The 288358-nt window shown below is 39.2% G+C and overlaps 3 protein-coding genes across 9 annotated transcripts; 1 reads left to right on the top strand and 2 right to left on the bottom strand.

Moving 5' to 3' along the window:
* Window positions 1–115433: 115433 nt before the first annotated feature.
* On the bottom strand, window positions 115434–247721 carry grin2aa (glutamate receptor, ionotropic, N-methyl D-aspartate 2A, a). Its single transcript, XM_057346461.1, has 13 exons — window positions 247425–247721; window positions 244828–245235; window positions 173300–173892; window positions 165306–165420; window positions 142039–142241; window positions 135441–135612; window positions 135022–135175; window positions 133472–133597; window positions 132518–132747; window positions 129133–129293; window positions 127394–127581; window positions 124129–124367; window positions 115434–122082 (listed from the first exon to the last, which is right to left on the bottom strand). Exons 2-13 carry the CDS (start codon window positions 245230–245232, stop codon window positions 120292–120294), a joined length of 4377 nt encoding a protein of 1458 aa, XP_057202444.1. The 5' UTR covers window positions 245233–245235; window positions 247425–247721; the 3' UTR covers window positions 115434–120291.
* A 2251-nt stretch (window positions 247722–249972) lies between these two features.
* Window positions 249973–262961, top strand: atf7ip2 (activating transcription factor 7 interacting protein 2). Of its 7 annotated transcripts, none has more exons than XM_057345158.1 (12): window positions 249973–250062; window positions 258439–258530; window positions 258612–258743; window positions 258916–259002; window positions 259124–259206; window positions 261118–261155; window positions 261241–261299; window positions 261450–261492; window positions 261589–261635; window positions 261714–261780; window positions 261958–262010; window positions 262096–262960. In XM_057345158.1, exons 2-12 carry the CDS (start codon window positions 258441–258443, stop codon window positions 262510–262512), a joined length of 1116 nt encoding a protein of 371 aa, XP_057201141.1. In that variant the 5' UTR covers window positions 249973–250062; window positions 258439–258440; the 3' UTR covers window positions 262513–262960. The 7 variants fall into 7 exon arrangements, with proteins under 7 accessions (XP_057201141.1, XP_057201135.1, XP_057201136.1 ...); XM_057345152.1 differs by lacking the exon at window positions 249973–250062 and adding an exon at window positions 250478–251782 and having other exon boundaries at window positions 262096–262961; XM_057345153.1 differs by lacking the exon at window positions 249973–250062 and adding an exon at window positions 250479–251782 and having other exon boundaries at window positions 261961–262010; window positions 262096–262961.
* A 42-nt stretch (window positions 262962–263003) lies between these two features.
* Window positions 263004–278481, bottom strand: emp2 (epithelial membrane protein 2). The gene is made up of 5 exons (XM_057345160.1): window positions 278334–278481; window positions 266124–266238; window positions 265510–265606; window positions 265192–265332; window positions 263004–264960 (listed from the first exon to the last, which is right to left on the bottom strand). The coding sequence occupies exons 2-5, from the start codon at window positions 266199–266201 to the stop codon at window positions 264791–264793; spliced, it is 486 nt and encodes a 161-aa protein (XP_057201143.1). The 5' UTR covers window positions 266202–266238; window positions 278334–278481; the 3' UTR covers window positions 263004–264790.
* Between the last annotated feature and the right edge of the window lie 9877 nt (window positions 278482–288358).

The raw sequence follows: 288358 nt of genomic DNA, 5'->3' as shown, positions 1-288358 counted from the left end.
GTTTTTGTTTTGTCTTTGTATGTATGATTAAAGTCTTGTTAACCCCTTACGTCCCTGTCTGCACTTGGGTCCTCTGTCTCTCACCTCACCCAAGAACCGTGACAGAATGGACCAGCCAGTTCAGGACCCAGCAGACAGAGGGATCTCAGCGGGAGGGGTCGATGCCACCGGACTCCTTTCCGGGGTCGGGACCGCCGGACTCCCTTCCGGGGTCGAGACCGCCAGAACCCCGTCCGGGGTCGAGACTGCGGGAACCCCGTCCTGGATCGAGACCGTCGGGCTCCCTTCCAGGGTTGAGGTCGTCGGGATTCCCTCCAGGGTCTAGACCGCCGGTGTCCTGTTCCCACCACAGATCCCTGCCGGCATCCCAGCTGGTACCCAGGCCTGTCGAGTCGACACCGTGTCTTTGTTTGTTCCTGTCCCGCCGGCGATCCAGCCGGTGTCCTTGTTCGCTGCCAGAGAGCGCTGCCCAGCCACCGACTTCCCCCCCCCGTCTCATCGCCATCCAGGCCTGCCCAGCCAGTGACTCAGCCGGTCTCCCAGCCGGCCATCCAGCCGGCGCCATGTATTGTACAGCCGGCCTTCCAGCCGGCGCCATGTACTGTCCGGCCGGCCTTCCAGCTGGCACCATGTCCTGTCCAGCCGGCCTTCCAGCCAGCGCCATGTGCTGTCCAGCTGGCCTTCGAGCCGGCGCCATGTCTTTGTTTGGACTTTTTTTTTCTATGTATCACGTTTTTGGTCGTGTTTAGCACAGTTATGTTTGTTTTGTCACAGTCTGTCTAGTCTTGTTTGTTCCTTGAGGAGCATCAGGATGCTGCTCCTTAAGGAGGGGCTTCTGTCATGGTTCTGCCCCATCTTGTCTTGCTTTTCTTGACCTAGTGGCAGAATCATGACAGAACCTCTTGTTTCATGTGGAGAGAGGCGTTTTGGCCCTGTTGGCCTTCCACTCTCCGGTGTCGCGTCTCTGTTCCCGCCCTTTCGTCTCCTCATTAGTGATAATTATTAGTTCATGCCCCGCACCTGTCCCCTTCTTGATTTCATCCCCTTTATATAGTCCTCATGTTTCATTGTCCTGTGCTGGTCCATTGCTTGTGTCACGCGGGTGAGTTCCTGTTGTTAGTAAGTTTAATTTTAGCTGATGTAATGTTTTATTAGTTTTGTGAGTCTTTGTTCCTGTTGCCATGTTTTGTTCTGTTGTCCCCCATCTTGGGTTTTTGTTTTGTCTTTGTATTTATAATTAAAGTCTTGTTAACCCCTTACATCCCTGTCTGCTCTTGGGTCCTCTGTCTCTCACCTCACCCGAGAACCGTGACATCTCCCAGTGCATCCACTGAGATGATTCCAAACAGCACCATCTGAAGCATTAAGAAGGGTCCATTATTTCCAAATGAATGCTACCTGCGCAGTAGCTGTAATGTGCAGTGCAGATCTGCCCTTTGATTATAAGCAAAGGTGTTCTGCTTCTGACAGTTTGCTTATACAAATTCTTGGTTACAAGTGAGATGAGGTGTGTTACATGCATCCAAATTGATGGTTGGAGCTTTGACAGCGTGAAGGACACATGCAGATAATCCATCAGCGTTAGGCCAGTCAGTTGAACAGGTGCGGTCTGTCCTTGAAGACCACAATGCCATGCCAGATGCCTCCTTCCCCATCCAAATCCCACCACTGATTGCAGCTCTACACCTTTAGCCGGTTATACTCTTTTGCATTGTCAGTACATGCTTATGTTAATGTACCTTACTTATACCTTTAATCTAAATCACTACGAAGCCTTACTGATTCCAGTTTGATTAGATTTAAGAAAAATAAACAAACATTAAGGCTAATTTTAAAATGTTAACTGATAAACACACACCAGTCAGAACACATGGTACAGACTGGTCGAATTCTATTCAAAATAAATCAAACGTAATATGTGACAGATATCTCCATATTGTATCCCTCTCTCTTTATTTTTAAGGTATTAGATTGCAGTTCCATCAGAAGGACACTAGATGAGGCTGATCCTGTTCTTTTGGACATTTTGAAACATGAGGAGTCAGCATGCGTCTTTCAAATCAGTAGCAGTTTGGTACATTGACAGAAAGCTCGAGCATATATTGGATCAGATATATACAGAAAGAGTGTTTGATTCAGTTTATATAAATGAGATAGCAACATTGAAGGTGACAGCAATGTGATTGCTGCTTCTGAGGAGAAATGTGCTCTCACATCCATCAGCAGTTGCGAATACACACGATGGCTGAAGAATAAGGCGGTGTATTGAAATCATCTTTTAAAGATCGGCTAGAGAAGTAACAGGTTGTCCCATGACTGAAGTCCTGAATGCCCATAAGCAAACATAACATATTTGTTCCTGTGGATACAGAGCAGATGCCATTAAAGTAATGGTTTACCCAAAAATGAAAAATCTGTCATCATTTACTCACCCTCTTGTCATTTCAAAGCCTAATGACATCTTTGTCTTTCACAGAACAAAAAAGAAGATATTTTTAAGAATGTTGGTAACTGGCACCCATACACTTGTATTGGATTTGTGTCCATACAATAGAAGGGAATGGGTGCCAGCACTGTTTGGTTATCAACTTCAAAATGTCTTTGTTTGTGTTCTGCTAAAGAAAGTCGTACAGGTTTAAAATGAAGAATGAATAATTTCATTTTAGGGTGAACTATCCGTTTAAGACAAAAGCTTTACTTTGTTTTGTCTTCTTGCACATTTGTTTCAAATTAAAAGCCATACTAAGGTTGCCTTATATTTTTTTACAAAGGTTGTGCAACTGGATCACTTCGAACACCTCAAATGTTCATGTAACTAGGCGTTATTATTCCGAATTTTTAGTATATTCATTAAAATTCAATAAATAGTTAAGCTCTTTTGCTTGTCTAGCAAAGGCTCCATCTGTATGCGTGAACCAGCTTCTCTCATCAACTAGGTCACGCTGCGGTTAGCTCCTCTCTTCAGCAGAATTCAATGTGCTACGGTGGGACTATTTGTACCAGACCCAACCCGAAAAAGAGAGCCTGGTATTTTAGGTCACTCTGACATCATAGGTTTAAAATAAACGTGTATAAATCAGTGGGCACTGCTGTATCAAACCTCTCTATCACCTTGTGAAATGTACTACTTACTGGCGAAGTCACATGAGATGCTTTGCATTTTGACTCCAGCGCATGAGAATGTGTAACCTCTGTGCTGTGGGAATGCCCTTAAAAAGTGTCAATCTCAGTGATGTCAGCCAGTCCCGTTGAACGACAGTATAACCCTTTCTCCGAGCGATCCTGTCCTGATCTATGCAGTTTTTATTCTCTCCCTTGTGCATTCTTTGTTTTACCTTGTTTTAGTTAGTGTACAGCAAATCTGTGCTACTGAGATGTGATTCTGCCTACATGTAGTGACGTACACAAACATTTGTCTTGGGAGTGATGTTGGTTTGAGCACTTCAACTCCCTGTTACATCCCCCTCTATATTTTGCCTATAGCACTTCTAGAGCAAAACAGCCTGAAGGATGTTCATGTAAATTTTGGATCACTCAATAAACACAATTGACATTGATGTGAATGGCAGGGAATCAAATGAAGGGGAAAGAATGTTGCATCATTCTAAAATATACTAAAATATGCTTTCCTCTTTTTGGACAGGTAAATCTAATCCGAGTTTCATTCTCGAATAAAGGCGCCCTTATAATGTGAATATAGCATATGTAACACCACGGAGCATTTTCAGGTCACAGACTTTGCATATCCTCTGTATGTTGTTTACTTTTTGTCCCTCTGACAAACAGGTCACCCTTTTTCAAAACAAAACACTGGACAGGCGAAGGGCCAGAATAACCTGACGGAGCTTGTCGCTGTCCGCAGCCATCTGCTCGTGTTAGTGGCTCCTAGTCACCACAACAGGACGCCGAGTTGACAGCACCTTCCATTTTTTTTCCCTCAGTGAAGTGACTACAGCATTGTTTGCTATTTAACCTGACGCATTATGTTTCAAATAAGCTGTATTGTTGAGCAAAGAAACACCGAGCACATTTGGAGGAGACACTGGACTTACGAAGCTTCAGTGCAGTGACTCACATCGTGAGTAAAATATAATGTAACATCAATGCTCATACAAGTTTCCTCTGATCTTTTTTACTGCATTGTAGTGTAAATGGAGAATATCATTGTTGTGGTTATGACTCATTTGGGTTAAGATTAGCAGTTTGTTAAAAATAGAAAATAACGCACGCATAGACACAAAGCGTATTACATTAACTTCCAAATAATAAAGAAGAATGTGGAAATGCACCCAGATTAGTGTAAACGTAGCCTAAGAAAACACAGATTACAAAACCATGCTAACCTGGATGGAGATGTATGTCCAGAATTATATTTATATATTATTTATATTTATAAAATAAGACACACAATTCAGCTTCCCAATAAATCCTAAAAATTAAGGAAACAAATCAATGTTGCCACTTTGTACAAATCATTGTTACATTTCAAGTAGGAAGTGTAATGTTGTTAAAAAAAGACATAAGCTTAATTTTCAGTTCGAAGGAGCTCTGTCTGCTGCTTTGATAGACATGTTCACCCCAACCAGCGCCCGTCGCATGGATCACTATAGAGGGTATGCACGTGACCTCACTTTCCCACATGAACACCACCATATTAACACACCAAAACACGCTCCCTTGAGTGGCAAAACACTCAGCAAAATGGCTGCTTACATTATCAGGAAACGCAATTTCGCGCAACATATCAAGACACCTGGTTCCTTTGTAAGTCCTAAGGATCACCGTCGAGTCCAACTGCTTTTAATTTCAGCAAATATTTGTGTGTTTTAGTCCCGGTCACTTTGTTTATCCTATTGAAAGCAGCCATTTTGCTGCGTGTTTTACCACTCAAGAGAACGTGTCCTGGCACTCAAGGGGGCAGTGACATCAATGCATACCCTCTATAAACAGCTGGAGTGACCGATAGATTCCATTTAGTGTACAAATGGATGGTGCAACACTCGGTCATATATTGCAGGCCAATTGTAATAGCTTCAGGCCTTTATGTCATTGCCCTGTTTTCAATATCACTGCTGGCTCGTCAGTCATATCGGTTGGTGAAATGTTACAAATGAGGCCTCATATAAAATCCAGGCAGAGGAGATGAGAGGTGCTATGATTTAGAGGAAGCTCACTATCGGTTTCCGTGCCTCTCTGCTCAACAGCAGGTGCTGGCGACCCAGGTGACAGATGAGAGGTAGACCTCCCCGCTCTATAGTCCTGGAGCGACGCCCAGCGTAACGCGCGCACACACACAGACGGCTTTCAGTGGCCGCAGATGAAGCTGAGCTGCTGTGTCCAATGTGACAACTGCCTCCTAGCGATGCCCCGGAAAGCTGGCAACCAAAAATGACACAATGCTTGCCCCGCCACACGAGTCATTTGCAGAAATTGCTCGGATCCGCTTGCCAGTGGCGCGATTTGCATGCGGAGATGCGAGTTCAGCGGTCACTGTTGGGACCGGGCCAGCAGCATTTGTCTCTATATCTCTCATGTGATACAGCTGGAGGTGTAAGCGAAATTGCTCATGAAGTGTTTCAGTCCTAAACAAGCTAATTTCATTAGCACATTCTATTATGGAAGTCCTTGGCATTTTATGGGACAATGAAGATGTATGGAAACAGCAGTTGTGTATACAGACCTTGATGTTATTCAAAAGAGGATGAGCATCTTATTTAACAGATGAGAATAAAAGAGAATCACAGTTTTATCTCAAATGTATTCAGATGAGTTACATTTGATAAATAGATGTTTCAAAGATACAGAAATAAAAACAAAGCAAGAGTGCATGAGTCATTGCTTATGACAGTTGTGTGGAAAAAACTCCAGGTGCACACAATGCTCACAATATCACACAGAGTAAAACATAATTGTCCTTTTTGCTTCAACAATACTTGCATTCAAAACTTTGCATTCTGTGTCATATGCCAAAGGAAGCCTGTCTGAGCAAATTCAACATTATACAGTTGTGCTCCTAAATACCCACCCCTTGAATCATTTCCAAGATGTTTTTAAAAAAAAAGCATTTTGTTTATTTAGTAGTGCCCTGAAAATGCTGTTTATATATATACAGTATATATTACTATATATATATATATATATTAAATATATAATATATATATATATATATATATGTTGTCCACAAGACACACATAGCCCATTTTTTATTCATATGTGTTTAGCTTTTCTGTTTTTTATATAATGCAATTGAGATATGTGTTTATCAGCGGATTTAGCTCAGTCTCTGTTTAGTTGTTAACAGTTAAAGAAATCTGGACGAACTAACCTAATCTGATCTAAAAATATCTGACCTGGTCTGAAAATATCTTGGTATTGACCTGCGTCACCACAGAGGTTAAAGCCCACTGATATCTTACACCCAAAACAAACATGCTTAATTTATTAGCTTCTCTGCTTCATAGCATTCAGGAAGGAAAGGCAGAGCCAGGCGGATGTTTCTTATTTCATCAGAAGTACATGTGCCGCAGAAGTGCCCACAGCACACAACATCTGAATGTTACTGCAGTGCAGTGCTCTGCTGGAATTGGGGGGAAGGGGGGGGTCAAGTCGATTCAATTCCAGCGCTGTATGTGTGTCCCACAATTCAAGCAGAGAAATGTAGGCTACTTAACGTAATTCATAAGGATGTCAGAAATAATGGGAAGTGATCTGAGTATACTATCACTCTACGACAAGATACATTAAGATATTATATTATAAATATTTTCTGAAATGTACTATACAAAGCATAACAATGTCACATACACAGATCAATGCATGTCATTGAAAGCGATACTAAAAATGTCCTAAATGGGGATTAACAGATTTTTGTAAGTAAAGAATTTTTAGTCAAACAATTACACTCATGTGTTAATATTGTAATTTCTCCCATGTTGAAAAATAATTGTGGTTTCTGTTATATCCCAACAGCATGAACGTTCATACAGTATATGGCACACAGGATAGTGTATGTTGTGTGTACACTATATAGCTCACCAAGGTCAGCAATCTATAGTCTTCGTACTGTAAAGCAGACCTCTGACACTGCAGACATGACACCATGAGTCAGTTCATCCATTTTCCTCTGGTCCTTCTGCTGCTGTGGGTGAGATGTAATCCCATCTGTGGTTGTTAAAAGACCAAAAAGTGCTGCGATATTACAAACACATTAAGAAAACATGGTGAGAATTTTTATTGCTCTTTATTAGTGAGAAAATGAAAGGCACAGTGTGGAATGTTTTGGCATAACACTGCTGGTTTCATATTTGGCCTGTAGCTAAGAATAAAAAGTTGGATGGAATATTATACACTCGGGATATATATACTGTATGACCGTATACAGGAAAAAATCAGAAATGCAGTACTAGTCAAAGAAGGGAAGGTTTCCTTAACGTTCACATTCTATAGAGCAGGGGTTTTCAAACTGGTGTTCAGGGACCCCAAGGCGGCCTCCAGAAAGTTACAGGGGTCCCCAGAAAATTTCAGATAAAATATATACAGCAAAAATTGTCTACTGAACATTATTATTGTCTTATTTCAAGTGTTTCTCTATATTTTGCTAGTTTCCAGAATTGTTTATAATTCTATGTTCCCAGCGAGTTTTTCACACTATGCTTCATTTTTTGCACTCCAAGTGAAAGCTTCTACAGTACAAATACATTTGGAATCAAACACATTTCAATTGGTTCATCCAACGATTGTAGCCAACTGTTTAAGTTCGAAAACAATATGTTGTCTTTATAATACCACATTCAGGCTACTGTCTGTCTAACAAAGTTTAAATGGATGTTTTTGTATAAAACTTTATAGATGGATCTGTATTTTACATTTACGCATGTGGCAGACGCTTTATCCAAAGCGACTTACATTGCATTATCCTATACATTTGTTTCTAAGTATGTGCAATCCCCTGGGATCGAACCCACGACCTTGGCATTGTTAACACCATGCTCTTACCACTGAGCTACAGGAAAGCTCCCCCTTTTAACGAGGGGGTCCCTTAAAAAAGGTTCATCTTATTTGGGGGTACTTGTTTGACAAAAATGCTTAGTAAGATATTAATTTTTTTTTGCATTCAACCGGCAACTTTTCTTGGAGGCTTGTAACTAAATCAGGGCAGCTCTAAAAAAACAAAAAAAAAAACATCACATTTTCTTTGAAGTAGAAACATATATAAAGACTATGTACAATACCTTTGTAGTTATGGAAAATTATAAACAAAACAATCATACAAGCATCATTAAAACATACAAATAATTGAAAAGTTTGGAAATGTAGAACGTGCAATACGTCATAGGAGCAGGCGGAAAGGTTTTGCGAAGTGCATAATCCTTTTCCATTGTGACACATTATCTGATTGGTGGAGCCAAATGAAGTTGAAATTACCTTGACTTGTGTCTTCAGCAAAATCACATAACTCTCTCAGAGCTCATGACAGGTTTGTGTTAAAATGTTTTAGTCATATTTGCCAAAATCAATTTCTATAAGCTGAATATGCGCAGGATTTTTACTTACACAGCACTACTGTTGTGCTGGGTTCTCTCTGCCCAGTGTGTGTTCTCAGTCTTGGTCATATGATTTAAATCGTACAAGGAACACCCGGAGAGCTGAGTGGCATTTTTGTAATCTATTTTTAAAAAGCGTGTTCAAACAGTCTTACAGACAAAAGCTGGCAGCTCCAAGTTCACGCTCCAAATAGCACGGGTTCCGGAATGAATCAGAGAAATTTTACATGCCATGTGAACAATGATTCAGTTTTTAACTCATTAGTGCTCCCTCATTGCTGTAGAAACAGTGATGATATGAAAGCTCTGTGGGGACGGGGATGAACTCTTATTAGCCAGCTCATGATCTCAATGAAGTAGGACGTTGTCACTTCCATCATTGCTGTAGGCCTTTGGTTGTCAATCACCAGGAAATTGTTGCTGTAGCTGATGGTAGCTGAAAGTTGAGCCTGTTGCATAGCATTACTTGTTGCTGTGCTCGGAAACCGTACAATAGCTTGAATAAATTACACAATTGTTCAAATTGTTTTTAATATAGACATTTGTGTGGGCAAGCTGTCCCTTTAAGATCCTCCTGGGCAAAAAGCTAAACTGTAGAGAAAATAATTGATTGTCTATCTATTTGTGAATTAATAAAGCAAGATATATCGAGGTCTCTGCATTAGCATAATAATGCGTAGTACTATTATTTGGTCCTGAAGCATCTCTTGTGCATCCGCAGGAAATTCATGCAACATTGGTATGAGATTAAAATGTCATAATGGGCAAATGCAGCACCTAAAATAGCAACTCGGTGTCAACACTGGGAGAATAATAGCATGGCAACCACAATGCAGAATAAGGGCCTGATTCAGCTGCCGGTAGACAACGCAAGCGAGTGTCACAGAGCTCAGGGTGGATGTTGGGTGGGGGGAGCATCGACTGCTGCAGTCCGCTTCAGCCATTGGCAGTGTCACATGGAAGAGTGCAGGAGATTTGCGCTGACATGCCATTTTCTAACCTGATTCCTTTTCTGGATTCATATACCCCATTCACTTATATGGCTATTGACAGATTATGTTGATTAACAGATGGATCTAAGAATGATACTGATTCTATGTCACATAAAGCAAAGGGTTATAAATCAGCACACCATACCGATGTGCAACAGTGCACATTACTGCTGGGGTGGATTCTTAAAAGGATGTTGACAGCTAATCTACAGAAGGCAGTTGGACCATCATATAAGATGAATGTCAGGTCACATTACACTTCTGACCTAAAGCGAAGCAGAAATGTCACTCATGTCAATGTGCGGAGACTTTAAAAAAACACTACAATCGCTGAAGGGTAACTAGAGTAATGTTAGATGCATTACTGTATACTTTATAAATGTGTATTGTCATAACAAAACAATAAAAAAGAACAATTTAGCTATTTTGAATAGCACTAAACATTCTTTAATTAGTTTAATTCTTTTTTAGTTGCGGTCTTTGAGGTCAATCTAAGAAAGCATTTAAAATAGGGCTGTTCCACAATGAATCGCATCCAGAATAAAAGTGTGAGGTTACCTAATATCCGTCTCTGTACCGTGCTTATGCATTTTGTATTTATAAACACACACATATACAGAAAAATGTAAAATATAAAAATGAATAAATGTTTAAATATATTTTAAATTATATAGAAATATTAATATGCATGCAGTGATTTACTAAATATATACATGTACGTACACGTATGTGTACGTGTATGTGTTTATACAAAATAAAAATGCACAGTACACAAGCATGTAAACACACACTTTTATTCTGGGTGCGATTAATCTGCTCTAGTTTTGTCATTATTTTATTTTATATTATTAGCCTAATATTATTTTATAAAAATATGTAAAATATTAGGCTAAAATGAATATCTGTAGCAAAACAATATCTTATTTTAAAAAGAAACGAACGTAAAAGTGAAATAAAAAAAAGTTTTGCCACTTGAGTTTATCTATGATGTATTTACACAATATCATGAGAGCCAACTAAAGGGATAGTCCAACCCAAAATAAACATTTTGTCATCATTTATTCACTCCTGTGTCATTCAAAACCTGTATATGACTCTTTATTCGATATACAATAGGGTATATGTCGAATGTCACGTGACTAAACCGGTAAACAGGTTTTGTTACATCCGATATCTATGGATTTTAAAGGTAATCCGCTAACCTAGCTAGCTGTTTCCATTTTTTAGGCATTTTGTGCTATTTTAATATTCAAATGTCTATGAGAAGAAAAAAAAAACGTTCATATATCAATCTGTTTATGTGATGGGTATTGATTTTAATAATCTTTGGTAGCTAATTTGAAGGCATTTTGAGTAAAACGGCTCTTTATGTAATGAAATGCACAAAGACACCTAATGCGATGAGACTAGTTTTTTGGTTTCTGTGTGTGACGTTCGGCATAAAGCTTATGGAAGTCAGTGTGGTCCAATGCTGTCTGTACCAGTGTTTTTGAAAATATCTTTTAAGTGTTCTGAAGAACAAATACAGGGTTGTAATGAATCAAGGTAATTAAAAGATGATGAATTTTTCTTTTAAGAGCTTACCATGAGATATGATATAAGAATATATAGGCTAGTATAAATTCCCAAACAGAAACTCTAGAAAGTGCGTAGCAGGCAAATTACTTTTCTTTGGCAAGTACATTGAAACATACAGGCTAATAAATGCATTAACATCACATTATTGCACAGTTTCATTTTCATCTATTCAAACAGCTGACACACTGGAACGCCTCCAAGACTTCAGCATCTTTTTGCTAGACAGAAATCAGTGAGTCTGAAATAAATTCTCTCTATCCCCACCCACAAACCTCGAGCTTTAAAAGATGAGACTTTGGAATATACTGTATACAGTGATGTGCCTTGCCTGGTATCGAAGGCCCGAGGCTAACAATTGGGCCGGTCTGATGCGAAATCATATTATTTTTACAATATCTTCCAGCCTCAGGGGAGATCAGCCTCTGCAGGACACACTTGACATACTATGTGACTCTGCCACTTATTGACGGAGTCCATATGATGCAAGAAGAGAGGCCTTGCATGTACATCCGTAGGAAAGCACGGCTCAAGATACTCACAAGGGAATTGTATTTTTTGTCACATTCAGCAGCCATGCTGACTCCTGACAATAACAATCCCGATGTAATACGCCACTGTGGAATGTCAGGGAATCGAATCAGGCAGCTTGTTCCACAATTTATAGAAGATGATGATGGGATACACAGAAACAGACCAAATGATCGCCACACTCAATGACAAGCATTGGCATTTACTCATTTTAACAAGAATCACAAATAGTGCTCTTTTGTGCACTGTCCACACAGAGATATATTAGATAAGAGATGTAATATCTGTCATTAGTGCAGAAAGGTGCCACATTGCAGCTCTCAGGATTTCTGAGACACTCCGAAAAGATAATGAATTCTGGGAATGAAGATTGCAGCCTCTCTATGACGAGATCTATTATCTCATACCTAATCTGATTCAACTTTAATTGAACTCTGAAATCTAACCCCTTTTAAAAAGAAGGAGCACATTTCCATAAGCCAACATCCTCTTGTGTAATGACGAGACACATCTGTAAGGGTAGATCGGCACTGGTGCTCGCTGTCTCGATGTCTTACGCTTGAATGCCTCTGCGTTTCGGTTTCTTGATAAATGGCTGTACAGAGGTAAAGATGTGTTTTACCTTCTGACTTCAGATGAATAGGGATCAACCTTCAGTGTTGTAGCTTTTGAATCAACGATTTATAATTTTTCAGAATTGTGTCTGTGCCATTTTTAAGTCAATCTTTCATAATTATATGAATGGGAAAATCCTAAAGCATTTGATAAATAAAATTGGTATGGACAAATTTCTTAAGTGTTCCCTCTTACTATAGCTAAAATTTCTAAAAGGGGTAGTTCACCCCAAAACAAAAGTTCTGTCATCATTTACTCACCATCTTGTAATTTCAAACCTGTATGACTTTATTTCTTCTGCAAAACACAAAAGATATTTTGAAGAATGTTGGTAACCAAAACCGTTGGTCCCCATTCACTTCTATTGTGGACACAAAACCAAGGCAAGTCAATGGGGACCACGGTTTTCACTTACCAACATTCTTCAAATTATCTTTTGTGTGCTGCAGAAGAAACAAAGTCGCACAGGTTTGAAATGACAAGACGGCTAGTGAAAGACAGAATTGTCATTTTTGGGTAAATGATCCCTTTAAAAGCAATGTATTTTAATGAAAATAGTGCATAGCAATAGTATGTGGCCTTACCTCACCATGTCAAAAAGATCATGAGATAAAATACAGACTGTCTAGGTTATTCAACTGGTTTTTAGTTATTCAACTATGTAAAGTCCTCAATAGGGATGGGTATCGTTAAGATTTTATCAATATCGATATCGATACTGCTTATCGATACCGGTACTTATCAATACTGTTATTGATACTACACTATATAATTTGATGCAAAAACACATGATGTGAAAAGATGTTAAACATTTTAAGTTTCTTTATTACAGCTGAGCTTTAGAACTGCAGTTTACAAATACTTCTGTGTCACGATTGGCGTGGCTGAAGAACCCAAGTGCAGGCAGGCAGTAAGGGGTTAACAAAAACAAGACTTTATTTCTTAACAAAAACAGAAACAAAAACACCCACAATGGGGGAAAACTAAACTGAGGAAAATACAACAAACAAAACTTCCCACGAGGGGGCAAGACAAAAACCAAAGAACACTAAAACAACTCACTTAACAAAACAGGTTCACGGGCAAGGCAAGGCAAGACCGTATTTCTTTTTTCCTTTCTGGTTTTAGGTCTACATAAATTTAAGTACTATTTTCTAAGCAAGTAATATTTTTTTAATTATATGTACTATTTTTTATAATTTTACTAGCACATTTACTTCAATTTACTAAAGTAAGTAAATATACTCCGTGGCCGAATTATTAAAAACAATGTTATAACTTGTTCTCAAATAAAGGACTTTTATTTTGATGGGTTGCCGCAAAGGGGTGTTTGACGGAAGCTTCCTCGGACGCTGAAAGCTCCACAAGCGCAACCATGCCACTCTTTCACTCATAAACACGCAAAACAAGCAGATTACAAATACATCGCCGAAATCATATGGCCCTAGATATCACACATACGTCGAGCAAACTTCCTCTAATTCGCCATTTAACACCCGAATACACAGAGATAAAACAACGCAAGTATCGATAACAGTATCGTTTGTCATGAAGCTTATCGATACTCTGGTATTGACCCAATTATGTACCGGTCCAAAAAAGTACCGGTTCTCGGTACCCATCCCTAGTCCTCAATCAAAACCAGTTGACAGTTTCTGCTTTAGAGCCCATCAAACAAGACCTCAGTTTAATGTCTTGTGCAATCAGAGTAACCTTACCTGCCCTGACAGAGGAGGAGAAGAGCTTGACCTTGTGCAAAATGATCTACACGTCCTGTGCATTTTTGATGAGGCTGTTCTGTGATCTTAAGCCAAGCTTTGAAACACTATAAAAATAGTTCACTGCTTAACCTTTTGTACACGTATGCGTCATTCGCTGGAAATCATGAAAATTTAGGCTTTAAGCTTAACACACCTAGGCTTTGAGGGATAGTTTACCCGAAATGAAAATTCTGTCATGAATTACTCAACCTCAAGTTGTTCCAAACCTGTATACATTTCTTTGTTCGGTTGAACACAACTAAGATATTTAGAAAAAATGTTAGCAACTGAGATTTCTGAGGCACCATTGACCACAATAGTAGAAAGAAATGAAAATGGAAGTCAAAGGTGCCCCATAACTGTTTGCTTTCCTAAATTCTTCAAAATATCTTATTTTGTGTTCAACAGAACAAAAAGATTATACAATATTTTTCCTACTAGTCAATGATGTCCCAGAAATGTCAGTTGCTAACATTCTTCCAAATATCTTTCTTTGTGCTCATTAGAAATGTATACAAATTTGGAACAACTTGCGGCTGAGTAATTTATGACAGAATATTCATTTTTGGGTGAACCATCCCTTTAAAGTAATGATATCACAATAATAAAGAGCACACATAAGACACATTTGGAATCATAAATCCATACCGATGACAAAACAATTGATGATTTCTAATCTGCAATTGTACAATAAAAGGGATCTTATTTTATTCTGCCATACCAACAGTTAAACTCTAGCAGGAAGATAATAAAGCGTAGCCTAAATTTAACAGCAGTGCATCCGCTATTCTAAGCTTTACAGTCTGCCTGTTCCTATTCTTGTTGCTTTAACTATGGCAACACTTTCTAAACTTTTAAATGGGAGCATCATGTGGGCAAACAGCCTGAGAACAGCATGTGTTTCAGTGACAGACAAAGAATTCACTGTTTATTTTTAGACCGCTGCTGGAGTGTGGACATTTTGCATCTCTGTAATGCAAGACTGAGCTCTTTATCCTACATTTTTTCCACGGTGTAAAATCACTGTTTTCTTTAGGCTTTTCCTCTTTATTTCTCATCACTATGTTTTGTATCTATTTTTTGAATAACAAACTCACTGTAGGTTTGTATAGATCTGGCACACAAAGGCTGTTGTTCAATGTATTTGCATTAATCTTTCAGTAGCCTATAGACAATGCTGTATTGCTCTACATTAATAAATAAAACATTAATAAAAAACCTGTGTTGCCAAACGTTTTCTCAGCTGATCTGAAAACCCGATGAGGTATTTTTATAGTCAAAAGAGCTCAGGAGGCTCCATTTGTTGTTTGTTTACTGCAAATCAAAATGGCGTCTTATAAAACATGCTCTTAAAGCTAAACACTTTGCCACAAAATATACCATCTGGACATTTCATCTCATGGGCCTTTTTTAATGCATTCTTTTGACTGTTCAGCACTGTTCAACATGTTTAACTGCCTGGCTGATCGTGAGCATTGGAGAGCAGCCACAAAGCACCATAACCCACTCTACCACTAAAAATAGAGCATCACAAGCTTCAGAGACAATGCAATTAACTTGAAGCAGGAGTGAGAGAGATGCTGCGACACACACACCAGCCACAGAGTTTCAATTCGCTGTTTAAGAGTAACGCTCTGAAGACAAATAGAGGAGACTCGTTGTCACACAGGGAAGTTGTCATGAGAGCTGGATTTGGAGTCATTACACAAATGTGTGTTTTCTAAAACTAGTTTTGTATCCATTGTAGGGTTACCAACATTCTTTAGAATGTTTTTATTTCTTTTGTGTTCTGCAGAAGAAAGCAAGTCATAAAGATCTGAAATGACAAGAGTATGAATAAATGATGACAGAATTTTCATTTTGGGGTGAACAATCCCTTTAAAGGGACCCTCCGCTGGAAAATGAAATGTCTGTCATGAATTACCCTTAAGTCGTTCGTCAACCATATGATCTCCGTTTATCTTCAGAAGGCAAATTGAGGTCCGGGAGCTTTCTGACTCCTCCATAGACTGCAACGTAACCAAACTTCAAAGCGCTGAAAGTGAGTAAAGACATCGTTGAAATGGTCCATGTCACTCCAGAGGTTCTGCTTTAATTATATAAAGCGACAAGGATACGTTTTGTGCGCAAACAAACGCGCGTTGGAAACTAACACTGAAGTCAGGAATATAGTTGAATATTCCTTTAAAACCTTCTTACATTAGATCAACTTGAATTCTGTCCTCCAATGCAAAATTCCAATATCATATACAGTAGATGTTATTCAAATATGATTAAATGTTTCTTAGATTTTTGTAGCCAAGACTTTAAGAATTTATAACCAGTATAGAAATAAACTTTAGAAAATAAAGAAATATTCACTGCAATAAAATGTGGGACAAGTTGCCCAGATCCACACTGAATAAAACACGAAAGTACCATTTCGATTAAACATTTCGTGCTTTATTTCCAGTTTGATTGGAATCATCTTTTTAATGTTTTTGTCATTAAAAGCTGTAAGATTGGACAGACCCCCACTTTTGCATGGTAAATAATGCATTGTGCTTCTTTGATCCCCATATGAGTTAATAGAACATTAGACATCTCATATCAGCTGGGAGGATGGCTGATGAGTATTAGAACTGACGTGGCACTAAGCGCTCTGTAAAAGGCTGTGAGCGCTGAGTGCTGCCCAGATTACTAAACATTTGCACTGCACTACCCTTCCATTTAGAGCAACATATGAGCCCGATGTGAGAAACCGGTTGACATAATCGGGAAGACACAAACATTGCTTTTGCATTCGGTGAAGCAGTATAGACTGGACTGTTATTTTCACACAATAGGCTTGAAAGGTTTACGTTTCAACATATAATCAGGCTTATTTTTTATACACGAACCGTCTGGACAACTTGATTGAATCCATAGTGGTTTGACATTGAAAACTTATGGAAAATTTAATGTTTCATTTACAAAATGTAAAGCTTATTATTAAGCTGTATAGCTGATTATTGTTTGCAATCTCCAATAACTCAATTGTTTCTAAATATATGCTCACAGTCTTTTGAAAAAATCCGTAGTTTCTGAGAACCTTGCTGGATATTCAAGTGATATACTTTGTCCATCACATCACTAGATGGCAAACAAATTACAGGAGTCGGTTTATTTATGTGCAGAGTTTGATGAGGCTGCCAAGGTTAATTCAAAAATAAATTCAGCCCCGATTACAGTTTTATCATGTTCAATAATGTGTCGAGCTAAATTGAAGGGATCCAGCAGAAAAGATTAATCATTTCAAGGATTTACCAGGCCTGACATTATTACTAATAATGAAGTCATCTCTGAGGTGATTCGTTCACTGAAAGCTCGGACTACGAAGTTAGTTACAAAGAGCTTCTATGCAACAGCTAGCCACATAAATGCTATTTACCAAGTCATCTGACATTTAAAAATCAGCCAGCCATGGAGATGGTGCAGACAGCAAGGGCTTGAAGGCGTTCATAAGGGACACGCTAATTATTTTCCATCACAAAGCGATAGCCGAGATTGAACGCGGCTCAGTCAGTCCAGCAAATTAGCCACCATTCAAATCCACCGACATTTTAATGCGGCAATCGCCAGTCAGCCAGGTAGCGAATGCTTTGTTTGTGCGGCCAGGGAGGTACATTTGAAGGAAAATAAATGAACGTTTGCCAATTTATCTCTTTGAGCGAGAGCACGTGTATTTGGAATTTACTTCATGATTCTATCATTCTCTTGGAGAAATTCAGCTTTGTTCTGTTTTTAGCTAAATTCGCTAAAACCGTCACAACATAGCACTGCAATAATGTCAGAGACAATAGAGCCCATTTAAAACCAACTCAATGTTACTTTTATTTGGCGAGTTAAGCCCTGTTTTAACGTGGAGTTGGATGAAGAGATCGGTGGATTCAAGTGCAGTGATGGAGTCAGCAGGGCTGGAATTATTGCCCTGTCAGATCACATCAGCAACTGTGCCGTGGGGGTGGGGGGGTGAGGTACGGGGGGTCTTTAGATCGGGAAGCCAACCAGCACTGGGTCACTCATTCCATCTATTGCGCACTCATTCACTCCTTCATTGTTTCGCAAAGTGATTCTCATTTTTTCACCGGCTTTGTACATCAAATCTGTACACCATGCATTTGACATTGGCGGCCGCTGGTGCATTATGGGTCACAGCCACTTGCAATCTACAGTAGTCACAGATTGTGCATTTAGAATAGATGATAAATCAAACATAACTCAGGCTACATGGTGTGTGAGATCATGTAGATGGTGCACAGCGTGATGTCTGATGAAGGAAGGTTTGGCTCATCAGGTTTATAATGGCCTGTTAAAGGGATAGTTCACCAAAAAGTAAAAATTCTGTTTACATTTATTCTCGCTCATGTCGTTTAAAACCTGTATACACACAGAAAAATAAAGGTGCTTCAGCGGTTCTTCAGAGGTTCTTTGAGATTACTGAGGTGCTATATAGCACAGCTGGCGTATAAAGAACCAGTTAAGCACCTGTATGGTTCTTCGCCGGTTCTTTGGGATGATTAAGGTGCTATGTAGCACCACTGCCATACAAAGAGAACCTGTTAAGCCCCTCACTCCTCCATATAAGGACAATGGCACAAAAGGGCTGCACTTCGTGCATGCATTTAAATGGCTTTCACATAGCTTGGTTTTACATTGCTTGGTTAAATATGCTTGACTGCAAAATAATGTTTGCATTCAGTGTACTGCATTATTATTACTTTTTCTTATTATTATAATAACAAGAAATAATTTAACTGATAATAACTGAATAACTGAAATAAAATTATTTGACTTTATAAACACTAAGCAGTCTGAAAAAGTTATGTATTATACTTTGTATTATATATTCATATATGTTTTTATTTTAGATGTTATTTCAAGGACAACAGTAAAAGTAACAGTAAATAACTGGAGCTACCATGATTGTCTCGTGCATTTCAACTGGTTGCTCGCGAGTCTGTAAAAAAGAGGGCAGCACATTTTGAATTTCAACGGTCAATGAGAGTCAAGTGAATCGCGTCGGGTTATATATGTTTAATCAATGATATTTTATAAACTTTAATTATTTTGTGCGAGAATGGTTTTTGCACTAAATATCTGTTTAATAGTTTTTTTTTTGGTGGGAGTGGGGGGTTAGTCTCGCAATATACAATTTATACAAAATACACAATATATTTGATCATAATATGCATAACTGTCATGGTTCTGCCCCACCTTGTCTTGCTTCTCTTGACCTAGTGGCAGAACCATGATAGAACCTCTTGTTTTATGTGGAGAGTGACGTTTTGTCCCTGTTGGTCTTCCACTCTCCGGTGTGGCGTCTCTGTTCCCGCCCTTTCGTCTCCTCGTTATTGTTTGTTAATTAGTTCATGTCCTGCACCTGTCCCCTCTTGATTTATCCCCTTTATAATGCCCTTGTGTCTTCTGTCTCGTGCTGGTTCATTGTACTGTGTCGTGTTTGTGTAATGTGGTGAGTTCCTGTCTTTGAGTTAGTTTAGTTTATTTTGTAGTTGTGATGTGTTTTAGTCTAGTCCTGTTAGTTTAGTTAGTCTTGTTCCTGTTTCCATGTTTGTTACTTTACCCCCACGTGGGTCTTTGTTTTGTTGCTTTTTATTTATTAAAGTTTGTGTTAACCCCTTACCGCTGTCTGCACCTGGGTCCTCTGTCTCCGTGTCTCTCACCACCCACCATTCATGACAGAATGACCAGCCCTTTTGGACCCAGCAGACAGAGGGATCTCAGGGGAGGGGTCGATGCCGCCGGACTCCCTTCCAGGGTTGAATCCGCCGGACTCCCTTGGAGGGTAGAGGCTGCCGGGCTCCAGTCCAGAGTCGGGACCGCCGGACTCCCTTCCGGGGTCGAGACTGCCGGAACCCCGTCCAGGATCAGAGCCGCCGGGCTCCCTTCAAGGGTTGAGGTCGTCGGATTCCCCTCCAGGGTTGAGGCCGCCGGTGTCCTGTTCCCGCTGCAGATCCCTGCCGGCCTCCCAGCTGGTGCCAGGCCTGTCGAGTGACTGTTTGTGTGTGTTTGTTCTTGTTTGCTGCCCGGCTGCCAGAGAGCGCTGCCCAGCCGTCGAGATGCTGCCCAGCTGCCAGAGAGCGCTGCCCAGCCGCCGACATCCTGTCCTGTCATGTCGACATCCAGGCCTGCCCAGCCGGTGATAGCTGGTCTCCCAGTCGGCCTTCCAGCCGGCGCATGTCCTGTCCAGCCGGCCTTCCAGCCGGCGCAGCCTGTCCAGCCGGCCTCCAGCCGGCGCACAGCCCTGTCCAGCCGGCCTTCCAGCCGGCGCACCTGTCCAGCCGGCCTTCCAGCCGGCGCATGTACTGTCCAGCCGGCCTTCCAGCCGGCGCCATGTACTGTCCAGCCGGCCTTCCAGCCGGCGCCATGTACTGTCCAGCCGGCCTTCCAGCCGGCGCCATGTACTGTCCAGCCGGCCTTCCAGCCGGCGCCATGTACTGTCCAGCCGGCCTTCCAGCCGGCACCATGTACTGTCCAGCCGGCCTTCCAGCCGGGCCATGTCTGTCCAGCCGGCCTTCAGCCGGCACCATGTCTTTGTTTGGACTTTTTTTTCCTATGTATCACGTTTTTGGTCGTGTTTTGTATAATGTTTTTGTCACAGTCTGTCTAGTCTTGTTTGTTCCTTGAGGAGCATCAGGATGCTGCTCCTTAAGGAGGGGCTTCTGTCATGGTTCTGCCCCACCTTGTCTTGCTTCTCTTGACCTAGTGGCAGAACCATGATAGAACCTCTTGTTTTATGTGGAGAGTGACGTTTTGTCCCTGATGGTCTTCCACTCTCCGGTGTGGCGTCTCTGTTCCCGCCCTTTCGTCTCCTCGTTATTGTTTGTTAATTAGTTCATGTCCTGCACCTGTCCCCTCTTGATTTATCCCCTTTATAATGCCCTTGTGTCTTCTGTCTCGTGCTGGTTCATTGTACTGTGTCGTGTTTGTGTAATGTGGTGAGTTCCTGTCTTTGAGTTAGTTTAGTTTATTTTGTAGTTGTGATGTGTTTTAGTCTAGTCCTGTTAGTTTAATTAGTCTTGTTCCTGTTTCCATGTTTGTTACTTTACCCCCATGTGGGTCTTTGTTTTGTTTCTTTTTATTTATTAAAGTTTGTGTTAACCCCTTACCCGCTGTCTGCACCTGGGTCCTCTGTCTCCGTGTCTCTCACCACCCACCATTCGTGACACATAACTATATACTTTTTTATTAAAAACAGACTTACATAAAAGAACAGGCTTCTTTTACTGTATTTTGGATCAACGCCAATCAAGCAGTCATGTCAATGATGTCCTGCACTTAGCGGGCTTTAGGTGTTGGGCGGGGTGTTTAAAATTTAAAGAGACATGACAACTAACCCATAAACAAACTTAATATAAATTATTGTAAATAATTAATTTACGAAATTTACCATATCCATTGAATGAATTTAATCACATTTGTCATTATCATTTTTGCTCAAATAAAAATATCTGAGGGACCCTAATGCCTTATGGGGGGTCCCGGGCCCCCCCAGCCCCCTTTCAATTCGAGCAGTGCCTACAATACAGGTAAATGTCTTATTTTCTATAATAGCGTTCATAAAACAGGACTACAGTTCTCTGCAATCTCAATGTTTTGATGGCAGATTTGAGCCTGCCCCCTCGCCAAAGCCGTGCTGCCGGATTACAGCGTCACTACAGCGGGCGCCGCAATGCAGAGGGACCGCAGGAAGAAGCACTTGTTGCGACAAGTTGTTGGGTCAAGTCTAGAAGTCTTTTTCAAACAGAGGGTGAGTAAATCATTACATTAATTTGTTGAGTGTCATAAAAGCATATTTTATAGTTGCGTAACTTTTTGCTCATCCGCTATGTTTACTGTGTATCATCCGATTCTCGCCAGACAGAGATTTGCCGGGGTTTGTGCTAACTTAAGATCTATAAAATGACATGATATGGATTAGTTTACCTATGATAAACGCTTTCTTTAGTATCTCTGTTCACGTTTTGTGTTCTCAGTCATAGCCATTACTTTGCCCCGCATAAATACAGCGAATGATTGACAGAAGTCACGTGACTCAAAATTGAGAATTGAAGATTGTTGTAAAAAAATTGCGTCACTGAATTCGTTTATAGTTCATTTTCAACATGCTTTTAACCTTGTTTTCTGGGTTTAGCATGGGAGAGAATTGAAGCCTGCAATCAAGCTATTAAAGCAGACAGCAGAGAAAATATGTTATCAGTTTAGACATGTTGTGTTCATGTTGCCATGTGTATGTGATCATATTAAGCCAAATCTATACATTTAAAAAATATAGGTATTAGTGTGCACACGACCTCAATTGTTAATTTTGTTAAATTCGTTTTTTGTGTTCATGACATAGGATACAGTTTGGGAAGGACCTTACTCCTAAAATACTGCTCTTCAGTTTCTGACCATGAACATCTTCAATGTGGCAAGACATGGAATCCAGAGAGAAATGCTGACCAGCTTAGCAAATGTAAGGACATTTTAATATATTATAATAATTTTAAGTATAATTGCTGATTTATTATTATTATTGAGTTATTATTATTATACTTGTTGACTGATTATCCTTACAGATCTCTTACTTTTTATTTTATATCAAAGTATGTGCCAATAACTTATGCTTTGTTTTTCTTTACAGTGAAAAGAATGCTGCACTGCTTATTTTACCATCCTCATTTTGCGAAAATAGCGGGTTTCACTTGTGTCTATTCAATGTAAGTTTTATAAGTTAACAGTGTTTTTTTTATTTTATTAGAAACAAAATCTCTCATCCTCCTGCTGTTCCAAACTGAATGACTTTCATTCTTCTATGATAAGTAGATTAAGAATTAAGAATATGATAGAATATTAAGGAATTGATAACCACAGTCAACATTTACTTCAATTGAATGGTAAGAACGATAAAATGATGATGAATGACATCATTTGGTGTGTTGTGTCATACAGGTTTGGGATAAAATGGGGTTGACTGAATCTCAATGAGGCTTTTATTGTATTCTCAATTACTCACTAAATGTTTAATATTTTTCCAACTTACAGGATTCAGCAAAGCTAATAACAGGAATAATTCTTTGTGGCACTTCAAGACCCCCAGTTGTGAAGACATGGAACTGACAGAGGCACTAAAGAATCTCTTAGTGTCACGGTCCTGTCTGCGTCCTAGTCTTCCCCTGCCTGTTTCTCCTGTTTTTATATGGACTACACCTCCCATCATGCTCCACGCTCCATCACCTTTTCCTCGTCTCCCATCAACATCACCTGTCAGCGATACCCTCATCACAGAGACTGTATATATACTCTCCCTGTTCCTTTCTTCATTGTCAAGTCTCGTCTATATAGTCTGCAATTACGTTGTGGTCTCCAGTGAATTCTATTGTTGTGTTTTGTTGATTGGATAACTCTCCGACTGTGGTCTGTGGCTACATACGTACACATCCCCGTGACACTTAGCTGTCTATTTTTTATTCAGTGTGATTTATGCAAAACCCATCATTCGCACAAAAAATGTCATCGAGCACTGTTTGTTTAAACTTATTAGTGGCTACAAGACTGTCTATCCGGCTTCCCAAATTATACAACCAAATTATACCATGGTATTTTATGAGTTGTATTGCCATAATGAACCTTATATTACTTGTGGTTAATGGTTTAATGTCAATTTTTTTTAAGACTTAAGCTTTAATGCTGTTATAAATGTTATGTTTTTATGTTATTTTGTTCATTTAAGTACTTAGTAATAGTCCTGAATGCTCAAACACAAAAACATATTTTACTGTTGTTTCATAGTGATTATTCTGATTTATAATTTATATGCTATTATTTTTATCATTTATGGTTGATATGCGTGTCATGTTTCAAGTCATTAAATCTGTTACTATTTAATAATAAGTAATTCTGCTGTGGTTATTTAAGCTGTCAAAAATATGTCAATAATAGAACCTTTTCACAGTCTACAAATAAGGTTCTATAGACTATAAGCACCATTTTTGTTGAAGCAATAAAGTGCTATGTGGCACCTCTTATGGTTCTACATAGCACCATTTGATAAAGGTTCTATATAGCACTAAAAACGGTTCCCCTATGATTACGAGCCGAAGAACCACTTTTGGTGCTATTTACCACCATTTTTTCTTAGAGTGTATGACTCTTTCTACTCTGGAACACAAACAATATCTTTTTAGAAATGTCTGCTGTTTTGTGTCCATACAATGGAGGTCAAGGGGGCCGATGTTGTTTGGTCACCAACATTCTTAAAAATATCTTCTTTTGTGTTCTGCAGAAGAAAGAAAGTTATACAGGTTTGGAATGACACGTGGATAAGTAAATGAAGGAAGAATGTTTTTTCCTGTTTTAGTTTCTTGCTGACACAGATGATACAGATACATCATTGTTTATAGGATCTCATCACAGCACTTGCACTCACAGTCAGAGATCAGTCAAACTGACTGATGTTTATGTTTGCTGGATAGAGACTACAGTATATAATCCAGCATGTTCTTCAAAATGTACGTCTGATGCATTATAAAACTGTACTCAATCCCTCACTGATTCTTGACAGAAATACATGCCTCTTTTAAATGCTTTAACTTTTGGAAAAGTATCTCCATGAATTACAGTTATGGATTTGCATTTACATTTCTATTAATCCTCTTCATATAAAGCATTGATTGCCAGAATCATCAGTGAAACTTCTTTCTCTCTCATCTCATGTGCAGTGACGCCAGGGATGCCACAAGCATGTTGATCTGTACCTCTCAAGTGCTAATGGGTAAGAGCTTTCAGCTAGTATCTGTAATTAAACACACCGAGCGCCATGCGATAAACACAAGCTCTTAACTGTATCTGAAGATCTGAGGCTACAATTTTGGAGTGTAATGTGAATCCGAGCGTGGTTGAATTAGCAGCAGGCTTTACCACTGGTTATCAGCAGCAAGCAGTATATCTACTGCAGATAAGAGGGTCAAGGAGCAATTTATTTATGGTTGGACTGACAGGAGCATTTACTAAATACGCAAACTGCTGTGATTCCTGTAGATGTTTTCTAGGGGAATAGGTTTTGTTGAGATTAGCCATTTATTAACAGGCACCTTTTAATCTAAAATGACGTATAGTCATGGATTAAAGTGAAAAAAAATATTCTGACAGATTTTTTTTCAGGCCAAGTCATATTCCTTTAACCAATAGCATTTTAAAGGGAGATGTTTTGAACCCCTTTACATAGTATTGCCAGTTTGCGTATTTTAAAAGCTATTTTTAATCTATGAAAAAATTATACTTACCTAGACAAATAATCAACCATCTATAACTTTTCAGTGCGTTTTTTAATTTATCTTATAAGACCAAACAATGTTTTCTGAAACTCTTAATAATTAACAGAAAAAATAACAAAATAAAAGAACCACTAAAGACAAAAAATGTTGTTTGTATTTGTCTCCAGAGTGCTTTTCACTTTTTCTGCCTTTTGGCTGTGAAACCATATTCCTGAAGCTGGCTACACCTGACACCCGTTTTCTCTTGTTTGGTGGGCGTGTCAAGAATTTCAGCCCAAACAGCAGCAACATGTATATAACCCACGCGGTGTTAAAGAGACAGCTCGCACAATGGGTCCAAGTAAAGTCGTTCAAATGTGTCCGCTGCAGCTCGGTATACGCAACAATTGAAGATATTAGAAGAGATGTAATTTCCAGTATTCAACACGTATTTATACCGATTTCATCAGGCTCCGAAAATTCTTCAAAAAGAACACTAAAAATGGCCTTCTCGGCTGCCATAGTTCAACTCTTGCGTCATCACAACAGGGTGTTCAACCGCACCACCGTTTCCGTTTAAAAAACGTTTCGCAACGTTTTGTCGGGGCTGAACGCAGCCCACCTGCATGACTGATGCATTGCTTTTACATAATTTTTCTTTTTTACTCAAAAAAAAATCACAAACTGTTAACGATGTCATGAAATATCTGACATTCTGATTGTCAAATATGTGCATGTGAATGTGTTTTGTTGTTTAAACACTTTTATAATGATCGTGCTAGTTGAGCTATAAGCGGGCGCCGCCATGTTTGTTTCTGCCGTGGTCTGAGATCTGTCGGATTTACATCACGTGAATTCATCCAGTTCTCTTAAAAACACAAACGTAGTGCCTGGTGAACTGGTAGAAGAATTGAGTGATCTTAACAATTTTCTTAAATTGAGATACTGTGTCTGATCTGAATAAAACACCTCCGTCAAATGCCGCTTCCATAGACATCAGTGTGTATTATGCAATCTCTAAATGTATTTTGTGCTTGTAGGCACGTGTATATGTCTGAAGGCTAAATGAAATATTCTGTGGTTGAAAGCACTGCATAGTTGTGATATGTGACAGGATTGAGTGTCTCTGGCTCAGTGCCAGCCAAAGCGCTGAATTTTCTAATCACGATAGTATGCGTCAAAGGGTTAACAACATTATGAAAAGTGAATTAAAGACATTAAGGACAGGCGGGAACCCTGCAATTGACGGAAATCCGTCGTAGACTCGCTGCCATTAACGGAAATCCGTCGTAGCGACGGAGAACTTTAATCCATGCCTATAGTGCAAGGGCAGTCCCTAGCTCCAAAGCAATCCAGTGTTAAGTAGCTTACTCAGCAACAGTGTTGCAATTTCTAAGGTTTTAACCTAGAACCTTAAGCACCAAGGGGCCACTTCTACAATTTGTAAGTCACCTGATCAAACCTCCTATCAAGATCAACATAACGAGGGTCAGAACTGGACTGCTGTGGAGATAAGAATTTTTAATCCAGCATTAATGTAAATTGAGCAATTTCTCAAGCTCTATTTCAAACACTGCTGAAAAGACCTTAAAGCTTGAAATTCCACTGACCCATAAGTAATTCCCATTTGCCTTTGAGAGTAAGAGCCTGTTCTGAATGCCAGGGTGGCAAGGATCGTGTCACCTCTCTGTGACAATCTCCCCCGAGAGCACGTCTCACACGATGTCTTTCCAAATGAGCAAACTCTTTACATAGATGTTTAACCAGGCCTCACTCACATCTCTTGAGGGGGACATTCCAATGAAAACCTCAGGAATAAGATGTATGCATTAAGGAGAGATGGAAACTAGAGTCTTCCGGTTTGGAATTGAGCAATGCAGGTCAAGCAGAATTCATGTCCTGTTATTTTACTGATCATTGAGCTCTTCGTCTTTCAGGCCTGAAGTATGGGTCACTAGAGAATGTTGTAAAACATTTATATTTATAATAATACCATATTTTCCCACTAAAATTCTGAAGTAAACTAATTATTTCTGAACTGTGTAAATTAGTATCAAGTGCAAAATGTTGTTATTGTAGTCCCTTTCAGTAATAGTAAACATGAACTTTCGTTATTTTGGTAATTAAATGACCATCTTAAAATGATTGATATGCTACAACATCACCCCCTTCCGCTCATTTGACTTTTAATCATTTTATCTTAAAATAGCAAACAAATTGTATTGTACAATATATCCTTAAATCCTTTATATTTCACTGGGCTTCTGAGCATACAGTATGTTATGCTCAGTTCCTTTTTTCCATCTTGTAATGCATTCATTTCTGTCATTTTAGAGGGCAAACACTCCCCACTGAATCCCCAGCGAAGTAGTCTAATCCAACAGTGTAAAGATAGTATTTATTTTGTTCCTTCAACTTGAATTTGCTCTTTATACCGCAAAAATGACACAGATGGCACTTGATGTGAATACCTCCTAATGTGTTGCTTTAGTCTTGACTGTATCTGAAAGTAAAATTGAGCATACTGAATCTTCTTTTTAATACAAAATAATGATAATGCCAGCCTGCCCTGATGTTATGTAAGTTTCTGTGTGAAACACAAAGTCAGTTTTTTTAAGAATAATAAAGTACTTTTCCATTCATTGAAAATGATGGACTGTGTCTATCAAGCTACAAAAAGGACACAACCCTGAATTTAAGTATCCCCTATTATGAAACAGGTCAATATGATTATTATTCACGAACATTTGGCTGCATTGACAACAGTGACAATTCAGATACACATAAGCCAATGAAAGTAGATTCATGACCTAAATGATGGTCATTTTCTTACACATAAATAACATAGATCACGTTAATTATATATATATATTTGCCATTATGAGGCTTTACAATCCTCTTTCACTGATTATTATAAACACCCTTTATATTCCACACAAGTCGTCACATGTTTGGAGTGAATATTAGCATGAAGGTGGGAGTATGTTTCTGGTGAACTATTCTTCTAGTAATTTTAACAGTATGACTATTACAAGATTAATCTTCTGTGGCACAACTAACATAATTGCAGTATTCCTAGACTTAAGTTCCGAGCTGAAGAAATAAAATGAACTCTATTGAAGGCTTAAACATTTGAACCATTTCATCAGCACTTCAAAGCATACACTGAGAAAATGAAAGGCATTGAAGGTTCTTTCATTAAATATAATAACTCCACTCTGTTATCACTTGAACTCAATTATTATGATTGCAGATACATAACCAGCACAGAGGTCTTCAGTGGTGGTTTTAAACTTTGAGGTATTTTTTTATCCATTATGCAGTGAATCGTGTGCAATAATTCTTTCAGAAGTGCTATTCAAAGGTTTAAGACACTGAGGCATGTAATTGACATTTCTTGGTTATTGCTACTCACTTCATTGGGTCCATATTAGCACAGTGTACCTGTCCAACTCACCTGCTGATGGTGTTCTGAAGGTGCCCCAGAACATTGCGAGACAGTATTTTATCAAAATTAAGTGTTATGCGGCGATCATGTGCAAGATGCTGCAAAAGACAGCGGCATAACTGCCCAACACATGAATCTAGCGTGTGTTTACATAGCAAAACAACAGGAAAGTAGCGTGGCGGAACTTAAAAAACGCGTTCTGTGTGAACCTCTCCACACACACACAACAGAAACGGACAATGCTTTTGTTTTCTTTCCTCCTGCAGTGATGTGTGTGCACAGACAGCAGGCTGGCATACAAGAACCTTCACTGCTGTCTGCAGGCCAAAAGAGCTGCGCTCTTAAACAAGCAGTAATGCTTTTACAGCACCTGTTGTGCACTCGCTGCTAAGATTAGACCGTAAACTTCCTCTTATTCTTATAGCACACTTACCGTACCCTTCCTTACCCATCTAACCCTCAGGTGTGTTATAGAGTAGCAGGGATTTAAAGGCCATGGAATCTGGCAGTATGAAAGCTGGAGTCTTTGAGTTGCTGTTTGATGAGAATACACTGGTGGCAGAGACTCAACTTGCTTCAATGTACAGCCAGTAGATTATTCATGACCTCTGCAAATGTCACTGAAATGCCATAGAGCGTCAGTGGAGGGCATAGTCATGTCACGCAATGTGATTTCGGTGAGACAATTAAAAATGTAACTAAGTTAAAGAATTGTGTGTTTTAGATGCCTTATAATTATGCAAAGTTGGACTGAGGCCAAGATTCCTAATATATGAGACATTTGTGTAAGGTCACATAAAACCAACTCAACCACTACTACAACTCAAACTGATCCCGAATCAGCAAATACAGGAAATGTTTTATTTCTTATATTAATAGTAAATGTTGAATATTCTTATATTCTTATACATTTTTGTATACGTTTTGATTATTTGTATATTCAGTATCTTATATTGAAGAAACTTTTTAATTGTATTAAAGAGACATGATGAGACTGCACTGTAAAAAAATACATTTTACAGATTTTTCACGTATAATGTCCCAAAAAACTGTAATTTTAAGTTTTTCATGTATTGTTGAAATATGCTCAAAAACCGTCAAATAACAGAAAAAGACGGCACATTTACAAGAAAAACAGGATTTTATTTTTATGGTATATTTCTGGCACCACAGCTACCGGAAATGTTATTTTTTTACTGGATTTTTTTATACGGTCTAATTTTGAAATACGGTTAAAAACCATCAAATTTTAAAAAAGGTTGCAAATTTACATGAAAAAAAGGATTTTTTTACAGTGTGGTGTCAAACATTCAGTTTTATCTTAAGTGTCTTTGCACCCCAAACTTTCATATACAGTAATATTAACATAATTGTTTGATAGAAATCTGCTGTTTTTCACAAACAGTGAAGTACAAACAGTACTATTGTTACAATCCACCCCACTACCAACACTAATGGAAATTTATCAAATGAACTACTGCTACTGTGGCATGGCAGTGGCAGTAATCTGTGACGCAACCTGCATAACCTTGACAGTATAGGTAAAAAAACATCAGCTTTCGATGATATTTCTGTGGTATTTCTTATCTTACATTGATTTAAACAGTCTTGACATTTCAAGAGAGCAGTTTCTTTCTCCTAGCAAGCAGAATGTACCTGTTATACAGACTGGATTAGGATTCATTTGCCAATTTTACAATCTGTAATCCATAATCAAATTCATGAAATAGTTCCAGTAACTATCACGAGTATGAATAATTCATAAGCGCAGGCCAAAACAGGCATTGTAAAACAGAATCTGGACCTTTAAAAGGGAATTAAAGGAATTTTCTATATTATTTTTTGTAATATTTAAGAATAAACTCAACTAACAAAGTTAAAAATAGCAATATTTGTTTTCCCCCATCTGATAAAATGTTTAGCTAGCAACGTGACGTCTTAGTTTTTCTAAATACTTTAAACATCATACTAAGGGGAAATAATCTTGTGAATTTTGTGCTGCATGCAGCAAACAGCAAAATGAAGATAAATGTAGAGTGATCTTGGACAAGACTATAAACAAATACCAAGCACAACACATGGGATTTTACAGATCTAATGCTTTTAGCTTTTATGGTTTTTGTTTCTCTGAAACGGATCCCTGGGTATGACTTGTTTCCTCCACCTCATGTCTGCAGGGATGGAGCTGGCTCTTGTCTGAGCTGGCTTGGCAGCTGGCTGTCTAATTACACCATTCCTAATGCATGTACTCCACAAACACACAAGATTTACAAGCTAGACACCTGTAATTGAAATTGAGCTTCATCAGGGATTTATACACCCATTTGTTTGATGTCATCCCTGAGGACATTTTCTGCCCGGGCCTTGTACATTTCTACCCACCTCCACAAAGCTGTACCAACACTACAAGCTCTAACCTTGGAAAGTTTGCTGGTGATGCTGTAAACACCTCATTTGAGCACAGTTACCTTATGCCACCAGGGAGTTTTTTCTAAAAGCAGACAAATATGAGCTGCAGAGCCACTTTATTTGACCATAGCATTTAAATAACTATAAATAATCACAAGATGAGTCAGATATCAATATATATGAGGTCTGCCATTTCTTACCCCATTGTAGTTATCGCTAAGCATTTCAGACGTATTCATTTCTAAGTGTTCTCCCTTAACCATACAAATGACCTTGATAGATTTTCTATTCAGCTTTCATCCTTGACTCAAAGTCCAAGTGAAAATCCATTTCATTTTAATATGTTTTCATTTTAATAATTTTGATCTGTTCTGTGAGGCAATTTGAACTAAAATACAGACAGAGACGCAGTGTTTTGTTTATGTTCAGAGCTTCACAGCGCGCTGTCGCGGTGTTGCCATGTTTACATATATTTAAGAGCTTCGCATTGTTTAGCCTTTTCTTATGAAGCTGCAGAATCATTGTATAGTTAGTAAAGTGAACAGTTGCACGTAGTGGTTTTTTGCCTTATTAAATGTGTCGATTTGTAGGTTTATTTTGGGGCTTGCCATTGTTTGCTGTTCTTTTCAACATTGATCTGGCAACACGGTCATTTTTACGGCAGGGCTGCAAGGCTTTTCAAAATGCATGAAATAACAAGCACATTTTCAAATGACTTTCTTGAGCCGTGCTTACAGAAGAGAGAGAGATATGATGCACGTTTAAATATGTCATTAAAGCAGAAGTTGTTCAGTTCGGTTCCATTCACACTGCATAAATGTGGTGCAGCCACATTAGTGAACCGTGCATCTACAAAATGGGATTAAACATTTAAAATATATAGCATTATGCACCAATGTCGTTTTGACTTTTACTACACAGTTCAAACTTCTTATTAGTTACCAATGCAACAAGGGTACGAGCATTATTTAAACAAATATTATTTATCATATCTCTACATTCTTGCACATTAGGATTTTTATAAGACGCTAGTTTTCACAGCGTCCATAATCCTGTCTTGAAGCTGAAATGGTTGCTTAAATATGGCCAGGGGTTTACGTCATTGTCTTCAGCAGTGTAGCGGTTTTAGCTAACGTTATTATATTGATGAGCAAAGCTCACCAAATATGGTTCTCCACCAGATCTTTCAAGATCACATCCATGAAATGAGTTATTTAAAACATCAATTTCAGTCAAGGAATTAGTTTAGCTCAAAGGAAAATACGTATAAAATCGTGATCAAATATACATATTTTACGGTCTCTGATTAGTAATATAAAGCATAACAATACCTGTATGCATTCGTCCAGCGAATGCCTCAATGATAGTATATACTTTACATTATCTCATGGCCATAAGTAACATGACCAAACAGGATTTAGAGCAGTGGTCACCAACCCTGCTCCTGGAGATCGACTGTCCTGAAGATTTCAGCTTTAATCCCAATCAAACACACCTGAACTATCTAATCAAGGTGTTCAGGTTTGCTTGATAATTACAGACAGGTGTGCTGAAGCAGGGTTGGAGCTGCAGTCTGCAGGACGGTCGATCTCCAGGAACAGGGTTGGTGACCACTGATTTAGAGCAAAGGTAGCGTAAATCGAAACACAGTAAAAGGGACCAAGCTTATGAGAGACTTCTCACCTCTGCTTTGAAGCTTAGGGGTCGTAAAATATCCCACAGAGTAACAAAAGGGGTTATCAACACTTTCGGTGAGAGCATCAACCTAAACTCAGACCCCTGGAGCTAGGTTTTGACTCTGGTCTTTTGATAACGGTATCAAGAAAACAGGAGAAAGGGGAGTGGAGGGGGTTGATGGCTCTTCTTTCAATGACTCTGACCATTTGGCTTATGCTAAATTCTCTACAGCAGTTAGAGTTCGATAGGGTTTCACTTTAGGACAGGTGCACTATGCCGAAGTCTTACTTCTCAGTCTCCATCGCTCTTCTGGTATTGGCGCAAACTCAAACTCGCGCCTGTTATTCACAGGAGTAATTTCCGGTCTTCCGGAGCTTTGGCAGAGTGCATTGAAGAATAAAACATTGGATGACTTGTAATTTCCTTCGTTTAAATTCTAATACAACAGAAATATTACTTATTGGACCAAAGACACGTGAGCAGAATATTTGGGATTATAACCTGCAAATTGAAGGCTGCACTGTTACTCCAACAAATACAGTTAAATTATGCATTATATTAGACAGCAACCTGTCATTTAAAAATCACATCTCAAATGTCACAAAAACAGCCTTATTCTTCCACCTTAGAAATGTTGCCAAATTACAAAATATTTTATGTATTGCTGATGCAGAAAAGCTTATTCATGCATTTGTGACCTCAAGACTTGACTACTGTAATGCACTGCTTAGTGGTTGTCCTGCAGCATCAATAAACAAACTACAGTTAGTTCAGAATGCAGCCGCCAGAGTTCTAACCAGGTCCAGAAAATACGATCACATAACCCCAATGTTATCAACCCTTCACTGGTTACCAATTAAGTATCGTATTGACTTTAAAGTTCTTTTAATAACTTATAAAGCCTTAAACGGTTTAGCCCCTACCTACATAACAGAGCTTCTACCACACTACAACCCATCACGCTCTCTAAGTTCTCAAAACTCCAGACTTTTGATAACACCTAGAATAACTAAATCCACCAAACGGGGTAGAGCTTTCTCATACGTAGCACCTAAACTCTGGAATAGCCTTCCCGATACTATTCGAGGGTCAGACACACTCTCCCATTTTAAATCTAGATTAAAGACACATATTTTCAGCCAAGCATTCACTTAATGCAAAATATGCTAAATAAACCACTGGGAGACTGCATTTATTAGATATTATTTACTAGAATAATCTTGCTTGTTCTATAAACACCATGCACTGTGCTGTGTTTTACCTTTTTTGAGTTTTTCTTATTTTCTCCTGTAAAGCTGCTTTGGAACAATGCACATTGTGAAAAGCGCTATATAAATAAAATTGAATTGAATTGTTTATTCTACATGGCCCACGGCTGCCTTATTTTTCTTAAGAAAGCTTTTTACCTTTCTCCACTGGATAATATGACTGATTTCATCAAAGCGCTTTACTATCCGCTAAACCGATGTGCACTCAGCTGTGTCCTTCACCATGAGCGCTCAGATAGGTGATGGGCGACATCATCAAAGCGTTGTGAGGAGTGAACGTGCTTGCGCCTCAGCCTCTCCCCCAAAACGCACGAACAAGGCACCTGCTTGGAAGTCCTGCATTAAGTATGTCAGTCTTCAAAGAAGTGATAATGAGCATTGTGTTCAAAGCCATTGCCAGTCCATCTGAGCGGCTAACACAAATGAGCTCTAATGATAATTGTGACAATCACAGTCTTCCCTTTTGGAAATGCAATGGTGTGTGTGAAAATGAAACTTTACAGCTCTCACACGCTTGGCTCATTGGATGCCGTCAAACTTCTAAATGGATTCACAGAAGCAATACAATTAGCTTTAAAAACGACACATTCCGTTGAAAATTTCACCTCTCATTCTAAGTTTGTCTCATCTGATGTGTGTGATCACTTGAATTGTTACAATTGATATTATAATGCATATTTTGCTGCACTTTTACTGAAAATGTATTTTTAAAAAGTGCATGTACGTCATGCACCCATTTTTTTTAAGGGGACACAGTGTGCACAACACACAGAAACATATCCTGTACGTACAATTACATACATTTAAAGCAATATTATAGAGAATATCTATTAAGCGTATTCAAAACATCGCACAAATCATTGCGAGAATTAAATTACAACACTATCTGATTGATATATGGTAAATGCATCAGTCTGGTGTATTTTGAGAACAAACATCTTATAATTTTGTGCCATAGTAGTAAAAGAGTCTTTTTTGCATACAAATGAACATACAGCACAAAATTAAAAGCAAATAAAAATGAAGCAAAGTGGTTACCCTTTGTTAAACTGCCTTTAATACAGATTTATTATCCATTACAAATTTTTTTCCATTATGAAACAACAATGTATAATGCAATATGATACATAATATAATAATTGAAGTGCATCTATTTCTGAATATATGAAAAGTGTCAATTATGTATTATTTAATATATTGTATATATTATTTTAACTAATGTCCCACTCTATGTATTACCAAATCTATATTAAATTATTTCATATATTATTGATAGTTAATTTAGAGGAAAATATATTTTCTTTAACAGTATTGTCAGTCTTTGCACCCTGAAATTGAACTGTAACATAAAAGTTATTCACTTTAAACGATGCTACCTGTATGCCAACTGGCAAGAGGTGTGTTCGACTGAGCGAAGAGCCATTTGAAAGCATATGGAGCAATCTGTTCTCACTGTAGTTTGTGACATACACGGATCGGTCTGGGCAGCACCGCTTTTAAAGGGGTCATATGACACGGCTAAAACGAATATTATTTGTTTTAGATGTAATGCAATGTGTATACACGATTTAAGGTTAAAAAACGCTGTATTTTCCACATACCGTGCATGTTTGTATCTCCTCTTTGCTCCGCCTCTCTGAAATGCGCAGATCTTTTACAAAGCTCATCGCTCTGAAAAGCGAGGTGTGCTACGATTGGCCAGTTAACCAGTGCGTAGTGATTGGTCGAATACTGCAAGCGTGTGACGGAAATGTAACGCCTCTTACCAAATTTGGCATATCAGGTTCCAAAGCAATTGTACTGACAGGTACGCCCACCTTACTTGCGTATAGATTTGGGCGGTATTAGTCAACTCATAGCACGAACTGATGTACATTCGCCGGGGTGTGGTTACACAAGGCGTTTCAGGCAGGTCTGGGTGAGCATTCACTTTTAGATAGAATGCATCTTTTGTTTCCGACACTTTAAATTTCGCAATTTTACATGTTTAATACATGCATGGGCAACTTATAACACACCAAAGGCACAGAAAAACACGTATTCACGCCATATGACCCCTTTAAGTCAAAAATCCAGTTCATGGTTCTAGTTCTCGCACCCGCGTTTGGTCGCGGGGTCTAAATGAAAGTGGGAGACAAATGCTTTGCCTAAACGATGGCACATACTGGCATAGAACGAGTCTGAATGTCTTGTTTTGGGGACGCGGGTGTTTCCGTGAGCCGAGCTCCCGACCGCGCACAGACACTGATTAGCTTACATCATTATCCAGCGCTGTTGCTTCTGTCGCCGGATTGGTAAATGTTAAGCTCCTGTACGTGATCAAAACCGCGAAAATCTCCAAAAGAGGACGAGGGTGCAGCTCAGTGATATATACGTCTTCCTACAGAATCGTGCAACTGATTAATAGATGCCTAACTCGTCATTTGGAGGTTGCATACTGACTGACTGACTGTTAACTGACTGTTAAAAAAACAGAGTATGGGCATGATGCCTCTGCATGTACTTAACTGACCAGTAAATGCATTTTAAACTCCTTTTGGAGACTTACTAAGCCTTGGGCTGGACATTGCAACACCAATCAATAACATCAGGGCAGAAATAAGTTATAGTTCTATGTTACAAACTCCACATTGCTTAAAGGAGTAGTTCACTATAAAATTAAAATGTCATGAAACTGAAATTTGGACCTTAACCAACAATCCCCCGTTTAAGTGCATTATATGCATAAGAAGCCTGGAAAGCTTTCCTCAAAAGACTAAATTTTTGTTTTTCGACAGAAGAAATAAACACACAGACGACTTGTATGACATGTGGGTGAGTGAATTATCATGAAATTTTTATTTTATAGTGAACTACTCCTTATGAAATACTGTACACCTGCATCCAGTTCTCAACAAGAATTTTTTAAAAAAATTGCGTGAAATGAGTCATTCTTTCACTGACGTAAGAGAGAAAACAGGGCAGAAACTAATGAGATACAACAGTTTCACAAAGTACTATCTCCCTCTGCATTCACAGCATTTGGCTGACATTTTATTAAGCAGAATTTCCTCTGACGCTGTTAGCTGCAGTCTAACCAGAGGCCATTTATTATATTGCCATTACTCCTGATACTATTGTAAAACAAAAATAAATTACAATGCAGAGATTACGGCAGTATGAATACACATGGGAGAGCAAGCTGAAAAAAACAGCCAGTTGTAAGATGAGTGTAGTATAGTCCTAAACTAAAATAGCCTACTCTGGGTGTACTTAGTAGTTGACAGTAGCGAGGTAAATGTTATTTTATAAGGTTAATGCTATTTAAAGATTAATTAGGTAATGTTAGCCAAATTCTTCTGTGATGTTTACCCAACAACAAGCAACTTATTGCATTATGATATTTGAATGCAGTTGCAAGTGTGACTTTGAACATGACTCATCCAATCAACTTTTACAACCAAAACAATCTATTTCATAATTATAATAATATATAACAAAACTGTCAGTTTATAATGACATATATCTCATTTGCAGAAATTGCTTAATATGCAATGCCAATTTGTCATAACTGATCCAAAACAAACTAATAAATACAGTATATACTGTATATAATGAATAGATATAAAATAAACATACAGGATATGAAAAACGCTAATAACCCCAGTAAAAATGATCCCATTCAAACACATTGCCATGTACAGTAAGTAAATTGAGCTGGCAAAGCAAACAGAAAATTCCTCTTTAAAAAAGGTGCTACAAAAGGTTCTTTGGAGCAATGCCATATAAGAACCATTTTGTTTTCCAAAAGAACCACTTAACTCAAAGGTCCTTATAAGAACCATTTCTTTCTTACTTTTCATAATCTGAAAACTTTCTTCCACTAGAAAAAACATTTTGTGCAACAGAACCTTTTGTGTTCTTCTGATGAAAGGTTTTTTGCAACCATTCATTCAAAAAATGATTCTTATATGGCATCGTGAAGCACATTTTTTAAGAGTGTATTAACACCACCCACCCCAAATTTATCCTCTCTTCATCATTCTCATATTCCTCCTGACACATTGTGTAGTCATCTTCCCACTCCAGCAGTAGTCATCATCTGGCCCGTCACCAGACCATTTAGGAAGCCCTTCATCACCCACCCTCAGTGTGGGCTACTTGGAATCAAAATGGAACGACACTTTACTTTCACATTTTGGGCCTGTTTAAGATTTGTCAGCCATTTTTCTTCCCAAGTACAGTGAATCCCATGTTCCCATGTGAGCTACTGTATGTGACTCGCAAGTCAACAGTTATGTTGTTACCTTTGGTGTTCTAATCTCCTTATATTGGAAAGAAGGTAAATGTTGGTATAGCTCAAGCATCTTTTTTCCCATCAGGCCATGCTAACCAACCTTGACCCCCGATTCAGACCATTTCCCCTTTCTTTTTACCTTTCATCTCACAATCTTTCTTCTACAAATCCTCACATTATGCAAATTCCAAAAAGATTTTAGCCAAGGCTTTATTTACTGTACATTTGATATGTCTGAATCTCAGCAGCTATTAAAGAAAATCTATTGAAAAGAGACTGAGAGAGAAAGAGATTTTAACATCCTTAAAATAAAGCATCTCATGCGATCATGTGCACATAAATCTAAGAGCTTGCTGCGTTTGCTGAAAGAGAAGAATGAGGAAGGAGAGTTTGCTAGTGTCCTACTTAATCACTGATGCAGTAACGCACATACGTGCACTGCAGCCGCACGGAGAGAGAGAGAGCAACATAAGATGACATCGTCTGATGGCACGAGTGACAAGTTGATAACACTGGTGTGATTGTATGCGTTAAAGGGTTGAAAAAGCAGTTGCCTTTAAAATAAAACCAGTGCAGTTGTATTGTGTACACCTATTTGCGTTTGCCTTTACTTTACCAACGACCTCACGGCCCGCGTCTGCATTAATGGGATCACTTCTCCCAGCTATTACAATCATACTGTCAGTCACGCTATATCCTATTACCGGGATTTATCACAGGTCTTAGGCAGAGAGACCTTCCTGATTGAAATGTGGAAAATGTGTATAATTTATTAAGTTGGCCATACCTAATGTGATATATTAATGCACGCTGTTCGTTTAGCTCTGTTAAGTAACTAGGCAAATGAGAATGGGATATGTCTGGAACCTCTTGTGGAGTGATTCTATTTTATATCGCCAATTTTCTCATTTGGCAAATTCTGTATGCAATTTCTTATTGGTTATGCTGCTTCACATCTTATTTTATTATTTTTAATATCTTGGCGTTAAAGGGATAGTTCACCCAAAAATGAAAATGCTGTCATCATTTACTCACCCTCAAGTTGTTCTAAAATCTTTGTTCTGTTGAACACAAAAAAAGATATTTTGAAGAATTTGGGAAACTAAACAGTAGATTTTCCCCTACTATGGAAATCTATAGTGCCCCAGATCTGTTTGGTTTTCTTTCAAATATCTTTCTTTGTGTTCAGCAGAACAACAAAATTTACACAGGTTGGGGGTGAGAAAATGATGACAGAAATTTGTGGGTGAAATATCCCTTAACATCCCTAACATAAAGAAAGCCAAAAAAGGGGAGGAGCAATTGATCTTGAAGCCCCACGGTTTTTAAAGATGTCATGAACTGGCCCTTTTTATTGTTTTATACTGTTGTCTGAGGTCTACTTGTGACGTTCGCGTGGTTTTTACATTCAAAAACATAAAAATCAATAAGTAATAGCAGAGGTGGAAAAAGTACAAAAATATTATACTCAAATACAAGTACTACTATTTTGATGAAATTGGACTTGAGTACAAGTAAAATTACCAGTCAAAAAATCTACTCAAGTAAAAGTAAAAAGTAGCTTGTTTAAAATTTACTCAAAGTAAAAGTACTTTTTAAAAGCGGGAGGGGGACCTCTCCTGTTTTGTGCAACACCAACAATAGTCATAGTGCCTAATTTTATATATTAAAACGGGTTACAAGTGCACTGCAACAATAATTTCTTGCCTTGTTTTGCAGAAATATCACAGAATCCTATAGCAGAAATATTAACGAAACAATTCTTAAGTCAATAAATTGCTTCTGAAGAAAATAAATTAAGCCTTAAAAAAGATTGTAAGCCTTATTTTCTTAATAAACAATCAATGGTACACACTGCTAAGTTTCAGCAGTGAAACCACGTATAAAAGGTACCACGTTTGTACGGAATGAGAGTAAGGGCGTTTTCACACATAAGGGTTTGTTTCGGAACCTGGTGCGTTTTCTCCCTTGGTTCGATTCGTTTAGGCATAATGTGAACACGGCAGTCGCGCTAGGATCCGCCCCAAAACAATCGCTCCGAGACCGCCTGAACAAGGTGGTCTCGACCCGATTGCAAACGAACTCTGGAGCAGTTCGGTAGATGTGTGAAAGCCATCCGACCCAACGGACCAACGAACCAGACTGTATCACAATGTATGATGGGTAATTACGTAAAGTTGCGTGACGCAAAAGGGATTGTTTGCTAATGGCTCCCTGTAACAATGTTCAAAGTAAGGAAGGAAGGAGGCGGGAACCGGCGAACATTAAAACAAACTTTTAATAAAATAAACAAACAACAAAACGAAAGTAAAGTGCTGACAGCTCCCTCACAGTCGACTGTCGGCCACACAAACACAATAAAACATAACATAAACTCCAGGCCTGGTTCTCTCTCGTCCTTCTCCTCCTTTTATGCTTCCCGAGCTCCGCCGTGAGATACACGAGACAACACGCAGCTGACGCTCATTATCACTCGCGTTACCAGCCGGAAAATAAACAGATGCACTCTGACCAATCGAAGGAGAGTTTACTCGCACGTGACTTTTATTATCAACGTTTGGTCCATTTGTAAATATTAGGCTTGTTCGACTTGATACGGCGCCGCAAGATCCGACAGGCGAATGACATCAAAGTACCACGAGAGCGATTCGAAAAACTATAAAAAGTTTGGTTTCGAATCGCTCTCGCGGTTCTTTGATGTCATCCGCTTGTCGGATCTTGCGGTGCCGCATCAAGTCGAACAAGCCTATTGCCTTTTGCGAACCGAACTAAAATAAATATCAATATTGTAGCGATTTAACCCCCGGTTTCGGAACAAAGCAATAGATACACAGGTGTGAAAACGCCCTAAATGTGATGATTGACCGTTGTAACCTGATTGTTACCATGGCAACATTTTTGCCGTTGATCGCAGTGAACAAGAAACATGATTCGCAAGAGTTTAATCCGTTTGATGCGTATCTGCTGTTTTCGGCCAAAGACTTGTTAAGTGAGGCAATTTGAACTAAAATACAGACAGAGACGCAATGTTTTGTTTATGTTCAGAGCTTCACAGCGCGCTCTCGCGGTGTTGCCATGTTTACATATTTTTAAGAGCTTTGCATTGTTTAGCCTTTTCTTATGAAGCTGCAGAATCATTGTATAGTTAGTAAAGTGAACAGTTGCACGTAGTAGTTTTTTGCCTTATTAAATGTGTCGATTTGTAGGTTTATTTTGGGGCTTGCCATTGTTTGCTGTTCTTTTCAACATTGATCTGGCAACACGGTCATTTTTACGGCAGGGCTGTGAGGCTTTTCAAAATGCATGAAATAACAAGCACATTTTCATATGACTTTCTTGCCCCGTGCTTACAGAAGAGAGAGAGATATGATGCACGTTTAAATATGTCATTAAAGCAGAAGTTGTTCAGTTCGGTTCCATTCACACTGCGTAAATGTGGTGCAGACACATTAGTGAACCGTGCGTCCACAAAATGGGATTAAACACTTAAAATATATAGCATTATGCACCAATGTCGTTTTGACTTTTACTACACAGTTCAAACTTCTTATTAGTTACCAATGCAACAAGGGTACGAGCATTATTTAAACAAATATTATTTATCTTACCTCTACATTCTTGCACATTAGGATTTTTATAAGACGCTAGTTTTCACAGCGTCCATAATCCTGTTTTGAAGCTGAAATGGTTGCTTAAGTATGGCCGGGGGTTTACTTCATTGTCTTCAGCAGTTAGCGTTCGATAGGGTTTCACCTTAGGACAGGTGCACTATGCCGAAGTCTTACTTCTCCGTCTCCATCGCTCTTCTGGTATTGGCGCAAACTCAAACTCGCGCCCGTTATTCACTGGAGTAATTTCCAGTCGCGTTTTTTTCCTTGCAATGTTTTCATTATTTTTTTACTCAGTAACGGATGTGATTTTAAATATAGCAAAGTACAATACATCACACAAATCATACTTAAGTACAAGTAAAATTACAGATTTTAAAAAAGTACAGAAGTAAAAAAAGTAAAAAACCTACTCAATACAGTAACTCAAGTAAATGTAATACGTTACTTTCCACCTCTGAGTAATAGGTTATTTTCCCGGGTTTTAAGGCCGGCTCGACAAACGCTCGGTGTTAATGGGTGTGCCGCATTGAAGACTTTGAAGTAAACGCCCACTGCTATGATTGGATAGTAGTTTGCGTAGTAAACTTAGTTGGAGCCTTCTGTGAATTTGGTTAGACATGTAACGTTAGGTTACACATTATCAGGACATATCAAGGACGATCAAGGACGATATCAGGACGATCTCTAACAAAGCAACAGTGACACATCGTACATATATTTTTACTCACATAAGATTGCTGTCGGAATCAGTACTGACAGCACAGCACTGCTTTTTAATCTAGTCTCTCCGCAAATCCAGGGTCGATCTGTGCCTTGTTCACAAAGGAATCCGCTGTGAAATGAAGCAAACAAACGCTCAACGTTTTACCCACGTGAGCTGGAACGTCTTTAAAAAACAATCCTAATGTCGGAATCCAAAGGAAGATTATGCAGCGACTGTGTTCTTCCACAACCAGGCACTGCCCAATATTTTGTGATCTTTAATGGCATGTTTATTGCTTGCTCGCTCTATCTGGTTCCGCGCCACTTGTGTTACTTCAGTACTGTCATGCGCAAACCAGTGGGCGGGGCTTGAGAAGAAGTCGTTGATATTCTTCTGTGGAGGCAGTGTTCAACCTATCAATGATAGATAGGTGCATTCCTGGACCTGGCGTTTGCTGGGCCTGGTGTCAATAAAAGTTGTCATTTCAGTAAGAAGGGCGTTTTCAGTTCTGACACTTACAGGATGTTCGCTTGAATACGATTCCCTCTTATATAACAAAAGCTCTGGTTAAAATTGATGTCTTAATTCATGACACCTTTAACAATACTCTTGCATTGCTTAAGTCAATAGCAATGAAGCCCCGCCCCCCAAAATAAAAAAACTGCACGTCACAATGTTGTTTCCTGAAATTGCAGAGTAATAGGACATTAGCAGGGGGTCATTTCCCAGATGACACGGGCGGCAGAGGTCGTGATTAAGCCAGACTCTGATCTCTCCGCTGCTAATGTTAGATAAATTGCTATTCTAAAATAAGTTGGACACCTCATAATTTTCTTAAAAGCCATCATGTTTCAGATACAGTGGGCAACGCTTGTTTTACAGAGCGAAGAAAAAATGCCTTAGCTCAGTGTTATTTCTCCCCGGTGTCAGGAATTGCATTCAAAACATAACAAAACTAATGACGGGATGTTTGTTCATGAAGCATCCTACCATTTCTCAGAATTGGCTTGTTGTTGTTGTTTTTTTGCTTGGAAAAACTTTACTTGTTTGTTGTTTTCGTTTAAGGGGGTAGTTCACCCAAAAATGAAGGATTGTTATCAGTTACTTAGCTTCATGTAATTCCAAACGCAATGAGTTTAATTAAACATTATAAAATATTATTTATTGATGATCATTGATAATATTTATGCTACTTTTTCCATGTTTGATAGTGAATGAAAGTTGTCAAATAAAATTCAATATACAGCTTTGGAAGGTTATGAAAGTCGCTTCACATTGAAGCTGAATATTACTTTAACGTGTATTTATTTTCATCTGCAATATTTAAAATTAATAGTATTTCTTTCATAGTGCGTGAGGGGTGAACATTTGATGATCTGGCAACCCTGCACCTCTACAGAGAAACAAAGTAAAATGGCCAGTGAGTCACAGTAAATTTCACAGAGGGTGGTATGGGTGCTTGTCTGAATGTTTTAGCCGGCGAGTCAAACAGTGTCCTTACAATCATCCAGTGGCTTCCACTGCTCAATGTGAGGCATCTTTCTCCAAGACCACAGCGGGACGCTAAAAACCATCATCTCCATCTTACAAAATAAAGCTTTTTCAATTGTATTTGTCAGTAAATAAGTCAAATAAATAGAAAAGTAATAAGCTTCAGACAACACTTATATTATGGTGCAAATTTAATAGGTATCAAGTTCCATTATGCATTACTCAAAACCAGCACACGCTACTTAAAACGCACATACTGTATGTGCATATTGTAGGGCAAGAACAAAAAGTTGGATGGAGGACTTCCACGCAGCCCCAGCCTTTTTCCACGGCAGCTCAGCCCCATGATCTGGTGTTTGTTCCCAGAGCTGTTGGCCTAGAATGTTTAATGTATTCCATCTCAACAGCTTAGATGATCTCATTGTGTCAGAGTCAGGGCTTTGAGTAGTCACTCTAAAACAAGAACCAAATACAGCATGCTCTCTCTCACTCTCTCTCTGTACATATTCATGCTCTGCAAAAGAGAAGTTGTGCTTGTTTTTTCTAAATGCTTTGCCGATGCAAGGCAAGCTCAGTGGTGGCAATCTGAACGAGTGCTTGCAGACCTGGCATGGAGAATTAATGGCAGGGGCCCGGACTAATGCATTGGTTTCTCACTTGGCAACTATTGTTGGATGGGAGTCAGGTTGGGGTTGCAGAAGGCACAGGCCGATATGATTGATGTCACAGATCATTGCAGAATTATACTGCAGTGTGGCTGTATGGCCAAGGAACTGTGGAACTCGCTCAGGGAGAACCGGCAATTTAGATAAGAGAACAAACACGATTAAGAGGATCAGATTCATCAGAGGTAGCCAAAAAGTAATAGTGATTTACATTTATTTTCTCAAATCTTTTACTTTTGTCTTTAACTTGAAGGATATTTATTTGCAGATAATGCAAACAAATCTCATTCCAATTTTTTGTGTTTGTATTTTATTTCTCATTAATGTTTTTGTTGAAGTTTTATTGACTATATATCTAATTTCACATAGTTTACAAAAATTTCATTTTTGCTTTCCTGTGGCTCAGTGGTAAGAGCATGGCACTAGCAATGCCAAGGTCATGGGTTCGATCCCAGCAGATTGCATATAGTCAGAAACAAATGTATAGTACAATGCAATGTAAGTCGCTTTGGATAAAACAATGCATAAATGTAAATGTAAATGTCATTTGTGCTTCACAAAAAAGCTGAGGATGCAGTTTCCATAATGAACTCTAGGGGGCAGCACCACACACAGTTCCACAGATGAAGTGTGGTTGAAAAGCAGGACCACACTGCAGCACAATGCAGCAGCAGGTAAAAACAACACCCTCCCACCCCAAACCTCTGTCCAATAGCACTTTTTCCCTCTGTATCATTCTGCCTTCCTTCCTCTAACAGTTATTTTCCTTTTCATGTCACACCATCATCCCTCTCTTCCTCTCCAGCATTCATTTTTCCTCTTTCTTTCTTCCTTGTTTTGTTTCCCTCTCCTTTTTTTTTCTCCTGCACTTCTTCTTTCTCATCCTCGTGTCAGTCAAAGTCTCACTACCTCTATCACCTCCTCTCCTCATGTGATAATACAATTACACAACTTTTAGATCGTTGGTTCTTGGACTTTGTGTCTGCCCGCATCAAGTTTAAATCTCTGAGACACTGGCCTTCAGAACGATAACGGCAAATTCGCCCATCTACCTTAACTCAGTGCTCCAGGTCTACATCCCCTCTCGGCATCTTCGGTCTGAAAATGAGCGACGACTGTTTGTTCCATCACAGCGAGGCACCAAATTGCTTGCAAAAACCTTTACTCATTCGGTTCCCCTTTGATGGAATGAACTACCACCCTCCATCCGAACTGCAGCATCCTTCACAAGTTTCAGAAAACAGCTCAAAACATACCTGTTCCGCATTTATTTGACTAACCAATAACTCTGTATGTCAAAAAAAAAGTTAATTCTCTCCTTTGCTTACTCCAGCTTTAATCCTCCTAGTAGCATGGCCTTATAAACTAACGGTACTGTTTAGCGTGTTGACAAAATGTTTATATGCTCTCCTACTTGTAGTCGCTTTGGATAAAAGCGTCTGCCAAATGAATAAATGTAAATAAATGTCTGCACCCCCCCATCCCCCCCCCCATTGGTTAAGACGTTTTGTTACTTTTGCTGAAATGATGACAAAGCTGCTTGTGTTCAAACTTAAAGATTAAATAACTGGACATGAATAATTGAGATATTTCGTGAAAATTGAAAAAAGTAGGAATAAAGTGTAAACCATCTCTTTAATTTTATTTAGTTCTAAATTACTTTTTGTATTTGAATGTAACATATAATAAAATTATTCTAATCCATTCTTTGGATGATTGCTGAGGCCCTGCTGCTTGAGAGGATGATGTCATACCCAAAATAGCTTGTGAGCAACACAACTGTACTTATTAAAAAAATATGTTTTGCGCACAAATAGGTCAAACTTGTAGATTTCTCGCTGGGCAGCGTTCATGTGTTTTAAAAACAATTGGACAGACAGAAAACAATATAAAACAACAAAAGAAACAGAACTATCAATAAACAAAACCGTTTTCAGTTTTGTTTATCATTTCTTTAATGCCCGGTTTCCCAGACTAAAATGAATGTTTGATTAACTGAAAATAACTCACCTTAAAACATCTTTAAGTATTTCAGCGCCATTGTTTTGTCTCAAGATGCACACCAGTAATGTTTTTTACTAGGGCATTTTTATAAAAATAGCTTAAATATCCTAATTTAACTAAGGGTTAGTCCGGGCTTAAACTAAGCCCTGTCTTTGAAACCGGGCCTAAATGTTGTTTTCTTTAAGTCTGTTTCATTTTTTGTTTGTTTTATAAAAAAGTCAGTTTTTCTGACTGATGTCAATTTGTAAATCACTATACTCAGTAGATCTACATACACAAAAGAGGAACTTGCAGCTCTTATAGATGAATGAAGTGCACAGAAAGCTTTCTGATGTTCTCATGTTGTACTACAATAGATGAAAACGTGTCCATTAGTCACCACTGCAGTACACAGCCCTCCCTCCTGATGTCTCCGACTAAAAATACCAGCAGAGGCATCAAAGAATCACATTTGAAGCGTGAGACGTCTATTGAAAAAGCTGCCAGAGAAGCTAATTACCCATTCAGGGCTGTCATACCTAATCAACACTTCTTTAAGACTGTCAGCCTGCCATTCATAATGCTGGCTGTGCACGCGCGTCTCTGGTATCCATAAACACTGCACTACAGCTTTATTTAATTGGGTCCTGAACCGTCAGCCAAAGAGAAAGATGCAGAGCGCGATTTGCTTGAATAGGATATGATAAGGAGTGCTAATGCGCAGGTGCACTTCACGCAAATGCTGAAAACTTTTTAGAAGGGGACTCTTGCAATATAAAAATGCCATCTTGGAAGTGTTTAGGAGTGTTTATTGCAAGATAACCGTCGCAGGTGATTTTTACAATTTCATAAGTGTTCTTGTAATGTTTAAATCCGTATATACAGCCGTGGAAAAAGAGACCGTTTTAAAATGATTTTTTAGTTTTTATGAATTTACTATTTATAGGCTTGTGCTCAGATAAAATGATTATTTTTATTTCCTTCTTTGAACTACTAACAATATCTCTATTTTTCGAATTTCAAATAAAAATATTGTTATTTCTATCTGCATTTATTTGCTGAAACCGAAAACTGGAGAAACAGGTCAAAATAACATAAAAGATGCTCTGTATTTTTTCAAACCTCAAATACTGCAAAGAAAACAAGTTTATACTCACTTTTAAGCAATACAACAGTAATATTTGTACATGTGTTTAGGAAAAAATATTTTTGTATGTGATAACCTTGATTTTTATTACAGTTATCATGTCATGCTGTCAGTCTTTTACATTGCTGTGACTTTGTCACTCCTGAGGGTTTTTTTTTTTAATTCAACAGACACTGGACTGGAATGGCTACAATACATCTAGAAATGCTGATTAAATGTTTCCATTCCAAATGTTAATTTTAAAAAACAATATGAACAATATATAAAATCCAGGCTTTCCCGTAACTGTGCATTCACACCGCCGGCGACACCCAGCAACAAAGCGAGGCGATGTCATTCATTTCAATGGAGAGCCAGCGACACGAGTGACCGTGATCTTTGGCGACAGAAAGTGGACGCGTCTAGTTGAGATTTGCTCAACTTAATGCAAATAATGAGCGACTTTCGGGAGCAACTACCAAAAGGAGTAAATCAGCGGAGCTCACGTCATCCGTCTCTCGTCAGTTACTGCAGAGTTTGTTTATAAATGTTACTAGTGCAACCAAAGCTAGGAATGCCTTCAAATGACCTCGTAGCAAGAGACTAGCGACAGAGTTGCTGGCGGTGTGAACGCACAGTCAGTGGTTTTATATTGTGTTTGAATGGGAGAGAAGACGAGTTCCTGCTCTAAAAATAAAAGATATTTTGATACATAATGATGCATTTTATTTATAATAAACTGAGTTAAACACAGTTTCCATTGCATTTTCACTTTTAAAATGACAATGGGCTACATCAGCAAAGTAGTTACAAGGAAACAAAAATGTTTCAAATGAAAACCAACAATGGATTCACCTGCAGAAATTACAAGGAACTTGCAAGTCTGTGGAAGTGTTTTCCCCCAATATAATTTCTATACTGTATCAGAGCAGACAGTAATTGTATCCCACAGACAGGAAACACATTTACAATATCACACCTACTCAACAGTACAATGAAAGCGACTGTATAAGCAATTCTGTCTTGAGCTGACAAAAAGTAGAGAATGGAAGGAAAACGTGTGGACAAGAGCTAAACCTGAGGTCAAAAAGGTTTAGTGGCGGAGGACTGGGGTTTAAAGCAATCCTCCACACCCAACGTGAAGGTGAATTTCAGGGTAGCTGCAAGCAATAAACATCGAGCACAAAAACGACCCAGATAACTTAACCTCATTTTTCATAAATGGCTCTGTCAATCTGAAATATCCCACATATGATGAGAGGTTATAGCACACTAGAGCAGAGTGTAAAAATGAAAAGAACCTAAGCTAAACCAGGCATGATGGGATAGAAATACAGTATCTGGTTCGAACCCTAAAACTCTACATGAGCCATCTTCACCGAGTGGCTCATCCAAAAACGTTCTGCTTTTGTTTGCTCACATCTTTCATATCATTCCAAGCCCATCTGACTTTTCTTGTAATACAAAATGCACATTTGAAGAATTGTACCAGTGGTTCTTTCCCATGCTCTTTCCAAAAAGCACCATTATAGCATCATTAAAGTGCTTCACATGACTTTATATTCTTCATATGTCCATATATTCTGAACACACAATAGCTTTCTGTGAAGAACAGATGAAATTTAAGCCTTTGTATTGCTGTAATACAGTACTGTAGGTCACTTTGGATAAAAGCTTCTGCTAAATGACTTTCTTACGTTCAGCATGCAGGCACTTAATATGAGCAGCTTGCAATTCTCTAATTGCCTCATTACGTATTGTATTGCTTGCTTGAAATTAAACAAATCCATGACAAGCCCCTGACTGCGTTAACAGGCATAGTGAGTCAGGCCAGTGTGTAGCTGTTAAATCACATATCTCAGCCTACAGTAGATATGAACTAAGATCTCTTAGGTTCTGATCTCTCTCTCTCTATTTTTCCTCAGAGATAAAAGGTCTGTGCTCTTAACCTCCCAGGAGAGCGAGGGTCACATGATGAGAGTCCAGAGTGAACACGTCTCTCAGAATGAGCCTGTGGAGCTCGAGAAAAGCTCAGCAAGGGGCAGCGGCCAAAACAACCCTCACAAAATCAACACACAGCTCCTCTGCCAACTCCTCTTTGCTGGACGTTACAAATGCCTGCAGAGATTTTTATATTTGATGCAAACAAACAATGAAGTCACTGGTTAGAGTTAAATACACTTATTCCACCCACTGCAAGATTTTGGTGTATTTTGTTGAGATTTATGGGTTTTGCAGTGTGGTTAAGTGTAATTCATATTCATTGAAGTGTCTGAGGTTTGTCATTAATGATTTGAAGGGTTTCAGCCAAAGCCAGTCTTGATGATGCAATATTCATGACATGCGGCATCTATATTAATAATCTGACTACACAGCTCAGTTTCATGTTTTGACCCCAATTCTGAATCGAATCAGTTCTTGCATGAGTGCAAATAAGCACATTATGCTGCTACTTATACTCAGAATTTCTGACATTTACATTCATGCATTTGAATTGATAAATACCCAGAATTGATGTCTGATTCGTGTATAACCACATTCCTTTGTGCCCTGTTTTCTGACGTAAAACACACTGGTTCAAATGAACCAGAAGGAAATCTTAATTTACAATTCGTACAAGTAATGAGCAGCCCGAGGGACGCACCTCTAAGAAAATCTGAAATGACAAGACCCTTTCCTTGTATACAGAGAACTTTTTTTTTGCTTATCATAAAGACATTAACAACAGAAAGAGCCAAATAAGTCAGAAGGCTGATGCTGTGGTCTTTTTGCAATTCCAAATAGAAGAAATTAATTTTTAATGCCCGGAGAAGTAACACGAATAAGCTCTGCAGTTGATGTCTTAAAATAAAAGTTTAGAGCTATGCAGTGACATGGCTGAGGCAGATCATCAGCCTTTAGGACAATATTTATTCATTTCTTTTTTACACAGTGTTTAGTTGCATCTTCATTTCACGTTTCATTTTTTATTTTCTGTCATTCTTTCCTCAGAATTGCTACAGATGGTATTTTTTCTTCTTCTTCAATGAATTAAGAGAATTAATAAGAGGATCTCAATGAGAGTGAGGGAAATTTTTTTTTTAAAGGGTCTGCAAATGTCTTGAGTAATGTTGGTGGTCGAGTTGAGATGATGGGTAATGGCTGGAATACACTACAAGACTTTTGCTCAGATTTTCAGTCTGGAGTTGTTGATCAAATCTGCAGACTGGCGCATACTTTCTGCATGTATTGTTTTCTATGCAAACGTTCAAAAAGTCTGCAAGTGTATGATGTCTGTTTTTTTTTAATCTGTTCAGATTTTAGACTCCATCCTTCTTCAATCGTAGAATTCCTGAGACATTGTTTGACCTGCACGTCTCAGTGCCCTGTGGGACTGTCATACAATGAACATCTCTCTCTCTCTCTCTCTCTCTCTCTCTCTCGCCTAGGCTGTAGTGCTGGTCTACTGAAATATCTGCTCACGGGAATCCTAACAATTGCTTTTGATTTTCTGCCAGTCCTTTAAAGAGTTGTAAGTTCTTTTTTCCTACAGAGAAGAGAGGGTTTGTATCTCTGCATGTGCGGCCTGACCAGGACCATGTTATTCAATGGTTAAGTGTATATCAGCGCTTATGTATTATGTTCCTGGTTCTATTAAATACAAATATCATGTTTACAGTACACTATATTCTTAATACCATTGAATTACTTTCAATTTGGAGAATGTTCTATGAAAATTGAGTGATTTCCATCTTGTCTCTGCTGGTTAAAAATAATTTCAGATGTGTCTCTGAAATGCACTCTGTGTAATGAAAAGCTAAATGAATTAATAAGATGATATAAAGATTCAAGACTGAATTTAATCTTCATTTAAGCAGTCGATGAACAGTTTCAAGCCAACCATATTACTTATTAAAAAACAAAGGAACGCAGACAGGGCATCGACGATTAGATGTGAGCAATGAGTTTAGTGAAGTCTAAACACAAATCATCAACAAAGAAAAATCATTTACACGATTCGCAAACAATGTCACAACATTTCAAAACAAAACATCGCTGCACTGTGAAATCGTTCTGATTCAGGAATCCTCCAAACATTAACATACGATACAAAAAATCACACCATGTATTATCTCATAAAAGCTAAAAAAGAAAAAAAAATAATTGGCTTTCTGAAATGCATTTTACATGGCTTGAGAGGATAAAATGCTGTCAGCCTGCAAACGGCGACATGTTTTTCAGGACAGTAAAGGTCACAAATAGTTGGCTCCATTTTCATTTGGGTTATTCATGAGGCTGTCAGCCCGAGACGTTTGCTCTCTCAAGATGAGCTATTCATAAGTAATTTGGGTGTCTGACTTCCAAATAAAGGTGCGATGAGATTTTGCATGAAATACCTTTGCATCCCTCATACAAAGCCTAGGACAATTTCAGCTCCATCTCACTGCGTTATAATACAATCCCTCAAATCTGCATCAAAAACATATTTAATTGAATCCATATACAACATGTAAAGCTGGTTCCCCTCTCCAAATGGACTGATACTGTAGTGAAGGGAGCTCAAGGTGTGTCAAAACCAAGGGTGTGCATGTATTTGTAAGGATGACAAAATTATTAACTCTATTTGTAATATACTGTTTACTTATTTAAAAAAAGATCTTATTGTAAAAATAATAAACATTAATATGTCTAATGGCACTTATTCTGCATTACAACTCATCCCTGTACCTGCTCGTGGGGTTACAGTCCATCTTCGTTGTACCATTGCAGCTTAAAATGGTTCTCGATCTTGCCTTTTGACACTGAATCACTACTGACTGCTGTGGATCACTTTACCTCACCAACTTCTGCATTCACAAACAATAGCCTACTGAGTGAATGACTTCAACTGTGACATTCCATGATCCGTAACTGTACTCACTGTGCAGATTATATACTGTATAGAAGCAGCAGCAGAAAACTATGAGTGTGTACACATGCATATAAATGCTATTAAATTAAGTCTGCCCTCCCATTCATCACATGACATTTATAACAAATAAAATAAACCGTTTTATGCATTACAATGAGCACAACCACATATATTTGGCTCTGTGCCAGGAAGAGGACAGGCACAAACAGTCGTTGAGAAATTATGTTTCAGAAGGTACAACCTGATTTCACGGGAATTCGTATTTTACGTGTTGGCTTATTTGTGTGAATTTGTATGTTGTGAATCGTACAAAAACGTGCGATTACTAGAAAAAACCAATTTTGAAGCCCCGCCCCTAACGTCACATGCCCGAAAGCACGAATTAGCCAAAATTAGCCACATCTAAAAATAAGTTTATATGTATTTTATACGTATACGTTACATTTTTGCTGTGAGATTGTGTTTGAATTCGTTTGGTTTCATTCCTACCATTTAGTATGATTTGCTTTCGCTGTGTAATGTTAGGTTTAGGGGCAGTTTAGGGTTTCAGTATATTCAGTATTTTTTTCGAGTAATCGTAGAGTTTTGTACGATTAATAATGTACAAATTCATACGAATTAGCCACCTCGTAAAAAATAGCTTGAAAAATACGCTGTTAATCTTGAAAAGGTATTTTCTCTTTTGAGGGGGGAGGGGTTGGCATTAATTTGATATAGGACAGCAGAAGGCAGGCAGGAGAATTGGCGGTGACACAGTGTGAGATGTGCACAATAAATAAACTGCAATGTGGATTTCATGTCAATTATTTACGGGGGAAAAAAAGTCACATTATCCACTTCACAGACCTCAGTGTCATTTTCTTATTAGATCTTAGAAAATCTCTGTACTTGTTTTGGTTAGATTATTGTTTTGGTCTATTATTAGACAAGCGTATTTGCTGATTTAACAAAAAAAAAGAAAAATCTAGTCATAACAGAGGTTCGTCCACAGAGATTGTTGTGTATCTCTGCCAGGCTGCTTTATGAAATCTTGTACTATGTGCAGGAGATCGATAACTGACTCCTGAGATTTCACAAATGATACAGCATTTTAAAACAATCTAAAAAAGAGCACTCTAAAAAAGTTTTTATTGAGTCAAGAGTTAAAACACACATACCTGTATGTTGGCCCAGTTGACAGCTGAACTGTCGGGCGGTCTGGCTATAGTGTGTGAAGACTGAAGCAGAAGCCACCCTTGTCATTTTGTTCAGCCCGTCTTCGTGCTTCATTAGCAGGGTCTGTCAGATGACACTTGTGGGTCTCGGCTAATCATTGTAATGGCTGTTGGAGGACTGACATTCGCTGTCTGACCACCCCCTAGCGCAGGGCTAGTCAACTGGCGGCCCGCCAATCATCTTTACCTGGCCCGCCTTAATATTTCAAATATTGTGCTTTAAGAAATGCGCATCCTGAGACGCCACTTGAAAGTCCAAAACGCTGCTACATTCAATACGAAAGTAATTCCCGCGGCTCATAACGATTGACGTCTTATAAAGCGATTTGATCGGTCTGTCCAAAAAACTTAATGTTATTTGCAATGTTATAATCAGCAATCCACAGCCACATGCAGTCGGTTTGCGCACGCGATAGGTCGCGTCCCAAAACGCGTCTTGTGCCCTTGAAAGTAACTGCAGGAAAAGCACTACACCACTTGAACTGTTGTCTCAGATAAGGAAAAGCTATGTTGTTTTTATTACTGCATTTATTATATATGATTTAAATAGCTATATTTACGAGAACAGCTGTTCATCTCCCTCCAGAACTTGCACTTCAAAGGATCTGCCCTTAAGTGCGTGGGGCACATGAATGCGATTGGAAGCCACCCGAAGATGTGATAATAGCGTTCAGTTTCTTGCACAGACCGATTGATTCGCTTTATAAGACGCTAGTTTAACGTCAAGGGGCAGGGATTACTTTTTTGCTGAATGTATTTGCGTTTTTACTTTTTATTATTTGACTTTCATTAATTCAATATCTTCATCAATATCTTCTTGAAAAAAAAACAATACCACCCACATCTTGGAAGTACTGGGGGATTGGGGGTGAGTAAATTAACAGCAATTTCATTCAACGTATTAGGGATTATAAAATACAATTAAAAAGACAATATCCCTTTTAATTAAATATCATGAAAAGGTGGATGCAATATTTGTGTGCGTGTTTTAATATGACCTGTACGTAACAGCAACAAAAACTGTATAAAAGTAACAAAATGCAATAAATAACGGCAATACAAAATAACAGAAGAAAGTGTGATATGGGGAAAAAACTGGCCCCAATTATAATTATTTATAATTTTGGAATCTGGCCCTCAAAGAAAAGTAGTTGAAGACCCCTGCCCTAGCGCCTCCACTGACCTAGAGCATTCTCTCCACCTGCCTGTCTTACAAACGCTTGGATCTTGTGATCACGGAAGACCATGGACTTGTTCTTCTGGAATCAAAATTTTTGACAACATTCTGGATAGTCTGAAAACACAATAACGCAATCAATTAAAAAATGTAATTAAATGAATTACATGGTATTGTCATGTTCATCCATGGTATCTGTTCACATGGACTCTTATTTTGAAACTCTCACTTCAAAGAAACAGTTCACCCCAAAATTAAAAATTTTGCCCAAAGGAGTTTTTTTTTGTTCTGACGAACACAGAGAAAGATATTTGGAAGAATGCTAAACAAACAGTTTTGGCCACCATTGACTACCATAATAGGACAAATTGTTTTATAAATGTCTTTGTTCTGTTGAACACAGAGAAGGCATTTTAAAGAACGTAAAGCTAACAGTTCTGGGGCACTTTTAACTACCATTGTCATTTTCCTATGGCAGTCAAAGGTGGCCAAGAACTGTTTGGTTTCAAACATTCTTCCACATATCTTTCTCTGTGTGCATTGGGACAAAGAACAGTTCAACAGATTTGGAACAACTCAAGGGTGAGTGAATGATGACAGAATGTTTTATTTTGGGTGAACTGTCCCTTTAAGTTTTTATATTTGGTTTGTAGAATTGTTTCCATGTTTGTGTCATATTTCCATTCTCATTTGTTTCCTTAGTGATTATCTCACACCTGTTTCTAGTTTAGTTCATCACCTACTGTGCTTCAGTTGTGTTTTGTCGGATATTATCTTTCTAAGTGTTTGTCATTTCGTTTAGGGCTATAACTAACGATTATTTTGATAATCGGTTAGTTGGACGGTTGTTTTTTTTATTAATCGGATAAAATGTAATTACGTCTTTTGCTTATAATAACTCAATCAGATATGGGAAAAGTATACACAACTGAACTCATTAGCCTTCTCCAAAAATATTGTGAATGTCTCCATAATTAACACGTGAGTTGATTCAGGTGTGTCATATTAGAAGCAACTGACAATAGTCTTTCCCAAACGTGGGAGTGAGGGGAGGGTCGGCTAAGGAAATATTTTTTTTGTCCCATGAAAAGTGAGATATTTGTCATTCAAATGTAGTGAAGTACAGAAAAAGTAAATATTTTTTTACTAAAAAAAATACAAATACTCAAAAAGTGTACTTAAGTACAGTACTCAAGTAAATGTATACTTCGTTACTTCCCACCTCTGAACTAAATAAACCACCAAATCAGGGTATTTAGCTTATTATGTACTTTGCAAAGTGCAAACGCTACAAATTGGGTTTTACTAATATAATCTTTAATTTTGTCATTTAAAACACCTCTCCCCTGTAAACTTTAAAACTGCGCAGCTGGAAGAGATGCATGCAAAACACGTCTGACTTTAAAACTGCGCACCTCACGCCGGAGAGACGCATGCACGGAGAGACATGTCTGACTTTAAAACTGCGCACCTCGCGCTGCATGGAGAGACACTTATCCACGAAGAGACACGTCTGACTTTAAAACTGCGCAGCGCATGCTGCACGGAGAGACACATCTAAAACGGTAATTTTAAAAGGGAAGAAGAGGCGCAAGTAACGTCACAGACCAACTAATCGATAATGAAATTTGTTGACAACGATTTTCATTATCGATTATTATCGATTTTATCGATTAGTTGTTGCAGCCCTAGTTTCGTTTGAATTTTCTTTAAAGTTGGCATATTGGAACAATTTAAAATTTCATTAAAAGTACATGCTCAGCTAGATCCACCATCTCAATTCAATTCAATTTCAATTCAATTTTATTTATATAGCGCTTTTCACAATGTGCATTGTTCCAAAGCAGCTTACAGGAGAAAATAAGAAAAACTGAAAAACACAAAAAAGGTCAAACACAGCACAGTGCATGGTGTTTATAGAAAAAGCAAGATTATTCTAGTAAATAATATCTAATAAATGCAGTTTCCCGGTGGTTTATTTAGCATATTTTGCATTAAGTGAATGCTTGGCTGAAAAGATGTGTCTTTAATCTAGATTTAAATTGGGAGAGTGTGTCTGACCCTCGAATAGTATCGGGAAGGTATAGTAGGAATAGTATCACCTATTTCTAAGGTGGAAGAAGGCTGTTTTTGTGACATTTGAGATGTGATTTCTAAATGACAGGTTGCTGTCTAATATAATGCCTAGGTCTTTAACTGTATTTGTTGGAGTAACACTGCAGCCTTCAATTTGCAGGTTATAATCTGAAATATTCTGCTCACGTGTCTTTGGTCCGATAAGTAATATTTCTGTTTTATTAGAATTTAAAAGAAGGAAATTACAAGTCATGCAATGTTTTATATCTTCGATGCACTCTGCCAATTTGGATAGCTGTAAGGAATCATCATCTCTTGATGAGATATATAGCTGAGTATCATCTGCATAACAGAGGAAGCTAATTCCATGTTTTCTAATAATGTTTCCAAGCGGCAGCATGTATATGGAGAATAGCAAGGGTCCTAAAACCGATCCCTGAGGGATCCCATCTCCTCATCCTTCTTCCTCTATATCGTTACAGATGAATAGTTTAACTGATTAACAGCACAGAGAAAAACTTCCAAATGAAGATACCATAGACACAGTGCTCTATTCAGGCAAGTTACCATGTTTAATCAGCAGCCTTAATTTACACATATATCAACTATCACGCAACGTCCAAGCAAACTCTTTAAGATCACTTATATAACGATTTTGGTTCAGTTTGTGAGTTGATTTTGCAAAAATGTCCCATTTCCCAGAAGGCCTTGCTGCTGACAGAGACTGAGATGAAAAGTGCCAGAGACTAGCTCTGACTCTGCTGTCTCAGCATGTAGTCTGCAAGCCAGGTTCTGCAGGAGCCAGCTCCCTCTTTATTTTATCGAACACAATATAATGACCAAAAGCAGCAGCACTATTCGCTTAATCAATGCTTGCTCTCTTCTCCCAAAGGGCTTGTTAGTTGTAAAATGCACTTCTCCACTGTGGATGCAGTCCAGGGTACTTGCTCTAATATCCGGGTGGCACCACAAGCCGGCCCCCACCGGACTGACCTGATAAATAATTGCCGCACTGAGCCGCGGTCTATTTTTAGACCTTTATGTGTTGTAGAGGAGGATAATTCTTTGGTTTTACCTAGAACGAGGAAAGGTCTGTTTAGCTGCCATCACGAATAAATTGCATCACCATCACAACACAAAACTTACATCTCAATTGAGCATGATGCTTTTAAAGCACACTAAAATGAATGAACTGCAACTCTTCATTTTGAACTTTACTATATACAGTAGGTGGTCAATCTGCCTGGCCAGCCTGAAGAAGCCTGGAGATTTATGGCTTTAAAAATTGCCAGTGGGGGGCTTTGTAATCTATTAAATTACCTGACCATCAATAGTGGCTCTGTACTTAGTGTTCCAAACGAGTGTTATAGATCAGGATGATTTTTTGAATGAACAAAATATGCCTGTTATCAGAGGAGGGTTAGGGTAAAATGACACATAAAATGACAGTTTTCTCTTGAGATCCAAAACCCTTGGTGACCATAAAACTTGAGGTGGCAGGAAAGTAAATCATTATGTCTCACAAAATTGCTGAATCCAGCTCATCTCAGCTCAAAGATAATGATTAAAATTAGCAAGATATTGTCATTTATTGGACAAACCATTAAAGGGATAGTCCATTCAACAAATAAAATTCAGTATTTTTTTCTTATTCACCTTACATATGCAAAAAAATGGACCAGGTCACTGAATGGCTGCAAACAGCACAAATAAAAACACCCAGAAAATATGTTCAAAGTTTTCTAAAGCCATATGGTAGTTTTATAATCAGACTATATATAATCGGACAACATCCTGGACATTCCACTATAAATAACTAATTTTGTGTATGAAAGAAAGAAAAGCAAATGGGGTAAATAAGTAAATGGTGACCAAAGTTTCTCTTAGAAAAGTTACGCAAGTTATCTACATTCATAAAGTTAGCAAGCTGAAATGAAGACGGTTAGCTTTTAGGTGGCCGTAACTAGAGCAGACACACAGATTAATGTCAGCATTTAGAGTCAATGCATTTGGCAGCAGTGCAAACTCTACATTCTCATTTGCAACAGAACAGTTCTAAAACAAGCTATTGGCTAGTCTGCAATTATTTATTTAAATATCCTATTGGCAGATTAACGAATTCGTATGACAAATGGAATCAGGCAGAATTCTCAGGAAGGCAGAGATAGACACACCTGCCTACCAGAGAGAGAAATGGTGATTATTCTTATTTCATAATCACTATAATTGCAAAGCTCTCATACAGATCCAATTAACGTAGTTATAAATCACTATTTAACTGTTTAAGTAAAAGAGAGGACGGAAGATTATGTCTTACACAATAGATTTACACTTAAATATTGCACACATTATAATAGTAAGTGTCTAATCAAATCTGCTCCTTGTTTAACATTTCATTTAAAGGTGGCAAAGAATTAATTGATACAATATGTTAAATTGTTCTCTGATATCTACATAGAAGGTGTGTGGCTTTATTAAGTGCCACAATTATCCAGAAACGGTTTTACATGTCCATTTACAACCCCAGGATTTGTCTCTAGAATGAAAAGGTCTGTTATATGAATATTAATGTTGAGCTCTGCTCTGATTGGCTGTTTTGCTGCGCCGGCTCATGTAAGGTTAGGGTTAGGGTAAAGGTTTCGTAAAACTTGAAACACCAAAGATTTAGTCAAAACCAAATAGCCACGCCCACGGATCTGACTCGAAACACCAAGGAGTTAGTGAGAGCCTCATGCCACTAGCTCACACAGCAAACAAATCGCTACTGTCAGGCGTGAAATGGAAGAAGTGGATAAGATCACTGCTTACTGCTTGAGGCAGGGGTTCTAATGGCAATATAGTCAGAATTGCCCCCTTCTTAAATCAGTATCAAAACGCTGAGCGAAGTTTGGTATTGTCCCAGGTTCGAAAAACTGGCATATAAACTTGCACGATACAGATCAGACGCGTCAGACTTTATAACTGTCCAGCTCGCGCTGTTGAAAGAAGATGCTCAGCTTGCGTTGTATAAAGAAGACGTGCATGAGTTTATAACTGAGAAGCTTGCACTGTACATATCACATGCCTGACCTGATTCACACTGTATAAAGAAGACGTGTCTGCGCAGCTTGCGCCTAGACACGCCTCACTTCATAACGTCGTGGCTTGTTTAAAGAAGACACCGATGTCATCGTCCATCGCGAGGTTTCACTGTAGACACCGTCCGATGCCAATTTGGTAGACATCGCCCAACCCTACTCACAATACATGTAGAACTTCTGATGATTCGGCTGTGCATGTCCGTCTGGCCTAGAACATGGACGGGTATATGCAACGTTGGGGGCATACATCCTGACTGAAACGTGTTATGTTGGGATTGGCCTCTTTTTCAGTGGTATTTTGCATGCACACGATTTATACAAGGAGGAAACAATAGTGTTTTAGGCTCACGATATGTCATTTCCATGTACAGACCTCTTATTATTAATCTATGCCTAGGTAGTTTCCATTCTATGGCACCTTTAAATTTTACTTGAATGTAAATACTAAAAGGCCTAAAAGTCAGAAGTGAAATATTCTTAGTGTCTGTGTCCATTGCATACATATCTGTTCTTCTCTTACACCATGTTGCTTTGAGGCACATTTTGGCATACAAACAATTTATATGAACTGAAAGTCCATGTTAACTGCATACTCTTTAACAAATGCAGTGAGCTGTTGGTTTCAATTCTCAACCTCACCGCTAGATGTCGCTAAATTTCATACACTGGACCTTTAAAATACATTTGCTAAATATTAAATAATCTGTAATTACATTATATTAATGGCACTGCAAAAACAAGTGACATGCTTTCTAACAGTAAAGCGATGTAGTCACCCTTCATATTGACAGCTCAGTGTTTGACCTACAGTTTCTTTCCCAGAAGGCCCATTATGGGGCTCAAGTGAGTCTGAAGGACATTGAAAGTAGGCAGCCACATCTCTGCTCCCGGGTGTATACGACACATAATTATTCCCTCTGCGCCGCATATGCTACCCGCCCCTCTCACGCTGGCCCAAACCATGCCCAGTCTCTAGTCGCAACCAAATTTCTGATGCACTTTTATCATCTCACGTGACATGACGTGTTTAGAACATGTATGCTGACAGCTGACTGCATAAATCACCTGCTCTCCTATATAAATCCTGACACAGGCAGATTTTACATGAGAGGGAGGAAAAAATATTTCACTGTATGACGGGAACACGACACTTAACACAAAAACTAGCTTTCCCTCTGAAATAATTCTGCCTCGGAAACCCTCCTTTAGTGCAGTAAATAAAAACAACTGCATGTGTGCTGCACTACATGATTACAGGGGTGTCACCCAGCATTTTGTCCTTGGTGGGTAACTATTGGTGGTCTTGTTAGCTTGGAGCTCGATAGGGAAGATAAGACATGACCAAATGGATTTTCTGTATTTTTTGCAAAAAATCATAAATACAAATAATTGCTTTTGGACTTCACATTCAAAATCGACTTTCTTGCTCCATATGCTGTACGTTTTAGGGACAACACAAATTAAAAGGTTAAGAAAGAGATGTATTCCAAAGAAGAGAATTCTGTACTATTTTATTAATAGCACATACGATAATGGGTGGCGTGTAGTGAAGGAGTGTTATCTGAGCACACGGTTTGTCTCTTCACATGCTCCTAATAGAGGATGAGTTATTGTTCTTCCACTCTTAAAAAAAGGTTGGGTATAAACCGTCGTCCCAGGCTACAATTCAAGAATAAGACATGTTTCTATACATGTTCAAGTAATCAAATTTAACTGACAAGAGATTTTTCTGTCTGTGTAAATTAGAATCATGAAAGACTTAAGTTAAGTCTCAGTGTGTTATACAGTATGAGGAATTCTAAGATGTGCACTGATCGAAATTGATTTTTTGGTGCCACGCACCTTAGGGCCAGAGCAGAAAATTCAAGATGTCATATTGCATTGAGGTTACACAGGGGACTCTGTGGAGTTTATGGTCAAACTAATGTTTTACATCTTGGGAAGAACTATATGTTTTGTGGGTCGGTACGCCAATTGTAGGTTTGTTTTGACTGTTAATAAGTAAAAAAAGGAGAGAGGAATTACACTTATAGTAGTAACAGCAATAATCCACAATTTCTGTTTTACACGCTGATAAAAAAAATTAATACACATAATGAGGATTCAATCACAGATCAGACTAAACTGGACTGTTATAAATGATATTCTGTCTTCCTTATATTGACTCTTTACAGACACTAACATTAAAACTATGAAATATGTTATAGAAATAACAAATAAATGTATAATAAATAAATAAAAAATAAATAATACAATTTAGGCTATTTAACCACACAAAAAGCAAATGTTAAAATAAGTGTAATGGCGCAATGCTTTACCAGTTCAGCCACAGTATTAATGTACACAAATACTTGACAAATCCAGGTCAAAGGTCTTGTATGTGTTAAGAAGAAATCACCACCGCTGTAGGTTTGATGCTTTAAATGTTCCCCAAACCGTCGCCAACTAACCTCAGAGGAACTGAGGAACTGCATTCATCCTTGTCTGCAATCTGAATCCCATCAGGCTGTCGCGCTGAGACTCATTGGGCTTTCATTGGACTCAAATCTCTGCTACTTTAACCTCCGACCCTCATTATCATCTGCCTCCATGTTTCATTAATACTGTATCAAGGCCACAAATTACACACATGAGGGATTTCCACCTGAGCTTCCCGCTCTACTGTACTGCCCCTCCGTTGCAAACTGCATCGGTCCGTGAGTGAGAGAGCTGTCTGCCTCAGTCTCTGACATCACAGTCCACTGGGCTGCACAGGGATGGATTCATGCTCTGGATCTCTCCCTTCCCTTCTTCTGCTGTTTCTTATAGAGTCATCAAAGGTGGAAGAGTCCTTAAAATAACAAGGAAGTCTTGAATTTATATACTATACCTGGACTGTACAAATTATGCTTATGCTAATATGGAATATTAACATTGCAGAATGTTTGCATATGCTATAATTACTAATTGAATATAGATATTCCTGTTAAAATCAAGTTTACAGTACTGTAACCAGTAATAAGGTACATTTTTATTTATTTTACTGTAAATGGAAAACCGGAAGCCAGCAGGTGGCAGTAGGGAGACTGCATTTGCCATCGTGTGCATGGCTGCTGCTGTCATTGATCAACTAAAGGTGATTTCATTCATGACCAGTCTAATAAATTTTAGCTTTTTTTGATTAAACAACAATGAAAACAATGGTGTCTACTAAGGCATATACTATATTACATTTATTGGAAACGAAAATTTGGGGAGTCCTTCAAGGGAGTCCATTTAATGCATAATAATGAGTACGGTCTTATTTTCATAGGCCTACGCGTTTTACAGAGTTTGTTAGCTAGAATGTTTTTAGAAAAATATATTTTCATGCATCAGCTAAATGATCAGCTAAAAAATTTAAAACAATACAACATACTCGTTTTATTCGCAAGAAAATAAAATATATCTGCTGCTGATTTTAGAACGCAAAATAAGCTTGTCGTCACAAATAAAAATCCCTTCACCGTGTAACTTCTAAGATTTCTGCCAAGGCACTGTGGATTTGATTATGTCGTCTCTGGCTCTCAGAATAATAAAACCACCTGACATTCAGCACTTTAGAACTTCATATCTAACGTCCTGCTGCATTTTGGAGATGATGGGTGCAATGGATATGGTCACCTAGCAACAACTTGACGATGCCGACTGTCAATAAAGGACAGTGTTGATACATGGGCATTTTAACCTGAGCAATGAAGTTATGCTTTTTCATAAGAATATATCAAAGCAGGGTAATGATTCTGCACTAAACTACCTTACATGTGAGGTTCATGTAATGTGTTTGGAAAGGTAAATGATTTACATTTCAGAGATTACAACCTTTCAGATGGCCTAAATGTCAACATGTATTTTCCAGACTGGCTCAGACTATATATCCTGCCCGAGCGCCTGAGCTGTGTACGTCAGAAAGCAATCGGTGCTACAGTGACATATAGACCACAACGTCTTTTCTCTGTTTAATGAGAAACGAAGGTCAAAAGATATAGGGGGAGAGCGGGGTAGAACGGAACGCTTTTTGGTTGTAGCTCAATCACTCAAAAAATATTTGAGCTTCATTAATCAGATTTTTACCCGAGAAACATACATGTCTCTGCTACTAATTAACACTTAGGGGCAGTTTCTCGAACAAGGATTATCTTAAACCAGGACTAGGCCTTAGTTATATTATAGATATTTGAGTTGTGTTAAAATAACATACTTTACAAAAAACATTACTGGTGTGCATCTTGAGACAAAATAATCGCACTGATATAATTTAAGATATGCCAGTGTAAATTGTTTTCATTTAAGACGCCGCTAACATTTCAGTTAGTCTGGGACTAGGTTTAAGCCCTGTCCAGGAAACCGCCCCTTAAGGTTTGTTTCTAGAATCTACCGTTCCCTTACAATTACAGCAAAAGTGACAGAAGTGCAAATGTTACAACTTGCCCCATGGGTGGGGTTCATTGTAACAGACAGAGGGTTAGTTGTAACACCTGCTAAAAAGTTAACAGTTACTAGGACTGACTGACATGTTTCAATGTGGTTCTATGTGTTAGGCAACAAGACTTGATTAAGATAATATGAGGTTGGATTTGGTGACTTACAGCCAAATGAGAAATCGAAAAAAACAAATGATGAAGAAATTTACTTTCAGGCTGCCAAAACACCCTTTGTCCAATATCTCTATGAAAATACATCAAAACTTTAAAAAAATTCACAGATGATGGTCATCTGGCAATGAGAGAAAAAGACCGAAAGCACAAATAGCTCGACCCTGTGTAACTATGAAAAACTTGTTACAATTAACCCCGCGTTACTTTGTGCCCCGTGCTCCCCTACTTACACATAAGCCCTTTTCACACAGAGATCCTGGAAAATACACGGAAAATGTGTCCAGGAATTTCTCCCGGGATCGTTAGATTTTGTTCATTCACACTGCCAGTGATTTTCCGGAATCTGTGCGCACATTCACACACATGAGTTTTCACCGGAAACAGAGTAGACCATCTGGGTACTTTGAGAATACTCATTTCAGCATACTATGATTTGGGACATACTAATTCTATTTTCGAATACTATTTAGGACGGATAGTATGCGAATTGGGGCGCAGCATTTTCATTCACTCCTTCCTGACATGTGTGAATGTGTGGGAGTTTAGCTTCCTGACTGCCTGGTGGATGAAGCTCTCCTCTAGTCTGCTGGTCCTGGCCTGGAGACTCCACAGTCTCCTCCCTGATGGCAGCAGCCTGAAGAAGCTGTGTGTCGGCTGGGTGGGATCACCTGCAATGCAGTGGGCTTTGCGGGTGAGACGGGTTCCGCAAAAGGCATGGTAGAATAATTTTTCAGTAATATGATGTGCAAAAATGTGCGAGTTTAAAAATAAGTTTATAGTTTTTTTAAAACAAAGTTTGAGATAAGTTTTTTTGTAACCATTTCTGCTCACTCAGATCGACAGAAAAACCTGTTAATAAAGCATATTGCACATATTGCTCTAAAAACCATATATAAACACTTAGGTCAGTATATAATAATCATGTTTATATTGTTTACAATGTTTTTGTTGAGAAAAGCAAGCACATAAATGTTCGGGTGCAAGTTTGGAGTTAGTCTGTTAACATTAGGTGTGTCTGAATACACTATCTCAGATATAGTGCATTATATCGGGTGTCCGCCATTTTGTAGTGGTGTCGGAAATCTGAGTGAACTACTTCATTCCCTACATTCGTTCACTCTTTTTACCCACAATGCACTCTGATTTTGAGCGTACATTCGATGCACGCTCATTCACTCACTACTTCCCATGATGGAATCAACTGTCTGATTAGAATCCGCTGGAGGAGAGTGACCGTTAATGCCACAAGTGTACGTTTATACACTTGTGTTTGTTCTTGTTGACAGTTACTTTCTACTTTTTGAGAATAAACAGATTAAATGAATGTCATAAATATCAGTGTTTTATTTAAAATATATCAAGTAATTTTATTTAACGTAATGTAATAAATACGTATTGTATATTAACATAATGTAAATAAATTCAATTTTATTTATATAGCGCTTTTCACAATGTGCATTGTTCCAAAGCAGCTTTACAGGAGCAAATAAAAAACACAGAAAGGTAAAACAGAGCACAGTGCATGGTGTTTATAGACCAAGCAAGACTATTTCTTCAGAGGTGTATAAAGACCTTACGTAATGAACCATTATGTTTGTAATACCTTAGAATAAGCTATTTATATCTACATACAGAGTGGGCCTACATACATTGAATTCGCCGCCATGTTTTGTACAGCAGCCCTAAACGGACAAACAACTCTACAACGCGCGTTTCCTTTTCCTCTCCGCTGCGGTATCGTGGTGAAACAGATCACGGGATGATCCGTGATCCGTACGGATCGTGCTCTCCGGTGCGGAATGCATGTGACCCGTGGATTAACTTAAAGTTTATTCATCATTGACTAAAAGAGTAAAACGCGCTCTCCAGTTTCAGCTCGAAAGCGCTCTCGCTCTCTCAAGTAAGTTATCTGGACGAGTACAATATTAAACCGGTTCCAGATAAACAATGACGTTCAAAACTGCTCCGTCACACAGCTAATATTACAACAACAACATATCTTGGTGTGTTAGTATGTTACTCACGTACTGATCCGAATCAAAGCAACCTCCCACATAGCAATTTTGTGTTGGCCCAGCTCCGGTCCACACAAATCCTTTTCCCTCGGCCCACATACAACAAAGAATGATGGCCCTAGGGTGGGCCAGAATCTGTATTACAGTGGAGGGCCACATATGGGCCGAGACTCAGCCAGTTAATAAGCCGTAACTGGCACTGAACTGGGCCAGAACAGGTTTTAGCATGGGTATCATATCTCTGCCATAAGTAAACCGTATTAATACCAGCTTTAACCAGAACTGAGCCATAGAGTCCAATCATGCCCAAATTGTGCAAACAAATCATTCACAAGAAAACTGAATTCATAAATTGGAATTTTTATTTTTCAACAAGTCAATAACGTGTCTACACATGACAGACAGTTTTAACATGAATCTAACATTGCCATTTTAAACTTAATGTTATCTTTAGATAAATAAAAGTTGGAATCAAAATGAATTAAACAAAAACAATTGACAGCTACAGTTGTGTGTGTCTTTGGAAAACCTTTCTAGTTGTGTATTGTAAACTGCCAGCTATACACAAATTTACATTTTAGTTTAAAAATCTTAAATTATAACTTAAATTATAAATTAACTTTACCCTTAGTAAATAAATATTCTTGAAACAAATTACTTTTGTAAAAATATACAAATATAAACAACAAAATTAATAACATGAACAATTCAACACTTTAATATCTGTGTCTACTGAGAAAGTTTAAGATCGTCCTCAACAAGTGAAGAACAGCTCTGCAGCCTCTCTCTTCTCCTCAGCTTCGCTCTCTACAAATCTGAAAACATCAGCAGCTCCCTGTGATTAAAAATAGAAGAAAACGGAAGCAAATTAGTATTTATCAGTTTATATAAAACTGACACATTTCCCACTTTCATTTTAGTAAACTATGTAGGGTTTAGACAATTAAATTATATGCCAAGAAAGCCAAAGTTCAGCAGAAATGAATGGAAAGACCAATTCAGACGGTTAGACAATTTGAGCAGAATGGAATACTGCAGTATTTTTTCTTGGTTAACCATGCTAAGAATATAATATGAAGATATTTTCATCAATGAAGAAATTTTATGTATACTTAAGTCATCAAAAATGTTTTGCTTCAGGTCAGAACACAACATATTATTTACACAAATCAACGAGACACTGGCTATTTTTAATCTATTGCCTATTTAGGATGACTCTTGGTTGTTTCCCTTAATTTTGTCAGTTGATTTGGATAAAGGTTTCTGCTAAATGTAAAAAGTATTAAATACTGTATAGCACAGACGTTAAAAAACACTTTACAATTGGTTTTATTGTTTAGACCATGTACATTACATCACATGTACTATATAACTGAATATTATATTATGGAATATCCACAATTTTTAACCAAGAAGACACTTCCCAGTGATACAGTTTGTCAAGATTAATAAAAATCCATACCTGAAAGTCAGCTCCATCAGGCCTGTCAGTATCATCTTGTCCTATCTCTCTTGCTCTCTTTATCCTGAAACAACAAGCGAAAACAAGATTGCTAGAAAATGATTCCCAAATATCCCATGGTCTTGTGCAGTATTTTTTTTAACGCATGAATTAAGCAATGTAAACCAAGTAACTAATGTAATGTTAGAGCAAGGTACAAATAAACCAGTCCAGTGTTTTCGGTTTTCCAGACATTGGCTCTCTGTTTAAGATAAATTCTCAAACACAAAAGTAAAAAAAAGGCGTGCACATCCACACACCACAAGGGCTCAGGTGCAGGACAAAAAAACATTCAAACATCAAAAACAAACCATCAAAAATGAGTGCGCCTAATCAAGGTGATCACCTGATGTCTATAAAGACTTTATTCTTTTGTTGATTTGTGCCTGACGAAGACCTGACGGTCGAAACGTTGCTGGTTATTTATTAAACCTGTGGAGCAGTTTAAGATAAATTGCTGCTTTAAGATAAATGCTCACTCACCTCGTGTTGTCACCCCTGTCATGGTCTCTGTCCTTCTCCTTATTTCTAAATTTTCTCTGAAATCACAACATATCACTATTCAGCCATCTAGAGTTATGCTTTTGATGTATAAATACAAAGAGGAACACAACCCCCAACATTCATTCTACATTGATATTTTTAATTGAGTGTCTATCCATTTATTCCACTTTGCACAACAGTAGAGCAAAAGTAAATTACAAATTTTCCATTGTGTATACACTGCACTTCTACTTCTGTCCTCTTACCTTTGTGCAAGGCAAATGTTTATAGTCGGTCTTCATTATTACATCTTCGTTGTTGTTTTTACAAGTCACTGACTCTAAAACAACATAATAGTGTTAACAGAATATGAGAACGTTAATTTTTAGGTGAAATACAAAAAAGAGCACAGATATGACAAGCAAATACAATGTCAGATTACATTATTTCTTAATCTTGTGTCTAATATGATGAAAACTTCTCCGTTTATATTCATTGTCTCATCTTACAAAAACGCATTACATCACATGACTCGCGTAAATGTTTGCCCGGTGTTTTACTGTCGCATGTTTAATGTTCATAACTGTTGTCAACAATTAAAGTTTAGATACTCAGCTTACACCTTTTCTCGCAGTTAAACCTGAATGCATTGCCATTGATCGTCAGGAAAGCCCGCCTTCTTCTTTTCTTTGATTAGCTACTGCTTGGCTTCCGTTAACGGTAAAACCCAGCTTCTCTTACATGATTGGCCAGTATCGTCCGCATTATTTGATTTGATTGGCCATTACATTGACGAGCGCTTAGACTGCTATGACAGATAATTTCATGTAACGTTTTTACTTTTTGTCATCATAACCACATTCAGTACATAACGGTGTGTTAAGAAATGCAGCACAATAACTGTCATGTATTTTTGAGCTTAATAGGAAACCAAATGCTGACGAAACTGTGTTTCGCAACGCGAAACATATGATACTGAACTGTTTGGACAGCAAAGCTCAAGTATACATAAAACATCTCGTTAGCTATGTACTCTATCTAACGATAGAGCATACACTATAATAGATTTGCTTACCTGGGTCAGAAAGAATTCTTCTGTGGGTTGAGAACCAACTTATAGGTGCATACCGCCACCTACTGTGATGGAGTGTGAAGAGAATTTACGATTTTCACTGTATTCTATATGCTAATCTACTTTTCCTGATAAATTTCAATTCTGCACTCATTCGTCTACCTGCATTCGATCCATCATACAAAATATTATTTAAGGAAAATTCCATAGATTCTATTTGATCAAGTTCTTCTTTCAGACACCTCCTTTCTGTATTATATGCAGCCAAGACATAACAACAAAACTTGTCCTACCATGCAAATCGCACAATTTCAAATGACAAAATGTATTTAAATTTAAATTCAAAGAGCAGAATAAGGTGGTGCTTCTAACAGGGCAGCTAAATTACAGTTTATTACACATTTCGATAATATATTATAATATAAAAATGGGTTTGGGTGTGGGTGTGTGTGGTTTGTACCTAAATGTTGTAGACAAAATATACTTGTGCATTTTGTAACTGTGCAAAAATATTTTCTACCATTACAAAACTAGCATTTTCTTTAAAAAATATTGTTTATAAAATGCCAAGAAAACATTTATGCTAATTCTAGACAAAGGTAAGATGATCAGATGATCATATAACTCTCTCTCTCTCAAAAGGTTTAGCAAGCCTAAATCCTTAAATTTCTATAATTATTCGTAGTAAATCAACTTATTTAAAATGTGGCCCAAAATCACCATACTGATCTTGGGCCACATACCTCCCATCCACAATCCGCCCAACTGTTGTATGCCGTCATGCATCCAGTACCATCACTGCCACACATGGCCCACACTTGGCTGACATGTTGCATGCCAGTGCCGGCAGTGCGCCAGCAGTGCCATTCTGAGGCCACATTTGGGCCGAGTCCGTCTGCTATGTGGGCTCCTCGTCGGTGATTTTTAGACGATCTTTCTCTCCAACGTCTCTCTCTGCTGGAAAGTATCTCCATAGACAGGGGTGCACATAAGTTTTTCTATCTGGTTCTCAAGAGAGCACCTGGAGATTCGGTTTGGTGCTCACATTGGTGTGACAAATTATATTTCCTATTAAAAATAAAAGTAAAAAGTAGTTACTTTTTAATGAACAATAAACAAAATAATAAAGTGGGATAATACTATATTTATATTACTTTAAAGTACACTTAAAATACAATGATAATGTATTTCTTCTTGTTTTTCTTTTTACATTAGTAAATATTAATTTTCAACACCAATTTTGAAACCTAAAACGACCTTTTTGGTTTTTGGCAGGTTGCTGGGAAGTGCACTTGCGAACGCACATGGAGACTTGCGGTGCGGAGCTAGGATCGAGTGTAGCATAGAGAAACACAAGCTGCGTGAAAGTGTCAAGTTTAAACAGCTTGTCCTTTTAGAAAGTTTAAGAGAAGCGGTGTTTTGGTAGACGTGCAGCGCAGTTCCAGACATTCACAGAGGCTGCGCGTGCCGCGTGCTCTAGTAACGAAAGCAGAACCAACAAAGGCGGAGCTACAATACTCCGTTTTTCATCATTTACACCCAGGTCCCGTTTATCACCGGGAACAAACGAGATATCAGTAGATTTGGCAGCATTCAGTACAAACGGAAATCTTATCCAGTATTACATTTAGTCGGTCTAAAACAGTGATTGTGCATCAAAAGGTTTCAACCATGTCAGTACCTGCGCACCACTTATGTGCATGCCTGTCCATAGATATCTGTGAGTATATCTGCTAAAAGCCTTAGTACCGCGGGTCCTAACGTGTCTCTACTGGAAAGTCTTTATAATATTATAAAGAGTAGCTCTTGCCTGACTTTTAGCCTTCTTTTTAAACTTAAAATCCACAAACCTTTTATTTTATGTAATAGCTCTTTCTACAGTCTCTTCCCTGCGTCAACACGAGAACGAAATCTTTTTGTACTGTGGTGGCCACCGTCATGTTTGGACTGAGCGATTCGTTGCAAATCTATAATACAACGCTAGTGGCCGCTGTTAATCAAGAACTGCGCCTTAAAGTGATTAAAGTTGTAAAAAATCATTACAAATGGTAACACTTTATTTGATGGGGTGTTCATAAGACTGACATGACACCTTCATAATCATGACATGACAAATGTCATGAATATGAAGGAGATTTTATGCATGCGTGTCATTCGCTCATTTATGTATTTTTTTAATGCAAAGATGACATTCTTTGAGATGTTTTTGTTATGACAACTTGACATAAAGCAATACATCATAATCTGTCAGTGTCTTTGTCAGGACAACTTGACATTACCAAGACAACATAACCTGTCATAAACATGACATAGCAGAATAATAATCAAACTTAAAAAACTACGTACAGTAGCTTTATGGGTTAACATTACATAAAACTGTCATGTGGTTGGTTTTGACATTGGCTGTCATGAGGCCATTACATTCACATTTACATATATGCATTTGGCAGACGCTTTTATCCAACGTGAGTGCTTTGCATTATACTATACATTTGTATCAGAGTACGTGCAATCCCTGGGATCCCTACACAGCGAAAAATCAACAATAGACCAAATTAAGGCGTATGAAACACACGTCTTTAATTAACTGTCAAATATACACATATTTCATGCATCACATAAATAAAAAAATATTTCTCGCCATAAAATGTCCCTTTGACACATGTCTGTAAACATCAAATCATCAAGCAAAAAATGCTATTTAAATGTGCTGTTATTTAATTAATAATTTAATTTTTAATTTAATAAGTTAAAATAACATAAAAACATATGTTGCTATGATTTGTTGATCATTTCATTTTTTACAGGGTATCCGCAGAGGCCTTAGACGTATAGACTATGGAACCCATATATTCAAAATAGATAAACATTTGTTTTCATTGTTGTTGGGTTCTCTGTACCAAACTGGATGGCGCAACCTTGAAGCCCAGGGCCTCTTCGGGCTCATGGTAGTCAAGGGCCCCTGGGCACCGGGCCCATTGGCCCGGTCAGTAATCCATCCCTGGCACTCGAAGTAATGAATATTTTAGCTGAGACTGGATGCTCTGTTTTCTTAGATGAGACGGCTCCATCTGTTTACCAGTGTTGTTTAGGTAAAGTCATTAACAATCCAAAAAGTCCATTTGCACTGCTAAAGTTTTGTCTTCTATCTTGTGTTTCAAAGCACTGCACTCATATAAATCACCCTAATAGTTTAAAATCCATCATTCGGATTTTTGGCGACCCCAATGCAAACAATATCTAAATGTGCACATCATAGAGTGCTCTGAATTACATCAAAACAATTGATTCTGCCATGTTGTCTGTCTAGATGTGTGTTTAGGAGAGTTAGGATACTAAAAGCAGGTGTGTACCTGCCTGCTGTGTTCAGCTTGTATTGATCACGGAGTTTGGCGTCTGGTGAAGAGGCCCTGTGGAGTCATCAATCACAATAGAGGACACGACAACAAACAGGATGGAGTGAACACCCAAACCCAGCCCTCTGGAGATGAGTGTCTCAACCCGTCTGCAAGCCCTCTGAAAAGAGATGGAGAATGGCTTGGCACCCTGGATGAACTTCAGACTATGAAGTAAGCGAAAGGGTGTAATAATGAAACGCTCTACCATCAACACACAATTATCATTTCAGTAAGACCCCTTGTTGTATGCTAGGAAATGACCTCAGGCATGTCTCAGAGAGCATCATTTTTGCAGATATCGTATGCAGTTATAAATTGATGATCCTTGCTTCCCTGCAGCTGTCTTATAATAGACTCCAGTTGTTCTATAATGGACTTCGAAGATTGCAATTTAATCCTTGCCTTTAAAATGGAAAAAAACTCCTTGTAATATATTCAATAATTTATTTATATATTTAGTTTCTGAAATAAACATATGACTGTACTCCACTTGTAAGAGTGTATTGCACAAATTAGGTACTGTATAATAAACATTTTGCATTACATATATTTATTGAGATAGCTGTACTGTGAGAAATGTAACACAAATAAAACCCATCATTAAAAAAAATCTGACACACGTGATTGAAACATATATAGTTCATTTTTTTAATGAATACTGTGAATATGCTGCGGTATTCACCATATTCTTCCTGACAGCATGCATACTTGAGATTTGCTGAACAGACACTAAACAACATACTGTACTCACATCCTAGACATGAAGTGCAAGTGATGCATTATTTTTCAGCTCCCCTCACCGTTCGCCATCTGATGAGCAAGTGAGGCAGTCGAGAGGCTGACTCTTCACTAGCACTAATGAGTTCTGAGTCCCTAGTATGACCCAGTCTCACAAGATTACAGTCACCAGCTTTCGCTAAAGCCTTTCACTCAGCTTCTGCGGGCTGATTATCAACAGACTCGGTCTGATCCTTCACAGTTTCCCCCAGTAGCTTTTACACAGCCTTGTTTTCACTCTCGCAGCAGGGCACGGACCGCCAATACAGCATGTCTTTAGTGACACACAGGGCCGGACTTAAGAGGATGGGGGCCCCTGGGCTTGAGTTGTTTTCGGGGCCCCCCGTACTATTTAAAATCATGTGTTTGTTAGCATTAGTAAATGTTTTTTTTCTCCAATGACTAACAATAACACGTGTTCATTGGTTTACACGTTTATAATGCTTGTTTTGACAGTGGGAGCCACAAGTGGTGCATTTATAGCGTGTAGGAAGTTTCAAACATACTTAAATGTAAAATCCAATCAACATTACAATATCAAGGGGACAAATATAGTTTTTGACATAATCATACAGCCCTACCATTATGTATTTTAAAATTAAAATTAAATTTATTGATCCATAATAAGAAAACTACTAAAAAGTAACAAATGTGTGTGTTTTGCCTCTATTTCTGGAGGATCTTGAGAGATTATACGTCTCGGATCTAAAATTTGGGAACACCTGCATTAACATGAAACCAACAATGAGCAATACAGTTGTCAGCATTTATTAATCTTGTTTATTGTTAGTTAATGCCAAATACAATTGTTCATGTTAGTTCAGGTGCATGTTTTTAAAAATATTAGTAAATACTGAAAATAAAGATTAACAAATGCAGACATGTAATCTAATGCTTAACTAATGTTAACAAATGCAACGGTGTAAAGTGTTAAAAATATATTAGTATTCTATTGCAATTCCATCAGTAAAGCATATGACAGATCTATGAGTTTGAAATGCACATTAAAATTGTATTCATATAATGAGATGAAACGTCTTATTATGGCTTAAATAGTTTCATAATAATGAGATGGGTCCATAGTTTTGTAAAGTCTAGTTAACTGAGGTTGTGCAGGGCAAATAGGGCACCCCTCTGTTATAAATCGTTTTAATTACTTTATGACTAACATAACATCATTTTAATGTCAAATTCTTAAATGTAAATCTAAGAGACAGTTTAATGCAGCTCACAGGCCATGAATCCATGAATGGTATATCTGCAAGGTATCATCTTAATTTAGCATTTACATTTTGCCAGAGATCTCAACGTCAGACATGAAATAACTATCTAAACGCAGTTTAAAAAAGCACGAGCAGTTTGTCCCTTCACGCGTCCCGTAGTTCGGTTGTTTTAACTTTGTTTATTAGTTAGCAGAATGTTTTCATTTTTTATTTACATGGATGGATTTAACAGTGTTTGCATATTAACAGTGTTTGCATATTATTTACAAGAACCGCTTATGGCCACAGAACGGGAGATATTAGGAATAAACTCTATATTACCAGTTTTTATTCAGAGTTGTCTGCAGAACACAACACTTTTCATTACACGTTTTTTGTAAAAGTGAAGAAAGTGTAACAACAACAACAACAACAACAGCTAGTAGACTCTACTGCATCTACCTGTGGATGAACCGATCTGTCGTCTTCAGTGAGCGGACACAGACTGTGAGGAGCGAGCGTCAAATGGAAAACGCGGAGTGGAATGATATAGCGGTGTATTAAGACCGCTATATTAAGGTGTATTAAGGTGCCAGGTATGCTGTGGATTCTCTGCCTAAAGATCAAGGTGTGGTGCCATGGGTGTAAAGAATCATTATTTCCTAAATGCTGTTCTTTCGCGTTCTTGTCTCTCAGTTTTTGGTTTTCTTTAAGCGCGGCACTGCGATTGCGCTTGTCAGCCGTTAGAACAAGCGTCTTAATGAGCAGACAAGTTTCAACTGCGGTAAACGTGACGGATAGAATCCACAAATGACCAATCAGGAAACGCCAACATGACTGACGGAACGTTTAGCCAATTAAACGACATCATTCCTTACATAAGGTAGTGCTATTGAACCTTGGTAGGCCAATGCACAAAGTTTAAATGAAAAATAAAACGACTGGCATATAACTAAACAAATCAAATTAACGAGAGCAGGCGGCCCCCTGAAGGGCGGGGCCCCTGGGCTGGAGCCCAGTCAAGGCCAATGGTAAGTCCGGCCTTGGTGACACATCATTGTAATAAAAGGCACTGAATTATTGCTTGTGGTGGATGTAGTTCTTCAGGTTTATGATAGATAAAATGCAGTTTAAAAGCAGAGTTTAGGAATGTAATTTAACAAATAATTCCAGTATCTTTGTAAACCTAGATATCAGAATGAATAGCACTGAGTCAACTACTATTTAATGCATCTCAGTATGTTTTGTTTTATTTTCAATTAGTACGAAAACATGAAAAATGTCTGCATTTTCCTTTGTTACATATACATAAAAAAGTACATAAGTATACATCACTCACAACTTTTTAAAACTGCTGAAAAGTCTCTCTTAAAGGAACAGTTCAACCAAAAATGAAAATTCTGTCATCATTTACTCAAGTTGTTCCAAATCTGTATAAAGTTCTTTGTTCTGATGAACACAGAGAAAGATATTTGGAAGAATGCTTGTAATCAAACAGTTCTTGGCCACCATTGACTACCATAATTGGAAAAATTACTTTATACATTTATTTGTTCTATTGAACACAGTAAACAGTTCTGGGGTACTTGTGACAACCATTGCAATTTTCCCTACTATACAGTAGTCAATGGTGGCCAAGAACTGTTTGGTTACAAGCATTCTTACAAATATCTTTCTCTGTGTTCATCAGAACAAAGAAATTTATACAGTTTTAGAACAACTCGAGTCTAAGTAAATCATTACAACATTTTTATTTTTGGGTGAACTGTCCTTTTAACTGGTTATTAAAGTTGGCATGAAACGGAAGTAGCGGTTGTCTCTTTTTTCCGTTTCGTGATGTATACCCAAGTGAAACGACTTCTGAAATGAGAAAAATAATGTAGGGCGGGACTTCATTTCATCCACTGACAACTGATTAGATCGTTCAAAGGTGAAAGATTTGAAAGGTAGTTTGCACTCTGTAAGTCATTGCAGCCCTGCCCTCGCGGCATTCCTCGTGACCAGAGGTCGTTTCAAGGGGAGGGGGAGGTTAACGTTTTTGTTTAAAGATTAAAGTGCAAATTAATAAAAAAATAAGGATGTGCACGAATAAATAATTTAGAAATAAATACTTCACCACTGTGTAAAACAATTAGAATGATCATTTTCAATTTCATGCTGACTTTAAAGGCTCCACCCATTTTTCAGGGAGCTCAGCTTGACTAGTGTAGCCAAGCTATACCAGAATGAAAGCACCTTGTAATAATATATTTTTAGGAATTTAAGTAAACTGGTCACCAGCGGAAGCTTAAGCTGCTTTTCACCTATGTACTCAACAGCACAACACTAAAAGCAATACAATCACCCCAAGCAGAACTGAGCCACTGCTTTTGACCACTGAGAAAAACATCAGCCTGTACAGCATTTGGCATCACAGTGTTTGTTTGTATGTGTGCTGTTTATACTTTTCTGTGATGTAGGCAATTACCTGCTTTCTGTTTTTCTCCAGCCAAATGTACCTGGACATCAAGGCAAAGTGCAATCGGGCTATTAGGGCCATGAAGGCTGTGCACAAAGCAGGGTCAGCACATCAACAGGAGGAACAGCAAGCTACTGTATTAGTCAGTACAGCAGAAAGATTACATCTTTTATTCTTCAACTATACGCTGTTGTGCAATAGCCTGGATGCCACAGAGGGCAGTGACGTACAATTTGAAATGATTGATCGTACATCAGAGCATTACAAATGCAACTTTTTAGAATTAACAAACAGGGTATACATTGAATGTCTCCTTAACAGAGATTCAATGTTACAACATATGTTAAGCCAATATTAACATTAATACAAGGTTAAAATAAAATAAAACAAAAACTGACCACCTCTTTCGGATCTCTACATAAACAGCCAGCCTTCTTTAAAGCTTTTTTTGCTTTCCATTGTGCATCTTTTCGGTTGTGTTTATGGTGGTTATTATAATCCATGGGCACTATTACTCTTATGTTGAAAAAGCCGTTTTTAATCACTGTATGTGCATCCCAAATCGCACACTTATGCACTATTCTATGCCATTTTGTAGTAGTGTGTTCACATTGATAATTCCAAAAAAGAAGTACACTTTATATTTATAAGTTATTTATAAGTATCAGGGAAAGACTGTGCTTACCAAACAGTAAGAGGTCAAATTATTATTATACTAAAGTTCTTTTGTGACAGGCTTTCTGTTGTCTCCACATGAAGACTGACGAGTGACACCAGAAATCTGAAAATTTCATGCAAGTCACCAGCCTAAGTGTCATGATTCTGCCGCATCATGTCATGTTTCTCTTGTCTAGTGGCAGGATCATGACAGAACCTCATGTTTTATGTGGAGAGAGGCAATTATTGTCCTTATGGCTTTCCATACACTCTCTCCGGTCTCGTCTCTGTTCCCGCCCTCTCGTCTCCTCATTATTGCTCGTTAATTATTTCATGCCCAGCAGCTGTCCCTCTTGATTTGTTCCCTTACTTAATGCCCTTGTGTCTTCTGTCTTGTGCCGGATGATTTTGTGTTGTTGTCCTTGTCACCCGCCTTGTCCTGTATTGCTACGTAAGTCTAGTTTAGTTATTTGTTGTCATGTCTAGTGTTGTATTTTTGTCATGGCTCTGCCTCTATTAGACATGTTTTTCTTGGTCCTGTGGCAGAGCCATGACAAAGCCTTTGGTTTTGTGTGAGAAAACCATGGGGTGTTTATCTTTTGACACTCCATGTGTTTTCTCGTGTCTTGTCATTGGCCCCGCCCCTCTCGTTTCATGTATTGCTTCCCTGCCGTGTCTAATGTTCCTCACATGCCCTGTGTAATTATCCCTCGTTTGTCTTACCTTTATAATACCCTCATGTTTCATTGTCTTGTGGCTCGGTCATTGTACTCAGTTCGTCTATCGTTCAGTGTACCTCTGTCCTTGTATGCCTTCGATGTTGACCTGTTCCTGTTGTTGCCATTTCGTCATCCTAGTAATTGTTTAGTTTAGTTTAGTTTATCAAGTGTTTATTCAGTCTAGTGTCAGTTAGTCTTCGTCCTGTTTTCCTGTTAATCTGTTATCCCCATCGTGGGTCTTTGTTTTGTTTCTTTGTTAAATAAAATCTGTTTGTTAACCCCTTCATCCCTGCTGCCTGCGCTTGGGTTCTTCCTTACCTTCCGTGACAATTTTAGTCTGGTCTAGTTTACTGTAGTCAGTTTATGTTCCTGTGTACCCTTCCTGTTCCTACCCTTGCTGTTCTGTTGTTTTACCCCCTCGTGGGTTTTTGTTTCTTGTTTTGTATTTATTATAAAAAATCCTTGTTAACCCCTTACCCACTGTCTGCGCTTGGGTCCTCTGTCCTTGTTCCCGCAACACGTTCCTGACAGAATGTTCCGGCCATAACAGGACCCAGCAGACAGAGGGATTGTAGCGGGGGGTCAATGCCGCCGGGCTCCCTTCCGGGGTCGAGGTTGTTGGGTTCCTCTCCAGGGTCGAGGCCGCCGGTATCCTGTTCCCGCCACAGATCCCCGCCGGCATCCCAGCCGGCATTCCAGTCCGGTGCATCCGGCCATCCAGTCCGGTGCAGCCGCCAGAGAGCGCTGCCCAGCCACCCGCTGTCACTTGGGTCCTCTGTCCTTGTTCCCGCAACACGTTCCTGACACTAAGGGCTTGAAACCGAATATGGGTTTGACAACATTTGGACCTATCAGCATTTAATTCATGGAGAAATGTCATAGGATGCCAAGTGGGCTTGAGGAGAATATACTGTTTACAACAGGCCCTTTAAATTACATTGTTGACAGCTAGAACATTATGTCCACTCCACAGTACACACTAAATCTAAAAAGACAGTGAACCGCTCACACTCACGCTCACAAAACTGATCTGTACTTTAAGGCACTCGATCTATTATTCATCTTTAAGACAAAACACAATCCATTATGACTTAATATTATTAGTGAGTCAAACGACCACACATTTTATTTTCCAGGTGATGCTAATAGTTTATTTGTGCCATGGTATACAGTAGAAAACAATTGTTGTAAAATATATGATCTATCTCTCTTCACGTTGGCTGACACAGAACTAAGATGTTGTCACATTTGCTTTGTCGATTTATGAAACGTGCTCTGTAGAGCAGTTTGTCTGTTTAGGGTTACATGCAAATTCCATGTAAGGGGACCTGCGCTGTATGTAGATAGATTTAGCTAATTTAAGGTAATAAAAAGATAATGCTTCATCGTGTATGGTCTTTATACACCTCTGAACACATCATATTGCCTTTCTGTCAATAGATACTCCAAAAAAATCACATACTGGACCTTTAAAAATGCTTATTCTATACTGTTTCAGACAACAGTGGATATTTTTCCATTGTCAACTGCTGTAAAGCTCACTAAATTACTACTGTTTGTTAGGTTTATTTAGGCTACAAAAACCTAAGAACACACAGTTTTGCTTCCCAAGTAAATTTATTTAGTTTTTCTGTCTCAAGATTTAAATAGAAAAAAACAATAGAAAAATAGTCATTACAGTTTTGGATGCAGTCAACTGACATGCATAAACACTCACCAAAATACACACAGACACGACACGAGTGCCGAAAAATGGATAAAATTAGGTCATAAGAATGTCTTTCCATCAAAATCATTTGCACTGTGAATCATAAGCTCCTGGTGATGTTGCGTGATGTTGCGCAGAGAGAAGTAACGTGAGAGACAGATGGAGCAAGAAAGAAACAGGCGAAGAAGAGAAGAACAGTGATCTGCAGAAGCTTCTGCTTGACTGGCTGCACATCCACGCGGCCCGCTGAATCCCCGCACTTCTCTGATGCTCGTGGCTTATGGAGCGGCTCTTATCTTCCAATTACAATATTAGAAGGTTGAAGGAGTGTTTGTTTGTCTAGGGCGCATTTCTGTTTAACTGGGTTTTACACTCGCTGACTAAGATGTGGTATTAAAGGCTGTATCTCTGGATTATGCAGGGACACCCATGGGCCCTGCTTTTTGTCACAGAACCCCATCTTTCTATTTACATATAAGTCTGTCATAGGCGGACAGATGAAGCCTTGTATGATTAAGTGGAGGGATTAAATTATCGTGATACGGTTCTTACAATTAATCAAATGTGTACACAAGTGTGTCTTAACTCTTTGTTTACTGTTCCGGGGCATTTTGTGCCATATTCAACTGTGTGAATAAATTTCTGCAACAGCATTTAATACTTAATATGATACTATATTTTACTATATAGGGCCTATCTACTTTTAAAGGTGGCTATTGAAAGAGTTCTTTATTAATCTATAAAATTAGAATTGTATAATGCTAATATGACAAGTTTTTACATCAGTGTTGTCATAAGGGACAGTTGCAACAATATGTTGCAACAGTCCCTGCACTGGCAGCCATGAAAGAAATTGCTATTCTAGCTAGACACAACAGCAACAGCTTTGACAATTGCTAGCTAAGAAAACACTGATTTAAATTATATAAATGTATAATGGTTCACACCAACTGTTTAGATGGTAAGAGAAAAAGTCTGAGCATTAAAAAAATACTTTTTCATCTTGAAATTTGGTTTGGCTATAAAAGGAATGGTCACATATGTCTGATTTTTTCCAGAAGGGTGAAGGGGCTCACTGAGCATATGCAGTATGAGCATCATCACTCTAGCTCATTCCTGACCGAAGGAATAAGCCATGCGCAACTGTCCCATGTTGCAACCATCCCCAGTCTCGCCTACTATATTATGTTTACAATTTAGCGGAGCGTGATCACCTGTTTCAATGGATGTAGATGTAGGCCAACCAGAAACATCATGCCACCATAAGCATCAACAGATGGTTTATATGTTCACACTACATGGTTGGATTATTAATATTTTTGGCAAATGTATGACTTATCACATGTTGCAGCATTAACCACTGCATGAGCCCAGTGGGGCGAGTACTATTAAAACCATTCTGTAGATGAATCATCCTCAAGTCTCACCTCTCTCCCTATCACACATGACTGTTGACCACATTACTCTCCATTTACACCACCAAACCCCTGGATGACCATCTCTCATTACATTGCCCTCAACAGCCAGTCCCACCATCTGCAGGTGAAGTGTCAGAGTCCCCATCTCAACCTGTTCATGATGGATTGAGAGGTCCTCATTTTCTGATCTGCCCAGCAAATAGTTTCCAAAACCTTTTTCTGGAGCTCATGACAGATGATGCTTCCTCTGGAAGAAAGGGGGAAAGAATATGTTACCATCTCAATTTCCCCATCTTTTTCACCGTGATTGATTTTCCTGTGGAGGAATGGTGACAGGTAGATGAAGTTATATCCCTTTCTCCTCATCCCAGTCGTTGCCCTCCAGAGATTCGATCAAATTTTTAAGCTCCAGTATTTATGCTTCTCGTAATCCTTTTGGATTCACATGTGAGAGGAGGCCATGATGGGTCAAAGAGGAGATATCAGACACACATTCTAATGCCATGAAAAGTGCCAGGGGAAAACATTGCTGATCACCATACAATGCATTCATGTTTATTCTGGAGGTTAACGAATGTCATTTCAAACCTTTATTATTAATATTATTTTTTAATATTATTTAATTATTATGTAATTTTTTTCTTGATACAATCAATTTTTTTGCACTGAGAACAATCTGTGCATTAAAGATTATGCTACCTGTCTGGAAGCACTTATTCTTTTTTTATATTTTATCTACCTTTTAGAATATAAGTAAACTCATGAATACTACAGAGTAGCACAATTGTAACTTTTGGAATTGTATTACAAATAGAAGCATCTAATAAATCAAAGTTTTGTTATATTTTAGCATCTTCAAAGTTGCCACTGTTTGACTAGAATTTGCCAAATCTTTCTCTGGGCATTTTATCATTCAGGTTCTTGAGGTCTCACCCTGGGAAGATTTTTGAAGAGTATGAAAGGTGTTCCCATTCAGGGATCCTATTAGCTGCTTTTTCTTTATTATTTGGTCTAAAACATTCATTTCAAAAATACTTTTTAAATAAAATGTTGGTTTTACAAAGATATTGATATGTTGGCACATTTTAAACATTTAAGCATACACATTAAGGTTAAAAGATTATTAGAAACATTTCAGTCAAGTGTTTCCAAACTTTTGTAAACTGTATGTACTCAGCTCACGTAAATGGGTGGTCTTGTGTTTAAATATATTTTTTTGACGCCAGGAAGCTGTTAAAATACAGAACAAGATGTTTTTCTAGTTTCAATAAATGTTCTTTTTCCACTGGGGAGGATTTGAGTTGTGAAAGTTAGAGTAGTGTTTTTACAGTACAATGAAATATTTTATCTCAAAAGATCAAGAGAAATGTGATTCCTCATTATATGACCCCTTTAATCCATTTTTTATTAGTCTTGTTTTTTAAAGCACTGCAATGACTTTGATGTCACCTCCCTGTTGATACACATAAAATCTCTTCCTCTCGCACATCTCTTATCATTATGGTGGCAAGCCGGGTTTTGAATAAATATTCTAAGCAAAAAAATGCTGAAATGCTTTTAATAGTAACACCAGACTGCAGCTGTCTTTCCATTACATGTCACATTAGTCAAGCGAGACCTGTTCTGCTTCTTAATACATTGTGTCCACTCTTAAGTGATAGTTCACCCAAAATGGAAAATTCTGTGATCATTTACTCACCCTCTTGTCAATTCAAACCTGTATGACTTTCTTCTGCAGAACACAAAAGAAGATATTTTAAAGATATTTTGACATTCTTTAAAATGGTTTCTTTTGTGTTCTACAGAAATGACAAGAGGATGAGCCACTTTAACACTGCTATCCAAATAGCAAAATAAAAATCCAACGTGAGCCGAATGTTTCTGTCCTGTTTATTTTTATGCTTATTCTTCTACATTTAAGGAGAATTCTGTGTATACAGTAACTGCTATTTCTACAATAAGGGAAAAACGCATTCTGCACAGCTTTCTGTTTTAGCTCTTGCTGCCATCAGTTGTTTCTGTAAATGTAGTCCACTGTGTACAACAGCATCTGAGTCTGCAACCGTGAAAGATCAGTTAAATATACAGCCTTATTTGCTGCTTATGTTGTGTTAGTCGTCTGTGATGTCAGTGAAGGATTCTTTTCCAGGCTCCATGGACGTTGTGTATATCTTTAACCTCCTGTCTGCTGTGTCATGGAAATGTGTTGGCGCTGCAGAACAAAATGTAAAAATACCCAACCAGTTGGTGTTTGCCTACACCAAGACTGTTCCAGTGATATTTTATATCTTGATATGTAGAATTGACATCTTAAAATGCATTGCAAGGAGCTATAATCAATGTAAAAAGACTTCAGTACGAGACACACAGAGACAATTTTTAACCAGCCTGTGAAAGCCCAGCTAAAGTCTCTTTTTGGCAATTTACCGTTTTCTACATTAATTTGTTCATGTCCACAACAGCTTATCAATCATAAGTATGTGAACTCCAACCACTTGTACCTCAAGTCAAGTTGTGTAGCATCACAATATAAGTCACACAATCTCTTTACATTACAGAGTGGACTGCTTCATACTTTGTGTGGGGGCTTTATACTTGTTTAGCACCCTTATGGGGAACATTAGCCGCCTTTCTGTTATAGATGTACTGGCATAACATGTATACTGCAAATGGCAGGACGCTATCTCTATCAAGACCACGGTCCAATCGAAGGAGCCACAGACTTGTGGATCATTCATAACCTCAGCAACCTCTGTCAAGATGTGGGAGCAGGCGGGAGGGTGTGGACGAGCATTTCGAAATTGAGGTGATGTCAGGGTTATCATATCCTTTTTAACTGCACACCGAGCGCAGATTACTCGTCGGGGAAAGATTTAGTCAGCGTCAGCTCTTGTCTTTCCGAGCAAAGCGCAATAACTGTGACGGCAATTTATCAGCGTCCACCAGGAACTGAGCCTGCGGGCGAAAAGTGGCAGACAGAATTTGTCTGTTTAAGGATAAGCAAAATCGATAATGAATAGTTAACTCAAATTCTGTGAGATGGATGATTGGTGAACATGGTGATAAGAGTGTTTTAGGAAATAAGATTCAGACCAACCAAAGCGATTTTGGTCAGAGAAATGTTGACATATTGCATTATAATACAAATGCTGTTTGTTTTAATGTTTCATAAAAAAGAATCAAAACATCTTAAGTGATGAAGACGTTCAATTTTATTGAAAAGGAAGATTTCCCACACTATTTAAAAGTCAACGAATCTCTTTCATCGATCAGTAAAGCAGCATTAATCTGCTCAAATGTTACAACTCATAAGGGATTCTTGCGTGCTGACCTGCATGAAACCAGGTTCTGAAGAGGCAGAGTTCCAACAGCCTAATCGGTCGAAAATCTCTTCAAAGAGCTTGGCTTTTGTCAGAAGAGATCTCTTCATGGAAGTATTTGCCACAGCAAAGTTTCTCCAAACCCCTTCTGTAATCTCTCCTGCCTTTATCAGAGATTGGAGAGGCACACCTTTTGAAATGCTAATGAGAGGGGAACTGCAAAAGCTAATTTGTCAGATCAGATGTAAACTATTACTTGTCTTAAAAGGAAGCAACAGCTGAAGGGGAAGATTTGAAAAAGGTGACCCTCCGAGTTACTCACCGGAAGAACCGGTATTTGGCTGCAAGCTTCCTTTGAATATTAGTGGTGTTTATACATAATGAAATACCTCTGCAATATCTGGACTTAAAAAAAACAATATCAGCCTAAATTAATGATATCATGAATACTTATGGTAAATTTTGGGTATATAAATCAGATCAATCCTCCAAATGAAAAGTATGGTGCAGTTTTCTTTTACCTGTAGTCAAAATGAGATTCTTCTCCTTCAGGGAGCAAACATCTGTAGACTGTAGACACATTTTATGTGACATGTTGTCAGGCAACTGTGGTTTGCTTTGAGTTTTATAATTAAAATAAACATCTAACATGTGTTCTGTAAAGTAATGAAATATGGATTTCTTTTAATAGCACTGATGCATTAGAAGCTAGATTTCTTATTTCTCCTATAGACAAATTAAACCAGCCACATCACACATACGCAATTATTAGTTTCATTATATTACTGAGAACACCTTGCATGGTTCCATTGTTTTTATACCAGGTTCGTTTGATTTTTTTATTCGTTGTTCTTCCTTTAAACCTATACACTCTTAAACAGAGGTGGACGAAGTACACAACTTCCTTACTTGAGTGAAAGTACAGATACTACTGGTCAAATATTACTCCACTACAAGTAAAAGTTGTAAAGACAGATTCTTACTTAAGTAAAAGTACAGAAGTACGTGCTTTTAAAAGTACTCAAGTATTAAAAGTAAATTTCCTTTATATCAGTTGTGCATTGCTTTATTGTCGTATACCTTAAGCCTCTGAAGCAACCTACTGAATACACTGAGTAGCTCACAGTATCAGTTGTATTAAAGGAGTAGTTCACTTCAAAATTTGCCCCCATTGACTTTCCTTAGTCATTTTTATTCCTACTATGGAAAGTCAATGGGGGAAATTTTTGCAGTGAGCAACTCCTTTTCAACAGGAATACTTCAACTATAGTTACTTCAGTAAAAACATCATTCATTTTCAAAATCGCTTTAAATGATATAGCAGCAGATCAGAAGTTAACACGCACGTGTAGCTCAAGGTGTATGTGATGCTTATTTACCGTTTAGCCGTTATGCCGATCATTTTCATGACAATGTTTCTATGATCTTTGACTGATCGTAACCCACAGATGATTACACCACACTTTAACATGTGCCTTTTTCATCTTTTAATGTTCTATTTGCCTTTTTAGAGCACTATCAACGGTGTAGCAGCTCCTACGTTTACATTAGTTTAGCGGGGAAGATCCCAGAGTTGCCAGATTTGCGTTAAAAAATCTGCCAAATGGCCATTCAAAGCTTGCCGGAAAACCGAGAGCTTAGAAAAACTGAAATACTTGGCAACAGTAAAAGGTCCTGGCAGATCGCAAGCCAGATAAATTGCGCACACAGGAAACCCAACTGCATAGAAACCATTTTCTACTTTTGGACCTTTTTATAAATGTAGTGGGGTAAAAAGTATGATATTTGTCTTTCAAATGTAGTGAAGTTAAAGTACAAGTACTCAGAAAAATAATACTCAAGTAAAGTACAGATACTCAAAAAGTGTACTTAAGTACAGTACTCAGGCAAATTTACTTCGTTACTGTCCACCTCTGCTCTTAAAAAAGGCGCTTTGCGATGCCATTGAAGAACCATTTTGTTCCATAAAGAACATTTCAAATCTGAAGAACCTTTTTGTTGAACCTGGTCTCACAGGAAATACAACTTTTTACAGCACCACAAAATATGTACCATCATGTACATATTGCAGTCTTGAGACAAAAAAGTCCACTGGGGGCGCTAAAGAGAGGAACTGTATTGGTCCGTTAGAGAATGCGTGTCAGTGTCACGATTTGCCTCTGAAATTATTTTATAAATACTTACTATTTGTAGGCCTACTTTAATAGAGCACCTAACCCCACTCATACCCTAACCCTAAAACTACCCACTTCCCAATCACATAAACACGCAACAAGAAAATAGAAGTCAGACATGGGTATTTATTGCTAACACTGACCATGTTTATATGGACGTCAGTACAGGGGTGTAGCCAGAACTTTTTTTTAGAGGTGGTCAGGTAAGACCCAGTGATTTTATTAGGGTGACCAAAAAACCTTTACAGACAGAAATTCTTTAACTTCTACTGTAATTTACACCAATTCTTTATTATACATAGTTTGCTGGTCAAAAACATTCACAAAGAATGTAAAGTAAACCATTTATTTGCAATGCTTTCATCTGCTAACACTATTTTAAAATAATTTGCTAGATATCATTTGCAGTAAGTTAGCATTTTTTATAGAAAATAAACATTGCAGTACCCCAACTTAAACTTTTGCGAAAATGTAATTAATGAATGAAATCCAGTTAAAAAAAAACTGATTTTACGGACCTGATCCTTCAGCCCCTATTGTCTGCTCGCGATGAACTTCCATGGTACACAGACAGTACACTGTCACGAAGCGGTTAGCAGCTGTTCAGCTATAGCGCTCAGACTGTTTGCGTCAGTGTGTCAGCGCATGACATCATATTAACGCGAGAGTAATGTTCTCGTGTTACTTTCAGTGCATTACTTTCTGCGCAGCACTCCGTAAACTCCTACACACATTTTAAAACTGCTTCGCACAACAGAAGTGGCCAGATAGGTAGCCATCCATCATTCAGGGGTAGCCGTGGCCACCCATGGCCACTATGTAGCTACGCCCCTGCGTCAGTAATAAAATTATTTGCCTTATTCTGAGTAAACTAATATTACGATTAAGGTGTTTACATGAGTTGCTTTAAGAATATACCTTTCATGTTCCCGTTTTACATGTTACACAACATAGTTCAATTAATGGCATACGTCAGGGGTCTTCACCCGAGGGTTCAACCGGGGCCTATAGGGGGTCCGCGGTGGAACTGCTAGGGGTCCGCTAATTACTGTTTACTCACAGCAGAGGCGGATACAGAAAGTAGATGATAGGTGGGCCTGTAAAATTGTGGGTGGGCCGGAATAATTTGCATCTCCCTTTCAACCGGAGTAATTTTTAAGAAAAATAATTCTTTCCAATGAGTTTCCAATTTTTATAACCGTCTTTTGTGAAAGTAAACTAGGTGTTTACCTCAGGAAAATGTCTGCATGCTTTACAAAATATAGCACCTTTTGTACTGCTATATTCAATCCATTTAAACTGTTCATACCAATAGGAACTGAAGGAGCGTGGCTTTCCATCAATTACGGTAATCGGATATTTTCTGTTCTTCTATCGCGGACAGATCTGGAGGTGGACAAATTTGATTTACTAATTCGGAAGACGGCTGAGTGAGAATATCAGTGAAGGCTGAAGCACAAATGCTGCCATTAGCACTCGACTCATTGGATGTTGCTGTGTGTATTTCACCTTCATTTCCAGGTGCCTAAGTGTGTGTTTCTTCAGCTTCTTTATATAGACGTGGATTTTGAAAAATTGCCACATGGATAGCGGTTTGTTTAGCCATGTTTACATGATCATTGAAAGAGAATCTACAGACAGCGATATTGGCATGCAGCGTAACTGTCGGTATCACAGCCGGTCCTCCAGCCGGCGTTCCAGCTGGTCTTCCAGCCGGCGCCACAGTCGGTGTCTCAGCCGGCCCTTCAGCCGGCGCCACAGACGGTGTCTCTGCCGGCCTTTCTGCCGGCGTTCCAGCCGGTCTTCCAGCCGGCGTTCCAGCCGGTCTTCCAGCCGGCGTCACAGCCAGCTCCTCAGCCGGCATTTCAGCCGGCCTTACAGCCGGCGCCCTTGCAGGCATTGCAACCGGCAGTTTCCCCCTTTGCCATGGGACACGATTCCCCCATCTATTGCCCCAGGGACCGCTCCTGTCAAGGCCACACATTCCCCATGCACTCGAGCGCCCCCTAGGACTAAGACTGCTCCCCCTTGTCCTAGCTCCTCTGGACTTCTGCCCATAAACTCATGTGTTACCCCGCCCCCCCTCCCCTGTTTGTTATTTTTGTTATGTCATTCCAATCCCCTGATTGTTCTTGCTTCTCTGCCATTGTTGATGTTCACCATGTTTTGTTGGATGTTGTCTGCCTCCCAGTCGGTCTTGTCTCGTTCTGCCCCTTGAGGAACGCCAGGATGCCGTTCCTTAAGGGGGGGTTCTGTCATGATTCTGCCATCCTAGTCATGGTTTTCTCAGTCTTGTGGCAGGATCATGACAGACCCACGTGTCTAGTGTGAAAAAGACATGGTATTGTTTGTATTAGACATACCATGCGCTTTTTCTCAGTGTCCCCGACCTCTCGTTTCCTTATTATTGATGATTAATTAGTTCATGTTGATTTCCCATATAACGCCCTTGTTTCTGCTGATTCGTTTTGTTCATCACACCAGTAAATTGTGCTACCTTGTCCTTGTACCAGAAACCCTGTCTTGTGGATTACCTTACCCGTGTCTGGATGTTTATTATTTATCATGTCGTGTCTTAGTTTTTGTAAGTAGTTTGTTATCCTGTCTCCTTTGTTTTTGCCCCCTCGCGGGAAGTCCTTGCTTTTTGATGTTTATACTGTCTAAGTTTCGTTTTCCCCATCATGGGTGTTTTTGTTATTATATTAATAACAAATATAATAACAAATACTGTATATGCTAATGTCTTTGTGTCTGCAAACACTGCCTGCAATTGGGTTTTCTCCACGTCAACCATGACACCAGACTAAAGCTTCAGAATATCTCAGAATTCAAGGGGAGGCTAATGAAATATAGCCTCAGTACTCTTCGCCGCAACATTCGCGTTCTGCACATTTTAAGCACTTAGGCAATAAATCATGCAACAAGGTCTACAGGGGCACAAGCAAACTTCAAGCTCAAATTCAATCCTGAGTCACTCATGAGGAATTGGACCAGCGCTATAGGCCTCTCAATGCAGTCAGAACAGCTTTATTCTAAGAGCCGTCTCTTTACCAATCACATGTCACCCACCATCTGTCTGATAGTGTGTGTAGTGTTGAGTGCAGTACAGGTGGCTCTCTTCCTGCAGTAATAAAATGATGGACAGACAGAAAATGACTCATTCAGGGTTGATGGTGCACATGATTGAAGGTCTCATAGGGGCAGCGGTTAACACTTCTCTCTCTAGTCTGCGCCACCTGTCTAACTATTTGCACAGGCAATGGGGAACGTTCTCTTCTGGTCAAGCTAAAGAATCGCAAATGTACTGCAAACTCTCTTATATCTCCAGTGATGTCATTTGAAAACATAAATTGAAGAAATAATGATAACACTTTACAGTAAGGTATAATTAGTACATGCTTTAGCTGTGTAACATGGACTAACAATGAGCAATATAGTTTCTCAGCATGTATTAATCTTTGTTAATTGTTCATGTTAGTTCATTGTGCATTAAATAATGCTAATAGTTTTTAAAAATGTTGAAATAAATATGAACTGAGATTAATAAATGCTGTAGACGTGTTGTTCATAGTTCATGCTAGCTAATGCATTAATTATGTTATAAGTTAATGTTATTAGTTACAAAATTAAGTGTTACTGAAATACCTTGTCAATAACTGCTCAGTTCAGAAATATAAGTTTTTATGCATTTAACGTCTTGGTTACGGCTGTAACCTCAGTTCCCTGATGGAGGGAACGAGACGTTGTGTCGAGCCGACAGATGGGATTCGTCCCTGAGAACCAATCGCTTCCGACTTAGAAAAGGCCAATGAAATTGGCGAATGAAATTTGCATGCCAGACTCTGCCCCCGGATATCCGGGTATAAAAGGGAGTCTGAGGAGCCTGAGACCTCTCACGACTGCTGCAGTGGGCAGCATGTGTTGTGGCAAGAAGGACACAACGTCTCGTTCCCTCCATCAGGGAACTGAGGTTACATCCGTAACCAAGACGTTTCCTTTCTGTCTGTCTCTCGACGTTGTGTCGAGCCGACAGATGGGGTTCCTATGGAAAACGCCACAACACTGTGCCCTGTCACAATCTCTAGCGAAGCGACGGTGACTGGCCTGGGTGTGTCAGCCGTGAGCGCTACCGCGAAATTGTAACCTACCAGTGGGTAGGTAGGGGTCCCAGAGCTTTACTTGAAAGGTGGGAAGGCCCCTGCCTTCGGCCTCACAGGCGGTGGCCTCGTTTGTCTAACAGCGAGAAGCCGCCTGGTACCGTAAGGCCACTAGGTAAGCGCTACTTCCTCAAGCGGGGGATGCACTACAGAGACCACTTCCTACCGGAGGGAGGAGTTTAGTGGAGATACCAACATGGTCTCACAGATGGGCGAGAACTCATGGGAAGAATGTGCGGACTGAAGGAGTTAACCGCGAGGTGGAGGTCCACCTAGGGAAGGTCATGGGTTACCAAGGTGGGAACCAATCATGAGGATACATCAGACGGAACCACCCTGCTGGGGGGTTACAACGTCCAGTAGCACTAGGTCCGGTTAGAGCTATGTTGTGGATAACTCAGTTGGTACCCGGCCTAAGGGGCAGGGCTGCTCTGCCCAGCCCGCCCACAAGAGGTGCTTGCTTAGTGATGGATGGAGTGCCTGTTCTTCACCCAGTGGGGGAAGAAGGGAGGCTAGTTTAGTACGCTGACCCCTTTAGGAGAAAGGGGGTAAGGTACTGTCCTGCAAGACTCGAGCTGATACTGGTTTTACACGGAGGCTGTAGGACCTCGCGAAGGTGATGGGTGTAGCCCAACCCGCAGCTCTGCAGATGTCTGCCAGAGAGGCGCCTCGAGCCAGTTCCCACGAGGAGGCTGTACTCCGTGTGGAGAGAGCTCTCACCCAGTGGGTGCGGGCGATCTTAGGACAGGTACACCGTAGTGACGGTGTCCATGATCCAGTGTGCCAATCTCTGTTTGAGACAGCTCTCCCTGCTGATCTCCAAAACAGACAAAGAGCTGCTCAGAGCTCCTGTGGCTCTGCGTGCGGTCCAAGCAGAGGCGCAATGCACGTACTGGACACAACACGGATGGGGTTGGGTCTTCCTCCCCGGTGGGGAGCGCCTGTAAGTTCACCACCTGGTGTCTGGGGGGAGTGGTGGGAACTTCGGGCACGTAGCCGGGCCGGGGTCTCAGGATAGCGTGAGAGTTACCGGGCCCAAGTTCTAGGCAATCTGTGGACACGGAGAATGCTTTTAGGTCCACTACCTTCTTGAGCGCCATCCGGAGAGCCGTCTTCATCATGAGGTGAGAAAGAGCGGCATCTCCGAGGGGCTCCAGGACTGAATCAAGGTTGCAAGAGGGTATGGAGCGCGGGTGAGGCAGTGCCTTCCCGCGACCCTTAGGAACCAATTGATCAGGTTGTGCTGTCCTAGAGACTTACCAGCAACTGGGTCGTGATGAGCGGCAATAGCGGCTACGTACACGTTCAGTGTGGAAGGGGAGAGATTACTCTCGAGTCTCTGGAAGGACAGCACGTTCCCAATCGAGCAACTCCGCGGGTCTTCTCTTCGAGAAGAGCACCAGGATGAGAAGAGGCACCACTTACAGGCGTATAGCTGCCTAGTGGCCAGGGCCCTAGCCTGAGTGATGGTCTTAACCGCCGCAGGGGGTAGGCCACTCAGGATCTCCTCATCTCGTCCAGGGGCCAGACATGGAGGTTCCAGAGGTCTGGCCTGGGATGCCATAACGTGCCCTTCCCCTGGGAAAGCAGGTCCTTTGTCAGGGGAATCGGCCGGGGGGAGCTGTCGTCAAGAGCATTAGCTCCGGGAACCAAGTCCGGTTGGGCCAGTATGGTGCAACTAGTACACTTGATGCTCCTCTTCCTTGACCTTGCACAGGGTCTGTGCAATGAGGCTCACTGGGGGGAAGGCGTACTTCCGCTTGTCCCACGGCCAGCTGTGCGCTAGAGCATCCGTGCCGAGGGGGGCCTCGGATGGGAGTACCCTAGCGGGCAATGGGTTGTGTCCAGGGAGGCGAACAGGTCTACCTGAGCCCGTTTGAACTGTACCCAATGAGCTGGACTGCGCGGGGATGGAGTCACCACTCTCCGCGAGGCGTCAACTGACGAGAGAGCGCATCGGCTGTCTGGTTCAGGTCGCCTGGGATATGTGTGGCTCACAGGGATCTGCTCACCTGCGGACTCCACAGGAGGAGGCGTCGGGCGAGTCGTGTTAGCTGCCGCGAGCGAACACCACCCTGGCAGTTGAAATATGCTACGGCAGTTGTGCTGTCCGACTGGACCAGCACGGGCTTGTCCTGCATGAGAGGTTGTAGCCCCTTCAGTGCGAGTAGCACATCCAATAACTCTAGGCAGTTGATATGCCTGCGCAGGCGCGGGCCCGTCTATCGCCCCGACACTGCGTGCCCGTTGCACATGGCACCCCAACCCTGCAGGGAGGCGGCTGTTGTCACCACGACATGCCTCGTGACCTGCCCGAGAGGGACCCCGCGTAGAAAGGTCATTGAAGACCAAGGGGTTAGGTTGCGTCGGCAGAGAGGCGTAATCACCATCCGCCTGCTGCCGGTGTGCCATGCTCTCCATGGAACTCGACTCTGTAGCCAGTGTTGGAGCGGTCTCATGTGCATCAATCCGAGGGGTATCACCATCGCAGAGGATGCCATGTGCCCAGGAGCCTCTGAAATTGTTTCAGGGGGACCGCTGACTGCTTGAAATGTTCCAGGCAGTTCAACAATGACTGAGCGCACTCTGTAGTCAGTCACGCTGTAATGGAGACAGAGTTAAGTTCCATTCCAAGAAAGAGGATGCTCCGCACAGGGGAGAGCTTGCTCTTTTCTCGGTTGACCTGTGGTCCCAATCGATCTAGGTGCCGAAGCACTAGGTCCCTGTGTGTACATAACAGATCTCGCAAGTGTGTCAAATGAGCCAGTCGTTGAGATAGTTTAGTACCCGCACACCTCTCTCCCTGAGGGGAGTGAGGGCGGCTTCCACAATCTTCGTGAAGACTCGTGGGGACAGGGACAGACCGAAAGGGAGGACTCTGTACTAATATGCCTGACCCTCGAAAGCGAACCGTAGGAACGGGCGATGACGAGGGAGAATCGAGACATGAAAGTAAGCGTCCTTCAGGTCGATTGCCATGAACCAATCTTGACATCTGATAGATGCCAGGATGCGCTTCTGCGATCGCTTCCTCACCAGAGGGGTGGCGACCTCTGCCCGAAGCACGGGAGCATCCTTGTCTCTGACTGAGGTTTGAACAATGCCCGAAACTTGGGCGGACGTCTGGGGAGTTGGACCGCGTAGCCGAGACGGATCGTATTCCGTAGTCACTGTGACGGTTTGGGAAGCTCTTGTCAGGCTCCCAGGGACCGAGACAGGGAGGCTAGGGGTACGTTCTGCTTCATCAACCTCCCGGGGGTGGTTCGATGGCTGGCAGTGTGGATCCCTCGCCGTGGGGGGGCCCCGGAGAGGAGATCGGCTCTGCAGTTTTACCTGCCTGGCGATGATGTAGCACAATGCACCATCGAATGAGAGTGCTTAGGCTGATGATTATCCTCGACATTGGGTCTTGCCGCAACGTCGAGTTGCCGAACACCGTCGTGTAGAAGGTGAGAGCGGCTGTGATAATACCCAGATGATGATGTGGCACAACGCACTGTCGATTGACAGTGCTTAGGCTGCTGATTATCCTCGACGTTGGGTCTCGCCGTGACGCAACGTCGAGTTAGAGGGTGAGAGCGGCTGTGATAAACACCCAGAGAGAGAGAGAAAACTCTTAGAAGTGGGCTGTTGGGACGGGGCAGGAACTGTCCTGGATCGACCAACCAGCGAAGGAATGGCTGGCGTCGGGCCCGAAGGTATTCTCGATCTCCCTGGGGTCTTCCCATGAGGGCCGCTTCGGCTTCCGCCACGGCTGCTGACGGGGTGGTGGTCTCCTCTTCGATGTCTTCTTCCAGGGGGCCGCCTGAGTGGGGGGCGCCGAAACCGGAAGGTGTCAAAGAGGAAGAGGACCAGGGCTGCTGGGAAGCAGACTGTGCACGGGATCTCGACGGCCAGAGGGCGGCCGAGTCGCAGCGGGGAGGATATCTTGATATCCTCTGTCTGCTTCTTTACTGTCGAGAACTGCAGCTCAACAGTATCACCAAACAGCCCCCCCCTTGCAAGATGGGTGCGTCGAGAAAGCGGACTTTCTCGGCGTTACTCATCTATGCAAGGTTCAGCCAGAGGTGTCTCTCCTGGACCACAAGTGTGGACATCGCCTGACCCAGGGCCCGCGCGGTCACCTTGGTCGCCCGTAGAGCGAGGTCGGTGATGGCACGGAGTTCCTGCATAAGCACTGGGTCGGTCTTACCCTCGTGGAGCTCTCTCAACACCTTGGCCTGACCTGCAGAATGGCCATAGCGTGGAGAGAGGGGACAGCTTGGCCCGCAGCAGAGTAAGCTCTCGACATCTTGGATGCCGATAAACCTACATGCTTTGGACGGGAGTCTAGGTCGAGCCCCTGGGGGACATCGAGGTATCCTCTAGCTGCCCCACCATCGAGGGAAGAAAGGGCGATGGAACTAGTTGACGTGCCGAAGGGGGCATTCCAGGTCGTACTAAGTTCCTCATGCACTTCCGGGGAAACACGGCACTGGGGGCGAGTACGGCTTGGAGCCGCTCTCAAACCCGAGGTACCATCTATCCAGCCACGAGCGTTGGGAGAGGCAGTGCAGTGCACTGCAACCCAATGCCGGCGGTCCGGGAAAGCATGGCTGACATTTCCACGTCCGCTTCTTCCTGGGTTCGACCCCCCGAGGGAGGGAGCTCCGAGGAATCGTCGGAGTCCAATGCCAGTAAGTCGCCCTCCGATGCTGCAACGGACATCTCATCATCACGCACCGTTTCCGAAAATGTGGTTGAGGAACAAGACGGTGGGACCGTCTCATGGAGAACGGTCAGACGAGCGAGACGAGGTGTGAACGGTCCGCGAGCCGGTGGCTGGCGGATTAGCGCTCACAGTAATCCTCATATCCCGTGGGAACACAGCCACCCGTGATGCAACGTCTGAAACGCCAACCGCCCGCAGTGCAGGCAGGACGTATCCACAAGGGCTGCCCCAGCGTACTGGAAGCAGACCTCGTGTCCGTCCCCCTCCTCGATGAGTGTGTTGCACCCACGAGAACAGCGGGACATGCCACGCTGGAGAAATTTGCTCTTTTAGAGAAAAAACTCAAACACTTCTCGGAAACCGCCGAGACGCCCAGGGGAAGTCGCAGCAGGAAGGGACAGTCCGCTGCACCACATCGTAGAACCGGCAGTCTTGTAGTTGCTATCTTGTAGCGAAGTCTGTTGATCATGAGCGAAGGCTCCGAAGAACAAAAGGTGAATGAATGAGGCACGCCGTCTCCCTTTTATACCCGGATATCCGGGGGCGGAGTCCGGCATGCAAATTTCATTCGCCAATTTCATTGGCCTTTTCTAAGAAGTCGGAAGCGATTGGTTCTCAGGGACGAACCCCATCTGTCGGCTCGACACAACGTCGAGAGACCGACAGAAAGGGAACTACTAAATTACAAGCTAAAATCTGCTGATGGAATTATTTCTGCCATAATAAGACAGGGGTCATGATCTGTCCACAAAAAATCTAAGAAATGTCAAAAGGAAAAATATTAAGCAACCTGACATACACTGATTATTTTAACACAGTATAGATTTATTTTTCCCTACACTCTCTCTTTGTATTTCTGCCCTGCTGAATTTAAAGGCACAGTCCATAAGTGCTGAAGCAGCATTGCATGTACAGTGTACCAGAAGTGTATCTGCTGTTTAAAACCACGTGACCAGTCAAACAGACATTTTCTATAGAGCTAGTGCTCATGTTCTGTTTCAGCCATGGTTTATTAATATAAGACCACAGTGTCACTGACCTATAGTTCTTGAACTCTTCTTTTTGTGATTATTGTCACACATATAAGTAAAATGTAAAAAAAAAACACTACAAAAGAAAATGTGTTGTGTAATTAAGAGTTTATGGCATTAAATTGGTGTTAAAAGTGCAAACAGTGACTGTTGTGTAGAGTATGAATCTGTATGAATCTGTCTACTCCAGGGTGGAACACGCAGAAATCAGGTTTTCTGGGTTCGCAGCTGTAAGTGGCTGATAAGGCCGTAGGCAGAAAAGCCAACATTTCACCCCGGCTGTGCAACTTATCCCTCTTCCTTTCATAGGATGTGATAGGCTCTGTGTGTGCACATTCTCAGTTCTTCACAGAGGAAAGGGCAAGAGATAGAAGAGTCAAGCATGTTGCTAGATTATTGCAAGCGGCTCTAACTTACTGTTCAGCTGCAAACGTTGCGTATTCTGCTGTAAGACTACAGTAAGAAAAATATTTGAAAGACTTTCAGTTTCAGTTCAATTACTGTAATGTGTTTGTTTATTTTCTCTCTCCCTTTCAATTACTGTATAAAGATGATTCTTGGAATAAAGAGACAGTTCACCCATAAATAAAAATGCTGTCATCATTTAGGCTACTCACCATTGAGTTGTTCCAAATCTGTATACATTTCTTTGTTCTGATGAACACAGAGAAAGATATTTGGAAGAATGCTTGTAACCAAACAGTTCTTGGCCACCTTTGACTAGTAGGAAAAATTACTATGGCAGTCAAAAGTGCCCCAGAACTGTTTGCTTTCCTACATTCTTCAAAATATCTTCTTTTGTGTTCAACAGAAAAATAAATGTATTAAGTAATTTTTCCTACTATGGCGTCATTGGTGGCCAAGAACTGTTTGGATACAAGCATTCTTCCAAATATCTTTCTCTGTGTTCATCAGAACAAAGAAATGTATACAGATTTGGAACAACTTGAGGGTGAGCAAATGATGACAGAATTTTCATTTGTGTGTGAACTGTTCCTTTAAGTAAATTAAATTCTATTAATTATTTATTTTAACAGTGTGTAACAGATCAGTCTGTGCACTACAAAGATGCTTGTGTTTGAGTGCATCTGCATAGGGGCGTGTGCATGTGGGTTTACTTCACTTCCTGGAGGTCACCACTGTTGAATCGAGAGCTTTTGCATGAGTAATTATTGGTGGCTAAGCTTGCTGAATGCAGTCTGGAAACTGTGTGAAATATTGCACGGCAGTATGGGTAGACTATGGCCTAATGACCTTTACTCATCATCTGCCATGTGATCAATCTGTTTGCGGGGAGTGATGGAGAGACAAGCATCAAATGATTGATATGGATCTGAGAAAATATTCCATTCATCACTTTCACCATGAAGCTTGTCCTAAAGTGATATCGATTTAGCCCTATTTTAAGACTCAAACTGCATTTGGGCATTTAGTCTCCCCTGATTGGTCAATTCATCTGGTCTGATCGGGAAGTATAGAAAGGTCAATCTTTCCGAAAATGCAATTTTACCATTGTTGTCATGAAAACAAACATTAAAAACAATTTAAGCTTTCCAACAATGACAGAAAACAAACCATGAACAAAATAAAACTATACATAAACTACATCTCAGTACATATCTATTGGACACTACTGTTTTAAACACTCCAGCATCCACACACATTACATGAGGGGTGGGGTTGGGGGGGGGTTATAAATCAAATTACGGATGTCATGAATCAGCTACTGTAGCTCAAAACTCAAGCTAAAAATATACAGCAATTGCCTTAGACTCAAGTCCAATGCAGATGAGAAAAAAACAAGTGTTAAAGATAACACATTTTGAATATAGAAGACACAGAGCATTAAAATACTGTGACTTCAGGTCTCTGCTGATTCCCCTATTTGACATGGTCGTACAGAATGTGAATTAGTGGTTTAACTTAAACAGTCTTCTCTGTTAGCAGATATACCTGTAAGTGTCAGCCTGTAGTTCCTCCACAAACCTAACAGACAGTGCCATTATAATACACTATTAATTTACTATGCCTTCTTATTCGAAGTGATGTAAAGTTCTACTAGCCTTGAGGTTACATGTCTTGCTTAAAACAGCAGTAAGAATTATGTCATCTGGGGTTCAGTCCTACAACTTCTGGGTTACCGCATTTTTAACCTCTAAACTCTGCTCCTAGCAGTGGTTAATATACAGTTTAAGTACCACAAATCGAAAACAGAAGCACTTCCTGTTTCAGTTTTTTAATAGTATACAAACCGTCGCCTTGGAATTACAGTATACTGTACGGTTCAGAATTCAGAATTCTGAGCAGTTTTGAGATTAGGCCTACAAGCTTTAAAGTTTTTGTTTCCAAATGTACACAACGTAAAGGAATAACATCAAATAATTTAAATTAGTTTACAGAATAAGAATATGTGAATAACAATTCCAAGTTCCAATTATAATTCCAAGGTGACGTATACAAGATATAACAAACAGAATATTTAGGACTAAATTTAAATAAAAATGAAAACAACGATCTTTAAGATGCATACATAACTTATTATATATGTGGAAAAAGCTATAAAATATGCAGAAAAAATACTTACCTAAAATGGAGAGCAACAGGAACGAGAGAGAGCATCATTATATGGTTGTGGACTTTTTACTGGAAGCAGTTTTTGCTGGTGTGCGCATGCTTTTCAGTCGGTAGTATTGCTAGAACATACTGCTCTTATAAAAGAAAAACACAATAAAAGAAAATAGTATAACAGAAATACGAGACAAAACATTTTTTTCTCCCATATGTTGGGACACTAAAACTAGAGCTCAAATATAAGACTGTCATGTCGAAATATGGTAATGGTCGTCTGTATAAGAAAAAATTAATAGACCAGATTAATTAAAAAAACTGCATGAACAGAGGGTTCAGGATCATTAACATGCCTGTAAACAGTTCAAGAAACACTGATTTCATTTTCCCATGCATTAATATCACCTTCAGTGGGGTGATTATAACCGCAGATGGGACTTAAAAATTATAAAATCATAAAATTACATGACCCATCACACAACAGACATAAAACTGCCATCCTGGATGTTAGCTTAAATCTGAGGGCAGTGATTGGTGGAGGTGTATTGTGGACCTCTGGGAGAGTCTGAATGTATCACACTTCTGTTAACAAAGTTGGCAGGATCTGAGCATGACTAACAGCAGAAGAAAATAGACAGCACGGTTATATAAACCCGACCACATAATTAGTCTGTGAAAAACCAGCGGTTGTTGGGTTGGAAAAACAATCACTTCATTCTGTTGTTGCTATCAACATGCTGATCTTCGAAGCATCGCACAGGTTCACAGAACGCTAGGTTGAATTGACACGCAGAGCGGAGCTACAGTACAGCAGACTGTACTCTAAATCCCAACACAGTTAGAAATTGCTTTTCTCCCCAGTTCTACTTCAGGTTATTCATATTCCTCCCACTTGCCTTTTTTCTCCACCCCTCTCTCCTGCCTTGATTTGCTGTCAAAACACATTTCCCTCTCAGAAGAATCATTTTGTGTGTTGAGTTTTTGTTTTCTCTATGGCAGCAGCTTTTCTAGGAGCCCTAGTCACAGACCTCAAGAGCTTTATGAATATATAAATATTTAAAGTTATACAAAATGCATTAACATTTACCTGATGTTTATTTATGTCTATCCCTGGTTTTGTATCCTTTGTCATTTTTATAACTCCTCTAAACTTTTTGTAGTTTGGTAGGTGCAAAGTTTTTTTTTAATGCATGTTAGTTAATAAGGCCACAATATAATGCCCCGGGATCTTTCTACACTTGCAGCTAAAACAACTACAGAAGTTGTCAAGTTGTCTTTTCTGTTGCACTTTAATATGCCTGTGATGTCTATTTTTGTAAATGCACTTAACTCTTAATGCAAGACACTAGTGGCAACAACAGAATCCAAGGTTTCATACAATATGGTTTTATAGACATTATACAGTATAAAAATATAGGTGGAATCATTTGTCTATATTATGCAATAACAAAGGTGTGCTATTGTGCAACAACAAATGTGTCACGTGGATAGAACTGAAGAGATACCACTGGGTTAAATGATTATGCGTATAAAAAACAGAGGCGGGAAGTCCAACAGACCACAGCATGGGTTTGGAAGTGCAGGTGCTTACATTATTGCACAATGATATGGATCTGACTTTTTCTGTATTCCTGTCTGTCTAATAGACCGTTAACTTTACATTCTAGCGTTCGCTCCCGCTGGCCAGCAGGGAACATCTAGATGTTTCTCTCTGCTCAGTGAGATTGACCTCAGAAATAGAGGCTGCTTGCTACAATACAAGACCACAGCGCTGAGGGGGGAATTCAGCAGGAATGAATTACACGAGCATCTTTATGTGCCGTCTGTGTTGTTTCCGTTCTCGATTCACTAAAGGAATCATGCAAATGAGGTAATAACATTAACACAGTCAAAAATGTAGTGCTGGGTGCAATTTGCGAGGTGGAGTATAGATCAGGATTTAGATAGCAGATATGCACTATAACAAGTCTTCTAAATCATTTGATCATCATTTGATGATTTACAAATATCAAATTTTATATCCTTCTGTATTTTAAAACTTGCTTAATGTAGAAGAGAATGAGATGTTAATTGGACCAGGTAAAAAGAGGTGAGCTTCGTGAACAAAGCACAATCTATAATGAACCTCATTTACATATAAAGAAGCAACGTTTGTGCTGTAAAGAATGAAACTGACTTAATTTAAATACAGTGCTATTTTATTTTGCGGTTTACGCTGAAATAAAACGGTTTCATTACTTATAGTCTTTATGCTTACTTTTTATATTCCTGAAATAATCTTTATGTCCTGTACACGAATGATGAGCGATGAACCTGCTTGTGCTTTTAACAATCTCATCCAATCAACAATCAGCTGAATATTTCCCCCTTTAACCATTTTTTATGGTTAGCTTACAGGCATTTGACTTAAATCTTTGAATATACCTGCAGTTCTGTCTATTTCGGGATGGTGTTGCTGACAGTTTTGGGAGTATATTCGCATCAAGCGTCAATTAAAGCAATAATAAAAGATTATATCAGCCACTGTAGGATGGAACCATAGTTCATTGCTGTCACTCATACATCACAACATTGAGTGTGTATGTTTCTGTTTAGTATAAAATAAATGCAATGTTATTTATTTATTTTTGCACAAGTGCACACATTTAACTATGCAATCATAACTCTGTCCATCTGTTATGTGCTCTGTTAAAATCAGCTGCTTTTCTGTATATAGTCCCTTTAGGCCCTTTCTGCTGTGGACATACAGTACTATACATCAGCATCTCTTTATTATAAATATATCTGAACCTAGGTCTTAAAATTTAAGCACCAACGGGTTTCATTTACCAAGCATTACACATTGTTTTACTTTAAATGCACTTGGAAATGAAAATAGATTGGGACTTGACTGGTCATATTTACTAATGTAAAAGAGAAAGCTCTCACATTTGGCTTTCATTTTAAAATTGAACAAGGGATGGTGGAATAATTTATTCTTACATGCTAAATTGAAGTCCGGAGAATGGAATAATTAACACAGATGTTAGCTGCATAATGAAAACAGCCCAGATGTTGTTAAGTTCTATTTATTTCAAGGGCAATAGTTGTTTAATGGAGAGTATGTGAACTGTGTTTCATCTTTCAGGACCTCCAAAAGTCTAACATTATATAGCCAGCATCCAGCATCCAGCATCCAATATCTAAATTCTTTTTTAAACGGCTATCCATAAATTGTCGTATAATTTATGGACCTAAATACATAGGCCTACATCTACATACACTTCTTAATTATTAAAATAGATTTTGCAATTATCATGGTCCTAAAATGTCATTCATTTGAAATTTACATCAGCAAAATCAAAACTCATTTACATTTAGTTATCTAGACGACACTTTGATCAAAAGTGACTTACATAGTCCACCCAAAAATGAAAATTATTTCTTCATTTACTCAACCTTAAGTCGTTCCAAACCTGTATAAATGTATCTGTTCTGTCGAACACAAAGGAAGATATTTAGAAGAATGTTAGCAACTGAGATTTCTGCAGGGGCACCATTGACTACCATTAAAATGGTTGTCAAAGGTATCCCAGAATTGGTTGTTTTCCTAAATTCTTCTAAATGTTTTATTTTGTGTTCAACAGAACAAAACATACAATAATTCTGATCAGTCAATAAAAAAATATTTCTACTATACTTTATTAAATACAACTAAGTATTTATAATTCTGTCATAATTATAGAACTGAACAGCATTTGAATTATTCATTAAGCTATAAGAAAACACCAGAAGTGTTGCATATCGTAACATCCAAACTGTTCCTCTAAATCACAGCGACTGCCTTGATCTCTGCAAAACCAAAACATTAAAAGAAAAATATTAGTTTAGTGTCGCTGCTGTTGACAAGATTGTGGTTCATTACTGCAACGCAGAAATACATACAATGCATATTAATAGAAATCCTAAATAGAACATGGAGAGGTTGTTCAAAAATGATGAAAACGGAATGAAAAGAAACGGAGAGGGAAATCAAGGCATTAAAACTTTGTTGATTGTTTAAAGATGAAGAACTCTGTCATCAACTCTGTACATTGATACTCTGTCAATGTACAGTATGTTATTCTGTATTGGCATGAATACACAAACACTTAAAAAATATTTTTCTTGTTCTTTAACAAGGTCCCAGACCTAACTTCTTCTTCTAGATTGTAATTAAAAGTGTCATCGAGTACCTGTGTACATTTCTTTAAACCAAGACGCAGCATCAGCATATTGATAAATTACTGCCAATCACAATAAATCTGAATTATTTGTTTGGTGACAAAGCTTTTAGTTTTTTCCCCTGAAACTGTTGAATCAGTAGAAAAGCTGCACGAGAGGAAGACAAAAAGAGGGAGAAAGGTGTCACAACCACTATTATCACAACTACTAAAACCTAGGAAGCCTCACAGAAATAATAACATCCTTACCAGATTAACTGAAATCCCCTTTCTCTGCATAAAAAGTTTGTCAGGCTTAAAGTATTATCTTGGCTTGTGTATTCGGTCAAAATGATATACCGCTCGTCTTTTAGCAACTGAAATATAAAAATGTACCATCCTTGTCATAACACGGGAATTGAGGAGTAGGGGTGCAAGAAAGCATAACGGTCAATAATTTGAGTTTACCAAGGTGTTTAATCCCAAACAGGAGTGCTTTGGGAAGATTTGGTATCCCTGAAATTAGTGCTCAGTATTAAATTGCTTTCGGTTAAAAGCATCAGCAGTCCAAGATATTTGCCACACACGGACACTTGCTGTCTGCTTACTGACAACTGAATCTGTGAGATACGCTGAGAGAATCTACAGGCCATTTCAGTCGCATTTTGAAGAGTACCAAGATCTCCCCATAAATTATATTTAGAACTGCTGAAATATTTAAACCATTGAGTCATTGAAGAAGCTATGAATCATCTATTTAAATATCTCTGAGGGAACAGAGATGAAAAATGGTCAAACTGAAGCTCCCAACACATTCACTATTAAATGGCTCCAATGCTGACACCAGTTTAAAAGCAAAAGAAAATCCGTCATTGGAAAAATTACCAATTTTCAGCTAAAAGCTGTTATTCGTCATTTGTTTGTTTCTGTTTTAAGAGCCATTTTGGCAGGGAAAACAAGCAACAATTTGTTTAAAGTTACATAAAAGCTTACAGGTAAATTATTGGTTTAACTTAACTGTAAGTGACATATATTATTATTAGACAAACCATGTGGTTATAGACACTAGGTAATGATTTACAGTACAGTACCAGCATTTTTATTTATAGTATTGCATCTATTTCAAAGCTTTTGAAGAGTCCTGATGAATGCAAACTGTTTTTCATAAAAATTCATACGATAATGTGAATGTATAATATATGTAATCCGTCTCAACCGCTTCATCCAAGAGAGTATTCATAAAAAGATAACACACTAAATAACACCAATAAAATGGCTACTTCCTTTTATCTTGTTAAGCTGCCCTTGAATTTTCAGCAACTTCTTCAAACTTGTTTTCGGGGTCATTTGCAGTTTTCAGGAGTGCCTGTACAGAGATAAGGTGGATGTTCAGGTTTGAAGCAATGCGCTATTTTCCACCATTAGCATTCACAACACCGGTTGTGTCTTTAGAGTGAAACTCTAGAGGAGCTGAATTGATCCATACTGTGACTTTCTCCATTTCTTTTGACTTTACAGCAAATGTAGCAGTTTTTTCTACTAATTAAACTTACAGCGGGTTTAAGAGAGCAGCTGAAAGAGTGCAGAAGAGGGACGGTCAGCGAGAACACTTCATTTCATGCATCACGGCTCCCTTCAAAAACATACCTGGCTGTATGGATTAGAGGCATGTGCTTCTGCCAAAATTTAACAAAAATAGACACTGAGCGAGTCCTGATAACTAATCTTGATACACCACTGTTAAACATTTTTAGCACTTTGATTTTTAAGAGTGGAGATTTACAGAAAGCACTGTGGCATTAATACGTTATATGGTTGGATGTTTATGTTATGTTTTAGTAATATTTGTTTCTTGTTACTATTGTTACATATTAAATGCATTCCAAAAAGTTCACCAGGGATAATTACCTCACCACAAGAGTACCGCAAGCAGTCTGTACAGCATTTCTGTACTATAACCAAAAAAGCAACTTAAAGGGATAGTTTACCCCAAAATAGAAATGTCTGTCATCATTTATTTACACTCATATGTCACGTCGAGCGTGGACTGTGGCAGGAAAGAACCCAATTGCAGGCAGGAATGACGGGGTTAACACAAAACTTTAATAACAAATGAAACACCCATGAGGGGGAAAAAACTAAACAGAGGTAAATACAATAAAACAAAAACTTCCCACGAGGGGGCAAGACAAAACAAGGTCCAAATAATAAGAATAATATAAACATCGAATACAAACGCTAGACGGGTAACACGAGCACAGGAACAAGAGCACGGACATGGTACACGAACACGTACATACCCAACGCAATCCACGAGCAACAAGACAATGAAACATGAGGGCATTTATAGGAAAGACAAATGAGGGATAATTACACAGGGCAGGTGGGAAACATCAGACACGGCAGGGAAGCAATACATGAAACGAGAGGGGCAGGGCCAATGACAAGACACGAGAAAGCACATGAGATGTCAAAACATAAACAACTCATGGCTTTCTCACATAAAACCTAAGGGCTCCGTCCCGATCCTGCCACATGACTAGAAATACAGAACCAAGAATGCAGGACCGTGACACTCATATATTAGTTTTTCTTCTGTGGAACACAAAACATACACTGTAAAAAATACAACTTCAAATTGTTCTCCAAACAAAGGTAATAAAGTAAATTGAACAAAGTTTTTTTAGTAGAAGAAGAAGAATGTATTATTTTGAGTACGCTGAACAAAATTAGTCTAAATGTGGTACCAACAAAGATTATTTTGTTGACTGTACTTAGATATCTAAGTGATTGTCCAAAGCGTCAAGAAGTTTGACCAACTTGCCAAACTGGGTAATCTCAAAAAACAATTCTAGTGTTTGCTAGTTCCCAGCATGCATTGCAGAATTTTCAATTCGCCGGTTAAAATTATTAAAATGATTGCTATTTTAGTGTTTGCTGGCTATATTTTTTGTTTTTGTTGTCATTGTAAGTTACCTTTAGTATTTAGAGTTCCTTTTCTCACTATATGATGTTTGATGATTGTTACCATGATTGAGGCTCATGTGTTCAGTGTTGAGGTCTGAAGAAGTAAATGACACAGTGAGGCCACTGCTAAAATGTTTAAATCACAAACAGCTTAAGTAGTTACTTAAGTAGAGTGTGTTTATAATATATCTAAGATTGTGTATATAATAATATAACATTTATATATTAACATTATATAAAACATAATCTTTTGAGTTGGGTCAACTAAGTCCATAGTTGAGTGAACTCAGAAATTTGATTATTGCATATTTATTTTAAGTTGGTTCAACATTGTTTTTTCAATTGACAGTCATGTGACATTACTCAGTTAATTGAGGTAGGTGAAATACTTGACCAAAAGTTGAGTAAACTCAAAAAAGCTGTGTAGCGAGTTGCTTTGAAATTTTAAGTTAAGTCAACTTTTCATTTTTTACAGTACATATTTTGAAAAATGACTGTGGTTTTGTGTCAAGTGTATCTGTTTTGTGTAAGTCCATGGTACTAAATGATGTTTGGCTAGCAATGTTCTTAGAAATATCTTTTTTTGTCTTCTGGAAAAGAAAGAAAGTCATACAGGTTTGAGATTACAGTGAATAATTGAGGAAATCATTTTCATTTTGGGGTGAACTATTCCTTTAAAACATAAAAGTCATTTCTTTATGTGATATAGTGCAACCAGCTGCTTTCTATAAAACAGACTGGAAAAAATAAACAAGGTCCAAGTTTCCAGCCAACAGAAACAATAGTCAGTAATTTGTTGCGTTGCTAAATGACCTAGCCTCCATTACTTTCACAATAAAATTCTATTAATATATATAAGTATTCTATTATTATTAAGAATTCTAGTATTCTGTACAGTATACAACATACTACACATAGCCTTTGACTTACAGCACAAATGCTAATGAACTATGTGATCAATGTAATTACATCCAGACGACCAAATGTTCTAAATATGATAGTACTCATTATCTAAATATAAAGATGGAGAAAATAGCTTTGCCGTGAGAGCATCTCTCTGACTAATTGGAGATTCTCCCCCAAATGGTGCCTTGCCACTGAGACACTGTCCATATGTTCAGATATGAAGTGGAATTCTCCAGAGAGATTCTCACTGCTAACTAAATTAGCCTGAAATTCACATCACTGCCTGTTGAGTTCTGAAGGACAATACTCTGACTGCAGTCAATGGAAGTAGAAATGCCAAAACATTGAACTGTGATCGCGCTCTGAAAAGACTGCACGTGAGTGTCAAACTGAAGTTAAGTCATTCTCCTGATGTAAATGCATCTACAGTCACAGGTAGTCTTATATCTTGTTCTTAAATAAGCCTCTAAGGTTTTGCATGGATGGTTGATTTTTCTGCCTCTGACTCAGTAAAAGCAGGTTAAATATTGTGATTCTGTTAAGTAGCTCAGATGATTTTCCAGGTGGTAAAACAAATTTAGGGCAAACATGTTACAGGCACATTTTAGAATGAATACTGTACTGTATGAACATTTCTTGCAGTGTATTAAACTGTTAAAATTCCCAGTGCTTGTTGCTTTTAGGAGATTTTCCTTAACCGAGCGGCTCACTAACCAGTTTTTCCACCAATTTTGAGGTGTTAGCATTATACACATTTGCTTTTTAAAATCAAAGCGTATGCGTGAAAACACCCTGCCAGGTTAATGGCTCCTCTAATTCTTTTTCTGGCCTCCGGGGACAACAGATACTCATTGAAGAATTTCTCATTGGTGAGTGGACACAGGTGACCTTAGCAGTAACCAATAAGCTCCTGGCAAAAGTACAACACAAGAGGTGACTAAAAGGTGAAGCATCACAGGGTTTTGTCTTCAGCCAATGAAAGGCACATGATGCAGACACAACAACAAGACAATGCTGTCCAGGTGCTCCTGTTCCCATTTCACTGGGCTTCACATTGATTGGCTGTCAAAATGAGGTGTTGCATTACGTGACAGTAATCAGTGAGACATTTCAGGGCCAGTTGTTTAATTTGGTCTCCCTCCTTCTATTTGTAAGGTGTAACTGACCCCCAAGTAAGCAGTGGTGAGGTTTTAGCCAAAATAATCAATAGCTATAGCATCGGCAAATGTTATTGAAGTGTTTTGGATTGTTACGGGCATTTGGCTTTAGTGTTTTCTAACTCAGGGAGATACTCTTTAAGTGGAGCTACAAACTACAAAACACAAAACTACAAAAAAACTACAAACTCTATTCAAAGACATAACTGCAGATATTGTGTGTGACTGGCAAACTGTCACCTTATGGCTCCATCATCATAGAGTTTGTCATGGTTCTCGGGGTGAGACACATACAAAGGACCCAAGTGCAGACAGGAGGTAAGGGGTTAAACAGGACTTTAAAATAATAAAAACCCACGATGGGGAACATAACAAAACATAGCAACGAGGACAGGGACTAACTAGACTAGAAATAATAACAACACTTGACATAACCACAATAAACTAAACTGACTACAGAACAGGAACTCAGGAACCACGATGACATAAACACGACACAACAGTACAATGATCCAGCACAAGACAGAGGACAAAGGGGCATTAAATAAGGGATCAAATCAAGAGGGGACAGGTGCGGGGCATGAACTAATAATTATCACTAAAGAGGAAACAAGAGGGCAGGAACAATGACGAGACCTGGAGAGTATGGAAGGCAATCAGTGCCAAAATTCCCCTCTCCACATGAAACAAGAGGTTCTGTCATGGTTCTGCCACTAGCTCAAGAAAAGCAAGACAAGATGGGGCAGAACCATGACAGAGTTTATTTGCATATTCAACATATTCTTTTTTTGTGCAGTCCAAGTAATATCAATCAAACTGCAGTTGAGTTGTTTTGATTAAGTAATAATAATAAAAATAAATATACAATAAAAACATCATAACATAATAAAAAACAATGGGATGCACCGAAACCTGAAAATGAAAACACTTGGCCGAAGGCCGAATACCGAATATGGCTTTGAGCATTTCTTCTATTTAGCCAATTTTTTCACTATTGCATAAACTGAATGGTCAAAATGTGCTTTTTGAAAATTGTCTTGCTTTTCAATATAATACAATATAACTTAAAATAAAATTGAACAAAACAAGTAGGCTAAATTAAAAAGAAAACTGAGCCCCCTCTCCCTTTTTGAATAGCATACAGTATATTAGGCCTATGACTGACTGCTGAAAGAATGTACTGTACACTGTACCCTAGTGGTGTAGTCTTAAATACATTTTTAATTATGATGTATCTAAAGCTGCTTTGCAGTGGTTAGAGCATGGTGCTAGCAATGCCAAGGTCATGGGTTCGATCCCAGGGGATTGCAAATAGTCAGACACAAAAAAAATTATAGTACAATGCAATGTAAGTCGCTTTGGATAAAAGCGTCTGCCAAATGCATAAATGTAATATATAAGTTACTGTATACTGTAATGACAACTTGTTTTATCTTATTTTATGAAGCAACAGAAAATAATGTATTTTATTTTTAACTTCTGTTAGCTTTTTGTATTCACTTGGGCAGTGCTCGAATTGAATCAAGTCTTATGGGTGACTTTATTTTTGGTGGGGGTGGTGGTTAGTTTCGCAATATACCATTTATACCAAATACACAATATATTTTTTCATAATATGCAAAACTATATACTATTTAGTAAAAACAGGCTTACATAAAAGAACAGGCTTATTTTACTGTATTTTGGATCAAATCAATGCAGGCTTGGTGAACAGAAAGGACTTTTGAACAGTGGTGTACAAGGGTTTCAAGGGTGAATCCTGCATTTATCTGCTGATGTAATTCCGGAAACATGGCAGCGTATATGTGGCCGTTGGTCTAAGCAGCATGAAAAACAAGTTATATACAATTCTGAATGGATTATATATAGCACAGAAACACTCCCTTTATGATTACTAAAAAGCTGTCACTCATCTTCATCGAGATCTCTAGCACCCCAGAACCAGGCCTAATAATAATTTATGCAAGGAATACAAAAGCCCCAACATGGAGTTGATAAATATAGTGGAAATCAGTGGTGGACAGTAACGAAGTAAATTTGCCTGAGTACAGTACTTAAGTACACTTTTTGAGTATCTGTACTTTACTTGAGTATTATTTTTTTCTGAGTACTTGTACTTTAACTTCACTACATTTGAAAGACAAATATCATACTTTTTACTCCACTACATTTATAAAAAGGTCCAAAAGTAGAAAGTGGTTTCTATGCAGCGGGTTTTCCTGTGTGCGCAATTTATCTGGCTTGCGATCTGCAGGACCTTTTACTGTTGCCAAGTATTTCAGTTTTTCTAAACTCGCGTTTTTCCGGCAAGCTTTGAATGGCCATTTGTCAGATTTTTTTAACGCAAATCTGGCAACTCTGGGATCTTCCCCGCTAAACTAATGTAAACGTAGGCGCTGCTACATCGTTGATAGCGCTCTGAAAAGGCAAATAGAACATTAAAAGAGGAAAAAGGCACATGTTAAAGTGTGGTGTAATCATCTGTGGGTTACGATCAGTCAAAGATCGTAGAAACATTGTCATGAAAATGATCGGCATAACGGCTAAACGGTAAATAAGCATCACATACACCTTGAGCTACGCGTGCGTGTTAACTTCTGATCTGCTGCTATATCATTTAAAGCGATTTGGAAAATGAATGATGTTTTTACTGAAGTAACTATAGTTGAAGTATTCCTGTATATCTGTATAAAAACAATAGAACCCTGCCCAAAATACAACATAAAATGTAATGGATTTAATGGTTATAATGGGAATTGTACTATGGATACTTGTTGTCTACTTGTATGTGATGGATTCTATTGCTGGGATGGTAAATCCTATTGGAATAAAACCCAAAACACACTACAAAGAGGAATTTAATTTAAAAATCTCATTCTAATTAAAAAATTCATTGTTTTTTTTCAGCAGGGATGGTATTTGCATTAAAACCACAGTATCCACAAATTTACCATTTTCTATATATAGGAACCATACTCCAATTAATAATCTTTAGTAAAACCACAGCAACTAAACATACCATAGTTTCATTATACTAGCTATAGTTTATGTTTGTAGTTAAATTATGGTAATACAAATGGTAATAAATCCAACAAACACATGGCTTCTACACTTTACTATTTACAAGAACCTTACTACTTACTGGTAAATTGCTGCTAAAACTGGTAAAGGGAATATACAAAATAAAAGAACACTGCTCATAAATACATATAGGACTAGGGGCTAATGAGGATAATTAGGCTAAATGATCATACAGGATTATATCTAAACTAAACATATATGTGCTAAACATATAAAGCTCTTAAAGGAGTTGCTCACTGCAAAATTTGCCTCCATTGACTTTCCATAGTAGGAATAAAAACTACTATGGAAAGTCAATGGGGGCAAATGTTGAAGTGAACTACTCCTTTATACCACTGATACTGTGAGCTACTCGGTGTATTCAGTAGGTTGCTTCAGGGGCATAAGGTATACGACAATAAAACAATGCACAACTGACATAAAGGAAATGTACTTTTAATACTTGAGTACTTTTAAAAGCACGTACTTCTGTACTTTTACTTAAGTAAGAATCTGTCTTTACAACTTTTACTTGTAGTGGAGTAATATTTGACCAGTAGTATCTGTACTTTCACTCAAGTAAGGAAGTTGTGTACTTCGTCCACCTCTGGTGGAAATATATATAGAGACTCGAGAGAGGAAAGTACCCCTTAAACTTAAAAAAGTAGAAGCTTCCTCTTCCCGACTGCGAGTGAAGGTTTATTATTCTCCATTTTTTAGCTGAAGTTAGCTTCACCTGAGCGACGCCAATCAAGCAGTCATGTCAACGATGTCCTGCACTTAGCGGTCTTTAGACATTTGGTGGGGCGTTTAAAATGTAAAGAGACATGACAACTAGCCCATAAACAAACTTAATATAAATGATTGTAAATACCATATCCATTGCATGAATTTAATCACATTTGTCGTTATCATTTTTACTCAAATAAAAATATCTGAGGGACCCCCTAAGTCTATTTTTTACTTCTCATGGGGTGTCCCGGATCACCCCAGTCTCCCTTCAATTCGAGCACTGCACTTGGGGGTTTTGGAGGTTTACTCACTGCATCATGCTAAACCGAGAAGAATCACAAGTAAAGAAAAGGATTCAAAGGGACCGTGTGTAGTCCAGAATACTACATTTTGTCCATTTACATCAACTGAAGATGAAGCACTCCTGCGGTGGTTTTGTTGGCTAGTTTGTAAAGTAATTAATTACAGTTTCAGGCATGCCAGCCCACATCGGGCCTGTGATGATTAATTGCATCCCTCTCAAAGATTCGAGCAGGAGATCACGACTGTGCATTAACCAGCATTTGAATGCAAAGAAAGCTTAACAAAGTTATTAATTTTCCTTCACCGAACAACAAAAGCGCATCTGTAGCTGAAGTCATTCCGCATGCGGGTAACTCATAGCGCACAGATGCCGGCCCCATACCTTGTTGTCATTGCGTATTTCGCGTCGGCACCTGCGGGGCTAATTTTTGTCTTCCTTTGTAGTTTCATTTCATGATTCTCATTCTTCTGGAAAAAGATTACTCATAAGATTAAAATAAGAAACTCTATTGAATCCAACGGTTTAGTGAGATTCATTTATCAACAAGATCTAATTTGACTTAACAGGTAACACTGTGTTTGTACAAACGCTGGCGCCTGTAGCTTCTTTTTTATGAGTTGTGATGAAAATGTTTTAGTGCTGCAAGCTTTTCTATCCAAACCGATTTTTGAACATGTTTTTGTGCTAAAGATTATATCTTTATTCGTGATCTCTCTCCCAGGGAAAGTGACTCATTTGAAGTTATTTTGCTTTGTTGAGGCGCATTCAGCCGTGAACACCAGAAGCTTAAAGATCCATTTAATAGCAGACACTCGAGTGATATTGTCTTTATCTCCCCAGAGCACAAAGCCCATTTAGATATAGAAGGGTATTTGTCCCAATCATAGCAGATATGATCAATATCACATTACCTCAAAAGCACCGATCATTTCATCCCCCTTATTACATGTGAGGCGTGCAAGACAAGTGCTTGTATCATGTGAGGGTTATGCTAACAAGGAAAATGACATTTGTTGAGGACTTTCAGTTTTGCTTTTCAAGAGCTGCTACAGCTACTTTGCTACAATTGTGGCTCCGTTAAAATTATTTAAAAAAAAGTTACTTTGACAGACTTTGTTTTATATATAGTTTGTTTTCCTTATTATGCATATTAAAAAACAAAATACTGTATTAATAATTCAAAAAACATTTTTTAGGAAAATATTACTGCAGTAATGCAATAATAAAGCATGGTGTTATAATAATGACACTGCAGTCCTGCACAAGACATAGACACACACACACACACACACACACACACACAAACACACACACACACACACACATGAATTTCATGAATATTTGGATCATCCCATACTTTGAATAGATGGGTGAAAGTCTAAAAGAAAGACAAAACAGATAAGCCCCTCTTTCATTTCTCAATGCGCTCCGTCCTGCGGCTGTCTGCATCAGAGAATCTGCATTGTGCACACATAATGCCTCACTCTCCCAACAGCAAAGCCGAGTTCTCGACTCGTGCAATATTGCTGGGTCACAGTCCGTTTCACACATGTTCAGGCCATTGCTAGAGGGCTGAATGAAGCAGGGGGAGCACTGGATCTGTCACCATTACAGCATGTACCGATCATCACTTGGAATTACCAGAACTGTCAATCACCCCTTTTCCAACCCTCTGCTTCATGAACTTTCTATGTGTCTACAACATGCAGCAAGAACACGGGTTTTGTAAACATAGCGCAACAGTTATAGTGATCATATAAAGTGGCAGAAAGAGCCTTTATTAGAAAAATGAAACTTTTACTTATATACATGTTTTTACATCTTGTAACCCAGCACATTTCCTGCAACCACATTGTATTGACATTTCACAAGTCACATATCAGACCTGTTCCGTTAATATGATCTACATGTACATAAAAAAGCAGGAAAAAGAAATGTCAGAACACAATACTTGCTTCATGTTACAAACGACTGGAACCAATGTACTTTAAAGTGAACAGGAGATATGTTCAAACCGCCCCACTGAATTAGTACTTTCTCATGCAGTTTTGCCAATAGCAGAAATGATTTTATTAATGCAAGTTTGAGTCGACTTTATGTAAGCGATTAGTTCCCAACTTACCTGGAACTTCTTAAGAAATTTTAGTACGCACACAAGTGATGCTTCATTATAAAAGAACATTTAGGCAGCAGGTCACATGGTTTCAGTGATAAATAGGTTATAGTCACATGACAACCCCCCGCCCCAGTATAAAACACTGATCTAAAAGAATTTCTACTTTTAACCACATAAAATATGAATGCAAAGCTCACGAGAGGGATTAATAAACAGGAAACACAAGTGATCGTTTTCAAAGAATGTATCTCTCTAAGATCAAAATCATTCGTTTTTTTATTTTACAGGGAAAGCAGCGTTCTTTTTCCTTTATTAAGTGCAAGGAATTCAGCAGCTCTGTGCTCCAAATCAATCCACAATCACAGAATTCAAGATCATTTTGCCATTTTTCAGGGCCAGTTCTCACAAAATCTCCTCCTTTTCGATTTCTATTCAAAATAATCAAAGCTTAAAATCTAAACAACAGATAGTTTGGAAAATGGAATGATAATAAATGAATTTAGAGAGGTGCTTGTTTTAAACCCTTTCATGCATGAATCTGACAACCTCAGTCAGGATTTTTGTGTGTTTTTATTACATAATTTTCAGAGAGATCTTCAGATGTCCACTTGAGTGGACAGTATACATTTCGTTGTTGTTGTTTTTTTGTTTGAAGAGATACTGTAGCTATCTACTATGCATGAAAGGGTTAAATCCTCATATCATGCATACAATGCAATCGTGATAAAAGTGCTACTTGACAAAAGTTGACAACGCTGAAAGAACAGCATGACTGAGGTGAGTAAAAACAAGCTCTTTTTTGAGCGAGAGATTTGTTGGACTCGGGCATGTTGTTTATAAGCTGCCATTTCTACCTTCCTGAGGGCTATAAAGCAGTCGTGAATGAAAGGGATCGAGCTACATAGTTGACACAGCCATGCATGAAGGCTTCAGCCACCTGCCCCTTCTCACTGCGTCTTGTGCAGACGTGGCAGGTGTAATTTGAGTCGAGGCGCTTTCTCCTTGAAACTACCTCGATGGGACCAAAGCCAATGATGCAGTAACAGTACAACAGCTTGCCTGGCAGCAGAAATGGCCCATTGTTCTTACTACACTGCACTTGGCAAAATATCAAATTTGGAAAGAATGGATTTCAAATGGTCTTCCATGTGGGTGCGAAATTGACTTGGAAGGAGATCTGTTGTTGTATTAAGTAATGGTCTCACTTCCACGCTTCCATGTACCACATCAAATGCTTCGCTTTTTGTTACTCTGCCCTACATTGGCGTAAAATTCACCTGGAAGGGAAACACAATCGGTCCTGTACACGCAAATGGGTTTTATAAGACAATCGACAGAGCTGTTTTAGCTACCTGAGAAACTTGTTCTTGCTCATCTATTCAGAACTGATCTTTATATTAGTGATGACAGATCTACATGCACATCAGACAAAGAGCCTGAATCTGTCAAACAAGGAACATAACAAATGTCACTGACAAAACAGATTCAACCTTAACTGGCATTTAAGATGCGACTGAGAAAGTACTAATTTGTTTCTGCGTCTTATAAATCTCGCTTATTGACTTTTAGTAACTCTACTTTGCTTAGTCTAGCTCATCCTATGGAAATAGCATCTGAGCTAATTTAAATTCATACATTTGTTTCCTATTCTATGAGACGTAAATAAACCAAAAATATAACATGGTAGCTTTTTAAGGAACTACACACAGCTCTTGCCTAGCCATAAACTGCTACAATAAACCCAGACAGTTCATCTGTTTGCAATCAATACCTGACCTGTGGCGTTCTTAACTGACACAACCGCCTCCAATAACCATCAACGGATTCAGAACGACAACACTGATGAAGTACATTTTGGTTTTCAAGATGTTATGTAAAGATCCCAGAAGTTTGGCGGCCTGCTGTATCTGACAGGCCGATTCTGCAGAGATGCCTCAGAGCTTTGGTTCATGAGCGGGATGGATTCGTACCCTGCAGTCTCACAACCTATTTCAAATGCCTATGAACCAAAAGGCCCCTCCCCGTTCTCCACACACCTCTCCAGGCATACTCGATCCAAGCTTACCTTCAAGTGGATGGACAATATTTACTTAGAAAAATCTGCTGCGATGCTTGTAACCCCCACCCCGGCCCTCACTTCTTTAAGCTTACAAAACTGCAGGGCTACAATCCCTGATTAAAACTGCATGGAGACTTTGAAATCTCTTAAGGTGACGTTTCAATGCCAAGTAATGTGGTGTATATGCTACGGAAAACGAGTGCTACTGTACAGATCTGTGAAACCCAGGCAAAAATATTGTTTACTCTGTATAATCAGAACGTTCATAATGACTTGTTCGAGTATGAATTTACAAGCAATTTACATGTGTCTTATATTCAAAATAGTTACATAAGTCTTTGAGAAATTAAAAAAAAGCTCTATTCTTACAGCAAACCATAGATAATAGAGAACGCAAGACGACGTCATATCTTTGGAAGGACAGCAGACCCGAAAATAATCGTTTTTTTTTCTTTCTCTTTAAAGTTAAAGTCTGGCTTTATATGACAGGCAAGAGACAAAGCGTAGCTGGTGATGTATTCACCTGCCAATCGAGGAAGAGCGGATCTTCACCTTACCTCACAAAGGTGGCGTCCAGATATGATAGAAATGCAGAAGTGACTCAGTGATACAAATATAAAACATTGTGATGGGCTAGAGGCAAACATCTTGCCTACCGAAAACAGCAGCACTGTAATACAAATGATCATTTTCTTTCCGTATATATGCTATATTTGCACCCTGTTACAAATAAGTCGTGATCATAACATCATAACAAAAACATAGAAAGAGTTACAATTGAGTTGCATGCCATTATTATTATAAGTTTTCATGTAATCAAAATACATCTTCCTTAAAGACTGGGGTTATTACAAGGGTGAAAAAAGAACTCAAAAACAAGTTGCAAAGAGTAAAAACTACAGTATGGCATAAACAAGACCTTGATATTTTACATGTGCGTCGCACATTAGCTTTTTTAAGCAGCACTTCATATGAATATGATTGTGATGAGATATTCAAAATGAGAATGAGAAAAAAATGAGAAGAGAGTACAGTATACATCTTGACAAGTCTGATACAACAGCGACAACATGTCAAATATTTTTACTATACAACACCTTCGGATGATAAAATCGATAAATAAGTTTTGAGTCATAAACATAACGCTAACGTCCAAGATGGCTTAATGTGACTATCAGTAGCGCAATGAAAATGTTACAGAAAATGACCCATCCTGAGGTATTTGATCGAATACACAATTTGGCTATGTGTTCTGATTAACATTGCAAGGAGTTCATCGAATGTATTTTTACAGTATAAAGTGTAGTAACAGGTCTGCAGAGCAAAGGTCTTGCTAGTAGTCCTCGGTGTGAATGTGTTGAGCGGACTGCAACAGAAAACCAATGTTCTGGTTCAGACTTCAAGCTAACCCAAGGTTTTACGTGTGGCACTCTTTGCACAAAGCAATGCTATGCCAAACTACAACGTAAACAGCGGTCTTCAGGAGGTGATCTGAGTCAGTTTCACAGTGTACAGTGACATGTATGGAAGTACTGAAGAAAATAAAACGTGATACAAGCTTCCATCCTCCAACAGAACATAATTCTTGAAATGGAGGATCAACACAATATTCCCAAAGGTTGTTCGTGTGTGTTGTCTCAGGGTCTCCGACACAACCCAGGGTCAACCCACCTACACACAGGTCAGGTTTTCATTGCCCACGTGTGTCACCTCAGCTGGCAAACAATATCACCTTAGTGTAATTATATCTTTGATCAAACCAAGAGAGAGAAGACAAGAAATAAAGGCACATGCAAAACCAAAAAAGCTATTCCTGACGGTAATATAGAAGTTCTGTTTATAAAGCAGAGGTGGGCGATTAATTAATTGCTATTGTGCTACCAAATAAGATAAATACTAAAATCTAAATAGGGATTAGAATGCCAAAAATCCCAAGTCTATACTGTAGTAATAAAAGCAAATATGCAATTGCTGGGCGCCGAAAATGAAATACCCTTGCTTGCCCTAACTTCCAGACACAGTCAATGGGATACAGGTAGGTATGCTCTCATTACATGCTGTGTGGGGCCAAGCACCTGAAACCCCACCCTATAATCTGCCTCGGCCAACCACAGCGATGGGTCGGACTTCAAAGCACTGCATCTGCGCATTTCGTGTACACACCGGCACGGGGCCAAGTGTGGGGGAAATCAACAACTTCCATGCTAAACCAAATTTTATTGGCTTACAGTATACTTGACTAATTGTCTTTTGGCAAACAGTCATTGAGACGCTTGTCAAGAAAATGCTGAAACCTTTGGAAAGCGCTATCCAGTCTGACTCACTCGTATAAGAAGAGCGATATCTGCGAAAAGAGTACTCGGGTACTTTTTTAAGATGTACTGTAGGTGACTGTGGCATTCTACGTGAGTAAATATATCAGCTACACAAAAAAGCATTAAACATCTGACTCGAGACTAGGTATTTTCTTATACACTCCTCTATTGCTAAACTGCGAAGAGTTGAGGACCCGGGGAGCTGAGTATGCACTAGTCTTGTTGGCTACGTAAGGCATCGCATGCTCTGAAATGTACATGTCATTGGGTATTCGACCATCCCTGGAACAGAACGAAGTGGTGGACTTTACGGAGGACCTCAGATTGTTCTCGTTCCGCGCTTTGATGGGAGCCAATTGTTTGTAAATATCCGAGGAGCTCCTGCCGTGGACCAGACGAGTGTCGTCCCGTATAGATTGCAGGAAGGGGTTGTCTGTGGGGTGATCTGGGTAAAGTGACTTACTGCGCTTGCTTTCCTCCAGGTTGCGGTTAAAGAGCATGGACCTGCTGCCGAACAGTTTGTCAGCCTTGATGTTAAACATGTTTGTATAAGGGCTGTCCTCCAGGAAGCGGTCCTTCTCCTTTAGGCTGACGCTACGTGCCGGACGGTTCAGGTCGATCTCTTTGGGCTTCTCGAGCATGATGTTGTCAAAAGAATGTTGCCGGCTGAGCCTCAGTCTGTTCCTCCTCTGTACGTGCGGCCCATCCGTCTGGGGCCAGTAATGGCTGAACATGTCATCGTGGTGCATGGTGGGGCTTATCATGGCCTCCTGCAACATCTGGTCCTCGCTGATGTCGTACAGGTTGCCCATGTGGAGGCACGCCTCGCACCGGTTATACGGTGAGCGTAAGGGGCCGTACGGCCCTGTGCTGTAGTTGGGCACCTTGGAAAGACAACTGCGGCAATGAGTCTGTTTGAAACGGTCGTTACTTTCGTGCTGACTGAGGTTCTTCTCCTTCAGGCTGTAGTGTTTGTTGTAGGCATTGTCTGGCAGGAGGTCGGATTCATTTTGATGCAGGGGGCTGCTATTCAGATGGATGATGGGCTGGTCGCATTTCCTGTAATTGTCATTGTGGTCGGAGTAAATTTCGGCGAAATCCAAATCGTCTGTGGTCAGGCCTCTGCCTTCTTTGTAGTGCTGAGGCTCCGAGTGCAGACTCAGCTCCCGGTCAGAGTCTATAGTGTAGATTTTCTCCCGGCCCGCTCCGCCCTGCTTATTTTTTAAGTAGGACAGCTCCACTTCACTGCAATCCCTAGGGTATTTTGACGTCATCGGTCTTTTTTTTAAGTTATCTTTGGGCTTCAGGTGCTTGTTAATGTCTGAATCCTTGTAAGAGGCCCTGCTCGAGCAGTCGGAGATATCGGAGTGCGCAGCATCTTCCGGCAGGTACCTCTGGCTCTTCATAGACAAACGGGGATCCAGGGCTTCGGGCCCCTGAGTCTGACGCAAAGTATCCACAGATTTCTTCCACAGAGCCCGGGGTTTTGCGTTGGTCTGGGCTGCGTCTGCGCTCACCGCCACCTCTACCGTATTAGGGTTGGATTCATTGAGGGTGAGGGGGTGCTGACCTTGAAAGATGTAGTTGTTCAGATGGTCTTTGTGGCGGTTGGCCAGATACGCCTGCAGGTCACTGGAGTCTCCATAGATGTCCTTTTGGGCATAGCTGCGATTGTCAGTGTATATGAAGTTTCCTTTCTCTGCCATCATGTCCATGATCATGGGGCTGGCCGAGTGCATGAACTCGCTGCCACGTCTGGGAGAGTTGATCCGGGAGCCGCTGAGGTTGGTCATGTTAGTCATCTGTTTGGCAGATTTGATAAGCTTGAGCATGTTGGATTGTGGACTGAAGTCCAAGTCAGATGATTTCTTCTTCATGTCGATATGGACACCATGGATGCAACTCCAAATACCCTACGGCAAAACAAAGAGTCAAATTCAGCTCAGAATTAATACATTAATCAATGATTAATCATTAATCAACTTTATTTCTGTCATTGTCAGTTCTTCCTGCTGTTTTATAAAACCGTTTTATTACTGCACAGACATGTTAACGCACCCATCAGTGAGATCAGAGAGTACTTTTAACTAGGCCACAGATAAAAGCAGTGACAGCATGCCATCAGATACTCTATAATTATTTAAAGATATAATTATCACATAGCCACATAACTTTCTATATGAATCACTTTTCACCAGCAAACATTCTAAGAATGAACTGCACCCACTGTTACTGCCTTTTACTTACATGTGCGATCTGCATTTTTTAGCATAACTCACAAAAAAATCACGCAAATCAAGTTTTGGTGCAAACACTGCCACTATATCTTTGCTGAATGCATTTTGCACAATTCCAAACTTTTTAGAGTTCGAGGTTGTGACAAACTCAAATATTTATGCATTTGGCAGACAATTTAAACATACAAGACATTCAAGGAATACATTTTTATCATATACTGTATATGTTCCCTGCTGGGATCGAACTCATAAACTCTGCTGTTACCGCAATGCTTTATTATTGGATCTACAGAAACACAAAATACTCTACAGCGTCACTCTAACACTGCAGTCCAGGCACGCAAATCGGCTCTTTAAAATGCTGATAGTGTGCTCGCCTACACCCCGCATCTGGATATATGCCCAGCTATAGCACTTCATCATTTGATCATAATTTGATAAATTACTGCTGCCATGATCGCTAGAAAATGAACACAAACATTTCTTTAAAATGAAATTCTGTTTATCTTGCATCCATGGCCAGTAATAGCATAATGTTAATTGCATCAGAAAAACAGAGGTTTTGATGCGCACTCAACGTTGATATATTATACATTCAGAAGGGCGTGTTTGCACTCAAAAGAATGACGATGACAGTTTCTGCTGTTTAGTAAAAAAGCTGTTTTTTTAACTGAAATACTGCACACAAGTTTCACAAAGTCAAAATTATAACAAAACCACCATATTCTCACACTGACATGTACACAAACCCATCAGCGATTAAAACTAAACATACTTTAAGGCATACTGAGTGCCTGGCTGTGCATGAGATCACGATGTCTAACAGACTGCTATACTGTCATCTTAAACTCCCTGGCCGTGAAAAAAGTGGCCAAAAATCTAATTTCTGACAAACATTTTCATTCAGACACTTGCTGATATGCTAACCGGATTATATATGCTAAGCGATATTGTTTGCCTCTACTGTCGAGTCTGCCAAAAAAAAAACAAGCAATAGACTTCTGTGTCATGGTATTAAAATCAATAATACAATTCTACAAACACCTAATCCAGAGGTCTGGGGGGGTCGTGGGAATTACGCTCACTGTGTATTGTTTGCCTATGAAATGATATGCATTACACTAAAATAAAACAAATATTAACCAAATCTAACATTAAGCATCTAAAATGTAGTTATATGCTTCACTGTCCTTTCACATTAAAATGCAAATTAAAGAAAATTTAAAAAGGTAAGAAAAAATATTTTTTAAAATGCAAGTACTACAAAATAGGTAATGTAGATATTGATGTAGTACATACATATTACATTTTAAAGTGACAGATCATCCAAAAATGATAATTCTGTCATCATTTACCCTCAGGTTGTTCCAAACCTGTATATATTTGTTTGTTCTGCTGAACACAAAGGAAGATATTTGAAGGAATGTCCATAATCAAACAGACTAGGGAAAATAAATACCATGGAAGTCAATTGGGGATGATATCTGTTACTGACATTCTTCCAAATATCTTGCTTTGTGTTTAGCAGAACAAAGACATTTTTACAGGTTACGTTTTTTCAGGAGTAAATGATGACATCATTTTCATTTTGGATTGAACTATCCCTTTAAGCCAGGCTTAAAAAAGCCATCCATCATGTGTGGCCTTTGGTTTGAAAGTGACTGAAAAAAACAGATTTTTTTAAAATCCAGATATGGTTTATTTGGTAAATGTCTTCCTTACCCTGCTGATGCCGAAGAGCAGGCCAGGTGTGCCCGTGCAGACGCCAGTGAAGCAGTATCTGAGCCTCCAGTAGAACAGATGCTCCCAGACAAAGGTGATGAGACTGAGACCCATGGCGGTCGCCAGCATATAGAACACACCGGCCATGTTGTCCACGTCCAGCTGGCTGCTCATTACCTCGTTCTTCTCATTGTGGCAGATCCCAGTCAGCCACTGAGCCTCCAACTCCTCCATCTCACCTGAGGAGACGCACATGCCCAGACCCACGTCATAAATCAACCCTGACTCCCAGAACACGTGCACCTTAGTGGGCCAAACAGTTACCATCCACCGACATATTCCCCCATCCCAGAGCTCCCAAAGTGCTAACATGTCAAAGAGAGGATCGGTAAAATGATACGCTCGAGCTTCAGCCATATGTTAGCACCATCTGAGACACTTTTTTCAGTCTCTGTACAAGGTGCAGCTGCCAAGAGGATGATTCTGTCATTTTTCATGTTTCACAGCACTACTGTGAGATAGGGTATAGTATAGAGAGAGGAGAACGTACTCCAGATGTCTTTAGAATGGGCTTTGGACAAGCTGCCGCATAACTTTAAACTAAAAGGTGGGTAAATAATTTAACAGATGGACATTGCTGCGTGAGAATAATACATTCTGCTTTTCTGTCTTTAGCACAATGCAGAAAGTCTTCAGAACACACGTGTTCAACATAGATACTGCTGCACTGATGAATATTCCAAGATGGTAAAAAATACACATGCATTTGCAGCAGAGACCTTTTGTTTCAAAATCTGTCACACATTTTTATTTTTTATTTATTAATTTTCAGTAGTTATCATTCCCTTTCTGTCGGTCTCTCGAAGTTGTGTCGAACCCACAGAATGGGGTTTGATCTTGAGACCCTATCATCTCTGATTGTACTTTTAAAAGGCCAATGAACTTGGCGAATGGCATGGCATGCCAGTCTCCGCCCCGTACATACGGGTATAAAAAGAAGATGGCATGCCCATTCATTCACCTTTTGTTCTTCGGAACCTGCTGAGCGCATTATCTCTGGAACTACAGGATTCTACGAAGCAGACAGCAGATTCATCCTGGTGTGTGCGATTTCCCCTGGGCATTTAGGTAGGGAGCTGAGGGTGTCTACTAGAGCATATGCCGATCAAGGCATTGCGGTCACGGTTGGATGTGTTCTTTTTGGACTCAGCCACAACATCGTCTGCTTCCCGTTCCACAGCGGCGAGCGGCGGTGGTGATATGGGGACTCCCATGGACGTTAATCCGCCGCAGAAAGTGCTGCGGACCGTCCATGCCCCGTCACGCTCGCCTACCCTGTCTCCGATGGGCGGCAGTAGACCGTCCCATAGCGGATTTACGCATACAGCATACAGAGGATGAGGTGTCAGTCACGGCATCGGACTTCCTGGCATCAGACGCTGAGGATTCCCTGGAGCTGCCGGCTACGGCCGGTTGAGCCCAGGACGAGTCTGACGCGGAGGACCACACGCAGAGCTTCAGAAGCTCTGAGCAGCTCTTTGTCTGTTTTGGAGGACAGCAGAAGGGGAGAGCTGTCTCCAAACAGAGATTGACGCACTGGATCGTGGACGCCATCACCTTGGCGTACCGATCCCAAGATCTCCCGGGCACTGGCTCAGGGCGCCTCTCTGGCAGACATCTGCAGAGTTGTGGGTTGGGCTACGTCCAATTCTTTTGCTAGGTTCTACAACCTTCGTGTAGAGCCGGTGTCTGCCCGCGTCTTACACACCAGGTAAGACCGACTGCCGCCTGGGCGTATGCCTGCGAAGCACCTTCTCCCCTTCATCAGGTGAGTCAGTGCGCTGTTCCAGCTTCCCTACTTCCTCCACTGGACGAAGTATAAGCATTCCATCCATCACTAAGCACTTCGAGCTTATGAGCCAGGTGGAGCGGCTCGTATTCCAGGCCCAGTATAGGTGAGTTTCCCTCATGAGGCAAACCCTTATACTTGAGCTAGTGCTCCACACGTAGTGACTCCCCTCCTTGGGTAGTCCCGTCTGACGTTTCCTCACTCTTGCCCTGTCGGTGAACCTGTGACCTCCCCTCGGTGGACTCCACCACTTGTGCACCCCTGGTTGGGGCCCCGCACTACTACTCCCATGAGATCTCCCCACTGGTGAGACCATGTAGGTATTCCTTGTTTATTCTCCCTACGGCAGATGTGGTCTCCATAGCGTTCTCCCTTCAGGCGAGGGGGTAGCGCTTCCCAGTGTTCCTTACGGTGTCGGGTGGCTATCTCGCCCCTAGAGTAGCAAAGGCCACCACCTGTACGGCCGTTAGTAGGAGCCTCTTGTCGGATTCATGCATTGATGTCTTACTACACCACTGGAAGGTTACGATTCGCAGTTGCACTCACTTGTGACTCGCCCAGGCTGGTCAGTGTCACTCCGCTGGAACTCGTGACGCGGCACCGTGGCGTTTCGTATAGGAACTCCATTCTGTCAGTTCGACACAACGTTGAGAGACAGACAGAAAGGGAACGTCTTGGTTACGTATGTAACCTCAGTTCCCTGATGGAGGGAATGAGACGTTGTGTCCTTCATGCCACAACGCTTCGCCGTCCGCTGCAGCGACCGGGAATGCCTCTCAGGTTCCTCAGCCCAAAGGTGAATGAATGGGCATGCCATCTTCCTTTTTATACCCGTATGTACGGGGCGGAGACTGGCATGCCATGCCATTCGCCAAGTTCATTGGCCTTTTAAAAGTACAGTCAGAGATGATAGGTTCTCAAGATCAAACCCCATTCTGTCGGTTCGACACAACATCTCGTTCCCTCCATCAGGGAACTGAGGTTACATACGTAACCAAGATGTTTTTTTAAACCCATTAATATGATGGCAAATTAAATTATAAGGTAGGCAAATAAAATAACAATAATTACTGGAGGTGGACATATATTGTATGATAATGACACAGTATATATCTACACACAGCATACACTAATATATAAAATCATATAATACTAAATTAATAAAATAAAAAATATATAAAGTCCCTGGATAGATATACTGTATATTAGGGCTGTCGCTATATCAGATTTTCACCACAGGGTTATTGTGAACAAAAAGAATTGTGTCATCAGTAAAATGTATCTTTAATTTTGTTTTTCGTGTTTTGTCTGTTATTTGGTCAATGAATCCCACTCAAAATACAAATGTATAGAGGCAGAGATAGAAATTTTGACTGGGGGATAAATAGTATCACGGTCAATATCACAAGCACTTACCATCTCCAATAATAGCAAGGATGGCCAGATCCACCGGACGCTTCCAGAGAGATCCTTTTTGCAGGGCGATGCCATAGCCGGTGGTAGCGAAGATGTAGCCACTGCCAATGGTCACCAGTTTACAGCCCTCGTCCCTACCAGCCATATAATTCAGCACAGCTGCGTCGTATATAAAGGCATCAAGTTTTCTGGAGGAAAAAAAACAATATTCAAATGGAAAACTGAGCTCAAATGTTCTTCTCATCTTTTAACACCACTGTCATGTCACCAAAAGCCTGAAATGAATCACCACACATTTGAACTTTACAGCAATGGTGTAGATGCTGAGTCATAGAAGTCTGAGGCGACAGACAGCACAGAGGTGCAATCACACCACACGCAAAGGCAAAATACAGCGCAAATAAAACTGTATTTCATTTGACTTGGTTTCCATGAAAATGTTTTACATGCATCTAACACTGTCGTCATATTGGGTAGAATAAAGTTAATATTTTCATAACTCTTACATTTTGGGGGTTTTACTGTATAATTATTTGTATAAAACAGTTACAGTTTTAATGTCCTTATATTATATCATTATATGCAAGCTGTAATTTAAATTTAAATTCCTCTTTCCTCTTCCACACCATAATAAATATACGTCCGTCTGAAAGCTTGAAATGCTAATCAACCCACGACTGCTAATTTAGCCATGCATAAAAATCTGATTCCTAAATTTGTCTCACACTCCAAACTGCGGCAAAACTTTGGTTTTAGATACCACCTACATGCTGACATTTGGAGTCAATGGTGGGCCAGTCATCATACTCGATCTCTCTGTTGTAAAAGCTTTTGTCTAAGACTCATTAGTTTGGTTCTCTGACATTTCAAGAATGTCAAATGTAACTCAGAAATCCCGCTGACATCCAATAGATTTGCTCAATGATTCTTTTGTAATAGCATGAGCTGGCTGGATCTGCAGTATGTGTACCCATACACTCAGCTGGGGGAAATAATGCACTGCGCTAATCTAAAGGAAATTGTCTACGATTTATTCATACACCATGAGGCAATTTAATATACTGTACGCGCTGTACCCATCCAGAAATATGCAGCATGTTGCCGTTATAATAGACGCTATTTAATACGCCCTGTTTCTTATCTATTGTGTTTCTTATTCACTGTACCTAATAATAAGAAAGGCAAGACTGCTTGTGTTCCATAAAGCTGAACTGTCTTAATAACTAGTAAAATTGTCAGAAAATGAACTAGGGGCATCTAGCCAACAAAATTTGATCATCACAGGTTTTTATCACTTTCATTACACAGAAACTACACTTCGTTGTGCTGGAAATGGGATTTTGTTTATCCAGGTATTAAGAGAAACAGGCCTTTGGGCTCCTGCATTCCAGAAATGCTCTTGAATTCATGTTTTTACTTAGTTCTGCAACACTCAATACCTCTCAAAATCTGTCCAGGATGGGGAGGAGTTTAAAAAGTTCATTCAGGTGTAACAGGAGGTGATAAGACGAGGACGGTCATGAGACTGAAGTGTTGTTTACACAGAGCACAGTCATCACAAGAGACCTATGGTTCGACAGTGACCTAAAGTTCAGCTTTTACCAAATTCAGCATGACACCTTGATATACTAGAGAACACACAGTGGCTGAGAAATGCCTAGAACTTTGTGAATCACACAATTTTGAGGAGATTAGTGTGGGACTACCAATGATTCATTTAATGTGTGTGCTGCACATACCCGGTCTTTAGGCTGACCAGTGCGTCATTCACTCCGGATTGATGGTATTTCACCATGTACTGATGCATGTCTGGGTAATTCTTCCTGATGTTCCTTTCTGTGCTGCCGTTGGGAACCGTTCCAAAGCGGAAGGGAGGAGAGTAGGAGTATGGGCTCTGAAACTACACAGTTAGAAACAACACACACATTCAATACAATACAATACACTACTGCAATGGCAATAAATATAGATAACAAAACACTTCAATCGTCTACTCAAAACTTGATTTTTTTCAGCTTTAGAAGGTGACTTTATGCTTGTTTTTGCTCAATAACATTTCAATCAAACAATACTCAAAAAAATGAATAAACTAGATTTTCAAAATAAAAGTCATACTAGAGAAAAAAAAACAAAAAGATTAAATGTTACCCTGGATCACAAAACCAGTCTTAAGTAGCATGGGAAGCCAAAAATATATTGGATGGGTCAAAATGATCTATTTTTCTTTTATGCCAAAAATCATTCGGATATTAAGTAAAGATCATGTTCCATGAAGATATTTTGTAAATTTCATACCGTAAATATATAAAACTTTATTTTTGCGAGTGGATGGCCTGCTACGGTGCCTCTGACTAACAACTTCAAAGGCAATTTTCTCAATATTTAGATTTATTTGCAACCTCAGATTCAAGAGTTTTAAATGGTTGTATCTCCGCCAGATATTGTCCTATTCTAACAAACCATGCATCATTAGAAAGCTCAATTATTCAGCTTTCAGATGATGTAAAAATCTCAATTTCGAAACATTGACCCATAAGACTGGTTTTGTTGTACGGGGTCACAAATGGGAATGTAAAATACTTCATATATGACCTAGGTTTTATTTAAGTTTACTTTTAGGTAACAGGATTTAGTTTAACCCTTTCATGCTTGACGTATAGAAACCTCAGTCAAGATGTTTATCCTTTACACACCTTTCACATTTTCAAGTGCACATCTGAAGAGGTGGCCAAGAATAGAAGGATAGTGTACCATGTAGTGCCTTATGTATATGCCATCAAAACCTGTGCAAAATCAAAAAATGGCTTTTCCGGCAGCTGTGCACTGTAGTGACCTCAATGCACGAAAGTGTCCAAAAGCCAAATGTGCTCTGTACTGCATGTCTAGATTTTAGATCAGCACTTGTAGACTCTTTCAACAGTCAGTGGTCTCCATATTCTTAAATGCTTCTTTTATTTTTGCAGAGCTACCGTATCACACATTTACACAACTGTTCGTGAATAAACAATGTGCAGCTCAAGATGTATGCTGGTGTATTTAAATTGGAAAAAATACTGGATGCTGGAAAAATGCTGGAACTCTACACCATTCACAAATGCTACAGTCAAACACCAACAAAAGTCCCAAGACAGCTAAGCAAGACAAATGATTCTACTTTAACACATGCTCACAACTACATAAAAGAGTCTATCGCTGCCAAACAGGACCGGCCTTTGTTTAACTCCTACGATAGAAGAAATGTTTTTTTCTCTGGACCTATAACGCAATGCAGTGTTTGTTTCAAAACCTCTAAGCATCCTAATTATTTCAAAGCAGCAGGATTGTGATGAAAAAACACATTGTGCATTCTCTGCTCAAGCACTGATCAGTTCTGAAGTCTTTGTTTTTATGTAAAGGAGGTTCGGTCGGCGGACGCAAACCTCATGAAAAAAACATTCAGTGTCCAACATAACCTCAAGCCTGCAAAACATACACTCTGCTTGTATATTCACTGCAGTCTACGGAGTCTGCAACGTCTCACCAAAAGTCACAGTACTTAGATTAAAACTGCTGTGTTGGCGTAGATTTCATTAGAACTTTGGGGGTGTTTGTGAGGAGTTTGTGAGGCCTATAGCCTGTGGTATATTACAGTAAGAGTGCGATAAAAAATGTGAGAACATACAGTACTGTCAAGCTCACTATCTTCATTATTCTAGTGTCCCATAAGTGTTGTGATAAGTTCTCGCTTTCCATTTACATACAGCAGTCTTTAAAACAAACATATGAATATTATAGCACCAATACATTGTCCTAGTTTAATGGTTTGATTCTTTAGTTGTTGACCAGTTTGTGAATAAGAGTAGCGCCCGGTTTATTTTCAAGTCTAATTACGTTACAAAAGCCTCAATGGCGAGTGATATAGAAAGTAATGGAGATCACAAGAATACTCTTGATCACATACTCTTGATAATTTGCCTTAATGTAATGTGAGTTTGTCCATATACAAGCAGGATGGTTATATGGTTTATTTAGTCCAATGTTTATTTCCATCCTGTAATGCACAGATACCTGAGTCACTCAGTTATTGATTATTCACAGTGGGTCATATTCAGACTCTTTTGAAATCCAATCTGCTCAATTTCTGTTTTTGGACAAATCAATACATGTTTTGTAAAACAAAACTTAGTAATATAAACACTTCTGCGCCTCCATCAAAAAGCACATTGAAATGTAAGCATTTAGAAGTGGGTTTTGTTCAAGTGAAATACAAAAGTGAACAGTATGAAAATTATTATTTTCTGTTGAATACATCAGAGTACCATAATCCCAATGTCTCTGAATATACAGTTCCGGTAAAAAGTGATGTCCAACTCTGCTTTCTATTCAAATATGTTATCAAAGATTGCAGCACCCACAAATAATCATTTGGCATTGTTGTAAAGGCGCTATAAATTAAAGTTCAGCTTTGAGAATGATTTGAGAAGGCTTTGCAAAAAACATGAGAAAAGTTATAAAAAGTATAAAGACAGCTGAGGAGAATGACTACAAATCTTACTACATGAGAGGATCAACAAATTTTAATAGCAAATACATTTATAGTCAATGTTTGCTTTATTTCCTGCAAGCTTTCTGTTTTTCTATGCATTTTTTGTATGTTTGAATAAAACCCATATTCCCTGCTGTAGTTTGCTATTGTGCCAAGGTTTTGTTCATTTTGTACTATACACCTCATTTATAAATGGTTTAAAGGGGTCATACGACACGGCTAAAATGTCTAGACGTAGATTTGCGGGGGTGTGGTTACACGAGGCGTTTCAGGCAGGTCTGGGTGAGCGTTCGCTCTTAGATAGAATACATCTTTTGTTCCCACACTTTCATTTTCGCAATTTTACGTGTCTAATACATGCATGGGCAACTAATAACACACCAAAGACCACATAAAAACACTTATTCGCGCTATATGACCCCTTTAAACCGAACCTAAAGGAGCATTAAAAACAAATATTGTACAAATATGCCTTTCCAAAATAACTTTTGGTCACTACTGTAGTAATCGTGGAGTATACCATCATATTATCATTGTGCCACCACATTATTTTATTAAGGACTGCACTTTTATAAAATATAGCATGTGTTGAGATTTACCTTATTATCGCTCAGGCCTGTCACCTGGTCCACAAATTCTTCTTGAATCATGAAGGCGGCCAGATTAGCAGTGTAACTGGCCAGGAAGATGACAGCGAAGAAAGCCCACACAGACACTATGAATTTACTGGTGCTGCCTTTGGGGTTTTGCACAGGTACAGAGTTGTTAAACACCAGGCCCCACAACAGCCACACCGCTTTCCCCATGGTAAAAGACGGTCCGTGGGGATCTGTTGAAGACAAGAAAGTACATTAACATCCCGTAGTTATATACAAGCGTTCCTTCCGTGCTTTCATTTAGACAATAATAAAGTCTTGCTTTTGCATGCTTATAAGAGTATTGCACAGAATAATGACAATGCAGCACCCTGCTGCTCCCCACTGATGCTGTTAATCTTTTTTTCTTGTCTGTTTCATTGCCCTCTAGTTTTGATTTGAGTGGGATGGCATGCAAAGAGTTCCAGACATGTTTCATTACGGAACGTTTGGATAATACACAAAAGTGCGTCTGGAAACCTTTCTTTGTGGGTGGGTGTTGAACTAAAGCAGATGCCAACGTCAGTTCGGTTTATCTTTAGATCTCTTTCACATGCTTCTCTTTTCAAAAAAGTATACATCTGAACTTGAAATGAATCATCTGACACTTACAAATGCTTTTTTAATACTGAAAAAGCAAACAGAGTCCAAATGAGACTGCATACATTTAATCTGATCGCGACTGAACAAATGGAAATGAATTGAACTTTATTGAACTAACTTGGAACCCCAAAAGCACTCAGCAGCAAGCACAGTGAAATTAAGTATAAATGAAGAATACATTATACTTTGAAAATGGCAGATTGAGGGGGATCTATCAGAGCAGGCCAAGGATTTGCTTGCGTTGTTAAAAAAAAAGTTTGACTGCATTGCAGGGTGAAAAGTGGACTCACTACACAGGGTTTGGTGGTTACGTACCTTTGCCCTGAGCTAGGTTCCTGTTGAAGCCCAGGGGGCTGATGTATTCAAACATGAAGACAGCCATTGCAGTCACCAGCAGCAACATGACGAACATCATGACCCACACCGATGCACTGAAGGGCTCTGCAGTCGGGAAAGAGCAAGAAAAAAGACAAAGTCAGCGACTATCATCCAAGCATTCTGCTTGCCCAGTGGTTTGTGACTATAGACGAGCTGAAAATATTAAAGAGCTTCACTGTAGGAAGTAAATGGGAAACTGGCAAGTGTCCACTGGAGAGGTTACCCAGACTTTGTAATTATTGGCCTTATGCTAATTAAATAATGGGTTGCTGATCTGGTGCCATCAAGCATACAGAAGCACAAAGGGTCCAATAAATCTAAAAACTGCTTATCTGAGTCCAGCCCACTTCAGCGGATTTGTAGGACACTTTATGAGTCCGTTGGATCTATTCGGATCTATTGATGCGTTAGCAGTCGTGATCATGTCTATACAGCATTAATGGGAGTGATAGAATTGTATTAGAACTTCTTAGAACTCAGAGAAAGTATGTACATTTCAAACTATAGCGTCTGATAAAGTGAACGCCTGAATAAGTGGTGCAAGAAGACAGCAAGAGCAGATGGCATGTCTTCTGGTGAAGGAAGCAGTTTGCTAGCAAAGCAAAAGAGGCAAGAGGGCAAATTAAGCTGATGACTGGTTTCAGCACTCGAGAGAAACTTTACCGTGAAAATGAGCTCAAGTTAGCGTTCAGACTTAAACTGAAAAAGTGGGGGAAATTACAATAGTAGAAAAAGTCAAACTGACACAAAGCTGAAACTTCTGCTTTTAAGAAATGAAATAACACTTTGGCCAGAGCAGAAGCTTTGTGGTCAGTGTGAGTGCATATTGAACATATTAAGCTGCCAAAACGAACAGGAGCTTGATTTTTTGTCTCTCTAACACTTCGGATGTAATGTTTCTATAAAAACAATTATTAAATTATTATTATTATTAAAATATACACACACATACAGTACACTTTTAATGTCGTTCACACACCCACTCAACAATGTTATGATAGTTTACTAAAACTGAAACTCTTAAAACATTTCAGAGAATTGAAATGAAATAAAATATCGGCATACTGTAAATATTATTTGAAAATTCTGAACTAAACAAAATGAGCAATAAAATGAAATATTTAAGGGACTAAAATTATAAACTGAAAATAAATTAAAACTTTTCAACTTATGTCAAAAATATAATGTAAAAAATATACAAATATATAAAAAAGTATATAACCCAATGACTAAAAATTCAACTACAATTAACAAAGATGCCTTAAAAATATAAAAATAAAATCTGATTCAAAATATTACTAAAATATATATGAAATCATTTTCACTCTTGAAATTTTTTTAGAAGTGCGTCATTAAAGTCTTCACTAAATTGTCTATCACACAGCAACACATTGATCTGTGTAAAATAACCGCTAAAGCATTCTTACTGTTGAAAATCAGACGTGCCCCACCACAACCATGAATAAACCTGTTCTGTATATAGTTACCTAAGAATGCAGATGGAGAGACTGTTCCGTTGCTACGGGATACCATCACACTAATCCCTGTTTCCACGAAGGGCACAGAGAAATCAATGACCTCCGAGCGCTCTTCATTGATTGTCAGCGAGCCCACGGCCATGACGGCTTTTTTGTAGACCACCTGTGGCAAGAGACAAGATGCCATGGAGGTTTAGACAAAAGCTTTGAACTTTATACATGAAACACCTCCAACCACTCAAGATTATTCTGATTCAAATAGCTCTACTTACTTTTATTTTGTAATAAAACCTCCAACCAACATTGCATTTTACAAAACTTTTTTTTTTCTTTTTTCATTTTACAAAAACCTTTTTACAAAACTTTCAGTGAATTAGAAAACTGCAGCCTATCCACATCAACAGCTTTGTTCATTGGAATCAACTCACATCTCCCACCATGCCGTTCCACATGTTGTTGATCTTTTTCCCATGCTTCCCATTGGTCACCAGATAGAGGTCATATGTGAACTTCACATTCCGTGCGATCTTCTTAAGGATGTCGATACAGAATCCTTTGCAGCACTTTTTAATGTATGTTCCTCCTGCCTCTGTTGTATTGCTGTTGGTTAGAGCACATTAATCACAGCTCAACATAAAGGTAAATATCTGAATCATGATGTCAGGACCATTTTACACTCAGCTGACCGTTGCATTTTCTAAACTCTTTCATTCTCTCGGGAGAGATATTGAATGTTGCAATGAATTCCAAACAACAGGAGGAAAACCATAATTTTTGCTGCAAATTCTGCTGCAAAACCTTTGAATAATTCACAAACCACCCATAATCTAGTTTCCTACTTAGATTAAGTAACATTTCAGGACAATTTTGTAAATAGGTATTATTGTAGCTTGTTACTCCAATTAACCAGGTGATGTTTTCACCCATAGAAATCAAATTATGCTGATTAAACCTTATATTTACATTTACATTTATTCATTTGGCAGACGCTTTTATCCAAAGCGACTTACAAGTAGGAGAGTATATAAACATTTTGTCAACACGCTTAATGAAAGAGAAAAGCATTATAACGACAGAAGATTATTGCAACCTTTCCTTATTTGCAAGATGATTCTTCATGCATGTGCATTTTGCTTTGGTGCCCACAAAAACATTGTGGCAGATTTTGTGAACACATGCCATTACCAGATTTATATGTGCTCTTAAATGGGACGTTTTCCTAAATGAATAAATAAATAATTAAACAATGTTGACTGAAAGGCACTATCAACCGTTGCAGCAAAATATTCTGCACAGCAGCCTGTTTACTCACAGCATCCAGTATCTGAGATTAGAGTACAGTAGGAATAGTCTGCTGAACAAACATCTGAGCCTTTTACTGTTGAACTTGAGGCACTTCTTAACAATGAATAGCAGGGCTTTCCCTGGAGAGCCTCTCAGCCATCAAGTGAGTTCCAAACCTCTGGAAATTGTAGTCGGTTAGAGATTTCTGAAGCCTCGTAAAGACCACCAGCAACCTTGGTCTTGTTTTCCAGAGTGAGGAGAAAGACAGTTTCATTTACAGGACAATCAAGATGATTATTTCATTTAGACGAGAGCGAGAAGGTCCTGTCCTACCATACTCCAGCTTTTTTCTAGTCTCTGTTTTCTTGTAAAACCCTTACTGGTTAAAGGGATAGTTCACCCAAAAATGAAAATTCTGCCATCAGTGACCACGTTTACATGGACAACAATAATCCGATATTAACACGATTCAGACAATACTCTGATTAAGAATGGACCTTTTGCTTAGCTTAATCCGTCTAAACTCATAATCGTAGTAAGCACAAATCGAATTAAGACCGGTGGAGTACTCCTATTTTAGTCGCATTATCGAAGTGCGGTATAGACATGTACACAGCGTAATCGCACTATTACCGGCGCGTAGGAACTTGCGACAGGTTATACACACGCACGGCAGTGGACAGCCGTTTCGTTTTACGGCAAACAACATGGCTTCAAGAAACAAGAAAGATGCCAACAATTCTAGAAAATAAATGAAACACCAAAAACTGTATGTGGTACCATGGCGAAGACGAACTTTTTGTTGACACACGAAATTATGGAGGGAACGTCGACACAAATGTATGGACACAAATCCAATGCAAGTTAATGGGTGTATCCCTTTAAATCACACTACGCGACTTTTAAAATCTGAGCAGATCAGTAAATTCTGTACATTTTTAGGGTTTTTAAAACAATGTTTCAAAGGGACAGTTTACCAATAAATGAAAATTTAATTCTGTCATCGTTCACTCATTCAATGTTATTCCAAACCTGACTTTCTTTCTTCAGCAGAACACAAAGAAAATTTCCTAAACACAAAGAGACATTTCCTAAAATATAATCTTGTGTGAACAAATTACAGAATTTTTCTTTTGGGGTAGACTATACTTTTAAGCAATTTATTAGAAGAAGCTTTGTGATTGGCTAATTCAGAAATCTTACATCTGTGACTTCAAACATTAATGTAATAGATTTGTTCACACAAGCATCAAAGTAGAGCATTTCTAGAAACTATACAACTTCTCATTCAAAATTATCCGAAATTTTATCAAAAATTGATAAAAAACTGTCGATTTATTTTGACAGATGCTATTCACACATGACACATTCACACATGACACACTGTATGAACAATTATCATTACATTTCCAGAAAGGCCTGTGTAGTATAATGCAAAAGGGTCTGAGGGTTAAAAGATCCACAGTCCATAACACAATTTTCTGTGAAATCTGTCAATCCAGACTCAACCCAACTATAAATCGAGTCATTAGTCAAGGCAGAAATCGTGCACTGTAGTCCAACATTAACTCAATCAGATTAATCTTAAAGTGGAACCTTTTCCAAACAAAGAGCCTGAGAGTAAGGTACAAAGTACACATTTTTCATTTGAAGGGCCTTTTACACAGACATCAAAACTTTTCTTTTAGACTACTTACAGTACACTTAATACTGGAACAGTCCCTCTGGAGAAGCCTAGGGTTAAGTGCCTTGCTCAAGGGCACATGGGTAACGGTTAATGGATCGCCCCTTGTGGCGTTTAAACCTGCAACCTTTTTGTTAACAGCCCAGGCTATAACCACTAGTCGACACCATCTCCGTGGATTCAGAGGGAAACGTTGTTTCCAATACTAGACATTGTGACTAATTTTAATTCGGAGCGCTGTCCACTTAGCGGGCAGTCATACCAAAGTATCCAAGCTTGTAGAGAAACTTTGTCAGGGTTGCAGACAGGACATAGCTGCATTTGTAATCAAGCCACCATCTGTGAGTGAAGAATCTCAGCGGTGGAGTTCAGACACACAACACTGAAATTACTGTAGCAAAGCCACCTGGGAGCCTCATTTAACTTTCAGATTAAAGCTAATTAAAACTCAGCTCTCTGTGTTCTTTAAACAGATTAACACAAGGAAAAAACATTTATGAGTATACCTTGTCTCCACAGATTGCTTTCATTTGAGCAAGTTCCTTCTGAAACTCTCGCTGTATTGCACGTTTATATACAACAACATCTACCGTTAGAACAGTCTATTCACTAAGGAAAGAAAAGATAAGCGATGAAACAAATGTCTGCTGTTTATTCTCTTTTTTTTAAAGATTTTTTGAAGACTAACTGCAAAAAAAGGAGTGTTTGGGCAGAAAGAGAAGGCTGCGTGTCTTCTGAATCCAGAAATGAACAAACTTTTCTGTCCCCACAATGTGAGACACACACAATCGACTGTCTGGCCAAAATCCAGTTTAAAATCAATCTCTTCCTCTCTGCGCTAGTTGTGACGCACACGCTAAATTCCCCATGGCTCCTGCGAGCGCTTTATTCAAACTCTCACATGGTAGAATTCATATTATAACAGTCTTTTTCACATTTCGATACCCTGCGGCAATGAGACGCTCCTTTATGTGACCAGACCACTTCGTCACTGCCTTTACTATACAGCAATTACATCTTATGAGGATACACTGCCCAATTCTTTGTCTTTAAATTGTTCAGTATGGTGGACTAATGTGGCCACTTGCCAAGAAAGACATAAAAATATATATAGCCTAAATATTATTTAAGAAGTGTAAACTAAACAAAATTAGTATTGCCTTAGCAATAAATCCAAATACACAGTGTATGTTTAAATTGAGGCAGATAACAATAAAAAATTCATTAAAAATTCAATAAGAAAATACTTTTTAAAAAAGTACTGTACATAAAAACTGCTAAAATTAAATGAAAATTAACATGACAACTAAAAATATAAAAATATAAATATAATTTAAGCTACAATAAAACTGCAAACAAAACCATAATAACTCTTATCTCACTAATGTAAATAACTATACCAGAATGCACTTAAATAACCAATAAATAAATAGCTAAATAAAAACAAAGATTGCACGTGAAGTGATAGAAATATTATCACTGTACTCAATAACTTGCTGTGAGTGGTTTATTTTTAATACTGCAGTTGAAACAGATTCAGTGTGTTAATCTAGAAATGATTTTTTGAAACATTTCTCCGCTGGTTTGGTTCAGTAAAGCCGACCTCAAAGCTGACACAGGCTTCAGATATTTGAATTCTGACATTTACTTGGAAAAGCACAAATCTCAGTGGCTCTGAATGTAGTTGAATGTGTGTGTGCGTGCCCTGGTCACTGACTGAGGCATGTTTCCCCTGTGTCTGTGTCTTGTCAAGCTGGCAGCGCATCAGTGTTTGCATCTACAGCGCTGAGCGACAGCTGAAATAGAGAGTAAAATGACAGCTGAGGATTCCAGACGAACTGTTTTTCCACATCATCATATTCATCTCACACGAAGATCAGGCCCAAAAATAGTAAACCTTCACCTCTTGTGAGATTAAAGGAATACAGCAGATCATCCAAGAAATTACAATTCTGCCTTTTTTACTCTCTTTCATGTTGTTCCAAACCTGTATGGCCTGTATGCTTTGTGGAACATAAAGGCCCAATAAAGCTCTTTTATAGTCCTGAGTGGCTGGAATATTCAAAATATTCATAAGATGTTAAAGGCATAGCTCACCCAAAATGAAAGTTCTGTCATCATTTACTCACCCTCTTGTCATTTCAAACCTGTATGACTTTTTTCCTTTTGCAGAACACAATTTGTTTTTAAAGAATGCTGGTAACTAAAAAAAGTACTAACTGTTTTTTTAATAGTTTTATGTCCATACAATATAAGTAAATGCTGCGGTTTGTTTTCTTCAAAATATCATCTTTTGTGTACTGCAGCAGAAAGAAAGTCATACAAGTTTGAAATGATAAAATGGTGAGTAAATAATCCCAGAATGTTTATTTTTGGATGAACTATACCTTTAATGTTCTGGAAGAGTGAAAGTCATGCAGGTTTATGTTAATAATGACAGAATTGTTCATAATGAAAGAACTGAAGACATGTTCATAACAAGAATTTTTAGTAAACTGTACCTTTACCAACCAATAAAAATGTATATATTTGATAAATGAGCTTTCAAAATAAGTGAGAAAACCTTTAAAGCATTTCCAGAGGAATTAAATTCAACGCCTTAGAGGCAAACTAATATTTTAGGCATACACAGCACATCAAATTAAATCATTTATCAAATGCTATATAACCACCAGAATCATAAAGAAAAGAATAACTCTCTGATAGTGTTTAAGCAGCTTATGCTGAATTAGGACAGAACTTCCCTTTGGTGTTTTCAATGCAGTCAAATATTTTTACTACTGTGATAATACCTCAGTAGTTAAGTTGGGGGAGTCATTTCTCTTATAAAAGCAAGCAGACGAGGAACCAATAAAGAAAGACTGTGGAAAGCTACAGTGAGAAACAGAGAGAAAGTATAAAATACATGCAGGTCTCGGGGAGAACTGGGCCCTGTGCAGTGTCCTGCCAGTGTCTCTGCATGCATCAGTCATTTCTGCCTTCTCTTCCAAATGGCCACAATGGAGGCTTGCGCTGGCCTGTTTGCAAGTGGACATGTTTGGCATCCACAAGCCACACGTGTGTATTCTCGTGTGTGTTTGTGTGCGCTTGTGATCTTTGATGAGACTAATCTTCATGCATAGAGCAGGCTATAGTGATCCTATGAGACCGCATATTCTTCGCCCTATTTAGCAGTGTATAAATCCCATATAAGCCCCTGTGAGATTCTTTAAGGGATGGGGGCAGTTTTCACAAGCACACTTAATACGGCTCACGTATCACAACAACTTCACGACAGCAACCTATTAAATAATTGTCTTTGTGCGTTATTTTTTTCTTCAAAAACACCTGAGTGCCATCTTGGGGACAATGAAGCACTTAATAACGTGATCCAGTTACAAGTGGACAATGCAAAATACAGACAGCGCATTTCGGGGATGTAGTCAGTAACGCATGAGACCACATTGCATCTGTATTGTGTGTGTTGATGTGTCAAAATGTAATATCTGTAGGCTTCCTTGCTTTCTCAACATGATGTAAAACTACTGCAGGGTGTGATAAATGAAGTCACCAAATCAAGTTGTCACAAGAGACGCATTTGAGATGCATGTTACTACCAGGTGTAAACATTGATCTGTCTGGGCTGTTCACTTGTGATCTGATGCATTCAAGAGAAAGCTTTAAATCAGCCAGTAAAAAAGACCCTCGACCTACATCAAACATGCTTAAAGAGGGCTCTTACATCAAAATCCACGCCTCTTTATTTGACTGTTTATGGTTAAAGAGATGGTTAAAATCCATCTCTGGTGATCTAGTCGATGTACAGACAAATATAGGTGTAAATAAGGTCCGTGTCTGGTGACCGAATTACTTAAGTCACATTAAGAGACATTTGAAAAGGCACTATGAAGTGTAACAGCAAATCCACTTGAAAAACAATAGTAATAGACCACCTATTCTGTAGTTCATCTAAAGTACTAAAACTACGAATTAAACTTTTGACCGATTACTCTTTTGACATAATCCGATCTTAACATCAGGTGTAAACATAGGTCAGAGAAGAGAAACAGAAGTCTTACTCTTTGATGTATTTGCGACAGGGCACTGAGTTTCTCATGCAGGTGCCTGTGAGGCGTTCCACATTCTCCACGATGACAAAGGGCTTCTCCTCCAGCGTGACGATGCGCAAGTGATTGTCATCCGTCTCCGCATCGCCAAAAGAGTTGAAGCGTGGCCACACCGGATATTTCAAGGTCAAACTCTGGTTCTCCCATTTGCCCATCTGGAAAGAAATCAGAGGAGGAATGTTACATACACTTTTTTTCAAAGGAAAAAGCACAAAGGAAAAGGAAAAACAGAGCAAAACATAACTTCAATTTTAGTCTTTTCATTTGGAGCCTTGTACGTGTATAAAATGTTGTATAAACCATTGTTTAGATATTTTTAAGGTGCTTTTACACATTTGTGATACTTGAATCACTTGATACTTGAATGTATTACAGTTAGTTTGTATTACACGGAAGAATGAGTTTTGAGTTTCCTTTAAGAAAATAATGCCAAGTAGTACTGTCTGTTCAATAGACAAAGTGAGGTTAATAGTAAATACTGTATAGGTATGCAAATAAATTGAAAAGTAAATACATTAATAATAAAGAGCAATGGTAAGATGTGCTAGAGACACAGACATCAAGTTACTATTCTTCATCCGATGGCAGATAGACACATGATTTGTTGCTTTCACACAGAGCTCCTCTAATAAGAAAGACTTTTTACATTGCGTGTCAATGTTTCAAATGTGTGGTTTACATCTAATTTGGGAAAAAAAACTTTTCCTGGATGTTTGTGTATGTGTGCAATCTGTCAAAAACTTACATACATTTTGCCACTGTGTAATGTGTTTTAAGGGTCGAATCCCTGCATTTATCTTTGTTCTCTCTCTTATCCCATAGGGAATTGTGTGGGAAGAAGAGCGAGAGCAAACCATATCACATCATATCAACTCCGCAGAGCCAAGGACAAGATATCCATCACCCGGCGTCATATAACACAGCGTGACCCTATAACACAGAGAACACAACAGGGAGCTTTGGTCTTTTGACCTATCTATAGCCCACCACACTGTAAGACCATAAAGACACAAAGAAGGACTGATGTCAGACCACACTGAAAGAATAGAACATTGATGGACTGTGATTTTCCTCATACCCAGCGGGTCTGCTGGAGTGTCGGTCAAATATTTATGGCGCAGATGGACCAAACTTTCTTAAGTGTGCTAGGTCAAGACGCTGGAGAAAGATGAGCAATGATCGGGTAGCTAAAGCAACATCACATGGAATTTGGGTTAACGCTGCTAATCCTATCAGTGTGCTTAGAAGGAGGGACGTGAGCCTCTCCAACACTGACAGAGTTTCTCTTTATCAGCCGCATGACTGCTTTTCTTTAAACCTTTCTCCTTTCTTCTTTTGTATTGCGTGAAAAATTCATTTCATTACACAACGACACATGTAACTTCACAGTTGTTCTTGAATAAAAATAAAGGCACATTACCACTACTGGTGTACTGTTACTCATTTACCTTGTAGTTATGCCGGAATACAGACGTGTTACATTCAGCCATAATTCCCACTAAGCTTGTCTACAGTGAAGCTGATGCAGGTTTGGCAAGACACATATGCTACACGCTGATGATAGAGAGACAGGGCACAAGCAGCTGAATAATTCAGTGTGTTGTGGAGGGGAAATATGACGTCAGCAACACCCACCCACCACTGAAGGACAGCGCAAACACACTGAAACCACAACACAGCCTACAGTTGAAATTTCACTAGTAGTCCATTCATTCTTAATGTAACAGGGTTGAGAAACTGGTAAACCTAGCTCCTGTCTTCTTTCCCTCTTAGCTCATATCTCAGGTGCAGCGTTGTGAACTCTCCCGATCTTTCTGCTTACTTCTTGGCTTCTGGCTCAGATCCTACTGTACTTTTCTCTCTCTCCCTTTTTGGAATTTGGGATTTCTGGAGCATTTATTTTCGAAGCTTTCATGCCCTTGAAACAACAGTACACACACATACAAATGAAGACATAGTATATATCTGCAGACATTGCACATCTCAGACTTTTTTTGTGTCCAGTTTCCCCCAGTTAACAGACCTTTTTCAAACATTATAAAGGATGAGCTGATGGTAGAGCTTTAGTGCTGTATTATTTACAGTCTTAAAGGAACAGTTCACCCAAAATGAAAATTCTGTCATCATTCATTCACCCTCAAGTTGTTCCAAATCTGTCTAGATTTCATTGTTCTGATGAACACAGAGAAAGATATTTGGAAGAATGCTTGCAACCAAACAGTTCTTGGACACCATTGACTACCATAGGGAAAATTGCTTTATACAGTACATTTCTTTGTTCTGTTGAACACAAAAGAAGATATTTTGAAGAATGTAGGAAAGCAAACCGTTCTAACCGTCATTTTTCTTACTATGGTAGTCAATGGTGGGCAAGAATTGTTTGGATACAAGCATTCTTTCTAAATTTCTCTGTGTTAAACAGAACAATGAAATTTATACAGATTTGGAGAGTGAGTAAATGATGACAGATTTTTTATTTTAGCGTGAACTGTCCCTTGACAGTTGAATCCTAAACGGTTAGTAACAGATCTCAGTGGAGTTTGAAATAAAAGCTTTATTACTTCTGATTCAAAATTACAATTATGAAATAATAGTTGATTATACTTAACCATTTAGATTGCTCTTGCTTATGAAAAAGAAAGCGTTAAAAAAAACATAATACATGAAGCATTAAAATACATAAGCCATTAAAGTCTGTAAAATATTTTTTCTTTTGTCATTTTATGAACAGATAAAAGTGAATGAGAACGGATTATATTCTGCAACACAAAACAAAACAAGCGTACGTGACTACTGAAAAGAAAAGCAAGTAAGAAAAAGACAAAGAAACTAGATAAACCAAATTGATGAAGAAAAGCACTTGTGTACCACCAAACAGTCCCGACGCTAAGTAATGACATCAGTTGATCCACTCAAATTCTAATCAAACACCACATTCGATGTGTAACAGCCGTTATGAAAACAGCCCCATCCGGCCACTGTGCAAAGCAAGCAGACTCCAGCTATGCATTTCAATGACCTCATTAGATAAATATAATTAAAAGGGAGCTTTGTGAAGCAATGGAGCAGAGAATCCAAATTAAGATGCTTAATTTCGTCCTCATTGTATTACTGCTGTTAATAGAGAAGAGAAAGTTGTTTTTTATTTTGCTCGACTTTATTTGTTTACCATGAAAGTGAAATGGGGCCGGGGTAACAGCAGTGTGTCATAAACCAACCAGTGGAGCCAATTGGACCTCTGAAGCATAAAATGTACTCTTTTAAACACGGAGAGAGAGAAAAAAGAATCTAATATGAAGATGGAAATAAAAATAAATTGAGTGAAACTCACTGCTGGTGACAGGTAATGTAGAAAAATGTATTTAGCAAAAAGTTACTAAAACAGTGCTATTTATTTTATCACAGCATGCTGCGAATGCATTCACTCCTTGCTGCGTATGTATCGATCTGACAGCACACACACGTACACGGCATACACGGAATGAAACGAACGTGGGGTTTGTCCTCAACCGGTTGCCGCATCCTATAACCTTCACTAGGAACTATTTATTAGGTCCTAGATGACTAGCAAAGTCATTAGCACTTTACCACAGGGATGGGAAATTAGCATTTTAATTGTTTGCTCGGTGTGCATTTCCATGGTCACGGTGCAAATAGATTTTGTGCTTGTAGATCTCAACCCGCTTCTATTCCAATCAACGTAGCCCCTTTTAAGAAGTGATTACATGAGCGTCACAAAATATCAGAGGGCTCAGGCTTCACCTTCAGGCCGTTAGAGAACAGGAACGGGAAGGCTCGTGTCGAGCGCTCGATGCGGCAGAGAGGAACTGAATTCAATGAGAACGGCTTTGCCAGATGAAAACAATATCATGCATATCCTGCAGGCTCGCTCGCAGAGCGCTATTAAGATAAAACGCACCGTGTCTAATTCTGTTGAGGAGGTATAATTAATGACTCCGCCGCATATCGGAGGGAATGTGTGTGCGCTGACCAAATAGCTAGCTTGAGAGAGACTGACACTCAGCAAGCGACTGCCCACTCAACATTCCACAGTGGTAGAGCTGCAGTTTACTGCAGTTGAGTATTGACCTTGGATGTGATACTTCATTCTGTATGTTTCCTGACATGTCATTTACCATCAGGATCAATAAATGGAAGCATTAATTATCAACAACGGACATTGAGTACTGATGTGGATGTCATACACTCAGGTCTGACATTGTATATAGCATGTAAATATATACATAGGGTAAATATTGCTGTATATATAGTTCATGGTCGTGGATATAATGTGACATGTTGTTTAAATGTCAAAAATGTAAAGCATTCTGTCAGGGTCCTGAGTTTTCGTGTCTTGTGGACAGGGTCGTGACAGTACCATGTCTTGTGTGTTTCGTCTAGTGTGGAGACACGTGGCGGTTTGTTGTGACATTTCGCCGCGTGTCCTCCTGTCTTTTGTTTAACTCCGCCCCCTTTCTCCATTAGTGTTTCATCTCCCTCACCTGTCCCAATCATCTTCCTGCAAGTTTCCTTTTAATGTTAAGTCTTGTCACCAGCTCGTCACTATCCCTGTCCTATTATCCTTCGTTAGTTTTCCCTTTTATAAGTCCCGTGTATTCCCAGTCCTGTGTCCTTGCATTGTATTTGCTGTGTTTGATCATGCCGTCCACATCCCGTTCGTGTCTTCCGTCAAAGACTGTTCCTGTTAGGACTTTCCCTTTCTGTGTTTTGTTTTATTATTAAGTAGCCATGTTTGCCCCCATTGTGGGTTTTGTTTTGTTCTTTTTATTAAAAGTTTATTATTTAACCCTTCACCTGCCTGCGCTTGGGTTCTGTCTCCCCATATCGTGACACATTCATTGAGCAAGTAAACATTGATTAAAAAAAGAATCCAAGATTTACTTTACTTTTTACTGTAACATGGTAGAGCATTATGTCTGCACTAGAGAAACAAACGGTCAACACAGCTCACGATGCGATGCACGATACCGATCTCAAGATACGATCTATTCACAATTTATTTTTACAAAATGAGTTGAGACAAATTAGAAATGAACAACTGCCCTTTTATTATTTCTCAAATGCTGCACATTTCTTCGTAAAATAAAAATAAATTTTATGTCAAATAACAAAACTAAACTGCAATTTTAAAACCAAATTAAAAAGGAACAGTACAAAAGTCTCTTTAATACAAACAAACCGAGACTTTGTTTGTGCTTTTCTTGGGTTTTCTTTTACATTTAAGAAATTGTCATGGTTCTGCCTCTTTCTTTGTTGGTCTTGTGGCAGAACCAGGGGCGGACTTACCATTAGGCAAAGGTAGGCAATCGCCTGGGGCCCCGAACTGGGGGCCCCCAAAAGGAAGGGGTGGACTTAACCAATAAGCCATGTCAGCAGCCACTTAGAGCCCCAAGTAATCAAAATAGTCGGGATATCCCTGTTAACGTTTTACGTTATTACATCTGTACGAAGGCACTCCCCCCATTATAGATTAGAGTGGACCATTCCATTAGCACTGTATATGTGCGAGACGAGTTCGATACCAGCTAGAGAAAGTTAACGCAGCGGCGGAATTAGTAGAACTGCCCACAGCGAGAGTGTCATTGGCAAAACTAAGTAAAAGTCGCAGGGAAATAAAACAACAAAGAACGCAGCTACACCAGCGGACAGGAAAAAAGACGATTTACAAAAGATTGTTGCCAAAGTCTCTGCTTTTTCCCCACACAAACTCCACCGCTGCTCCTACAGCAGTAGCGCCTCTCTCTCCCGCCAGACACAGCACTCTCCCGGCTACGAGCAATGATAATGTGCCGGTGAGTATTTCTCCATGAACACCGACAACAGTTATAATGACTGACGACCAAAAAATCTGTCAAACAAAGAGCACCGTGTGCTTGGTAGGAGAGGGCGGCCAGTTCAAAGGTAGAAAGTTTGTTTGACCGCTGCGCAGATCGATGGGCACATAAAGACATAATATAATAACGTCAGTGCAGTGCTAACGATTCATACTGTACGCACTAGTACAGAAATTTAGTCACATTTAAATGCATGAAAGGTCGTTACCCACAAAAAACACAGAGAGAGGACACACTTTGTATATAGTAATCCCAGATCACGGTTTTCCTCAATCAAATTTCGTGCCGCCTTAGACTCTCGTCAAAAATATGTCGAGTGTCTTCACAAAAAACACTGAGTGCATTATTAAACAGATTGTCATTTGTAACTGCAGTTACACCACAATGGAGGTGCTGTTTCGTTACCAGCAGTGAGACGCTGAAGAGTTCAGTAAAAGAGTTATATTAGGAGCTGTATTAGCTGTGTTTCACGGCTGATCAGGAGTTTTACGTTCAATTTACATTTTCTTGAACTTCTTGAAAAGATTTCCTAAATTAACTTGCTGTACATGTCATGGTTCTGCCCCACCTTGTCTTGCTTCTCTTGACCTAGTGGCAGAACCATGATAGAACCTCTTGTTTTATGTGGAGAGTGACGTTTTGTCCCTGTTGGTCTTCCACTCTCCGGTGTGGCGTCTCTGTTCCCGCCCTTTCGTCTCCTCGTTATTGTTTGTTAATTAGTTCATGCCCCGCACATGCTTCCTCTTGATTTGTCCCCTTTATAATGCCCTTGTGTCTTCTGTCTCGTGCTGGATCATTGTTCTGTTGCGTCGTGTTTGTCTTTGTGGTGAGTTCTTGTTGTGTAGTTAGTTTAGTTTACAGTGTTCATGTCAAATGTTATTATTTTCAGTCTAGTTAGTTCCTGTCCGTGTTGCTGTTTGGTTATGTTCCCCCACGTGGGTCCTTGTTTTGTATTTTTAGTTATTATTAAAGTTTGTGTTAACCCCTTACCCGCTGTCTGCATTTGGGTCCTCTGTCCTTGTCTCTGTGTCTCACCCTGAGAACCGTGACAGTACATCATTATAATGTTTTTAGCTGTGAAGTTGGCTCGTTGAATCAGCGTTATTCTGTACACAGCGAGTTCGCCAGTATGAACGCACATTGCGATCAGAACGACTCGCAAACAAATGACTCCTTTGAACCAATTCGTTTACACAGAATGTAAGAGATCAGTGAATCGTTCAAAGCTCAGTGAACTACAAGAGAACGTAGGGTGTGAATGAGCTTTGCTCATTTAGTTAGACTGGTTACTTATGGGCTAAAAAGTCTTATAAAAAAGGCTTATGTTAAAATTTTCAACTTTTCTGTTTGTTTGAATAAATTTAATGCTTTATATAACTTTAGTTTTCATTTCATCAATTTGTTTTAGAACTTCAATATAAGTGTTTTGTTAAGACACTTTTCCCATGTTTTTCATTTGGGAATTCATTATTATATATTTTTTAATTAGTCAGTATCTGTGTTTATTAAGCTTAGTTTTCCCCTGTCACTTTGACTGGGGGTGAAAAGTTGTGTGCTTTGAGGAGGAAGAAAAATAAGGGTTGCAGTAAAGTAAAATGGTGCATAGCTGGGGCCCCCATACATGGATCTGCCCCTGGGCAGAACCATGGCAGAGCCTCTTGTTTTGTGTTGAGAGAAACATATTATTGTCGGTCACAACATAATATGCATTCTCTCCGGTTTCGTTCTCTCATTTAGCTTCCCTTCAGTGTTTCTGTCACGGTCCTGCCCTCTTGTTTCTGAATTTCTAGTCGTGTGGCAGGATTGGGACAGAGCCCTTAGGTTTTATGTGAGAAAGCCATGAGTTGTTTATGTTTTGACATCTCATGTACTTTCTCGTGTCTTGTCATTGGCCCCGCCCCTCTCGTTTCATGTATTGCTTCCCTGCCGTGTCTGATGTTTCCCACCTGCCCTGTGTCATCATTATCCCTCGTTTGTCTAGCCCTATTTAATGCCCTCTTGTTTCTTTGTCCTGTGCTCGTGTATTGTATATGGTGTCTTGCTGCGTTCCATGCCTTCCTGCTTCCCATGCCAGTGTCCTTTGTGTATTCCGTCATTCTGTCTAGTAAGTGTTCAGTTTCGTTTTTGTCTAGTGTTTGGTTAGTCTAGTGTTTAGTCAGTCTTCGTTTTTGTTTACCTGTGTTTTTGCTTTACCCCCTCATGGGTTCTTGTTTTGTGTTTATTGTTTAAATAAATTCTCGGTTAACAAAAAAACAAGACTTATTTAAACAAAACAAAAAACCCACGATGGGGTAACAAGGACAGGACTAAATAACAAAACAAAACACTTCCCACGAGGAGGCAAAAAATAAACTAAATACAAACAACGTCACAAACGTCTTACAAGGCAAGGCAAGGGTAGGTTTAGGTAAGGAAAGGCAAACGCATGGCACGATGAACAAGTAAGGTAACAATACAAAACGAACGAGCACAGGACAATAGACACGAGGGCATTTTAAAGGAGAACTAACAAGGGTTTAAAGGAGAACTAACAAGGGAGATAACAATGGGACAGGTGTTGGTAATGAAACTGTCAGGGTTTGACAAGGGAGAGAACCCAAATGCAGGCAGGTAGAGGTGAAGGGGTTAACCCCTTAACCGCTGCCTGCAATTGGGTTCTTCTCCTGCTGATCCTGACAGAAATATCAGCATATCCACATTTTCCAAGTTTGCAGTTAACACAGCAGCCACTGCTGTTCAAAACATGCATTGCGATTCTTATAACATTCAACCGACTTGAATCGTCACATATTATAATCGATTTTCAAACAGCTCGCGGTGAATCGTTACATCCCTAGAGATGCACCAATACTAATTTCTCCACTGATACGATGGCCGATTATTCATAGTGATATCTGCCGATACCGATTCTGAAGATTAAATAAATATTTCTTAACTTTCTGAATGGTAATACTTCATATAATGACTAATATTCAACATCAAACTGGTGATGTTTCTTAACATTTTCTATACCGTGCACAAATTCATTGCATTTTCCTGTCCTATTTTGTTTGACAGGATATGTTTTGATCAGCCCTGATCATCGACTGTTTTTAATCTATCAGCCGATAGTGTGAAAAATGTGATTTTATCGACCGGTACCAATTATTTGCCAATATATCGATGCATCTCTAGTCTGCACCACAAAGGGTTTGATCCCTGGTAACAAAAATGTTAATAAAATTTGAAAAAAAGCTGAAAAAGCATCTGCAAACTCTGTAAAAATGTAAACAAGTTGAGCCTTGCAGCATGTTTTTTTCCAATACCATTCACCCTCTTCCCAGCATGCACTGGGCCCTAATTAATTGGTTGCACTGTTTGATGTACAACTTGTCCAGTTGTTTACACTGTTGCTGTTTTGTTTATTAATCTGTCTGGAGTTTGTTTCTCTATTTCCAATAAACTGATCAATGTTTTACAATGTCAACATTTCATTTTTCAGTGTTGCTCAGTGGCCTGTATTTTCAAATAGGAACCAAATACATTTAGCATGGAGAGAGACACAATTGTATTCTCTTCATCAGACTGGTGGGCTGTATCCATCGATACAAGTCTGTGTGTTTGGTGCGAGCAGCAGTAGTTATAAGTCCGAACTGGGTATGAGATCCATCATTTAGCCAGTATGAGACAATAAGTACAACAGATTCTCTAGCTGCCAGTCTAGTCAAGTTAACTTCTGATCTGGACGAAAAGGCTTTAAACCGTGAGGGTCTGATTATTTATAGGTCAGTACTGGTAAAGCTTCATGGGATTTCTTTGTAACTGTGACACAGAGAAGCAGCAGAGATAAGTAAGATAAACGGTTGAAAAAAGGACAATGGAGCTCTAATGTGCGTCATGAGATGCTACACAGTGATTTTCTTCATAGCCTCCGGTCACGAGTTACAAAAATGGCTCTTTAATTAAAATCAGATAGATTCTCTGATGAACTGCCTCTCGGCTACAATTCTGCCACAGAACCTGCTGTCCGCATTGACCTGTCCAGTTACGTATGACGTTTGACTCTATTTAATGACACTTGAACCTAGGGCATCCATTTATTTCAGGCTAGGATTTATCTCATGTGTGTCTAAAGCCTGCTAGTTTTCCTTGAAGGGGTTACGTAAATTTGACGTACTTTGTGATTTTAATCGTGCCCAAATTGAGCATGTCTGCGTGACGGAACAATGTTTTTTTTGGCCCACTATTTTTGGCTCACTTGGAGGTGCTCTGAGAAATCTAATCCTATTTGGATAAGAACATCTGTGGGTATATTATTTTTCACCTGGGCTCTCGTGCACATTTGTGGTGCAAATTTATTATAGATTTGGATCTTTTAGCCAACTTTTTGGGTAATCCCATTCTGGGTAGTCCTATCCGAGGCAAAAAATAAAATAAATCTTAAAGGGGCATCTGATCACAGACAGCTTAGGGTGGCCACTGTATCAGCATCATCCACAATTATTTATATTTATTTATAAATCAATTTTAATCTTTTACATTTTATTTTTTGTATTTAATTTTTATATTTAATTTTCCTGATATATAATTTTCATATTAAGATTTAAAAATAAAATAAATAAAAAGTGTTTACATCTTGCAAAGTGGTCTATATATTTAATATATAATTGAACTTTCTATATAGAAACTTAATATCACACTGAAGTTAGGTTCCGTGTAACAAATCACAGATGTCATATATTAACAAATGTAACCAAAACATACTTTTTGAAACTAATCCTATCCGAATCACTTAAAGGATTAGTTCAGCCAAAACTGAAAGATCAGTCATCATTTATGCACCCCTCCTCTCATTCCAAACCCTTTCGACTGACTTCCATGAAACACAAAAGTACAACTTATTGTAAAATTTCAGTCTGCTCTTCACACAAAGCTTCACATGGCTTTAATAGACGTGTAATATAACACAAGATTCATACGGTCAAATGGATAATCTCAGCCACTCAATCCACCCAACACACTTCACACGTATAAAATGCTTCACTCTGACATAGCCCTGGCACGGTTCAATGATGACTCGACGTTTAAATGAGAACTGACTGAACAATATGAAAAGCACATTGGTGGGAAAGGCTTGCGGGAGTTGTGTGGTTTTGGCTGTCTAAATTGAGGAGGAACACTGAAAAATGAAGGATGTTTTTCAGGGTGACAGCAGTACGGTTTGAATGCTACAGTACAGCATTTGGATTCCCCCTGAATAATGGACAAGGGGATTGCTTATTTTGTGCTACCAGAGTCCATGGCTTTGTGGCCGGGCCATTTCACCGCAGGTCTCGGTTAGGTCAGGAAGATAGGAGGATTACGCTGAGAGGCCACCATTCCATTACTGCGCTGGACAATAGTATCTAAATAATCATGGATAGCCAGATATATGGGCAATATCAAGAGGCCGAGATGAGTACGACAGAGTTGACCCCACACAACGGATTACTTGAGGGAAGCATTCGGCCAGAAATGAATTACACAACACGGGCAACTTGCTACACGGCCTTACGGGCTAGAGTAAAAGTGACAATCAAAAACAAAATGTAAAGGCGTTCTACATATTTTAAAGACTTGTTAGAGTCCAGCAAAATTTGAATGACATAAAATAAGTATATGAATCCGCTTGGTGCTGTCCAGTGTCTCGCGCAACTTTTACCCTGGAGAGCTAGAAAGATGCGGATTCGAAAAACATTAATATTTGTGATATAAATATTTATATGAAATGCGTTAGGTTGCACGAGGAAAGTCCAGTCTAGGACCTGCCCTGCAAGGTTTGTGTACGGTTGTTTAATGAGAGAAATGAAACATACTTTAAGAATCCCCACTGTACAGCAGCGGAGGACTGTATTCTGTTCATTCATGGAGCCGGGGGACAACCGAAGACGTAACTTGAACACGCTAACTGATGAGGGGCGTTTCATACCGCCCACATGTGAATAACTAGTTTTCAGGTTGTTTATTCATTTTTTATCCGTGAAGTTGAAAACGAAAAATCAAGTCGAATTCACGAAAATGGCACCGTTTTCTCACTCCCGTTTGTTCAAGTTCAAACTGAAAAACAAATCACCAAAAGATACACGGACCCAACACCAAGAGTGGAGCGCTGTCGCGTTGCGTTTTTCCACGTCCCACAGCTAGAAGCTGTCTATCTACACTTAAGGCTTCAATGCAACTGTTTCAAATCATGCTTAAGTGGTTTAAAAGCCTTTACATCAATAAGAGCGTGATTATATAATGTAACGCTAGACAAAGAATGACAAAACAAACGGATGCTGCGTTAATTGCGTAAAATATTTTTACGTGTCAATCTATAAAAAATGTATCGCATGCGTTAACGCGTTAACATTGGTAGCCCTAGTATTTACAAAACGTGCTCTGTAGAGCAGTTTGTCTGTTTAGGGCTACTGTAGAAACAACATGGCGAATTCCATGTAAGAGGACCCATGGTGAGATAGAAATAGCTCATTCTTAAGTAATAAAAACATAACTTCGCTTATTATGTACGGTCTTTATACACCTCTGAAGACATGTTTATGTACTGTATATTATATTGCATTTCTGTCAATACATACTCCAAAAAATTACACGCAGCACCTTTAAGTAAAAAATGCAAAAAGTACCTCCACTAAGTGCCATTCAATACCTCCATTCTACAAATGCTATCTCTGCAAACATATATTCACAAGAAACAGCTTTGGTCTCAAGACAGCCGTGTTCTTATCCCTCTCTTGCTCAAGTGAAAATCTCTTCTTGAGGGAGTTGTGCATGAATCGTGATGACTTTATTTTCAATACTGACAGACAGCTGTGGGGCGACTGCACGAGCAGCCGCTGGTCACACCTGCATTACGCTGCCTAAATGTTTGCGGCCTGTCTTCTAGCCTTGTTTGCCAAAGCAGAGAGCTCATGCTGACACTAATAATTACACAGTATGAAAAAGCCATCCCAGGCACACATTCCAATCCCTCCAGAGGATCAGTCATATGCTTGACTTTGCGCTACAGCAGCTTTTTATTACGGTTACACAGCTGTGCTGGATAACAGCTAGGATACCTGGGCTGTCACATTTCCTTTTGATGAAGATTTTCATGGTGTAGAAAAAACTACAGCAGTGGGGTGAATGGATAGATCATTTACATAAATGGCTAAGAGATATGTTTTCAAAAGACTACGCTAGTTCAATACTTTTTGTTCTTTTTTAACCCGGGGTTGGTGTGACCAGAAGCACTTTTTTATGCTGCTGTTGTTTTTAAGAGGGTGCACCAATAGCAGTCCATGCCCATTTGGTGCTATCGGCATGATAAGATACAACAAAAGACAACACACACACACAACTACATACTGTATGATAAAAACAAAATGAAAATAGAATAATTAAAACCAAATATTAAAGAAGCTGCTCACAACTTAAAATCAACAACAGAATCACATCAATAATGAACTGTCACATCCATAACGGTCCACATTCCTCATAAATGAGCACATGAAAATTAACATAAAATAACTATTTTAGGGTCTATAAAGAGCCATCCTTTCACCATTTGTTGGGTATGATTGCTTTTGGTTTGTACATTTTAATTCACAGAAATCCTACAAAGTATGTTGTCCCTTAAAAATGTGCATCCTCTTTTGTCACATCCGCATGAATTTTTAAATCTGTTAAAATAGAAAATTTGTCCATAGACTGATATTTTTCTGATGTCTGGACTCTATCATCAGAGATTTAGTAAAATATAAACAGATGATTCCTTATATTTCAAGTTTTGAAATCAAAATGTCACATCCATAACGTAGGAATCATTTGTGAACGTTTTTTATACTGTATATATATATATATACCTGTATATATATATACTGTATATATAACATTACTCATCCAATATTTTGTAGATCAAAATGCTAAAACTGTTGAGATTTATGAACTAATCAGGGTGGACCACGTAGGCTATATATTGTTGGTTTGGTTGCCTGTGTGCACCAATTATGAAACCTACGGTAAGGTACGTAACCTAAGTCGCTAAAGATAAAAGCATCTGCTAAAGATGCAGTGATCAACAGATCACTGGAGCTGTGCAAAGTCCCTTCCTGCTTCAAAGCTCCACCATTATTCCCATTATTCCCTAAGAAATCCAAAAGCACAGGACTCAATGATTACAGACCTGTTGCCTTAACATCTGTGGCCATGAAGTCATTTGAAAGACTGGTGTTGGTTTACCTGAAAGACATCACTGGACCTTTACTGGACCCCTGCAGTTTGCTTAATGAGCAAAAAGGTCTGTGGATGATGCAGTCAACATGGGTCTGCATTGTACCCTACAACATCTGGACAGACCAGGGATATATGCAAGGATCCTGTTTGTGGACTTCAGATCAGCCTTTAAGACCATCGTCCCAACACTCCTCCAGACCAAACTCTGTCAATGGATCACCAGCTTTCTGCCAGACAGGCAACAGCTAGTTAGAATTGGTAAATTCACATCCAACAGCCGTACCATCAGCACTGGTGCCCCCCAGGGATGTGTGCTCTCCCCACTCCTCTTCTCCCTGTACACCAACGACTGCACCTCTACTGACCCCTCTGTCAAGCTCCTGAAGTTTGCAGACGACACTACAGTTATTGGCCTCATCAAGGACAGTGACGAGTCTGCTTACAGAAGTGAGGTTGAGCAGCTGGCTGTCTGGTGCAGTCATAACAACCTGGAGCTAAACACCTTAAAAACAGTGGAGATGATAGTGGACTTTAGGAGAAACCCCCTGGCACTCCCCCCACTCACCATCATGAACAGCACTGTGGCCGCAGTAAAGTAATTCAGGTTCCTGGGCACCACCATCTCACAGGACAAGAAGTTGAACATTCACATTGACTCTATTGTCAAAAAGACCCAGCAGAGGCTGTACTTCCTTCGCCAGCTGAGGAAGTTCACCTGCCACAGGAGCTGCGCTTACAGTTCTTCTCAGCTGTCATTGAATCCGTCCTCTGCACTTCCATAACTGTCTGGTCCTGCAAAAACTGACCTCCGAAGACTACAACAGATAATCCGGACTGCTGAGCGAATCACTGGCACAACCCTCCCCACTCTCCAAGAACTGTACTCATCCAGAGTGAGTAAAAGAGCTCGCAAAATCACTCTGGACCCCTCACACCCAGCACACATTCTCTTTGAACTGCTGCCGTCTGGTCGGCGCTACAGAGCACTGAGCACCAAAACAGCCAGACATAGGAAAAGTTTCTTCCCTCAGGCCATCTACCTTAAATGTTCTTTGAAACACTGTGTAATAAAAACATGTGTATATATATACAGTATCATTTGTATATAGCACATCTGTACATACAATATATTGCCTATTGTCCTTTTATCTAATATTGTCATTTTTGTCAAATGTGTATTGTCTCTCACATATTTATTTTTACTTTTACTTTTTGTTACCTGTGCCTTGTATGTGCACTGGAAGCTTCTGTCACTAAGACAAATTCCTTGTGTGTCCAAGCACCAGTGTTGGGCAGTAACGTGTTACTGTAGTTTGATTACTTTTTTGGTAACGGAGTAATTTATAATTCCTAAAAATTTTAAATAAAAATACCTGGTCTTGGTAATTTTATAATTCCTAAAATAGTAATTAGATTATAGTTCCAAGCCCAGGTAACTATACGTTACAGCTGCATTACATCGTTGCCGTTGTATCGTTTTATCATTTAAATTGTAAAAAGCGAAATAGCGTAGAGTAGAGTAGAGTATGCACTTCCCAATAAAGTTTAGTCTTGAGAAGGCTAAAGAGGTTATTTTGTGTTTTTGAGGGGTGGGGGTAGTAATGTAACGAGTAGTGTAACTAATTACTTTTGAAATAAAGTAATCAGACCAGTAACTTGATACATTTAAAAGGAATAATAGGAATAATAAGTAATCAGTAATTTAATTACATTTCCAGAGTAACTTGCCCAACACTGCCAAGCACACTTGGCAATAAAGCTCTTTCTGATTCTGATTCTGAAATGTCTTTAAAAAATCACAGCACTGGTAGGAGGATCCAGTTGTGTTGCATCTCCATAGCCCTGCAGTTATCTTGCTCAGCACACTGAACACTGATTAGAGGAATGAGAGTTGTCGCTATCAGACTGAGCACAGCACTTCACTGTTGACCATTCAACGAGTTTTGACCATCCCATGAGTCAAACTCTGTTGATTTGATAGTGCGTTAAATTAGGCAGCAGACAAGCACATCATCAACTATCTCTACTACAAATGCAGTCAGTATGAAGGGCAGAGATGTGATTGTCAGTGTAGTGAGGGGTGGAGATGGAGAGGGGCAGGGCCATAAGTATGACGGACAGCAGAGGTGAAGAGAAGCGCGCCGGGCTCACTAAAAAGAATTACACTTTATCTTTCATGGATAAGTTAAAGCCAGTGCAGACAGCAGAATTCTTGCCTCAGTCTCACTCTCTCTAAATCTCTGATCCCTTATATTATTCTCTCCCTTTTCTCTTATACTGTATACTGTCTTATCCTGTCTATCTTCCAATTCTTTACTTCAGTTCTGGTTCTAGTTCCGTTTCACAAATGGTACAGAAACTGATAACATTTTCACCTGAAATATACTGCAGAATGCAGTGCTGAACTAGTAGCCTATCACATAAACTAACAGTGTAATAAAATAACAAAGTATTAGGGATGTCACAATATACCGGAATTGACAATAACTGTGATTTTAGAAACCATGATCATTGATATTGATTATTGATATAATCATTATTGACATATGATAATATAATTCAGTGCAATTTTGAGTGTGATTCATATAATTCATTTCTCTTCATTAAATTTACAAATGATTAAACCAAATTGCCTGTTGGTGACATTTGAACGTTGTTTCACTCTAAAAAAAAATGGTGCTATATAGCACTAAAAATGGTTCTTTGCTCGTAATCATAGGGGAACCACTTTTACTGCTATATAGCACCATATCTTGGTGCTTCAGAGGTTCTTCTGAGGTTCTTTAGGGTGACCGAGGTGCTATATAACACCGTTTCCATATAAAGAACCTGTTAAGCCCCTGTATGGTTCTTCAGCAGTTCTATGTAGCACCTCAGTCATCCCAAAGAACGCTGAAGAACCACTGAAGCGCCACAATATGGTTCTATATAGCACTACAAGTGGTTCCCCTATGATCACGAGCCAAGAACCAAGAAAGTAAACAACATTTCCTCACGGAAGGTCTACATTTGGTGAAAATGACCTAATAAAATATTTCAAATTCTCATTTCATGTCCAGTTTTTGTTTCATGTGGCAAGTGATAAGGACGCGCTTCGTGTCGGGTCCTGATCCCACTGTCGGGGCTTATTTCTGCGATAACAACCGGATGCCTGTACATTATCCCTTACTTAATGCACCATGTGTCACGGTACTCGGGTGAGGTGAGAGACAGAGGACCCAAGTGCAGACGGGAGGTAAGGGGTTAAACAATACTTTAATATAATAAAACAAGGAGAAAACAATAACCCACGATGGGGAACATAACAAAACATGGAAACAGGAACAAGGACTAACTAAACTAACAGGACTAGACTAAAACACATCACATAACTACAAAATAAAGACTAACTAAAAGACAGGAACTCACCCACATTACACAAACACGACAACAGTACAATGATCCAGCACAAGACAGAGGACACAGGGGCATTAAATAAGGGGACAAATCTAGGGGGAACAGGTGTGGGGCATGAAACCAATAACAAGCAATTAAGGAGACGAAATGGCGGGAACAGAGACGCCACACCGGAAAGAAAGAGAATGTGGAAGGCCAAGTGGGCCACGTAAAACAAGAGGTTCTGTCATGGTTCTGCCACTAGGTCAAGAGAAGCAAGACAAGGTGGGGCAGAACCATGACACCATGAACTAACATGAATAATTGTATTGACATTAACTAACATTAACAAGGATTATTAAATGCTGAAAAACTAAATTGTTCATTGTTAGCTAATGTTAGCTAATCCATTTACTACTGTTAATAAATAGCACCTTTTTAGAATATTCAAAAGAATATTTAAGCTAAATTTAATTAAAGCTAAAGATTAAAACTAAATATTAGGTGAGAAGGTGAGACCCCAGCATTCACAAGTTTTGTTGCTTTTGCCATTTTCCAGTGTGTGATGGCAAAAATGGCAGAGAGATCCATTTCTCACCAGCACAGTTTACAACAACTGCCTTCCACAGATTGCCTATTCCAAAAAAGTCCCCAGGGTATCCCGCCACCTCTGCTATAGTGAGCAATAAACTCCTTTGTTTTGTGTCTATGTGTGTACATGTGTGTGACAGGAGAGGAACAGAAAGCAACTGTGTTATGTTGACTGTTATTTGACCAGCAATTACGCCCCTCAAAGTGTCAAATCTTTCCCCCATCTGGCGGTCAATCCTCTGTCATGGAGAGATCACTCAGATAAATATATCTCTTAGCGAAGGTGCCCACAGGTCCAGCTCAATGGCCCCGTGCAGCAGCTCCGTCAATAATGAAATTCTAAGGGCAAACTACAGCGATCCAAAGTCCTGCAGATCTCAGGATCAGATTTTGATTAACTCAAGGTTCAGATGATTTCAAAGTTCACTGGCTGCAATATTATCAGCGCTTAGAGCCGCAGGCATGAGCCGGTCTTAGCTGACGGATGTTTACTTCGGGTGCAGTAACAAATGCACGGTTTAAGCATTTGACACAGGTGGCATTCAAGTAAAGCCAACAACAAGATCTTAAAGGTCTCAGGACTTTACTGGCACACATGCAAAGAGAGAGCAGAAGTGTTTCATGAATATGTAGGTACAAAGCTGGATTTTAATGTTAATTTTTAACTATGCATATATATAATGCAGTAGCACTTTACACCGTTCTAACACTTGTGTATGTTGTAACTGCTCAAATGGCCCTTGATGGTGTTCATTTAGCTCAAGCATGCCACTTGAGGTCACGGGTCCAATTGCTAAAACACAGAAAGATAAAATGTATAGCTTTGCATACATTATTGCTTAGGATAAGAGAGTCTGGCAAATGCAAAATTTCCAGGTAAATATTTAGGTTTACTGAATACATTTTGCAAATCAAGTTTATAAAATATTACAAAGTTTAGTTTTTTTGGTCATATTTCCACACATAATTCCACACATTTTTTGGCTCATAATTCCCATAGTTCCATTTGTGTTATTGAAATTTTAGATTCTAAAATGTAGAAAAAACAATAAAAAATCATCCTACACTTTTGCAGTATTATAAATTTGATAAAGAACTGCACTTAGCTAGTGACCCCAATACACACGGTTATGAAAATTCCTGCCATTTTCAAAAATGCATATACATTCACACACACACACATACACTGCAGCCCCTATAAGACCAAACTGATGGGCCATGTGGCCTCTGAATGTAGCAGTCACTTCCAGGCTTGGAAGAGGCCCATCAGCAGCCAAGATGCTCAGACTTCATCTGTTTTAATTAGCCAGTCATGTTTTCCTCCTGGCTCTCCATGAGAGCCCTTCTCTCCCGCTTGGCGTCAAAACAGAAACAAAGTGTAGCTTAGTCATGCCCCAAACAATCAGCCCGCAGAAGCGTGCCTTATCGGGCCTCGGGTCCTGGAGCCTTCTTCATCACTCCTTCATCTCTAATTAGCATTCAGACCGGCCCTCAACACAGCTGCTGGAACCTGGTCTTGCCAGCGCTGCATGTTTGGCTTGAATGCTAAATGATTAGTGGTTTGGTGAGGTCGAACCTTTGAGGCCAATTTACCCATTCTAAATTATTATTGATTTATTATAAGCTTACAAAATAGCAAAGATGTGTAATTTCTAAGGCTGTTGTCTGTTGTGTAGATTTGGTACACTATAAAAAAAACTAATTTTACAGAATTTTTCTGTTGTCTTTTACAGTTTTTCTACATATAATGTAAAAAAATGTTTTATGGAAACAGGGGGAAACATGTTATTTTACAGGAAAAACTGTTATTTACGGTTTACTCAGCTGCCGGAAAATGTTTTTACAGGATTTTTTAGTAAATGTAAGTACTGTATGTATTTTCACAAGTAATATTCTTTATGAATTATTGTAGGTTTATGTTTTTTCATTTAACCTTTAAAAAGTTGTGCTACCATGGTATAGTGACTATATAACTTTTACATACAGTGCCCGGGAAAAAAAAGTATTTGGGCAGTTCTGGATGTTAAAGTCACACTTAAGAATGTCAATCCATTACATAACACAATCTATTAACCCTGGGTTGTATTTTTCATCGAAATCTATGACTGAATGAATAATAGGGCAATTACTCCTGCGATCTTCAGACAGAACACATACAGTCATCAAAATAGCCTGTTAGTTCTGAGCAACAGTCAGCAAAGCACCTTATCAGGAGTCTTTGCACGCTCTTCTCTGGGCTCACATCTGTTTAATGAATTCATGTATTAAAAAGCTTTTGAAAGCTCAGAGTTGACAGACACAACTGACTGCGTCATAATGGCAACACAAAAATTTGCCAGTCACAATGCACAGAGAACAAACAGATGCACTTCCTCATTGCAGACTAAACACGATCACATACTTTGTAAATGTACTTCTGTAAACTGCTTTCATGGCAGCCTGCAAACTTGTGATATCCTTAATAAACACTGTTCAACACACAGACTGTGACATTTACAGGCAAACACTAAGAATTTTATTACAACATTTAGCAGCTCTAAAGGACACTACTGTCTCAAACTTGGCGAGTCAAAATCTTTCTCTTTTTGCTAATGCACATGGTGACTTTACGTTCACAATAACGTCAGTTTCAATATGTGCAACTGTGAAATCAGGGGTGCTGCAGGGCCACGCAGGATCATAAATACAATATGCAATATGCTATACGATGTGCGGCACACTGATGGTTAGTCACATGGGTCCGTCGTCAGGGCAAAGTGTGAGATATTGCTCCAGCACAGCGGGGCTGTAAATCTGTCCAATGCTTTTGTCTTTTCTTCAGCCAGCAGTTCACACTAATGAATAGGCTTTGTCAGATTAATATCAACATAGTATTGTGTCAAACAGCATTACATTCTAGTTATGTTCCGTGAGCAACACACTGCACACGCAACTCTGCCGTCATCCTTGAGGACTCAACATGGCACTTTGTAAACATAATTTGTTTTCAAGTTAACTGATTAGAAAAACCTGCATACCTGCACTACTGTAAGTTGTGTAATGACAGCCAATCAGATGAGAGCTTGCAGAACAAGAAAGGACTTTCTAGATATTACCTGTGCATCATGTGCACAAGACGCTCAGGAGCTGGCGAGCCGGTCATGAGGTCAAATGTATTAGTGTATTCAATTATAATTCTATTCTTGACACCTCTAGTCATCCGTTTCCAAAACTGTGTCCAAAATGTAAAATACGATATGTGACAGCACACAGCCAGAGTGACACTCGGTTCAACGTTTTATCGGCTTTAATCAACATCAACAAGAGGCAACTTGACATGGAATTAATTAATGTAATTACTTTCATGTGGATTTAATTTGGCACCATGGCAGCTTGATCTTTGCGTCTGTCAGCGCACTGATAAAAGGTGGGCGGAGCGCTTTTTACATGGCCACTGGCAAACACAGAGTGCAAAGAGTCAAAGGCTATTTTTAGAGAAATTGAAACGATCGAGTCGGCCGTCATTAGTCGTCCCATCACACAATTCATTCTGAGCCCATACTATACATGCAAAAATGTAGAGGGGAATTTTATTACACATTGTGGCATCAACATTTGGAATGTTATATGCCAGGTAAAGATTAGAATCATATCATTTGACTATATTAGAGTTCTTGAAAATTTTGACACGAAGGCCACACTTTTATATTTTTGCCTGTCAAGGGAGTTTTGGGGGTGGCTCCAGGAAAAATGAAAAAAGTTACATTTGTTTGCAAATATTTTACGTTGGTAATGTTGGTAACCGAACAATGGCGGAACCTATTGACTTACATTGGTTTTGTGTCTATACAAGAAGTGAATGGGTACCGCCTATGTTTGATTACCAACAATCTTCAAAATATCTTCTTTTGTGTTCTTCAGAAGAAAGTCATAGAGGTTTAAAATGATAACAGATTTTTTATTTTGTAGTGAACTATGACTTGATGACTTTAATGATATTTACAATTTGTAAATGTAGCTTAATTCTTTAAATACGTTTGGGGGCCACTATGACATCAGGATGGTATCACTCCGTGATGCTATCGCTGTACCAGAAAACAGAACCCAAGCTAATTTAGTCCCGTTTAAGTGTCACAAAAATAGATTTTTGGCAACACATCCATTTTTTAGACAACAAAAGGAATTTAACAAAGACAGTGTTGCCATCTGTTATATTCTGCCTAAAGTACTACAGTAGGAACACTCTGTAGCCCCAAATGAGCTGACTAACGTGGGACACTTTTAATTTAGGCTGAATCTGATGAAGTTCAGAGAACAGTCAGGACAGGTTGAAAAATAATAGCCTTTGTAATAAAGCCCAAACAAACGCTTTAACAGTCAAATGTATAACAAGGTCCAAAAACCCCTGGGAGCTAATTTAGTGTGTTTTATTCTACTGTAATACAAACCCAATACCATATCTGCAAAACGACTGCAGTTTAATGAGCCACAGCATGCTATATTAAGACAAACCACCAGCGTGCAGGTTCCCTTGAAAATGAAGCTATTTATTTAGGATGTTTTAACAGTACGGACCAGTCTTGTGGTCTTTACCGTTGTTTTCAGACTCAGAAAATCAAGTGGTCCTATCAGAGCAAATCGGCCTTTTGCCGCATGGATGCGCATTCATATCGGGGTCTGTCTCTCACTGAGAGCTTTATTCTGTCAATTAGACTCCCACCGATATTGACTGATTTGCAGAACAAACCCCACAGACCAATTTCTCCCATTGTTTTGCTGTTACAATTATTTTATCTGCTCTGCTTTCATTGAACCGCGAAAAAAAAGAGGGATGCGTCCATCCATGAGACCTGCACCGATGCACACGTTTGCATGTGTGCATTGCCAATCATGTTTGTGTTTTGGGGTTCGACTCGGGGTGGATTGTGGTCCAAGAAGGAATAAAAACATGCCCTAATTACACCTCCAATTTTGCCGACTCTGTCAGTGTGCGTGCGGCTGATGTAATTACTGCACTGACACACTTTTTTACACCGTTCCAGGCTGTAATTAAGATGGCGGATTCATGGGTACTAATATTGTGTGAACAGTTGTTAATGACGCTTCGCTCGGAGGACTTGTAATGAAATTATAATGACGCAGCTTGGAAGGTCAGCCGTATTCTCTCGCACGTCGGATCTGGCTTACCTTTTCCCATTCTCTGTCCTTGTTCAGCACGATCACCACCAGTTTGGGATGCACCTGGTAACCGTCCTCCGTGAAGGATAAATCTCTGCCGTCCCAGGTCACGTTCATCATGTACCTAGAGGAAGCAGAGAGCTCATGAGGTCCAGAAATAGAGCGGTCAGGTGAGGCAAATCTTATCTGGCGCAGAAGGCACCAGAAAAGAACTCTAATGGTTTTCGTTCTATACGTAAAAGATCAAAATAACATATGAAGGTCATTTTCAACACGCAGAAAGACAAAAGAAGGAATTAATGAGCCGTCTGAAGACTAATGACTGACCTAAATCAGATGTCACATTAGCCGAAGATGAAAAATCAGCCCGAGTTATTATTAGTATCGGATGAAATCTACATGAATTACAACCGTTCTTTCTTTTGTCCTCTTCTTCAAAGAAATAGAAAGAACGTGGGTGCAGATATAATGCAGAAAAGCTTTCTTTGAAAGATTGGTTCATTTTTAATTGTCAGACATTCATTTCTTAATCTTAAATGTGTTTTATTTTTCATTCTTAAACATGTATGCATGCTGCAGAATTGAAAAAAGTAACAAACTGTAGGAAATTCTTGTCATACACAGTCATGTTCATTACAGTTGGAGATTTTTTCAATTAATTAATCCACATTTTGTCATATAATGGAAGCAGATTTAAACCTTTGAACCCAGAATAACTTCTGCTCAAGAGATCGCAAATTTAAATATAGACACACAAAAAAATCGAATGATCTGGTGTAAACAAGGTGTTGTGCCAAAATGCCAACCCCACGTAAATAGAGTCTGTTTTCATCACTTTTCACAGCGTTCAACAGCACGCGTTCCTGTCAAACCATTTTAAGTGTGCTTAACCGAAGAACACAATGTCGCTTTCTCACATTTCACACTAGGATGTCTTCGGGTCTACCTCAGAGACCGGAGTGGCAAAACCCAGGCTGACACAAACCTGACTGCCCATCGTTCTCAGTAATGACGAGCCAGCAATTTTAACAAGGACTGCGGCGTGGGTGCGGCGGCCACTGGAAAGTTTTATGGCACAGAACTGCCAGGTGAGCGGGATTAGAAGTGCAGCGCGATGATCGATTTATGAAATCGGCCTCAGTGGGCGTCCGCTGACTGAATGGCAGAGAAGCTTGTTGAATTGATTGGGGTCCCATTTAGGGGGGTGTAGTGAAGGCCCACTCACCCTTGATATATCGTTGAATCCAATTACATCAGACTGTGGAGAGCAAGAGAATCGATAATCTTCGCTCTCCTCCGCTACAAGACCTATGTTTCCATTCACAATGGGCTTCCGTATTTATTTTAGACCTTCCCTCACATTTCACACCTTTTCTAGTTCCCTTTTGCTGCTGCTTAGATCGTGAGCCCTGGATCACTACACCGGTCACACCTGCAGAGCTCCTTTTACCAATTACTGAGGAAACCAGATACTGGACACAATGTGTCAATAGAGCTTTAGGGCCGCAGGAGTGTTGGAGTTGTGCTCATTACATTGTTATGTTCTGCCACTGCTAGACCTTTGTCATGTGGACTGGAAGTGAGAAATAGAAGGAAAATACAGTATGGGGGAAATGAACGCAATGAACGGAAGAATGTGTGCAGAATTGAAGGTTGAATTTTTCCCTTGGAATTTACAGGTTTATGGGTTTACAATCAGGTACTATTTATATTTATATACACTACAGCAGAGGTGTAAAGTACTTGAGTAATTTACTCTCAACTACCTTTTCGAATATACATACCTTATCGGAATGTATTTACTTTGGAAAAAGTTTACTTCTTTTTACTACATTTTAAAGCATCATACTTTTATTCCACTACATTTAAAAAACGAAATATAATTTGTTTACTTAAGTACATTAAAAATCTAGAACTCAATTACTTTTACTCAAGTAGTTTACTTAATTTTACTTGAGTAAAAGCAAGTAGTTAAAAAAAACATAAAAAATGTATTTATCAAATGTAGTGGAGTAAAACGTATGATAAATGCTTTATAATCTATTAAAAGGATAGTAAAAACACTCTGATAAAGTATTATATACTTGAGAATAAAAAAACTCCCGTTCAAATGTTTTCAAATGTTTTCTCATAAATGTCTCATAAAATATTGAAATTGGAGTTTGAATAATATCTGAAATTTCTGAATCTCTATGTTATTTTGAAAATTAATTAATAAATCCTTATTAATAAAAAATACTTACAAAATCCCAGTATTATTTTAAGGATGCTTAAAGTTGCTTAAAGTTTTTAACACAGATTGTTCCATCTAGTTCAAGGATAATTTATGATAGTTTTTATGAGTTTACTATTATTCTAACATGTGAAAAAAATAAAAAGACTGAGTAATGTAAGAGACCCTAAACTTTTGAACAGTGATGTATATACTGTATATGCAGGCACAAAAATGGAAATAAAAATGAAGTATAAAAATAATGAAAAATGTCACAGCTGTAACTCAAATAACAAAGCAGAATATACAGCTCTGCTTGTGAATGTCTGGTTTACATAAAACTAAGCCTTAAACAAAACTCTAGTTTCTATTCATTTCTTTTATTTATACTTTTTACCTTTTTGATTCGTTCTTTCTCAAGTTTTCTATCAGCATTGTATCAACCTGGTACTTTGTAAACACAACTTTTGTTCCAGATGGACTGATAAACAAAACCTGTGATCCCTGCTCTTGATAGTTGCCAGCACCCGCCAATCAGATTAGAGCATGCCAGACTGGGAAAAAACTGTTTTCAGTTTTGTGAGCAATATGCTTCAGGCTAGTCTGATTTTAAGTCTGAGACTAAATGCCCCATTTCTATGAACTTCTATGATACACAATGCCACAGCAACAGGCAAGAACAAGAATCCAACCTGAGCACACCTCACTTCACCCTAATTAAAGCACATAACAGCCCTGACCCCCGCCTGCTCACTGTGAACCCTTTATTCAGAATCCTCATTAAGCAAGATGTGTCTGAAATGACCGCATGTACAGCTGCTCTGGGATCAGTCACAGTAAACTATGTGGGCTCTGAAACCACTTCGAGACTTTTCACGGTGCTTTACATGTGGTCAAACTGCAGCAGGCAGCTGCATTCTGACGGGCCGAGTGTGGTTGAATGAAAGAGTTCCTCATTAGGCCTTTATAGCAACAAGGTTGACACTAATGAGGGTAGGCAAGATGTTCCCTATGCGACATGTAGACTTTTTCCATCATTAAAGAAGGAAGAGTTTGTTCCTCCTGTACATGAAGCAATTTATTTGAGAGGCGTCTGCATATCTCAAGTGGCATTATGGCATTAATGTATAATTGGAAGCAACGCAGAACAGTGACCTCCCCCTCGAGCAATAACTGAACATGTTATTGACATACAAATTCAATCATTTACCATAAGCCCTATTCAGACGGGACTTGTTTATATTAAGGAATTTACTGTAGGTAAATTTGTGTTTCAATCACAGGCGTACATATGCCATCCCGTTTGACAAGAGAACTACATCAATAAGGAGAGTCTAATCACAAATTGCTCATTAATAGCCACTGTGGTAATACCCAGGTGAAAATGTTATTGCTAGAGGTTGCTCTTTCAACATACAGTATCTGATGAACTCTTCTGTTGTGTTTCAGTATCAACTTCTACCTTAAATGATCTCCTAAACTTGGTCAGGAGAAATAAAACTACAGAAGTAAAAACGAATAAGCTAAAATATAGAAAGGGTAATATGTACATTTTATAGGTAAAATAATCAGAATTTCGCTAAATTTTATGAAACTCCAATAGAGACGATTGTGACATATTTTTTCTCAGGCTTAAAGGGATAGTGTCATCATTTATTCACCCTCAAAACCTGTTTATGACTCTATCTTCTGTGGATCACAAAAGAAGATATTTTGAGAAATGTCTCAGTGGTTTTGCATGCAATGGAAGTTAATGGGGACCCAATGCTGTTTGGTCATCAGAATATCTTCTTTTGTGTTGTGTAAAAGAATTAAACAGGAGTAGAGTGACATGAGGGTGACTACATAATGAAAGAATTTCCATTTTTGGATGAACTATCCTTTTAAATGTTCTTTGTTTCACCATTTAATCTTATTACGTGGATATTTAATTCTCATCTATGAAAAAATGAGATACTGTATTAAAGAGACTTTCCCTTTTACAATTAAAGTACAGTACATTTTATTATATAGATAATGTTATAATTTTGTCAAATAGGCTATAACACTTGTTTACTGTTTGTCAATTGTTGTAATGCACACATGTATGGCACATTAACCTTTATAATTCAGACAACCGACACTCCCATCTAAGTAAAAACAACTAAAAATATAAAAGCAAAGGTGTGTAACTAACACTCAAACAGATTGTTCAGTAAACTAATTCTATACATTTACTGCTATACATAGAGGAATATTCAATCATTGTTATAAGAGTGTATCACATCTGTGCATTAGGGCCAGGGCAGCTGGGGCTGTGGATGACTTTTCACCTGGAGCTCAGTGAGACACAGACGGAGGTGCTGGCAGAAGAGTGCATGTGTAAACCTGCGTTACTACAGTCAGTGCATCTGATACAAAGTGGGGCACAGCAAGCCTATGAGAAAAAATATAGCCCTGACAGCGTGCATTATAAAATAGAAGTAACTGGTGTGTGTGTGCGTGTGTGTGTGCTGTCCTCTTCCCTCAAGACACATTCAGGTCAAGAAAAGTTCTTCCATCCAAATGTTTAAAAATAAAAGCATGACCTGAACATGCTATCTTTAGCTAGAATAGAGTAAAACATGGACTTTTGCACTCTACATTTATACTTTTTTTTGTTGATTCTCTGCCATATATGCGTTATAACTAGATCCTTTTGAAATCTAATGCATGATATCTGCATAAACTAATCTGTAACAATCCCTTTAAATAGATAGTTCACCCAAAAATAAAAATGATGTCATCATTTACTCATCCTCGTGTCATTCCAAACCTATATGATTTTTTTTAGGAGTTTTTTGTATTTTTGAGTGAACTATCCCTTTAAGGCTGAAGCACCAATGACAAGCACCAACTACAGTACCAACACAGCAGAATGACCTATGGTCACCGGTTGGCAAAGTTCGACCCAATTCTGCCCATATTCCACCATTATAGCTTCCATAAGTCATATTTAATTTTACCCCTGAAAGTTCTCAATAATAGCAGTGACTCCTGTGGACATCTGTGGTGGAGCTTGCCTCTCTAAACTGGTGTTTTGCTGAAGGTGGTCAGATTGGCCCCCACCTCAATGGGAGTGTTTAAAGGGCCCTTTATTTTAGAAATGTATGGTTCCACAGAGCACAGCTGACAGCTACCCTTGGTCCACAACACTGGGAGGCGGCACTGTGGACTCTCCACTGTTGACAGGTAATTTCAGTATTCGTCACTGATATATGAAGGCTAAATTTTGCTAAGGTTCGCTTTTCATAGCTCTCCAGATGACAGTCTTAAATCTGTCATAAAGGAAAATTTTGCTTGGGGACCATATATTTCACCCGGGTTTGTGACACTCCATTTTAACAAGAACATGAAATTCAGAGAGGGGGTGCTTGCCAAAAATGCCGTGCCAAATATATTTTCAGTCACAACTTAAATATAGCAGAGACTTATAGAAGAATGTGATTGGACTGCAATGGCATTTAAGAGCCAGAGAGCTATAGTCTTTTATGCGTATCTGACTGAACACCCCTATTTGAGTGCTTTACCATACAAGACTTCATTTAGCATTACCATAAAAAAATTAAAGGGTCATTTTTATATTAAAACAATTTAATTAATTCTCTCAATCACCCTCATGTCATTTAAACCCTCTATATGACCAAATATATTGTTTTGTATAACACCAAAGAAGATATTTTCAGAAATGCCTCAGTGGTTTTCTGTCTATATAATGGAAGTCAATGGGGGCCAATGCTTTTGATTATCAACATTCTTCAAAATATATTTTCTGTGTTCTACAAAAAATAAAGTCATACAGGTTTAAAATCACACAAGAGTGAATAAATGATTAAAAATAATTTCCCTTTTAAATTATTATTATTAAAAACAATACTGTGACTAAGTAACAAGTACTGCACACATATTTTACTATAGCGTAATCCAATCAAACAAATTCACAATTAGATATTTTTGTTTTGTTTCCTTAAAAGAAGCTGCATGCCTCAAAAAAGACATTCTGTTATGAATCTATTGACGGTCCTGGTGTTTTTCTATACTATATATAAAAGAGCAATCAAGTCCCACGAGAACTAGTCTAAGAGCACTTTTCCACCATCGCGCCGAATCGTTCTCGTTGCTTAATCGTTGCACTCCGTGCCGATCCATGCCAGCCGGTACGTAAATGGTTTTATTTTCCACCGCAGGGCTGATAACGGAAATTTTTAGAATGTAAACACAAACGCGCCACGCGCTGCCTTGGTAACACAAGAGACTGAGCTATATCGGCTCTGCGCGCATTCATTAGCACGATTCAGCACGGTTATAGAACCGTGCTGAAAATTCTGAGCTGAGAACAGTTTGTAATCGTGTCGTGTCGAACCAGGCTCACGTGGAAACATAACTGTAACCGTTTCAGACTGTGCTTAGAATGATTCACCGCGATGGTGGAAAAGCACTCTAAATCTACCATTTACCAGACATAAAACATGCTGATGCGGCCATTTTTGGGAATTATTCAGTCAAAGCACACAGTAAATGCTTTCCCACAAGGCAGCAATTTCACAGGATCTGCATCTTCCAATACTTCCCTTTGATGATCTCCATGCCTGAACGGTCTAGAATACAAAGAGACCTCAGTCAGGGCATGAGTCCACTTCTCTGCTGGCTCTAGCAGAACCAGCCAGGCCGTCAACCATCTGTGCTGAGCCAATCAGCATTAAAGCACCCCAGACACCAGAGTGAATGTGCATCTCCGGCAGCAATGTTCAACTAGAAATGGGTCAATTCTCTGTGTCCCGTTCGCTTCTCTGCACTGGCAGGACGAAAGAGGGCATATGGGCGAGACGGACTCGGGCATCAGCTTCACACATGGGCAAAGGTAACAAAGCACCCGCACTCATCAAGAGCACTTTACATTTGGAGAGCTCTCCAGCCGCATTAGCAAAGATTCCATGTTGTTCTCTCCATTGCTGTTTAGCTCTGCTTGTCTCCGCTCTGGCTCTCTCGCGCTCTCACAGTGTGCATTGTAAAACATTACAGATTAAAAGCACAGGAGCTCTGGGCCCTCCCCTGAGAGCTGGAGAAGTGCATCAGCAGCCACCTCTGGGTGTCTGAGTAGCTCTCTCCAGCACTCCCAAAAAAACGTTGAGGTCCCGGGCCTGCCTCGTACTACATTTAACCATTAGCTGCTCAGGCTGAGACATATATTAGCAGAATGTAACAATGAATTTTGCATACGGCAGACCCATTGCTCTTACACAGACCTCTCGGGTGGCTTTTTCCATCCCTTCTATTCCCGTTTCCACTTGACTGACTGAGAACCGTGTTCACATAAATAGCGCACTCTGGTTTTTGCTTTCATTTTTTAAGTCAAGAGCAAGGGTAGAAAGGGTGCAACCAAAAACACAGTCACAAGGATTGTGCAGTAGACGGTACTACAAATTTACAACAGTACCAAAAATGTAGCTTCTAGCTTTCCTATAGCTCAGTGGTTAGAGCATGGCGCTAGCAACACCAAGGTCATGGATTCGATCCCAAGGATTGCACATACTCAAATACAAATGTATAGTATCATGCAATGTAAGTCATTATAAAAGCGTTTGCCAAATGTACGGCAGTAAATCATTTAGAAAATTTGTGCAGCTATTCAGCACAATATGCCAGGCGAAGCATAAAAGTTAACGCGCATACATGTAAGAATCATTAACTATCGTTAACACTCTTGTATGTGTTGTAATTTTATTACCATTGAAGTTCAAAGAGAATTAAATATTTGGTTTGCTTTACTCACTTGTGTAATGCACTGGGAGGCAACTTCGCTTTCTCCATTTGGCCATAGCAGCTGGTTTTGGCCTCTGGAATGTCTCCAAACTCCTCCAACATTGCTGCAGCCGCCGTGGTTATAATCCCAAGCCCATCTCGAACCCTTGCTTCAAGAGGATAGTCCCAGTCATCGTAAGACACAGAGATCATTCCAGAAGGGAACGAACCTGGTGTGATGTCCGGGTTGCCTGTGGTCAGGCTGGGCACAATCCAGATGTATCCGAAGCCGGTCAGGCCCAGCGAGCGGGCCTCCTCTAGGATATAAGCAGCTTCGTCCTTGGAGCAGTACAAGAGGATGACTGGAGACTGCACCTTCTTCAACTGGATCTGGGTTCTGGTGTCACCGTCCACGGCGTCCAGGGTGATGGTGTGCTGAAGGTCCCAACCAACAAAGCTGTTGTCGACCGTGCTCTTCAAAATGGCAATAAAGTCTTGATAGCCTGGGAACTTGCTGGTCACTATGGAAAAGATGTGCCAGTCGTACTCTTCCATGATGTTAAGCATGAGCAGCGCCTCCTGTTGGATCGAAGCCCCAAACTGGAAGAAGGTTGATTTCACATCCTGTTGATGATACAAAAACACAAAGTTAGTCTGACATACCATAAAAGCAGGTTTTCAGCTATGAGCGTTGAAGTAAAACACACAATCCATGTCACAACGATAAAAGTAATTCGAATAAATGTACAGTAACATCCAGACTAGAGAAATCATTTAAATATGTGGAGTACAATACTATGAACTCAATATTACAAAGTTAACTCAATTCAACACGGTTCTTTATTCAAATGTAATGAGACAAAAATGGGGGGAAAGAGCTTTTCTGCTTCTTTAACTCCAGAGAGATCAGTCTGATATGTGTGGCTCTGGCCTTCATGAACTCATTGTCTAATCATAATAATGCACAGAGAAAGTTCTTTCTGCCCGAGTAGATTCAATACCCGTGTATGCCTTTAGAACCCTTCCTTCAGTATCCCACAATTCCACAGCTGCACACAAAGGACACGATCATTTTAAGATTTAAACTTGAATACTCAAGATTTTATGAGTGAGAGAATGAAAGCTTGGATTGGACAAGCGGCACCGTGCTTTCATTAACCTTCTCAATCAAGAGGACAATGTATTCCCATTCACCAATTCAATGTCAAACCAAATGAGAAATGAATGCTAATAAAGACAGCGAGGACAATGTTTATAATCGTGTGAAAAAGAGACAATGGTAGGAGACAAGCTGTACGATGGCTAAACCGCTCACCGCATGTTGTGACTGTGTGCCTGCATATGTCGAGAAGAAAAACGTGTCACTTTGTTGTCGCGCTATTTTTAGGAAGCTCGGCTTGACTTTGTCAATTTCGCACACGGCACACAAGAGAAACTAAATCGACAATGGCTGTGTCTCATTTCGTAAGGCTGCGTCCTCCAGAGGTCTCATGCGAAGGCTGCTACGTCATCGAGATTGTCTCGTTTCATAAAATCAGGTAGGACTCTCTGGAGGCACCCTTCAAATGCGACCTTCTTTGACAGGAATTCGGAGGATACATGAGCTGTATCCTTCGTTGCTAGAGATAACCCACAATTCTTTGCGTCGGCCAACGTCGTTATTTGAATAAACGGCAACAGCTGCACATTCAATCAAATATGTGGTGTTTAAATGTTAACAGTTTACAATTTGTGTCACGTTTTTTAATCTTAGTAGGCATATGTAGTAAATAGGTTTACAAGTGTTTGGTGATTTTTACACGTTTTGAAACAGTAAGGCAAAAATTTCATATTTGTTTAACTCTTTTGGCATTGTTTAGGGTAGAAAGTAACCAACTTTTTACCTCTTAAATCATGTAGAAATAATTTTAATTGATTTGACAGGTGTGCGAGTGCAACGTGTTGTCATAGCAACGTGGTACTTCCCGTTTCCTTTTCTGCCAGTATGTCCTACGAAGGATGTCTCGTTTAATTCTAAGTTGAGAATCCTCCGTATACCGTATCCTTTAGAGGATGATACCTATGGAGGACACAAGGACGCAGCCTTACGAAACGAGACACAGCTAATGTTGCTACAAAGTAAATGCGGGCTAACCAAGGATAACACTTCACACGTACTCACAGCCCAAATGAACACAAATCTCCTTTGACCACAACCGTCATGCTTCTTTTCCACGGCCAGCCGCGTGCCCCCCGACAACGCTTAGCCACTTCAGCATCATCAGACGCGTTATCAGATCCGCTCTCGGTTCTGTCGATCACTTCATTTGACACCAACGCAGTATAACACATTCATTAAAAGACTCCACGCTTGACATTTGATGGAGTGCTTTTTGCAATAGATGCGTATTGGGCAGCCGGTGAGCTTGTAAAGAGAGTTTTATTCTGCACCGGAGATTGTGTCTGTGGGGTTGAAAAAACATCACAATGTTAGACCTAAAGGCTACAAGTTGAGTGGATAACCTTTCGGTCTATGGTTGTCACTGAAACCTGAAATATTCTGCAGTGTATCTAAATTCAATGTTTGTGTAATATCCTGTAATGTACCACGCCTTCATCTGATTGGTTTCTGAATGCAGCCTGCGGTGCAACGTGTCCTGTGGTGCTGATGGTCTCTTAAGTGTGCGCTTTAGAGGTCGGTGGAAAGAATAAAAATGGCATCTGAAATTGCTGTTAAAGTAAATGAACTCACAAATGTCAATTTTTCTCAACTTATGATTGCATTTGGTCTGGATAATAAGCTTTGTAGTCTTTAAATATTTGCTTGGTTATGTGTTCTACACATCATTAGTCATGATGGTTTTGTGCCTGTGAAGTCATTGGACAGTGAAAGTTTTGGAGGCCACATTATGAGTCTTGAAATCCCATAGTTTGCAAATGACAAACCTTTAAATGGTGTTTACAAAATCTGCTCTGGATATGCAAATAGAAAAGAGCCTATAAAATATATGGAATGATGGCATAGAGATTAATCGGCTTGAAGCGCCTGCTCGCCACAGTTGTCCATCAACTCTTGACATGCGGGCTGAAGCAAATGTGACCCCTGTAATAACAGGTCTAGCGTGTTGCCGTGAATCTGTAGATGAACGGGGCAGGAGCTCATTGACCTCATACTGCAGAAGAGCTCAGGAGACTATCATCTCAAAATGAGCGAGAAAAGGAATCATTTTACCATGTTGTGAACCATGTGTTTACCGCCACACTATAAAATACACAATAATATAATACAGTACAATACAATACAATATAATATAACATAAATTATAATAATTATATTATGTAACCTGTATGTAATCTGACATCAATTTTATTAACAAACAGGATGATTCACAATTACATCATAAATTATCCTCTCATTACATTACTATAGATTTTGTTTTATTGCCTGAAGGTAATTTCACAGCACAGAGCATGAGAGACATGAGAGGCATGTATTATCTGCTTCAGAGGTGTAAGAAAAGATCTGTGTGCATTGACTGTACTGACATGACTGTAGCAGAGCAATACACATCTCTAATTTCCCACACACTTTCCTGAGGATCTGCATCATGCCTGCACGTTGCTAATCTATTTTAACTGTAGATCTGCTTTGCACATGCTTTACATGCAGGATGCCATCGCTAGAGGCAACAAAAATACAATCTTGGTAAATCGGAGCTGTGGTGTGTCATATTTCTGAGCAGATCTGATCTTGAAAAAAAAACTAAATTTGGAGTGCAGATATTTCTCAGAAGACATCGTTTAAGATCTTAAGGCCTTCTGAAGTTCCTTTGTAGCTGGCATCATGTTCTGTGGTTTGATATCTAGTATTTTACACATCTTTCATCTCTTAACTGTCAGGGATAGTTCACTGAAAAAAAATAATTCTGACATCATTTAATCCAGTGGATCTCAACTGGTTTGACCATGAGACCCACATTTTCCCATGGTCATCAAGCTGCGACCCACTTTTTAAGATATATGACAGCATACTGTAAAACGAGTGACTAATACTAAAATACAACAAACATTTGTGACTAATATGACTAATACTGATTAATGAACAGCCTATAGGTTAAGGTTAAGGCTATTAAATAGCAGTCCCAAGCTATAGGCACCACCGTAATATAAACATATACAAAATAACACAAAGCGAAAATAACATGGCATTTTGGGGATATGGAAACAAGAGTTACCATGGTAAATACACAGGGGTTAAAGTGGGATTTGATGGGTGCCGGGACTCTGTGGGGAATTTTGAGGGGTGCATAAAGTATGAAGCTTATAATCTTATTAATTGACAAAGTGTCAAATATAAATTGAGAGAGCCCTTTGCTATGAACAATAAAATGCTAATCAAAGTTATTAGCAGTTTACAAAGTTGCATGTGATAAGAATAAAATCTATCTGTAGGCATGTGCCCTTTCCTCGATTCAATATCAAATATCTTCATTTATTAATGTCCACAGAATTGTATGTATGACCTGTGTATTTCCAGTACTTTTCTGTCAAAACGTAATACAACATTCACAATGACTGAGATGACCCATTAACGTGTGCATCGTTGCTGCCGCACGCATGAACAAACCGCTTTAAATGCTTGAATTTGATTAAAATGACATCATTTGGAAGTCGAGCCTTTCTTCACCAATAGCTCATCATGACTTGAAACGTTAAAACAACAGTGCGCAGCGGACGAGAAGCGGTGTCGCACGTCATGTCTACAACTCGCAAGTAGGCAGTGCGTGGCAGGGCGCCGCAGAAAGGAGCCACGCGGTGCATTCCAAACAGAATATATCTGTGTAATAATATATATATAACATTTTGAATTACGTTTTTGTTGCTGATGATGTTTCTTAGACTGTACACTCCGAGACCCACTTAGAACGGTCTTGCGACCCACTTTTGGGTCACGAACCACCAGTTGAGAAAAACTGATTTAATCCCATGTTGCTCCAAATGCATATGACTCTCTGGGCATTTTCCAAACGGCATTTATGCACCCTTGAAGGGCCCTTTGCGAAGGGGACGCCATTTGTAGGGGCGTTCCAAACGAAAGTGAACACCTGAATCCCTTCGCGAAGGGCCCTTTCAGAAGTCCGTTAGCGAAGGGCAAATGCCATGGTCACTTCAAGGAAGTGAGTTCCGTTTGTGATCACGTGATCTTGGATTACGACTTCTCGCAACGCATTTTGAAGCAAATATGATGCGGGATTTTGAAGTTACCTACAAATGTAAGTACAATCATTTAGTTTGTATTTGTTTTATACTATTTTTGTCAGTGATACATATGATTTAACATAGTTAAAATATAGTAAAAAGATCATTAATAAAAAGGAAAGTATGTTTAATATGTTTAAAAATAGCAACTTGTTTATAGGTTTCCTTTATCATATATTCCCTTAATTAATACCAAGTGGAGTGAAAAAACAAAGTGAAATAAGACATAATTACACAATATTTAACAAGAAGTATTAAAAGTGTTGTTTATTTTCAACAAACGAGCGCTGGATTCAGAGTACACGTGCGGCATTGTCAAGCTAACATTTGGCCAGTCATTCCCTTTGTGAAGGGAGTTCCAAACACACACACGAGAGACAGTAATGCCCTACACCCTTCAAAGAGTTAACTTCAAGGGCTCAGCCCTTCGGAGGGAGTAGGGCACAGGGATGCTCACTTCCGTTTGGAAAATGCCCTCTCTTATGTGGAAAACATATGTGCATGTCTAAGCTACTTCCGCTGAGGTCACCATTCACTTTCATTATATAAAAAAGATCAACTTGGACATTCTGCTCTATAAAACTCTCTTCATGTTTCTTTAAGTAAAACTAAATCATACAGTAAATCCTTAAAAACATGAAGGTGGCTAAATGATGACAGTCGATGAGAAGTTGAGCTATTCCTTGTTGTAGGTTTTTTTCAACTTTGATGTAAACAGATCATAATTGCAAGCTCCATACAGCGTGGGCATGGAGGGCAGCGCCACATCAGAAACACATCATTTTCCTCATGTACTTATATTATTTTAAACTGAAAAGCTGCCGACAAACTTGACAAGCTAAATGTGTTATTTCTGAGGAAGCGTAATGCAATGAGTCACATCCATATTTTCTCCAAGCCATATGAGGTGTTCTTTTGGCATCTCAAAAGCATTCATACACATTAGAAGCCTTTAGATTGTGATCTCTTCTGAATGGAGCTGAGACACTCAGAGAATCCTGCATCTCACACATCAAATGGCCACAATCTTTCTCAAGTCCTGTCTGATGGACCATCAGGTCTAAAGATATCCAACAATATATGCGTTTTGACCAAAGGTGTAATGAGAGCGCATGCATATAAATTAAAGTATGTACATGTAGCCAAACATCTCATGTCAGACCCAGCAGTGGATCAAACACAGCACAGTTAGTTCAATACATAGTGCTAACAAAATCACAGCACCATGGCCGGCTCCACATCATTAACCTGTCACTTCATTAACTCTATAAATTGTCAATTTGCCTTTGATGGAGTGGTGGGAACCCAGGAGCATCACCTCCTTGCTATGTTTTCACACTTTTTCCAGACTTGAGAGCTGCTACACAAGATCATTTTGAGTTCACCACAGTAAATAAACAAGTTGACCAAAGGAAGAAAGACTTTAAGGTTTGTGAGTGAAAACACCAAGAAGAAACCAAGAGAAATTTTAAGGTGATCAAATGAATTTGATTTCAAAGCAGATTCCCAAAGGAACAGTGAATGGGATGGGCTAGAAAATCGTCTATTCTTTTCTATTTATTAAAGGTCCAGTGTATGAAATTTAGCGGCATCTAGCGCTGAGGTTGCGAATTGCAACCAACGGCTCACTCCACCCCTGCCTTTCGAAGCACTACGGTGGCTGACAAATGTTTACGCTTCTTTGCCGAAGGAGAAAATTTTATAAAACGCGCTCTTTATAGCAGTTTGTCCATTTAGGGCTACTGTAGAACCAACATGGTGAATTCCATGTAAGGGGACCCGCGGTGTATGTAGATAGAAATAGTTCTAATTATTCTAAGGTAATAAAAACATAACGCTTCATTACGTAAGGTCTTTATACACCTCTGAAGACAGTTAAGTATATTATATTGCATTTCTGTCAATAGATCCTTCAAAAAATTACACACCGGACCTTTAATGCTATTATTTTTATTATTAACATTATTGGCATTTTTAAATGAGTTACATGAGAGCCCAATTTAAGTAAAAAACATTGTAAGGTCATTGTTTTTTATTTCTTCCTCTAACAACAGGGAGGGTTTGGTTAACGGTGTGGAAACAATAAGAGAGGAACTTACATGCGTATATATTAAAACAAACATTAGTGCTTATTGAAGCTTTGGCAGTTTTGTCAAAAGTACTTTGAAAATTAAAACACAGAAAGAGAGAGAGTAAGCGAGGTCCCTCTAGTGCATAAACGTCACAAGTTACTCAGCAATGTTTCTCTCAGTTTTCCATTTTTTCAATGCCTTTCTCTCTTTTTTATTTTCTTCATCATTTTTCCATATTTTTCTCTTCATTGTTTTTTTTTTACAACATCCGTTCTCTCTTCTTCTCTAGTGTCCCTCCTAAGCCCACCTTATCAGCACATGTGATTGATGAAAAAGAGGAACGTGTGCAGAAATTCAATTATACTGACATGCTGGTGACACACAGAGAGAGAGAGAGAAACTGTGCCCCTGTGAAATGCCACTCAACAAAGTACAATTAGCTCTCCTGTGAACAAAAGACGTGATTATTCTCTTTTAGATCACGTCTGAAAAACTCAACTGGGAGGGAGGCATTACTGGGAGGGAGGCATTATTTATTATCCTTTTGGAACAGATTCTTTTGAATATTTAATGAGATTCTTCCACGATGCTTGAGAGAAAAGAGGAAGAGAGCGAGAATGTGGGGAGGTATAAAGAAGAAGGTCTATAAACCCCTAGATATGGTGCTCTGAGAAACAACTATGCCACCATATATGAAGTGTTCATTAAGTAAATGTTACAAGTTAATTTTCTCAAAAACAGATTTTGTAGAACGTTACTTTTGCCCTAGTCTAATGTGACAGACATCAGTTTTCGACAATACAATAGTGTTCACCTCACAGAAAGTGTACAGATTAATAACCACATTACCAAAAAGAAACCAGAGGATAGACTCTTAAAGGCTATAGGTTGGTTTCACGGACAGGGATTAAGACTCCTAGACCTTTAGTCCTAGACTAAAATAAATCTTAGAGCTGTCCAAAGTGATAACAATTTGCACCGACATATCTTAAAATACATCGGTGCCATTGTGTTGTCTCAAAATGCACACAAGTAATGTTTTTAGTGTGGCATGTTTGTTAAAATCACTTAAATTTCATAATTAAACTAAAGTCTAGTCCTGGTTTAAATTAATCCCTGTCCGGGAAACCGCCACTATGTGTTCATTTCCTGTCCCATGTCTTAAACTGTCCTCTAATTTTGCCAAGACACCAAAGTCTGTAAACAAAGGCGAGAGATTTCAATATAAACTCAAATACTAGTGATAATTATCAAAGAGCAGATTATAAGAGCTGTGTATAAGATTACTATATGTCAACAGTTACTATTCCTAATTTAAGAATTGCCAGGACAAAGCTATACTGTATATTACCATTCATATAGGGCTCCGAACTGCATTAACCATGCAAAAAATTATATAAACACCTATGACCTCAGTTCTCTATTTGGCATGGAAACTAATATAGGACTTTCACTCGATAAGCATAGTTTACCTAAAACAACCGACAGTAATAAACTAATGATCACAGTGCTTTCCCCTTACAATGATCCCCTAAAACAATGTAAAATGACACAAAAGGCTGTGATTATGCTCTTTAAAGACCCAGTGAAATCAACACAAAAGTGTTTTTCCTTTTATTAAAAATGAGTGAGCCTTAAGGACGTCAATAAACTGCTATTAAGCGCTGACAAAATTCGCATTTAGGAGATATAACCGTTCAAAACTGATAGTCTGGCACGTGTGCTCAAACAAATCTAGAAATTCCATGACATCACGCTACACTTCAGCCTCTCGTCAAAGTTCTTGTCAAATCAAATCCACTTTAGAATCTGAAGAGTCCCGCCCCCTTCACTAGAAGAGCTGCGGAAGTGGCGCCTCATATCAGCCACTTGTTCGCACATGTCCTGCATGGTGAATGACGCACCAGGCCGGACTTACCATTGGGCTTGACTGGGCTCCGGCCGATGCGCCCCACCCTTTAGGGGGCCTCGCATGCTCTCATTTATTAATATGCCAGTCATTTTATTTTTCATTTAAAGATTATTCATTAGTCTAGCAGGGTTTAATAGTACCGCCTTTTGTAAGGAACGATGTCGTTTAATTGGCTAAACTATCAGTCATGTTGGTGTTTCATGATTGGTTATTGGTAGATCCTTCCTATCCGTGACGTTTACCACTGTTGAAATCTGTCTGCATTAAGACGCTGTTATAATGGCTGATAAGCGCTATCGCAGTGCCGCGCTAAAAAGAAAACTAATAAAGCTCAATAAAACGGAAGGAAGGAGGCGGGAACCGGCGAACATTTAACACTAAACTTTAATCAAAATAAACAAACAATAATACGAAAGTAAAAGTAGGCCGGCAGCCCCTCACGGATGACTGCCGGCCACACCAACATAAACAAAACTTAACATATGTCCGGGCCCGGTCCTCTCTCGTCGGCAGTCCCGTCGATTCCTCCCTTTATGCTCCCAATCTCCTCCGTGGGCGATGCGGGACCGGCGCACGCACAGCTGATTTCCATTATCACTCACGCCACCGGCCCCGCCCCACAGCTCCCGTCCCGCCTTCCTCGCCACAAAAACCAAAAAACTGAGAGACAAGAATGTAAAAGAAAAGCGTTTAGTAAAATGAAAAGAACGACTAGATTTCTTACACTGTGGCACCAAAGCCAGATGTTCAGGCAGAGAATCCAGAGGACAACCACCTGCTGGAGGCATTCAGTAAGTTACCTGTCAACACTCGTTTTGGCCGTGAGTCTACCGTTTTTTCACACCCACCCTCCCATTTTGTCAGTTATTTCCCCTGGAAAGTGGTGGTGAATGGACCGACAGGTCACGGGGCCTGGAAAGCGTTGGGGAATGCGACCCGCTGGTCTCGTATTTTGGTACCCAAATGTTGACAGGTGAAACCACTGGAGCTGTGTGAGACGTTTAAGTATTGTTTATGTACTTTTCAAATGTCAATAATGGTTTTTAATAGTTTTACATGCTTGTCATGTGCATTTAAATATTACTGTAGTGTTTATCTTACAGTATGTTTCACATAAGGTTCACAGTATATTTTCTAACACACAATATTAAACGTACAACAATGTTACCCTACATTTTTGGAATATACTTACATTAAGTGCAAATATCCCGTTTTGATAACTATTAATGACCATATCTATCCACCAAAAAATGTAATGTTGTAGTTAATATTAAACATTCTAGCTAAAAAATTCTATAAAATTCTTTATTTATAGAAAAAAATCTTTAATTAGTTTAAGGTCTTATTCCAAAATGCATGACGTTATTTTTTCTCATCATCTAAGCATCCTTTTAGTCTATTATTGTCTATATTTTCTTGTTCTGAATTAATGTTCTGTTTGAGTTAAATACTTCGGCGTTTGTTAATCTTTGTTATTTTCAGTATTTACCTAATATTTTTTAAAACATTGAACATGCACCATGGACTAACATGAACAACTGTATTTGTCATTAACTAACAATAAACAAGATTAATAAACGCTGAAAACTGTATTGCTCATTGTTGGTTTCATGTGAATGCAGGGGTCTCTCAAGATCCACCGACATACAGAGAAAACACACACACACACACACACACATATAATTCTATATTTCTGAATGTTTTCATGAGTCCTGTCAGTAAAAAAAAACACTAAACCTACCCAAGAAAAGTATTTACTTGAGAAAACTACACATTGTGACAACTAGCCCCAGTCTCCCAATTTCAAAAGTAAGACAATAAGAGGCAAAAGAACACTCTTTGGTTGCAAGATAAAGTTTAAAAATAGCAGACGGCTAGAGTTTGTTCATCTGCATGCTCACTGAGCCGTCTTTTTGTTTCGCCTGTTGTTTTTTTTCTGTCAGGACTTTTTAACAAGCACCAAAACCCCAAAGGGGCAAGCTGACAAAGGCAGATAAACTTTCTCGCAGCACATATAATCTCTCTCTCTTTCTCTCTCTCTCTCTCTGTGGGCACTGCCCCAACTCTCTCCTCAGGATGTTCCCTTCATAGTGCTTTATGTTTACATCATCAGATTACTAATCACATTACAAGTGCTGTCATTCTGAGGAGAGCTGCATGTTTGCACTCTGTTTGACTTGTTTGTTCAGTCTTTAGATGTCACGATCTGTGACGCGGCCCGTCCAGGAAGATGATGATCCACCAACCATGCAGAAGGTCAGGAAGGTCGGTTTCACGGCTGCTGGTTATCATCCAATGTGGCAGGGAACGTAACAGGGATCAGGCATGCCTTTATCTGGAATGACCTGATGAGTCAATACGGAGAATTATGCGCCAGAATGAAGACGACAATATTTCATCTTGCTTTTAATCCAGAAGCAACGGAGCTTTAATGAATGATTAATTTTAGCTGCGTTCAATTGCACTTAGGCAGCCTTTCAGAAGACAATTCAAATTTAAGCAGCAGTTTGGAAGAATAGTTGAGCTTGAGAGAGAAACGTGGAGAAACAATGCATTATGGGATTGACATTTAATCACTTCCAGAGACGGCTAGATAATTAACATTACAGCAATGAAAGATGATGCAGGATACAAAAAAAGGAGCATCAATTGTCTTATGCAATCTTACTTTTCATTTTTCTTTAGCTTGCATTCATTCGTTGAGAAGACAGACAGCAGATATCCAAACTAGAATCTGAGACTGGGATGACATTTAAAGGAACAGTTCACCCAAAAATGAAAATTCTGTCATAATTTCCTCACCCTCGAGTTGTTCCAATTCTGTATAAATGTATTTGATCTGACGAACAGAAAGGAAGATATTTGGAAGAATGTCAGCAATAAACAGATATCATCCCCCATTGACTCATATATTTACCTACTATGGCAGTAAATGGTGGATGAGATCTGTTTGGTTACTAACATTCTTTCAAAAATCTTTTGTGCTCCTTTGTGTTTAGCAGAACATAGAAATGTATACAGCCTTGGAACAACTTGGGGGTGAGTAAATGATGACAGAATTTTCATTTTTGGGTGGTAAAAACTATCCCTTTAATCTAGACCTTGCAAGACTTGAGATTTGTAAAATCATATCTGACACACACATCTAGACCAAATCAGATTATGAACACATGAGGCTCTGGGCAGGGCCTGAGTGTTGGAAAGGATGCCAAGCCGGTTTATGCAGTGTGCATGTCAGTTGCAAAACTTCACTGTGTGACTTTTAAAAGAAGTAAACACAATATCAACGTCAAAACAAAACGGCATGAGAAAAAACACTGTTCTTTCTGTTGTCACGGGCACCAGGGTACCCGAGCATCTCCTGGTAAGTACTCCTGTTTCATTTTGATTGGCTGCCAGCAAACAGCACAGAGTAACTGGCGCTTGTCATACTTCAGCAGACAAACGGCCCTCCTGGGAGATGTCAATCAGGCACGCTTGAGGCAGTGACGTAACCACCAGGAGCTGCTGATCCTATAAAGATGCAGTACACAGAGTAATGCATAAACCCTTCAAACGATACACGCACAAACACGCTTGAGAGGCAGAATAATACAAAATACACTGTCAACCAAACAGAAGATCAGTTAAAAATCACAGGAATCCGATTAACAGCTCAACATTACAATTATATCCATTACAAGCAGCTACATAAAAAGTCATCGCAGGCTGGTCTATATTGGTCCATTTCATTTCTCAGCGAAGTACGACTGCATTTGTGCATTAACTGGTATATCATAACCCAGTAGTCGGTGTAAGCTGTAAAAGCTGATAGAAAAGAATAATAACTGTGATCTCTTTATTATCTTTATTATCCAGACAGTAACAACAGCAAAAAAATCCCTAAATCAACCAAAAATATGTTAATCTCAATGTCAAACTGTGCTAAATTTTCCAAGAAAACATCTGCAATATTTCAGATTTCTCAATTTGAACTCAAATATTTCTCATGAAATTCATCTAAGATAGGGCTGTCACAATATCACAATTTTACCTCACAGTTATTCCATACCCCTACTGTACGGTTTACTCTCATTAAACCCTAAATGAATAAAACTTCTGCAGAGATTCACAACTGTGTCCTTGAGACAGTCACTGTGTGCAAGACTCTCATTCCTTTTCCTCACAATTGGTAAATCCTTATTGGAGTTTACACAAATTGGAAAAAAATGTGACTTTAAACTCAATTTATAAGACGTCAGAGAATAAAAATGCGAGAATGTGATTTAACTGGGTTCGGACAAACCAGGCAAAAACAGAGTTAGAGCATCTCTTTGTAAACAACACAGTCTGCAACATTTGTCTTCATACAGCCATGTGTTCAACATTAGATTTCCTCTGCCACACACACGCACGCACGCACGCACGCACACACACACACACACACAAGCATCCCTCAATAACCACTGCAAAAGTTTCTGTGAACTTTCCTAAGGACAAGAATAAACAGGCAAGTGTCACCATTGACCGGGCTCTCTATTGACTTTGTGGCTCATTTTCCGCTGGCTGCCCGCTCTCTGTGTACTCATCAACATGATTGACAGGATGTCTGGTTCACTCTCAACCAATCAGCATCAGCGCTGCGGCAGACGTTTGGTCTGATCAGACAGCACCCCAGGGTGATGTGATGTCAGAAATAAATTAGGACTTATAAAACAGTCTGGCTTAACACAAACTATTGCTTGCTGTATTATCTAATCATCTATATTGATTTTCATTCTTTTTTTTACTACTGCTTGTCTGAAACAGCGGTCTTAACATTTCAAAGGGAGTAGAACTGTAATCAACAATAAATATGTATCGATAATTATATTTAGGTGATTAAGAGGTACAGTAATGCCATGCAATTGCATTCCATTGGTTTTGTAATTTTACTAGTAGTATTCCTGTAGAGTACTGGATTGCACATGTCATGCGTTTGATTCCTAGACAACACACATACTGTTCAAATGCACACAACTCATTTCCAATAAGGGGATAGGAAGAGCTGACGAAATCACGTAAAACTACTCTTAAGACATGGACTGTGCGTGTCTCAGATTTGTGAGAGGAAAAAGTGCCCGGTGCCACCCTAGAGAATGCCGTCTATGCTGCCTATGCCAGGATCCACCACTGTGGACCTAAATAGGCCAGCATGATGCCGAAACTTTGCTTCTTAATATCCATGTACACTCTAAAAAAAAGCCGTAAAAATAGGGCACAATATACTGTATTAATATGAAGGAATTTTCCGTGTTCATTTTTACAGTTGTTTTACCTGTATTTTACATTTTGCACTGCATTCATTTGCATCTTAGCATTAATGGAAATGTCCGTAAAATAAAGGAAAATGTACTGGTAATTTTCTGCCAGTACTTTATCTGTTTTTTTACGGGGTTTTTTTTTACAGTGTACATTTAGTTGCTTAGTGCAGGGGAGTAACTAACAGCAACAACACAACTGTATTTACCATAGTGTGACAATAGCTAGATGTGTACAGTAGGGAAAAATCACATTTATTACATCTGTGTACACAGATTTATAGCCAAGTAAGGTGAAGAAATAGTCAAACACGCTCTCCTAAAAGGACTCGAGCTCACTTTCACACTCATATATACTGTCAAGTATATAAAAGCAGTTTATATACTAAAGTAGTTAGTTAAACAATTTACAAGTTTTTTCTTGGCATTTTATGTGTTTTTGTGTCTTAATACCTAAACACAGTTGTATTCCTCGTATTAAGTGTAAATCTGTAAACAGTAAATCTTTGCTGTAGTTTTTGCAGCAGGTTTGGCAGTAACTTGCTGTAGATTTAATTACTACTTAATATACTTTCCAATTAGTACTGTTTTCAATTCCTTTAATCAAAATTAAAACACTTTGACTTTTGAGATTCAAAATGAGCAAGAAGAGACTGGCATTAGCACAGCAACACTGCAAAAAAAGACATTCTTCCTAAGCATTCATCTCTTGTTTTCTGTAAAAATATTTAAAACTTCTTAAATTACGATACATTTACAGAACAAGAAAAGTGACCCAAGATACTTAGTCTTGTTTTATGAAAGAAAAATATAAAAACTAAGTTTATACTTAAAACAAAATTGTACATTAAATCTACAGTAAGTTACTGGCAAACCTGCTGCGAAATTACAGCAAGGTTTATCCTGTTAATGCTTTTAGCCTAATTGAGACCACCATTGTTTTTGTGCAGATAAATGCAGCTCTGACTGCAAAATATAAAAAGAAAAATTGCAGCCCTAAATACTTTCCATGTAATTTGTGGTGTAGCTAAAAGGTTTATTAAAAAGTCTCACTGTAGTTAAACTGCATTACCTTATGAGAACCCTGTAACGAGGTCATTTACATTTTAAATAGCTTCCCCAAACACTGCCAGTACCACATATGGCCAATCCAACCCTGCCCGACGTGTGATTATATTAATATTCTCTAAATCAAAACAGCGTCGGCTTTCAGCAACGCTGAAGGAGCCCAAAAGTAAACCTCCAGTTTTCCGACCTACTTCATAATAAACCTGTTTAAGGGCGTGTTTACACTCTGCGTCTTTTTTGACAAGAAAAGTGAGTAAAAAACTTTTTTTTAGTAAAAAAAAAAAAGCTGGCAACATTGTGGTTATAAAAAGCAGTAATTAAACTTTCATTTACACAAAACTATGCTTGAACCGGCATTTCGGTCACCATTTTATTTTTCTGAGCTCAATCCTGCTCAACCAATCACCTTCGTTGCACGTTGTTATGGAAATGACAGGTCTCGCTACTCGCTTGTCATTGGTCAGCTGTCAAAAAGGTGCTTGACGAAGAGCGTTTTTTTTTTCAACTTAAAAAGACACTGAGTACACAAAGTGTGAGCATAGCCTTAGTCGTGTTTTTTTAACAGTCTGGTGTTTTACTGCAGTCTAATAGGAAAAGAATCAACACGGTCGATATCATGAGAGATTATAAATAGCCTGACCTTTGAAGCGATATAAAAAAGCTATTTCTGCCACGTACTGACATTTAACTTTTTTAATTCATCAGTTTTTGCAAAAAGCATCTGGATACGTCTTGGCCGTGATGCCCGTGAACTACAGCGATCTGACATCTCCACAGCGCATAAAAAACTCACCAAATCGAGGGCCTGCTGCGAACGGCCCCTCTGGCATTCAATGCGAGGCCATGAGCAGAGAAACATAAACATTTAGTAACAGTAAATTAAAGTGCTTATATAAGGCAGTGTGAGCCATCTGTGATCCGCACCGCTGAGAGAAAGTAAAAGTGGGTCAGCCGCGACACCCTGTCCTCGCTTTAGCCTGCAGCTGAAAGCCTACGTGGCATTGACGTACAGGTGAACTACACACAAAAAAAATCTCTCAGGGTGCGTCAAGTCCTTCGCCATCATCCTGTTAAAGTATCTTAATGCTTCGACACGAGTACTCAACCACTAAAAAATAAAGAGCAGTCTATTAAGTTCTCAAGGAAGCAGGTCTTATGCTACAATGTTAAGACAAATAAAACATGGCTTTATTACATTTTAATGTTTTTCTCGTTCACTTAATTCACATCAAAAGGCGAAGGAGACCACAGTAAAAGTTGCTGACCTACTTTTGCACTTTCAAAGTTTCCAATCCCCGTGTTGAGACAGCCATAGAACAGCGTGTTGGTAAAGCTCTCCCTGAGAACAGAAGAGGGCCAAGCTGTTCTTAAAGAGACATGCATCACAGAGAGAGTTCACATGTTCACATGTGGAGATCAGACGACCGGCCTGCCCAAAATTCCCATCTTCCAGTCACCATCCACACTCATACAAAATGATCTGTCGTTGGATGTGTTGAAACTCTTGGGAAGAGGTAGCAGGAGCGAAGACGAAAGTTTAAAAAAGAAACGCTCTGTTCTGAAACCTAGTGATGTGCCTCCACAGACAGCATTCAAAGACATCATAGACCCACTCCTGAAGCAAAGGCTATTTCAAATGGTAGGCAACATAGTTATCTGTCACGAATGGTAAGGGGAAGAGAGAACCCAAGCGCAGACAGGCAGTGAAGGGGTTAACAAATATTTATTGACACAAAACACACAAAACAAAAACCCACGAGGGGGTAAAAACAGGAACTAAACTAAGAAACAAACTTGAAATAAAAGACTTCCCACGAGGGGGCAAAACAAGAACAGTAAAACTAAACTAAATGACACGACCAAACGTCTTAAATCATAAAACACAACTCACGAAACACGAACAGGGCAAGGACCAGGAACATAGGTGAGAGCACAAACATAATCCACACGATACAATCCACGAGCACAAGACAAAGAAACAAGAGGGTATTTAAAGGGAAGACAAACGAGGGATAACGACACGGGGCAGGTGTGGGTAATCAAACACTTAGGGAAAGATAACGAGGAAACAAGAGGAATGGGGCCAATGACAAGACACTGGAGAGAACGTATATTACTGTCAAATGGACAATAATATGTTTCTCTCCACACATAACCAAAGACTTTGTCATGGCTCTGCTACAGGACCAAGAAAAACATGACTAAGGAAGCAGAGCCATGACAGTTATCTAGTTGTTAAATCTCAAGGCAGATTTGTATGTACGCTTTATCGAGATTGCAATCTCATAATGCATTGCAATAAGTTTAGTGACAAAATTATTATTCCAATAATAAGTAATAAAGTATTCTAAAATAATTTATGAAGCTAAATAAATGTCAATTATAAATACAAAAAATATTATATTGATATAATCAATATAATATATTGATAATATATTGATATAAAATCATTACAAAATACACTGCCCTACCAAAAAAACTCACCACCTGGATTTAACTCAGCAAATAGGTAAGAGCCTCCCATTGGATTGGAGGTCTAGGTTCAGCAACGTTATGTGCCCAAAGAATGAGGTCAGATGACTACCTGAATATACCGAATGACCAGGTTATTCCATCAATGGATTCTTTCTTCCCTGATGGCACGGCCATATTCCAAGATGACAATGCCAGGATTCATCAGGCTCAAATTGTGAAAGAGTGGTTCCGGGAGCACAAGACATCATTTTCACACATGGATTGGCCACCAGAGTCCAGACCTTAACCCCATTGAGAATCTTTGGGATGTGCTGGAGAAAACTTTGCGCAGCGATCGGACTTTCAAATCATCAATACAAGATCTTGGCGAAAAATGAATGCAACTCTGGACGGGAAAAAATGGACATTCTGGACATTGCAAAGTGTGTGACTTTTTTTGGGACGGGCAGTGTAAATGGATGTATGGATAATCTATTGATTATTTTACTACATTTATTGATTAAAAATCTTAAGGCAGCTTTGAATGTACCGTTTACTGAGATTACAATACCATAATGCACAGCAGTGAGGTCAGTGAAAAAATTATTATACTATTAAAAATACCTTTGATTATTGATTCAAAAAATTGTATATACAAAAAAACTGACTATGGATTTTTTTTACCTAGTTTGTAACATTATTTACATGTGGATTTGTTGCCTATGTAGAGTGACTTATAAACTTCCATTTCAGTTGGGAGGTGTTTCCTTATGTAGGCTGTAGGCAGCTCGCTAAGTTTTGGAACAGAACCAGATACAGGAAAGACAGGGAGATATGAGAGGAAGAATGAGAGCTTGTACAGTACATGTCTCCACATACACTAATGAACACTGTCAGTGGATCAGGCTGGCAGATGGAGCCGAACAGACAACATTTGTTTTTCATGACCAAAGGATCTGACATAGCCCTGTGCTACACGCCCGATTCTCTGTGATGCTGTGTTAGCAGTGAGATTATCACAGATGTTCTGCATAGCCCTCATGATAGCATGATGAGGAAGGGGAATAGAGCGATACAGCGATGAGGAGATAGCAAAAGAGGAAAAAAACTTCTCCTAATTTGCAAATCAAAGAAATGAGTCGAATATTTATAGCCCAAACAGCCTGAAGAGATCCACCCCACTTTATTCCAACTCTGCACTTTCTTTATGCCGCCCAACGGCGTCTACAGCTCACGTCTAACATCTGTTGATAGGTACAAACTAGCGGTGCATCCATGGAGACCCACCCTGACCTCTGTCTCTGTGGCCCTGGCGTTAGACACTTCTGTCTGACTTGCCCTGGCATATGTGAGTTGGCAGAAGAAACACAACAGCGGGCATGACAAATGCATCAACTCCATGACAAAGAATCCAACGCAATGAGCGCAATTAAAGGTGAACTTCTAAGGGGACACGCACATCCTCTGCCATGTAATGCATGAGACATTGGCCGAGGGGACCGTGACTCACGGGCACCATGCAGTCAGCGAAGCGCGTGTTCATGAGATGGGTCAGAGGTCAGTTAAGATCTTATAACTACAGTAACACACAAAACACTGAGGTTTCTTGGGGTCAAACTATCTGTGTATACATAGATCTGGTTTGAAAATGTTAGAAAGTTGATATCGAGCAGAACAGAGTATTTTTACTATACAACACAAAATAATACAAATTATAAATACATTTTGTACATCAAATAAACTCAACGAGTCCATTTTAGAAAGCACTCACTGGCCAAACTTGAGTTGAGTAGATTTTTCATTAAATCTGCCCGTCTCTAACCACCAACCTCCTACACCCAGCCAGATTCTTGTCTTTTGTAGCAATAGCCTCTTCTCACATAATAACATTATTTCAAATGAAATCAATTTTTTATGTCGGTTTACTTATTTATTTGCTTAAGTTGTAATAATGCACATTCAGTCGGCCATTATAGCCGGGCAAAACAAACCTTTTCAGAATGATAGAAGACCTGATCACCCTGTTTGACTTTCATTTTGTGGGAATGACTGTCTGACTGTACATTAGCCCTTACTGAATCCTTTCTGAATGAATAGAGGTTTTAGCTCTATTTAGTGTTCCTTTATATCATTTTGTCGTAAATAGTGGTGTCATTTAAAGTCATCATTATGGCAATTAGTGTTGCTATTAGTGAACCTTGTGTGTCCTGCACAATTTATCTAGAGACTCCACTCATTACAACAACAATAACTCCCTAAACCCCTCTTCCCACACGGCAAGTAACCGCACGTAATAAAAAATAATAGTCACATTAAGCTAACACGTCGCTCTGTTACTTAACTTTTCCCAAAACACATAATATAACAGTTATTGTTCCAACATGAACTCATGCAAAGCATGCTGGGTGGTGAAAATTCTGCTCAGTCTCAACAATGCTAAAATAATTACACTTCAGTGTTTTTAGTCGATTATTTAATTAAGTTACAATGGAAACAACATTGGCTAGTTGACTTTAAAAAAAGTGTGTCAGAATTTATCCTAATGTTGTTAAAAACCTGTTTATGACTCTTATGTGGAACACAAAAAGAAGATATTTTGAGAATTGGTTTCATGTCTATACAACAATATATCATCAATGGGAGCCCATGTCCTTTGTGTTCTATAGAAGCAAGAAAGTGTGAAGAATGAATTTTCATTTTGGGGTGAACTATCCCTTTAAGTTAACTCACTGTAGACAAAATGTAACATTCGTACATTTTTAAGAGATTACTCAATAGCCCCTTTCACACATACAGTCTTTACTGGTAAACTGCCAGAAAATTGCAGTTAACAGATAGTGTGAACAGAGCCTTTCTGGTAAATCAGTACTCCCAATTCACCAGTATACGCAGAAATGCATATTACTGGTATTTTAAGACAGCTGTGTGAACGCAGTCTTGCCGGCAAATTGACAGAATGTCGTTGCTAGCACAGTTTGTTTGTATTTACCATAAATTTGCCAGAATGACTTTACCAGTAATTTACCAGCATTGCTGTATGAAAAGGGCTATTGACGCAATAACTTTGACCCTATGAATTTATTCATTATTTGAGTTCAGATTCAACTTGTTAGGAATTACATTAAACAAGCTGTCTACAAGTGATAGGTGAAATCAGGACAGACATTTAAGTAAAAAAAGGTTGGGTCAGCACATATAGAGAGGTCATTCTAGGACTGTGTTAGAATACCCCAAAACACAGTCCTGTCAATTGTGCAAACGTGTGTGTGTGCGTGTTGGCAGCTACACATCTCAAACCAGCCCTGAATTCAGCTCACATACAGTACAACCTGACTTTGTCGAGAGACATAGAATACAAATCAGAGTTCACACATCAGATATTTTTGTCAGTCTCACAGCTGTAAATAAACTCATTGTTTTTAATGAAAATGCTGCTAATGCCCTCAAGCCCAAACTTCTTTTGAATCAGGCCTCTGTGAACCTATCCAAATTCAACTCTTGCTCTATTCCAAAACGTAAGGAGCTGCCTACAAACACAGCATTTTAAAGACTTTCTAAAAGCACCCCTGATGTGAATGTAGGCATCATGTTTACAGTAGGCCTATATGCTGCATCCTAGGGTGCCTCGCTTTAGCCAAATTCTAAGGTAACGCTGTATCCTTCATGGAAAAAAATCTGTTAACGCTTTGGAGTGAGTTCAGTGAAAAACAAATAGATGGCATACTATGCGAGAGAAATGTTGATTATAAATACAATTCGATCCAAAAAAGTATTGACAGCAACTAGTTCAGTGTAATTAAAAATGGATTATTTTACTCTATAGGCCTATAGTATTTGTGAATGCTTTTTTATGCGTATAGATTATAGCCATGTAAACTTAACAAAATGCTAACGTCAAACTTTTCTGAAATCAATTGTGAGGTGAGTTTCTTATGTATATGGGTGTTTGTGTGTTCCAAACAGGTCACTTATACATTACCCTGACAGTTGCCAACAATGGAAACGGTCTATAGTATGTAAGCACCAGGCAGATCCTCACACATCTTCAAAATCTCCAACATTGACTACACTGCATTTAAATCTTTATGATATCAATAAACGACAAAGCTTTCTATAAAACAGAAAATAAAAAACACACTGGAAGCCCAAAGCAGATTGAGTCAGGAGCAGGAATATGCCAAACTGGAGCCGTGACACACAAAATAAAGAAGCTTGCTGTCTTACAGCCCTCCATTTTCCAGCATTGTGTCACACGTCAAATTACTCGCAAAGAGGAAAGTATAGAATATGACGTCACATACTGTATTTACTTCCCTCTCCCTGTCACTTTCTCATTCTCTCCTGCATGCTAGAAAACATTTGGCTCGCTCAGAGGCTTATTTGCTGTCTGCTTTTGTGGAAGTGTGTGGGTGTGCGAGGGGGGTGAACAACCCTGGTGACAGGGTTTAAGATTCAATTACAAAATACAATACACAGAGGATCCAGAGATTTACAAACACCTGGGGATCAGGGTAATTACCAGGTGAAAAGTTTTTAAAGATTTCTAAAATGGCTGCACACACTCACGGATCAATAAAAGCGACAGGTTACAGCCGGACCAACAGAGTAAGTCAGAGGACGTCGCTCACATTGACGGATGATAAGGTGACTCAATTCTATATCATCTCAACTTCACATTTTAGTTCACCATTCACAGCCCCTACTGTCATTCATAAGCATTTAGGTTCAACTGTAATCTAATTTATTACAGTGTAAATCAATCTGAATGGTGTTAAGACTGGTAAAATGAATCTAACAGGAATGAGTCACGTTTACAAAATTGATTAGATTTAACACACATCCTGAGATTTTCTGTACACTCTTAAAATGGATGTGTTCATTTTGACACATTGTTTGTGTTATCCTATTTAACACATTATTGTTGAATTTTAACACAAGTCGTGTTAAAAGTAACAAAACATGTTGTCCCAAGAAATAACACAGAGATGAAAAGGTGTTGTTTTAACACATCTGTTTGTGACGGATGTGACATCCCTGTTTATCTCAATGGCAGGTGTGTGGCTGGTCAACCTGATCTCACAGGAATGTGTAGCTTTACAAGGTGGCTAATTTGTATGAATTCGTACAATGTGAATAAAATCTTTGATTATTAGAAAAAAGCAATTCTTAAGCTCCTCCCTAACCCCACCCCTAAACCGGAGGGCTCACCATTAACGCTTGTCCGTTTGTCAATCAATGGCGCACAGCACTGAGTCCATGTAACTAGATGCGGACGCGGAATCCTGTTATTTAAATGTCATCAGGCTGTTCTGCGTGTCTGAGTGAATTATGTGCACAGTTTAACATTCAACACGGGTGATGGTCGAGGATTTATCTGTGTCTGTACTGTATGACGATACGAACACATGAACTTCATCTCCAGAGTTGCTCTGAGAGTTTATTTTACGAGTGTTTCACTCTTTGAATGAAGCTATCGTCAAACACACAAAAACTCAACTCTTCTTCCCGAAGACCCGTCAAAATAAAAGTCCCGTTAAATTGAACAGCCAGACGACAAAAAATACTGTAGTGTACTATAGTATTTGCTATTGAAAATGGTAGTGCCCTTGTAGTGAATTGATAAACACTGTATACTATAGTAAAGTTCAAAAACATTTTACTGCAGTTTACAGTAGTAAATACTATAGTATACTACAGTCATTTACTTGTACAAATATACCTCTATTCTATAGTAAAAAAGAAAAAACACAGAACTTAGAAATATTCAAACAAGTTTAGGTAATCAAAAAATTATATGGCCCTAATTTATCCATCTGTATGTAACATTAATGTCTTTTGTCAGTTACCTGCCTATTCATGATTAACTGCACTTGCATATTTAACAGACGATTTATACTTGTGCTCCTACTGTTTGGCCTGTTCTACCAAACTTTAAACCTTTCTAGCACCAGTGCTACGTGCAAAAAAAGTACTAATAATAATTACTGCTTGCCTTTGTTTTATAGCAGTCACAGAGAGTAGGCCTATTCTGAACCAAATTCAGGCGGCCAAAGTGGACACTAGTTAAAATGCTTAGAAGCAAACTTGACCAATCTAGATCCGGAACAATTATATTGAGAAATCAAATGAAATATATATTTTTTATCTTTGGACAAATAATTTTTGTACTCGGACAAGTGAATGACAAGTTTACTTGTCCGAAGGACAACCACATGACAATGCTCAATGTCAAGCCCTGACTAAACCTACTGTAACGTAACAGGTGCGAAAGCAAATCATAAGATTGTATGAATTCACACGAATTAGCCACCTTGTAAAATATACAGAAAAAATATCCTGTAAAAAATAAGACATTTTCTGGCAGCTGGAGCGCAAATTTGTAGTCTTTTTTTTATAATTTTTTACCGTATTTCAAACTAAAAATTTGTAAAAAAATAAAATAAATAACATGCAGGATCCTCAGAAGTATTTAAAATTGGCAGCGGCAATAGATGCTATTTACACTAAATGAAAATAGCGACAGATGCTATTTAAACAAAGTCTAAATAGCAGTAGGTTCTGTTTAGTCTAAGTGAAAATAGCAGCATTTCTTAGTGATATGCTATTTACACTAACCGAAAATAGCTGTATTTTCTTTGGATTAAGTTAGATGCTATTTACTTATAAATAGTGGCAGATAACGTTACTATTTGCACCTCAGTATTGTTGTGCATTAAACATTATGCAATAATGTAAATCATTATATTTATAAAAATTATTAAAATGATGGCAACTTATTGAGATATTAAAGCCCTACACCTACCCCTAACCTTACCCTAAACCTAAACTTTATGAATAAAAATGAATTTTAAGTCTTAAATCAATTTTTTTCTGTAATGTGATAGAAAAAGGTAAAAGAACGTTTTCAGCAAGAGGTGGAATAGAACCCTGGTCTCCAGTGCCAAAGCTACACAGACTTTACACCTTATGCCACTGGAGTTGCTGTTTGTAATGGCGTCGTTCTCACATATTGGTGGGCGGAGCTAGTGCAAACTCTGCCAACAAGGCGGGCTATTTGTACTCACTGTAAATAGACACTCCGTTAAAAATTTGCCGTCTTTGCTCATTGGATCACATACATTTTTGAGCCAATCACCTGAGCTGTAAACCTCATGTGACTTACCACTATGCAGGTGTAGGAAAACGACAACATGACAAAGCTAATGTAACGTAAATATAAGCAATATACAGGTTGCTTTTATCCAAAAACACATCAACATGGAGAAAAATGCTCCAAACCGCTTGGTTTTACCTCAAGGAACCAAAACTAAATAAAATGTCTTGAACATCAGCACATGCATCTTCACTCAGGGGCCATTGGGAAATGCTGAGAAAATTAAAATCTCCCACCACAAAAGAAAACAAACAAAACCACCACCAACAACAAAAACACTAATCTTGGCAGGTGCATTACTCTCTGGAGGGATCTAGTGTGTATGGCTTTTTGTTTTTTAGATGGCAAACACTTTCAGGATATTATCTTTGAAGAGGAACAGGAGATTGCAGAGCATGACAGGGTGTGCATGAGAAATAGGAAAAGAGTTGTTCAGGAGTGTATCTTCAGACATTACCTAGTTCAATGTGATGCCTTGTAGGGAAGTAAAAGGGGACAAAGAGGTCTGGACTTTGTGCCAAAGGGTGGGAGAGTTTCTTTTGGGTTTATGAAGCATCGAGGCAATGCTATACGGCTCGCTGCGTCGTCCAATTACAGTTTCATACCACCGAAAGCCGCAAACCCCTGATTTGAATCTCCCTGGCAGATCCTCATGTTTGGGTCTGTTCGTTTGCACCACAGCTTTCTGGGAAGTTCTTTGCAACTGGCTTTGCAAGGGAGTGCACACACAACCCCGCACACACAGACGAGATTAAAAACTGCCCAAGTACAGTATTGTGTTTACTCCAGAGGAAGATGATCTCTTTATCAAAACAACATTGATCCAATTAAAAAAATCACTTTCATCAGCCTTGTTCAGCGAGCGGAGAGCCGGCTTTCACCAGGCGGTCGATTTCCAGGAACTGTGCGAGGGCTCGGCGGTCCGTCAGCCCCCAGCAGGACTGGGCGGCACCGAACGTTTAGTGGGTCTGCACCCCTGTTTCTGGTGTAAATCAATAGTGAATGAGGGCAAAGGAGTCGTAACTAAGCTGTAATCTGTTCCCACAGGACTGTTCAAGTGCCATGCTCTATAAAACACAAGTCACTGCACAAAGCTGTATCTGCAGCGCGCGGGTTTACAGCTTACCTGAACTCTCCGTGTCAGTCCCATGGGTAGCATGAACAGATTTTCTCACAGTTCTCCAAACAGCCATTATGGTTGGTTGAGCAAGATTTGATTTCACACCTCAGAGAATCTGCACAATCTGTGATCAATAGTGACACAGTAAGTGGGTGTGTTTATTTATATGACTCTTGTGTGTTAAATTGCTGTAATGGTGTCACTCATCGTGTTTGCATTCAGACAGGCATTAAACTGTTTAATGGTTTTACGTGAAATATCTATAGCACTGTCTAAGAACATGGAGCAAGTTGGATTCCCATTAGAAAGCAAAACGCCAATCCAATGTTTTCTCTTGTGAGACTTTATCAAACATACAAATTATTACACAGCATCAAATGTCCCCCCCAAAAATGTCACATTTTTATTTAATCATCAGCATTTCTAGTGTTTGTTGGATTGCAACAAAATCAACCCTAAGAAGTGACAAAGTCATCCAACAGGAAGGTGAAAGACTGACAAAGCATGACAACAAATCGAGGTGATCACATAAAAACTCATTTTCGAGCTTTTCCTAAATACCTGCACAAATATTATTGTTGTATTGCTTGAAAGTGAGTACTTACTTGTGTTCTTTGCAGTATTTGAGGTGTAAAAAATACAGAGCGTCTTTATTGTTATTTTGACCAGTTTTCATTTTCTGCAAATATGTGCAAATATCATTTTTTTATATATACTGTATATATATATATGGTAGGGAGAAATATTGTAAGTAGTTCACAGAATGAAACAAAAATGATCATTTTACCTAAACACATAGGATACCTATAAATATAGTAAATTCAGATTTACTTTTTTCCACGGCTGTATACGATGAACACATCAAATGTCTTTTAAAAGACTGTATTCAAGTACTAATATCACACAAAAATAATTTCAATATGATAAAATAATAAAATCTCCATTTGCTAAAAAGAGACTTTCCATGAATAGGGTACAAAACAGAGCCTAAAACTTGCTATGATGCAACGTCGTATCCGATTATTATAAAAACTACAACACAAAACTCAATCACTGTCACTTCAACTTCCCATCTGAATGATTCCCATTAACAGCCGTCACTGAACCTTTATGCAATTTTGTGAACAGTTGCCTCTTTTAAAGCACTCTGTGCAGACCTCAAACTCTCCTTCAGTGGTTTTGATCTGATGTATTTCTATTTCCAGTCCTCTCCCTTCACACGTCTGTGATGGCATGCCTAATTTATCTTCGCTCACCACCCTCTGAAAATTCAATCACCCAGGATCGATTTTAGGTTTGCCAGCAAGGATCTAAAAACAGCTCTCTCTCTTCTGCTACTGACAGATCGGTCCCTGAGGGACTCCCGGTCTAGACCGCACATTCACTGCATTGTCTCTCTCCCCTCACTCAACCGCTAGGCCAATGTGCCTTTATCTTTTCATTAAGCTGTGTTGCGTGCGCCTCATGGCATACATGCTGTCTCTAGCATGGAACTTTGAAGAGCGTCTCTCATTTTGTTCCTCACGCTGGTCTGTAAGAGTACAGTAAAGTTCACATTTTCAACATGGAATGTAAAAAAAGCGAAATAATTTAATAATGGACTTGGCATTTTTGGAGCCTGGTGTGCCGACTCGTTTGTTTTTGGGTATCTTCTTTGTCGAGCACCCAAGTTTGAGCAGTTTTTGGTTTTGTCTTTGCAACATGGAATGTAGACATGACAATTTTTTAAAGTCCAGACGAAATCAAAACAGACCCTATTTAGTTCGGTAATGGCCTAGATTTTCTGCTGTGCCTTTCCAAACCATATGTCTATATGAGGCACAGGAACTTTACACAAACGCATGCATGCTTAACTTAAGTCAGACAATTAAAAACATCCTGTATATTTTTACAAGCTGTCCTTTAAACACGAGACAACGGTATGAGAGAAATCTCACTGAAAGCTCCCTGTGCTCTCACCATGCTGAGTATTTCAAGTAATCTTTCACCATCAGATACACCATCAGCTTTAAAGGACACTAGAGACACGCAGAAGAAAAGTGGAGATTCTTTTCATTGTAACAAAGAGTTCTGACTCTGAGCCGGATTTAAACTTCTCTCTGTGAATTCAAAGAATCGAGTTCTCTCCCTCACGGTACAGTCAAAATAATCAATCCTTCAGATTTGCCACAAAAAATCTCAGCGCTCCTCTTGACAGCCTGTTTGTTTGCCGACTGTTTGCCGAATCCAAAGATTGCAATAACCTTCCACCCCCACCCTTAAGCGTGCCCGTCTCTCCGCTAGGCCCTCGGGTTCCCATTCTTCCACGAGACTGCCTCGTACTGCAAGGCTGACTGAGCTACAGCCTGCGTTTTATTTTAGCCCACAGGCTCTTTATAATTCCACATAACTTGGTTGCTAATGAGTTCTTTTACTTTCTTACACTAAACTAAAAAAATCTAAATAATGAAGATGACGCACTTCAGCATTATAATCTCAGGCACTACGAGCACAAAAGAAGAGGTGAGGACAACAGTTGTTCCTGTTAGAACAATCAAAATCAGACAAACTTGTCCACCCACAGATGCTTTGCTCAGGGAGGGTTAAAGGGAGTAGAAACAAGGTTGATAGAGAAAAGATTGACAAAATAACAACGCATAGTGTGTACCAGCATCGACACGCCACCAAGTCAATGCTATCAGTGAGTCACACATGTAGATGGGATCACTGGGTCTCAGCTTTCCGACAAACGTTTTGACAGATTGGTGCAGATATAGTGCTATATTTTCAGCATCCTCTTCATGTCAATTACAGTAGGATGCACAATGAACGCAAGTTCATGCCACCTCTTCAAACAGCAAGTGTTCATGAACAAGTTTTTTTCATTGACACACCAGAAAGCAGAAAACCCACTGTCCCTTCGGAGCACACAGGCCGGCTTGCACAACGTATACGTAATGTTTCCCTAAATATTTATGGGTGATCTTAATCCTTTCCATTGAGTGGTGCTGACCACTGATCGGCTGGGCGACCAAATCTCATTTCATGGTCGTTAACTGCAACAGGCTAATTGGAATGAAGCCTAGGCCCTCGGGCAGGGCAGCGCGGGGTGGTGGGGGTGAGCTCATTACTGCGCATTTATAGATATACTGAGGGTGAATGCCTTTGGCTCGACACACTAAGAATTTCTTCTAAAGTGGGCCACAAGTGTGAAGAGGACATGAGATTTAGCAGATTCAATTCTGAGTTATATACAATATCGAAAGGAAGAGTAGAAACCAACCAGCATGGTCAACCCATCTTTACTGTAGATGAGTATGTGCTCAATTTTTTGACCTCATTTCCTCTTTTACCTCCTTCCTCTCTCCTTTTCGCTCTGCATCAGAGAGCTATTTCTGACTTCCTATAGTCATGTGCTTGCTTTAAGCAGGACAAGGGCGGTGAAGATGACCATTTTCCACACAGCTGAAAGTCTCCTTACATTCTCCTTATACTGTATGCAACACTTGGGGTGTCACACTAAGGGGGGAAACAATACCACAGACCTTTTCTGTAAACGCACGTCCTATAAGTGTAAAAATAACCAGGAAATTTTAAAACAATGTTAAATAATAACAGAAAATAGTGACACATTAAACTTCCCGTTAGGTGCAAATAGCACTGATTTAATGTGAGCGTTTTTTACACACACTTTACCCAACAAATACTTTTAATTAAATATTAGGACATAACATTTTTGGATAAACTATTCCTTTAAAATCTGTAAAAAAAATCGTGTTTTTTGTTTCTTCAACTTAAAAAAAATAAGTTACCTGTTTGCCTTAAAATTTTGAGTTAATTCAACTTAGTTAACTCAATGAATTTGCGGCAAACTCTAATATTTTTAAGTTGAATCAACTCAAATTTTAAGGCAAACAGGTAACTTATTTTTTTTAAGTTGAAGCAGTATTTTTTTACAGTGAAACTACAAAGATGTGTAGATTTTTCAGATTCTTTAAAAGAAACACCATTCAAGCTCTAGTTCCAGAAGGCATGGGGAAAGAATATATGAAAATAACTGAAAGTATAACAATTATTTTCATATATTTTATTTATGTTATTATAATATAAATGTATTTTTGCGGACAATATAATCAGGATACTTTTTAGAAGATGTCAAAGTTGTTTTGGGGTAAATTTCACCTTAATCATGAAAAGAGGGTAACATTCACAATTGAATGCCTGTAATTTATTCTGCAAAAATAAATAAATAAATAAATACATTTAAATTATGTGGCAGCATTCTGTACTGTACAGTGCAAAAACACTGTAATGTAATAAATGTGGATCAGTCTACAAAAGGCCAACTGTTTTATAACTATACTGCTTTAAACTGCATAAAGTGCACAAAAAAGTTGGTAGGACTTTGTTGGTATTTTGGTATCTTGCTCCATCTTTGAGCTTGTGTATGTTGGAGTTGTCAGTTAAGCATTGTTAAGTACAGTGATTAATTAATCTGGCAGTGGATAATAAAGACAAGGCCCTCTATGGTCAAGTGAATGCTATCATTAACCTTGCCTGTTTCTCTAGTGCTTCTCAAGCGCTGCAGAATGAAGAAAATACAGCTGAAAATGTGATTGCAGGTTACTAAAGCACTGCTACACCAGAGAGTCCTTCAGAAAACGAAGCGATCGTTTTGTCACAGATGTTTTGCATATCTGCTGCAAATTAAATTAAAGTACATCAAATAAAATCTGTCCTTTAGAAAAATAACTGGTAGACTGGAATGTTCAAACTGTGATGTCTGGCAAAGCTGTCATGGTTCTGCCACTGTATCAAGAAAGACATGACGAGGTGAGGCAGAATCATGACAGAGCCTCATGTTTTGTGTAGAGAGAGACATGGCAATGCCTGTTTTGACATGTCATGCACTCTCTCTGGTCTCGTCTTTGTCCCCGCCCCGTCGTTTCCTCATTATTGCTTGTTAATGATTTCATGCCCCGCACCTGTTCCCCTCTTGATTTGATCCCTTTATAATGCCCCTTTGTTTCCTGTCCTGTGCTGGTTCATTGTGATTTGTATGGTGAGTTCCTGTGTCTTGTCAAGTCAAGTTATTTGTAGTTCATGTCAAATGTTAAATTTAGTCTTGTTTAAGTGTAGTTAGTCTTAGTCCTGTCCTGTCTTGTCATGTTATTATATTCCCCTGTTTTGTTATGTTACCCCCTTGTGGGTTTTTGGTTTTGTCTTTGTTATTATTAAACATCTTGTTAATCCCTTACCCGCTGTCCTTGTCTCACCACATCGATCAAGACACAAAGCATCCTATAATGATAAAGTGGGCTACACAGAGAGGGGATTCTATTATTAATAATAAATTCTGCTCCTCTAAATTACACATAAAACCATCTAATTTATTATACTTTATACAATGGCCAAGTATATCTTCAAATATTCTGATCACAGTCCAGTTGTGCCAAAATAAAAAATGAATCAGGGACATCTTATCCACTTTTCACTGTTCATTAAAGCTTTAATTTGGCAGTGTTTTCTTTGTTTAAAAGTATGTTGTCTTTTTTAAAGCATATGTACTGTTTTATGACCTATTAAGGTCTGTTGGATAGTTTTTATCTTTTTTTTATTTCCAAACAATAAAACACTAAAATGGCCTTAGGGGGAGGTAAAGTTGTTACACCTGGCTCAAAGATGTAAGAACCAATCCAGTATGCTCCGGACGGAGATAGAGCATATATAACATTCTGCTGTGCCATTGAGGACAAAGAGAGTAACGCAGAAACAAATACCATGACTTGTACTCAGGCCCTTTGTTGCTACATATCCAGCAAATGTTCCAACAACCTGCCGCTATCAGAAACAAATCTACCCTGATAATAAACCAGCGCTGGCGGCATGAGCCGCATACCAGAGTTCTGTTAGAGCCGGAGCAGATCCACAGCATCATGTGCTCTTTATATCAACACAATTTTCCTGTGTTCTCTGATATGATCTACAGGCTTGAGGGTCTTCTGCTGATTTACTGCAAAGCATTTTCATGCTGTAAAGTGTGAAAAAACATATGACCAGCGAAGTTGTAGTGAGTGTTTAACGCTTAACTGCGAGAATATTGTAAAGGTATGTTTGGCACCACATGCAAACACACTACAATACAAAATTGATAGTGTTTCAACTGCGTGATAGAGCTGCAACTAGAGGTCTTCACGGGTCCAAAAATGTGGACAAGAACCCGAAGAGACCCGGGAATGTGCTACACAGATCCGACCCGGACCCGTTCTGTCATCATTAACTCGTCCTCAAGTTGTTCAAAATTTGTAAAAATTATTTTGTTCTGTTGAACACAAAACAAGATATTTGAAAGAATGTTTGTAACCAAGCAGTTCTGGGGCACTATTGACTACAATAGTAGGAAAATAAAACTACAAATTGAGGGTGAGTGAATTTTCATTTTTGGGTAAACTGTCCCTTGTAAAATGTAAAAACCTAAGTATTTATATAACTGCCATTAATTATGAAATGTTTTTCAGGAGTTGGCCATTGAGAATTATTACAACATCATGAAATCTAATTTACAGGAGGAAGGGGATCACGCATCCCCAATATTCATGGAACGAAGCCTGAAACCATAAGTGTAGATATAAACTGCTTAAATCATCTTTATTCGGTCTTTTCTTCAAACTCTGTGTGAGTGTGTACACCACAGTTTATGTTAAAGCCCATATTGCAAAATATTGAAAGGTTTTTAAAGTAAAAAACAAGTGAAATGAAAGCTGCAAATCGTAATTTTTGCCTTTCTATCACCATTTCTGTATGAAACATAAAATTGCAAGTAAAAGTCAAAAGATGTCAAACTATAATTTCCTGGAAAATGTACCAGACAGCTCAAATAATATTGTTATAAGCTCACCTGTGTAAAATAATGAAATATGAAGACAGTTTTCAACACTGATTTTTCTTGCTAAATAACAACTTTTTGTTCATTTTAAAGTGATAGCTAAGTCAAAAATGAAAATTCTCTCATCATTTCCTCAGTCTCAAGTTGTTCCAAATTTTTATTAATTTCTTTGTTCAGACGAACACAAAAGAAGATGTTTTGAAGAATGTCGAAAACCAGATAGTTTTAGAGCTACCATAGTAGCTTTTTCCCCTACTATGGAAGACTATAGTGCCCCAGACCTGTTTGGTTACAAAAATTCTTTCAAATATCTTTCTCTGTGTTTAGCAAAACAACAGACTTTATACAGGTTTGGAATAACTTGAGGGCGAGGAAATGATGACACAATTTTCATTTTTGGGTCAACTGTCCCTTTAACACAAAAACAGAAAAGATTACAATCAATTCTTCTTCCGTCAACATTCTTGCACCACAGCGTGCTTAAGCGTGACGACTGTAAATAAATACATTGCTCTTGTGTTAAACTTGCACAAACAGCTTCACAGTGAATTACGTCTTAACATTGTGCTGTGCTCCATCTAGCACAGTGGTTTTTAACCTTTTTTGAGTACTGCACCCCATCATATCTCAAACCATCCTCGTGGACCCCCAACCCCCGCGCTCACACCCTATCCCATTTTCTATCCCCAGCACAACAACATATTTCCACTTGATTAGGAAAATAAAAAGATTAGTAAAGTAAAAAAATGTATATTTGTTAAGTCAATAAATGTAAGCCTAACTTAAAATTACACGTGACCCTTTAATGGTTTTCAGTTGCATTAAAATTACACAATAATCACAATTACGTCACCAAAACATTCTTTTTCAGTATCTCCAACAGTATAAACACACTTTACAACAGTTAATTCTTTTGACATTCATTTGTCAACAAGGACTTACACCAACCATTACTGATCAGTTACCGTTATAAGTAACCATTATATAATGTTTAACATGTGTAGAAAACAATTAAAAACAAGAAAACAATAACAGATTTACCAACGTGATATAGAGGCTATCCATTGTTCAATAAAAATAAAAAGTTTTAAACTTCTATCAGGAGTTGACTTTGAACTGTGTGATACCCGTGAGTTGCCCAACTTGCCCTGACATGCACCTGACCTGACGCATTCCTTACAACCGATCTTTACGCAAAACCGCCCCGAATAAGAGGCCAATCGGTCCGGTATCATGTGTCGGAAACAGATGAGTGATCTAACAAAGATTGCTGTTTGCGCATGCACACTTTCACACACTAGAAGGCCTCCGTTACACTTCTGAGTTCTGATCGATCCGCGTGTTGAACTGATGAGGTGACACTGATGCCATTACTGTTTATTGCTAAGAACGTAAACTCATGAATATGGTAATGCATGGTGCTTCAATGAAAATAGGCTTGTTTGACCTACGACCTTATTATTTCTAAACCCTGAAAGCAAGATAATAACTCAAAACATTTTAAAGGGTTCTGCGGACCCCCTGCAATTGGCGTACCCCCGGTTGAGAAACACTGGTTTAGCACAAGCGTAAACACCGGCAGTGTGTGCTTTACAGGGGAGCATGTGAGATGTTTCAGTAGATTTGTGCTCAGTGTGAACTCCAGATGCCACTGACGGCGAGGGCCACGTGGCGCCGCGCTGCCGTGCCGGGATGGACATATGCAGGCTGCCGTGGGCGCGGCTGTCACAGGCTCCAGTGCTTCCCTGAGCTAATGTGCCAGGGCCAGTCACCATTAGCAAACACATACACACATGCGCACACACATGCAGGATGATACCGCCTGGTGTGAGCTGCCAGGGATCGACCTGTTCCAAATAACCAGCGACGTTACCTTGAGCATGTGCACTGAAAACACGGACGCAAATAATAGCACAGTCTCTCACACACCTCAGAACACAAAGCTATGGATTCAATTTCAATTCAATTTATTGTCATTGCACATGTACAAGTACAAGGCAACGAAATGTGACCTCTGCATTTAACCCATCCAGAGAGTAGTGAACACACGTACCCCCGGAGCAGTGGGCAGCTATCACTACAGCGCCCGGGGAGCAAGTAGGGGTAAGGTGCCTTGCTCAAGGGCACCTCAGTTGTTACCCGCCGACCCTGGGAATCGAACCCGCAACCTTCTGGTCATGAGTCCGACTCTCTAACCATTAGGCCACAACTGCCCACACTTTGGGCTGTTTGAGCAGAAGTGTGCGCATCAGCAGTAAGGCGTCCTCATTTCAGTCCTGTGGGCTGATTCAGAGAGAGAAAGAGAGAGCGAGAGAGAGAGAAGGAGAGGTAAAGTGAGCGAAGAAAGTGGAGGAAGAGACAGACTAGCGTGAGGTTACTTGGATAAGTGGGCCACTGCTGCAGCGTAAGACATCAGCATTCAGACCGCATAGCGGAGCAGGGTTTGACTCTCTCTTTCTCTCTTTCTCTCTCTCACACAAACACTGAACAGAGGCAGACTCCTTGCAGCTGCTGATTGTGTCTCTTACACAGCTACACCGATCAGAGTGAGAGAGAGAGAGAGAGAGAGAGAGAGAGTGAGGCCCTCTGGTGGTCTGAGATAAGTACTACTACTATGTCATGAAATTCAAAAGAATGAAAATGGAATTGATTTTACATAATGTTTAACACAAATAACTTTAAACCGCATGTACAAAAATAATAAACCTGTATAACTTTCTTTCTTCTGCAGAACACCAAAGATATTTTGAAGAATGTTGGTAACAACATCGGTCCCCATTTACTTCGAGACACAATACCAATACGTGTCAATGGGTACCGCTGTTGTTCAACATTCTTCAAAATATCTTCTTTTGTGTTCTGCGGAAGAAAGAGTGACAATAGGATGAGTAAATGATGACATAATTCCATCACGTTAAACTCTCCATCAAATAGTCTTTATTCATTTTAAAACTTCAATTGCTTGTAAGTGTAAACGCAAGAGCGCATTAAATCTTTACGTCAATAAGTCTGGAGGCCGTCTGAAGCGTGCGCATCAATCGCGACATGAGGTCCAACATGAGAGACTGTAGATCGCACTCCCAGCATCAGGGACTGATAGCGCTCAGATGATATTGGATTTGCTGCTCATTTATGTCAGTGGTGTCAGTGAAACAGATCCTCTGATTATTGTGCCTCGCTGCATGCCAGATGACCAGAGAGAACATCAATCAGAGCTTTGTAATTGAAACATTCTCCTCAGGAGCGAATTGCGATTGGAGGGAATTGGTGTAAACCCACCACGTCTCCCGCTGAGATGCTTTTGTCTCTTATTACTCTTCCGTCTTTTTGCTATAGCCACAGTAAAAGGAAAGGGTGGGGGGAATTATCAATATTTCAAACTTAAGCGCTGCAATATTTTAGCTCCAAGTACTTTTTTGATGTCAATATTCTAACACCAAGAATCTATAGTTTTCAAACGTATCTTTTTGCAGAAAAGCAGACTGAAACTTGTATCTTCCACATGACCATCACAACTCATTGAGTCTAAGGAAATGAGCTTAAATGCTAAACAACCGGCCCTGACATTATTTCCTAAAATAATATTAAACCCTGCATCCAACACATCTGCTGGGAACGTAATGGCTCTTATCTTGCTCCTCTCAGGTCATAAAGGCACATGATTATTACATGCAGGCATGCTGGGATGGGTGGGCAAAAGGAGACTCCGGCCAGCGTTTCTGTGGCGACCCTGATGGAAAACTCTAGAGTGTGTAATTGAGATGGTTATTTTAAATTCAGATCGCCCAATTCAGAAGCCACTTTAAAAGGAATCAAAGAATCCCCAACCTTTCAGTTTCAGCATTTCTTATAGTGGGCAAATCAGCAGAGGTGTAGAACGTTTGGACCTATAGGGACATCATTAGGATAAAATGAAACCTATGCCCGCCACATGGCACAGAGCTAGCTAAAAACTGCACAACATCTACAGTATATCGCTAGCAACAGCCGAGGATCAGGGCCCATATATCCTGTCAATCAAAAGACAACAGAAAAATGCAATCAATTTGTGCTCTGTACAGAAAATGTTTAGAAACAATGTTTAATAACATTCAGAAAGTTAAGAAATAATAATTTAGCCTTTTAATTTAACCTTTTTATTAATTTAATTGAGTTAATGCGAGTTAATAGCCTCCAAACTATCGGCAGGGGCGTAATTTCCACTGGGGCCAGGGGGACATGTCCCCCTCACTTTTCAAAATCCCTTTCGTGTCCCCCTCACTTTCAAATTGTTTGTAATGATTTTTTAACCACTCGCCGTCATCGCCACGGAGAAATACTAGGACCGAGCAGGACACAGAGAGTCTGCCTGTGTCGATGTGCGCGTTGTGTGCACACTAAAAATAGATCACTGAAAGATTGTTTTCAATCATGTGGTTTTGATTTGAATTGAATAGAAATTAGTTTTTACGTGGTCGTTGTTTCGGTAGGCTGTGTTAAGCTGTTTCCTTATAATGGACTTCTATGGGGAAGAAAACACCTTTTGGTTTCATGGTTTAATCAATTTAAACGCTCAAAAACAACGCATAACATAGGTATTTTGAAATTGTGATAGGATTCAAATCAAAAACATTTTCCCCCATTTTGTGTCCCCCCCCAATTCTCAAACCAAAGTTACACCCTTGGGTATCGGTATCCGCAGATATCACCCTGAATAATCTGTATCAGTTGAGAAATGTAGTATTGGTGCATCTCTCCTTAAAAATGTGATATTATAATAATCAAACCAACCAGATATTGTTGGCAAGTATATATAAAATGTTTAAAGTATAGTGAAAAATAATGAAGGCCTATTTTCCAGTGTTTTTCACTTAAATTAACCTGACCATTTTTATAATTTCCTTTATATGCACCAATAAACCAATTAATGCTTATAAACAGCAATTTATCAACATATGTTTTTAGCAAAACATAATGAAAACCACGCAGAGACGTCCATGAAGATCTAATGCCATTTTCACATCTGAAGTTTAAATCAAAGACGCCATTACACACAAACATTAGATTCTTGTGACTCGCAATCATGAGAGCATTAAGACTAATGACATTCTTTAAAAAAACTTAATGACCAAATAAAAAGTGCATTACCATCATTACAAAACTCACAATGTGGCACAATTTCATCATTTCAAAACTTTGACGTTTGGCCCTGCAAAAGCATCACTAATGTATTATACTGTACATTTTGATATATCACCAAATCATATTTCAATTGCAGAAACTAAACCCCTGAATGATTCCATCTCATTTGCGCGTCCCAATCCACTTGCTGCAGCTACGGCACAGGTTGAGATGAAATTGGCTCACGTTGTTGAAAAAACCCGAAGCAACAGCAGCTGAATAAAAAATCAATACTAAACATAATTTAATGAGATGGACTTTTGTTCCCCTGACGGTTGGGAGTCCTAATAGATATCTCTTGCACGATCAGCAAATTCATTTGGAAAGAGTTCAAAAACTCCATACTGCCACATGAGAAATGCAATAAAGAGCGTCATTTTAAATGGGCCCGGGCATCTCCAGGAAAAGCAAAACAATGACTAATTGAGACAATCATTAAAGCGATCTGATGCCAAAGGCTCAGCGAGCAGTACCGCGCAGACATTCAAAACCATCTTTTATTAGCACGCGCCTGAGCCTCGCTGCACCAAACGTGCTAAAAACGGCAGCAGATTGAAAAGTGCACAAGTATCAAAGCCTCCGCACGTGTTTACACAAATGTAATAAAGCCCCCTGGATCTTTATTATCAGCGGCGCACGCAGGTGGGGTGAGAATTCTACCTGTTCTCAATGGGAGCACTGCCACATCTGTACGGCAGCGGGAAAGAATTGCAAAATAGAGCAAGTCAGCAAAACGCGGCTCCATCTCAGGTTTGGCCGGAGCCGGGGGAAGAATGCGATGCGAAGTGCGTATGCGCACGAGAGAGCAAAATGTGCTGGGATGGAGATGGATACGGAGCAGGGAGGTTGGTCCAGCTGTGTTTATAATGGATGAAAGTAACAGCTGGAAGCGGTTACGATCCGCAACAAGCCCCAGATGAGATCCATCACTCGAGCGCACACACGCACGTGCGCTTCAACCCCTCACAAGCATATTATCAAGGTTATTCACTCGCGTTAGCAGCCAGCAGAAGCAACCAATGGCAAGAGCGGGAAAGAGGTGCGGGAGGAAACATAATATTACATGCCTTTGTTTCCTAAAGAAAGACAACAGCTAGAGAGAGAGACAGAGTAAAGCAGAGATAAAGAAAAGAGCACTGGTGAGCAGAGAGAGAGAGAGAGTGAGAGAGAGAGAGAGGGGGGGGGGAGAGGGAGAGAAAGGAAGAGACAGTGAGAGAGAGGGAGGCAGGGAGAGAAAGACAGGAGGAGAGAGAGAGAGAGAGAGAGAGAGAGAGAGAGAGAGAGGGAAATGGGGTGGGCAGTAGCTGCACTGCAGCAAGCTGCACACAACTTCTCTCTGCTCAGGTTATTCAACTAGACATGAGAACGGGGGAGCAGAACCCGCAGCAGGAGGGATTGTAATCGTAAGGAATCCTGGTTTATCATTCCCTTAAAGTGATAATTCACCCAAAATTGAAAATTCTGCCATCGTTTACTTACCCTCTCCTCATTTCAAACCTGTATGACATTCTTACTTCCACAGAACAAAGAAGATATTTTGAAGAAAGTTGGTAACCAAACAGCGCCAGCACCGATTCACTTCAAATGCACGGTATGGACAAAACCAATGCAAGTGAATGGGTGCCGGTTACCAACATTCTTCAAAATATCTTCTTTTGTGTCCTACCGAAGAAAAAAAGCCATACAGTTTTGAAAAGACAAGAGGGTGGGTAAATGATGACAGAATTTTCCATTTGGGTAAATTATCACTTTAACCATTCCATGTTTATGACTTTTTTTAAAGCATACGAAAAACATGTTTGGAAAGAATTCTTATCAGTATCATGACATCATTTCAGATTTCATCAGAATGGACAAAAGAAATCAGAAATGAAGATACACCAACACATCCAATAATTGCTCCAAACTACATATGAATTCAAAGGGATTACTTAAAGAATATCGAATAAAGTAAAGAGATCAGACAAGCTTGATGTATGTTCTCAGAAATCCCCTCAGAAAATGAAAAGGCAAAATAATCAATAAAAGCATCGATCCCAAAAGCAAGCATGCACATGTCCATAAACAATAAAAGCTCATCGGCAAAAGAATTAGCAGAGCTGTGGATGAACAGCAGATCCTAAAAACAGCTCCCTTCAGCCTCAATGGGGAAAAAAGGATGATCAAAAATCCTTATCAGTCACGTGGCCAAACTATAACTACAGCTGGGACCGAGAACGTATTCTCCCAACATGTGATTGATTACATCCGAGAGAAACGATACAGCCGAACGTTCTCTTTACAGCTGAACCATGTTGAATGCATAAATAAGAGTTTGAACAAAGCACCACTGATGCGGGCAGCTGGTGAGAAGTATCAAAGTGCTGGGAAAGAAGGCTTTGGTGTACCAGTCTGTGTTCTGGAACGTGTTACAACTTTCCACAGGGGTTTGGTGAATCCACTTGAAGTTGCTGTTTTAACGTCTGAATTTCTTTTCGCTTACAGAGAATGCATTGCAGAGCTCAGTAGTGATCAACCATTTGCAGTGTTGGGTGTAACTAGTTACTAAGTAATTAGTTACTGTAATTTAATTACTTTTCCCTTGAAAAAGTAAAGTAAGGGATTACTCTTATTTTTCGGTAATTTAATTACCGTTACTTCTGATGTAATTAAACTAAATACTGTGTGTAATATGTGTGTGCAATAGTGGAATTGACATAAAAATTCAAAGTCCAACTTTAAAATCCTTGCTTTAAAGAGCAGGTTTAAAGGTTTTTGTAAGTGTCCTAATGTTGTATTAGAGTCCCCAACAACATGTTCAAATGCATCAAAGGTAGAAAAAACGGTGCTATTTTCTTAAAATAAGCATTTAGTATCTATCCATTTCTCAAAGATCCCTAAACGATTCCTCCAAAGCTGTTCAAATTTTCCACTTCTCTAAGCTCCTCCCTACCGCGAGTCCAGTGTCCAGTGTGCTCCGATTGGCCAACTGGCCCAATCAGTTGTGATTGGTCTTTCTTCATACACTGCGTGTCAGAAACAAAACGCACATTACCACAGTTCTTATCTCAGGAAGGTTTTTGTAAACAAAGATGCTGTAAGTGTATAAAAATGGCATCGGTATTACCATATCACAAGTACTCCATCTATCTTCATAAACCATTCAGACAATTGTTTTCTGTTGATCTTTTTTCATCATAGCTGTGGGAGAACAACAACGGCTCTATCCAAAAGTTGATCATTACTTTGATCATACAGAGAGGAGTAACTGAGCAAGTTAGTGAGAGCTTCCAAAGATAATGCACACACCTTTGCATAATAAAATGATATAGTGCTGCAGTCCGTTTTTAAAATAATGACAAGCAAACCGTTTAGTTTGAAGGGGATCGTGACTAAACTTTGCACACTTGACAAAACAATAATGTGAGACACGTTAGCAAAGTGCTACCGTGACTAAACGATAGAGGGATACAGTTTGTACAATACTACGACATGTAGAACGACAACAGTCTTCAATAACCGCCACATTATTAGGTAAGAGTTGGATTATTAAAACTGTAACACTGTTATACGTTGTTTGCCTGGAAACCTACAGCTGTACTACATACACAACACGGATTAGCACAATTACTTTATATTGTAAGCACTCAATTTAACATGTACACATAACGTATTTATCATACTTACAGCTTGTGGTTCTGATACGCTTGTTGGTCCAAATAAAGTTGGTATTGACTTATCTTTAAGGGTCTAGCGGCTGGCAAATCCCGCGTTGAACTCGCCAAAATTTGAGAAGCAGTCGTCGTTAAAATGACGAGCACATAACACAAGGTTGGAATTGTACTGCAGTGGTATCGTGGGAAAAAAAATGTAACCACTTATCCTTCACATCGTCATCCTTTGGCAGCGAAAACAAAGTACATTTGCGTTCACAGCACAAAACACAGCGTCTCCTCGACATGTTGTATATGCAATACTACCTGAAGTGCTAGTGGGCAGGTCAGAGTGTTCCTGTTTCGCGGGAAGGCGGGGATTGTGCTGATGCATTACACTGTGACGTATCGATGTTACACTCAAAAGATTCGAAAGCCTAACGATTTGTTTGGGCGGTTCGGAGTCGACTCCTTACTTTGGAAGCCAATATCTTAATTTATCATGGACTTTTTGGAATAACAACTTTGCAGATTGTCAAAATTGAAGGACAGCTACTTTACACACTGCAATGCCGGTAATTTTATGAGATTCATGAAACCTGCTCTTTAATGTATAATTCTCACATTTGTAATACTTTGGTCAGTTAATAAGAGTACTTTATGTAGTTTAATATTATTTATTTGAATGAATTAAACAAGCTGTTTCATGTCTATCCTTCAATCACTTAACTAATCCAGGTTGATGTAGGATATAGAAAGTAATTAGTAATAAATAACTAAATACTTTTTGGAGAGAGTAATTTGTACAGTAATCTAATTACACTATTGAATATGTAATTAGTAACTAGTAATTCATTACTTTTTCAGAGTAACTTACCCAACACTGACCATTTGACAGCACAGCACTGTGCTATTGTACCTCCCGCCTCCTGCCAGCCAGTTTCGGCGCATGCGTCTCTTCTGCACCTCCTCCAGCAGAAGACGGTAAAGGAGCGAACTTCGGTAATCTCCTGCAGATATAGACTAATGGGATTTGAACACCACTCCCCTACGCAAAGTGCTGACTTGCTCAGGACAGCTCCAATATCCTGTCTATCACGTTCAGCAGCGGTGGCCGTTCACCGGAGCTATGGCCAGGTCGCATTTAATTGGGGAATGAGATGAAAGAGATAGAGGAGAATTTGGGTCGTGCCTACAGTCTTTGAATGATGAGTTTAATTTCAGCAAAACACAATTGAGTCTTAAAGGGATAGTTCACCCCCCCCCCCCCAAAAAAATGTGTTTCATCATTTACACAAACTTGTGTCATTTTAAACCTGTATGACTTTTTTTCTTCTCTGGAACACAAAAAAGAACATTTGAGATATGTCTCTGTGTTTTGTCCTTACAATGGAAGTCAATAGGGGCCAGAGCATGTTAGCGAAGTGGAGCGAGAGCGTTAATGTTTCTCGCGGAGCGGAGAGCGCCTTTCCGAAAATTCCGCTCCGCTCGCTCAATACGCTCAGATGTCGCTCGCTCAGCCCTCTTGCTTTTTGCTGACGGATTACTGTCCCATGTACACCGCATGAGCCTGAAGCCTGAATAATAGCATAACGGCAACGGCATGCGCGTAACTACAAACGGCTCGTCCATTTGCGGAGGTGCGCAGGCGACCAGAATTTTGATACAGGCTAATTTCAGTTAAAATACATTATAAAATGTATATTTATTTCTCTTAAGGAGACATTGCAGTGTCACTTACCCAATGTAACAGTTGCTTGTCTGAAATAAAACCTGAATAAACCTCGATGTCATATGCGGCAGAGGCTGACAAATGGGATCTCCGGAGGACCCAGCCTTCGAAGACGCAGCTACTTTGTCCAAGTTTCTAAAAGTACATTCTAAAATGCCGTAATGATTGAGGTTTGACGTTTTAAGACCGCGTTCCCCTTGTTTTGGTCGATTTTTCTTTAGAACCTGTTTCTTTTATTAACGCCAGTAATAATAAACGTGTTCATATGGTGCATTTCATCTTTTGTGCGTTTGTTTTGAATGTTGCACTATGGCAGCTATATGTTCACGGAAATAAAGAAAATCAAATATACTAGGCACTCTTTAAATAAAAAGTGACTAAAAATATAGGCTGCAATGTCACAGAATGTCGGACTGAAACAAAACTGCTCTTTATCAGCCTACTAAAGACATTTATTCGAGAAGTTTATTATAAACTGAAAACCATTAGGCTTACTAGACACATTTTATGTCGGAGCGGGATCTGAGCGGGATTTGGTCTCATTGTATCAGGTGCTTCAAGCATCATTTTCCTCTCTCCTTCAATTTACTTGACCACACCTTCTCCTTCAGCATACATCATGTCTGGCCACCATTTTGCACACCTGCTGTTTCCACCGACTAAGCTGCGGTTCTCTCCCCATTCATTAACAGCTACACAATAGCACTCCCGCTGAAGTATCACACGCACAAACACACAAGCAAAGCAGGGGTTCAACCAACACGGCCCGTCACCTCATCAACCCACAACGTTTCCCTCATAACCAACATTCAATTACCCTTGTGACTGGATTCGCTTCGACCTGTACGCACACCGGCAGCTTCAACACCAGATGAGTTATTATGGAGTTGTTGATTTAGCATTATCTGTATCACAGCGTGCTCGTCCGAACGCAGAATGCCGCATACTTAAATCTAAAATCTGCCAATAGACCATTTCTCCCTCCAAGCACCTGGCTGATGAATAAATTACCCCTTGATCCTAAATTGATTCTCTTTAAAATGACAAACTGCCGGCTAATGTCCTGAATGGCTTCTTACAGACAGTAGCAGATCAGGATATTTCCAGAATTGTGTGTGGGGTTTTGCTGCATTAACAGTAATTAGGTGGGTTTATAAAACAGAGGATGGAATATTTTTGCTGCAGTGAGCACAACTTCCTCCTCTTTGCTCTATTTTAATGAAGCCAGGGAGGACGTATGCATCCTCGGGAGCTTTGAAAGAACGTCACTCACACCCTCACCTCTGTGCATGTGTGACATTGTGCTCAACATTGGCCTTAAAACTCTTTCGTCATCCAGCACCGCTAAATGATTTGCTAACACGTTTCGAGAATGTCAGGTATGATACCGTTTGTGTGAAGAAAAAAAAACATATGGATGATTTTATAGCTCGTATCATGACTCAACAAGAGAAACGTGGATAAATTTAGTCAGTGCTACGAATGTCGTAAGTGTGACAAATTGTTAGCACAGATTCCTGTACTTTTGCAAAGTTCAGCTTTTGATCGTTCACTTAGATAGATCATTTTTGTCATTCTCACCTTCTTGTCATTTCAAACCTGCATGACTTTCCTTCTTCTGCAAAACACAGAAGATCTTTTCAAGAATGTTGGTAACTGAACAATGGTGGTACCCATGCACTTCTATTCTATGGACACAAAACAAATGCAAGTTTTGATGGATACCGCCATTGTCTGGTTTCCAACATTCTAGAAAAATAGTAGGAAAAATTACAATTGTACTCAAAGGTGCTCCAAAATGGGTTGCTTACCTAAATTGCTCATAATATCTTCTTTTGTGTTTAATAGAACAAAAAAATTGCACCATAATTTTACCTACTATGGTAGTCAATGTCCCAGAACTGTCAGTTTGTCACAGTCTTCCAAATATCTTTATGCGTTCAGCCAAACAAAGAAATGTATGCAGGTTTGGAACAACTTGAGGGTGAGTAATTCATGACAAAATTTTGGGGTGAACTATCCCTTTAAGGATTATTGTTGAATCTAGTATGTAAACTAATACTTAAAGGGATGTTCAACCAAAAATAAAAATTCTAAATCACCAAACATGAATAAATACAAGCTATTGAAGCAACGCTGAACAGAAGAGTGATACGACTAAAGTGCTGTAAATGGACCATGTTGAACTATGCTGTTCATTCAGTTTAAGCATTGACCCATACAAAAATAATTACTTTTATCAAAGGAGGTGATTAATATAATGTAATTTATAAGGTAATGTAATATTTATATCTAGATTTCCCACCCATGGGCCTAGGGTGCACTGCAAAAACTGTCCTGCATTTTAGAAGTAGCTGTTAAATTATAGATGCATCGGAGGGTCCAAATTACTTTTAAAAATTGATGTCTTTTGCAAGTCGGATGGTGAAGTTTGTCTGGCAAATTGCAGGTAAATGAATAATAAACACAGCTGATGTGTTCAGCTGAGCGCTAACAGGAGCCGTATTCCCCTTGTTATCTCAACCCTCGCAGGTACCAATGTGCTGTATCAGAATATAGAGTTTACCACATGATAGATTAGTAATAATAAACAGATATTCTGTGCAGATTACATCTGATCTTGGATCGCACCCGGGCGCTCTTCCTGGCATCAGTCGGTATCTGATAGTCAAATAAGAAGTCAAGCACATGGTGTTTCGGATATAGGAGAAGGAGATTGGCAGTGTTTCTGCTTGTCCTGCTCTTCACATTGGCTGTATAAAGAGTCGTTCAGAGAGTAACAATGAGCTCTTGGGGACTATGACATTTCTCTCTACAAACCCTATCTGAAGGCAGACATACAAGTAATTGTAATTGCAGAATGGGCTGCATTAAGTTTAATGCTAAAGGAATAGAGCAGCCAAAAATAAAAAATCTGCCATTGTTTACACATCCTCAAGCCGTTCCACTCATACAATACGCTGTTATTGTTTTTGGTGGAACACAAAAGAATATGTTAAAGAATCATTATGCAGCTCTTGCCATGCAATAACAGCTCATAATGACCAGGGGCTGTCAAGACCCAAAAATGACAATAAAATACCATTAAAGCACCATAAAGTCATCTTGGTGACTTGCATTGTTTGGCAGTTTAGAAAAGAGTCTTGTAAAGAATCTTCAGAGAGGAAGTTTGAAATGACACGACCCTTACAGAACATAAAAAATACATGAATATACTGGAAAATATAATGCGATACGTTAAATAATATCTACATATATTGTAGTCAGGCGCTTATATTTTTCAATATATGAAAAGTGGCAGGTCCTTCTGTATTATTTAATATATTGTAATGGTGTAATATATTAACCATGTATTATTCTATATATTTTCAAATATATTAAGTGATTTAATATTCTGACAGCGCCTTCCGGGAGGGGGGAGTTCTATCACGGTTCCCCTCTGTTTCTCCCCGTGTTTTCCCCAAGGACTTCACTTCCCACGATCCACCTCCAGGCTCCCGCACTTGTCACTCGTCTGCCATCCCGCACCTGTCAGCGATCCCCTCATCATAGGACTGCATATATACTATTTGTATCCCTCTGTTTGGTGTCCTGTCTTGTCATTTTACCTTGTAGTTGGAATCCTGACTCTCTAGTGTGTTAATTATTAAAGTATATATTGTTCGGCATTTCCTCGTCTATGGTCCTTGGCCGTTAACGTGACAATGGGTAAGTAGTATGAAATTAGAAATAAATGTAGGGCGGGGCTTTATTTTGCCCTTCCCTTTTTGATTGGTTTGTTGTAAATTGGGCCTGCAGAGGAGAGCTAAAAATGCCTGGCCATTGGACACTACAACAATGTTTAAAACACTAAGAATTTTCCTGTTTGATCACATGGTGACTTTAAACCAGCTCATGACCAGCACATGACCATCTTAAACCAGCTACCATGTGCCGTTTTCATGACGGAAAATGACATCTTAGGCTGCATTTGAATTGTCATGAGCCAAGGATTCAGATGAAAAAATTTGCTTCTACGACACGATAAAAGTTATGACCAAAAATGTGTGTAGAACGTTGAACTAGTTGTGGCGCTATGAAGTTTGAGGTAGACACTCCAAATTTGCTATCGTTAATGTTAGTGATGTCCTCTGTCCATGTGCCAAAATCATAACTTTCCTATGGGTAATGGCGGAAGAATAATAATAATAAGTAAACTAATCATAATTTGTTATTAGTCAGGACCACTGCACATTTCACCCACGGTCACACGCTCAAAACAGAAAGAAGCTACTGCCACATCAGCTTCTTTTTCTTCCTAAATTCACACACTTTTATTCCCTCATTGTACCTGGAGGGAGAGGCAGTGAGCTAAAGTCAGCTGTAAGCAGTGAGACAGTGTTGTGGGTAGCGTAAGCATTCATACAAACAGCTCTTTCTGTAGCGTATTTCCAGACAAAATGAGATATGCGTCTTCCTCTCTCTTTTTATTCCTTAATCTTGTCATCTTGTATATGGCCGCAGGAAGGAATAAAACCATCTTTGTAATTTAAAAGTGCCAGCGGGTCATTTCTATAATGAGTTCTGTTACTTAAATGAATAGACCTGTGTTGTAATTCAAGATGGCTTTTCTGTCAAATGACTTGCTTTGGTCATGTTTGCGAATTTACTGTAGGTCAGATTATTTCGCATGAAAATGAACAGGATGGCTAACAGGATCAAAACAAAGAGCACAATAAGGGGTGGAGAGTTATCATTACAGGACTGTTTTAATGTTAAGAGTCAAACCACATACTGTATGTAAATTAGTCAAGTTTAATCCATTCATTCTCCAAACTGCTTATCATACGCATGATCGTGAAGTTTAATATATCAAGACATATATGATGGTGACATGAAAATGTTTTGCATAATGGAAATGACCCAAGCCTTCTAATTAGTTTTAAAGAAAAAGAACATGTGACCCAGCGGACTTTAAGATTAAAGTGCATGTCACAGTTGCAGAAAGAAAAAAAGCAGCTGTAGTAATCATGGAAAGTGCAGCAGTGAGGCATGTCAGTCTTAAACTTCTGCAGTTCCTCCTCTGGAGACGATCCAGAGGCTTCAGAGAAATACGGGGCTCTGTTTATTATTTATTTACAGTCCTGCATATATGAGAGCGATTTAGCTGCTCTTATGCTGCGGATGTGAGCGTAATGTTAAAAGTCAAATAAGATAGACGGTAGGATTTATATTCCCCGAGCCCATTACCCGAGTTCCCTGGCAGCATTTTACAGTAATGCCGACGTCCTTTAAACACCATTTACACTGGCCCCCAAAAACGTGTGCAAAGCAGTCCCTACGGTACGCAGATGCTACCAATCCTGAACATCAGCAATGCGTTTGCAGGAAGACAAGTAGATTCATTTTAAAGGGATCCTGTACAAGAAAAATGCCATCAGCATTCCGAATGCAGCAACCTTTAGTGGCGCTGCCGCGGCATGGCCATGTTTTAATCAATGCTGCTGTCGTGAGACCTGAAGGATGGGAAATATTTCAACAGCCATCTCTTCATTACCATCAAGAAACACAGTATCAATATAGAATCTAATAATGTTTCCAGGCTGCTCAAAGGTGACCTGAAAAGACACGGGGGTTATCTGCCTTTAGTCCATCACTCTGATAATAAAAAGTTTAGACATGGGTATTGCAGCAATTGGCAAAAAAACACTTTTTGAGTGTTTTTTATAAAAACACACTTACTAAAGGGATAGTTCACCCAAAATGAAAATTATGTCATGAATTACTTAACCTCAAGTTGTTCCAAAACTGTATACATTTCATTGTTCTGTTGAACTAAAAAATATATATATATATATACAGTATATATATAAATGTATATACGTACATGTAACAAAGTTCAATGTAGGGAAGGAAGGAGGCGGGAACCGGCGAACATTTAAACAATAAACTTTAATCAAAAATAAACAAACAATAACACGGAAGTAAAAGGCCGGCAGCCACCTCACGGTCGACTGCCGGCCACACAAACATAAATAAAACTTAACATTTCCAGGCCCGGTCCTCTCTTGTCGGCAGTCCCGTCGCTCGTCCTCTTATGCTCCCCGTGAGGCATGCGGGACCAGTGTGCGTACAGCTGATAGTCATTATCACTCACGACACCGGCCCCGCCTTCCTGCCCCACGGCTCTCGTCCCGCCTTCCTCGCTACAGTACATATATACAGTATATATACTGTACATATATTTGGAAAAATGTTAGCAACTGAGATTTCTGGGGCACCATTGACTACCATTAAAATGGTTGTGTAAGGTGCCCCAGAACTGTCTGTTTATCTAAATTCTTCAAAATATTTTCTTTTGTGTTCAACAGAACAAAAAATGTTACAATATGTTTTTCTACTATGGTAGTCAATGGTGTTCAACCACACAAAGACATTTATACAGGTTTGGAACAATTTGAGGGAAAATAATTCATGCCAGAATTTTCATTTTTGGGTGAACTATCGCTTTAAGGAAACAAAACTAACTATTAAATAAAATAAAAAATTAGAATATATAAATATGTTTTTATTTGCACTTTGTTTGCACAAAATTAAATTGGGACAAACTGGTCAAAATAACAAAAAGATGCAATATTTGCAAATTTTGAATAAGTTTACATTCACGTTTAAAAAACGAATGTTTTAGATTTTATGGAATAAGCCTGAATTTTTTTCACAACTTTTATGTGTCTTTGCATTCTCTCAATCTTTCACATTGCTGTTGGGTGACTTCACGACACTCCTGAGGTTTGTTTCTGTTGTAATTCTACAAACACTAGACTGGAATCGCTAAAAAACATGCAGAAATGCAGATAAAAAGAAAGAGTGGTCTCGTCATTGGGGGAAAACCAGAGCAAAACCTGAACCTGAGCAAAACCAGGGCAAAACCTGAACATGAGGTTTGCAGTATGGCTGTCAAACAGAGGTGAATGAGAAACTCAGATAACAGCAGATCTGAGATGTTTTTGGAGATGTTAGTACAGCCATTTTGCACTCAACCTCTCTACAGGAAGCCCTACTTGAACAAGTACCTGGTGGATTTAGGAGGTGTATCATGTCTCTCCATAGGAAGGTCTAACGGTAGATCTTGGTTGGGACCATTCTACTGACAGAAGCCTGATCTAACAGGTTCTGTCAGAGCTGTCCAGATAAAAGTAATGGACATGCTGTTTTCACAAGGTCGCTCCTACCATGGGGCCAGACAACCTTGAAGATAAGAACAAATCCTTTAGCCACAAATGGCCACCCACCCCATCAGGCTGGGGCTGTGTGTTACAATACAGAGAGAATCGATACCAGCAAAGCGATGGAATAATGACTCTCTAGAGCACGGGCCAATTCTGCAGCAAACCTCCAAACAGCACTGCACCAGACAAAAAAGGAGGAAGGGGTAAAGAAAGAAAAGAGAGATTGTAGAGGTCTTCGGTATGCCTCATTTAGCAGCGGCGGTTGGGCGCTTCCACATCAACACCGATAGTCTATGAAATGCTGGGCAACGGTCCACCTCTCTTCTCATCTGTCTGCTTCACTCATTCACTCATACACATCCTGCAATTCCCTCAATCCCTACCCTCATTTATCTCTTCTGTTCCCCCTACACATTGCATCCTTTATCTATCGCTTGACTACGCCACCGACCATGCCGTCTCAATGAAGCAGGAGAGCCGCCTGCGAAATCAGCCTGGCACCCTTGAATGACTCTTCTGGCATATCATTGATTTTATAATTCTCGTGGTTTCCCTGGCAAAGCTCCCAGTTTTAAAGAAATCATCGCCTGCTTTTAGCGTGGAAGCCGGGAGGAGGCGCAGAGGCACGCAGCTTACCGCACTTTACCGCAGTGACTTATGATTCAGGAAGAACGCAGGCCTTCGCTTCTCCTAAGCCCACCGAGGACATCCGACAGAGAGTCGCTTCTGAAGAGCCCGCAGGCTAAAACAAGTGATGTAAGCGTATGTATGGGTCCCTCGCCACGATGCCTTGCAGGAAAGACGGTTGCATGCTGACATTTTAGCGGAAAGGGGTTCGTGTGAGGAGTGTGGTGTGTTTTTGCGCATGTTTGTGACGTGCATGATTGAGTCAACTCACTTTGAGTCAAGGTGCAGAGAAAGATGAAGATATTGAAGAGCAGTGGATAGAGAGAGAGATGAGGCATTAGGGTGCATTCATTAACCTCACGTGTGCCAAATTTCTGTTACTCCATTATGCAGTGAGGCGGATGCACTGCATTGTGCACAGGAGCAAGAGGCAGATATAAAAACGTGCCTCATAGGCCTTAAAGTGATAGTTCACCGAAAAGGATGTTGGTGACCAAACAACGGCGATACCCATTTACTTCTATTGTATGGCAATGGAACCAATGCAAATCGATGGGTACCACCATCATCCGATTACCAACTTTCTTCAAAATATCTTCTTTTCTGTTCTGCTGAAGAAAGAAAGTCATACAGGTTTAAAATTACAAGAGGGTGAGTAAATGATGACAGCATTTTCATTTTTGGGTGAACGTTCCCTTTAAGTCAACTGTTAGGTTTTATTAGGACATATGGGGCTGGGTGACTCGAAAACCCCTCACACGAGTTACTGTAAAAATGTCAGCATCAGTAGGACCATTTAAAAAGTGTCACAGCCTGAGCGGTCCAGTACAAAACAAGAACAAGCTTTATGTCCTCCTGATGAAGCCATTACCCAGCCTGCTTTAAACGCTCTAAAGAGTCCAAACACACCCAGCAGGTCTAGACGAGAGGACTCGCCGCCACGCTGATGACCCACTCCACCTGCCAGACGGCCCTAGTACCAGACACTTTAGTTTAAGAGCCCCGGGTCTGCCCAGTGCCCTCATTCAGAGCCAGAGAGGAAACCTGGCACTGCCCAGGCACCATTAATAACACCGCATAAGAAAAGGTGCCCACAGGGCACGTGCACATTAGAACACCCTCCAATATACACACAGACACAGATAAACAACAGCACCCTCAGAAACTCACCCATTCGCACACAACACTCACAAACACACACAAAAGGCATCTCCCTGAGAGCGACAGATAGACTCTACCCCATCCATCACGGAGCTAGGCAGAGGCCGCACTCCTTACTGGCTGGGCGAGGTGATTTTGTCTCGAGCCAGGCGAGTGAAAACATCATTCTCATCATACGCGCCATCTCCAAGAGAACTGTGGCAGACTCTGTCGCCGCGGTGCGTTCTGACTCTGACCTGCAGATAAAAGCAGTGCTGTTACAGATCAATAGATCTGCAATAATAATAAAAAATGTCAGTGAAAGTGTCGCCACTTCTCTCAAACGCCCCCATAAGCCTTCCGGAGCGAAGGTCCTCGGTGCTATTAGGTGAATACACAACAGAAGAAGAGCGCAGGAGTCGTCCTTGAGAACTTTTCAAAAGCTGCAGAATTATAATGCAGAGCATTCTGTTCAATCTCAGTACACCTTAACACACCTATTCAGCTTCAGGTTTTCTTAAAGAGAAAAATAAAAGATCATAGTTTAAAACAAAATGAAATGTAAGTGAATGTAACATAATTTTCATTTTCAGGTGAACCACCACTTAATAAACACCAATTCAGCTTCATGTTTTCTTAAAGTGACGGCGACCATTACGCAAAAGCAACTTCCTTTTAACGGAAAGCTTCCTCCGAAACAGTGCACGACTTGTGACTCAACTGTGAACATTCGTCAGTGGTAGACACCTCCAGCACATAGACAATCTCTTCCCAGCCTAAAGATGCATCTGGAGGTGTGTTGACCTCACTCATAATTAATCTGCCAGGAACGGCTGGAAGCACGAGGAAGACGCACAAACACCATCACTAGAGGCTGTCTCACTGTCTCATTAAACATGAAGTTAACCAGCCAATCAGGACAAATTTTTATTTTTGGGTTAACTATACCATTAAGACTTAAAGGGATAGTTAACCCAAAAATAAAAATCCGGTCATCATTAACTCACCCTCTTGTCAATTCAAACCTGTATGACTTTCTTTCTTCTACTGAACACAAAGGAGATATTTTGAAGAATGTCGGTAACGAACAACGACGATACCCATTGTCTTGCATTGGTTTTGTGTACCCATGTGAATGGGTACCGCCGTTGTTTTGTTACCAATATTCTTTCAAATATCTTCTTTTGTGTTCTGCAGAAGAAAGAAAGTCATACAGGTTTGAAATGACATGAGGGTGAGTAAATACTTTTTTTACTTATAATAGTAAAAAACTATTACTTTAAAGCCAATGGAAAGCAATTGAGGTGACTGGTTAACAATTGAAAATGTGCATAATCATCACAATATTTGTCAATAAATAGTATAAAAAAAACACTGAATTATCTAGTGACCAGAAAAAAATAACAATTCTTAAAAAACATTTTACATTTCCTATTTCTTATTAATATTTATATTAGCATACTATTTCTCTTGGTATTATCTTGGTATTCTTTTCCGACTGTTTCTAAAAGCATCCATGTGTGCCGGACAAACTGCTGACTGCTTTTTCTTTACTGGTCTGTCCAACTCATCCAAACAAAATCTTAAATTAAAAATATTTTGTGAAGCAATTCACGCATTTCCACAGATTCTAATTATCTTAAATATACATTCATTCAAGTATGACCAAATGTATGACAGGTATTGTAAGATGTGCATTTGCATCTGTTGGTGTTAGACAGGATATCCTTTACAATTAGCCAAAGTATAGACAAAGAGACAATTTCTTCTGTGGGCGGTGCTGTTCTGTGATATGTTGAGCAGGTGTTAGGCCACCCACATTTTATCACACGTGTGTGATGGGAACTGCCTTCACATATACACACACACAGGCAAGCCACAGTTATCAGTCAACACAAAGATCACATCAATGTCAATTCACAAAATGACAGTTTTGTCAAAACGCGATAAGAACCGATGAGGTTGTCCAATAAAAGGCAAACTCTTACATCAACATGCTCAGCCAGTTTCTAAAGCTGATTTCTGTATGCAGCAAATACTGACGTACTGTACGTTGATTCTTTGAATACACCCTGTAAAGTCTACAATAACTGCATTCCATGTTGTTTTCAATAAAGCGCTCTTTATTTTTGGATAACTATACTCAACCGTCATCAATGAACAAATGAATAATGTTTACCAAGTGCACGGCACTAAGAGCTTGACAAAAGAGAGTGTGGGAAAATCAAGCCTCAGTCTTATGTAAGCTACATCTATCAAACCGTTTCCCCACAATGAAAAGACTTCCAGCAATTCACTTCGCGTGGCTCTCGAAACTGAATTACGGACAATAATTTAATTTGAGCTGCTTTATTTTCAACCAGGTCCCTCTGAACTGCTGCTACATAGGCGCTGCTTTTTCAAAAAATACGCAGAGAAACATGGGTAAGAGTTTGGATCAAAGCTGGCACTTCGACCTGATCCACTAATGAGGGAGCTCATCAAAACTTAATTGGGGTCAGGTGATGGAGTACGAAAGAGTGGGCACTTCTTTTACACTGCAATACATTTCAAATGTAGTGGGGCCATTACTGCAAAGTTCAGAATGTGATCAAAATGCAAAAATCAAGCATATATTCAAACAAATGTTATCACTGATGACATCTGGTAGAGATAACCTCTCCTCCGCCCTGTTTCTGGCTTCCTCTACTCTTTCTGTCTTTGTTGATCCTCTGGTCTCATCACCGATGTGGGGAAGCAGAGAGTGATTGACATGTTGGAGGCGGAGAGGTGCTAAGGAATCCAAACAGGTCCATGTGTTGGACAAAGAGATAAGAGAGTGTGTGTTGAAAGGCACGGGGGGGTCCCGTGGGGGAAACTCGATGAACTGCCACAGGGGAGGAGAACATCTGACAGAGTCAAGACAGGAGGAGAGCAAAGATACTGGGAGAGAGAGAGAATTCAGCTACTGTTTTAATCTAGGATATAGACTATGGACTGAAAATCTCCTCATTTAGTTTAAATATAGTTAACAAGGCAAAGGCAGCACAATTATAGATTCCATCAAATCGCATGACAAGTTCAATTTTCTGCCCTATTTTGTTTTTAAAAAACCCTATTTGCTAACCCTTGCTAGTGCAGTGCAACTTGAATCTGTTTGAATAAAACAGAAAGCCTCTTTTTCAAATGCAAATATCTGGTATAAGAGAATACTTCCTTCTTGATACTCAGATGTGACACGCAGGACCACATATGCCGTCAGTGGACAGCCTATAAGGAAGTTGCACGGCTTAGCATGATGGCATTATGACATGTCATTAGCCTGTGTGCACATTTGCTGTGACCTAAAGCGCCTCGTAATGCATTGACAGCCTGTGAGTCATACGTATGTCAGGTATCCATAGAAAGAAGATGGAGGAAGGACATGCCAGGAGAAATACAGTAGGAGGACCATAGTGGCTACTGTCCATACAATTTCATTGTATGCGTATACATTAGAAATAAAAAAGGAATCTAATTGATCTAACTGGTGTTGTTTTCATGGCAAGTTTTGAAGGTGGCCGTAATGCTTCAGGGTCATTCCGTGTCAACTCAACCGTAGGACCCCAGCTCAAATTTTAGATTTTTTTTCCTTTTTACAGAAGCAAGACCAACATCAGTAGAGATGAAAGCCAAAATATGAAATGCCACCGATGAATAGTTATTAAGTAATCAATTAATTTGTAGAGGGAGGTAAAAATGACAATTTTCACTCTGAATTTGGAGCCATATTAGAGGGGGTAAAAATGACATGAGAAATATGCCAGCATCAATATTTTATTTTTACACAAAGATCAGTATATCTGTTAGTAAATCTGTTCATTTTAGGAATAATTGATGCATTTTATCCCAATGGTGACAGTTCAAAAATGAAGAAAGGGCATATTTGTGTTCTTTTTACAAAATATGCATGCCTCTAACTCCAGAACTGTTAGAGATACCTTAATGTCCTTTTAGATTCTTGTTCTTGACCAACTTGTCTTTTGGGAACTACATATTTAAAGCCCTATAAGGTGCAGTCCTAGAGATATGAGGATCTAAATGTGGCTTTATGAGAAAACTTTGAAAATGCACACATTTTCAGTCATCAAAAAACAAATGTGGGTCATTTTTCAAAAATCTAGTATTTCATTTCTTTTAAAGAGGAATGTCTGAAGAACAAATAGTGTTGAATCTAGAAATGTATCTTTTTTCTTTCTTTTAAAACAACTGCATTGAACATATCAATTTTAACAACATCTTAGTACAAAACTACTGAAATTGCTAAGGGACTACTGAAGTTGAGGCACATTAACTTGGTCTCAATAGTTAATTTAAAAGATATTATAGTTCCAAAGGAAAATACTGTCTCAGATAAATTAGCAAGAAAGGATTTTTTAGCCATTTTGGAATGACCAAGAGTTTAAATATGCAGTAAAATAGCTAAGTCTATTTCCATCCATCAAACAGACAAATGATGCTCAGATACTACATGTGCAATTGCAATTGCATTTCACATCAACAGTGCTAGCATACATGGCAGAGAACACAAATCAGTACATGTGCGATAACAGTTGTATATCGCAATAGCAGTGCTAACATAAAGTAACACCATAACAGATGATGACCTGAAGTATAGGTTAAACAAATATGTTAGTCTTAAATTCATGCAGTGTGGAAATTGTTCTAAGAGTTAGGGGCAGAGAGTTCCAAAGTTTAGGAGCCATTACGGAGAAAGATCTGCCTCCCCGAGGTGACAAGCGAAATCTTGGTACACACAGCAATTTACCTTCAGATGATTAAAGTGATCAGGAGAGGATATAGGGAGAGAGTAGGTCGGTGAGATAAATAGGAGCAAGACCATACAGTGATTTAAAGGTAAGCAGAAGGATTTTATAGATAATACGAGAGGACACAGGTAGCCAGTGAAGATTAAATAGAACAGGGGTGATATGGGCAGACTGTTTAGTGTAAGTTAACATGCGTGCGGCAGAGTTTTGAATGTATTGCAAAGGAGAGACAGAGTGCGCCTGTATAGTCCAGTAAAAAGGGCATTACAGTAATCGAGGTGAGATGTGATAAATGCATGCACTAATGTTTCCACACTTTTTTGGCCGATGAAGCGACGGAGTTTGGCAATACGGCAAAGTTGAAAAATGCAGCTTTAGAAAGTTGGCTGATATAAGCATCTAAGTTTAATGAAGAATCAAGAATGACACCTACGTTTTTTTAAATAATTGATGTAGCTTTAAGATCGAGTGTTTGAGAATTAGTTTTTTTTGTTGTTGTTAAGTTTGGGGGACCAACAAGTAAGATTTCTGTTTCAGTCAAGTTCAAACTAAAAGAAATTGAGTTTAGCCAAGTCTTTAGCTCATCAATGCATGACAACAGAGTTGCAGTTTGGTGTATAGAGTCAGGTCGGCAGGAAGTATAATCTGAATATCGTCAGCATACAGTATCATACAATTTGACCAACTGGCATAATGTAAATAATAAATAGTAATGGCCCAAGAACTGAGCCCTGTGGAACACCCTGTTTGAGTAAGACCGTGGGAGATTTATAGTTATGCATGGTAATGTAATATTGTCTGTCATATGAGTGGAACCAAGATAACGCTACTCCTGAGATGCCAATCTCTGAGAGGCGCTTGAGTAACAGCTTGTGACAAATGGTGTCGAAAGCTGAGCTGAGATCAACCTTAGTCACCAGTAGAAGGTCATTAGTAACCCTTACTAAAGCGGTTTCAGTACTGTGATGAGTGCGGAAACCTGACTGGTTTACTTCAAACTGATCATTATGAGCTAGAAATCACTGCAGTTGAGTTGCCACCACCTTTTCCATAATTTTTTAGACAAACGGTAGGTTGAAAATTGGATGATAGTTAGCATAATAAGTTGGATCCAAATTAGTTTTTTTTAGGAATAGGGCTAACAGCAGCAGTTTTGAGAAAGAAAGTAGGTGCAGGATCTGCCCGACAAGTAGAAGAATTGGATTTCTGTATTATTTCACTAATTAAGGTGGGGTTGGTCAGAGTAAAGTTAGTGAACAATTGGGTTGACTGAGCTTGTTCACAATCAAGAGTCAGTCAGTTCAGCACCCAGAGTCTCACATAAAGCATTCAGCTTTCCTTGAAAATAGTGCAAAAATGTAAGAAACAATGAGCAGCAATGACATCATGCTGACATGCAAAAAAGTCTGCTTTTAATATTCTGCACATATTATCCACACATGTACCTGACTAAAAAGCAATGTCAAAAAAACTTTAATTAAACCGCATGAATGACATCATCACAGAAAAAGATGAGGTGACGCTGGTAACCCCACAGACACTCACCTCTGACCTTGCTCTGCCCTGCCTCTCTACACAAAATACACATCAAAGCCGATCCAAGAGCTACGACAGATGCCTGGGCGGGGTGAAACTCAGCTGGCACTGGAGATCTCACAGTTGTGCCCTTGGGCCTGCTTTCTATGCACCAAACTCCAGTAAAGACTTCAGCCCTTTGGGGCAAAACACATGTTTCAGATTGACTTCTGAGGACTTCAATATGCACCATTCTGGCAATAATCACAAACACTTCCAAGAGTAACTGTGTCACCGAAAGAGATGTTTGCATGATACTCTATTTAGACATAAAACGGGGTATGCGAGTACCTTTTTCCACCATAATGCCATAAATCTTCTCAAAAAAAATAACCACTATTAAAGTCGACCTATTTATAGGGTCTTTATAGGGCAACTTCATCTGAAGGATGTTCATGAAGCTTAACCAGCTAAAGGAAGAGGAAAAGCTGAAATACTTTCAATAAATATGCAAAGGATAGCGGAAGTGGTTCATTAGTACAATTTAGTTTTGTGGCACAAAACAATACACCATGTACATTACACTGTATTAGTGGTCTATTCCAAAGCATGTTAAATGGCCTTAAAGGAACAGTTCACCCAAAAATGAAAATAGTTTTATAATCAATATTTTAAATGTATTTATAATTGCAATAAAAACACGCATATCCAACATCTAAATTAAAATAAGACAACATGTCAAATTTTATTCCTTTTGGGACAGTTCACCCAAAAATAAAGATTCTGTCATCATTTACTCACCCTCAAGTTGTTCTAAATCTGTATAAATGTCTTTGTTCTGATGAACACAGATCAAGATATTTGAAAGAATGCTTGTAACCAAACAGTTCTTGGGCACCATTGCAAACACTTCCAAGAGAAACTGTGTCACCGAAAGAGATGTTTGCATGATACTCTATTTAGACATAAAACGGGGCATGCGAGTACCTTTTTCCACCATAATGCCATAAATCTTCTCAAAAAAATCTGATATTTTACAAGTAAGAGTTCTTTTATCACCTCCTGTGAAGTTAATTGGTTTTCAACCTGTGTTTGCTAAATCCTTTGGTGCACTTGGACTGCTGCCAGCTAGATGCAGAAAATATGTTGCCTGTTTAAAGTACACAAGACTCTGAAAATGTGTCAACACTCACCCTTTGATTCGGTTCATTGACTGAAGACTGAGGATGTCCAATAAACATGCTCTTGAAAGACGTAATGTAACTTTTTGATTATGAAGGTTAAGTTTGAGCAATTTTGTAGATAAAATTCCACTAAAATTGACGGTTCTGTTTTTCATTCATATGACCTACATGCAGGAAGCCACTATTTATAATCATTTTTTACAGCAACAATAAACCACCTGTTCTTTATAATTCCTTCCCTTGTGTTGTTCATGTAGAATAGCACCTCACAATACTCCACATGATGACTCCATGTTGAAAGTTTTCACCTTACCAATGCAATTACTCTCATATTTCCCCCCTCAATGTTCTGTACATATTCAAGGCCACTTTATAAACCAGAACGCCTCTACACTTTCCTTCATAATAAGAGAGTTGTCACGACTCATGCGCGCTCCCGCCCTGAAAGTCTTCAGCTTTTGTTACGCAAAAAAAGCAGTCAAGGTTTCAGGAACAAGAATTTCATCAAATCTACGTAAACCTCCATCTAATGTTTTTCCCACACATCAGTCAGTCCATAAACAACTAAGTACAACTATGTATATATCAGCAAACAGGACTATTTCCAGACCTCGGCTGCTGCCTCCAGCGTTACAAAAATGCCTCCATCTCCTGAGATTAGTGACCTAACTGTGGAAGTCTCTGGAGCTCTGAAAGTCCGTTGCCTCATTTGTCAAAACTGACCCTGAAAAACTCAGCTGTTTTGTCATTTATCTTTGCTACCTTTGGATCTATTTTTAAGGCATGTCCAAGCATTAAAACCAAAGACAAAATAAGACGGTCATTGTTCCAAACAGACCCTGGTTTTAGACTGGATAGTATACTGTGGGTATAAGTTATATTTTTCTAAAAGCTGTTCAAAAGATGAACTACACGTAGTGACATTCCCCAAAAAACACAGTGTAAAAATGGCTTTGAAGTACTTCCGCTGATTCATAAAAACGCAGCAAATCTCGTTGAGCACAAAACAGGTCAATAGTTTCCATCGATTAATATGTTAAGCTCTGTTAATCAATTATCCAATCAAAATCCTTCAGCAGACGTGTTTGTAATACATTTTGCAATAATGCTGTTTGAATAACCACTATTAAAGTCGACCTATTTATATGGCCTCAAGCAACTTCATCTGAAGGATGTTCATGAAGCTTAACCAGCTAAAGGAAGAGGAAAAGCTGAAATACTTTCAATAAATATGCAAAGGATAGCGGAAGTGGTTCATTAGCACAATTTAGTTTTATGGCACAATACTCCATGTACATTACACTGTATTAGTGGTCTATTCCAAAGCATGTTAAATGGCCTTAAAGGAACAGTTCACCCAAAAATGAAAATTGTTTTATAATCAATATTTTAAATGTATTTATAATTGCAATAAAAACACGCATATCCAACATCTAAATTAAAATAAGACAACATGTCAATTTTTGAGTAAACTATTCCTTTAACATTAAAGGGACAGTTCACCCAAAAATAAAGATTCTGTCATCATTTACTCACCCTCAAGTTGTTCTAAATCTGTATAAATGTCTTTGTTCTGATGAACACAGAGAAAGATATTTGTAAGAATGCTTGTAACCAAACAGTTCTTGGCCACCATTGACTATCGTGGTAGGAAAAATTACAAAGGTAGTCAAAAGTGCCCCAGAACTGTTTGCTTTCCTTCATTCTTCAAGATATATTCTTTTGTGTTTAACAGAACAAAGACATTTACTTAGAATTTTTTCCTTCTATGGTAGTCAATGATGACCAAGAACTGTTTGACAACAAAAACAAAACAACAAAATTTATACAGATTTGGACCAATGAGTAAATGAAGACAATTTAATTTTTGGGTGGACTGTCTGTTATTAACCAAAACGCAAGGGAATTGGAGAACAACAAGAATATGCCAGCCAATACAGTTCGGTCTCTTCCTTGATGTACTGTACCTAAGAAACCTTTAACTTTCCTCTAAATTATACATGGCTGTTGTGAACAATTAATAATCTTGTACTTTTTATGTCCCTCAGTACACAAAAAGTGTATCTAATGAATGTGCAAAGTACAAAGAAGATATTTCATTCATGTTATCCACTTCCAACTTCTGTCTTTGAAACACACTTCGGTGCTTTTGACAAGGAATCGTACCAATATACAGGAGTGTATTCTGATGTAATTGTGTTCTCTGCATGAGCTCTGCAGAGCATCTCTCATCTTGCTTCGGCAGAGGACGAGCGAGTCTGGGGAAAGCTTTATTCATTTTGCAGTCGCATAAAAGCCAAGCAGCAAGCTGTGAAGATGCAGTTCTCTGCCTAAAATACAGTATCGGGTACCAAAAAGTTAGATGCATAACATTTCTCTGGCACATGGAAAGGTCGAAACCACAAATCTGAATGTTTATCATCCTCCGTGTAAAAGCATATGCTTCTACTTTGAAACTGGGATAAACTATTTTTTAAAGCTGCTTGAGAAAATATAGACCTATAAAAACAATGTGGATAAATGTGGGATTTTGTAGACTTCTGAGCACAGTTTGAGTGTCAATATCTAAACTCAGAGAACCAAAATCTTTCAATTTAGGGATAATTCATGCAAAAATATGAATTGTTTCATAATTTATTCAACCTCGTGCCATTCAAAACCTGGGTAACACAAATATATTTTGAGAAATGTCTCAGTGGTTTGTGTCAATAAAATGAAAGTCAATGGAAGCAAATGTTGTTTGGTTACCAATGTTTTTAAAAATAACTTTTTTTGTGTTGTGCAGAAGAAAGAACGTTATACAAGTTTGGAATGACATGAGGGTGAATAAATGATGATAGAATTTTTGTACCGAAACGCAATAATATATAATTTAATAAGAAGAATTATATTTACATATTTACAAGATTTTGTTTAAATCTACTTTTTACATTTTTTTCTATTTTAAAAAAATGTTTCCACATGTAAATCAATAACAGTTACAATTTTAACAATATTTCAAGTTTAATTTGAAAGTGTAAAGTGTAAAAGATTTGTTGTATTTTGAATCCAATCTTTCTTTGTAAAAGGCATAAAAATGATCATACCAATTTCAAAGTTAAGGATTCAACAGTTTATATATACAATGAACTATCATAACATTTTAGTTGATAATTTAATATACTTTATTTTTGACAAAAACATCCCATGTTTCGGTCGTGACACACACATTTTCAGTAGTGATGGTAATGTTCTGGTCGTGATCATAGTGCTGGGCAATATACCGGTTCATACCGAATACCGGTGTGTATTTTTGTTATGATATGAATTTTTAATATACCGCATTACCGGTGTTTGTCGCTTAAACAACGTGCGGAACCCGGCAAAGCGCGACACTGTTTCAGTGGGGTCCCTTTTCACTGTTGCACTGTGACCGGCCATTCACACAGAATGCGTCTTTCTATGCCGCGGCACTACTTTATCATAATTTTTCTATATAAACATGCGCTAAACAGAGGCGTTTGGATGTCTGCGTGCGTCTCGCGCTTGAGCGGTTACGTTACATATTTCTTTCCCGTCGCAATGGGAGCGCGCACCTCGCGGCCGAACAGCAGCACAAGTGTAACAGTTCGCATTACGTTTATATTAAATATACTCACGAACAAACATTTTCAAAAAACGCTCGTGTTCCCCTCATATCTGCTCAATATAAGCATATTCTATGATGTGTTTTTAGTTTGAACTGTTTCTCTATATGCTTTGATGAGAAATAAGGGTCAGTAAGGAGGATTGACAGCGTATTGCGATCGCTTTCCTCTCATATCTAATTTAAGCCTTTGTTTTATGATTAAAAAATATGATTTCAGGAAATCATGAAGCCATTGTGACTATGTAAAACACAACAGACATCACATGCATGTTTTAATGGTATAATTGTTACTATTTTGTTTTCAACTATTAATTTTTGGGTGGATGCTCCTAACTCTTGAAGTTGGGAGCACCAGTGCTTACAAGGAAAAAAGTTAATTTCGAGCCCAGTTCTCTATTTATTTGCTTAAATATTATGTATGCAAGTTACCTTCGCATGCTATTCAGCTGTTAAAGTAGTCTAAACTTTGCAGTTATTATAGGGGATACTATCACTGTCACCATGACGGTATGAAAGGGCATTTTAAGTCAATCAACAGCACTATTTCCTCTCTCAATCAGTAGAAAATGTGGTAAAAAAAAATACCGCCATGTATAAATCTGGAAAACACTGTTATATTAATTTTTGGTCATACCGCCCAGCACTACGTGATCACAATATTTAATTTGCATGCACAGCTGAATCAGACTTTCAACATTTTATGTTAATACAAATAACTAACTATGTTGCACATATGCAGCCAGCACATATAGCAGACACACATCTGACAGTAAATATCTAATAGAAAACCTACAGCTTACATACTATAGCACCACTAAAACATACTAAAATACTAAAGATTTTCATAACTATGGAGTTTTGTTTATTTCCCCAAATAAAGGATTAATTGTCCCTTTTTCTCACTACCGGAACAATTTTTGTCACTACTGAAACAATGATGCCCAGTGAAACGTTTCGTCGTGACTGTTTTGGTAGTGACAATTTTTGAATACTTTTGACCCTAGCTCAAAGATGCTAATCAGGACATGGTTTGCAAGCACAGTTCTGAACAGATGTACAGATATAAAAACTAAATTTTATGGAATAACGCCCAAAAAAGTTTGCTTAATTGCAGAAAAATGGTTTGGTAGTGACGTTCCTTAAATTTACACACATATTTTCAGACTTTTGCACACATTTACTTCAAAATGATAAGACCAATACTCGCCATGTAGCCATTATAGAGAGGGACACAGTAATTATTCTTCAAAAATTTAGGGGTGTGCCTAAAATCAGTCTCAGCCAATGGACTAAACATACACTGTTTCAGTAGTGACATGAAAATCTGGGTTTAATTATGTTTAATCATTTAAAAATAGAACATTTTGAACCACTTTTTTAAAAATACAAAAAGATATTTTTAAAAACAACAATGGAAAAAAATGCAAAAAATGTTTTAATATAATTTTCATAAATTGATAGGTTTAGGGGTTTGAGTTCATCTCCCAATTGAAAGTACCCAATAAATGATGATTTTATATATATTAAGCTCACTGATATTATAAATATTATTGTGGGTTTCGAAAGATGATAGAAAGATCTTAGTAAACAACTAAGATTTGAATACTTGAATGCTTTTTAAATGTGTTTTTTTATGTGGGACAGCAGTTTGCACGAATTCTGTAGAATGGCCCTACTGAAAAAACAGTGCGAGAATCAAGTGAAATCAACTTCACATGCCCTTAACCAGGGCAAACAACAGCCCTCCAGCAGCCAGAAAAACATCTGCCTCATGTCTCACCCTTCACAGCCGCAATAACCTGTCTAAAATTAATGAGCCAAGCTTTCTATTGCTCCAAATTCCCTGTCATTATGAAACCTGCTCTGTACTTCCGGCTTGCCTTACGTAAGATTACAGTTTGCCTGTGTTAAGGTTTGCTGTTAGCAAGCATCCCAATGTGTGATTACACCCTCCACTGGATTTGTCCTTATATAAGAGAGCACATAGCTGTGGGTCAATCTCTGTGTTAGACCTTTGCTGTCTAATAAATGTCAGAGGCTTCATTTACCTCATAATTGATGGTAAATAATTTGCTACATTTAACTGATGAAACAACAGATGGTTAGCCCGTGACCCGAGATCGCTTTGGTGCAAACTACCTTGTCTTCATAACATCTTTCATTAATACTGACATCAGCAAGACCGAGCTGTGGTGTTTCCAAGGGTCGATGGCACATTTCCAGCTTGCAGCTGCTTGGAAATGCTTGCGTTGACCCGCAGGACTGCAGCAAACGTGTTCACGTCTTTTTACTGCCAAAACAAGTTCCTATATCAAAAACTATTGTGTTGATTGCCATAATAAAGTGTAACAAAGTGGGACTGCAAACATAATTTTAAGCAGATTGCCCAAACACTCCCCCCAACTGCCATTGGTTGGACAAACAAAAAGCCCCAAAACACATATCACTGGTTTGAAAATGTTTCTGTATATGAGCCACAAAAAGATGGCTGTATTCCGGATCAAATCATACGTATTTATGCCTCCAAGAAGAAACAAATTATCTATAAACTGAAGCTCATTGTTATTCTGTTCAATTCAATTCAGCCAAATGTTTCCTGGCAGATTCTATATGGTTTTATTTGCAACAAAAAAACTCATTTGGACTCAAATCATCATCAGTCTGAGCTCTGCGAGCTTTAAAATGATCTCTACAATTACTTTTAATGACAAAAGAAAGACTAAAAGCTGAATTTCTAAACGGTAATGGGGATGCTCACTGTTCTTCCACTGCCCATTTCACATTGCTTGTATCATACACCCTGACCTTGCATTTGGCATAAAGAGACAATAAACAGGCTGGCCTGTAAATCATGTGATGTAAGTCATACAAGCTCTGTAGAACTGAACCCAACACAGACAGCCGAACGAAGATGGTATCTTGGCAAATATATGCACAGTGTGACGTTTAGAGATGGCAAATGTAAGGGGCTTTTTCTCAGAAGACGAACTGAGAAGCAGGAGACTGCAACATTTGCTTTCTATGTAATCCCATTGTTGTCAATTAAAAGCAATTCAGATATTGAAGCGAACTCAATGATTCTGCTTTGCTGTGGGAAAGCGGTATCATCATAGTCTCCAGCACGACTTTGCAAAGCCTTATTGCCTTGGAAATAGCAGTTATTTAATTATGTCTCTTGCTGCCCTTTCCATATGAGCCTGGCGCACAAGAAAGCATAACAATAATTAAAAACGCTTGTGGTGTAACGCTTGTCCTGCAGCTATGTGCTGTAATCTCATGACTGAGTTCAGCACCTGTCTAAACCATCACCTTTGTGATGCTACTGTAGAATGATGATGGAGGGCCATGTTTAACACTTCTGAGGCTACATCTACAACTGTGTGTCAATTCAGAGTAGATCAGATAACTTAACGCTAGACGTGCAATGATACAGCTGTAAAGAATTATCCAATGAGGCTCAAGGGAAAGTGCATTTCGGGACATTAACGTCAGTGGACGTTCGGGACAGCTGCTGTGTTTCTCTACAATCGCATAATTATTTTGTCCAGAAGGGTGGGTCACAATTGTTTTGGTTGAATGCAATTCTCTGGGGCATTTTGCTGGAATCTAAACAATGGAAACACCAGCAAACTGTGCACAAGAGGTGAGATTAGCACTCGAAATCACAAATAGAGAACACATTGATTGAACACAATGCTATTTCTTCAGGGGCTGGCAGCCCATTGGTCAGAATGAGATCCCAAATGAAAGAACCGATTAAAGTCTGCCAATTTTGTGGGCTGCGCTGGCTCATTAAATTCCGGCCGGAAAGAGCGGGTTGTTTATTATTTGAACGAGGTTTTAATGTCTTCTGCTGACTGACGTCAATGCTACGCACATATGACAGATTTTAAAAAAGGTAGCGACATCACAATTGACCTCACGGGGGGTAATATTTAATTTAGTTTACAATATCCACACTCTCATTTACAGCAACAACAGCAGGTTATTCATTTGAAGATGACAGCATGTTAATTACATTTTCTTCATAAATGCTCTCTTATTAGTGAATGGTAAACACATAAGAGCACAGCGTGTCTTAATCACTTCAGAAAGAAAATAAAGTGCTCAATATGACTCACATGAGCCTTAGAATTCAGAACACACAATCTGTATTAGTACTGTCGCCTAATGCTAAAGCTAGATTTGTTTAAAATAACAAACTGTCTCCTGGGATTAGCACTTGAACAGGTCAATCGATTCAACATTTAAGTGAAAACCCTCCTTAAAGTGATTGTTCACCCAAGAATGAAAATTCTATCATCTATTTACTCACCCTCTTGTCATTTCAAACATGTATGACTTTCTTTGTGCAAAACATTTAAAAAAAATTGTTTACTGCACTCAAAAAAATGAACTGTCGCTGTTGTTAGTTTTACTTAACCCATCCTTGTTCACAGTACATAAAGAATTCAAGTAACTGAATTAACGTAAGTTAACTATGTTATTCATACTAAAATTTTGATCTGTCAGCTTTACTTAACAAGTGTTTGACTGGTCAACTTAATATTGTTGAGTAGAACGCAAAATTGTTGAGTTTACCTAATATAAACAAGTTAATTCAACATGACTGGTTGAGGGGGATTTTCAGTTCCCAGCATGCTTTGCGTAAGACTGCATTTAGGCAGTAAATTTCGAAATTTAGTGTTATTTTAAGTGTTTTTCAGTAAAGATAAAGACTTGTTTGTGCTTAATGTTCATTTATCTTTGAGGTTTAAAAGAGTTTTAGGGTTACCATTGTTTAGAAGAGTGGTACATGTGCTTAGGCTGTGAGAGGTTAACGCGCCCCTGATGTCTTTTGCATCATTCAATGAGCTTTAACTGTGCTAATGCCAGTACTGAGATGTCTCTCATCTGATGTGCTCATTGTGTTTTGACTTACATGCAGTAAGTCTGTGTATAATTTATGTATGACAACAAAAAGTACCATTGAGAAGGATAAATATTGAAAACTTAAAATTACTGGTACAATCGGAATGGTTTAGATTTACTCAAAAAAGTTTTGTCAACATTACTTACATTTATTTTGTTCATACAACTTAAGTGTTATTTGTTCAAATTACTTAATATTGTTGCGTGGAACCACTTGACGCAGCATTTTTAAGTAAATTCAACAAATACATTTTTTGAGTGTGGCACTGATTGACTTGCATTGGTTTTGTGTCCAAAACAACTGAAGTGAATGGGTGCCGGCGCTGTTCGGTTACCAACCTTCTTCAAAATATCTTCTTTTGTGTTCTGCAGAAGAAAAAAGTCATACAGGTTTGAAATGACAAGAGGGTGAGTTAATGATGCCAGAATTTTCTTTTTTAGGCAAAATATCCCTTTAATGCATATGGGATGTAGCAATTGTCCCCACCACGCATCTTAACTTTCTTCAAAACCGGCAAGAAACATCCAGTTTGCATGATCACCTCCACACGGCTTGTTTAAAGAATCATCACGCAAAGAAAAAAATAAAGCTAACCGTGTTTAAAAAGCACAATTCACAATAACATCAAAGTGCGCTCTTGAATGCATTAAAGAGGCCCCTGGGAATCATATCCTTCTTCCAAACTGATGTCCATGAACTAATAGCAAATGAAAGCTGGGGGCATATCTCATCCAAAGAAGAACTCTATGATCAGCAGACTCCCTGGAAACAAGGTCCGTGAACAACTTAAGTGCTCTGCATGATACATCACAGGACGTCAACTTCCCTCCATGGTCTAAAGAATGAAAAGGAGTCTTAAAAATGTAAGTGTCCCATATAAAGCAAGAATAAAGAAGAATCGTGTTTTAACAAACCATAAGAAAGATGTAACTACATCTCAAATATAAATAAAATATAATATAAATATAAATAAAATTACATTTTTATTATTACAAAGATAAATTATTATTAGTACTATTTTTATTGTGATCATTATTATAATGCATTAAAAATGCTAATGGAATTAAAACATTTATTAACATTTTGCATTGCTGCACATTTTTCTACTAACATATATAGACTCGTGGTGCAGTCCGGGACACTTTCATGCATTCAAGTGCATAGACTGCAGTGGTGGGCTGATGCTGACAGTCCGCCCCACATGGGGAACTGAGCAACGCAGATTTCATTCAGTACAACAATTTCTTGGGCCTATTTGTTGTTAAATTACTTTCCATAATTCCCTTAGCCAATAGGGTGCTAAACCAAAGCACATGCAAAAAAACGAGGTACCGCTCATTTTTACCTCATTGTGTTAGTGAATTCCCGTCTTTGCATCACTTTAGTTTAAACCACAGTATGTCTATACTGAACAGCTGAATCTACTGGGGTTTGTAATAAAGACTATACTAAAGGATAGGCTTTACAGGATCTGCACTGGCACGACTTAGAAGAGATCAGCTCATCAAACCTTTCCCTGTCTGTGATGAAGGAGAGAAAGAAAACCATTGGTCAGTAATTACCTAAATGGCCATTTCCATTGTACGTTGACTCTGCGCTTGGCACCTGCCTTTATTAAATGACAATCGTGTGTCTTAAATCAATCGCTTCGGGCTAGAGATATATGGGAAAGAAACCTACAAAACGTCAATAAGATAGTCAGTTGATCTTTGGCCGTAACTGCTGGTGAGCGTGCCTGCGCATGGGCCGCTGTCTGTGCAAAATAGCACTTTGGTTATAAAACAAAGAAATCCCCTGACACATGCCAATGGATGCTGTGTTTATAGAGCCGAAATCCTGCTGTATGGGCACTAAATGAAGTAAGACCTGCCTCGCAGCCCAACATTAATTACCATGTGTACCAATTCTCGTGTCCTTAACTAGATAAACAGCAACGAACGCTGGAATAAAAAAGCCATTAAGTGGTATTCATTTCTCCTTGCGTAATAATTTTGTCACATTGATGATAAGTCTCGCTCAACCTTCAAACCAGCGATCAACACAATAGAAAACTGAAAACTTTTCAACAGCTACGAAATGCATCCATGTCACTTGAAGTATGTGCTCACAGGTTGACCATATATAGTGTTCAAGGTATGCACGTGATGTATAATGCAACAAAAGACGATGCAAAGGTCCAAGTGAGCTAAAACAATGCCGACATTTATCTCCTTAAGGATCCACACAGTCGTTGAGAATGACTTAATACGCCACTGAAGAAAAGCTCCTGAGAATAACGTTGCTTCATTTAATACAGAGACGTTCTGGCATGAAAACAGAGTAAACACATTTAAATAGGGCAGCGAGAGCTCAAGAGAAACACGTTTATTATATAAACTCAATGCAAAACAAAGGGATTTTTTAGTGAGTATGAATTCACCTGAGCGGTTTGTGGTAGGTAATGAGAACGGCACAAACATAAACAGAATGGTACATTGTACTGTACTGCAGGCTGATGTCTGATCTGGTGTAAACGCTCTCAAAATAAAGTGAGTGATACCCGACGACAGCCATGGCAGTTCAGTATAAAACCTCTTTGTTTTTGGTTTCAGAAAAGTGATTACGCCAACGAAATACAGCTTCTGTAGGTCTGATGGAGCATATGTTGTGAAATAACTCCGTATGGTTATTTGTCTAGGGAACAGTTAAGACATGTTGTACTAATGGAATTATTTTACATCAATGTCATTCCCAAAGCATATTTTGAGTGTACACGTTTACCCACAGAGGCAATCTGTGTTCATTGAGAGATGTTCTTCAACACCTTTATTCGATAATGTGGCTTCCTGCTGTTCGCCAAACTTAATACAGTGATGCTTGAGAGACTGACTGACCTTATCCGCCATGATCATGGACGAACCCCCGTGGATCCCCAGGATAGGTATCAACGTCTGCGAGGAAATAAAATCCAAAATCTGGGCGATGGCTTCCTGGTCTGTGCCGTCCCCAAACACCACGCCGTGGATTTTAGTCCCGGACATGAGATCGCACACATGGGTAATGATGCTCTTGGGGTCTGTTTCATTCACGAGCAGGGTGACCACGTTGACGTCGATGGGATCGTCCTTGCTCCACAGAGCCCGTATATCTCTGTCCGAGATGTAGCGGGTTTGGCCCAGGATCACAGCAATGTTCAGTATGGGAACCTTTTCCGCCGCATGCGAGATGTTAAGGAGGGTAAGGAGAGCTGGAAGAGTCAGAAGAACCAACTTGGAAAACCCCATAGTGCTCGACTTCATTCCCTATGACAACAAAAATACAATAGAGGCTGTTTGTGAATGAATGCTTAAAGACTTTTTCAGATACACCACATGTGATCTTTTTCTGTGATATTCAGGAGTGTTGCCAACGAACGCGGGGTGCAGTTTTACACACACTGAGATGATAAACAATACTTTTGAGTAGTAAATTGAAACGTGTATGACTTTCTTTCTTCTACATAACAAAAAAGGCAGAATGTTAGAAACTGACAGCCTCAGTCCCCATTCACTTACGTAGCATCAATACAAGTGAATGGTGACTGAAGCTCCCCCTACCCAACATTCTGTGTTTTGTGTTCCATTACAGACGGAAAGATGAATTTGAAACATCAGAGTACGTATATGATGACAGAATTTTTATATTTGGATGAACTATCCCACTAAAAATAACCTCATCGCTAGCTCTACTCATTCAATTGCGTGTACTGGAGTTACACAACTACGGCAAGTGCAGAATTTTATCATCTCATTTCGAAACTTAGGCAATGAATAGCTAGCAATGAGCAAATGATGAATATTACATGTGACACTGGATCTGAGCAGCAAGCAGGGCAGAAGAGAGTGGAGCTGACATCATCACATGAAGAGTCTGACTGAGAAAGAGGAGGCTTACAGGCTCTGCTACTGTGGCCAGCATGCAAGACATAAAATTGCAGGGAATAACATACGGAGCAGTCTACCATTCATGAAGAGAATAATGCATCATTAACATCATTATGTAGGACAAGCTAAAAGCAAGCTAGATTTGTAGTTTCGTCTGATTGACTAAGAAATCAGTAGAGCAGTGAAACAGGAACGTAAGCATTGGTTCGTTTCAATGCAGCTGAGTGAATCTGGGTGAAAACACCACGCTGTGTGTGACGTAATTTACGCTTCATTGTGTCAGAGAGTTAGCATTTACACACAGAACTTTGAAGCATTCATACTTATATTTAGCTTTGCAGTTGATTTATTAACTATATTACTATTTTAAGGGTAAACGCAGAAATTCTTTATTTTTAATTCACGTCACGTGAATATAATCATGAATAGGCTATACGTGGCAAAAAATTAATTAATGTGGATCTGAAACTGCACGCACACTTTGACTAGAGGGTATGTCTTTGGTTTGACTATTATATTTTGCATTTATATCATCTTTATAATTGAAGAGAGAGAGAGAGAGAGAGAGAGATTTAAATTTGTATGTTTGGATGAAAAAAAACTCCCCTGATTTGCTATTTTAGTCAAATGCGATATCAGTGTTCCTACAACGTGACTAAGATCTTAACACTGGGAACTATATCTAGATGAATATTTCTTCCGATACCTCATTAATTTCCCCAAAACGACCATTATGCAAGTGCGCCCCCTGTTGACGCGTCCCGCGCGCTTTGCGTTCTCAGATGGAACGGTGAACCTCACTTTTGTACAGAATAATATTTTTAGGAAATACGTGGGAACTTTACAATAGAAGCAGCTTAAAATCGTATTAGTACACGTCGTGACTAAAAAAAAGAAGTGAAGCACTTCTTGTACTAAAAAAATATATTGGCCTAACAAAAACAGAGTAATCTTTTAACAAGAAAAGTGGCTGTTCGAAGTTGGATCAACAACCGGATCAAAATCCGCATTCATCTGTTACATATAGGCTACAGAAACAACAGACACATCATCTCTCATTTAAAGCCCTTCCCGTGTAATACACCTGTCTTTCTTTCACTGTATTCTGTCTTTTTGACCCGCTTATTAGTCAATTGTCTCGTTTTATCCGTCAAGAGAAGAAATCCTCAGAGAGCACTCACATGATTATGACACGAGTTTTCATACATGTAAAACGAGGAGGTGTTGTTTAACATAACTTAATACAAACCAACTTATCGTTCGGATGTGATGGTTTTAAAAACCCCTTGTCGCGCGGTTGTAAAGTAACACATTCTCTTTGCCTCGGTTTATGCTTCTGATGTTCGCGCATCCCAGTGATGCAGAGTGAAATGCGTTTTCCTGCATCGTATCAATTTAAACAGTATAGTAAATGTAAAAAACAGTAGTAAATGTAAAAAGAGAAGGACAAAATTTTAACACGTTGCGTGCATATGTCCTTTGCTTTTGGAGATCACATGCGTAAAATGCACCACCTTTGGACCAAGCAAATTTTAACGAAGAAAAAAATATAGATACACTATACTCACAGCTTCCCTCTTCCACAAAGCTCCAAAAATGTTGAACGGGGTGACATTGCAACAGTCCTCCTCTCCCCAGCCAGGTTGGAAATATGAACAATTATTCCGAATCCCTTTAACTTCAACCCCAGAACCATATGAATCAAATTAATCCAACGGTTTGCGTGTTCATGATTTATCCATGAGTCTTCCTCGCATCGCGCTCTTAAACGCAACCGAGAGACGTGCTCGCTTGGTAACTGAATCCGCAAGAAATTAGATAAAGGCAGTTCTGCAGCAGGACCACAGGACAGACTCTCGGTCCTCTTTCCCCACAGCCTCTCTCGAACTGAGGGATGCCGTCAGTAAGACATCCTTAAGGTGAAAATGAGTATTACACCCTGTTTCTGAGCAAGGCACCCCCTAAGAAGAGAGCAGTTGCTACATTTCAATGCAAATGTCCCCGAATCAGATTCAACTTGGGGTGGTTCTCAAGCAAACGTGTTTAAATGCCACTTGTGTTAACTTACACATGCCTTCAAAGTTAAAAGATTTGACATTTATGAACTCAGTGCGACTTTATGATATGGATTATCGACCTGCATTACCTCTGTTCGTTTTGTGGAGCTTTTAATCTTTTGCGGCGTTTGTCAATGATTTGAGTCATTTCGGTGAGGGATTGCCTCTCGGTGACGTACGAGCGTTTGTTTGAAACTCTGCGGAACCCAGCGAGCGCGCATCATTCACATCCACATGTAGCGAGCGGTGCGCGGACATCAGGGCTCGCTACAATAGAGGCGTCTCTGACACAAATCATTCTTATCAGATCGGTGACTAAATGGTCAAATCATGATCTCAATTTCTTTATTACTTCTTGAGATGAGGGAAAGAACATGTCAGTTATCCATTCTGCAACGTTTGCTATGTGCCGAAACCTTTCCGTTTCCGTTTCCGTGTATATGAGTGGTGTATTCTTGTTTTATTAATCTATTGATGGATATGTAATAAAGCTTTTCCCAACATGGTATGCTCCCTTTCAGAAATACTGTATAATGCTACACATCCTCTTTGTTTTGGCATCCCAGCAAGCTGTGAACCATTCTTGAGTAAATGTGACCTGCACTGTTCTATATTATATGATTCAGAGCATTCAAAACACACAGTCGTGACTCATAGGAAAGCTCCTTATGTGATGTCACAGGATTCTGTGGAAAGAACCCTGCTGTGCCAAATCACTGTTGCGGAGAACACGGGTTTGCTCCTGGAATGTCACCACCGAAAGCACTCTCCACATCCCCAGCTCCCAACCCCTTTTTCGAATTGGACAGGAGGACCATTTTCTCATTTTTTTGTGCAATTGTAAGGAACACGATTCACTCATTAACAGAGTGCTCCTGCATGTGCAGCACATGGCTGATGATAGAACTTGCTTCACCTGCCTTTAAAGTTCTTATCCGAGATTCTTATTAGCACATCACATTTCTATTTTAGCTCTTCGTGTCAAATAGAAAAAATGGCCACCAAGCATTTCTCCACTCTTCCTTCTATTTGGTCTATTTCCTCCAACCATCATACTGGCCCTTATTTTCTGGACACTGACTCAGCCCTAGCTCATGTTTAGTGGGAAGAAAAATCAAGCTATAGTTCAAGCTCTCAGTTTTCCCTAAGGGCTTTGCATTTCACCCTAATACTGTATCATCTATGTGGTGCCGAGTATAGAATCATGCAGGAATGCAGGGAAAGTGAACGTTCCTGCAAAACAAACTAAATGTGAGCAGTTACGTCAAGGCTGTGCAACCCTCTCCCCTCATAACTTCCACAAACTCTCTCACACACACAACACACAGGAATCTCTGTTAAATTTAAGCAAGTTAGAGGGGAGGGGTGGTCAAGTTTAGTGACTATGTCTCTGTCAGTAAAAAGGTAATAATGAATGCACAGCGCCTTTAAAGAAAGTTGATTTAAAAAAGGGAAAAGGTTTTAAGCAAACCTCTCTCTGGAAATGTGTTACTACCTCAAGAGGGTGCAACAATACCTCTGAACGCAGGGTGGCGCTTCATCCTTCGAAGGGTCAATGTGAATGGGTTTCTTGAAATGTTAATGGACCTATGGTAAAACTGAGATGAGCAGTTCATGTGATGAAAATTCAGACCATTCCGAGCCGTTTGAATAGAAAGAAAAAAACTTAAAAATAGACCCTTGGATGGCAGTAAAGAAATTAATAATTTGTAAAAGTCTGAACATTTTAATGACAATTGCAACTTTTTGGAAGAACATTGCGTAATGATCTGGTTAGCGTTATTTAGTATTTTTAAGAATTAATACTTTTAATATTTTTAATACTGGATATAAAAAATGAATATATGTGAATATAATAACTAAACAATAACAGTAAAACCAGAAAACATTACAAAAGTAAAACCTACATGCCCCAAATAGCCAATGTAAAAGTTAAAAACTCTGCTCTAACCTAAACACCATGAAGCAGATAAACATGTTTTATCCTTCTTAAATTTAACTATGACCGCTGTGTTCTCTTCCCGCTGAACTCTAGCGGGACTTATATTCTTTAAACAGACAGGAAACACTTCGACAGCGACTTCCCACATTAGCCAACCACTGGCTCGCGGCAGTCTATTTCTGAATTTGTAGAGCAAACAGCTAAAAGGTAAGTCTTTTGTCGATATTATGTTGTGTTACTGATCATATTAGTGGGCTCTGTTTTGAGTTTGTCACACGCACTGCACGGTTGCATCTGTTGTCCTGTGAAACGGAGCATACACATGGCTCACTCCGTCTGTTTGGCCATCATAAAGCAACTTCCACTTGATTTGGTGATTTAGTAAGTCATTCGGATGTACCTTAGTGAAACTTTTCCACCGTCATTTTTGAACCAGGACGATAAACATCAACGTCTTTGCGTCGATCGACATTAGCTGCGGTTGTCAGTAGAAACAGTCGTAGCACCTGATTCATAATTGTGGGTTGTAAAACAAAAAATGTTTCAGTTATCTTGTTTTGGTGGCGTTTATTACTTGAAAGCACCGTTTCTGTATTTATATACAGTTACACTGTGAGGGGAGCCGGAAGTGACGCAGTGCATGTAACGAGTGGTATAAGGTGTGGGCACTTTAAGAGCAATTTGCCTATGTTCCTTTTTTTACCTTTTGTGTATGTGCGCATGTGCGAGATTGTCTTGCGCCAAAACTGCACCCCGCATGTATGCCGGTGGGAGTCTGATGCTCCATTTTCATTTTTATTATTTTAATCTTAGTTTTGTTAAGTGACACGTTTCCCACGGAGGTTTGCCGTGTGCTCCGAGGAATAAATCCGTTTCTGAGGGACACTGTTTGTGAGTTTTCTTGCTGTATGCAACCAAGTTGCTTTGGGTTGGTGAGCTATCCCCTTTTTCTCACGAAAGACGTGTTACAAGTGGCCCCCGAACATTTTGTATCTGGCCTTTGATGCACGGAGCGGTTTTACACGGATACAACGACTGTATGTGACGGACAACGCTTAAGACAATGCTGTAAGTCCCAGCCCGAAAGTCTGAGGCTGTGGGGCCTGCTCGATGCTGGCGGACATTTTGTGTTGCTAAGGCGAACGACTTTTCGTCACTTTTCGATGGATTTGCTGCGACGCGGAGGTTGGTTTAATGTGTGTTGAAGTGGATTAAAGTTTGTGAATTTTTTTTTTAACTTTGACGCCGTTCGCGTGGATATCATTCTACGCCCACTAACGTTACGTCCATTTACGGAACTGAAGGTGCTTTGAACTGGTCAAATTAAACTCGAGATTTTTTTTTTCTTTCTTGAATTGGATTATTTCCTGTTGTTTTGAACTGCAGTGGGGAGCCATTGCGTTGTGCTTCGAACTGGCTGACTTTCTCAGCCTCAAAAAAATAATAATAAAAAAAATAAAGACTGAACATGAGAAAATGCTTTAATTGATGGACTCTGAACGTAACGTTTTAAGTTTTGTGATAAGGGATCTGTTGTCACTATTGTTTCCCTGGGATCTTTGTTATATCACATTTGTTGATTATATTTACAATTTATTTCTCCCAAAGGGCATTCGATTCCATTTAATAATTGCCTATTTTGTGCACTGAAAGTAATGCAAATTTGAATCGTTTGTAAATAATTTTGTTCTGATTCATTGCTTTTGAAGTTCACAGTATTTTGATACAGTGTCAATTGATTTTGTTATAATGGCCAAACGGGTTGGCAAAATGACTTATCTAACTGACCAATCTAAACCCTTTGAGTGCCCACCCAGGTGGAGTGTGCCAAAATCTGTTGAATGCCTGGAAGCACAGATGGAGTCACTTAAAGATGAGGTGATGATGCTGCGAAGGTGCCTGAAAGAATCTCTTGATCTTCAGAGAGGTATCATCGACCGCTGTACACAAGACCTAAATGTCCCTGCTACAACTCAGTTACCTTCACAGGTCATGCCTGTTGCTTCCTCCACACCATATGGTCGTGCATCTACAGTTCAAATGCAGCAGGATCTCCAGTCCTTGGCAGCTGAGGCATGTGACAGAACTGGAAATGTGCCAGGTTTAACCCAAAGCTCTCTTGATCTGAACAATGCAACAAGAACTCTAGCATCAGTCTTGCAACAATCTAGATTGGAGCCCCCAGTATTCATGGGTGATGGGAAAGTTCAACCTGATGACTGGCTGATGCTTGTAAATGCATATAGAGTTTCTTTGGGTCTCAGTGACACACAAATTCTGCTTGAACTACCGCGCTTTCTAGCTAAGGAGCCAAGAGAATGGTTTGCAGTACTGAGTTCGCATGTTACTTCTTGGACACAATTCTGTAATCTATTCAAGACTGTATTTCTTCCACCTGATAACCAAGAACGTGTCTTAAGGGGTATCCTGGACCGTGTACAAGCCCCAGGTGAACCTTTTCTGACTTTTGTAGCACACTTGTTGTCAGAATTCAAGAAGCTTAAAACTCCGCCTCCTGAACAGAAACAAATTGATCTTATCTGCAAGCATGCCCTTGAACGCTACAGAGTGGCATTGTATGGCACACAGATCGTGTCAGTTATTGATCTCTTAATGCGTGCCCATGAACTGCATGTAGCTCTTGGTCCTGACAGCCATAGCGAACCAGTGGTGCAGAAAAGCAAACAAGTGAGAGAGGTGTACTGCTACAAATGTTTGACACCTGGTTTTACTTCTAGAAACTGCCCAAACTGTAACCTTGAGTATCAGTCTTTTGTGGCTACAGAAAACAAGCCTAGTCGCACTTTAACTGAACCACAACTGCCAGACCAAAATGAGAAGGCTCCACAGTGTACTAACAGTGAAGAGCAAAACCAATTCTCGGTTCGGCAGAAGGTAAACTTCAGAGGGGGGAGGAAGTTCCACAGAGGCAATCCTCCTCCCAGAAGATAAACGTGCCTCAACCTCGTTTTACGTCCCCACCTGAGCCATTTGTCCTGGGCCATGTGGAGGACCATGCATCTTCTTCATTTTGGAATACACCGTTCATTGTTAAAGTGAACCTCTATAACAAAGCTGTCGATGCAGCATTGGATACTGGCGCCTCAATTTCGGCGGTACGCACTACCATGATTTCTGATGTTGTGAAAAATCCTGGAAAAGTTCAGCCGTGGACATCGCCACCAATTCAGCTTGCAAACAACACTGCTTGTAGTCCTTCTGGCATTGTGTGGTTGAACATTGGTTTCCAAGGACAAACTTTCTACCACCGTTTTGTCATTATTCCCGACCTTTCTTCTCCTCTTATCTTGGGGATGGATTTCATGCTACGTGCATCTGTGAGCATTCATATTCCGTCACGAACAGTAACGCTGGGTGAAAATACCTCTAACCCATGTGAGGCTCTAGCTGAGTGGATTGAGGCTCCTGAAGCTGAAAGCCTGATGTTCCTGAATGTCTGCCCGTCTGCCTTGGAGGAGAAGGTTGAACTGGCTTGTCTGCAAAGTGCACATAAAGGGCAATTAATGGATCTCCTTAAAGACTTCTGGAGCATGTTCGACGGACACTTAGGTCACACCTCTTTGGCAGAGCACGTAATTAATACAGGTGATGCTAAACCTGTTCACCTCCCACCGTACCGCACCTCACCAGCGAAGAAACAGTTAATTGAGGAACAGATTCGGATGATGCTGGAGCAAAACATCATTGAACCGTCTTCGAGTCCATGGGCTGCGCCTGTTGTAATTGTCAAAAAGCCATGTGGTGACCCTAGGTTCTGTGTTGATTACAGAGGCCTTAATAATCTAACAATAAAGGATTCTTACCCACTTCCCAGGATTGATGAATCTTTAGACTTCTTGGCTCGAGGACGATATCTTACCACCCTTGACCTCTCTCGAGGGTACTGGCAGGTGTCTGTGGAGGAGCATTCGAGACCAAAAACCGCTTTCATATCACACTGTGGCTTGTTTCAATTCAAAGTTCTTCCCTTTGGACTCTGTAACGCACCTGCCACATTTCAGAGAGTAATGAACAATGTCCTTGCTGGCCTGACTTATAAGTGCTGTGCAGTCTATCTTGATGACATCGTCATTGCATCCCCAACCTTTGAGCAGCATTTGGCGGACCTTCGAGAAGTCTTGTCCAGGCTTGAGTCAGCTGGCCTTTCCCTCAAGTTAAGCAAATGTCAGTTCTGTTTGAATGAGCTTGTCTTCCTTGGCTATCGTGTCACACCTGATGGTATTACTCCAGACCCGAAGAAGGTTGAGGCAGTGACAGAGTTCAAGACGCCTAGGGATGTAAAACAAGTGAGGGGATTTATTGGCCTTACCGGCTATTACAGGCGGTTCATCCCTAATTACGCACGAAAAGCAGAGCCACTTTTTAAACTCACCAGAAAGGAAACTCTTTTCAGTTGGGACAATGATTGTCAAGGTGCAATGGATTTTCTGAAACATTGTCTCACATCTGAGCCTATTCTGTGCTTCCCTGATTTCACACGCCCGTTTTTCGTCCATACTGATGCTTGTGAATTGGGCCTTGGCGCAGCGCTGATGCAAAAAGATGACATGGGGTGAGACGTTGCTGTTGCTTTTGCAAGCAGAACACTGCACAAATCAGAAAGGCCGTACTCGACTCCTGAAAAAGAGTGTTTGGGAGTGATTTGGGCTCTCGAACATTTCAGACCTTATGTCGAAGGCCTACATGTGACTGTCTATACGGACCATAATAGTCTGAAGTGGCTGATGAGTCGACCCAACCCTTCTGGACGACTAGCGAGGTGGTCTTTACGTCTACAGGATTTTGATTTCTCCATCGTCCACAAGCCAGGTGTTAGAAACAGTGTACCCGACGCACTGTCACGCAACCCAATGCCACACAGTTCTGATCCCATTGACATTCTGCCAGCTCATGCAGTCATAGGAGGTTTGGACCTGAGAAGTCTCTCCTCAGTCATGGTAACTGACAGAGCTCAAGTGAGGCAAATGCAGATTGATGATCTGGTGGTTGGCATTCTGCTCCGAAATCTTGAAGGGGGCGTTACGGATGAAGATCATGTCATTCAGGATGGTCTGCTTTATTTCAAGGACCCTAAGGCAGCTTGTGGTTTGCATCCTATGAAGCAGCTTAAGCTTTTTGTACCGACAGCCATGCGGCCTACGGTGCTCAAGTATTACCATGACCATACGACAGCTGGCCATCTTGGTGTGACGAAAACGCTGGCCAGGCTCAAACAAAGGTTATTTTGGCCAAAAATGGTGACAGACATTAAGAGATACGTCGTTTCATGCCCTGTGTGCCAGAAAACTAAGCCGAGCCAAAGAAAACCTGCTGGGTTGATGATCCCAATTGAACCTGCAGAACCTTGGGAATACACTGGAGTGGATTTTGTCGGCCCACTTCCTCGTACACAAAACGGCAATGAATATTTGATTGTCTTTGTCGACTACTTCTCGAAATGGGTGGAAGTGAGTGCAGTGCGGTCTGCAACTGCTCAGGTGGCAGCGAGTAAGTTTCTTGGTGAAGTCTTTGCCCGCCACGGTGCCCCAACATACCTTATATCTGATCGTGGCACCCCATTTGTGAGCAATCTCTTTGAGCATGTGGTCGCTGCTCTTGGCACTGAACATCGACTTACGACAGCGTACCACCCGCAAACTAATGCCACCGAAAGGGTGAACCGCACACTTAAAACTGCCATTCGTGCTTACGTTGGGGACAAACACTCTTCATGGGACAGGTATCTCCCGCAAATTTGTTTCGCACTTCGAACGGCCCACCATGAGAGCACAGGTCTTTCTCCAGCAATGATGTTATACGGTCGTGAGTTAGAGACGCCGCTTGACCTGATAACACAACCGAATTCTGTGGGAGTTGATGACCCTGAGATACCTTATCCTGAAAGCTTGAGAGCCTCGCTGCAGGATGCTCATGATCATGCCAGGGCTGCGCTGAAGGCAAGCCATGCAAAAAGGAAACATTACTACGACAAGAAAAGATGCACAGTTGCATATGCTGTGGGAGACTTGGTGAGAGTTAAGACCCACCCCAAATCTGTTGCTGAAGCGAACTTTACAGCCAAGTTGGCTCCAGTATATGCTGGGCCATTTCGTGTTTCTAAGAAATTATCCAGTGTAAATTACAGACTTACCAATGTGAATACTGCAGAGGATGCTGGTGTTTTCCATGTGGTGAATCTGCAGCCATTTCACATTTGGGACTCAGCCGTGCCTAAAACAGGTTCCCACAGTGATGTCATTTCACTTTCTTGTAATGAGGACTTTGGTTCTGAAGTAGGGATGGGCGATATGGCCCTAAAACTCTATCACGATAATTCCTGGTATTTCTTGCGATAACGATAAAAATGACGATATATCCATAACGTCATCCACCGCTGTTTTTTGCGTCAAGTGATAGTAGCTGCATGTAGTCTAGACCCTCAGAAAAACAAATATTGTCAAAAAGTAAAACTTACCCCAAATCAAACAGCTCCTAAAATATACCTACAGTATTTTTGTAAATATAAAATGTAATAGTGAGATTCGACTTCAAAAGGTTGTAGTAAAGAAAAGTTAAATGAACTAAAGCTCAATAAACACATCATGTCATACCTAAAACTGTATATATTCTATTGTTGGGTGGAAACGATCGATCGCATCACGCTGTCAATCACTCTCTCTTGAACTGTGTGAACCTTCTCTTCTCACAGCAACATACACTGAATCTGTCTATGACTCGCGCTACAGAAAGAGAACAGAGAAATGCGGATAAAAGAAATCTAATTAAATAATCCATGCTTTTATACGCTCATAAACGTATTTAAAATAACGTAACACAAACTCGCATGTGTACTGTATGTGAACAGGCAGCAGTGCTGTGCGCGCTGTGTCGCTATGAAAGCACATGTGGGCGTGAGCTGCGCACAGGACGCTCCGTTCATCCTGTATATAACAGGCAAGAAATCATACTAAACTATTTGTGCACGCGCGCATAACATCTAACGAATGTTTAAATAAATACTTTTAGCCAAACTAAATGTTGTGGTGTAACGCATTATGACTATCAACGACTACTTAACAAACGAATTAAATAAAACGAAAGTGAAACTAAACATTAACTCGGATGCATCTACAGTGCCAACCTAAACGAGATTTAGAGCTTTAGTGCAAACTCTTTCTCAGCTTCACGTCCGCCCTCCGCTATACCCGTTTTCGCTTCACATATGAGCTGTGAATGGGTCTCACAAAGAAATACGTCATCAACTAGAATTTATCGTTTATATCGCGGGAAGACTAATTCCTATCGTGTGGGGAATTTCTACCGGTATATCGCAAACGATATAATATCGCCCATCCCTATTCTGAAGTGGACTGTTCCAATGATTCTAACCTTGTGGTTTGTGCTGACCACGAAACTTCAAATGCACATTCAGGTGATAATTTTGAAGAAATTCTGCCTGGCCACCTGTTTGTCAACCTACAGGACTCTCCACCCAACCCAATTGAAGCTGAGCCCTTCCCTACCACCTCTAATCAGGGTCATTATGCACTGAGACGGAGGAATGTTCCAAGGGTTACATCTGATTGGTCAGTGAATAAGTGGACCAACCCATATCACACACAAAGATTTGAGTTGTAGTAGTGATATGTAAGATAAAACGGGGTTTTTCGATAGTGTTAATCGCTGTTGTTCTTTGTTCATTCATGGTACTTTATTCATGTTTTTGTTACAGTCACCCTTATCTACTATGTTGCTGTAATGATGTACTCTTTACAAACATGTATGCTTGTGCTGGTTGTACATTGTGTTTTCTCCCTGCCCTGTAGCTTTTCGACTTTATCATGTATGGGGGTTGTTAAGTGTTTGCTGTGTGCGGCTGAGGGCAGCCTTTTTTTTGGGGGGGGGAAATCTGTAACGAGTGGTATAAGGTGTGGGCCCTTTAAGAGCAATTTGCCTATGTTCCTTTTTTTTACCTTTTGTGTATGTGCGCATGTGCGAGATTGTCTTGCGCCAAAACTGCACCCCGCATGTATGCCGGTGGGAGTCTGATGCTCCATTTTCATTTTTATTATTTTAATCTTAGTTTTGTTAAGTGACACGTTTCCCACGGAGGTTTGCCGTGTGCTCCGAGGAATAAATCCGTTTCTGAGGGACACTGTTTGTGAGTTTTCTTGATATATGCAACCAAGTTGCTTTGGGTTGGTGAGCTATCCCCTTTTTCTCACGAAAGACGTGTTACATGCAGCAGCCATTTAAAAAAAGCGTTAACGTTACCTTGTACAGGGCAAGAACAACGGTGGTGTTTATGTGGTAACGTTAGCTGATATTTTCTTGAAAGTATGTTTTAAATATAGATGAATTTCTATTACGTTTTCAGGTTAATGTTACCATCATAAGAAATATTGTTTCATTAAATTTATTTATTTTCGTATATATGTTTTAAGTAGCAACGTAGCTGTAATGTTCAGCTCGTTTCACAGAGTGAATGGTTTACACTAAAATATAATTTTAAATGATGACATTTATTTAAAGTAATTAAATCAACTTTCTTTATTATTATGTAATTAAGTGTTGTTTTATTAGGAATGAAGAGGAGTAGACACGAAGATGACTCTGAAACATTACACTTGGCTCAAGATTGTGGGCAGCGAGGAAACAAGCTCCCTCGAACAGAGGCAAGTTGGTATTTTACAGTCTCTCACAGTCACGGAACAACATGAGTAAGATGTTATTTTCTGTAACTTGTTCTTTGATAGGTTGAAAAGATTATTTCAGAAAAGGTTAAGAATGCAGTCGAGCTGTCTGACCACAGGATGAAGGATCTGATGGAGAGAATTGGGGAGGTGAAGAATGAACCCAGATACGATGCAAGGATCAAGAAACTAGAAGTGTGTGATCAGAATTCAAATTTTCTTGTAAATGTTTCATGTGTCATTTCCATGTTGAATGATCAGTGTGTATTAGACTGTCTGTATGATTATAGTTCTTGGCAGATACCAGAAGCACCATATCAAACACAACCACTTTATCCGGTTCAGATCAATCCTCTTTTTATTTCAGGCACACATATTGAAGATAAAACGGAGGGGAGATGCGGTATTCACATATATCAGAAAACTCAGATCTTTGGGGATTTTTCAGAATCAGGTATGAGGTAGATTAATCTTTCTCTGTAAAACCAAATCTTAATGATTGTAGTGTTGTTCACGATGCTGACTTTGATCATTTTTTGTATTTTCGCACAACTGTTGTGCCGCCTTGCCATTAGTCTCTCTCATCAAGTTCAACTGCCGCCCCTGGACAGCCACTGCGATTCATCTCTGGCGCTGAACCCATCAGCCGCATGTCCAGGTATTCTACAAAATTTAGTTGTATTTATTGGAGATTCATCATCAACATCAACATCATTGGTGCCAGTGAGATGAATTGGTGGTTACTTAAAAGGATTTCGGTGTTTAATTTTTTACTTGTACTGCCAAGTGTTAAGGCCTGAGATAAGCTAGTAAATAAGTCCTAGTAAATGTTTTTGATAAGATTTTCAGGCCACACTTTTATGCCATAGACTTGCTTCTGTCAGCCTGCGTTGGGAAAATAACTACATAGAGCCAGTGAGTCGCAGCTGTTGGCTGTGGATGTTAAATCCTTGAAAGAATCCATTTACACGTAAGCTTTTTAAGAGCATATTGAGAATCATATTCAGTATGTTATGGCACTTTTCCACTGCATGGTACCGTCGGGTTTAGTGCGACTGCTCGGTACAGCTCACTTCACTTCGGCTCAGTTTGCTTTTCCACAGCAGTTTAGTACTGCTTCAACGTGGGTGGGGATTATAAACTTATGGTGCTTGTCCACTGCATCGCGGTACAGCTCACTTTTGGGGGATTTTCCACTGGGTACAGTACCTAGTACCTGATACTTTTTTTTTAGTACCACCTCGGTTGAGGTTCCAAGCGTACCGATACCAAAATGTGACGTGTTTACACACAGATCACTGATTGGGCAGAGAGACTCATTACCAGCGTCATTGGATTTGCAACACAAGAATAGGCATTTTAATGCGTAATATAGCATTTCGTTATATGCTTTGTGACTGTAATATAGAGATTGAGACCCTTAACGCAATGCTAAATGCAAGATTAGTTTACTCTCGTGCGCCATCGAGCAAACCAAATGATCGTTGTCTGCTCTTTGCTGTAGATTTCCCAAACTCTCTGGTATTTTTAGCAGTATTTTGTTTTGCTCCCATCCGCCATCGATATGTTCCATTACTCCTGTGTGTGCGTTTGTTTGTGTCGCGTTTACGATGATGCTACGGCAGTAGAGGTGGCGCAACTATGACGATAAGTTTATAATCCCACCCACTTTGAAGCAGTACTAAACTGCAGTGGATAAGCAAACTGACCCGAAGTGGAGTGAGCTGTACCGAGCTGAAACGTACTTAACCTGACGGTACCATGCAGTGGAAAAGCGCCATCAGTTGCGCCGTGTCTACTGCCGTAACATCATTGTGAATGAGACATAAACACACGAGATATATGGAGCATATCGATGGCGGATGGCAGCAAAACAAAATACTGCTATAAAAAAACGAGAGTTGGGGAAATCTTACAGCAAAGAGCAGACAACGATCATTTGGTTGGCTCGATGGCACATGAGGGTAAGCTAATGTAGCATTTAACATTGTGTTAAGGGTCTGAGTCTCTATATTACCGTCACGAAGCATATAATGAAATGCCAATATTACGTATTAAAATGCCTATTCATGTGTTGCAAATCCACATTCTCTCTGCCCAATCAGTGATCTCTGTGTTAACACGTCACATTTTGGTATCGGTACAGTACGCTTGGAACCTCAACCGAGGTGGTACTAAAAAAAGTATCAGGCACTAGGTACTGTACCCAGTGGAAAACCCCCCGTACCGTGCAGTAGTATGCAGTGGAAAGGCGCCATTAGTTGCCCAGCCGTATAAAGTGTTAGCAGAGGGAAAGCAGTGGTCCCTTTGGACGTTTTGTTGCGCTTTCTTTTCATGCTGCATGCAGAATGGCATTTAGTTTTGTGTGTGGCTGTTGCAGCCCTATAAACTTGTGTGCTTCTTTGGAAAGATTCTCATCTGCTGAATGTTTGTGTTTCAAGGCCAGCAAAGCAGACTGATTTACACCAATGATTAAAGCTGTCTCTGATTCTAAGCATCTGCTTAATTATATTGTCAATACTGTTCACCGTAAAATAGTTTAATATTCAATAAGCATTTGTTTCCCCAGAGGTTCAGTCAGCAGTGGATGTTCTGTGTCCCCAGCAGGTGCTGTGATCATTATTAATAGTACAGAAATAACCATGTTAAATTCATGTAGATTTGATATGACATTATTTTTCTTCAATGACAGATAATGACTGTGATATAGCTGCTTTAAGAAGACCAAGAAAGGGGTTCTGGGAGAGTGTGGTAATGTTTATGTCATTGTCTTTTTAATTGGCATTTTCTTTAAAGGGATTATTCACCCGAATCATCATTTACTCCCACTTAAAACAACACAAGGATAAGTAAATAATGACAGAATTTACATTAATTCCTTATTTTCTGTCATTACTTCAGCGGTCCAAGAAACAGGTTGTTGACCTCACAGAAGATGGCAGCGGTATATATATCCATCAATTAGAATGAAATATATGTTTAAGCAATACAATTATTTTACTTGCTGTGTGGTTAGAATGATATGTTTGTTCTGTTACAGCAGGTAAACCGTGTGAAGAAACTCTGGTTACAGAACCGTCAGATCAGGTAGCCATCATATACATAGTCAGTTGTAAGTGTCCACTGTGTGTCAGGGTTGTTCGTTCACATTTGTGTCTTGCTTAGTCCCAACAAAAAATGGAAGTTTCAGAACAGCCTAAACCCTCCAGCAAACCACCCACTCCTATAAAAGGTATGCCGTATATCATTTTAATACCATCAAGTATATGTCCAGTCATTACTAACTGTAAACAACACGCATGTTTTGCAAGATTATAGGGTAGAAGAATCAAGTTGTTTTTATACAAAATCATTTGGTAGAATGTCTAAGATTGATTAATTGACTGGTCTGTAATCTTTTCTGCCTCAGCAGAAAGTCAATGTGTTAAGGAGGAAGACAGTTCTTCAGGTCAGCTGGATGAGGTATGTGTGGTGTTATGTGCTATTACACCTAAAAGTCTTCAGTCTTTATATCAATACATTTGTTGTACCATTTCAAAACATGCAGTTTTTTTCTTTGCAGGAGGACTGGCACTCCAAACTCAGTCCTTTCCCAGATACCCCGTTTCCCAAGGAGCTTCCACTTGCAGCTGCCAGTCATAACTTGCCACAGAAGCCAATAGTGAAATTAGCACGAATTGGACGCGTGAGAGAAATAGGCATCGCTTGGAATGTAGACGTGAAAGATCCCCACGCTGCCGAGATGGATCGCTACTACATTTATGTTGCCAATGAACAAAAAAATGGCACCTTTTCAGCATGGAAATGCCTTGGTGTGATCAAAGCCATGCCTCTCCCTATGGCCTGCAAGGTCTCTGACTGCAAAGGCGATAAAAGACTGTGTTTCATTGTCGTGGGGAAGGATATATTTGGCCGTTACGGGCCATACAGTGACATACATAGTGTTGGAGCAGGACAGACTTGATTTTGCCAATGCTTCTCTGATGGGGTGTAAACACTCTGAAGGCCGATTCACAGATGATGAATGTGCCTGTTTACACTGAAATGGGAAGGTGTGTTCATTTTTTAACATCAAGTTGAAGGCGTTTTGTTCTTTGGTGTGTTATTTCAAATATCCTAAATAAAATATGAAAGCTGCCACCTAGTATTCGTTTTTAAGGTTATATGTAATGGCAATGAAATACCTGATTGTATTTTCCCCTAGCATTTATAATAAGAATTCTTTGGTAATATGTGCGCCAAACAGCAGTTACTAGCCAAAAAGACCATAAAAACCATACAGGCACCATTTGTTCACGTTGACTGCATTCATGTTGGTAAAAATGGATGAAATGAGAATGTTCAGCTATAATGTTCACCCAAATCCAGTGTGAACTGTTAAGTCAATAAAAGTGTTTTAAAAAGAACAACCGTGTTGGTCTGCAGTGTAACCAAAAGAAGCCATCAAGCTATTTTTAATGTAAAATACATTTATTTGATTAAAACAGAAAAAATATCGAGCCCTTGGTGGGGATCAGTCTCCGGAAACAAAACACACCCAAACAAGTCGGCAGACAATAAAAAGCAAAAGCTGCCATTGTAGTTTCATTCCAATTATAAAAGCCTTCACTAATATTCATTAAAACCTTATCGAGCGATAAAGCAACACGTTCAGGCCTGTTGAAATAATACTTCATTACAAAAATATTAACAGACAATGCAGTTAGTCTTAATAAATACAGCTTAATTTCACTTTTGCCTTATTTTAGATCATTGTTTTATCCATAGCAGTTTTACAGATGAAAAGATTACATACAAACAGGGAAAAAGTGTAACTGCTGGTGTCCTTCATCAACACCATTACCATAAATCCTATATGCCCTAATCAAACAAGTTTAGTAACTACAATGCCTAAAGAACTACAGATTCATGTTAATATTGATTTCAAACTAAAAGTTACAAATAAAACATGCAATATATAATTAGTTAACGCTAAAAGACTATTATTTTACAAAATTACTATACAACAGAACACATCGTGCCACTTATATTGACAATTTGTTCAGCTTCAAGTATGATATAGTGCTCAGCAAATTGGCAGCACTATAAAATGTCATATGTTGTGTTTAATAACTTTTATCCAGACACAATCAGGCTGTTCCTCGCTGAAACGTCACACCGGATTGTTGTTTACTTCTCGCTAAGGCCTGTTTCACACCGCGGGCATTAGCAGCATATAATGTAAGTGAAGCAGCTGCGTGTTGATACGTTTTCAATACGTTTGTATGAACATCAAGCTTTCAAGGAGGATTGACCTCCGTAGGAATTTATGTAAAATGCTCACGCACCTTAACCTTCACTTAAAATATGGCAGTGGAAATGTACGCTAGTACAAAGGCAGACAAATGACACCCTCGTTTTTGCTGCGACTACATGAAAAACAGTAATCTGAACAATTACTACAAACTTGATAGTTGTAAAATCTAATTTAATGAAATGAATTACATTTAAAAGGATAATTCATCCGAAAACGAATGTTCTGACATCATTTACTCAATACAAAGTGCATCAGGTTACAAAGCAGAAAGTTCTGTTTGTGTGTAACTTGCATCAAGCCTGACAAACATGTTTTTAACCGGGTGCGTAGTTCCCTCCATTATTTTCTGTTGTTTCACAAAAGCTTACATTGCAAAGAATACGTTTATAATGCATTTCAACATATTTTCTGTCGAGTTCAGCTGTAAAAAAACTCAACGTACTACGCGGCACCACGCTGCTCACACTGTAATTTGTTAACATGGTCAGCAAAATGAATACCTGCCGCTTGCGAGTGCAGTGCGAAACAGACGATAGTACTACGGCCAATTTCACCTCATGCATTTTCTATGAATACCTGTAGGCCAGGTAGGCTGTCTAGCCTATAGTGGTTCCACGTTATAAATATTTGCCATTACAGATACCTGCCGCATTTGTCTTCTTTTCTCTACACCCTATTTTTCTTTCCTAAATCACAGCACAGCACATTTTTTGCCAAAGAGGCTGGCAGAACAAAATTATACACAACGATGTTAAAACTACATAAGCTAACATGACAAAAATCTAATTAAGTTTCCAGTATGCAATGATTAATATTAAAAGTTATCTACTTCTTATTTTAACTTGGCATGTATTTAATCTACATATAAAAAACAAGTGTCATCACAAATAAAGTCTCTTCGCTAAGGCTTTAGCCGGTGGCAGCTAGTGAGGTGGAGTGTTGTGCTTTATTTGCGTTTTCTTAGCACTAGATACATCAAGCCGCTAAGCAGCGTCATGGGGAATGCGACCCAGGCTACGACAAAGCAGTACCCATAGTCCCCCTTCTCAAACTCCTTGTCCTTGAAGTTTAAGTGCTCTGCGGTGTAGATGGATGCAGCCGTCATCACACAAAACGCTGCAGAGGAGAACAAAAGGACAATTTAGGAAAATAAACGGTTTTATTCTGCTACAGTCACATAACAATCCTACGACAGCAGGTTGTGCTGTAAATGGTACATAAAATTCAATTCTTGTTTATCAACACTGTGACTATATTGTACTTTTTAGGAGTACGGTCTACAAACAACTGTTGAGAAATTCCAAATACACTTTTCTATACACATGCCGAAAAGATCGGAATACTCACAGGACAAGAGCTGAATGATCGCTGTGAAGACGAATCTCTCCCCTTGCTTCAGACGGAAGAGCTGAAGGATAAAGGCGAAGAAGCCCACACAGCACAAGATAGTGGCCAGTACCAAAGTGGCCTGCACAGCCTGAAGATAAGCTGTTGAAGAGACAAAATACACATTCTTTGTAGAAATGTATTTATACGGTGAGCAGAAATGGATATAGATGTACATATTCTGTTATGTTGCTTTAGGGGTAAACTTTTATGATCCAGTGCGCTGATATACATATAAACAGAAGCATATCACAGGTCGGAGTTTAGGTTTTATCTTACCTGCTTCATTGCTTGCACTTTGTGGTATATCATAACAGTCTGTAGTGTTGCAGTGGTACCAGAGATCCATGGTGAACTTATCTGTAACCCACCATGCCTTGAAAAGATGGAAAAAAAGAGTTTGAATTTCTTTCTCATTTTAAGTTATCTTTTTATCATCATATTTACTTATGAACATACAGCCACGTAAAAAAATATGAGACCATTCCAAATTTTCATTTCAAATCAGCAATAATGTTTGAACTTTTCCTAAATACATGTACAAACATTACTGTTGTATTGCTTAAACGTGAATATGAACTTGTTTTCTTTGCTGTATTAGAGGTCTGAAAAAACAAAGCATCTTTTCCGTTATTTTGACTTTATTTTCTATAAAACACTGAAAATAATATTGTCTCTTAATTTTTTCTTCGGCTATACAGATGGCTCTTAAACACTGTATAATGCATATGGATATGGAACAACTACATAATCATATATAAAAATAAAAAAATGTAGAAAGGACAACAAAAACAATTTAAAATGTAAAAGGAATGTTTCTATAAAGAATGATTATGCATGTGGGTTTGTTTGGAGGACAAAGAAACAACAACAAAAAAAACCATTCCACTTACATTACTGATGGTTGCTATGAAGAGTAATATTGCTGAAACGACATGGAAGAGGATGATGAAGGCCAAAATAATCAACATGGTTGGCGTTGAAACAGAAAATCAAAAGCAGGAGAATCTATAAAAGAAAGAAAAATGAAAATTATAGACATCCTGAATAAACAATACTCCTGTGACATTGAAGGGCTGAAATGTGATTCGTTTTCCATACACATGATTATAATGAAACTCTTTTGTGCCATTTTTGAGCCGTTTCACACCGTATGTATTTGCATGGAATGGATGGAAACCATTTTTCTTCATGGCTAGTTCTGTTTCCAGTCTAAACCAAGTCTGGGGCAGGAGGAATTTCAGAAAAAGCCCTGCTGACTTCATTGTTCTGCCAGTCCTGATAATGCTACAAACTTCCTGCGCTCCACGCTCCTGTCTGAAGCTCCATTCAGGAGAGGATTTGTCTGCAAGAGTTTAAAAACGTCGGAGCTCACTCGGGATTCGCCAACAAATGCTGTGAGCTTTTGTCTACGTCACACGCGTGCCTCTGAGGTTGGCTTCTAATAAAATCCCTTCTGATTCACTGCAGTATGACCACATACAGGAAGACGATATATCTCAACCTGTACCAGACCGGCTCCACGCAATTTATGAATAGCCTCATATAGTGGGTGTGAGGTTATACTGGAAATGAGAAGTGACTTATTGACTGAACTGAAAAAAAGTGTTTCTATTTTTATAGCAATAATAATAAACACAACACAAAGAAACTCCTCTCACTAGCATCAACCAAGCACAGAAAGTGCCTTAATAAAAATAAAGACGTTGGGCTCAGTTTATTAAAAGCATAGTTAAAAATAAAAATCATTTATTCACCCTCATGCACTCAAAAAAATGAACTGTCACTGTTGTTAGTTTTACTTAACCCATCCTTGTTCACAGTACATAATGAATGCAAGTAACTACATTAACGTAAGTTAACTATGTTATTTATACAAAAAATGTAGTACTGTCAGCTTTACTTAACAAGTGTTTGACTGGTCAACTTAATATTGTTGAGTAGAACGCAAAATTGTTGAGTTTACCTAATATAAACAAGTTAATTCAACATGACTGGTTGAGGGGGATTTTCAGTTCCCAGCATGCTTTGCCTAAGACTGCATTTAGGCAGTAAATTTCGAAATGTAGTGTTATTTTAAGTGTTTTTCAGTAAAGATAAAGACTTGTTTGTGCTTAATGTTCATTTATCTTTGAGGTTTAAAAGAGTTTTAGGGTTACCATTGTTTAGAAGAGTGGTACATGTGCTTAGGCTGTGACAGGTTAACGCGCCCCTGATGTCTTTTGCATCATTCAATGAGCTTTAACTGTGCTAATGCCAGTACTGAGATGCCTCTCATCTGATGTGCTCATTGTGTTTTGACTTACATGCAGTAAGTCTGTGTATAATTTATGTATGACAACAAAAAGTACCATTGAGAAGGATAAATATCGAGTGCAATTAACTCAAAATTGCTGGTACAATTTGAATGGTTTGGATTTACTCAAAAAAGTTGTCAACTTTACTTAAATTTCAACTACATTAAATTAACAACTAAACTGTTAATTGTAGAAACTACTCAACATATTTGCGTGGAACCACTTGACACTACTTTTTTATGTAAATCCAACAATCATTTTTTTGAGTGTGTCATTCAAAATCTGTATATACTCTTTTTTTCTGTAGAACACCAAAAAAGATATTTTGAGTAATGCCTCAGTGGTTTTGTGTCCATACAATAGAACTCAATGGGGTTTAATGTTATTAAATTTGGTTACCAACTTTCTTCAAAATGTCTTAGTTTGTGTTGTGCCGAAGAAAGAATGTCATACACAGGTTTGAAATGACAGGATGGTGAATAAATTATGACTATTACTTTAAGGTCATCTCAAACTGCCATGAGGTGGGATGTGAATGCTCTCCACTCCACCATCACCACCGTGCAGCAAGTGCATACGAAACTACAAACACCATCAGAAGGAAAACGTGAAATATAAATGAAAAGATATACATGTTAACTAAGATGACACTTAAAAGAGGTAAAATAACACTGGTTTTAAATTTCTGTAATATAGCTACTAAAGAAAGGAGAGACCCATATGGTGGTTTAGACAAATAAGGGCAGTTAAGATGTAATGTAGGACACAGGATGTGGCATCTGAACAATGTAGAGTTTAGGCGGGAACGATGATGACAGAATAGAGGGTTACGGTCTGAGCTCAGCCTGAAGAGAAAGACAGAAGCACCTAACAGGAAACCAACCTCAGTACACACGGGAAACACATTACAGGTGGATGACGCTGGTCCATATAGTTTCTTTGCTCTGTGATATTCACAAACAAAACCATTTAAACTTTTTAGAGGCACTTACATGAAAATAACTACAGAGACTGAGAATGTTGGCTATTTCTTAAGAGATCTATCTTCCCTCAGGCTCAACATTAGTCTCTGTGAGGTGTTAAGTGGAAGGTTAGTCCCAACATGGTGTCTGTCCACACGTGGACTTGATTTTCACAGCATCTGCCTTCCTGTGTCGCACTGAGGCGCGTGGCGGGCTGTAAGGGGAGGGGCATGTTGTGCCCCTCCCCTTTTCTAAAATCACATAAAATGTGTTAAGATGATGATTTTGAGAAAGTTCCTGATGCCAAAATACAAGATACACTTTCCTCAAGTATGCCATGAATACATTATTGTTACCTGCAATAACTTTAAATTGGAAATCAAACACATTAGGTTCAAGCTGAAGTGTGTGTTGTTTCATACAGCTTTAGGTAAACCGTTTGAGAGTTCATTTCCCTGAAGAGCGTAAACACTGTGGCTCTGAGGTGCTATCAAAACACTGAGCAGCAGCATTTGCTAAACCAATGGTGTGAGTTTTAGAGCGGGACTATCCCTTTGATAGACGGGAGGGGGAAGGGTATGAGAAAAGAACTAAAATGCATTTTAACCTGTTTTAAAAGGGTGGTGATGATAGTCGCATTCAAGAAACAAGTCATCTAAAGTGAAAAATCTGTCATCATTTACTCACCCTCTTGTCATTTCAAACTTGTATGACTTTCTTGCTTCCGCAGAACACAAACGAAGATATTTTAAAGAATGTTGTTAACCGGCACCCAATGACCCCGAATCAGTTCAATGTACGTTCTCAAGAGTTTCTGGGTGGTGCCTTTGGTTAATTTGCCAAAACCCATAATTGCACAAAATGTGGAATTTAACAGAGAGAAAACTCCGAAACACTACAGCTACTGTTTTGTTGTTTGTCACCAATGAATGACGGGCCATTGAGAAGAACAAGGAAAAATGAAGTCCTTTGACTTGACAAAGACCCGCCATACACAAAACACATGTGGTTGTAAAACATACTGAAAATTGGATGTTGGCTACACAGAAGCAATATCGTCTGGCAAAGACCCCCCAGGCCTATTGAGGAACAAAAGGTCTACTGTAGAAGTTCACCGTGACCAACAGCAAGCATGAAATGAGCTTGATGGGGAGATTATCTAAAGCAGGAAAATACATTTAGACAACAATTTTGTGTCTTTTCCAAGAGAAGAAAGTTTTTCACACCCAGAAGCAAAGGCTGACTGTGCGTACGCACCGCCAGCGACTCTGTCGCTAGTCTCTTGCTACGAGGTCATTTGAAGGCATTCCTAGATATGGTAGCTCTAGTACCAGCTATAAACAAACCCTACTGTAATTGACGGGAGACGGATGACGTGAGCTCCGCTGCTTTACTCCTATTGGTAGTCGCTCCTGAAAGTCGCTCATCATTTGCATAAAGTTGAGCAACTCTCAACTTTGTCACGTCGCTAGACACGCCCACTTCCTGTAGCCAGCTCTCCATTGAAATGAATGATATCAAGTCGCTTGATGTCGGTGTGAACGCACAGTTAGCAGAGAAATTCCCCCCCATCATTTACACACCAAATCTTTATTTCTCAAAACCTAATTCCTCCCAAATACATCAATCAAGTAATATTATTGTCCCTTTTCCCCTTACAAGCTTCACTGTTGATTTACTCAGCCTTAACCTAATAACCTTTGCTATGTACCTATTATTAAACTGTTTACCGGGCACATGGTATCACTCGTGCTGTATCAGTTTGAAAAGATAGATCAATCAATCTTCTGTGACACAAATCACATACATCTGGACTACAGCTGCGTGAGAAAAATCCAGATTTTTTATTTCAGTCTCATAATGGAGTCGGGGGTTAAGGCACCATTGAAGTTGGTATAGGTTATGAGCGTTTATCTTGGAAACAGGCAGCGTTAGGCTGTGGGGTTTGTCTCCCCAATCCTGTGGCTTCATAACAGCAGTCATAACACCCCTGTACTTCCCAACCATCATTAGTAAATTAGTAATTAATTGGAGTCAGCGCTTTAAAGGGTAGCAGATAAGCCATGTCTACTTATTTCTGCGAGTAGAAATCCTTGTCTATGTGTGTATGAACAGCTCCAGCAGTTCCTCTATGCTTGGTGGAAAATGCTGACTTGAGTTTCACTTTAATGTCATTTTTTCATAAAAAAGCCGCAGTCTCCAGCAGGCTTCCAAGTCGTCCACTGCTGAAAACAGAAAGTGGAGTCATGGAACAAATGACTGAGATGAGACGGAAAGCTCCAGTACCAACCTGCAAATCCAGTGCACGTGTGCCTGTGTTATGATGTTTCAAAACGCTGTTTTGTCAAGAGTAAGGATGGTCAAGTGTGCAGTCACCAGCATAAAAGTCTAGCTGGCTGAGGAAGCCAAGGTTTTGGGGCGTTAATTAATTTTTTTACAATGTAGCTTGACATTTTTATCTAATGTAACAAATAGGATACTCTACTTTTAAACAAACATAAAACACCGTAAAACAAAAAAATTGTTAGAGTGTTTATGGTAGTAAAATAGAGGTAAATATTTGACCTATATAACCATATGTCTATATATACAGTAGGATTTAAAAAAATATATATATATATGGCATCCTATATATAGATATAGGATATATATATTTGCCTCTCTTATTATCTCTATTTACCTCAATAATCTATCTCATATATACAGATCTATATATAGGAAATATACAGTATATTAAGGTAAAACCAAAGGATAAAGTGATTTTCAATTACAGTATATGTGGCTTCAACATAATTTTACGAGGTAGCTATTTCCTATAAATTTGTAGGACTTCATTCATATGTTTTAGTGTCATTTGCTTTCACATCAATGATGGTTTGGTTTAGAAGTGGGGCTTCGGTATGATTTCTAGTATTTGTACGTTTTTGTACAATTCACTTTGTACGAAATCATACAAATTAGCCACCTCGTAAAATAGTTAAAAATTCCTGTGAGATCAGGTTAGTGGTGTTTTTCAGAAATCCCTCACTCAAGGTTCAGGGTTCCAGAGGTGGGTGATGTCCTCACTGCTTGAGAAAAAACAACTTCTCCAGCATTCTGAAGTATCTCGATGCTAAAAGTCTAGCTGGCTGAGGATAAAAGATCATTTCAAAGGATTAAATCATGATAAAATGATGACTGAAAGACACGTTATACCGCTCAGTGTGACCTAACCTGACCTTAACCACCCTGACAGTGTTGAGCAAGAGGGAAAACCTCAAAGTAAACGAGGGATACGAGAGGCAATGTTTTAACATAAATTTGACAGCGCTCACGGTTTCAAATGTCGACCCAAGGCGTTCATGGGTTTTTTCGTCCAGAGACCAACTCTGACTTTGAGATCTGAAAGAATACAGATAAAAGGGAAGAAAAACGTGCAATGGGTCAGAAGTAGGAGGAAATGATGAGGCACGGAGTTCTCCTCTCTGTATGCCCTTCATTTTGCTCCTTTTTTACTGTGAGGATGAAAGGAAAGGAGCTTTAAAAGAACAGTTCTCCGAAACAGCTGTGACGCCGTGAAGGTTAACAGCCACGGATAAACAAAATCTTCATCTCCTGGGAAGTGTGAGCCTTTCTTTAAGCTATAAAACCGATCTAATTAAGATCAATGCCTTTTTACTGACTCATTTTCACTGAAGCTCTCACATATTGCACATTCATTTCCATGTTTATCCTATCAGGGGCAGGAGTTTGTTTTCAAACACAGTCATAAATTAAAAGCAGCCCCATTCTTGCTCAATAAAACTAAAATTAAGCACAAGCAGCTGAAAATGCGCCTGCTGGGTCTCATGTAGCCTACATGATTTCTTAACAATCATGTAGTAAATCATGCAAGTAAACACACAAAGGCATCAAATTTGTGATAAGCGCTGCTGTACAGCGTATTTTGTGTAATCTGTAGCCTAGATCTGTAATCTGTGGGGTGCGTTACAAATCAGTACAAGACTCATTTTAAACCATCAAGCAAACAAGTAAAGACTTCTTTGTAGTATTTTCTGTGGTTCTTTCTTGTGATGCAAGACCATACTTTCTCTATTACTGGCTAAGAGGGGAGTTTTAACTATACAGTTCATTTGAAGATTGCAGAATTCAAAGGTCATTCACAAAAAATGTATACATCCCTAATCCTACCTACAAAAATGTACATCTATTTTGGCTAATCTAGCACTAGTCTAAGAGTATAAAACTCTCATCTTAAAACAAACAAACACAATATTAGACAGACAGAGAAAAACACACGCAGATATAATATTAGACAAACAGACAGACAAAATAATACAGATAGACAAACACCAGGACAAAATAATAAACAGACAGACAAACATGCAGACATAATATTAGACAGACAGACAAACACACACACACACACACACACACACACACGCACACACACACACACACACACACACACAGAGACATAATAATAAACAGACAGACAGACAGACAGGCTGACAAACACAGAGACAAAATGTGACCCTGGACAACAAAACCAGTCTTATGGGTAAATTTTTCGAAATTGAGATTTTTACATAATCTGAAAGCTGAATAAATAAACTTTCTATAGATATATGAGTTGTTAGAATAGGACAATATCTGGCTGAGATACAACCGTTTAAATCTCTGGAATCTGAGAGCGCAAAAAAATCAAAATATTGAGAAAATTGCCTTTGAAGTTGTTAATCAGGGGCACTGTGGCAGACCATCCACTCACAAAAATAAAGTTTTTATATATTTAAGGTAGGAAATTTACAAAATATCTTCATGGAACATGATCTTTACTTAATATCCTAATGATTTTTGGCATAAAAGAAAAATCGATAATGTATTTTTGACTTTTACTAAAAATGTTCCCGTGCTACTTAAGACTGGTTTTGTGATCCAGGGTCACAAATAATAAACAGACAAGCACAGCACAGTGACAAAATAATAAACAGACAAGCACAGTGACAAAATAATAAACACACAAGCACAGCACAGTGACAAAATAATAAACAGACAAGCACAGCACAGTGACAAAATAATAAACAGACAGACAAAAACGCAGACAAAATATTAGACACAGAAAGACTAAATATTACAGACACACAAACACACAGACAAAATATTAGACAGACAGACAGACAGACAAACAAACAGAGAGAAAAACAGACAGACAGAAAACAAATTTATAGAAGGTAAGACAGACAGACATTCATAATGATAAAGAGAGAGAAAGAAATACAGACAGAAAGAAAGTTAGAAATACATACAGTTAAATACAGAAAAACAGACAGACAAAAGAGACAGAAAGACAAACAGGAAAACAGACCGGCAGACAGACAAACATACAGAAAGTGATACGCACATACTGCACAGACAGATAATCAGACAGACAAACACACAAAAAACAGACAGAACACAATGTGTTCAACACATTCAGAAAAACAGACAGAAAGTCATAAGTCAGACTAACAGACAGACAGAAATTTAGATATACAGACAGACAAATGCTGACATCTCTGATAATCTTTTGCCCACTGCTCAGCTTCTGCCTCATCATACATGCTCGTGAACGACAATGTGAACGCAAGGCTTGTTTTTAGAGAAAACACAAAAGCCGGAATCGGTGCATCGGCATGCGTCCAGAAACAAGGGTTTAATGTACAGAACAAAGCTAAGCTTTGTTTGTAATATAGTCTACAAAGCAAAATAAACTCCACCCAGCAGAGTACTTGGACACGAGAAAAACTGACAAAAAATGAGAAAAACAACAAACTCCCAGAGAGAATGACACGTAAAGTGTTGTACACTCTGCTGCTCGTACTAAACCTTATGGATCTCCATTTCACAACCCTGAGGTCCTGCAGTTATTTCAACACACTACTGGGCAGTTTTGGCACAACAGGCTGCTTTTAATTTCATTAAGGGATTGTATTTTGGCAAGGCATGTGTGTTCCGGCTGCAACTGATCTCAGGAGGGTCCTCATTCACACTCGGTGGGGTCCCACTCTGCCCTCGGCCAGGCCTGCTGGGCTGAAAGTCTGCGCTGGGTGTGATTGGCTTCCATCTCAGGGTTCGCTGTAGCTCTACCGCAGAGCTCTGATGTTCAGGTGCTCCAGGCCCTGTTTTCACATCGCATACCGCAGATGACACGCCGTGAGATTAAGTAACAGCTCCCACATGGAGCTGTCAACAGACACGCAGGCAAACCCCCGCAGCCGTATCCACACAGTCCCTCTCGCCGGGTACCAAGACTGATGCGTTTAATTCATCCAAAACCTCACAAGTTCCTTTGATCAGAAGATGAAGAGAGGACGCTTGTTCTTCTCGAATTTGCTTCCAATGTACTTAACAGCAGGATTCCAGGTTTGGGGCTTTAAACCTTGAAGGGATAGTTCTGAAAATTCTATCATTTACTCATATTCATGTCAGTCCTAACCTGTTTGACTTTCTTTCTTCTGCAGAACACAAAAGAAGATATTTTGAAGGATTTTGGAAACCAAACAGCATTGGCCCCCATTGATTTGCATAATATGGACACAAAACCACAGAGACATTTCTCAAAATATCTTCTTTTGTGTTCTACAGAAAAAAACACAGGTTTTAAATGGCACTAGGATGAATTGATGACAACAGATTTTTTTAGTTTTGGGTGAACTACCCCTTCAAGTGTGCTAAAGTGTGCTTTGGTTTCAACATTGAAAAGTCCAAAAATCTTAAATAACATGGAAAAATTCAAAATCAGATTTAGAACTGAAAACAAACAAGTATAAGAATGTACAAAAATAATCATAAACAAAAATATTTACGAATCTATACAATTTCTAAATAATTGTTCATATACAGTAGGTAAATTTGTAACATTAACGGGACATTCATCCCAAAATAAAAATTGAAGAGCCTCTCTCCATCCTCTGATTCTCCAACGGCTATGTAAATGAAGCTCACGGGTCAAAAAAACGTGCTAGTAAAATGACGCCGTAAGGCGTGTGCATTTGAGACACAAATCCCTCTTTTGCCTTTAAGTGGATGTCTGGAGAGAAGACCCTCCCCCTGTTTTCTTTCCCCCTCTTGTATTTAGTATGGAATGTGTATGCGTGTTTATTGCTAAGCCCGCAAGTTGTTTTTGTGTTTGAAGTTAGTCTGGGTCTCTGGTAAGACCTGGTTTTTCATACGCTAACAGGGCTTTAAGCTTCAGAAATTTCAGCCCTGAGCAGATTTGGCTACCGAAGTCCACAGCTAGACATGTGCAATTCATTGTCTTGATACTGAGCCCTGCCCCAAAACATGCAAACAAATCTTAGTGTCCCAGATTCGCAGGCTCTGACTGGCTTTAAAGTTCACTCGTTTTCCAGGGCACTTTGTCTCCGACACACCATTGACCCTCGATTCCGCCTCTCATTGAAGATAAATGAGTTTTATTGTTTTGCTTTCCGTAATCGGTGAAAACAACGACAGCAAAGCCTCAAGTCAAACAAAACATTTAGCATTGGATTGCCTTATTTCTCATCTCATTTCACAGCATAATGTTGCTGGCAACACTCCAGTGATGTGATATTAACCGCTAAATGATCACTTCATGAGAGTTCATGACCATATTAAAGTATAAAATTGAGCTCGCTGTAATGTATAATAAAAAAACACAAAAGGTCCAGACAGAGCTTAAGCCTGGCCAAAGGGAGAGGCACTTCCTGATCCACTGACAGCATAGATTCTAATGAAACTGCCCATCCGCAAAACAACCTGTTGCCCATCCACTGGAAACCCCTGCAAACAGCAAATTTATGAATGGTATCAGATCTGTTAGATCAATCACTGACTCGAAACAAAACTGAGAGAAAAAATCAGGGTTGGAAACAATTTAGTCAATAAAAGACTGGAAAAGTGACTCTCACTCTTGCAGAATGGAAAATTAATGGAGGGAAAAGAAGTCATCACTTCGCTCAAGTCATCTATGAAAAACACAGAATCACAACAGAAGGAAAAAAGACTTGTAGTATAAAAAGAATCGACAATACATTGCACACTGTGTGTAGGACAGTGTTGGGTAAGTTACTCTGAAAAAGTAATTAATTAGTTCAATAATTCAATAGTGTAATTAGATTACTGTACAAATTACTCTCTCCAAAAAGTATTTAATTACTTAATACTAATTACTTTCTATATCCTATATCAACCTTGATTAGAATTGATTCAAGGATAGACATGAAACGGCTCTTTTAATTCATTCAAATAAATAATATAAAACTACATAAGTTGTTCTTATTAACTGACCAAAGTATACAAACGTGCGAAGGATATATTAAAGCATAAATTTTAAAGGGAGACTTGATGTCAATTCCACTATTGAATATATTACACAGTATTTAGTTCAATTACATCAGAAGTAACTGTAATTAAATTACAGAAAAAATAAGAGTAATCCTTTACTATACCTTTTCAAAGGGAAAGTAATTAAATTACAGTAACTAGTTACTTCGTAACTAGTTACACCCAACACTGGTGTAGGATGATAAATGTTTGACATACAGTATCTGTGGATGTGAGTTTTCATGGTGGCCAGACTATACAGTATATCATACTGTGCTATAGAGCAAAGGGAAAGGTAAGAATGTTTGTGCACGTATCTGTCTTTGATGGGAAGGTTTGAATTGTGGCACTGACTGGGCAGACCAGCGTCTGGAAATCTAGTCCTGTGAAAACTGGTCCACCTCTAAACACACAAACACACCCCACCCCCAAAAACAGTCCCATGAGCAACGGGGGGAACATGCCACCACTGCCTATCTCTCTCACATACACACCCTGAACTGAATGAAAACAAATATGTTTGACATGCAAAATTAATCAAACATGCAAAACATGTCGTATGGCCACCTCAGGGACAATGCTAGGTCTTTTACAGTAAACCACAAAACGTCATAACATTGTAAATGTTTCATAACATGCATTTTATTTAACGTTGATCATGTGATTTCTAAGTTATTAGCAGTTTCTTCTTATTTATTGTGACTGGACAGTTATGTGATGTTGTTTGAAAAAATGTTTTACTATTGAAATGTCATTTAATAAATATATCCATTGTTTAACAATTATCCATAGTTTTTCATCTATTTGAAGTGTTCTTTTTATTTGATTATTTGTGTTTGTAGTAAAACCACAGTAATTACAATACCATTGTCTCACTAGTAAACATAATATTTACTTTATACGTGATATTTATATAGTTACTGTGGTAAAAAGGCAAAAACATGGTAACTCAATTTTTAAATAATGGTTTGCATTGTATGTACTCAGAAATAAACTATTTAAACATTATCTAATAATAAGGTAACAAAAGGTGAAAGCGTATAAACACACTGTAAGAGATGTAATGCTGTCACCAGGGGGCGATACGCGAGACAAAGTTAGTATCACTTCAAACTTTACCGCACATTAAACACGTTTTAAATACAAACGTCTCTAATACAATACATACTGTACGTCTTTCATTGTTAAAATTCAATCTTTAAAACGGCATTACTTTTACCAAAGCTCTATTCACAAGTAAACACTAATAATACTAGGTTAGTGATTCATCATTGAAGCATCAGTAAAAACGCATCAGCGGCGCGCCGAGCACACACGCACCGCCAACGCCCCTTTCTTTACAAACTCTCTATCCTCTTGACTTATAAGCATCTAACTTCTCAAACTCATAGCTAAAGCCACAGACAGCAAAAATCAACACAGCTACTCTATCCACAGATGTGAAATAACAAGTTTTGCGCTCTTAACAGCTGGTTTGCACGTAAAAAACAGGTCACTGGTTATCATACACACTTACCGCGGTAGATGAGTCGGAAGTGTCAGATATTGTAGCCTAAAGTTTGGAAACGGCGGCCAGATGTTGCGACGAGGTGATGTAAGCGTGAACGTGACGGCGAGATAACGTAGTAGTGAAATGAGGAAAAAGTGCGCGCTCCTCCCCTCCAAAATCCTGAAGGGGCAGAAGTCTAGTTGGGTGTGGTCTGCAACTCAACACGGGCTGTGCTGAGGGAACGGGGAGGGAAACTTATCTGGACGCGTTAGGTGTTGTTGACTGTGTGTACGACATTCTTTGTGTAATGCTTCCTTTCGGATAAGGTTTAACACTCAAGAAGTATATACAACCTTTTCACTTGTACTAAAATGTTCACGTGGCTCAACTGGAACGAATTATTACGCATTGCGTGAATGACGCAGAGGTCATTGGTTTGATCCCAGGGATCACACATAGCCTACTGATAAAAGTATAGATTGTGGTGTAAGTTGAGAAAGTCAATGCATTCTCTGTGTCTGAGTGATTTTAGGAGCGTCTCGTGGGGTTGGACTGTTCGGTGCGATGCATCTATTTTTCCTCTCATTCTCACATGCTCTTGTAGGAGAGTGTGACAGATTTGGTTTGTGGTCTGTGTATGTGTAGTGGTTCTCTGTGGTGTTGAAGGAAAAAAAGAGGAAAGTCTTAGCCTATTCTTGGCGGGAACAGCGAATGAGGCCAGAAGCAGGAAGAACAGAGCATGGAGATTTACTCACAAAGGAAACAGTTAAATCCAACGACTGCACCCCCATTTCAGCCATAAAGCACCGTCACCTCCCCTGTGCTTTGTTCCACTGCAGAACAGCTGCTTCTGTACACTTCCAAATAACTCCATATCTAGTTGCAGAACAGGTGCAATAATTATACTTATGTACACATGTTGACAGATGTGAATCTACGTCTACGTATGTTTATAGTGCTATTGCACATATCTATAATAGATATGATATTATCTATTGTAATATCAAAAGATACATAATTGTAAAGTCAATATGTGTGTGTTGTTGAATGTCATCTCAAGCCATCTGCAAATATTTGTGTGTTAATATCCTGTGTCCTCCTCCCATTTGCATTACATTGCCAGGTTTTTGGCTCGCTGGGTTTCCTGAATGTCTATTATTTGAGCTAGTCTGCTTTATGGGTTAGTCAAGGTTTACTTTCCTGACTGACTCTGATCCAAGACTAATACAACAACGTTTTACGACCGTCACCTTTCCTATAGATTACACATTAATTATAAGGAATTTAAATGAAACTTTAAACAACATATATAAACTATTTTTTTCTCAGATTAGTACGATGATAATACATTAAAATATTCTAATTAAATTAAAAATTGCAACATATTAGTGGTCCCATACTTTTGGACCACTTGTATAGCTTCAACCCAACTAAATTAACTCAATTAAATCCTACTCCATATATGTAGTTTTACATTTCCAAAGCATCTGTTGTCACTACACTGACCTTGGTGCTAAAAAAGAAAGGAATTCAGAAAATTTGACAAACTATGCAACCCATACAAACAAATTCCATTCTTAAAGGAGAGAACCTATTTTTAAAAGCTTGTGAAACCTCACTGAGTTTCTCTTTTGCCTCTCTACTGTCACTCCATATAATCTGCTGTCATTACAGAGTGGGCAAACCTTTGCCTATATATGCATTCTCTATGGATTATGAAATGCCATGGTTGAATTAAAGGATAAATATATACATACAGCTAAGTTGAAGGAAAGACCTGAGCTATTTTTATGAGCAGCCTTTATTGATGCTGTACATTTAAATAAGACACATAATGCTTCTTCAATTGTCACACAGATAAAAAGAAAACTGGTTCTTCTGACTTTGTACAAATCAGTTGTGTGCTTTTGTTGATTGAATTCTCAGAGCACATTTAATGCAGATGAGTTGAAATGCAGTATGTATTCATTCTCAGCCCTGAAAAAAACCTTTTCTAAGCAAATGTAGCAATCTTATTATTCAGTTCAGATGATGAAAATATCTTTTGTTTTGTATAAAAATACAGAACTAAGTGAAATAGCAAACAATGCTAATTAATTAGCCCCATTTTTCCCCCATCTGGCATTGGATCACAAATAGATATTACCCATCCCGACCTCACACCATCCCTAAGCCAATGATGCCGTATCAAAGCAATGTTTTAACAGAAGAAACTATTTTAACATTGATAAATTACACACTTTACTTTTGAGCTCAGTTAACATTAAAAAAGTTCTGCTCTCGCAGTGACACACAGCATGTTTAAGTGCTCTGACTTTTTTCTTGGATGCTTGGATGCTTCTGGCTCGGTCGGTGCAGTGATGTGGAAACTCTGGTGATCCAGACAGCTGTGAAATAGCAGGCCGACTGCCAAGCAGCCAAAGCAGGGTGGAGCTCAAGACTAGGGCAGCCCCACCGCGGCCTCCATACACCACTGTTCTCCAGGCTAACATTATGCTTCAGTTCTCTTCCTAATGAGACAGGAAAAATGGAACACGCATTCCATTTCATGCATGTGTGTCGGGAATGTGGTATGCATTTATGCAGTCCGTGACCTGATGATGCATGTGGACTGGATCAGAACCAATATGTGGAATAATTCATATTTATAGTTAATCCATATTCCACGGAACCTTGTGAACTCGGGTTCCTTCCATCGTGTCACTACTGTGTTCCTGTAGCTCCTGTAGTGTAAGGTTTGATTCACAGGGAATGCACATATTGATATTGATAAATGTAGAAAATACCATCTAAATGCAAAAGAACAAATGCAAATTCTGATTTTTTTATAGTTGAATAGGTTTTTCAAATGGTCTGTGTTGTGTAGATCTTTTTAAAGTTCTGTCACATCACAAGGTGATAAAATGCAAAAAGATCTAAACAACAAGATGTTTAATGACACTGAAGATGGGGATTGTGGGTATTATTGTATAATTAGAACAGTGATCATTCAAATTCCAAACAGTCTAATGAATATCAGACTGATCCTCACTGCAAGCGTGAACACACAAATAGCCTGAATAATCAGGATTCTTGAGGTGGCCAGGGTGAGTAAGTGCAGGGGGAAAAGGTCAGAAGCCACAGGCTGTTTAAAGAACTACGCTGTGGGTGATGAACGGGTCACAGGTGGAGAAATACGTGAGAGAAACCCTAAGGGTTGGATTGGACTATACCACATACAGTATCTTAATTTTAAAAATGCAATGCGTTTGTTCCTGCTCTAGTGTTTGTTAATTTATGGACAGATAAGGTCACCTAACCGTTTATGCAAAACTGAAGATTAGACTCGACCAGGAAAAATACTACAGCAAAACAAACAGCTACAAGCAGTGTTTTCTGGGACAGACTGTTTTTCCCTCAACTCTAGTACATTTTTATCATTTTTTAATGAGTCTAAGTATGACTAGTTTTTCTTAAGGAAGGTTTTATTTTTGTCAGTTTCTGTTTAAGAATAAATTTTAAAATCCTGGCTGTAAAAAAATCTATTTTTTACATTTTACTTTTTTAAGTTATTTCGAAGAATATAGGAAAGCAAACAGTTCTGGGGCACTTTGACAACCATTGTAATTCTTCCTAATATGGTAGTGAATGGTGGCCAAGAACTGTTACAAGCATTCTTCCAAATATCTTTCTCTGTGTTCATCACAACAAAGAAATGTATACAGATTTGGAACAACTGGAGGTTGAGTAAATGATGACAGCATTTTTATTTTTGAGTGAACTGTACCTTTTAGAAAAATGAGTAAAATTTTAACTCCAAACCTTGCAGCTACAGTCCTTAACACGTGACCCTGTCTGTGAAACCCATAGTCTCAAAATCTCATTTTGAGATTAGGAACATCAAAGGAGTAAGTCATAAAAAGACAAAAAAAAGTATTACTGTAAATGATAGATTATATGATAGATTTCAAAATACATTATACACATTTTTATTTATAGTAATGAAATTAATTATTTTAAATAAAAAACGTAATTTTATTAACATTATGTTTTATTATTTTGCACAAAAATGCAGAGAGTTGGCTTACTTAACATTGATTTCAATCTTTGATATGTCTTTAATCAGTCAATATTAAAGATATCCATGTTATATTTTCACAAAATGTTATTTACATCATAAACAGTAAATCACAAAGAATGACTTTAGCTGGATTTTCACAGACTGGGTCACATATAGCATCAACCTTCCGGTGAGAAAACTAGCCCCCATTCCCCCATATTCTATCCCAAACCTCAATCTACACTTTAACCCAAGAGCAGAGCTCGGCCAACACAGGAAGATCCTGCCCTTTTACGATTCTAGGAACTTAAGCCGGTGTTAACTTTATCCTCTGCCTGTATACTGTACTGTACACCGCCCATTTGCTCCGGGGAACACGGGGGGTAAGAAAAGAGCTCTATTCTGTTGGCAGTAAAACTAGTTCTGTCGTTGCCTGTTGTGCTTTTCCCCTTTCCCATGATTGGCTGAGTGCAGGACAACACATTTATTTTGCAGGACACGTTTCCATACGATTTGCATTTTATCTTTCATTCATTTGTTTAAAACAGGTGACCCACAGGGGTGCATTTGTGCAGAAGAGTCAAGAGCTCTCCAACATCATGACAGTATCTTTTACACTGACATAAGCAGAATGAATTTCTTTCTCCCTGTTCTTATTAAGTTCAAGAGCTCTTGTAGCCCTGCGGAAGCAGGGGGAAATTAAGACTAAAGTGGCTGGTTCTGATGAAACTAAATGAAAGGTTTATACAAGATCTTTAATGGTGCCCATGCAGGCTTTGAACAAGGTCTGGTTCCTGTCTGTTGTTAGAGGTTTGTCTTGCGCCAACTGCTTAAATGATTAGCCTGAGCTGCCATGCAGCCCATGACCTGAGACCACACCTTCTGAATCAACACATCTCAATAACCTCAATAAATAATTAAATATACCCCTGGCGAATAGATCTGCTAGAGTATATTTGGGTTTGTCTTTATGCAGATGAGCACCAAGTTTGGGCAAAATTCAGAATTTAGGAATTGGCTATACCTTTTAATTTATGAACTGGAACTTGAATTATTTGGCCACGCCCCACAATATGTCGAACTGGAATAGAATTTTCATTTTAGAAATTACAAATTGCAATTCAAAGAAATTAAACAATCACACCAATTTCATTGGTCCACCACAGGAACAAAATGGGAGGAACCAATTGTCTTTGGTGTGCTGTTTAATGCTTCCTCCATTAAAAACTTTAGCATACATTCAATTGTTCTTAGAATTTCATTCATTAAATTTATAGAGTGCATAAAAGGTTTTGATACCTTTTAGTGTTTAATATTTGTGCCTTAATTATTAACATCAACCTGTGGTTTTAATAATAGCTCATATGTTGTTCTGCATATACTGTATAATTCTATTAAAATATTTTCATGTCAATTAAAATGTAACATGTTTGACCCAATATATTTTAAGAATCTAACTTGAATTTAACCTTGAATCCTTAAACCTGTAATATTTTTGAATGGTGCCCAATATGTGCCTTGCAAAACCTCTTCATTGAATACACTATTTCATAGACACCTTAAATTCAGTCTTCCCATGTGCTTCGTCTTTTAACTCTTTATGTATCGGGCAGACGTCTATGTTTCCAGATGTAATTTGTGAGATGGGAGTGTTTGCACAGCTGTCTGAGGTCATTGCAGGCATTCCTCCCCTGAGACTAACATCTACTGCTCTTTCTTCAATGTGACTGATGATCCAATCGTCCTGTATAGTACACACCCTACAACATCCAGCAACACTCCCTGCCTGTACTGCACTATTCATAGAGTCAAAACACTTAAGGAAACGTAAGGAAATGCATGGGTCTGTCCATTTCTAGAAATGCTTTAAATTTATGCTGGTCAGAGTACATCTGAAATAGGAGTCTTTTCCTTCCTCTTCGCTGAGTTTTTCCTGGAGCAACTGTGTCATAAATGCTGGTCTCGGTGTCATGAAGCCAACTGGCTTGTTTGCTGTGGTGACTTACCATACATAGTCTGACCTCAGACATCTGACCTACAGAGTTTACTGGGTTAAAAATGGGTTAACCATACGGTGCACGAAGGGGAGAGACCGAAGTGTAAAGTGTTTCCCATTATGGCACCCACACATTTGTTAAAACCCACAATGACAAATCTTGGAATTTTGTGGACTTTATCAACTGAGAATAAGCTAAACTAAATATATTTTGAAGAGCCTCTGGAGAACCAAAATCTACACACAAAGGCTGACATTCCAAAACTAAATCAACTGGGTGTTGAGTCCTCTCTGAGAACTAAGATTGAATGTCACTTTGCTAATGATGTAGGTATACCGGATCTTGGACAGGGTTCAATGGATGGCTCCCCGCTGGCACAACAGGAGCTATGTGTCAGTATTGCTGTGCAAACAAACGGGATAAAAACACATTTATCCTCTCCAAATAGAAGCTAGCTTCGCTCTCAAGAATGCTGGCAGAAAAACATGCCATAACAAAAAACTTGTAGAGTGATCAGTTCAGAAAAACTGTTTCTTAAGCAGAGAACTGGAACTTTTAGATTTTAGATTCAATTTTTATTGTCATTGCACATGTACGAAGGTACAAGGCAACGAAATGTGACCTCTGCATTTAACCCATCCAGAGAGTAGTGAACACACGTACCCCCGGAGCAGTGGGCAGCTATCACTGCAGCGCCCGGGGAGCAAGTAGGGATAAGGTGCCTTGCTCAAGGGCACCTCAGTTGTTACCCGCCGGCCCTGGGAATCGAACCGGCAACCTTCTGGTCACGAGTCCAACTCTCTAACCATTAGGCCACAACTGCCCTTTTGAACTGAATCTCTGAACTGTTCAGAAGATGGAGCGGTTGGTCTGTGCTATTGCTTTTCCTTTACAACTACAAAAGGGTGAATTCACAAACAGATGCACTACTTGATCTTTTTTGTTCCCCCACTTTCAGAAATGATTACGCCCACCTACTTTTCAATATATGAACTAAACATTATATTATGTTAAAGTTGGTAACGTGCAAAGTAACATTAAAGGTCCAGTGTATGACATTTAGCGGCATCTAGTGGTGTGGCTTCAAATTGCAACCAACGGCTCACTCCACCCCTCCCTTTTGAAGCACTACTGCGGCTGACACAGAACTAAGATGTTGTCACGTTTTCACTTCTTTGCCGAAGGAGAGAACGTATTTATGAAACGCGCTCTGTGCAGTTTGTCCATTTAGGGCTACTGTAGAAACAACATGGCGAATTCCATGCAGGGGGACCCACGGTGTATGTAGATAGAAACAGCTCATTCTAAGATAATAAAAACATAACGCTTCATTATGTAAGGTCTTTATACACCTCTGAAGACATGGTTGTGTATATTATATTGCATTTCTATCAGCAGATCCTCCAAAAAATTCCACATTGGACCATTAAAGAGTACAGCAATAAAACTGTAAGACTAAACAAATGCCTCAACCAACCGAACATCAAGTAAACTGAACAAGAGATAAGTGGTAATCTAACATGGTTATCACTCATTTACCTGCCACATCCAGATGTGTGTAGTCAAGCATACTCTCATCACTTTGCAAAAACTCATTCACTCTATCAGCCTAGTTTTAAGCACAACATTTTGGTCCATCTTTGAGTCATTTTGTGTTTTGAATTGCTCAATGAATGTATTTGGCATTAAACATTATAGGCAGCACATGCATTATGATTGTCAAAAACAAAAATCAGAATTTTCTTTTCTGATACTCAGTATTCTGTATGATCAAAGAATAAAGAATGTTTTTTTGGTTATACTCGCACAATGGCAGAACACAGAAAAGTGTTTAAGTGCTACTCAACATAGATTTACTGCACCACTACAACCAGCGGAGACACAAAACTTACACACAAGTACGCCATATTCTAAAGACACATATATACTCATAAAGTGTTTTTAAAAACCTAGACCTAGGTATGTGCACAGGCATGTAGTGTTTCTTTACAAAGTGACATCACCTACAACTGGCCTGACATGCATAATACAGTGTGTGAACATGGATCGTTTTGAAAACATGCATACATGAAACTTCTTAAAAAACGCAAAGGACAAACTTTTCTATCTTTTACTACGTCACTATTGTGATGAGCGCGGTGAACTTTTTTCTCTGATCCACCCAAAAGCAAATACCACAGTAAGGTGAAAACAAGAACCAAAATAAACCAAGATGACTTTAATCTTCCAAAGCCAGCCAAATTTGCATGCATGTGATGTCAAATAATCATGTCCCATGTCCGCTTTGATCTAGATCACAGTCCGCAGGGCTGGTTTGAATGTCACGCATGTGCTATTTAGTCTTGCCGTTGGAAACGGCTCATGCATCATTATTTACACCAATCCAACTCCTTTATAAAAGGAGCGGCTGGTTGAAACAACTACACAGCCGAGTAATGAATTGATCCAGATGGACACACCGGAAAAACAGGTTTTTCGAGTTATTTTGAATAAAAGTCCTCACTGTGAAACGGCATTCTTACACTACAGCGCGCATTCTTGCTTCATATGTGGAAGACAAGAGTGATGGCCATTTCCAGTTTACCGTGAATGCCTTGAGTTGTCACTATGATTTGTGTGTTGCGAGCCGTGCATTTATGTGCGCTCTGTGCATGTGCTTCTATTAATCTTACACCTGGTGGGGTGCACGGGAAAATCTCTTGCGCAGGCCCATGCAACGCTCCTGGTCTATAAACAATGGATTGGCCCGCTGCTCCAGCGTGGCCTTGAAGTCGGCAGCTGCCGCACTGCGTCACGTGAACACGCGTCAACATACTCTCCCACGGATATCCCACACCTCAGTGCCACGCACACATCAGACTACATCAGAGAGGTCTAATATTACATCCGATTGTTGTGCACGTTTTATCTTAACAGACATGCCCATAATGCAGAGGGAGGCATCTCCAAGCTGGCACACAGATCTCTCGTGGGTCCCTGTCAGACAAACTGCAATATGAGTGGTGAGAACTGCACTATTGTACCCTGCATGCAGGGCCCTGACACAGCCGAAAGATTTCATAAAGGATAGACGGATGTGCCAAATAATAACTGACTGGGGGGAGGGCATTGATGGGCAATACCCAAAAACACTGGGAAAAATGCCAGCAACGATGCCAACAGGGTTCATATACTGTATATATTTATAAACACTAAACAAACAAAAAAATTAAGAATCTTTATGCTCAGGCAGGGGACAGGACAACATTTTAAATCCCATACATTTGCCAATCCTCTTACACCTCTCTCTACATCCCTTCCTGACATCTCCATACAAAAGTTTAAAAATAGCAACAACAAAAAACTCTGACTGACTTGTGACTTAGCATGCGGGGGAAGCTGGCCCACTCCTCTGTTCTGTAACATCAGAGATGTCCTGTTCCAGCTCACTGGTGCCGCTCTCCATTTTAAACCTCTCCTGCAGGGCCTGTGGACATAGCACAATAACAAATTGCAGTGGGTTTGCTGTCATATTCTGACACTCCAGTGCGAGTCGGGAGCTCTAGTCTGAAAATGTGGGCTGATGTTTCTGTCCCGACTCTTTCATTTCCTTTAACAGCGTTATGGAGATTAATGAGAAATGGCAAGATTAGCACTTTTGTAGTGAGTGAATCCAATCAGTGTGATGGCTGGTGGTGAGGCCCGTGAGACGTTCCCCCTGGGCCACCGGCGTACTGCATGAGCGGCCATTTGCATTCACGACTTTCTCTGCGCTTTGGCAGCGTTTTACAAAGCTCACTCACACGTTTAGTGATGTTGAGGAGATCACTGTGCATGTCAGGTCCTATATAAGCCTGGTTAATACTAACGTTAATGACTACTAATGCTTGTGTTTTATTTGCGATCCTCACAGAAATTTAGTCTGAAATCGCATATAATAATATATAGGATACACGGTCTCAAGTTTTAGTGAATGTTTGCTATGGGGGGGGAATAATTGACTGAAGTCCTGCAATATTTGACTCATTTCACAAAAC

Source organism: Triplophysa rosa, linkage group LG11, assembly GCF_024868665.1.
Source record: "Triplophysa rosa linkage group LG11, Trosa_1v2, whole genome shotgun sequence".
NCBI classification, from domain to species: Eukaryota; Metazoa; Chordata; class Actinopteri; order Cypriniformes; family Nemacheilidae; genus Triplophysa; species Triplophysa rosa.
This window is presented reverse-complemented; position numbering and strand designations above follow the sequence as displayed.

Coding starts and splice junctions, on each gene's coding strand:
- grin2aa (XM_057346461.1), bottom strand. CDS start 245,232: ATGAAGTCGAGCACTATGGGGTTTTCCAAGTTGGTTCTTCTGACTCTT. Junction 165,421..173,299: donor CCTCCCAGTGCATTACACAA/GTGAGTAAAGCA, acceptor TGCTTCCTCTAG/GTACATGATGAACGTGACCT. Junction 122,083..124,128: donor TGCTCTTCGGCATCAGCAGG/GTAAGGAAGACA, acceptor GTTTTGCCGTAG/GGTATTTGGAGTTGCATCCA.
- atf7ip2 (XM_057345152.1), top strand. CDS start 251,605: ATGGCCAAACGGGTTGGCAAAATGACTTATCTAACTGACCAATCTAAA. Junction 251,783..258,438: donor ATCTCTTGATCTTCAGAGAG/GTATCATCGACC, acceptor TTGTTTTATTAG/GAATGAAGAGGAGTAGACAC. Junction 258,531..258,611: donor ACAAGCTCCCTCGAACAGAG/GCAAGTTGGTAT, acceptor GTTCTTTGATAG/GTTGAAAAGATTATTTCAGA.
- emp2 (XM_057345160.1), bottom strand. CDS start 266,201: ATGTTGATTATTTTGGCCTTCATCATCCTCTTCCATGTCGTTTCAGCA. Junction 265,607..266,123: donor TCATAGCAACCATCAGTAAT/GTAAGTGGAATG, acceptor CATCTTTTCAAG/GCATGGTGGGTTACAGATAA. Junction 264,961..265,191: donor GATCATTCAGCTCTTGTCCT/GTGAGTATTCCG, acceptor TCTCCTCTGCAG/CGTTTTGTGTGATGACGGCT.